Source organism: Phalangium opilio, unplaced genomic scaffold (assembly GCF_054372755.1).
Source record: "Phalangium opilio isolate 3A_F unplaced genomic scaffold, DU_Popi_V2 ptg000089l_1, whole genome shotgun sequence".
NCBI classification, from domain to species: domain Eukaryota; kingdom Metazoa; phylum Arthropoda; class Arachnida; order Opiliones; family Phalangiidae; genus Phalangium; species Phalangium opilio.
Genome location: NW_028324194.1, coordinates 7,484,794 through 7,717,251, shown reverse-complemented (window position 1 = coordinate 7,717,251; position 232,458 = coordinate 7,484,794). Strand labels below are relative to the sequence as shown.

At 37.9% G+C, this 232,458-nt stretch overlaps 10 protein-coding genes, 1 long non-coding RNA gene and 1 pseudogene across 14 annotated transcripts; 7 read left to right on the top strand and 5 right to left on the bottom strand.

The window, feature by feature from the left end:
- Positions 1-4,389: 4,389 nt before the first annotated feature.
- LOC149647342 (uncharacterized) lies at positions 4,390-14,422 on the bottom strand. 2 transcript variants are annotated; one of them, XM_089850193.1, is made up of 8 exons: positions 12,967-14,422; positions 12,720-12,784; positions 6,811-7,063; positions 6,628-6,719; positions 5,670-6,551; positions 5,003-5,066; positions 4,767-4,941; positions 4,390-4,602 (listed from the first exon to the last, which is right to left on the bottom strand). In XM_089850193.1, exons 2-8 carry the CDS (start codon positions 12,732-12,734, stop codon positions 4,506-4,508), a joined length of 1,578 nt encoding a protein of 525 aa, XP_089706319.1. In that variant the 5' UTR covers positions 12,735-12,784; positions 12,967-14,422; the 3' UTR covers positions 4,390-4,505. The 2 variants fall into 2 exon arrangements, with proteins under 2 accessions (XP_089706319.1, XP_089706318.1); XM_089850192.1 differs by having other exon boundaries at positions 6,613-6,719; positions 12,967-14,414.
- A 5,531-nt stretch (positions 14,423-19,953) lies between these two features.
- LOC149647341 (protein Wnt-4-like) lies at positions 19,954-28,220 on the top strand. Its single transcript, XM_089849640.1, has 5 exons — positions 19,954-20,182; positions 23,658-23,968; positions 24,039-24,316; positions 24,924-25,228; positions 28,046-28,220. The coding sequence occupies exons 1-5, from the start codon at positions 20,103-20,105 to the stop codon at positions 28,218-28,220; spliced, it is 1,149 nt and encodes a 382-aa protein (XP_089705766.1). The 5' UTR covers positions 19,954-20,102.
- A 915-nt stretch (positions 28,221-29,135) lies between these two features.
- LOC149647340 (cytochrome P450 2J5-like) lies at positions 29,136-34,339 on the top strand. The gene is made up of 7 exons (XM_089849639.1): positions 29,136-29,371; positions 29,502-29,623; positions 29,822-30,239; positions 30,957-31,063; positions 31,180-31,435; positions 31,915-32,105; positions 34,164-34,339. Exons 1-7 carry the CDS (start codon positions 29,136-29,138, stop codon positions 34,337-34,339), a joined length of 1,506 nt encoding a protein of 501 aa, XP_089705765.1.
- A 6,014-nt stretch (positions 34,340-40,353) lies between these two features.
- On the top strand, positions 40,354-43,572 carry LOC149647339 (protein Wnt-7b pseudogene; annotated as a pseudogene). The gene is made up of 2 exons (XR_016371765.1): positions 40,354-40,682; positions 43,313-43,572. The product of XR_016371765.1 is annotated as a protein Wnt-7b pseudogene (transcript).
- Positions 43,573-44,972: 1,400 nt separating this feature from the next.
- Positions 44,973-49,449, top strand: LOC149647338 (cytochrome P450 2J6-like). Its single transcript, XM_089849638.1, has 8 exons — positions 44,973-45,295; positions 45,423-45,544; positions 45,729-46,157; positions 47,012-47,267; positions 48,004-48,249; positions 48,893-49,070; positions 49,163-49,229; positions 49,274-49,449. Exons 1-8 carry the CDS (start codon positions 44,973-44,975, stop codon positions 49,447-49,449), a joined length of 1,797 nt encoding a protein of 598 aa, XP_089705764.1.
- A 6,645-nt stretch (positions 49,450-56,094) lies between these two features.
- LOC149647337 (uncharacterized) lies at positions 56,095-60,473 on the top strand. Its single transcript, XM_089849732.1, has 5 exons — positions 56,095-56,213; positions 58,538-58,934; positions 59,360-59,461; positions 59,803-59,940; positions 60,062-60,473. The coding sequence occupies exons 2-5, from the start codon at positions 58,592-58,594 to the stop codon at positions 60,298-60,300; spliced, it is 822 nt and encodes a 273-aa protein (XP_089705858.1). The 5' UTR covers positions 56,095-56,213; positions 58,538-58,591; the 3' UTR covers positions 60,301-60,473.
- A 923-nt stretch (positions 60,474-61,396) lies between these two features.
- Positions 61,397-178,127, bottom strand: LOC149647334 (receptor-type guanylate cyclase Gyc76C-like). 2 transcript variants are annotated; one of them, XM_089850187.1, is made up of 23 exons: positions 177,838-178,127; positions 164,389-165,250; positions 95,549-95,623; positions 94,531-94,774; positions 93,262-93,408; positions 92,591-92,802; positions 91,223-91,364; positions 89,994-90,169; positions 88,958-89,057; positions 88,804-88,882; positions 86,905-87,007; positions 85,317-85,478; positions 77,503-77,607; positions 75,382-75,453; positions 75,106-75,274; positions 72,134-72,283; positions 71,056-71,236; positions 69,908-70,048; positions 69,293-69,416; positions 66,962-67,205; positions 66,790-66,888; positions 66,509-66,600; positions 61,397-66,437 (listed from the first exon to the last, which is right to left on the bottom strand). In XM_089850187.1, the coding sequence occupies exons 2-23, from the start codon at positions 164,773-164,775 to the stop codon at positions 65,490-65,492; spliced, it is 4,152 nt and encodes a 1,383-aa protein (XP_089706313.1). In that variant the 5' UTR covers positions 164,776-165,250; positions 177,838-178,127; the 3' UTR covers positions 61,397-65,489. The 2 variants fall into 2 exon arrangements, with proteins under 2 accessions (XP_089706313.1, XP_089706314.1); XM_089850188.1 differs by lacking the exon at positions 177,838-178,127 and having other exon boundaries at positions 94,531-94,770; positions 164,389-164,530.
- Positions 79,178-82,859, top strand: LOC149647336 (uncharacterized). The gene is made up of 4 exons (XM_089850191.1): positions 79,178-79,739; positions 79,805-79,982; positions 80,359-80,545; positions 82,320-82,859. The coding sequence occupies exons 1-4, from the start codon at positions 79,594-79,596 to the stop codon at positions 82,592-82,594; spliced, it is 786 nt and encodes a 261-aa protein (XP_089706317.1). The 5' UTR covers positions 79,178-79,593; the 3' UTR covers positions 82,595-82,859.
- On the bottom strand, positions 96,567-103,829 carry LOC149647335 (uncharacterized). Its single transcript, XR_016371927.1, has 2 exons — positions 103,538-103,829; positions 96,567-97,140 (listed from the first exon to the last, which is right to left on the bottom strand). It is a non-coding gene; the product is annotated as an uncharacterized LOC149647335 (long non-coding RNA).
- A 7,700-nt stretch (positions 178,128-185,827) lies between the features above and the next one.
- On the top strand, positions 185,828-187,042 carry LOC149647333 (uncharacterized). Its single transcript, XM_089849637.1, has one exon. The coding sequence runs from the start codon at positions 185,828-185,830 to the stop codon at positions 187,040-187,042; it is 1,215 nt and encodes a 404-aa protein (XP_089705763.1).
- Positions 187,043-207,344: 20,302 nt separating this feature from the next.
- Positions 207,345-208,977, bottom strand: LOC149647332 (uncharacterized). The gene is made up of 4 exons (XM_089849636.1): positions 208,680-208,977; positions 208,317-208,534; positions 207,959-208,236; positions 207,345-207,643 (listed from the first exon to the last, which is right to left on the bottom strand). Exons 1-4 carry the CDS (start codon positions 208,975-208,977, stop codon positions 207,421-207,423), a joined length of 1,017 nt encoding a protein of 338 aa, XP_089705762.1. The 3' UTR covers positions 207,345-207,420.
- A 13,491-nt stretch (positions 208,978-222,468) lies between these two features.
- LOC149647331 (uncharacterized) lies at positions 222,469-225,857 on the bottom strand. Its single transcript, XM_089849731.1, has 5 exons — positions 225,820-225,857; positions 224,710-225,022; positions 224,368-224,585; positions 224,014-224,291; positions 222,469-223,136 (listed from the first exon to the last, which is right to left on the bottom strand). The coding sequence occupies exons 1-5, from the start codon at positions 225,844-225,846 to the stop codon at positions 222,878-222,880; spliced, it is 1,095 nt and encodes a 364-aa protein (XP_089705857.1). The 5' UTR covers positions 225,847-225,857; the 3' UTR covers positions 222,469-222,877.
- Positions 225,858-232,458: the final 6,601 nt, after the last annotated feature.

Here is a 232,458-nt window from a genome sequence, read left to right as displayed (position 1 = left end):
ATTCGCGCTCCATTACGCTGCGATGCTCAGGCTATACAGCTTGCGTTGTGATGCGCGTGATCGAGTGGGCTATGGTTTAAACAAACGCCACTAGATGTCTCCCTTAGTCGAGGGGTGGAGGGCTAAGCTAATACCTTTTCCCATTGGCATTTTCTATGGAGTAATTTTCTTGGATTGAAAACGAAAGTCTCTGTAAAATTGCATTAAATGCATCTATGTATGTCTAATTTAATATTGCTCCATGGTGGAAGATTGCTAGCATCCAATGGAAAACGGAATAAGTAACCCTGGGTACGTTCAGTAACCCTCTTTGATGACAGCGCTTACTAAGCGATGCCAGATTTTCACTACTGTACGCTTTTTCGCGTTTCCGGTTTTGACGTCATGATGCTCAGCGCTTGCTCATCAGAAAAACCATCTAATCGATATGGTTTTTTTGATGGCCGTGACGTAGCGCTTGATTGTTGTTGGCGCGGGATTTAAAAATTAAATTCCAATAATGCTATTCCAACTGTAATTGTATTAGTTTTATTTGCAAAACTACTACTATTCAAATGGACATACTTTTTTTAAACTATTTCATTATTTGCGAGCTCGTTAATAATTGAAAAGAGCCATTTGCGCTACGTAATGTATTAAGGGCCAGTAAGACGTTTCCCCAACCATTTTCGAAAACAGCGCTGACTTCAAAATGTCACTTTTCCGTTCAACAACCTTTTACGTCACTGTGACGTCTCGAGCCCATCAACCAAACATCAAGAAAACAGCGATTTCTTCGAGATTTTCGTTACTGAACGTACCCCCTGTGTTTTAGGGTTGTAGTCACGTGATCGCGTCGTCTGTTAAGTAGTCTGTTTAAACTAAGTCTCGGCTGTGATTTAGTTTAAACAAACGCCACTAGATGTCTCCCTTAGTCAAGGTGTGAAGGGCACGTTAAGCTTAGGAAAGGCTATTTTCTGGTAATTGGTTGAATTTAAACCAATCACCGGTAACCAACCGGATCTATTGTCCCTAAATCTAAAACTAGAGTGAACTTTTTTAAAAAGCCTTGGCCAAATGCCAATCTTCCACTCCTCTTGGTGTATTCTCTTTGTATACATAAAACAATAAATCCGAGAGTGACTATATTTAAAGCTAGGAGTACAAATGGTTGGAATTGAAATTGAAAAACCAAGACTACTTCAATTAGTAAAAATTAAGAATGAACTTTAAACAATGGTCCAATAAACTATATTTTGACCTATGAACCTGTGATATTTCCAATACACAAATACAAACGTGTGGATGCGACTTAATCTCAATTTTAAAAGTCTTCTCCGCTATATTTTTTCGCTACAAAATTAAATTTAAAAACGATGACGAGTATCTTTTTTTTTTAAGTATTTTATATGAAATTTAATCTATTTAATGCATTGTTGGGGGTCGGGGAATCACTTTGCTTACCTTTAAAAATTATTATTTGAGCAGAAGCCAAACAAGTTTACTTTTAATTCGGATAAAAATACGGTAAATATTGATCTAGAATCCGACCTTCGAACCTTGATGTTTGCTATGAAATTTTAATCTTTGATCAGAGAATGTTTTTATTTCGTTTTGCGAAATGTTTAATATCATACAAAACAAATTAACATATATATTTCAGAATATGCTTTGTTTGTATGCTAAAGATTTGTGTACAATCGCAAATTTGCCTAAATTTCCACATTTTATTAACTATTTAAACCAAGAAGGGATATCTTTTTTATTAGGGAGAAGGTATAAGATGTCTGAGTATTCGCACGCCATAGTCCCAGTCCCCCTTTCAAATACAAAGGGGGGGGGCGTAAAAGGAGGCCCGGCTATTTCGCTGCCTCTCCTCAGTCGGAAAATACGTAATTTACGTCATTCGCGTCGCGCTGACGTGAGTTTTCAAGAACCAATGAGATGCTGCTGGGTGTAATTTAGAGGCGGGGATTAACTCCGGACCTACGTTTGGACTGGAGATAAAGCTAGAAATGTGGCAAATTTAAACTTCTCGCTAGTAAACTAGATATCGCTTCTCGACTAAACTGTATGGTTTTTATCAGTAACACCATAAGTTCATAAGATATGTTCCCCGTAAGTTTGTCACTGGTAACTTAGAAACTGGAGCTTGTCGTGAAGTGAATGGGATAGGTCGTAGATTCTGGGTAAAGCGACGCCAGGTGAGGCACTGTCAAAGGCTTAGTAATACAGACTAAGCCTTGGATTAGATGGAGTCCTGCAAAATTAATCACCGAGTGTAGTGTTCAATTCTCGAACTAGCTCGAGCTGTAAGTCTCTAGCATTAAGAAGAATAGGTATTGTCATACTTATGGAAGATATCTCATAAATTTATGGTATACTCCTGTCCTTAACAGACCCTAGCAAAAGTGGGTACTTAGATTAAAAATTTCTTGTTCATACTAATATAAAAGAATGTAAATCCCATCAAAATGGTTCGATTTTTGTCAAATAGGAAATACACGTAATTATTTCTATGATGCATTGTTTACAATTATATTTATAAAGTAGGCCCAAACAATTTTCCGCTAAAACTAACCGGTTTTTGATATTTTTTATTTTTATAATCTTTATAAATCTTCAAAATCTTGCACGAAATACAATAAAAACCCAACTGTAACAATTTTTATAAGGGCTTTTTTCAGTTTAAGCCTATGAGAGTTAGGTCCTGTGATTCGGTACAAAGGAAGCTAGCCAAACCTAAAACCATAAACAACGTAATAACGTAAGTATGACACTTCTAAGAAATACGTAAATGTGCGATGCCGAGTGTAACATGATAATCATGATTTTCTCCAACCAATTTGTTTTTGCCAATCGTAAACTAGCTTTTGTTATAAACGAACATCGGGAGTGTGGCGCACTATAACCCAAACTTTAAAGCGACAAAGTTCGAGGGAATACGTCACTGGTGCCGACTTCCCTTTGTCCGCCGGTGGTGACCTGACCCCCAACACCCCTTCTACAACTCCTTGCCTAACTAATCCCAATCATTTGCAAACTGAAACACACATCCTGGACGAGGTAGTTGTGACTTAACCAGATAACAACGCTGTGCAGTAATATGACTGCTCTTCGGACTACGAGTCCCCCTATGACCTAGACCATAAATTTGTCACTGGTTACAAACTGGAGCTTGTCATGAAGTAACGTAGGTCATAGACTCAGGGTAAAGCGTGGGAAACATGGTGAGGCGCTGTCAAGGGCTTAGTAATGCAGACTAAATAGGGCTTAGATGGAAGTCCTGCAAAATTAACCACCCAGTGTAGGACTTCAATTCACGCTTGTCGTTCTCGAACTACACTGAGAGAAAAATAGCCTGTGAAAATTACAGAAAATGTCTGGCAACTTAAGAGTCCATAAATATTCAGTGTTATTTACAGGTAAGTCTGAGATTAACATTTTGAGGAGAAACCGTGTTTTCAACAGACAAGCGGTAAACTGGAAGATATTTACTCCAGTAGAAATAACAGAAAGTCTCTGTTGGAATAACAGGCAAACTGCAGCCACCAAAGGCATTTAAATATGTAATATTTACATAATACTTCAGTAGAGAAAACAGGCGGATCGGTAACCGTAAAATATTGATTTCTGTCATAATAACAGAAATATTCTGTGGAATTAACAGACATACTGCATCCCAGAAAACGTTCAATTATGTTATATTTACAAATCTTTTGGTAATTATAACAGGCATTTCGGTAACAGTAAAGTATGGAATTCTGTAATAAGAGCAGAAGTATTCTGTGAACAAAACATGCAAACTGTAGACCCGCAAATATTGATTTACGTACTTTTTACAAAGAATTTCAGTAAGTAAAACATGCGGTTCGGTAACCATAAATTATTGAATTCTGTCATAATTACAGAAATAATATGTGTAAATAACAGTCAAACTGCAGCCTCAAAAACATTCTCTTAAATAATAATTACATAATATATCAGTAGAGAAAACAGGAGGATCGGTAAAAATAAATTATTGAACTCTGTCATACTTACAGAAATACTCTGTGCTAACAACAGACAAACTGCATCCCCAATAGTATTGAATTATGTAATATTTATAATATATTTAAGTAGGAATAACAGATGAATCGGTAACCATGAAATATTGCATTCCGTAATTACTACAAATTCAAGTGAGCCTCTAAACCTAATCTTCTGTATAATCTACTAAATGTTTCTTTAATAAATATTGCAGAACAAGTTTTCTAAAGACAAAAATTCTGAAATATTGCATGAATATTTATTTCTAAATACAGCACTTTCGTCGTCTAAACGATTTCATCGTGTAATAAATACTGATAATTTTGTAGGGAAATAAATCGGTAAGGGTCGTTGGGTGGTTTGTACCAAGAAAGATCTGAATTACTGTATCATAAAAGATTTAATAAAGAAAAACTTCCAAACTACTTTAAAACCAAAACATTGTGGAACTTTTATAATGTCACTTCAAGTTGAAATATCGTACTGAAAGCATTTGTTTACATCCAGTCGTATTCGGACATTTTATTAATCAAAAATATTATTTTAACGTTGACTTTGTCCTTTGGATTTTCTGGGTTTATTTTTGCAATGCATCTATAAAGAAACAGAATATAAGTACTGTTTTGCTCAGTTTTCTGAAATTAGAATCTTGACAATAGAGCTTAACCAAATGACTGAGTGCAGATTATAGTAAACAAATTAGTTTCTCTATGGTCAAGAGCATATAAGCCAAAAAGCCTCGCTACGATAAATCATACCTTTGAAAAAACTCCAAAGTAATCGCTGAAGAGCTTGGGTATTGTATGTTTAACACATAGTACAAGCCAAAGAAACATGCAAGTCCTGTGCATAAATCTTCAGGGGCGATGTGATCATTCACAATAATACGGTCCACAGATAGCATATAGTGATTTGCTTTTCCCAAAGTTCCTCCTGTGAAAGAGATGACATTAATAAAAACAATATATAGATAATACAATTTTGAATTAAATACCTATGCTTATGAAACATGGGTTAGAGGGTAACTTCTTCTCTATATCGCTGTTGAGAGTTCCGGCCTGAAAAAATTGGAAAATTGGTTTTTATATTTTTCGTCCCATTAAATCTGAATTTTACGTTTTCCTTTCGAACCTAAGGATTGCTTTATCAAGAATTAATCACTGTTTAATAAATGTTAGCTTTATCAAGAATTAATCACTGTTTAATAAATGTAATTATTCTTCATTGTATCTAGTTAATCATGATAAGGAGGATTAAATCCGATTGACTTATTAGGTCGTGATTTAAAGGTGGAATTCATAAACGTCGGACGCAACGCAATTTCGTACAGGCAAAGGTATGGCGTTGTGCACACAACGCCCTGCCTTTGCCTGTACTAAATTGCGTTTCGTCCGACGTTTATGTATTCCACCTTTAATCAATTTAATCGATGTTTAATGAGTTTAATTCATTATCACGATTGAATCATGATTAAATCTGATTTAACTGAACAAGAGTGAAATTTTAACAATGGGAGTGACCTGCCCCTCGACCTTTCTTTAGACTCGCTGATAAAACTAATTGTAAGCAACATTCGCTAATTATTTTTTATTTCTTAGTTGGATGCAAAATCAAAACTTTCATTTTTTTAAATAAGCGACCATTATTTTACTATTATTTACCTCAAAAACAGGAAATATATTCTTTGGATCTTCTTTAAAATAATCCATTAAAAGATGAACAATTGCTGCTACTCTAACTTGATTTTTGTCTTCCAAGTTATGGTCTTTCAGCTCAGTGATGATGGTATTTACCTTGTTTTTTGTGCTTTTGGCAAAGTAATTTAAAATCTGATTGCATTTTTCTTGAAAAAATGCAATGAACCGATCGTTAATATTGACCACTAAGAGCGCATTCAAGTGAATGATCAGCCCAACGGTTTCAAACAGAAAGGGCCAATTCACTTTTAGTTCCCCAACAGTCATGTTTTTGTTGATATGTGATCTTTGCAGCGAAAAGCTTATTTTCATTTTTTCTTTGACGAGATTGTAGTCCGGATTAATGTTCAAATATTCAGTCTTCATCTCTTCTAATAACACCTCGCAACTTTTAGTTTGTACGTCATTAATTTCCGGCTCAAAATTAGGATTTGACGGATCGGTTTCGCGAGGTCTTTTTGGCCAGGAGATTTTGTCGCTGCTTCTCCTCTTGACAGCTGGCATTAAATTTTCTGATCGTCTGGACATGTTGTCCAATTTATAAAATATTTGCGTTAGAAAGGTTTCATAGCCATTTCCACAACGCTTCCCATCAATTTTATCATCAATCGCGTTTGGGTATTTTGCAACAAAAAGTTTCGCTACATGGCGCATATCGCTCCTGCTTGGACGCTCACACTTCTTAAGTATATCTGTGAATAGACTCCTTATGATAACGTGTTTCGTTGATTCATTAAGCTTTTTCCCTTTCGCCAAGGTATTTTGTACATTTTTTGGGAAAACGTCATCCAAAATGGTATACATATCGAGCCATTTATTACCCTCTGTCGCAATACAGTGGTCATTCTGTAAAGGAATAAATATCAGGTATCATGTTTTCAATATCTTTAGTTAAAATTTCGACTACCTGTGAAATAGATACATTTCCAATACCAGCAGAGGAGCTCGTATTTTGCTGATCTATATATTGGTCGGATCCCGAAGAACCCGAAAGATTCAAATCCAATTTTTTCTCTAAATCAAATTAATCATTACAATATATATGAATGACTCATAAATTGCATTGCAATCATGTAAAACCCAACCCAACAATTTTAGAACGCACTTTTTTTAATTGAATCCACCAGTTGCAGAAGTTTCCTGATATGTACTGGCTTCAGTGTTTCTATTTTCTTCAAGTCATCTTCGATTACGAACTCCAAGTCATTTACAGCGTCAACGCCAATTTCTTTTAATTCCAAAATTATGTTGGAAACTATTTCCGAGGAAAATGATTCGCAATAATCGGAAATAGTTTTCATCAATGCGTCAGTGACGTCATTTCCCCCAACATTTGAAGAACAGTTTGATTCATTAGTCTATAGGAAGTGAAACATTTTTACGTATTAAAATTTCAGAAAAATATCACTTTTACTGGAATTAAAAAAGGTTTTGGGAAGTTTGTTTAGGGTAGAAGAAAAAATGCTTGATAATCTCATTGAATTTAAAGAACGAACCAATCAAAATAAACATCTATAGTTAAGAAATATGTTGACAATTTATTACATTTCAAATTTTTCTTATCAGCTAATATCGAGTTTTAGTAGGTTTTAGTACACCCTCGGGAAACCTTTACTAATTGAAATATTAATTTGCAGCAAATAAGCTGTTAAATTTTCGTAATCAATTCAAAGTTCGGTTTATTACTTCCGGTAGTTGTTTTAGGTTTTAGAAATGGTTTGTTATGCAATTATCTTTCTGTTTCATTTAATTTTCCCGATAGTTTTTACTTGATAGGGTCTTTAGTTGAATCCATTAATTTTTAATGAAATTCCAATTATTACTATTGGACTTTTAGTTATCATAAATTTTAAGAAGTTACACAAAATTGCATTAAACATTTAGGTACTTTTTAAAATCGACAATAGTTCAGAAAGTATAGCGTGTTATCATCGGTAGAAGACATCATGTTTGAGGGTCGCGAGTAACTTCCCCGAAATATAGTAACCGGAGAGAGGGTAGTAGTCGACCAAGCTTTTATTGCTGGCAATTTTGTTTGTGCATATATCGTAAAGCTCGTAAGCATGTAGACATGACAAATAGTTGGTTTTATGCAGAGATATCAAATGGTATGGTTCAGTTCCATTTTTAACAAAGTTGGTTATTATCTTGCCCAAAAGCATATGATCGTCAGACGTTTCATAAACTAAAAATTTTCCTTGCTCGTAGGTGGTTCCTTTAATATTAACTTTTTCAGTACATACAGTATTCTCCGTTTTAAATCCCAGCTCGTTAGCTTGTGTTCTCACATATTCGTTGAAGTTCTCTTCTTCAAAGGGAAAAGACTTCGAATATTCAATTTCAATAGGAAATGGCGAGCCAGACAAATAGTACGCTTGTTGGTACTGATGTTTTTCTGCTAATGTCTTTGTAATATTTAGAAAATTCTTCGTGTTCAAAGCCATTTTCTTATAAACACTGTGTTTACTTTCGAATCTTAAGGTCCATAGTCTTATAAGGGGTCCAAATTGCAAAATTAATTCAGGGTAATGGTTAATTAGGTAGTGGTGTTTGGGCTTTAGGGTATAGCTAGTAAAAGACTTTAATAGTTGTCTTTTGTACTCGGCTAACATAAACATTAATGCCGCTACGCCATTCTTTGAAATCTTTGGACTGGTAACCATTTCCACAATGCGCTTTAGTTGAATATACAATTCCCATACTGGATCACAAAAGTCTTGAATTTTGTTTTCAAGGATAACAGAGAAAAATCTCAGAAGACACCAGATTTGGGAAGCATCGCCAGTAACTTTTCGGTTCCCGGGATTTACTTGACATGGCTTGTTACCGGAGTCATTTCCTTGAAATGAAAACTGCGACACAAGCCAGTTATAATTGTTCCATGTGAACCACTTCCTTTCTTCAATAAAATAAGTTAAGAACTGATAGATGTCGTACGCGACCACCCCCTCAAACAGGTCATGAGCAAGGCAGGGTGCCATAGCTGGAGCACAAATGTGAAATGTTGGTAACTCGTTAAAAGGCGAATTTGTTTTGATCCCATTAAACGACTTTAAATTCGGATTGTTCCGAAGTTCAGCTACGGCTTCATCGTAATTTTTGATGGTTCTACGTTCAAACGCGTCGTTGATGCACAATTCCTCAGATTTTGCAACACAGTATCGGCAAATAAATCCCTTCGAAAAATTCATTTGAAATCCACCTACTTCGTGTTGACCAAGATTGTCTCCCAGTAAGCAGAGCAACCGTACTTTTAGGAATATTCCATTTTTTAAATAGATCCCCTCGATCTCAAGCCTCTTTAGTTCATTTATAAGCATTCTTAAGCAAGCATCAATCCCATGATCTTTGATGTATTTCATTTTGCACAGCGCTACCAGTTGAATATGGTTTATCGTAGAACGGTACTCCGGTGGTATATTTAAAAGTGTAAAATACACGCCTAAAATTTTATGCTTCGACTTAGCTGATCCCAAAGGATTCACCGTTTCAAAAGCATCTAGGAAAATTAGCAGTTGGATCGATTTGTCTTCATTAGCTAGATATTTTTGGCAAAATAATTTCCCGTCAGAAATGTCACTGAGAACTTGATTTCCATCATCTTTGTAGGTAGGCTTGGGATACGTTAGGAGTTTTTGCACTTCGTTATTTCCGAGAAGCACCATCAAAGAATCTTTAATGGGTACATAATGTAAAAATGTCTTTTTCAAATTTTTATATCCAAGAAAAACAGCAACTGGGGCAATATAAGCAAATTCCCTTTTGTAATATTCATGTCGCCTATGAATAGATTTTAACTCTTCTTTTATTTTCTCAGCAATGTTAGGCGCCGAACGTTTTCCTAAAATTTCTCTAATAACTGTTTCCTTTAAACCAGCTGTTCTCATATCCACAATTAAATTATCTCTGGCAAGAGATTCTTCATGCGACTGTAAATTTGCCATTTCCTCAGCAATTATTTGGATGGTTGAACTTGGAACATATTTTTCAGCTTGTAGCTTCAAGTAAAACAACCCTAAATTTCTTCTGTATAAATCTTCCATGTTTTTTTTATTTTCCTGAGTCCACTCAACAGTTTTTGCTGTCTCTCTCTCAATAGGAATTGAGTCTTGCACCGACTCTAAATCTGAATTTTGGTAATTTTTTTCACATTCCTGATATTCATCACCTTGGTTGGCTACTGCACGTGTGCTCTGAATTTGGCGATTAGTATGCTCCCCCTTGTGTTTTCTTGTGAAATGGCTTGCGAGAGATGTTATTTTAGTATATTTGACGTCAGAGATCTTACAATACGGACAGCGCACTGGTGTCGAGTTTTTAATGTGATTTTTTAGATGAGCGATTAGTTGAGCTAAGTTTTTAAAAGTACCGCGACAGTCTTGTACGTTGCATTTATATGGATGTATTTCTGTAACTGAGCTCTTAGAAGCGCATGCAGTGTTCTGACTGTTCAACTGATCTTTATGAATGCGCCGAGCATGGGTTTTAAAAGACGTGTAATTTGAGTATATTTTGTTACACTTTGGAATGCCACATGTAAATTTTATGTTCGGAATGTATTTATGAAACGATAGGTGATTAAGGTAAATTTTAAAATTATCTGTTGATAAACATCCCGAGACAGGGCAATTAAATATTGCATCGGTAACCTGCAATTCAAACAAGTGTTATCGGTATCTTTTCTTTCTCGCTGATTTATAAGCCAATAGAGTAAAATACACGCTATTCAACCTGGTTAAAAATCATTTTGCAATACTACGTGTGGTTTCCAATGTGTAAGGTTGTACAGCACCCAACAATGATCTAAGGATATACAGTGGCTCCCATACATTATAAATGTGTGTATGGTGCCACATAAACTTCAAAAATGCCTATTGAATTCAATATTCGCAGGATACATTAACTACGACACTATAAGATGGCATTTCTAGTTTAGCATACATATTTTCTTTTTCGTTCGTAGAAAATGGTAAAAATATGTCTTTAGCCTACCTATTTTCTCCCAAAGTTGTCGCGATTTATAGCTAATAGTTTGAAGTGCTAAACCTTTCCTCTCTTGAAGCTGGCAGTTTAACAGCTATATGATTAGCCACGGTTATATGAGAAAGAATTGCAACACAGTATAGAAAACCGGGGTTGCTATAGCCTTGTATGTAACTTGTATCTTCATGTATATATGCACACGAAAACTGGTTCTGAAGTCGTAAAACTGGTGGAAGTCAGGGACCACAAATACTCATATGGGAGGGACTATCAAACAATGAGGCATTCTTCATTTCCGTACGAGTTTAAAAACAAGGCGACCCAAGGGCTCGCAATAGTAGCCACATCGTACGAGTGAATAGCCCCTCTATACCCTACCCTAATGAGTGATTAGCCCCTCTATACCCTACCCTAATGAGTGGATAACCCCTCTATACCCTACCCTAATGAGTGGCTAACCCCTCTATACCCTACCCTAATGAGTGAATAACCCCTATATACCTTACCCTAATGAGTGGATAACCCCTATATACCTTACCCTAATGAGTGGATAACCCCTATATACCCTACCCTAATGAGTGGATAACCCCTCTATACCCTACCCTAATGAGTGGATAACCCCTCTATACCCTACCCTGAGTGGATAACCCCTCTATACCCTACCCTAATGAGTGGTTAACCCCTCTATACCCTACCCTAATGAGTGGATAACCCCTCTATACCCTACCCTAATGAGTGGATAACCCCTCTATACCCTACCCTAATGAGTGGATAACCCCTCTATACACTACCCTAATGAGTGGATAACCCCTCTATACACTACCCTAATGAGTGGATAACCACTCTATACCCTACCCTAATGAGTGGATAACCCCTCTATACCCTACCCTAATGAGTGGATAACCCCTATATACCTTACCCTAATGAGTGGATAACCCCTCTATACCCTACCCTAATGAGTGGATAACCCCTCTATACCCTACCCTAATGAGTGGATAACCCCTCTATACCCTACCCTAATGAGTGGATAACCCCTATATACCTTACCCTAATGAGTGGATAACCCCTCTATACCCTACCCTAATGAGTGGATAGCGCTATCTTTTACAATGCTTAAATAATTTACCGTGCATAAAATCAGAGTGAATAGCCCCTCGATGCCCTGCCCTAAACGGTGATAGAATTATTACCCCTATAAATTTACTTATGCCGTAATTGTAATATTCCCGCGAATCGAAGAACAGATAGTTTTAGTGATTATCCCCTCGATGAGCTTACAACATAGACTTATGCCGATGCACACTTATCGCTTCTTATAAATTTCTTACATGAACTTATGGTCAGAAGAGTTTGAAAGAGAAAGAATTCGTTAAAACACCCAATAATTGTAATATCCCGGTGCCTTAAGACCATTCTAAAAATAACGTCAGTAAATACTTGGTTTTGCTTTCAAAATTTCCCTCGATTTCTTTGAATGTTAAAATAGGGGAGCGTGAAACTCTTATTGTCGACGGGTAAGAGGAATTTTTAAGGGAGGGTATATGGCTTAACCTAACTATCATAATTTCCTTCCTTTTAAAATACACGAACGAAAAATATCACCTGACCACAATTCTCTCCCATTCGCTCTCCCTTCAATGACGATCGAAAAATTTTATACTGTCAAAGGCAGTTCTCTTTCACGACGCCGCCACCACCACCAACAGGCCGGGTCAAACTAAGACCCACATCGTAGATGTTCATCATACGATGTGGTTAATGATTCTACTCTTCTACAAACTCTTATAAGATACGTTTCCAACTCCTTTTAACAACCCGAGCTTTATATCGACCTTCAAAACCGTTAGGTCAGCATTGGTTTCGTTAAATTTGGGGTTGTCGGTTTGCTTACGCAAATTGTTAAAGCGCATCAGTTTCAATTAAAAATCAATTAGGCTTAACCAATTAATACATGCTAGCGCTGACTTTTCTGTACTAGTCATAGCATGAACATAAGAATAGGTAAAAGATAGGATTAAATAGAAAACTTACCCTTGTACAACTCATGGTTTTACTGGGTTATGTTTTCAAATTTCAGTTCACGATGGTAAAAAAACCTAAAATAAAACCAATACTTTCAATCAAGGCTTATAAAAAACTGTGTAAATCAAAAATCATAACGCAGCTAAACGCGTTACATTCCATTTTTAAAATTATTTGGTTAAAGTGATTAAAAGTAAAAAATTAGCGAACTCAGCTTAAAATATTAGTTATGATTTTAAAAGAAAGGTTTACTTACATTTAACAAGTTTTATCAAACGGTCTTGTTTGAAAAACTATTAACGACGCGCCGCTCGGGAGCCGGAACTATTCGGGATTCTGGTGGCACAGGACAAGCTAGTGGTAAGTAAGTAAGTCGTAACACGCAGAGTCGAGGCTGCCAGGTAGAACTTGTGATTTTCAGCCAAAACACGTATGAAAAATAGGCCAAAAATCGCCAACTATACATATCAATCAGCCCAAAATTTCGCCCAATTTCAAATCCTTAGGGTTTGAGAAGGCCTTTTAACCCGACCTATCCTCCGTTTTCACCGCTCCTCTATTGAAGCCCTGGGCTTCTCAAGTACTTGAACCGAAATCTTCGAATGGAAAAATGCACCTCACGCCCAAGTATTTATTATTTCCGCAACTGGTAATCACAAGGAGCCCAATTGGGCGGAAAAATAGCCCATATGGCAGCCGTTATCAGTTTTCTCGAAGATGAAGAAGAGAAAGAGACTGGTGCGCGTACATGGGAGCACTATGGAAAACCCTTTCTAGCCACGTGTGCTAAAATCCCACCTCCCTCCCTCTAATCCCACCTGGTAGGGGGATGACAATAAGAACACTATATACTTGTCGTCTTATAAAACCACTAGGCCCATAAAAGTCAAAATAGCCTTTGGTTGTGGCTATTTTCTATAGAAGCAGTAGATAAGCATCATCGAGCTTCCTGGGTAAAGGAGTGTACGGGGTTTTTTTTTTTCGTTATAATTTTAGGGGTGGTCGACCTTGAACTGGTAGGATTTTAAAATATAATGGGTAGCTTCTATTTGCTCGAACTTTAATCTCTCTTTTCCATTCAATTTTGTTTTTCTCTGCGCTCTATAGAAATGCCAGCCCTATATATTTTTACTTCCATATGTATTTCCATCAGTTTACACTGGGAAATTTTCAACAAATATTTCAGAACAAAAAAATTGTTAAGCTAAACCAAATTAGGCTTGGATTTCATTTAAATTAGGAGTGTGATTCACTGACGATAACTCTACAAATTTGAAGCCTATCTTATGAAATTATGTTAGATTATAATAACTCGTAAAATATAAAGATGACATGTAAGTTTTATTTGATGATACTTTTCACGCGTGAAAGCAAGCGCTTCTTTCTTAATATAACTTAGAAATGGTTAGAAACTTTACTATGGCTTGAAAAGGGGGAAAGTGTTTATGTTTACCAATTCCACCCATATATTTTATCAAATTCCCCATCCGTTGCCGATCCGTGGTTTCCAAATACCAACCATTCTCTTTTCCAAATTAAGAAACATTCTTTCTTTTCCAACCATTACCGAAATCAACAATAGAAGAAATGCATTTAAATACCATTAGCATAATTCAATATTATATATGAACAACGCCTGGCCTGGACTGAGGCCTAGTTGCTCTCAAGTCGCCAAGTAGCATGAGTCACTTCCAAAATATATTTTCCGAGAATTTGGCGCGAAAACTTACAATGGACTGATTGCAGCTATAGCCGTGAATCTCGTGTATGAACTATATATAAGACGATAAAAAATCGATTGTTTTCGATTTCACCCTCCCTTTAACCACCTCCATTCCATATTGGTTTTTTTCCGTCCATTCCCGATCCGAATATGTGTCATTATTAGGAAAACCATCCATTCCACGGTTTTCCATGGTTACCACGGTAAATGGAAAATTATTCTTTGGACAGCTTGATTCTTCCAAAAATTACAGTTAAATAGCTCAATTTTCAATGTAAATTGAAAAGCAAACAAAGTCGCAGGAATATATTATAATGAGAAGAAACACTAACCACAAAATGTCATTCCGAGTGTAAAAACTATCAAAATGGCTATGAAATTCACAGACTTAAGTTATATTAAAGATTAAATAAGAAGTGTAATTTATACTGTTCGTGGTAAAATATGGCAGAACAGATGTGTAAAATTTACAAAATTAAGTTGAATAACTGTAGTTTTTTCAGTTCTTTCTAAAATATACAGTATCCGCCGGCAAAGCAGGTCTGTAAAATTTACAGAAATAAGGTGAATAAAGGAATTACATAATATATCTGCAATTTATGCTGTTCTTTCTAAAATATTCAGTATCCTCCCGGCAAAACAAGTCTGTAAATTTTACAGAAATAAGATAAGTAAAGTAAGTGCATAGTATATCTGTAATTTGAACTGTTCTTGCTAAAATATACAGTTTCACCAGGCAGAACAGGTGTGTAAAATTTACATAAATAAGGTTTATTTAAGAATAAAGTAGAATAACTGTACTTTTTACAGACCTTTCTAAAATATACAGTATCGCCACCGCGGCAAAGGTCTGTAAAATTTACAGAAATAAGGCGAATAAAGAAATTATAAAGTTTATCTGTAATTTGTACTGTTCTTGCTAAAATATACAGTTTGCCCCGGCAAAACAGGTGTGTAAAATTTACAGTGTAAAACTGAGGGTCAGAAATTACAAAAGTGGATCTGTAATTTTCACAGTTTTGACTATAATAACAGTTTTCTTTGTAAATAGTAAAGATTGATACAGTACTACATAATAATTATGTTACTGTTTAAAAATTCCTCCGAAAATCTCTGTGAAAGTTTCGTGCATTTCGACACTGTAAAAGATTTCTGTTTAAATCACAGACATTTCTCTCAGTGTAGCTCGAGCTGCAAGTTTCTAGCATTGCAAATTATAGGTAGTAGTGGAACATATCTTATAAACTTATGACTAGACACAATGTGGCATACTTACCGTTTCAACGTTACTTGTACTAAAACTTAGAAACACTTTTGCAAATGCCAGTCACGACACGATGTTGATAAAAAAAAACTATATATTTTTTAAATAAAACGTCAGCTATATAAGAAAACCGGTAAGTTTTTAGGTACCGGTAAGATAACATTAAAAACACAAGCTAAAAAGGCAACGACCAGACAGACCAGGGGAGGCGAAAATCAAAGAGAATACCCAAGAAGAGGAGGAGAAAATTAAGAAGTTGATGAGACTTAAAACAGATTGCAGTTTTTTTTGGAACTAGACCAGGTTAGTTTCTGGTGATTGGCTTATTAGCTACAGCTCTCATTGGTCATAATATGTCGTCTGCTAAAAGACTGAAATCATTTTGAGCCAATCATTCTTAGCGGCACCAAAACGAATATGTTCATATTAAGCCTTTGACAGCAGCACCTCACCAGGCGTACTTCGCTTTACCCTGAATCTATGACCGACCTCACTTGCTTCATGACAAGCTCCAGTTTGTAACCAGTGACAAACTTATGGAACAAATCTTATAAACCTATGGCGTTACTAAATAACACTCAACCTTCCTCTCCTCTTGATGTATTCTCTATGGTAAAATAAAAGAAAACCTGATTTATGAATGAACTTGATGATTCGGTCGAGGGGTCAATCACTAAGGGAAATCGGTGTACTTAGAAAATTTTCTTGTAATCGTAATGCGCTTGACAGTATTGAAATGATTTCGCCAAGAAGTGATATCTAGTTTACTAGGGAGAAGGATAAATTCGCGTCACATTTCAAGCTTTATTCTCCAGTCCAAACGTAGCCTGTCCGGAGTTAATCCCCGCCTCTAAATTACAACCAGCATCTCATTGGCTCTTGAAAACTCACGTCAGCGCGACGCCAATGATGACGAAAATTACGTACTATTTTCTGACTGGGGAGAGTGTAGCGAAATAGCCCGGCGGCCTCCTTTTACGTCCCCCTTGTAATTTGAAAGGGGGACTGGGACTATGGCTCTCTTAGTACTTAGGCATCTTATACCTTCTCCCTATAATAAACTAGATATCACTTCTTGATTGGGTATACAAAAACTCCGAGAGTGATACTGTGTTTAACCCCTCGGATTCGGTTCGGTTTATGTTCATTTTAGAGAAGCTAAAATTCTTTGGATGCGGCTAAACTGCTGCTCATGATGGTGAAAATGAAATTCTCTACATGTATTTTTAAATGGCAATGAAATTTGTTGACCTATTACCCGAAGCTAAAGAAATCTAGTTCGGTTTTCTCGAGGGGGAAGAAAGAATTCGAATTCGCTAATAAAACTTTCTTATATAAAAGATCGTAGATTTGTAAAATAAACTTTGATAATTATCAATAATTCTACAACATAATATAAACCAAGTAGCGTAACGTAACGTGCAGGTCGACCTATTTAATTTGTAGCCATATCATAAGTTCATAAGATATGTTCACTATAAGTTTGTAAATTCTGGTAACTTAGAAACTGGAGCTTGTCATGAAGTGAGTGAGGTAGGTCTTAGATTCGAGGCTGCTGTCAAAGGCTTAGTAATGCAGACTAAATAAGGCTTGATGAACTGCAAAATTAACCACCGAGTGTAGTCTGCAATTCTCGCTTCCGTCGTTCTCGAACTAGTTATCTCGAGATGTTAAGCGATGTTCACACTTGACACTTTGAAACCGTAGGTCATAGATTCAGGTAAAGCGGCATACGCCTGGTGAGGCGCTGCTGTCAAAGGCTTAGTAATGCAGACTAAATAGCAATTAAGATGGAAGTCCTGCAAAATTAACCACCACCGAGTGTAGGACTTCAATTCTCGCTTCCGTCGTTCTCCCTCGAACTAGTTATCTCGAGCTGTTAAGCCTTGTTCACACTTGACACTTTTCAGCAAGTTTTGAAAGGTCAAAATGGCAAAATTTGTCTGTTAATCATAGGAATTGTTTTGGAGAAAATGCAATAATTATTTTGAAAAAAAGATTCGACCTTCCCAAAACGGTTGAAAATGGTTTCAAAGTATCAAGTGTGGACGTGGCTTATGTCTCTAGCGTTACGAAGTATAGGAAGTGTCATACTTATGGAAGGAACGTAGCTTATAAACTTATGCTTTATTTATTTACAGAAATGTAAACGGTATTTTACTGCTCAGGGTGTTTTGGAATGACTACCATAAATTAAGGGGGATGTTCTTTGAGCGATTTTGAGTCGAAAATGTTCTATGACATTTTACCGACTGAGCCATTGTTTTCAAGTTATGATTCCTTAAATTTAAGGGTGATAATTAGACAAAGGTAACAGCACGTGTCTGCCAAGAAAACGAGTGCCGCCGGAACTGGAAGTAGCTTCAAAAACTGAACGAGAACTGAATACAGCAACTGTCTACTCCTCTATTGTATATCCTCTATGTTGTTACTAGTCGTGTTTTGCTATAGCTAAAAGCCACCGGAGTATTGGTTATGTCTGAAAAACACCCCAAAAAATCAATAAAACAAGGCTTGACCAACACTATTATGGAGCATTAGTCACTTGGGCTCCTGAACAAAGGGAGGGTGGCTAGATAGTACCGCTTCCCATCTGTTATAATGTATATTAATATTTAATTAGAGCTTGCTAGAAAGAACGTTTCGTGAATTATAAAACGTTTCCATAAAAATACTCCATTTTATTATATTAAGAATTAAAAGTTTCATCAGATTATTTTGGTCAAAGCTTGGAGAAAGGTTGTTTATACCGGAGTGGTTATTCTATGCCGTTAATTCAAGAGAGCCCTTTCCATGTATGACCGTAAAAATTTACTTAGAGTACCCTGGTTTAAGGATGAGAATAAGCTTTAAGCGCCACCTGGTTATGGGAACAACAACTAATATTTACACGTGACTAAATTAGTTAATTATTTCCACCGAGAGGTGGCTAGCCTACACTCAATTATACCCATGCTGGGATTATTAAAGAGCCCAACTTTTCGACTCCAGTATCAAATCTCCCTCCAAGTCCAAGCTTAAAGATTGGCAAACTTATCCCTTAATTTTTTTTCCCACAAGCTAGCGCCATCTATTTAAAAGAATATACTTTAAATTTTTAATCAAACATTTATAAATAATAATTATTTTTAAGTTCAGAGCTAAAACTTGCATCACTGCAAAGCGTTTTCTACAGCTTTTAGAAGTGATTGACAATATTTACTTTATTAATCAACTTCAACTCTAGATGGCTCTGATGTAGTACCTAACCTTCCTTTCCCGCCATAAAATGGCGCTTTAATTCAAATATACAACATCTGATGACAGCTATTAAAGACGGATGATCTTTATTAATTCAACGGAGAATCCTAATGTTAATATCGGTGGGGGAGCGGTAATTAAATTAGTTGTTCATGATAAGAGGACCTAATTGTTTTGTAGCCAATCACATCATAGAAAATGAAGACAAGGAGTAGCAGTTTCTCCGGTTTCATTTGATATTACTTTAAATGCAATTAACAATTTATTTTTATTTAATTCCAATACATATTATCTTTCTAACCTTCAAATAGGACCAATTTTTGTGTAGACGTTTTAACTCCATTAGTTCACCGAAATTATTTTACACAATCGGACTTAATTAAATAATCAAGTCAATAATTAAAGTTAATTAGCGACTTCATTACTAAAATAAATCAAAATTAGACCAAAATTATTTCGATTAGTCACAAAAGTTGACAAAAATACGGGTCTACACAAAATTCGGTCCTATTTGAACAACAGAAATAAGTCTTTTCGAATTAGTGATTTTAAATTAAAACCCATTTGAATTAACAAAAATTTTAAACTTGGTTAATTATTTTGGCAATAATTAGTATTTTTTTTTTTATTTTAAGCATCGTCTCTATTAGTCACAAAAGTTGACATAAATACGGGTCTATGCAAAATTCGGTCCAATTTGAACGACAGAAATAACTTTTTAGTGTATTGGAAATAGTGATTTTAAATTAAATTCCATTCCACTTGAGTTAACAAACATTTTAAACTTGGTTAATTATTTTGGCAATATTTAGTAAATTCTTTTTTTTAAGCAAAAACTTCAAAAAGTAAAGGCATGTAGAAAACCATTTCCCTATTATTAAGGTAAACTGAAATGTCCGACACCTCGACTTTGAGGGGTGGATAGAAGGTGGTCCCATTCACGCTTTTGTCGACCGCCCAAAGGTGTATTCTTCCCCCCCCCCCCAAAAAAAATCACCATCGGGCCGCTATTTGAAATCTCTTCTTCTTGTGCAAGGATGTAACTTAGCCTACTCGAGTACTGTACAATCGGACACTCGAGCTGAACTCAACTCATCGGATGGAGTTTTTAACCTTTCAGTGTCCCATAATGCATCTCTGGAATTTATGAGCAGTTTTAATTACAATGCGTTTGTTTAAAACATTTGTGACTATAAGTTTTTTCATTTTGTTGGTAGCGCCAACATTGAGTGCCATTCAATGGATGTAAGTCAGTTTCGTTTTTAATTTGTTTTCAATTAGTGGGGGATTTTGAAAATTGAATTTGAATAGTGGGGATTTTGAAAGTTGAATTTGAATAGTCGGGGATTTTGAAAGTTGAATTTGAATAGTCGGGGATTTTGAAAGTTGAATTTGAATAGTCGGGGATTTTGAAAATTGAATTTGAAATGTCGGGGATTTAGAAAATTGAATTTGAAATGTCGGGGATTTAGAAAATTGAATTTGAAATGTCGGGGATTTAGAAAATTGAATTTGAAGTTTCGGGGATTTTGAAAATTGAATTTGAAATGTCGGGGATTTAGAAAATTGAATTTGAAATGTCGGGGATTTAGAAAATTGAATTTGAAATGTCGGGGATTTAGAAAATTGAATTTGAAATGTCGGGGATTTAGAAAATTGAATTTGAAATTTCGGGGATTTAGAAAATTGAATTTGAAATTTCGGGGATATTGAAAACTTAATTTGAAATATCGGGGATATTGAAAATTGAATTTGAAATATCGGGGATATTGAAAATTGAATTTGGAAAGTCAGGGGATTTTGAAAATGAATTTGGAAAGTCAGGGGATTTTGAAAATGAATTTGGAAAGTCAGGGGATTTTGAACATTGAATTTGGAAAGTCAGGGGATTTTGAACATTGAATTTGGAAAGTCAGGGGATTATGAAAATTGAATTTGGAAAGTCAGGGGATTTTGAAAATTGAATTTGGAAAGTCAGGGGATTTTGAAAATTGAATTTGGAAAGTCAGGGGATTTTGCAAATTGAATTTGAAATTTTGGATATTTTTAAAGAAATTTGAATAGTCGGGTATTTTGAAAAGGAACTTGAAATATTATTTTTTTTGAAAAGGAAGTTAAATAGTCGGGGATTTTGAAAAGGAACTTGAAATATTGCCCAGTAATTTCGAATAGAAATAGTTCAAAATAAAGTTGTCTGAATTCCAAAAGTATTCAGTTCGGCGGATGTTTATGATTTATGTTTGAAATCGAGAAAATAATTAAAACTTATTAATAATAAAGTAATCTTTATCTGCAAAGGGATACCTTTTTGAAACACTGTGTTACATCGGGAGTTAACTGTATCCATAGACCCCATTTCATACTTCCCAATCTTCCATGCCTGTACACCTCATTCAAATAAGAGCATAAGTTCATAAGATATGTTCCATAAGTTTTTTACTGGTTATCGAGAGCTTCTCATGAAGAGACGTAGTCATAGATTCGAAGTAAAGCTACGCCTGGTCAGGCGCTGTCAAAGGCTTAGTAATGCAGACTAAATACTAAATAGGAAGATGGAAGTCCTGCAAAGTTAACCACGTTGTGTAGGACTTCAATTCTCACTTCCGTCGTTCTCGAACTAGCTCGAGCTGTAGCATTAGGAAGTATTTTTAGTGTCATACTTATGAAACATATCTTATAAACTTATGATAGTGGATATTAACCAAGTGTGAACGGGCGTTTTATGCTAATATGAGTCAACTTTAGCTATTCGTCAAGTGCGGGTGAACAGGATATTTAATAAGAGTCTTAAAAGTGAAGAACTCATTGATGTATCGGGAAAATCGCTTTGAATCAAAGAATTAAGGAAAATATTAGAGAAAATGATTCTTAGTGAAATTTCTTGAAATGAAATTTTTGTAGAACTAAGCTAATTAGAATCATTGAGACCCCCATATATCCCATTTAAATTTGGACGCGGATTTTGTGGGACGGGCTTGTGTACTCACTATCCGTTAAGTCTCATAATTGTGATCGTTGATATTAAATTTTGGATCCATGGTGCTTTAATTATAACTTTAATTTATTTAAATGAGGAACTGCTACTTCATGGAACTCATTAAAATTAAAAGTTGAATCTAGATTAAAATTTAATTAGCTGAAAAAGGACCGTGGTCCGAAAACTCCCAAAATAAATATTAGTTTTAGTTTAGTTTGTAAATAAACTTTTAATTAAGACTGGTTTACTGGTCAAAAACCAGTTTCTTACTCAAGACGTAAGAGTCACTGGTCCCAATAACTAGTTTATTAATTCCTACTTTTACTATAAATTGATATGGGGGACCAGTTTAATTAATTTAATTTTAACATAAATTTCGACTGCAGGAGTCCAGTTGTGCATTTTTGTATACACTCCTCGAGTCCTAGTATAGAGACCTCCCCGAATCATGGGACCAGTAGAAAAATAATTAGGGAAATGGTCACTGGTCCCGGGACCAGTTTAATATTTAAGACACCAGGAGTCACTGATCTGGAGGACTAGTTAACGTCTGGTAACAACGTGTGAGCCTACACGGAATTCGTCGTACGTAATTATTCCGGCTAGATGCATTAAGAAAATGGTTACGCATTTATTCCTATTAGATGTATGTATTCCAAGCAGGGAAAGTTTTAAATTATAAAGACTCCATCAATGTTAAATTTATACACTTTGAAAAGTACTTTTTTTAAAATTTCGTATTGATTAGGTATTATTCAGTTCCAATTTTGGAGTGAGTGTCCGACGCCACGGCGGCTCGACAATGTTGAAGTGGTCGTTGTTTTGTCAAGAATGTTCCATTTTTGGTGATTGGCCCTAAATTTGTTTGCTTTGAAGGCGAGGAGCAGAAATAAATCGCGTCCCTGGTGCAATAAGAATTCCATCTTTCGTTTTTCACGCTCACTCGCTAAAAGGAAGTCGTATCTTCCAGCTAAAATAAACGCTTTCGCCTTATTAAGCGCCCCAATATCATACAATACTGTATTGTCACCTTTAGGCGAAACTTACTTAAAGGGAGGGTGAATATAAGGAAAATAAAGTGATTTTTTATCTATTCTACCACTAAGTAATATTTATAAGACCAATCTTCATAGTGAAACATCCAGGAAATACCTCCGAATGATTTTAAAATTCAATTCAGTTATCATGGATTTCATGGATAATTTTAAAATAGCACCTCCGACCAATCGCGTAACACCCTGCCTTCTAGTTAACAAAATTCCCGTTCGATAATATCTAGAAGTGATAACTCGTTTACTAGGGAGAAGGTATAATTCGCCACATTTCTAGCTTTATCTCCAGTCCAAACGTAGCCTGTCCGAAGTTAATCCCCGCCGCCTCTATATTACAACCCGCATCTCGTTGGTTCTTGAAAACTCACGTCAGCGCGACGCGAATGATGACGAAAATTACGTATTTTCCGACTGAAGAGAGGTGAAATAGCCCGACCTCCTTTTACGTCCCCCATTGTATTTTGAAAGGGGGACTGGGACTATGGCGCGCGAATACTTAGGCATCTTATAACTTCTGCATAATAAACTAGATATTAAGTGAACTTGGTCTACGATGTTTAGACTCTAAGTTTAAACTTTAATCTTAAAAACATTGTGACTAATTTCTGAAATCTCACGACCACACTAATCTGTCACAACACAGCATTTGAGAAACACTGCTTTAATTTGTTTTTTTATTTAAACATTTCAGAGGCCTCTGGCGTGTCAAGAACATCTCGGGGAATTCCACATTGAATCAACCGGTCAAAAACGTTCAAGCCTCCGCAGATGGACATGATTCCAAAGGAGTTCAGGGTGGTTTGGGATGCGGGGCGGCCAGAAAAGAGGGATACTTGAAAGGGAGACAAGTTAAACTGTGTCACAAACATCGGGAGGTCATGCCCTTCGTCGCCATTGCTGCCTTGGCCACTTTGCGCGTCTGCCAACATCGCTTCCGAAACCGAAGATGGAATTGCACAAATTTAAACCACGCACCCAAATTTGCCAAAGACCTCGCCTCGGGTATGTCGCCAATAATATTGCCTTTTTAATTTTATAACACGATTGACTTTATATTGAAAAATCGTTCTAGGAACCCGAGAGCAGTCGTTCGCGTACAGTTTGTCTTCGGCCGCTTTAGCCCGCGAAACCGCAGTGGCTTGCAGCGGAGGATGGCTACTGGCGTGCGGTTGTGGTCGCGTCACCAAGCAGCCGCCCGTGGGTGCCTTCAAGTGGGGAGGTTGCAACGATAACCTCGAGTGGGGAACACGCTTTGCTCGCAACTTCGCGGACTCGCCTTTCAAGACCAAAGGAAACCGTAACCAGGTTCTTTCAATGGTCAACAGGCACAACAACAAAGCCGGAAGAAAAGTGAGCACCCTTTAAATCCAAAGGCCCATTTAGACTACTGTAAAATCTTACATTCCCGTCGGTCGCCATGTTAATTTCGTTACGGTCACGTCGGTACGTTCAGACGTGAGAGCAGACGACTTTTCACATATATGGCGATTTTTGAACCAAAAGTATTGAATATTAAATGAGCCGAATTCAAAAGGACAAAAACAACCAAGAACGCCTCAACAATTCTAATACTCTCCATATATCGTTTGATAAAGCGTATAGTGATCAAGCGCCAGTAAGGCGTGATCGATATATTTCGAGGTTTTAGAGATTTTAGACATTTTTCTTGGGGCAGTGCCAAATTATCCACTAGGCACTTTTGACACGTGCCTAGGGGCCCACGATGGTCATCCTTAAGCTCTCAGTTGTCATATCGCAGTGGGACCCCGAACGCCTAGTGCCAAGGGGACCCCAACATTGTTAATCCGGCACTGTCTCGGAGTCTCATGCAGAGGACCAATTTCCAAATTTGAACTTTATACTTCCCCGGAAGTATTATAAAAACACTTGGAATTAAAAACTGAATAACATCAGTCTCAGTAGTTCAATATATATGAATATTGTTTCGTGATTTCAGATTCTCCAAGACAGCCTGAGTACGCAATGTAAATGCCACGGTGTCTCGGGCTCCTGTAACGTCAAGACATGTTGGCGTGCTCTACCACCTCTGGCGGAGATTGGCGAGCGCCTGGAGCGCAAGTACCAGTCCGCCATTGAAGTGGCTTTAGCTTCGGAGAGCGCGAGCGCCCTCCCACACAAACTAGTCCCCGTCAACGTCCAACTGAAGACGCAATTGCCTCAAGACCAACTCGTCTTCAACGCCAAGTCACCCGACTACTGCTACAAGGACCCCGAATTCGGATCATTTGGAACATACGCCAGGTAAATTCAACATAAAATCAAAGGCAAACTAGATGAAACAGAACAGGAATAAATGAGGTCAGATGGATTGGAAATGATGATAGGCGACCTGTGGCATGCACCTTAATTCTCCCAGAGTACCTCGCGCACGACCCTACCCTTCGGTAGGCGATTGTTAAGTGCTGCCGCGTAGCGCCATTGTATTTTTACGAGAAATAGCTTCCATTTTTAAGACAGAGGGGGTGTTTTTTACGATCCTGTACTGCTCGACCCTACCTAAACGCTGAGGATGCTGGGAGGAATACGGTGCCGAAGGTAGGGGTACAGAGGTAACGTTACAAGTATAGGGGGGGGGGTTACCACTCCATTACTCTCTACTTCTAGATGGAAATTGTAAGAATCTAAACGTGAACGTGAACCAAAACACAAAAATCCTTCCAAGTTTGGCGCTAGAAAACTTATTTGTGTTTTTTCATTTTCAAATAATGTTTAATAACTCCTACGATTTCAAGTAATATTTAAACTTCGTGATTTTAAGTGAAAAAATATCAAATACTCTACACGTTGTCGTACACATTTAAAGGTTACCTTCTGAAAAACACTAGGCTAGTAACCAACTAAACAGAGAAATTAAAGCAAGAAGACTATAGAAAGTTGGTTTGAAATTTCATAGATTATTTGAAATTTGTCCCTCCGACCAATCACGAGAAGACAGGGCGTTACGCGATTAGTAGGATGTGCAAATTTCAAATAACCTATGAAATCTTAAAATAATTTGAGTTTTAAAATAGTCCGGAGGTAATTCTCGGATTTTCACTATGCAGATTAGTCTTATAATTAGTAGATGAATCGATAAAAAATCATTTTACTTTCCTTTCAACTTCCCTTTAAAAATTTACCATTGTAGTATTTCTCTACATTATTTTAAAACCCTAATAATACTCAATGTGGTGACTATAACAATTTTTCCAAAACTCTTGAACTAAAAGAGATGTAAGAACGAAGACTGGCGGCATCCTAGGTGTCTGACGTCAGGTCGGCTTCTATAAAGGGGGGGGGGCGGTGGAATTAAAAGGCAATTACCGTTTTAAGCATCTTTAACACGCGAGCTGAGCAATCAGGGTGGTCCGTAGCGCCGCCTGCAGTCTAGATACGGCCCTACAAATTAGCGCCATGGGTGGTCCCCTCCCCACATACACCAAGCCTTTCACTTCCTACATTACCAAACCATCGGTATATACTATAAGATAATAGGCCGGTAAAAATATTATATAAATAAGTTGGTTTTTAAAAATATGATTTCGTTCAAACGGTTATTAATAAACCATAAGTTCATAAGATATGTTCATTATAAGTTTGTCACTGGTTACAAACTGGAGCTTGTCATGAAGGGATTGAGGTAGGTCATTGATTCGAGGTTAAGAGACGCCTGCTGAGGCGCTGCTGTCAAAGGCCTAGTAATGCAGACTATATAGGGAGAGGGCGTTTGTCAGGGAGGGAAAGAACATCCGACGTCATTTTATACCTCTACTTAGGGGAGCGTTTGTAGGCGCGATACTGAAATTCCCCTGTTAGGGGGATGGAATCGAGGTAAGAGATATAAGCCTATGACGTGGCAAGAATGGGTTTGCCCTCTCCCTATAGGATAGATGGAAGTCCTGCAAAATTAACCACCGAGTGTTGGACTTCAATTCTCGCTTCGGTCGTTCTCGAACTAGCTCGAGCTGTAAGTCTCTTGCATTACGAAGTATAGGTAGCGTCATACTTATGTATCGTATCTTATAAACTTATGATAAACCTATATTGTCTCACAGTATTAAAGGAAGTTATTTAATCAGAATTTCGGAAAGAGAACGATACGGGATTTTTACTGTTGTAGCTATTCATTATTCTCGAAATGAAGATATTTGAAAATTCGCTTTGCTTTTGCGTGAATTACAAATGCGAGGCTAGATTACGGTTTAACCAGAGGGACCGGACACTTTCCTGTATCAGGAAAATTAAGCATTATTTGTGTTTCCAAAAGTTCTCGAAGTTGCAATGATAATAAATACATGACACATGTTCTTGTTGCGGAGAAATATACGTGTGATGTACGAGGTTTCCTCCCATTTTTTAAATGTTTGTTATTATTTTAAGTGCCATCTAGTGAGCGAATGCTGAACTGCACATTGAATTTTTTTTTTGGATTTTAATTTTTCTATTTAAAAATGGCCGCGTAGCCTCTGTTCTAATTAGTTTGTTACTCTGCACAAAGTTAAGCCTTTGTCAGGCCCTAAATACTAAGAGTTGATCTGAAAATAAAATATCAAGACCAAACTGAGAAAAAGTTTAAAAATTTCAGAACAAATTCGGGTCATTCCACACCGATTCGAGCGACCATGTTACTTGCAACTAATTGATGGTGAAAGCCCAAATTTTAGCCCAAAATATTAATTTGAACCAAAAGTAGAGGCTTTTGAACATAAGTCCCGTTTTCATGTGTACGCCATTCTTAGTATGTTGCAACACTGCGTTTGGGAAACTCCCCTTTCAAAACCGGTACCGAGCTGTGACTCGATCGGTATCACAGCTCAGCACATGCGCAATCGGTGCGCAGGAGAAAACATTTCTTACGGCCAATATTCTTGACGGATCAGGTGACATCTAGCTTCTCGGCTGTGCGCCAAGGTAGATGCGCCAGAGAGAGATATCAGGCTGCGCCGTTATATTTATACCTACGTTTTTCGACTCTCCTTCTTATAAGTGCTCACTGGGGAAATATTGCCAAATTCAAATATTTGATTCAAATTGATATAAAATTTTATCATGGGCTAATAACATTGTGGTGTGTTGCAGGTCCTGCAACGCTTCTTCGTCGGGTAGCGCCGGTTGTGACTCGATGTGTTGCGGTCGTGGCTACAAGACGCACACGGTCCAGAAGCTGGAGCGATGTCATTGCAAATACCATTGGTGCTGCTACGTCAAATGCAAAACATGCAAAAGATGGATCGAAATCAGCACTTGCAATTGAACCAGTAGAATACATTAATATCAAGCATTTCATATATTTCATATATTTTATATAATTTTTAAAAATAAACGTGTTTTTAAATTAACGGTTACGAATTATTTTATAGAAAAATAATAAGTGGTTTAATAACATAGAATATGATACTTCAAATTGACGTAATGCTAGATTTCTTAACGAAGGTTTCATAGATAGGAGTTTTGCTTTAAAACAGGAACCTTAGCAAGTTTCGGCTCCTCAAGAACTATTTTTATGTTTTCAGCATAACTTCTCATTGAACAATTGAATTAATTCAATAAATTCCCATTACACATCACAAAGTTACGTATCTTTTATGTTATTAATTGTTGTAAGACGTAAAAGAAAGTGTGTTCTTATAGTAAAAATTTTTCCAACAACCACTTGATATCATGAGAGGCGAGGACGACATAGTTATAAATTGAAAGGCATGGTTTTTAGTATGAATTTGCAGTACCGTTCCATGCAAAACCCCTTTTTGAAAACATGGAAGCAAACATTCGGTACAGCACCTCACCGGGCGTTGTTTTACGAGAATCTATGACATACGTCACTTCATGACAATTTCCAGTTTGTAACCAATTGACTTATAGTAAACAGTGACCAACTTATGAAACATTGTATGTACTTATGATTAACTAAATGGGAAGTGATATTCTTATTACTATCATTTATTTTCAATACGAAATTTTTATAATATAATCAAATTTTAACCACACACTACGATAACAAATTAATATTCAAGATAAAAATGAATAAAATATTGTAATTTGAGTATTATCCAAGACGGTGCTATCGATAAAGGAAGTAAAATGGGCATCAGGTCATTGACATACAGTGAATCTGAAGAGTTTCCATCCATTTGTTTCGTCTCATTTCCAAGAAATACGTCCATTGATGATGGAGCTACTTTTCAAGCTCGTTTCGTTCGAGTTGGGATCTTATGTCCAACTGGCGTTGGTCATCGCCATCAGCCTACTTTTGGCTTCTATTCTTCGTAAACGGTTCCATTACTCAAGGTACAATTTGCCTCCGGGTCCATTCAGTTTGCCAATCGTGGGACATTTGCCCTTTTTGATGAAAGACAGACATCTGTACTATATCGAGCTGGCCAAGAAGTACGGAAACATTTTCAGGTAGGTGGTACCATAGACCGAAAAGGTAAAACGTGAACCTACGCTTAGTAGGTGTTCAATCAAAAGATAACAATAAAGGAGTTCTTAATACTTAGCGCAACCAACTTACTGGAGATACATTTCATTTCAGTTTCTACTTAGGGGACAAGTTGTTCATCGTTCTCAACGACATAGACTTGATTCAACAAGCATTCAGCAAGGATAGTTTCCTGGGAAGACCTCCAAACACATCCTTTGTTCCCCATACACCAGGTAAGCGATAAGTTTCACAGAAGGATATTCTTTTTCATTTTTGGCTCACTCCGCGGTTCTTAGAATATACCTTATATTCTAAGAATCTCGTTTCTGTTACACCATTCTATATTGGTTTCTTCAGAAGTAGAAGAAGAAATCAATGTATTCCTGGTGTCTTGTCACTGTGATGGTTTTCTTAAAATTATTCCATCTCAGGCACAACTGAGTTAAACGGACCCAAATGGAAAGAACAACGCCGGTTAATATTGCGGGTCCTGAGGGAACTTGGATTGGGCAAGATGGAGGGATCCAGCATCTCGGCCAAGAGTCTATCTGACACGGTGTCCGGTTTCGTCGAAAAACTAAGGAGATACGAAGGTCAGGTGTTTCAAGTCCGGAATATCATAGCTCACGAAATGAATAGTACAATGTACAAGACGGTGACGGACAACACTCTGGACGAGGGAACAGAATTAGCGCGAGACATCGACGGATATCAATGGGGTTCTGAGGTCTACGCTAAGACTCTTTACGTCATGTACCTTTGCCCCATCTCTAAACCCATTGCATTCTTATTCAATACGAAAAGCAAAACTTGCTTGCAAAGTATACTTAAAGTCGCAAAATTCTTCAAGTCAGTACACAGATTTTATTAACTTACAAGGAATAAATTAAGAACCATACGAACAGTAATCCACAAAGTTAATAGCAATCATAGGGTAGCAATGTTCTCAAATTGTCTGCTTGAATTTTGAGGGAGTAGCTTGAATTATCATAATGCATGGCAAATTTCACTCTACTAATTAAAATTAGATTATGAACCGTTGGGCGTCATGGCTTAGCACCATAAGTTTTAAAGATATGTTCCGTAAGTATAACACTACCTATACTTCGTAATGCTAGCTCCGGATAGTTCGAGGACGACAAGTGAGAATTGGCTACACTCGGTTAATTTTACAGGATCCCCATCTTCCTATTTAGTTTGTACTAAGCCTTTGACAGCGCCTCACTAGGCCAACCACACTCAATTCATGACAAGCTCTCAGTAACTAGTGACAAACTTATGGAACATATCTTACGAACCTGCGTTAGCACTTTTAAATGTGATAACAGCATCATTTGCTTTTCTGCCTCCTTGTCGGGGGCTTTGACACAAAATTTGAGAAATAGATGGGAGAATGCAGTTCTTTTCTGTGGTTTTCCATATTTTGCCCTATTTCCTCGGGTATTTCAGGCGGGTGATATTGTAGTGGAAACTGTTCCCAAATGGGGAAAGTTATAGTTAAAATAAATAGTTATAGCAATAAATACAAGGACACTTTATAATTGACTTTTACTGCTTCTATTGCAGTCATGAAATTTCTCAGCACGAGAATGACCCTGCATTCAGCACCAAGAATGATTTCATTAACATGTGCCTCCAACAAACGAAGAAAGATCATATGAAGTCACATTCAAGTAATAAACTCGTGTTCTGATAAAGATGAAACGTTTCTGAGGGGAAGTTATCAGATGCTTCCCTGAAACGATTCCTTTTAGTATGAAATTAACCGGCTTGATTTTTTCATCTGCAGGACAGGCTTTGTTGGCTGACGCAGTCAATTTAACGACTGCGGGAACGCAAGGGACTCCTACGACCTTAGAATTTATGCTACTCAAAATGGTCCAATACCCGGATGTCCAGAAGAAGGTCTACGAGGAGATTTCGAACGTCCTCGGCAATAAGAGTGTACCAGAATGGAGTGATAGCAACCAAATGCCGTATACGCTAGCCGTGTTCTGGGAGGTCTTGAGATATACCAATTTTCTTCCAGTTAACGAAGCACGATAGTAATTATACACAGTTCTTCATTAGAAGTTTTAAACACAACGCAGAGATAAAGTGGACAGTATCCTGCGCTAACTTTTCAGTCTCTTTATAAATTTCCCCTCTTTTGGCCTGTCCAAACTGACACATTTTGCGCGTTCGCAAATCGCTACTAATCTCGCCCTCATGAAAACAAGGGTTGAGCTCAATTGGGAGATGTGGGTGCTAGATTCAGGAGATAGTGATTCTTCTCTTTCTGATGCACAATACTAAACTTGTTTTAGATCTATCCCCTCGCTTATAATCTTTAGGCAAAAAGGCTTTAAGCACAAATCTAATTTGTGCTTAAAGCCTTTTTGCATGGAGCATGGCAGATAATTTGTCAAATTATCTGCCATGCTCCATTGTATTCCCGGTAGCTAGCTCTAGCATAACACCCCGTAACAAAATAGTGCCAGTGTAGTCCTTACAAATCTCATGAAGCGTCTGAACGTAATTGCAGTGTCTTAGAAGACGATAAGCTGGGTGGCTACGATGTACCCAAAGGAACGGGTGTTGTCATGGTTTTGTATTCGGTTCACATGGACCCTAAGATTTGGGGGGACCCTGAACGATTCCGACCAGAACGTTTCCTGAGCGAAGATGGAAAATTACTCAACGACGTCGTTCGCAATGTTATGACCTTTGCTAAAGGTAACATATAATTTTACCATAAGCCTGTGCTATCCGATTTTGCTTTGGATGCTAGCGCCCTTTTGTAATTTTTGGTCAAACAGGGAGAATGAACATTGGTAACATCATAAGTTTATAAGATATGTTTCTCTCTGCCTTCCATCTCGCTTTTTAGCGCCTGCGCTGTAGGCGTTTTGGATCTGAGAGTGCGCAAACACGGCACTGGAGCAACCCCCCTTGTATCTCCCGATAATAAGGGTTGCCTACCCCCTTGTATCTCCCGATACTAAGGGTTGCCTACCCCCTTGTATCTCCCGATACTAAGGGTTGCCTACCCCCTTGTATCTCCCGATACTAAGGGTTGCCTACCCCCTTGTATCTCCCGATACTAAGGGTTGCCTACCCCCTTGTATCTCCCGATACTAAGGGTTGCCTACCCCCTTGTATCTCCCGATACTAAGGGTTGCCTACCCCCTTGTATCTCCCGATACTAAGGGTTGCCTACCCCCTTGTATCTCCCGATACTAAGGTTGCCTACCCCCTTGTATCTCCCGATACTAAAGTTGCCTACCCCCTTGTATCTCCCGATACTAAAGTTGCCTACCCCCTTGTATCTCCCGATACTAAGGGTTGCCTACCCCCTTGTATCTCCCGATACTAAGGATTGCCTACCCCCTTGTATCTCCCGATACTAAGGATTGCCTACCCCCTTGTATCTCCCGATACTAAGGGTTGCCTACCCCCTTGTATCTCCCGATACTAAGGGTTGCCTACCCCCTTGTATCTCCCGATACTAAGGGTTGCCTACCCCCTTGTATCTCCCGATACTAAGGGTTGCCTACCCCCTTGTATCTCCCGATACTAAGGGTTGCCTACCCCCTTGTATCTCCCGATAATAAGGGTTGCCTACCCCCTTGTATCTCCCGATACTAAGGTTGCCTACCCCCTTGTATCTCCCGATACTAAAGTTGCCTACCCCCTTGTATCTCCCGATACTAAAGTTGCCTACCCCCTTGTATCTCCCGATACTAAAGTTGCCTACCCCCTTGTATCTCCCGATACTAAGGGTTGCCTACCCCCTTGTATCTCCCGATACTAAGGATTGCCTACCCCCTTGTATCTCCCGATACTAAGGATTGCCTACCCCCTTGTATCTCCCGATACTAAGGGTTGCCTACCCCCTTGTATCTCCCGATACTAAGGGTTGCCTACCCCCTTGTATCTCCCGATACTAAGGGTTGCCTACCCCCTTGTATCTCCCGATACTAAGGGTTGCCTACCCCCTTGTATCTCCCGATACTAAGGGTTGCCTACCCCCTTGTATCTCCCGATACTAAGGGTTGCCTACCCCCTTGTATCTCCCGATACTAAGGGTTGCCTACCCCCTTGTATCTCCCGATACTAAGGTTGCCTACCCCCTTGTATCTCCCGATACTAAAGTTGCCTACCCCCTTGTATCTCCCGATACTAAAGTTGCCTACCCCCTTGTATCTCCCGATACTAAGGGTTGCCTACCCCCTTGTATCTCCCGATACTAAGGGTTGCCTACCCCCTTGTATCTCCCGATACTAAGGGTTGCCTACCCCCTTGTATCTCCCGATACTAAGGGTTGCCTACCCCCTTGTATCTCCCGATACTAAGGGTTGCCAACCCCCTTGTATCTCCCGATACTAAGGGTTGCCTACCCCCTTGTATCTCCCGATACTAAGGTTGCCTACCCCCTTGTATCTCCCGATACTAAAGTTGCCTACCCCCTTGTATCTCCAGATACTAAAGTTGCCTACCCCCTTGTATCTCCCGATACTAAGGGTTGCCTTCCCCCCCTTTCCCGTCGAAAGGGTGTATTGGCAAAGGTGCGCGTTGTTGGAAACGAGGGATATTCAAAATTATAAACAATCTCATGAGGCTTGAACGCATGCGCGAGAATGTACGGTCTCTTGGTAACCGGGGAACGACACAGTACCGTTTTAGGATCGACGGACTACTTTGTGCATTTTGTCTGACTCCGAGTCTCCCCTCTCTCAAATTCTCCTTGGTCAGAGTCGTACGCGTCCAATCATCGAATGTGTTATATTTCAGGTAAACGCAAGTGTCCCGGGGAGACATTTACCAAGATGAGCGTCTTCTTATACTTTGCTGCCATCGTTCAATCCTTCGAAATCTTGCCTCCGGAGAAGGGAGTTGACACCAGCGTCAGCTTTCACTTGTCAGCTAGACTAAACAACGCCTCCTTTGTCTTTAAATCCAGAGACTGAATTAAGAAACAACAAGTTGCGCTACTCAGTTCTTAAAAACCTCAATAAATACACACACTCCTCAAATCGACAAATTTAGAAATAATAATTTAATAGTTTTGTGCAAATAGCCGAAATAGTTCTTCTTCAATAAAGCATGTTTAATTGAAAGAAAGGTTCAGGTAGCATAACATTATACCTTAAAAGAACGACCTTTTCCTAAATACAAAAGGAAAAAATATTAAACAAGAGGTTCCGAGGGAAACCCTTACAATTTTGTCGCGCTTTCTAATGTATTTTAGCAATGTATAATGAACTCCATATTGATATAATAGCAAAGGATAATTATTTCAAAAACTATATTTAGGCACTGTATAATTAATGCCTTACTTATATACAGTAACATTGTACCAAACAACATATTAATCAAAAATGTCTTGATTAGAATCAAGACCTAAAAAGTATCGATAAGACTGAGGTTATCACTTGTCTGAAGGATCAGATATTAATTTTTCTTTTTAATTGAAACTTAAATGCATGCTTAAGAAAAAACAACGTTCCATTACCGTTTTCCGTTGAAATAAATTATTTTACTGGTAATCAATTTCAAAAATTTACTTATCTCGGCTTTTCGACCACAATTCCATTCCCCGAAAACATTTTATCATTACATTAATTACTTTTGGGAGAGTACGTGTATGGTTTTGCGTTTTAAAAGGTTTCTAAAGACGTTACATCCCCTTTCGTGACCGGCACGCTTCGCAGTGGAACATTTTAATTATTCTAAAACAAATGGCGCCAAATTCAATAGCGACAGTATGATTTTTACTCGCGGTTTTTCAAAATGATGTAATATCAAGTGTACTTTAGTGAATCGTCGTATTGTTCTTTCTCATAGTTCAGGGCATGATCAGTGTTACTGCCCAATTTATCTCTCTAGTTTCTAACAATGGTTAGAGACTATTTGATATGGCACGGCACAACGTTAAATACATTTGTAAATTCTAAGTAGCACGAAAGGAAAAGAATCCATTTTTTATATTTTGGTTTGAAATAAATAAACTCATGATAGTAGTTATAACGAACAGAAAGTCAAGGGAATGGCACCGGTAATGAGCAGCAAAAAGAGAGGAAAGTTTGCTTCAAGTTAGCAGAGGGACATGGTAGTGAAAATAGTAATCTAGAATTTTGTTCGTTCAAACCTTAATATATCATGAAGAATTCAAGTGAGGAGGCGGCGGCACTAGGACTGTTCACGAGCTCGAGCCAGCTCGGGCTCGTGACGAGCCAGCTCGGGCTCGTGACGAGCGAGCCGAGTTCGAGCCGAGCCGAGCCGCCATTTTTGCGGCTCGATTAATTAACGAGCGAGCTTTTTTATGGTCGAGCCGAGCCGAGCCGACAGGCATCGAGCCACTACGACTCGCGAGCCGGCTCGCGAGCTGAGTCACTGATATAGTGCTTTCTTTTTAGTCTTTATTCTCTCCACCAATAGTGTTCCGTTGTAATTTTACATGAAATAAAGCGTGGGAAAAAAATCTCTCGTCTCTAACATTGAGCATTTTTTACCGAGCGGGTTTTACTGAACCACTACATTCCTAAACATGGGATGGCATTTATAGTCGTTCTCAAGGTTGACGTTGGTAGTAGCAAATTTTTTAAACATGTATATATTAATCGAGCCAGCTCGGCTCGGCTCGATCATTTTCGAGCCGAGCCGAGCTAGAGCCGAGCCGCCTTTTTTTTTGACTTGAGCCGAGCCGAGCTTTCAAAAAGCTCGCTCAGCTCGGCTCGTGAACAGTCCTAGGCGGCACTACCTAGAAAGATTGATTTTGAAAGATAACAGCGAAGAAATTATGTTTTACACACACTGGGACTATGGGATAGTTTTAGGGCCGCAGGTCGCACATGATGAAATTTCGACTGCAGTTTACATCAATTCTCCCTGGTCGTACTAGCAGGTTAAGCTATAGTTTTCTCAGGTCCTGTTAGTCTCGAAAAGTTTATACAGTGCTTGTAACTTTTAAAAGGTTGTTGTCATGGCTAAACAGACCGCTATTACAGTTTTTTATTGTTTTATAGGTTATTTTGACACGTTATCTCCCAAAATTAATTAATGTAATGATAAAATGTTTTCGGGGAATGGAATTGTGGTCGAAAAGCCGAGATAAGTAAATTTTTGAAATTGATTACCAGTAAAATAATTTATTTCAACGGAAAACGGTAATGGAACGTTGTTTTTTCTTAAGCATGCATTTAAGTTTCAATTAAAAAGAAAAATTAATATCTGATCCTTCAGACAAGTGATAACCTCAGTCTTATCGATACTTTTTAGGTCTTGATTCTAATCAAGACATTTTTGATTAATATCTGTTCCTTCAGTCTTCATTTTAAATAAGAATGTTAAGAAACTTGTTTTACATTTTCGAAATCTGCACTAAGCAGAAACATATATAAAGCGGACCACAACTTTAGCTCAATCAGACATTTATTTATAATGATACTTCAATAAAAAAACGTAAATCATTAAAAGTTTGTATTCTTATTGTAATTAACATAATACAATTTTTTACAATCATTTATTGAAACGCGAGGCGCCACCTTAGAATTCCAGAAATAGGACCAAATTGACAATTTTACAAAATTTTTAAAAATGCTGATTTATGTCCGTTTAACATTTAGCTCAAAATTGTCATAAGCCCAATATGAAATTCGGATATCCTTAAAACTTCACAAAGACGATCCGAGATTGTCCACTTCAAACTTTTTTGTAGCATAAACTAACGTCTGTTTGATATTAAGCTTAAAACCTTAAAAAAAATATAGTCAGGGCTACCCTAAAAGTTCACAAAGATGATCCAATATTGTTAATACGCCTAAAAAGTGCCATCTTCAAAATATGTAGCCGGGGAAAAGAGAGCGTGATCGAGTGGGCTATGCTAGTGGTTGGAAGACGAAAAAATGCGACGACGAAGGCGGAGCTAATTTTCCGTTTTATGTCTCATAAATGGATGTCCGTAATATTTTGTCCCATCATAGATGGCGACAAAATAAAAATTAACCTCTTAATAGAAATTAGGCATAGTTCGAACCAGGCTGGGAAATAGCACACTTCCTCTGGTCCAAAACCAGTTTATTAATTGCTTGGACTAGTTTTTTAATTCAAAAAGTGGGGGTTACTGGTCCTCGGGACCAGTTTATTAATTGCAAATCTATTGGAGAACAAAGGCTGGGACCAGTCCGGAGACCAGTTAATTATTTCTTGGACTAGAGGGGTCACTGGTCCCAAGGACTAGTTTAAAAAATATCCTTATTTCCCAGCCTGGTTCGAACTACGTTACTTTTTAAAACGAGGACTATTGTGCCGCAATTGGTTTAGTGACGTCAGGTGGCCCAAACCTCTACCCAATCCCATAACCTCTCTCGGGCTGTGAGAATTCAACCAATCTCGTAGGGTTTAAGTGGTTCGATTTAGCAGACGCCACAAAACCAATGGCGGATGGCGCAGTAATCCTCGTTTGTACGACAAATCAAATCCCAATTATTTTATAATTAGAGATCATTTTCTAATTTTTTTAAATATTTTTCCTTTTATATTTAGAAAAAGGCCGCTCTTTTAAGTTATAATTTTATGGTACGCGAACTTTACGTTCAATAATATTTCCTAATAGGGCTACAGCTTACTCTTTGTTCTAGCTGCTCTGTTTCCTTGCGTTATAACAATTTTACATTAATTATTACATCTCTGATGGCGGACTTTTGGACATCGAGCCAAGCGTACTGATACGTGCAATGTCTGATACTAGCCACTCCTACCCTTCAAATGTGTTTAGTTTTTGCGAAGTTGATAGAGACTTATTGATATTATGTCACTTCGGCCCATACTTAAAACCGATATTCTTATCAAAAGCATTCATTATTTGAACTGTAGTCGAAGTGTGTCGGAAGTGGGTCATCGCCTCGTTATATTTGATATAAATAGAACTAGGAGGTAGACAGAAGGGGTTGTAACAGTGTCGTCGAACTAAATGGGGCACAAGCCCCAATGTGTGTTTTCCATTAATAATGACACAAAAATATCCAGGCGTCTGCAATACGTGTCTTCACTAACTTCAACAAAAAAAGGAGGGTTTGGAATAGGAGTAGAAATTGAAAGAGAATTCACAGAGAGGAGTGGAAATTTAAGCATTTAAAGAAAACCGGAGTTTTAGGGTTCTAGTTCTGGTAAGTCACGTGATCGAGACATCTGGTTATTAGTTTGCTTAAGCAAGGCTTACTCACATTAATCTCTTGCATATTTTAATTAAATAGTATTGATATAAAACTGCGAAAATATGATTAACATTTACAAGAGTTTCCATGTAAAAATCAGAGTAAATTTAAACGAAAACATTTCGTTGTCTATTTTACCTGACCTTTAACAGGTTGTAATAATAGATCTCAGGTGGCGCTGCGATCGGAACTAATAACTAGAATTAATAGGCTTCTTTACTAGACTATATAATATCATAACATAGTCTGTACTAAGCCTTTGACAACGCCTTACCAGAATCTATGACGTTTCACCTATGTCCCTTCATGACAAGCTCAGGACTTCTATCTTCCTATTTAGTCTGCATTACTAAGCCCAAATTTGACAGCAGCGCCTCACCAGGCGTCGCTTTACCTCGAATCTATGAACTACGTCACTTCACGACAAGCTCCAGTTTCTAACCAGCGACAAACTTATAGAACATATCTTATGAACTTATGGTGTAATATTAATGTTCAATCTACGGTTTAGATGTGTTAGAAAAAACAAGTTGGGAAAACCAAAATATTACCTCTCCGTGTCAAGAAGATTATATAAACTTAAGTATCCAATGAAAACGTTATTATGTTTCTGAGTTGGGGTTTCCCATTTTTGTTGTTGTTTTGAAAAATATATCGCAATGCACGGGCCTTGGTAGATATAGGAGGCAATGAATGAAATATATCACAATGCACGTGCCTTGATAGATATAGGAGGCAATGAATGAAATATATCACAATGCACGGGCCTTGATAGATATAGGAGGCAATGAAGGAAATATATCGCATGCACGGGCCTTGGTAGATATAGGAGGCAATGATAATCTCTCTCTTTGCACGAGAGGTTTATCTTTAATATTTAAATAAATATAATTATTTTTAATTATTTTAATCTTCAATAATTAACATTAATAATAGTTAAATCGTTTAAAATAAAGTTATACCTATTATCTTCTCAAACTTTGCTAATATTGACGTTTAAAGTGAAGGGTACCCCTCTTCCCGCTTTCTTGAAATTTTGGGGTATATATACGATTCGTTTCCATTATAATAGTAAGGAAAAAGCGCAATTGCGAAAACCTTCGGTGAAAAAAAAACTTCGGGATATTTTAAACGATTTTAAATCCTGAAGATCCTGAAGTTTTTTGTCTCTTGTCAGCACGCGCAAGGCTAGATTACATAGACAACTAGTTTGCGCGTGCTGACAACCGATGTTGTAATAGAGTATATACAGAATAAGCTGTCGTTCGAGATAGGGAGTTGCCGATCCTATAGCGTGAAAACAAATTTTCGCACGCGCATTCTTTATCCATGCTTAGACTTTTCTATATAAAATGAGCGAATCCAAAAGGACTAAAGCAACCAAGAGCGGCTCAACAATTCTAATACTTTCCATATATCGTTTGATAAAGCGTAGCGATCAAGCGCCAGCAAGGCGTGATCGATATATTTCGAGGTTTTAGAGATTTTAGACATTTTTCTTGGGGCAGTGCCAAATTATCCACTAGGCACTTTTGACACGTGCCTAGGGGCCCACGATGGTCATCCCTAAGCTCTCAGCTGTCATATCGCAGTGGGCCCCCGAACGCCTAGTGCCAAGGGGACCCCAACATTGTTAATCCGGCACTGTCTCGGAGTCTCATGCAGATGACCAATTTCTAAATTTGAACCTTATACTTCCCCGGAAGTATTATAAAAACACTTGGAATTAATAACAGAATAGCATCAGTCTCAGGAGTTCAATATATATGAATACTGTTTCGTGCTTTCAGATTCTCCAAGACAGTCTGAGTACGCAATGCAAATACCACGGTGTCTCGGGCTCCTGTAACGTCAAGACATGTTGGCGTGCTCTACCACCTCTGGCGGAGATTGGCGAGCGCCTGGAGCGCAAGTACCAGTCAGCCATTGAAGTGGCTTTAGCTTCGGAGAGCGCGAGCGCCCTCCCACACAAACTAGTCCCCGTCAACGTCCAACTGAAGACGCAGTTGCCTCAAGACCAACTCGTCTTCAACGCCAAGTCACCCGACTACTGCTACAGGGACCCCGAATTCGGATCATTTGGAACATCCGCCAGGTAATTTCAACATAAAATCAAAGGCAAACTAGATGAAACACAACAGGGATAAATGAGGTCAGATGGATTGGAAATGATGACGGAGCGACCTACGGTACCGTAACTCTCCCAGTCCAGTGTACCTCGGGCACGACCCTACCCTTCGTTAGGCGATTGCTAAGTGCTGCCGTGTAGCGCCATTGTATTTGTACGAGAACTAGCTTCCATTTTTAAGACAGAGGGGGCGTCACTTACGATTTCGTGTAGGACCCTACCTACCTAAAGGCTGAGGATTCTGGGAGGAATTCGGTGCCGTTCCGTAAGTGGGGGTACAGAGGCAACGTTATAGGTATGGGGGGGTTACCTCTCCATTACTCTCTACTTCTAGATGGAAATTGTAAGAATCTAAACGTGAACGTGAACCAAAACACATAAAATCCTTCAAGTTTGGCGCGAGAAAACATAATTGTGTTTTTTCATTTTCAAATAATGCTTAATAACTCCTACGAATTCAAGTAATAGATAAACTTCGTGATTTTAAGTGAAAAAATATCAAAGACTCTACACGTTGACGTACACATTTAACGGTTACCTTCTGAAAAGCACTAGTAACCTACTAAACAGAGAAATTAAAACAAGAGAACTAGAAAGTTCGTTTGAGATTTCATCGATTATTTTAAAAATTGAAATATGTTCCTTTGACCAATCACGAGAAGACAAAGGTCACACGGCGTTACGCAATTTTCAAATGAACTATGAAATCTCAAACTAATTTGATTTTAAAATGATCCGGAGGTAATTCCCGGAAGTTTCACTATGCAGATTAGTCTTATAATTAGTAGATGAGTCGATAAAAAATCATTTTACTTTCCTTTCAACTTCCCTTTAAAAATTTACCATTGTAGTATTTCTCTACATTATTTTAAAACCCAAATATTACTCAATGTGGTGACTATAACAATTTTTCCAAAACTCCTGAACTAAATGAGATGTAAGAACGAAGACTGGCGGCATCCTAGGTGTCTGACGACCGGTCGGCTTCTATAAAGGGGGGGGGGGGTCGGAATTAAAAGGCAATTACCGTTTTAAGCATCTTTAACACGCGAGCTGAGCAATCAGGGTGGTCCGTAGCGCCGCCTGCAGTCTAGATACGGCCCTACAAATTAGCGCCATGGGTGGTCCCCTCCCCACATACACCAAGCCTTTCACTTCCTACATTACCTATACCATCGGTATATACTATAAGATAATAGGCCGGTAAAAATATTATATAAATAAGTTGGTTTTAAAAAATATGATTCCGTTCAAACGGTTATTAATAAACCATAAGTTCATAAGATATATTCACCATAAGTTTGTCACTGGTTAAAAACTGGAGCTTGTCGTGAAGTGATTGAGGTAGGTCATTGATTCAGGGTAAAGAGACGCCTGGTGAGGCGCGGTCAAAGGTTAAATAGGACTAGATGGAAGTTCTTCAAAATTAACCATCGAGTGTAGGACTTCATTTCTCGCTAGTCGTTCTTCAACTAGCTCGAGCTGTAATTATGGAGCATTACGAAGTATAGGTAGCGTCATACTTATGGAACATATCACTTATAAACTTATGATAAACCTATATAATATCACTTGGTTAATGGAAGTTATTTAATCAGCATTTCGGAAGGAGAACGATACGGGATATTTTACTGTTGTAGCTATTCATTATTCTCGAAATGAAGATATTTGAAAATTCGCTTTGCTTTTGCGTGAATTACAAATGCGAGGCTAGATTACGGTTTAACCAGAGAGACCGGACACTTTCCTGTATCAGGAAAATTAAGCATTATTTGTGTTTCCAAAAGTTCTCGAAGTTGCAATGATAATAAATACATGACACATGTTCTTGTTGCGGAGAAATATACGTGTGATGTACGAGGTTTCCTCCCATTTTTTAAATGTTTGTTATTATTTTAAGTGCCATCTAGTGAGCGAATGCTGAACTGCACATTGAATTTTTTTTTTGGATTTTAATTTTTCTATTTAAAAATGGCCGCGTAGCCTCTGTTCTAATTAGTTTGTTACTCTGCACAAAGTTAAGCCTTTGTCAGGCCCTAAATACTAAGAGTTGATCTGAAAATAAAATATCAAGACCAAACTGAGAAAAAGTTTAAAAATTTCAGAACAAATTCGGGTCATTCCACACCGATTCGAGCGACCATGTTACTTGCAACTAATTGATGGTGAAAGCCCAAATTTTAGCCCAAAATATTAATTTGAACCAAAAGTAGAGGCTTTTGAACATAAGTCCCGTTTTCATGTGTACGCCATTCTTAGTATGTTGCAACACTGCGTTTGGGAAACTCCCCTTTCAAAACCGGTACCGAGCTGTGACTCGATCGGTATCACAGCTCCGTACATGCGCAATCGGTGCAACAGAGAGGAAAAAGGTTTACGGCCAATATTCTTAACGGATCAGGTGACGTCTAGCTTCTCGGATTTGCGCCAAGGTAGATGCGCCTGAGAGAGATATCGGGCTGCGCCGTTATATTTAGCTACGTTTTTCGATCTCCTTCTTATACGTGCTCGCTGGGGAAATATTGCCAAATTCAAATATTTGATTCAAATTGATATAAAATTTTATCATGGGCTAATAATATTGTGGTGTGTTGCAGGTCCTGCAACGCTTCTTCGTCGGGTAGCGCCGGTTGTGACTCGATGTGTTGCGGTCGTGGCTACAAGACCCACACGGTCCAGAAGCTGGAGCGATGTCATTGCAAATACCATTGGTGCTGCTACGTCAAATGCAAAACGTGCAAAAGATGGATCGAAATCAGCACTTGCAATTGAACCAGTAGAATACATTAATATCAAGCATTTCATATATTTCATATATTTTATATCATTTTTAAAAATAAACGTGTTTTTAAATTAACGGTTACGAATTATTTTATAGAAAAATAATAAGTGGTTTAATAACATAGAATATGATACTTCAAATTGACGTAATGCTAGATTTCTTAACGAAGGTTTCATAGATAGGAGTTTTGCTTTAAAACAGGAACCTTAGCAAGTTTCGGCTCCTCAAGAACTATTTTTATGTTTTCAGCATAACTTCTCATTGAACAATTGAATTAATTCAATAAATTCCCATTACACATCACAAAGTTACGTATCTTTTATGTTATTAATTGTTGTAAGACGTAAAAGAAAGTGTGTTCTTATAGTAAAAAATTTTCCAACAACCACTTGATATCATGAGAGGCGAGGCCGACATAGTTATAAATTGAAAGGCATGGTTTTTAGTATGAATTTGCAGTACCGTTCCATGCAAAACCCCTTTTTGAAAACATGGAAGCAAACATTCGGTACAGCACCTCACCGGGCGTTGTTTTACGAGAATCTATGACATACGTCACTTCATGACAATTTCCAGTTTGTAACCAATTGACTTATAGTAAACAGTGACCAACTTATGAAACATTGTATGTACTTATGATTAAAGGAATAGCGACGTGATTTAAAAATTATCTCAAATCTAAAGAAAACCTTACTTTTTTGAGAGTTTAAACTCTTCTGATTCCAAAAATATGCTTGAATAATATTTAATTATGAGGGAAAACACAGAAAAAACACTTTGAAAACTTGAAATTTGGGGCACAAAGGCAAATTTGCGGAGAAGATTTTTGGTGGGTTTTTCACCTTGCTACGTCATTCACGGCATCTCGCGGAAAAGGCAAGCGCGAGACTCCCGAGTTTACTAATGCAATAAATTAGGCTTAACACTTAGGCTGAGACACTTATAGGCGTCACGTGCCAACGCGCGCGCCCGAGACTCCCGAGTCTACTAATGCTGCGCGCGCGCGAGCAAAGAAAATATATAACTATCGTCTGCGCGCGAATCTGAATAAATTAGGCTTAACGCTGCGCGGCTACACTAACAGGCGCGTCACGTGAGCGACATCTAGAGTGAAAATTTCTCCTTACTACGTCATCAAACGAAAGAAAATCTCAACTAGGCCTTTTCCAAACACAAAACTTTGATTGCAATTTAATAAATTGCTACGAAACCAAATAAAAAAGTAAACATATCATAATAAACTAGATTTTTCAAGGATTTTTTTCGCATTTTAAGTTTGTGGGTGACGAAAATTATGTCACTAACACTTTAACTAAATGGGAAGTGATATTCTTATTACTATCAATACGAAATTTTTATAATATAATCAAATTTTAACCACACACTAAATAACAAATTAATATTCAAGATAAAAATGAATAAAATATTGTAATTTGAGTATTATCCAAGACGGTGCTATCGATAAAGGAAGTAAAATGGGCATCAGGTCATTGACATACAGTGAATCTGAAGAGTTTCCATCCATTTATTTCGTCTCAGTTCCGAGTATACGTCCATTGATGATGGAGCTTCTTTTCAAGCGTCTTTCGTACGATTCGGGATCCTATGTCCAACTGGCGTTGGTCTTCGCCATCAGCCTACTTTTAGCTTCCATTATTCGTAAACGGTTCCATTACTTGAGGTACAATTTGCCCCCGGGTCCATTCAGTTTGCCAATTGTGGGACATTTGCCATTTATGAAAAATGACAGACATCTCTACTATATTGAGCTGGCCAAGAAGTACGGAAACATTTTCAGGTAGGTGGTACCATAGACCGAAAAGGTAAAACGTGAACCTACTGTTACGTGTTTTATCAAAAGATAACATTAAAGGAGTTGTTAATACTTAGCGCAACCAACTTACCGGAGATACATTTCATTTCAGTTTCTACTTAGGGGACAAGTTGTTCATCGTTCTCAACGACATAGACTTGATTCAACAAGCTTACAGCAAGGATAGTTTCCTGGGAAGACCTCCAGACACATCCTTTGTTCCCCATACACCAGGTAAGCGATAAGTTTCACAGAAGGATATTCTTTTTCATTTTTGGCTCACTCCGCGGTTCTTATTCTAAGAATCTCGTTTCTGTTACACCATTCTATATTGGTTTCTTCAGAAGTTGAAGAGGAAATCAATGTATTCCTGGTGTCTTGTCACTGTGATGGTTTTCTTAAAATTATTCCATCTCAGGCACAACTGAGTTGAACGGACCCAAATGGAAAGAACAACGCCGGTTAATGTTGCGGGTCCTGAAGGAGCTTGGATTGGGCAGGACGGAGGGATCTAGCATATCGGGCAAGAGTCTATCTGACATGGTGTCCGGTTTCGTCGAAAAACTAAGGAGATACGAAGGTCAGGTGGTTCAAGTCCGGACTATCATAAATCACGAAATGAATAGTACAATGTACAAGATGACAACGGGCTACACTCTGGACGAGGGAACAGAATTGGCGCGAGACATCGAGGAATATCAATGGGGTTTTGATGTCTACGCTATGACCATTTACGCCACGTACCTTTGCCCCATCTTTAAACCCATTGCATTCTTATTCAATACGCCAGGCAAAACTTGCTTGAAAAGCATACTTAAAGTCGCGAAATTCTTCAAGTCAGTACACAGATTTTATTAACTTACAAGGAATAAATTAAGAACCATAGGAACAGTAATCCACAAAGTTAATAGCAATCATAGGGTAGCAATTTTCTCAAATTCTCTGCTTGAATTTTGAGGGAGTAGCTTGAATTATCATAATGCATGGCAAATTTCACACTACTAGGATACCTATACTTCGTAATGCTAGAGACTTACAGCTAGCAGATAGTTCGAGGACGACAAGTGAGAATTGGCTACACTCGGTTAATTTTACAGGATCCCCATCTTCCTATTTAGTTTGTACTAAGCCGTTGACAGCAGCGCCTCACCAGGCGTCGCTTTACAAGAATCTATGACCAACCTCACTCACTTCATGACAAGCTCTCAGTAACCAGTGATAAACTTACGGAATATATTTTATGAACCTGCGTTAGCATCCACTACTTTTCTGCCTCCTTGTCGGGGATTTGACACAAAATTTGAGAAATAGATGGGAGAATGCAGTTCTTTTTCGTGGTTTTCCATATTTTTCCGTATTTCCTCGGGTATTTCAGGCGGGTGATATTAAAGTGGAAACTGTTCCCAAATGGGAAAGTTATAGTTAAAATAAATAGTTAGCAATAAATACAACTGACTTTTACTGGTAACTATTGCAGTCATGTAATTTCTCGGCACGAGAATGACCCTGCATTTAGCACCAAGAATGATTTCATTAACATGTGCCTCCAACAAACGAAGAAAGATCATATGAAGTCAAATTCAAGTAACAAACTCGTGTTCTGATAAAGAAGAAACGTTTCTGAGGGGAAGTTATGAGATGCTTCTCTGAAACGATTCCTTTTAGTATGAAATTAACCGGCTTGATTTTTTTCATCTGCAGGACAGGCTTTGTTGGCTGACGCAGTCAATTTAACAACTGCGGGAACGCAAGGAATTCCTACGAACTTAGAATTTATGCTACTCCAAATGGTCCAATACCCGGATGTCCAGAAGAAGGTCTACGAGGAGATTTCGAACGTCCTCGGCAATAAGAGTGTACCAGAATGGAGTGATAGCAACCAAATGCCGTATACGCTAGCCGTGTTCTGGGAGGTCTTGAGATATGCCAATTTTTTTCCAGTTAACGAATCACGATAGTAATTATACACAGTTCTTCATTAGAAATTTTAAACACAACCCAGATATAAAGTGGACATTTAAGTAATTGTATCCTGCTCAACATTTTCAGTCTCTTGATAAATTTCCTCTCTTATTAAGGCCTGTCCAAAAAAAGAGGAGAGAGAGAGGGAGATAGAAACGCGCTTTATAAAATCCGCCGAAAAATGGGAAAATAGGGGGGTAGTAAAAACAATTTTCGGTACGTTTAGATTTAGGACGCACATCCTTTGCGCATGGGGGGATTGACCTCCTCGCCTTATCTCTGTCATCCTCTACGTCAACTGTGCGCGAGAAAGCAGCGCTAAGGCGCCGCGGTGTACCGTAGATTTACCCCCGTTTTCACCACGCATGGATCCCGGCCGCCTATACTGATTCTCTCTCCGTCTTTCTCTCCTCTTTGTCCAAAGTGACACATTTTGCGCGTTCGCAAATCGCTTCTAATCTCGCCCTCGTGTAAACAAGGCTTGAGCTCAATTGGGAGACGCGGGTGCTAGATTCAGGAGATAGTGATTCTTCTCTTTCTGATGCACAATACTAAACTTGTTTTAGATCTATCCCCTCGCTTATTATCTTTAGGCAAAAAGGCTTTTAAGCACAAATTTTCTGCCATGCTCCATTGTATTCCCGGTAGCTAGCTCTAGCATAACACCCCGAAACAAAATAGTGCCAATGTAGTCCGTGCAATTATCATGAAGCGTCTGAACGTATTTGCAGTGTCTTAGAAGACGATAATCTGGGTGGCTACGATGTACCCAAAGGAACGGGTGTTGTCATCGTTTCGTATTCGGTTCACATGGACCCTAAGATTTGGGGGGACCCTGAAAGATTCCGACCAGAACGTTTCCTGAGCGAAGATGGAAAATTACTCAACGATGTCATTCGCAATGTTATGACCTTTGCTAAAGGTAACGCATACTTTTATCATAACCCTGTCCTATCCGATTGTGCTAGCGCCCTTTTGTAAATTTTGGTCAAACAGGGAGAATGAACATTGGTAACATCATAAGTTTAAAAGATATGTTTCATAGGTATAACACTACCTATACTTCGTAATGCTAGCTAGGGATAGTTCGAGGACGACAAGTGAGAATTGGCTACACTCGGTTAATTTTACAGGACTTCCATCTTCCTATTTAGTTTGTACTAAGCCTTTGACAGCAGCGCCTTACCAGGCGTCGCTTTACCTCGAATCTATGACCAACGTTACTTCATGACAAGCTCTTAGTAACCAGTGACAAACTTTTGGTAATATTGAACATTTAAATATTTCGCGCCATGGAAGGGTTTCGAAGAGTAGGTTTACTACCATTTCAGTGATACCATTTTTCCCTGTCCCGTGTGGCGACACATTGGTTTGAAAATTAGCCAAGCTGAAATATTTCGAGTCAATTAAGCCTTAGACACACAGCAAGGATGTTTTAAAAATATTGCCTAAGCGCATTCACTACTTGAGCATCTATCAACATGGCAGGCGGATCAAAATGAGGCGGATACCATACAGTGGCGTGCAACTTTGACGCGCAAGCAATACACCCTTTCGACGAGTCCAAGAGGGGAGGGAAAGGCGTGGGGGTAAAACTCTGCCTTCCATCTCGCTTTTTAGCGCCTGCGCTTTAGGCGTTTTGGATCTGAGAGTGCGCGAACACGGCACTGGAGCAACCCTCTTGTACCTCCCGATACTAAGGGTTGCCTACACCCCTTTTCCCGCCGAAAGGGTGTATTGGCAAAGGCGCGCGTTGTTGGAAACAAGGGATATTCAAAATTATAAACAACCTCATGAGGCTTGAACGCATGCGCGAGAACGTACGCTCTCTTCACGTGAGGGGGCTGGCGATAACCATGGTAACCGGGGAACGACACAGTACCGTTTTAGGAACGAGGGAAGTCTACTTTGTGCATTTTGTCTGACTCCGAGTCTCCCCTCTCTCACATTCTCCTTGGTCAGAGTCATACGCGTCCAATCATCGAATTTGTTATATTTCAGGTAAACGCAAGTGTCCCGGTGAGACATTGACCAAGATGAGCGTCTTCTTATACTTTGCTGCCACCGTTCAAGCCTTCGAAATCTTGCCTCCGGAAGAGGGAGTTGACACCAGCGTCAGCTTCCTCTTGTCAGCTAAACTAAACAACGCCTCCTTTGTCTTTAAATCCAGAGACTGAATTAAGAGACAACAAGTTGCGCTACTCAGTTTTTATAAACCTCACTAAATACACACACTCCTCAAATCAAGAAATTTAGAAATAAGAATTAAATAGTTTAGAGATAGCCAAAATAGTTCTAATTAAAAATTTCACAATGTATGTGATTTCGAAAATATGTCTGTAATCTTTTATTTTTATGAATTAAATGGTCATTCTCAGTTTGCTTTAATAAACCGAATTTTTTTTAACCAGACTTCAATTCGTGATAATTGGGTTACCTAACATCAATTAGTTAACATTTTTTAAGAGTCCTAACCAGTTCAATAAACCAATGTTAAAATAACATAACCTCTTATAGTTATAATTTATGAAGGTTCCCTAACCATTTCTTGGACAAACTGTGTTTAATTAAAATTAACTACTATTAGATAGACCTAGCCTTTGTTTGTTTCATCTAACCATAACTTCAATTAAAGCATGTTCAATTAATAAAAAATGTTCCAATTACACTGCTTTGTTTTAGCTACTTTTCGATCTTTGTGCTAATAATAATTTTATGTTGGTTATCACATCTGTGACGTCAGACTTTTGGATACCCAGCCAAGCGAAATAATACGTTCAATATCCGATACTACCCACTCCTACCCCTAAATTGCGTTGGGTTTTTGCAAAGTTAACAATTGATAGAGACTTATTGATGTTATGTCACTTAAGGCCCATACTTAAAACCGATATTCTTGTCAAAAGCATTCATTATTTGAACTGTAGTTGAAGTGTGTCGGAAGTGGGTCATCGCCTCGTTATATTTGATATAAATAGAATTGGGAGGTAGACAGAAGGGCTTGTATAACAGTGTCGTCGAACTAAATGGGGCACAAGCCCCAATGTGTGTTTTCCATTAATAATGACACAAAAATATCCAGGGGTCTGCAATACGTGTCTTCACTAACTTCAACAAAAAAGGAGGGTTTGGAATAGGAGTAGAAGTTGAAAGAGAATTCACAAAGAGGAGTGGAAATTATAGCATTTTAATAAAACCAGAGTTTTAGGGTTCCAGTTCTGGGAAGTCACGTGAACGAGAAGTCTGGTTATTAGTTTGCTTAAGCAAGGCTTACTCACATTTATCTATTGCACATTTTAATTAAATAATATTAATATAAAATTGCAAAAATATGATTAACATTTACAAGAGATTCCATAATAAAATCAGAGTAAAATTGTCCATTTTACCTGACCTTTAACAGGTTTTAATAATAGATCTCAGGTGGCGCTGCGATCGGAACTAATAACTAGAAATAATACGCTTCTTTACTAGACTATATAATATCAAAAAATTATAAGATATGCTCCATAAGTATGACACTTCCTATGCTTCGTAATGCTAGAGACTTACAGCTCGAGCTAGTTCGAAGGAGAACGACGAAAGCGAGAATTGACTACTCGCGGTGGTTAATTTTGATGTCCATCTTGGTTATATAGTCTGTACTAAGCCTTTGACAACGCCTTACCAGAATCTATGACGTTTCACCTACCTATGTCTCTTCATGACAAGCTCAGGACTTCCATCCTCCAAATTAGTCTGCATTACTAAGCCCAAATTTGACAGCGTCTCCTCGCCAGGCGTATGTCGCTTTACCTCGAATCTATGACCTACTTCAATCAGTTCATGAGAAGCTCCAGTTTGTAACCAGAATTTACAAACTTATGGGGAACATATCTTATAAACTTATGATAATATTAATGTTCAATCTACGGTTTAGATGTGGCGGCAGAAAAAGCAAGCGTGAATGTTATTCGGAAGGAAATATGTACGGTATAAGGTTGAAATGTGTTTCGCAATATTTCTTCATTTGAGATTCGCGTGCCATGTTATCCGACTTTATCGTGTTGCCCTTGTACCTTTCTATGAAATATTAATGTTAAATGTTCAGATTTTTAGGGGGAGACGTGAAAAACGGAGTCCATTAGAGAAAGCGCACTTACTACCCACGCTAATTACCAAAATCAAAACAGCGTAACTGTCGTGAGACGCAGTGACGGCGCCATTTGCGAAAACGCAACAAGAATAGATCATTCCCTTAATGCCATAGGAAAAGCAAACTTTACAGGGGATGGCCCGCCTTATTGGGCAAGTTTCCTCAAAATCGTCCGAAGAACGGTAGAGTAAATCGACAAGTTGGGAAACCAAAATAAACCTCTCCGAGTCGAGACGAGGGCTATCTATTCATTCAAGAGGTTTTTCTTGAATAATTAAATAAATAAATATAATTGATGTTATTTTAATCGTTTTAGGAAAGGTTATTCCTAAAATCATTTTAAACATAGCTTTTTTGTTGACGTTGGAATTCTAGTGAACGCCTTTTTCACATTTCTTTGGAAATTTAGGGTAAACAAAGCGATTGATTTCAGATAAGGGGGTAAGAAATATCGCAATTGCGTGAACCTTTGGTGGAAGAACTGCCATTGGGAGGCTAGACGTTCCTCGTAACCCTAGCCGATCACCGCGTACACCTTAACCCTAACGATTATAATTGAGTAGAAGTAAATATTGCTTTCTGTGAATTGCGAAAGCGGTCCGGATTTTGCGAACACCTTTGCTAAAATTTGTCAACTATAGAGAGGTGACAGACAGACAAGACACGTGCAGCAGTGTAATACCTCTCAGTGTCGTCATCGCCACTCGGAGAGGTAAAAAGTACAGTACTACCAACCAGATAGAAACCATAAGATTTCCTCTAGTTTTTAGCCAACGTTGGAAAACTCTAGATATTTTATTCCTTGACTTCGTTAAAACTTACTGATATCTGCGGATTTTCCAGGTTTTTCTCCTTCACGTTGTGGCAACTTAGGCCTAATATTTTCATCGAAAAGCATGTCGCGCACAGTGGGAGAGCTAAACCCTAACTTGTTACTTGGAATTAATTTTAAACAAGGTTAACTTATTTTATTTTAAATCCAGTTTAATGTAACTTTAAATAAAATTATCTAATTTGTAGAATAAAGTTTGCATTTCCGGAGCTATCTCTCGAAGTTTCTAATTTGTAGAGGGCTGAAGTCTGTGACCTTTTGAGTCCGCGTACAATTCGACAGTGAAAAATTTCTTTTTTGAAAGCTTCCGATTTTAACTATATTTTTTAACTAAGCACCCTTGACTTTCAGTATAAAAAATATTACAGATTTAGAGAAAAAACTAATCTTTCTATTTTAAAAAATATCTAAGTTGATAATTAGCTTTTAAATTTAATTTTTTCGTACGTAGTTTTTAAGACCAATTTTCAAATTTAAAATTTAGACTATTTTAAAGGAAAAGTTTAGCTATGATAGAATTATACCAAGAACTGATATCTAGTTTATTAGGGAATGATGCCTAAGTATTCGCGCGCCATAGTTCCAGTTTCCCTTTCGAAATACAAGGGGGGGACGTAAAAGGAGGCCAAGCTATTTCGTTTCTCAGTCGGAAAATACGTAATTTTCTTCATTCACGTCGCGCTGACGTGGGTTTTCAAGAACCAATGAGATGCTGGTTGTAATTTAGAGGCGGCGGGGATTAACTAAGGACCTACGTTTGGACTGGAGATAAAACTGGAAATGTGGCGCGAATTTATACCTTCTCCCTAATAAACTAGATATCACTTCTTGATTATACCTTAAAAGAACAGCCTTTTTCTAAATATGAAAAGAAAAATATTAAAAATAAAAGATATCTTATTACAAAATAATTAGCATTGAATTAGTCTTAAAAACGAGGGCTAATGCACCATCCTCCCTTGGTTTAGTGGCGTCTGCTAAATCGAACCTTTCGTACCTTTACCCTTACCTCTCTCAGCCTGTGAGAATTTAACCAAAAAAAAACAACTTTCTTTGGTTAAACCAGAAGTAATATAAGGGACTAGAAGTATCGAGGTAACCAAATTCTTCAGTTGGCGAAAGTGAATATTCTTGATAACGCACCAACGGTTGGCCCTCTGGTAGCGGTTTCTGAATTTTGCCTAAAACGTGAGACGCTCGCGGCGGTAGACGGCCGAACTAAATTCAAGCACCCGCGTCCGTGTTCCACGCTTTAGGTTAAGGGGAAGGGGGTAGGAAATTTTCTTGGAACTCGACCAATTTTTTTCTCTCTAGTGTAGGCGCGATAGAAGCGGCATGAAATCCTGAAATTTGTTCACTAGTGCCAGGATCTACTACAAATGCTAGAGCTCTTTACTTCTGGTTTAACGGTTTAACCTAAAAGGTGGATTACATACAATGAAAATATTGTTTTTATGTCGTTCAGTATCCCTTTGTAGGTGAAAAAAAGAGTGCGTGCCGGTTTCGTAAGAAAGCAACTTAGAGGCGTTTTTGATGAGCTTTTTCATGTAGTAGTAAAAACGCCCCAATTCTGTGCCTGAACCGATAAAATAGAGCAAAGATATTTAGGTGCGATATAGAGAATGAACACAGCCTGGACTAGATTAAGGAATGTTATGAAGGGAGAGACGGAAGAATTAACCATTAATAAAGGGCGCTCATCACATCAGGATATTTCCTGAAAATTTTGGTTCGCGCCTACGTGTCTTTCTGGAAACTACTATGTTTCAGATTAGGTAGATCGGACTATGACATGATGGTGATCAGATCGATATAGCATTATTTCCTCATTATCATTAATGGGTTACTTTGTATGAGAAATTCCCGAAATAGCAACTGCAATGTCCAAAACTGCTGTTTTAGAAATAGCGGCTGCTGTTCTGGGAAATTGCAGTTTTTATCTTGAGTTTTGAACAATTCTTAACCCTACAGTTTACCTTAGCTATTAAGTACTACAAATCATCATACTCTAGCTGACCTGACCTAATACTTTTCGGGTTTGAATAACATAACCTAAACTGATTCTAATACTACTGGAGTTCAAATAACGAAAGCAAAAACAAATTCATTGGCATAATTCACTCATCGCCATACTTAATATTGTGATGTTAGTTATGTAAGTTCTGAGGATCGCTTCATTTTATTCAATTAAAGGAGGAGATGACTAGTTAGGTTAGGTTTTTGGACAGCAAAGAGATAGCCTTTCTACTTCCGCAATGGAATACGGCTTTTAATGCAACAATTTGATTACGGTATTCCTGGTTTAATATGGGAAGACCGAAGATAATTGCAACATTGTAACATAATAACATATTGTGAGTGTTCTTCAATTTCGAACTGCACCCTTACTACAAATGCGGAGGCTCAAAGCGTAACAGTACACCTAACTTGTCATCTCCTAAAATACTCTTACATTCTGTGACTTCCTTATGAAAGTTCGCAGGTCTTTGTGTAAAATGCACGCTGTCTTTGAGAAAACACGCAATCATTAGAAAACTAATTGATAAACCTGTTGCTTCTAAGTTCTAATACATACATATAGCTTTGAAAATTCGATATACCTGTCCTTGCTTTCAATTTCGAAATTTCGTACGCTTTAACAATTGGTAGAGTAGCCTTTACCAAAGTGTTCGAAGTTGTGACACACATCTTTTATCCGGTTAGGAAAGTATAGCCAAACACATCTATCCACGTGAATTTCATTTTTCGAATATGAGTGACCTTTAATTTGACCTTTGACTTTACCCTATACGATAATTTAAATATTTGCTGAAAACATGATTGTTATAGCCAGTGTTAAACAAACTATCAGTAGACTAGACTTCATAAAGACATCTAGATTATTTGTGGGTAATAATGGCTGGATTTACTACGTGACATACACTTTTTCGTGAATAGCGACTTGGCAGTACTACGTCATACAACGTCACGCTACCTTCCACTAGTGCTAAAAAACATACCAGTAGGAGGGGTTTATATAGCTTTCATTCTGCAAAAAGAACATACCATAATGGCGCTGGGGGCGGAGTTAAGCCCGAATTGCCAAGTCCCTATTACGTCAGTTCTGTTGATTTTATTCACGATATTTTGATGATAAATTTTGTAAGTCATTTTTTGAGATTCGACACTAATATATTTTTCTTAATTAGTAACTAATAACAATAAGTATGACAACTCTTATTACTTTCCCCTGAGACGTGACGAGGTTAGAGGGTATTGAACTATTGACGTCAGAATAACTATACCCTATTACATTTCGAATAGAGCTGTCTCAGTTGTGACGTCAGTGCCTTGGTAAAACGTCACGGGCTTAGCTATGGCAGGGGGCGGCCATGTTTGGTACCACTTTGGTTCTATGGGCAAATAGCATGGGTGACGTCACGCTAAAGCTTCTGAGATAGCTCTATTTAAAAACACATTTATTGGACTCTGTCTGTATCTATTCTTTCCCACAACGATGTGTCCCTTGCCCCTCTCAATCTCTTGTCATACTTACTGCTGTTAAGTCCCATCTGATTCCCGTACATTTAGGGTAAGAATATGTGGATTCCAGGTGGGCGCGAGTGTGGATATATTTATAGGTGGAGGAATTATTTAGGCTCGCTTCACGATCGATAATCTCGAACGTGTACCGACGACATTCCCTTTTCTTGCTTGCTCACCTCCAACGCAAAGCAGGCAGACTGAGCTTCACTTCAGCCGCGATAGGATCATTCAAATCACCAAATCTTCTCCTACTCCTTAATTCTTAGACTTAATCTAATTTAAATTCAGTTCACTCGAATTCTGCAAAACAAAAACGGTACTAGATTACAACTGCATTATCGTGAACGTCCAGAGTGAGTTCGAAGTCCAATAAGCACAAGGGATTATCAGAAACAGTAATTTGAAGTTCCAGTCGTTCGAACTTTGGTAATTTCATCGGCTTCCTATAGGTAAGATTTTTATATTCAATTCTTTAGTGATGGGTGCTACTTTTAATTTTGAGTGTTAGTTTTGATTAAACTTATTAAATCAGAAGAGATGTTTTAAAGAAATGATTCCGGGCACTTGTTGCAAATAACTTTAATTCCTCTTTTAATACGAGACCGCGTTCGGTTTTCCTCAATCTAATTGAAACCATTTGAAGAGGACTTCCAAAGTTAATAACAGCCCGCAGTAATGATGTTTACCAAGCGAAATATTGGTTTCTCAGTAGCTCAGTGTTTCCCGAAGTTGCCACACTTAATTTTCCTGATTTTGAAAATTAATGACAGATCTTTAAATGTGTATTTATCTTTGGGGGGGGGGGAATTTCAGAGAACTGTATTTTGAACCATTTATATGGTTAATTTTTGCCTTATTCGACCAAAATGTTTGGTGAAAATATGATATTATAACCTGTGTTAAAGGAAAAGGCAGGTAACATAACATTATACCTTAAAAGAGCGGTCAGCCTTTTTCTAAATATAATTATCAGCCTGTGAGAATTCAACCAATTTTTTTAGGGGTAATTGAGTGGTTCGATTTAGCAGACGCCACTACACCAATAGTGGGTGTCGCAGTAGTCCTCGTCATGTTTAAGACTTATTAAATGCTAATTATTTTGTAATAAGAGATCATTTATTTCATTTTTAATATTTAATTCCTTTCATATATAGAAAAAGGCCGTTCTTTTAAGGTATAATGTTATGTCACCTGAACTTTTCCTTTAAACAAGGTGATTAGAAACAGTGTAAATAATTATTTTTTGCCAATAGTGACTTAAAACTTCCATGTAGCGTAGACGTGTTTAAGAAATACACTACATTTGGTAAACAGTGCTCAATAATGACTTTGCATTTAAACCTCAGAGGGATATTCATGTGTTCCGGAGTGCTATTAGACGCGTGTGGTTTCTCCAAAATGAACTCTGATATACTTGAGGCGAGGGGGACTTGAGAACTCAGGTGTACAATATGTCTTGAACTCTATGTACTGTCAAAGCTGAACTGTGAGTTCCGAAGGCTTTCAACTCAATGCACTGTCAAAGCTGAACTCTTTTGAACTCAGGTGTACACAGAGATCCAGAGCGTCTACTCCCTCGACTTGAGGTTCAATCGCGCAGGGACTGCTCGTCATAAGTTTATAAGATATCTTCCATAAATATGACACTTCCTATACTTCGTAATGCTATAAACTTTCATCTCGAGCTACCTAGTTCGAGAACGACAAGCTAGAATTGACCACATTCGGTTTTGCAGTCCATCTTCCTATTTCGTCTGAACTAAGTATTTGACAGCGCCTCACTAGGCGTCGCTTTATGAGGATCTATTTTGTTTCACCTACGTCACCTTATGACAAGCTCTCAGTAACCAGTGACGAACTTATGGAAGGAACATATCTTATAAACTTATGGCTCGGTAAATGATTTTTAACGTTAGAAGAATAGGAAATGGACGTAAATTCTGAGTTAAAAAAGAAACTGCTTCAGCATCCTGTGGCAGGAAGCTATTTCGACTCCCCTAATGACGAATAAGAAGAAGTAATTACAGGGTTCGTACACGACCTGAAATACCTGGCAAAGTCAGGGAAATGAAAGTGATAGCAGTTACCACGTGGTAGACTTTAGAGGGTCATTTCTTTAAATGTCTAGTGGCAAAACTTCAGTGCTGTGAGTTCCAAATTTCAGATGGATTTAAAAAAACAAAACGACAGTAAAACGAACAGTAAAAAGCAATTCATGGAAGAAATTCAAATTACATAATAGATTACTGAATAAAGTGTTCGCCACGTGGTAGTTTTAAATAATTATTGGCCTACAGTTGACATTTTTTTTTTTTCAAAACATAGTTCTCTGAAATCAAACTAAAACTTGACATTGAAAGGTATGTCAATGTCATATAGGCCTAGTTATAATTCGGCATTGGCAACTTCGAAATCTTTGAGAAACACTGGGCAATTAAATTTTGTTGTACCCTTGAAGAAGAGAGGGATGGAGTCGAAACCCACATACCCTTAACGTTACCTATGTACCCCCACCTACGGGAGGTCACCGAAGTCCTCCCAGCATCCTCAGCGTTTAGGTAGGGTCGTACAGTACGATATTGTAACGGACGTCCCCTATGTCATAAAAATTTAAGCTAGTTCTCATTAATACAATGACACTACGCGGCAGCACTTTACAATCGCCTACCGAAGGGTAGGGGCGGGCGCGAGGTACACCGGGAGAGTTACCTACATCTTACCTCATTTTTCTCTGCTGTACCTCACAAACCCTTTCGTTTTCACCTTATTGAAGGTAAAATATGAGGCGAAGCCGGAGTATATTGGACAAATCGACGGACAATTGGCGATGATAGGTTCCGAAACTGTGCAAGGAGTGCCAGGCGGCGTCTTGGGGGTGAAAGAATCATGCATTTCGGCGTCGTGTATCTTCTTGGGAACGACACTAATGTTAACGGCGGCGGCCAGCGCTTGCTTGACGCTCAGTCTCTTAACGGATTACTGGGAAGTCGTCTCGATCGACTACAAGCGGGTGCAAGCCATCGCCAAGCACAGGAACTTCTCAGTCGGACAACTGGGCCAGTCTCCCATCTATCGGGTTCAGTCATCTTCGCCTTTAGCTTCATCTACTGGCGTTGTCTACTTGGTCCCGCTGCACGGTGGTGTTGATTCGCTGTGCGTCGATATATCCGGTGCGGTGATTTACCATAAACCTAAGACCATTAATGGTCTTAGCAAGAAGCGATATCTAGTTTACTAGGGAGAAGGTATAAATTCGTCACATTTCCAGCTTGATCTCCAGTCCAAACGTAGCCTGTCCGGAGTTAACCCCCGCCGCCTCTAAATTACAACCAGCATCTCATTGGTTCTTGAAAACTCACGTCAGCGCGACGCGAATGACGAAAATTACTTTTATTTTCCGACTAAGGAGAGGCAGCGAAATAGCCCGGCCTCCTTTTACGTCCCCCCCCTTTGTATTTTGAAAGGGGGACTGGGACTATGGTGCGCGAATACTTAGGCATCTTATATCTTCTACCTAGTAAACTAGACATCGCTTCTTGGTCTTAGTATAAACGCAGTGTTGAAAACTCTGTAATGAAGCGTTCTTTAATTTTAGAAGAAGAGCGGAATCAACTTCGGTTGCGGGGTTATTCACTTCCAAAATGTGTGTCTTATCTAACTGTCGAGGAAACTTATCTTAAGAACGCCTGGGTTTCGCGTAAGTATACAACCATAAGTTTATAAGATATGTTCCATAAGTATGTCACTGCCTATACTTTGTAATGCTAGAGACTAACAGCTCGAGCTAGTTCGAGAACGACAAGCGAAAATTTTGCAGGACTTCCATCTTCCAATTTAGTCTCGATTACTAACCCTTTGAGAGCAGCGCCTCACCAGGCGTATGGCGCTTTACTAGAATCTATGATCTACCTCACTCACTTCGTGACAAGCTCCAGTTTGTAACCAGAGACAAATTTATGGAACATATCTTATGAACTTATAATACAACGGGTAATCGCTTTCACGTGTCACATCTTATTAATTCTCCAACTTTCTTAGGTATGAGGAACCTAGCAATCTCGTGTGGCTTGGTGTGTTTGATTCTGCTGGGTGCTTGCGCTCTGGTCGGAATATTTGGGCTCGTTAAGAAACAAATTAGCGCCATCATGGTGACGGGAGTCATGTTCGCATTAGCAGGCAAGAACACTTCTTACTCTTACTGGCTATATGGCACAGCTGTCCGGCAGAACTGGGGATTTATATAAAACAACTAGCGTTAAAGGGACTTGGTCTAATTGTTATTTTGGTTTGTTTGCAGCGCTGTTCTGCACTTTCACGTTGTGCTTTATGTATTTCAAGCGTATCAAACCGGGAGGTTTATTAACGGGCACCGTCATGGACAAGGACATCCCGGAAGAGTACATCAGAGCTCGCAGGTTCCGCAGCGGCTGGTCCGTGGCGTTGGCCTGGGGTGGCGTTGGTCTCTGCATTCTAGCCGGGATGCTATGGATTCTTTTAGCCAAGCTCATGAGATATCGTCTTGGGACCATCGCCTGAAAAACTGTCAACATCAGCTGATGTCACCTTGACCTATGTTCAAAAGACAAGCCCTCAAACTATAGTATTACGAGTCCTGAGCTTGGAAGTAGCGAACACCCCTGATGTCACAAAATTCTTCCCAGTTTGCTTCAAAAACGGATTATGGAGAAAATGAGAATTTGATAACCATTACTGACATACCTGATTCAAATAAAGTTTGATCAGCTGAACTTCTGGGACAGTTTTTGTAACCAGGGTTCGAATTAAAAAAAACCATGCCCGAAAAAAAAACCCACGTGTTTTATTGGCTTTAACCCACCATAAAAATCCTCACTAAGATCTTCAATCTTGATGAATTTGAACGGTAGAATATTTTCATTTTAAAGATAGTTATTGTTTCTACTTCAAAAGTATTATTTAATAATATCAAGAAGCGATATCTAGTTTACTAGGGAGAAGGTATAAATTCGCCACATTTCCATCTTTATTCTACAGTCCAAACGTAGGTCCGGAGTTAATCCGCCACCTCTAAATTACAACCAGCATCTCATTGGTTCTTGAAAACTCACGTCAGCGCGACGCGAATGACGAAAATTACAGTCATATTTTTCTACTGAGGAGAGGCGAAATAGCCCGTCCTCCTTTTACGTCCTCCGTTGTATTTTGAAAGGGGGACTGGGACTATGGCGCGCGAATACTTAGGCACCTTAAACCTTCGCCCTAGTAAACTCAATATCGCTTTTTGATAATATTAAAAAATTATTTATGAAATATTTTACAAAGCAGTGACTTTGGAATGACAATTTCTACAATTCACGCAACTGCTTAAGATAAAAACCCATAAAAATCGAATAAAACCCAACAAAACCCAGTGGGCTTGGTTTTGTTTAATAAAACCTGTATATTTTCGAACCCTGTCATTAACTCACCATGACATCTTGTTGTATACTCCTGTTCAAATCCATATCCCAGTATACTCTCCAACCTCAATTTATATCATCTGAAACCTTACAATATGGGGCGTATATTGCCTACCTTTCTATGAAGACCAATAATACAGCAATAGCCCCATCACGTGACCACGAAAGTGTCGCGTACAGAAAGAGAGACAATATTTGCGACATAAAATAGATTTACTCTTTTTCCATCATCATTTCAGTAACAAACATTATTTTGACAAGAATATTTTCATCCGTATAATACAATGTATTGGAATTATTAACAATTGGCCCGGAAACGGCCAAGGCTTAACTTTAACGATATGTAGAGTAGACTCCCAACGCCTTCGAAACAATATTATTATTTCAACCCTTCTTCAATTCGCGAATAGATGGCGTTGTACGCCATTTTGAATTAACGAGATATATGCATTGAGGAAGGTACTTAACAAATTATATTTACAAAACTATAAACTACGATGATAGCAAAAGTATATAGAAATAAAAACAAAAAGTACACTTCGTTGAAACATGTTCGCGCCCTAACTCCTTTACCAAGAGAATAGTGTCGACCCCCTCTGCGTATGATTACCTTCCCGACTATGGCACAGGGAACTAGCCGTGAATAGGCTCTTAAAGTAGTACATACAAGCTCTAGTATGTATGGATCTATAAACCTATGACGTGAAGAAGCTCTTCCCTGATTGGTTAGTTCCTGTAGACGGTTGAGCGGAGGGTATTTTGCTCAGTTTACATATCGTCTACAGCCAAAAGCAGGGAATTCTTAATAAAGTGTACTTTCTGTTTAATATCTATTCACTTTTGATGATAGGAATGCGCCGCCATTTTGGTTCAAGGGTTCTAAAACTTAAGTAGACACTAATAATAATAATTATTTTAACACAACAGCGCCAGTCTTGAAATTACACTCTGTATTAGAGTTAACAGATTGAAAGCTGGAATGGCTTTATGCCTAACTCTTTCTTAAAACGCCTTTCAATCTATTGACTCCAATTCAGTAGATAAATTATCAAGATATTCATTAAAGTTTAAATTGAGCAAAATGATACGTCTGGGGGTGTCAAAAATTCACTGACTGAAAGAAATGGAAGCTAAGAATTTATTTACTTAAAACAAAGAGAATATACTGAATGGAGTTGAAGATTAAGCATTATTCAGTAACTTTGAATTTTATTATAATGTTTTAGTTCCGGAGAGTCACGTGATAGCATAATTCACGTCGGCTCTATGTCTAAAATGATTTGAGTCTTTAAGCAGACGACGTATTCCAACCAATGAGAGGTGAAGCTAATAGGCCAATATTGTCCCTAAAACGGGAAGGCACCTTTATTAAAAGCCTTGGCATATTCTCTTTGCTTTGTAAATATTAGGTTCCATTTCAGCTTTAAACGGTTTAGGTACTATTGCCATTTTCCATAGAGTAACTTTAGAAGTGGAGTGGAAATAAAACCTTCATTAAGGAACGTACGCTACTTTGAAGTTAAGTCTCTCTTAACATTAATTGCTCCAAGTTAGCATATTGCTAGCAGCTAGGGCAGCAATGGAAAACGGCATTATCCTGAGAATAGATCTAAGTAATGGTACATGCAAGACAGGGTCAGTTGAACGAAGTGTACACGTACTACGCAATAAAAGGGGTCATGACCTTTCCTCATGTAAATTTAAATTACAAAAGGAGGGATGCGAAGCATCATAATTACCAATTCAAATTTTGAGAATTTTAAATATTAATTTATCTTTTTGTTATTTATGTTCTGAGCAACAAAAAATCTAAAATAATTGGTAATTTATCCCATGATGAACAGCGTCAGTAATTCAGTAATTAACACGTGTTTAATTACCGATATTGGTAATGGGAAAATGGCCGTTTCTCTAATCATAAGTTTAACATTTCACCACTAGTTTTCTACGATTCCATTCTAGTCTTATCGTGCTAGAGTTGCCAGAAGATAAAAGATTTTGGAAACTGAGCTAGCTACCTGACGGTTTGGGAATTTGGGTTGATAAGGTATTCGGGATTTTATTTGAATTACTGAGTAGATAATTGCTAACGTGTGATATCATAACGATAAAATTATTGCACTTATACCAAAGGCAAACAGAAATAACTCAAAATGAGCCTGAGGCGATGTCTAAAAGATGCATCGTCTGCTTCAGAGTCGAATATTTTCAAACGATTTTACTGTGACGCAGACGACACATAATTTTGTCCCAGACTCCCAGGTTCTTCAGCAAAAATGGTACGTTAAGCCTCGGCTCACGCATCGGGAATAAGATGAATTCCCTATATTTCTCGGAGTGTCTGACATTTTGTTATTTCTATTTGCCTTTGCTTATGCTACTGGTTAATTTAAAGGGTCTGTAAAAAAAGCGGGTGGGTAAAAAACTAAAAATTATTCGAAATACGTCATAGACACGTCACGTGACTGAGGAAAGGCCTGGTTCAGTGGTTCGATTTATTTTCAAAACTACGTCCACTTCGGGTTCGGGAAGTTGGTGCTGCAATGTCGCGAAAAACAAGGCCTAGTTGTTCAGTCCCACCTCATAAGGAGCTAACCTATACTTTGGATCTTGGAATCACGTGGTGCCCGTGACGTATTTCAAATAATTAATATGACATTTTGTAAGAACTTAAGAATTGTTCAAATAATTACACCCTTAATGGTGCCGTTTTTTTTTGAAAGTCGGACGAGAAGTATAGATACTACGATTGATATTATTTCCTAAGAGCTACGTAGGTATATGTCTTCCTCAGAATTTTTTTTTGACTTAGAATATTTTAGCCATATCACAATAATATTCCTTCAGAGGGAGAAGGGGCGTGCGTTTTACAAGCGCGGCCCTGAGTCACGAACCTTCCCGGAACTAATAGCCTATTCCATTTACCGCTCCGAGATGCTCTGCTCTGCTCTGCTCTCGGAGTGCTATGAATTTGAAAAATGTCGCGTCGTCTGCTTATAGATCTAATTTAGATCAGCTCGCGCTCAGATTTCGGTTAAATTCTATTTAGGGAGCGCTCGATCCGTGATCCACTCCGAGCACCATATAAAAAGACAGATCAAGAGCAGTACGGGTGATTTCTCCCTAACTAGCGTTTTCCATTGGGGTGGCGATCCGAGCGCTCCGAAAAAATCGTTATCGTTTTTCATTGGAAAAGAGCGAGTGGCTACGTGACAGAGGCACGTCTCCCTCACGGTTTGCTCTCGAGTCTGAGCGACCTAAAATGGATCGCCTGATGACGTCACAAAATCGCTCTGAAAAACGTTTCTTTCTTATAGCGTTTTTCTTAGAGGTGATCCGAGCGCTCCCGGAGCGCTCCGAAAAAAAAAATCGTCTTTCATTGGAAAAAAACGAGCTGCTCCGAGACGGAGGCGCGTCTTACATTGAGCCAGTTGCTCCCTCCCGGTTTGCTCCCGGAATGATCCAAACCGCTCCGACTCTAGAGACGGAGCGACCAAAATGGATCGCCCGATGACGTCACAAAACAAATCGCTCTGAAAAACGTTTCGTTTTACTTTGGGAGCAACTAGATTCGGACCTCCGAGCTAGAGCGATGACGTATCAACAAAATACCGAGAGCTCCCAGGCGACCCCAATGGAAAACGCTATAAATCTGTCAAGACGTTTAGGCGGCAAAAAAATCCTAACCTGAAATAATAACTCTATAGAGTGCTGTCAGTTGTGACGTCAGATCCAAGGTTAAACGTCACGAGTCTGCCTTTAGCAATGGGCGGCCATAACAGTTACCGTTGTTTTTTTTTTCATTATGGGAAAACAGCATGGGTGACGTCACACCGGCGCTTCTGACATGCAGCACTCTATCGGAATATTCCGAGCAAATCCCGAGCGATCTCTCTCAGAGCGTGTAAATAGAATACGCTATAAATTTGTCAAATATCCAAAATAGACTATACGCGCGTTATAAGGCATTTCTTCTTCCCTATAGGGACTTGGCAGTACTACGTCATGCAACGTCAGGCTACCTTCCACTAGTGCTAAAAAACATACCAGGAGGAGGGGCTTATGTAGCTTTCATTCTGTTAAAAAAACATACCATAATGGCGCTGGGGGCGGAGTTAAACCCGAATTGCCAAGTCCCTATTATGGCCTTCTTAAACCATTTGAAGTGTTTATTGGTTGTTTGATCATTCCCACACGCCCACGCACACTACCATTATTGTCCATTCCCACACGCCCACGCACACTACCATTAATCATTAATTATTAAGGATTAATGATAATTAATTATCACACTACGCTTTCGCCATTGTTCTTCTCGAAGGTGGATCGTACTCGGGCGCTGCCGACTGACGCGTCACTACCCCTTCGATTTAAGTCTAGGAATTTCTTGTTGAGTATTCCCGTAAATAGATATCGCAACGATTTGTTATTGTTAGCCTTACAGGGCGAATTAATTTCGTCGCAAGAGCGCCATCTCTTAGAGTCCAAGGGTAATAACGGCGCCTTTAAATGATTACCACCATTCAGGTGAGTGGCGCCCTCTCCCATAATGGCGGCGCTTCCGTTATTATCAGTTTGTAACAAAGGCTTACTACATTCCGTTAATCCTAAAGTCGGAGGTTGAAATTGATTAACGGTCATCATGAAACCGTTCTTACTGCGCCTGTGCAAGTCCGAACGGAACCTTAACCCGCCGCAATCGGTTTCGTTTTCGGACGAATTAACTTCGTCATCGTCCAAACCTTCGATTCGTCCATTGGGCGTTTGAAGAATGGGTGGTGGAACCCGTTCCTTAATCTCGTACAAGGCCCGTGGATTCAAATTGTGTCCGTTAGGGTTAGGAATATCTCCGCAAGAGGCGCTGTTCTTATCTTTATTAAAATCGCTAGCGTTTTCTTTTAAATGCTGAACGCGATTTAGCGCGGGGCTGACGCGATTCACCCGCGGACTGTCACTGAGCACGCGCAGAAACGAAGGCGGTGGTACCTGCTGGACACCATTTAAAGTTGAGTTACTGTCCTCAAGGGTGTTGTGAAGGTCGTGTCGTATAGCCACCGAACTTCGACGAGGGAATTCGGCGATGCTAAGTTTAGGACTACGTCTTGAACGATTCTCACCGTCTTTAAGGGGTTGGAATAAAGGTTGAGGGGCAGCGATGTCCGTTTGACGACGTTGTTTGGGAGGTGCCGCTGATGTTTTGCCCGTTAACCAATAAGTCCTCATTTCGCCTTTACCCTGAATCGAATTATCGAACGGGACATCAGAGTCTTGGCTTTGGAAGCCAGATTGGATCGTGTTAGACTTACCTTAAGTTTTATGAGACCTCGTTCTTCCAACGCGTACCCTCCCAGCTTCTCAAGATGATCTCGGCACTGAGGGCTGACGTGGATTTTCAACGCTGCAAGAAACGTTAGCTGAATATTAGCAAAAAGCTATCCTTTATCCCAAAATAGTGTGGACCCGCCCCTATGCGCATGATTACCCGCATCCCAAGAAGGTTTTATAAGATTCATGCCATAAGTGGCATAATGCAGAATAGCAGACGCACACTAAAGGATCCCTATGAAAGCGTTGAACTAGTACTAACCTTCGCCGTTGCTTTCCATTCTGGAAGCGGTATTGACGGTGTCCCCGAAGAGACAATACCTTGGCATGGTCAGACCAACGACGCCAGCTACCACTGGACCTATTTCAAGAGAAAAGACACGCATTTGTCTCGTAATGCGAGCATGAGAGACACCGAGTCATTGGTTCATTACCAGTGTGCATTCCAATTCGTAGCTTCAAGGTCTGATTCGGTTTGTGCCTGATGTGAAAGGTCTTAATTGAGTCCAGGAGTTCTAGAGCCATGGAGGCGATCTCGCTAGCGTGTAAGTCGCCGTTACGATTGGGCAAACCACTGACCACCATGTAGGCATCACCGATCGTTTCGACTTTGTACACCTCGTAGTTCCGGATGATGGCGTCAAACACCGTGTACAAGTCGTTCAGAAACGTCACCACCTGCAATTTATAAAATAATTGCTAAATTTTAGAATCTGATATTGTCATTAAACATCTTTGAAACTTTAGCAAATGAAGACATGAATCTGCTAGAATAAGGTAAGTGGATAAATGGGTGAGAACGCCGCTTCTTAGCTTCTTGTCCTTATATATACACACAGTACTATGGTCAGTAGCCCTCGGAACACTTCCGTATACATTATAGAAAGTCGGATATTTCAGTATCAAATAACTTGAAATAAGTTACTGAAGTGAACAAGCAGACAAAGAAGTAAAGTTTGAACTATTGCCTATCCATTGCACCCATTTTCAGACTGCTACGACGGAAATTTTTTAAACAAAAATGGATTTTAGAAAAGGTCGATTTGAGGCCTAACTTGGAACACCGCCGTCCAAAATGCGCTAGGTCCTTCGGTTTAATAAAATTTAATGACAAATAAAAAATAATAAAGTAATGTTTCGTCATACGGATTAAAAGCAACGCTAATTAAAAAGTTTTTCAAAGAGGATTAAAATAAAATGTACGCTCTCTAATCCAAAAGATCAGACACGAGACAAATTGCCTTGTTGAATTGAAGCATGAATTTATTCATTTAGCATTTAACTTATTTAGACGCATAGCTGACGATACAAATTTGTAGTTGATTTCATTTTCCAACTTGTCTTTTAAAACCGGAAATAAACTGGGTTTCGTTTTAAAATACGGAAGTAAACGAAACTAAAAATAACCTCAAATTCCAGTTTCAATAGATATTCAGAGAAAGAACGAAATTAGAAGTATTCATGACCCTTTTAATCAAAAGCGATGTTTGAAATTGACCGGGGAATACTGTATGACGAGCTTGACTACGTCAGTACCAATTCACCAAAAGTAGCTTAAGCAGAAGTAAAATACTCAAACGGAATATATCTCTGCAACGCATAAAATCGAAAATGGGATGTTCGAAAATTACTTCTAAAATCACACTTTCACGATGTTGATAACATTTTGCGATAAAATAACTTTGACATATTAGCAAGAGAAAATAGAAGAGAGTATCATATTTGGGTCAAAATTAATCTTCAGCCCCGCTTTCTATCCTGTTTTTTACCCCCCTAAAACTTCAAGTAGCCGAATCAGGAGGCTAGAGCTCTTGGAAAATAGCGCTCCTCGAGGAATTCTGGGAGAGGGAACCGCTCCTCGCCCGCCGCCTCCAAGCCCGCAATTGCGGGAACTATTTTTCTCTCTCTCTAAACACTTTGAGGGTGCTGTCCAGGAATAGGGGGTTGCGACGCTACAGATGTAGAAATCTAACCCCTCAAACAAGGCGCAGCACGGAAAGGCAGAAGTATTACACTCTCTCTTATTTTCTCTTGATATTAGGGATTAGTGAACTTCGCTGAACAAATGTATCCCGGATTTAGTACTAGATATCATTGGATATAAAGTCTAAAAACGCGATCGCTAGAAGAAACGTGGTGGGGGCTTTGTCTATATTAAGGCCCGTTTTCAATCAACTTTTTCCAAGCTTTTCGCTGTGGCTTTTTTGGGAACTTTTGACGGGCTTTCGAAGATAAAAAAATCTTCAAAAAAATTAAAAGGGAAAAGCTGAAACTCGTATCGTTTTCAAACAAGCTTCAAGTGAATAAAAAATTACAAGTGGGCGTGTTTTCATGTGTGTAGACGTCATTTTCTTTTCAAAAAAAGTCCTAAACCCGTAGCACGCGCCAAAACTGTTTGAGCGGCAAAAGCTTAAAGAAAATGAGAAGCAAATATCAAACTCATTTAGATATCTGCTTCTCGAAGGTTTAAAGCCTGAAAAGACGAAAATCTGAATTTGAAGCTTGTTTGAAAACAGCAAGATTTTTTGCTTCAGCTTTCCGCTGCTACTTTTGAAGCAAAAGCTTCATTTTTGTTCAAAAAAATCGTGATTGAAAATGCGCCTTAATTTAAAGAACATCTAGCTTTAAAGCTACAAACAGTTCGAACAGAACAATCTAGACATAATTGTTCAAATCCCGAAATTTTTCACCGTTCTACCATTGACACGGTCTCCGTTTATCATTCAACGCGCTGAGTTTTAGCAAGAACAAGTTAGTTAGCTTACCTCCATGGGAGTACTGCTGGCGGACATTTCGGTAAATCCGACGATATCGCTGAAGTAGATGGTCACTGCGTCAAACGATTCCGGCTTGACGTATTCGCCCTTCATTAACTCCTCCGCCACAGACCTATGAAAAATATTGAAATTTATAATGTACTACTAAAGAATTCAAAACTTTATATCCGTCGATAAGGTGTGGTGAGAATTTAAGTAAAGACTAATTGAAATAACGGAAAGTGAAGTAGTGTGGTTAATCAAATCAAGCAGCGATATCTAGTTTACTAGGGAGAGGGTATAAATTCGCCGCATTTCTAGCTTTATCTCCAGTCCAAACGTAGCCTGTCCGGAGTGAATCCCCTCCGCCTCTAAATTACAAACAGCATCTCATTGGTTCTTGAAAACTCACGTCAGCGCGACGCGAATGACGAAAATTACAGGTATTTCCCGACTGAGGAGAGGCGAAATAGCCCGGCCTCCTTTTACGTCCCACCCCCCTTGTATTTTGAAAGGGGGGCTGGGAGTATGGCGCGCGAATACTTAGGCATCTTATACCTTCTCCCTAGTAAACTAGATATCACTTCTTGACCAAATCATATAGGAATTGTTTCTTGCACTTACTGAGGTAACATGCGATGCAACAAGGCTTCGGTTTTCTTCTTTTCCTCTTCGAGTTGCGCTGTCCTTTCTTCCACCAACTCTTCTAAATTGTGCGAGTACTTCTCTAACATGGCGATCATGTTGTCCATGATGTTCGCTTTCCTACGAAACCAAATTAAAGCCACTATTTAAGAATCTGACGTTGAGTAAATGGGGTTTTGTCTTTCCGTCAATATTGCAAAACTATCACCAGCCAAACCTTGCAATTCAGATTTAGAACTGAGTCTGATTCACGTGCAGAGAATATTATAATTAAGAGCAGATTTTTATGCGTGTTAATTGCGGTCTTTGTTAATAAAGTTATTTAAACTCTAAAAACTAATTATTATTAACACTGACAAAAATATCCGCATGCTATAATTAATACAGTTAACAAGATATGATCAGGCTGAGAAATAAGACAGTGGCCCTGGACAAATGTCCAATTTCTCAGATGTCTACTGGCCTTGTGGTCATTTAGACCTATTTAAAAACCTTCCGATGTTACCCATTTTAAGTGACCAGTGTCCAGGTTTTTAATTAAATGCTTGGGCTCTACTGGCTACATGCATCCATTCCAGTTTAAAACAAATAATGTTTCTCAGTCTGATACCCATTGATTCTACTTCACTAGGTTTTGACATATAACAAGTTTGTTGGTGGCAATCACGTTTCATTTGGAAACGCACTACCATTAAAGTATTTCTTTGAGTGTCATATTTAGCTTTGTTATGTTACTTAAGAATAATGGAATTCGAGCTAAGAAGCGTATCTAGTATGGCATTCAATGGGATTGGATCTGTCCTGTTTGTGATGGTTCTAAGAGGGACTCTTCACTCGATGGTGGTTATAAGATACGTTCCATAAGTATGACGTCACTACCTATACTTCGTAATGCTAGAGACTTACAGCTCGAGAATTTAAGTCCTACACTCGGTGGTTTATTTTGCATATCCTATTTAGTCTGTATTACTAAGCCTTTGACAGCAGCGCCTCACCAGGCTATGTCGCTTTACCCTGAATCTATGACCTACCTACGTCACTCACTTCATGACAAGCCCCAGTTTCTAAGTTACCAGTGCGACAAACTTATGGAAGGAACATATCTTATGAACTTATGATGTACTTACATGCCATGTCGCATCTTGTTCAGCCTCTCTCGAATGTGTCTGAAATCGGGTCGTACTTCGGGTTTTTCGTGCCAGCAGTCCCGGATGCTTTGTTTGATAAAGTCCTGACACTCGAGACCGACCAGACTCGGCCTGAACGGCTCGTCTCCTTCCCCCAATTTCATCACACGCTCAACGATCTCTAACAACAAAAATAAACCGAACAACAATTTCAGAAAAAGAGAGACATAATTCGTTCCATCACGAGGCTATAATTCTTAGCTACAAAGAAAGAGAGAAGTGTTAGCCAAAAACCATCCTCTCTCAGCCTGTCAGAATTCAACCAATATCGAAGGGGTAAGTGGTTCTATTTAGCAGACGCCACTAAACCAATCCCGGCACAACAGTACTAGTTTTCAAGACTAATTAAATGCAAATTATTTTGTAATAAGAGATCATTTATCTATCTATATATATCTATATCTATATAAATCAAAGTCCTGACTGACTGATAATCAACGCCCAGCCCAAACCGCTTGCCCTAGAAGGCTGAAAATTTGCAGGAACGTTACTCATAAGTAGTAGGCGCGTACTAAGAAAGACTTTTCCAATCCGCCGGTATCTTAATAAATGGCGCCCAGAAATGTAAAAAATCTTCTCTACACAACAAAGTTCGCGCGTTTCAACCGATTTCGCAAATATTTAGTACACTGGTTTCCTTTTACCTATAGACGGGCTGAATGGTCTTTTGGGTTCGATTTGTTCCCATCTTTTTAAATGGCGGCCAGAAACTTATAAAACCTTTCTTTATGGAATAATGTGGGCGTGAAAAGTAATAAAAAATTGCATCCCTAGGGGCTGACGGGCAACGCCGAGTGCCTTCGCTCCTAGGGTGCTACAAAAATATTAGTCATCAGTAAAATCTACCCATTCTTGGTATACCATTTCGATGGAAGTTCTTATTACACGCCTTTAACAGCTATTTTTTAATATTTAATTCCTTTTATATTTAGAAAAAAGCCGTTCTTTTAAGGTATAATGTTATGTTTCCTGAACCTTTCCTTTAAGCGAGTATAACGAGAATATAGAGGGTTATTACCTTTGGCCATGAGATCGGGTGATCCCCAGGGTCCTTGTCTGGCCATAATTTCGTGCAAAATGATCCCAAAGGCGTAGACATCCGCTTTCTGCGACCCTCGCGGATACGGACACTGTTCCCGCAGCAATTCCGGTGCCGCCCACAGACGAGCTATCAAATTCAAAAACGCCATAATTATTAAAACTGTTGGCACATTTATGGCCAACAACGTCCCATTATTAAAACTCACAAACTACCCTCAAAACTATAAGAAGGTAATGCGAGAATTCGAGAAAAGATCTTAAGAATCTTCAAATTGGAGAGGTGAAGTCGAGGGGTCCGACATTCCCGAAAAGGCGATTTCGCCAAAGAGATTTCGGAATTTCGCGATTTCGCCAAAGATTTCATGATTTCGCGGTTTCGAAAAAGATTTCGGAATTTCCTCTTTGATTTCGTAATTTCACGATTTATGGAAAGATTTCGTGAGTTTGTGTTAAAGATTTCGTGAGTTTGTGTTAAAGATTTCGTGAGTTTGTGTTAAAGATTTCGTGAGTTTGTGTTAAAGATTTCGTGAGTTTGTGTTAAAGATTTCGTGAGTTTGTGTTAAAGATTTCGTGATTTTGTGTTAAAGATTTCGTGATTTTGTGTTAAAGATTTCGTGATTTTGTGTTAAAGATTTCTTTATTTTGTGTTAAAGATTTCTCTATTTTGTGTTAAAGATTTTAAGATTTAGCGAGAAGGTTAAGGGATTTCGTGTAAGTGTCGGACCCCTCGGGTGAAGTACTGTATTATGTTACAATATATCAATAAGTAGTATAACAAAAATAAGTGTGATAAGCCATTGGAGGTGTATTTCGAGGCAACAAGTGTAAACATCAAGGACTTGTGTTGACCGGAATTTGCGCAATTGCCCATTAAGTTTGATCTCAAACATTGGAACAAACGAACCACAATGGAAAGTGCATTTCATACTCATAGCATAAGTTCATAAGATATGTTGTCCATAAGTTTGTAATTTCTGGTTACAAACTGGAGCTTGTCATGAAGTGAGTGAGTTAGATCATAGATCCTTGTAAAGCTACGCCTGGTGAGGCGCTGCTATCAAAGGCTTAGTACAGATTAAATAGGGAAATTAACCACCGAGTGTATAGTCTGCAATTCTGGCTTATCGTTCTCAAACTACCTCTCAGTAAGAAGTCTCTAGCATTACGAAGAATATGTTGTGTCATATACTTATGGAACATATCTCATAAACTTAAGGTTAAACACGTGACGTTATATTAAAAGAGTGAAATGACCTGAAAACTAAGAAATGATAATTAATACTCGTGAGGTCGAAGAAGTTAAGGGCAGAAACGAAAGGGTAAGCGAAGGGCTTCTTATTTTGGGCAAATCCATTCAGCGATCCAAATAGCAAACGAAAGCCTTTCATTGGAAGAAATCGATAAAGGTATGTACATGGCGTTTATTATAATTGGGGCAATTGACCAAGTGTTGCTGTTTTCGCAAACTCTGACGCCTTAAGGCTTCGTTTTCATAGCACAGTTACACTCTCTCTAATTAACAACAATACCGAAAGACCTTGAGCCTAAACTAAACAAATGCGGTAAATTTGCTAGGATCTAAAGAAAATCTTATATAGGCCTACATAACATAAGTTTATAAGATATGTTCCTTCCATAAGTACAGCTCGAGATAACTAGTTCGAGAACGACGGAAGCGAGAATTAAAAGTCCTACCAAGAAGCGATATCTAGTTTACTAGGGAGAAGGTTTAAGTGAGCCACAATTCTAGCTTTATCTCCAGTCCAAACGTAGTCTGTCCGGAGTTAATCCCCGCCGCCTCTAAATTACAACCAGCAGCATCTCATTGGTTCTTGAAAACTCACGTCAGGGCAACGCGAAAGACGAAAATTACGTCTTTTCCGACTGAGGAGAGGCGAAACAGCCCGGCCTCCTTTTACGCCCCCCCTTGTATTATGAAAGGGGGACTGGGACTTACGCATCTTATAACTTCTCCCTAATAAACTAGATATCACTTCTTGGTCCTACACTCGGTGGTTAATTTTGCAGGACTTCCATCTTCCTATATAGTCTGCATTACTAAGCCTTTGACAGCACCTCACCAGACGTCGCTTAACCTCTAATCTATGACCTAGGTCACTTCGTTCTCAGTAACCATTGACAAACTTATGGAACATATCTTATGAACTTATAATATACATGATGGTCTCGGTATTTGTGGATAAAGGCTTCTATGGAATAGTGTTATTCTACTGAAATTAGGTGTTTTTCCACCGTTTCGTGTTTTAAGGGAGATAACGTGAAAATTATGTATGAACTTGATCAGATCATGAAGTTAACCAGACGTTCATTAGGTGAACAATGTTTTGACTTTACCATACTGTCTCTTAAATTGTTTGGGTACCCGTAAAAACATAAACTCATAAGACATGTTCCATAAGTTTGTCACTGGCTAGGTGACGTAGGTGAAGCGTCATAGATTCTGGTCAGGCGCTGTCAAGAGCATAGTACAAACTGCAAAACCAGGGAGGAAAGACTTGAGAGAGTGTGTTAGTCTAATGTTAAAGAAGCAGTAATATAGATGGAAGGGGGCAAAAAAGGGAGGGTAGGAATTTTTATCTCTCTCTCTCTCTCCCTCGATTCTAACTAACGCGCACGCGCGAGTGGCGTCGGTTACTACACTACCGCCAGCTTTCTTTTCCAGTTCAAAGCCAGTTTTTAAACTTGTTGCATGCGCGCGGCCGCCGCCAATGAGAGACAATTTTAGCCACGAAGTGAACCAATACGACTATTCTCATTATTACTCCCTCTCAAGTCTCTCCTCCCTGACAACAACCAAGTATAGTCAACTCTCGCTAGTCGCCCTCGAACTAGCTCTCAGTAAGTCTCCAGCATTACGAAGCATACAAGCGCGATATGTCGAACAAACATATCCCTATAGAGAACAATATTTAAATCGTGTTGATTTACCTCTATAGTACAATTGCTCGTCGTTGGGGTTGACTGGCTCGGCATTGACCCTGATTTCGTGAAGTCCAAAATCGGCGACTTGCAGGACCCAGCGACTGGTGATGAGGCAATTGGAGGACTTGAGATTACCGTGGATTTTAAGATCACTGTCATGAAGAAAGATCATACCCTAGATAAAACACGACACTCAATTCAGCGACTTTAATCAGATAGCGTCAAAAAGCGATAAACGCGCTTTGGCCCAATTTAGCAAGCGAAATGTTAAACATATCTTACCTTGATCAAATCGAAAACCAGAGACGCGATGAACATGTTATCAAGTTTGAAATTGTCGTTTTCAAGAATAAACTAGAAATACACAACACGAGAAAATTAGCTTCGATACTAGGCCTAGTGAAAATCATCTTTAATCATTGTGTATCACACTACATAAAGGCAAGAACACTAAGCCTTTTAGCATAAGGACATCATCTCTCTAAGGGCCCAAGCGCATCTATTAGCAAAAACATCTAGTTCTGCTAGATGTGACGTAGATTTTGTATAGGGGCTCCTTCCGAATTTTTCTTCAAATTCGCGGGAGAGAAAAATAATTTTCAAAATCAGCCACGACCGATATCCTAAGCCGGTCGTGGTCTAGACGCGAGCTCTGAGGTAACGCTCCCAAGCGGTTGGGAATCAAACTAAAACAGGCGGGGAGGCGAGAGAGGAAGGACTTAGGGGAAAAATAAGTAAGAGAAATGTTCAATGCTGGGTTACTCTGCTGCGAATGCGCTCGGCCTCTGTTTAGGCTATACAATTATTATACCACTTGAGATGAGACGGATGGCTGACGAAATCGGACATGCATACATTTCAACCGTAACATAGAATCTTGGGCCCTTAGAGAGATGATGTCCTTGTGCTAATAATCAACACCCAGCCCAAACCGCTTTAGCTGGATGGCTGAAACTTTGCAGGTAGTATCAGAAGTATATAATACTTCTCTTCGAGAGAAGTGTACCACAAAGAGGGGTAAGTGTAACGTCACTCTTCCCAACATCGCATCATTTAGAGCAAGGTTACTAAACCGAATCACATACACGATAAATAGTTCCCTCATCATTACTCTATTAGCTTTTACATATTTGGCAAGACGCGCTAGTGCATTTTGTCCCACGTTAAGACGAGGTTTGTGGGATGATTGCTGGGGATTTAGTGCCAAACAATTATTGAATTCACCTTACGGTGCGATGCCCACTTGTAGTTTGATGAGCGGGAAAGCAAACTAAAAGGGTGAGCCTGGGAAGAATGACGTTACATAACTAAAGCATTAAGAGGATACAGAGTGTCATCCTTCTTCTATTATCCCCTTCTGGTAGTATACATTTTTCTTAAGTAGTAGCAGAAGGATATAATAGGGGAAGAATGACACTCTGTACCCTCTTAATACTTTAGTTATGTAACGTGATTCTTCCCAGGCTGACCACCCTTTTTGTTTGCTCTCCAGCTCATCAAACTTCAGATAGGTATGTATCGCACCATGCTAGGGTGAATTCTACAAGTGTTTGGTACTAAATCCTAAGCAATCAACCCACAAACCTCCCTCTCGTCTTGACGTGGGACAAAAATCCACAAGCGCACGCGTGCACCTTGACAAATAGTTAAGCTCTAATAGAGTAGTGACGAGGGAATTATTTATCGCGTATGTGATAGGGTTTAGTAACCTTAATTACTCCAAATGTTGGGAAGAATCATGTTACAATTACTCCGCTTTGTGCAGTACACTTCTCTCAAAGAGAGGTATTATATACATCTGGTAGTAGGTATGTACTAAGGAAGGTTTTTAGAATCCGTCGCCATTTAGAAAATGGCCGCCGGATATGTAAAAAGGCGTGACATAAGTCAGGAATACATAGAATTATTTGGAATTTTTAACAGGCCTTAGACCCCATACTATAATCTGATTGAACATAAGGGGAAGGCCTAAAAATTTCGTCAACCCCGCTCCTCCTTCCTCGCGTTCTATTGGCTGTTGACATGTACGGGACAACCGTCAACCCCTAGGCCTACTCGTTTAGAACACGCAAAAATAACTTGTTTTCATTCGGGTTTGGCGCTCATAGGTCACCTTAGTCGCGCAAGAGTCACTATAGCCAAGTCAATATCACGTGACAGGCGGTTTCAAATATATTATCAGATGCATGACGTCAAGGGTGACGGTTTCTACAAAACCTCCCCTTTAATTCAAGCAGATAGAATAATATTCAACAGGTCATTTTCTGGGTCTAAGTAGACGAAATCTATTTATTCCTTGTTTCGTTCAAGGACTAATTTTTTCTATTTCGGTACATATATTTAAAGAAGGGTTCATTAGATTACGGGATAGGGAGTAATTAGATGAAGTGTTGATGGTTTTACCTGAAGGCATCCTTTCCCGCAGTATTCGTTGACCAGGTAGATTCCATCAGGCTGTACGCACGCTCCGATAAAAGGATTAACGTTGTCCTGGTGAATTTCCCTCATCTGAAACAATTAAGATCACTCTTTAATTACATTTATACTTCCTTTTCGCCCCAGGAAAAATCAATTAGCTCTCGCATCCTCTATTTTTAGGCATATATCCTTCAAGGATATATCGACAGACTATTCTAAAGCAAATAGCGTTCTGAAACGGTAATTTACCATTGCAACTGTTTCACTCGTAATTCACGAAAATGTTAATTACTCTTAGTATTTCAGTGGTAATTTATCTTAATGGCTCAACCACAGCTCGACAACGCAAGATGCTCGCGGTATATTCAATTTGCGCGTGATCGAGTGGGCTATGGCTCAACCAAATTCTAAGACAATTCTTAATTATTTATGCTTTCAAATTTTATGTCATCCTATCATGGCACCGCAGTTAATTAAGATAAGCCAAAATTGATTAATGCGAACACGTTTGCTCCGATTTGCTTACTACGAACGCGGTGACAGACACACAGACACGTCCAGTGTAATACCTCTGAAGTCGTCGTCACTCGGAGAGGTAAACACGTAGTATAGCTTAACTAATGTGTAAACACCCATTTCAAATATTAATATCAAAATTGCTATCTCAGTTGTGACGTCAGTGCCTAGGTAAAACCGTCACGGGCTTAGCTTTGGCAGTTGGCGGCCATGTTTGGTACCGCTTTGGTTCTATGGGCAATAGCATGGGTGACGTCACAATAAGGCTTCTGAGATAGCTCTATATATTCTTGGAATATCGAAATTAAACATAGTTATATGGCTACAAAACTACAAAAGTCTTCGTGATTCTCTACATTGCAACACAATGCAAACTGCTAAAGCGATGCACTAGTCATAGCTCACGTGACAACGCGCTCCACGATGCAGCGCTCGAAACTTGATTCGCGTAGTGCGTGATCAAGAGGGCTTTGCACTGGTGTAACAACGAGCTAACGCACACACGGACACACACATAGACGGCTTTATTACTCTTTCTGTATTTACTATGAGCTGATGAGCTGTACACCCATCATAAAGGGTGCGAACCGTGCGATATTTTAAACAATAACTGCCCTAGCACAGGACCGGAAATAAGCACAGGACACTGGACATTGTCTAATAAAATTTTAAAATGTCCCATAATTTTTTCAAAAACTAAAGGGTCACTGGACAGTTTGGCCAATAAATTTCCCAAGTTTTGATAGCTTGACTATAGAGATGCAAAACTATTTTTGCACACTCCAGTGGGCAATGTACTATAAATTTTCAAGTCAAACAGGGGGTCACTGGACACATGTCCTATAAGAAATTTTTCTTATTTCCGGCCCTGCCCTAGCATGGCTGGACGTTGTCCAGTAAATTTTGAAAACGTCCCATAACTTTTTTAAAAACTAAGGTGATCACTGGATATTTTGAGCAATAAATAGCTTGACTAATGCGACACTATTTTTGCACACTCCTGTGGACAATGTACTATATATTTTCCAGTCAAAGGACACATGTTCTATAAGAGAATTTTCCTATATCCAGCCCTGCCTTGGCAGAGACCGCGTGATCGAGTGGTCCGTGGTTACGGTAAGCTATACTTAAGTCGTCTGCTACTTGTATTACGTTCGCCATTTATAAACTAGATCCCTTCGTGTCTCTAAATTTGTTGTGGTATATTATGATTGTAGTCTTTATTTCATCGTGAATCTTAAGTAAATGAATGATATTCCTTACGATTAAGTTACTTAAAGCAAGGTATTCGAGTCTGCGAGCATTATTCGGATTGCTAGTTTGCTACACAGTTCCGTAGTCTATCATGATGAGGCGCTAAGAGCCTGTTAAAAACCACGTTGGCAATGATCTGGCCTCGGCCGTGACTCCATGCTCTAATTCATCGTCGTGAATGTGAAACTAAAACTTTCTTTCGAACTAACACGTTGAGCAAACAAACAAAATAGAACTAAAACTTAATTTTTAACGAAACACTGTTATATTATATTAATGCCTAAATGAAATTTTAAGTATAGAAACATGAGTAACACGATAAATAAAACTATTTGTTGCCATGAGTCTAAAACTGCCGCCACTAATGGTAATGGCGTGGTTAACTTTCGAGAAAGTAAAATACAAATACCAATAACACCACCAACACCAATATTGAAAAGGGATACACGACAGTAAGTACTAATTATTGTTATTTAATAAACTTAATTAGTAGTAGGATTAATGGTAGTCTCGTTAGCACGATATTGATTTGGGATTTTGTTACTGATGCCTTGATATCTCAACGATACAAAAATAATTTGCAAACGGTTCTGCGAAACAATAATCACTGGATTTTCGCGGTTTATTGCGTAAATCAGAGATTATTTCGACCCCATCAGTCTGAACTTAAGGACCAATCCTGGGCTTTGTTTCTCGTACGTCGAGTTTATTAGTCTGATCAGGGAGAGAGGGAGAAGCCGCCTAATGCTAACAGAACTCGTATCTAGCGGGAAGGGGTTGAAAACGGGGGTATGAAAATGAAATACTATGTTCTCTCTCTCTCTCTACCTTGGGTCATTCGGTGGATCATTGAGCATGCGCGAAGTGACATCACGAATAGTCGCTACATGAGATAAAAACTTTGGATTTTGGGCAGTAGAGCTCGCGGTGGCCCGGGCGATACTACCCCCGTTGGCTGGGAAATTTACTTCCCCCACCCAAAAGAGAGACACCTCGCGCTATTCACGCGGCATCTCCCTCTCTCCCTGGTCTGATTGTAGAGTTTTGTAGCCAATCGGCGTTAATTTTTAGGATTATGGAAAGTTGAGAGGTCGTAGAAAGCCAGTGACGACTGGAGAATACACTAAGTTGAAGAGCATGTTTTTTAGAGCCTTAATGAAATGCGCTTGTAATGGTATCATCTCAAAAGTTGATCAACAAATGGCAACTGATCTTGGTATTACACTCGAGAAGGATTTTAAGTACTTTATGTATCAAGGTAGGTTATAAAAACTCGAGGGGTCGGACGTTTGTCAAAATCCCGTACACTTCGTTTCAAATCTGTTTAAAATCTCTCTCGAAAATCTCGAAATCCCGAAATCTCACGTCAAAATCTAAAAATTTTAAAATCTCACGTCAAAATCTGAAAATTTTAAAACCTCACGTCAAAATCTAAAAATCCCAAAATCCCTACCTTAAAAACTGAAAATCCCGAAATCCCTATTTTAAAATCTGAAAATCCCGAAATCTTCACCTAAAATCCCGAAATCTCACATTAAAATCTAGAAATCCCGAAATCTTAACTTAAAATCCCGAAATCTCATCCTAAAATATCAAAATCCGAAAATCTCCTCGAAATCCGAAAATCTCCTCAAAATCCGAAAATCTCCTTCAAAATCCGAAAATCTCCTTCAAAATCCGAAAATCTCCTTCAAAATCCGAAAATCTCCTTCAAAATCCGAAAATCTCCTTCAAAATCTGAAAATCTCCTTCAAAATCCGAAAATCTCCTTCAAAATCCGAAAATCTCCTTCAAAATCCGAAAATCTCCTTCAAAATCCGAAAATCTCCTTCAAAATCCGAAAATCTCCTTCAAAATCCGAAAATCTCCTTCAAAATCCGAAAATCTCCTTCAAAATCCGAAAATCTCCTTCAAAATCCGAAAATCTCCTTCAAAATCTGAAAATCTCCTTCAAAATCCGAAAATCTCCTTCAAAATCCGAAAATCTCCTTCAAAATCCGAAAATCTCCTTCAAAATCCGAAAATCTCCTTCAAAATCCGAAAATCTCCTTCAAAATCCGAAAATCTCCTTCAAAATCCGAAAATCTCCTTCAAAATCCGAAAATCTCCTTCAAAATCCGAAAATCTCCTTCAAAATCCGAAAATCTCCTTCAAAATCCGAAAATCTCCTTCAAAATCCGAAAATCTCCTTCAAAATCCGAAAATCTCCTTCAAAATCCGAAAATCTCCTTCAAAATCCGAAAATCTCCTTCAAAATCCGAAAATCTCCTTCAAAATCTGAAAATCTCCTTCAAAATCTGAAAATCTCCTTCAAAATCTGAAAATCTCCTTCAAAATCTGAAAATCTTGTTCCAAAGCCCGAAATCTCCTTCAAAATCTGAAAATCTCCTTCAAAATCTGAAAATCTTGTTCCAAAGCCCGAAATCTCCTTCAAAATCTGAAAATCTCCTTCAAAATCTGAAAATCTCCTTCAAAATCTGAAAATCTTGTTCCAAAGCCCGAAATCTCCTTCAAAATCTGAAAATCTCCTTCAAAATCTGAAAATCTTGTTCCAAAGCCCGAAATCTCCTTCAAAATCTGAAAATCTCCTTCAAAATCTGAAAATCTTGTTCCAAAGCCCGAAATCTCCTTCAAAATCTGAAAATCTCCTTCAAAATCTGAAAATCTTGTTCCAAAGCCCGAAATCTCCTTCAAAATCTGAAAATCTCCTTCAAAATCTGAAAATCTTGTTCCAAAGCCCGAAATCTCCTTCAAAATCTGAAAATCCTGAAAAAAATCCCGAAATCTTCTTCAAAATCTGAAAATCGCGTTCAAAATCTGAAAATCTCCTTTAAAATCCCGAAATCTTAAAATCTTGGACTAGATTTCCAGATTTCTAAAATCTGAGTCAGAATCTCAAAATCTGGGGCAAAATCTCAAAATCTTGAAATCTCAAAATCCCGTACACTAAAGTGCCGAACGTCCGACCCCTCGTAAAAACTTTATTTTAGAATGCTTGTTGCATGGTGTATTTAATTTTAATATATTAGTAGCTCAGCCTAATGATTGTGATAGTAAATTCAACGCGAACAAAATGCCTTTTAAAATCGCCCAGCAAGATAACTTTGACCATGGTGACCCGTCAAAGAACAGTGATTTATTGGTTGAAGATTATCGTGACGCTGGTGGTCAAATTGTTAACTGTAAATTAGAGCCCGGTTTTATTTTGCCAAATTTAGACCAATATGGGAATGAAATAGACCTAAATTTGAACAATAATTTGTTAAAGGAGGAGGAGGTCAAGCGCGAAGTCCAACCTAATTATTAAGCAAATGGGCAAACTTTTCAAGTTTAAAACGGTAGAATTCATCAAATATTGGTAAATGAAGGTCTATAATTGGAAAATACAGGTTCTTGTAGAGTCTCGTCAAAGATAACACATAGTAATGTTTTTTGTAAATGGACAAACGTGTTCGTTTTTTTGTAAATGGACAAACGTGTTCGTATTTTTGTAAATGGACAAACGTGTTCGTATTTTTGTAAATGGAAAAACGTGTTCGTATTTTTGTAAATGGAAAAACGTGTTCGTATTTTTGTAAATGGAAAAACGTGTTCGTATTTTTGTAAATGGACAAACGTCTTCGTATTTTTGTAAATGGACAAACGTCTTCGTATTTTTGTAAATGGACAAACGTCTTCGTATTTTTGTAAATGGACAAACGTCTTCGTATTTTTGTAAATGGACAAACCTCTTCGTATTTTTGTAAATGGACAAACCTCTTCGTATTTTTGTAAATGGACAAACCTCTTCGTATTTTTGTAAATGGACAAACGTCTTCGTATTTTTGTAAATGGACAAACGTCTTCGTATTTTTGTAAATGGACAAACGTCTTCGTATTTTTGTAAATGGACAAACGTCTTCGTATTTTTGTAAATGGACAAACGTCTTCGTATTTTTGTAAATGGACAAACGTCTTCGTATTTTTGTAAATGGACAAACGTCTTCGTATTTTTGTAAATGGACAAACGTCTTCGTATTTTTGTAAATGGACAAACGTCTTCGTATTTTTGTAAATGGACAAACGTCTTCGTATTTTTGTAAATGGACAAACGTCTTCGTATTTTTGTAAATGGACAAACGTCTTCGTATTTTTGTAAATGGACAAACGTCTTCGTATTTTTGTAAATGGACAAACGTCTTCGTATTTTTGTAAATGGATAAAAGTGTTCAAATTTCGGTAAAGGGACAAACCTTTTCATATTTTAGTATAGGGACAAACTTCATGTTTTAGTAAAGGAACCAACTTTTTCATATTTCGGTAAAGGGACAAACTTTTTCATATTTCGGTAAAGGGACAAACTTTTTCATATTTCGGTAAAGGGACAAACTTTTTCATATTTCGGTAAAGGGACAAACTTTTTCATATTTCGGTAAAGGGACAAACTTTTTCATATTTCGGTAAATGGACCAACTTTTTCATATTTCGGTAAATGAACCACCTTTTTCATATTTTAGTAAATGAACCACCTTTTTCATAATTTTGTAAATGGACAAACGTGTTCATATTTTAGTAAAAGGACCAACTCTTTCATATTTTAGTAAAGGTGCCAACTTTTTTAATAATTTTGGTAAAGGAACCAAACTTTTTAATAATTTTGTCAATGAACCAACGTAACGTTTCATATTTTTTGTCAATGAACCAACGCTTCATATTTTTGTAAATCGGCAAACTTTTCATAATTTGGTTTGCTCAGTGACAAGGCTAACAAATTTATTGTTAAATAGGAGCAACATTGCCTGACAAATGTAATAATGTTGATGTTATTTTAATAAAGACGCTTGTTTTGCATGATAAGATAAATGCTGTGATTAAATGTTATCGAAATTACACGAAAATACATGAAAAATATAATAACCACTTCAGAATGTCATAATACACCTCTGAGGCTCTGACTAAACTTATGAACATCATATTTGGGCGTCTTCTCTTAGAGATGTGAATAAAATGAATAGTTTTCCTAAAATATACCACGTGTCACAATTTCTAGGATAGTCTTTGTCCAATAAAGATATTTTTTATTAATCATGGGCCTACTTGATTTTACGCTTTTTGATAAATGCATATAACATTCAAAAAAGCTAGCCGATAAGTGATCAGTTGACACGAAGGATAAGGCACGCATAAGAAGGAGAGTCAAAGAGGTAACTTGGCAACTATAACGGCACAATCCGATATCTCTCTCACGCGCACCTACCCCGGCGCACAGCTGAGGAGCCAGACGTCACGTGATCCGTTAATACTGGCCGTAAACAAAGCTTTCTGATTTGTAATCATGTGCGGAACTCTAATACCGAGCCACAGTACCGGTCTTAAAAGGGGGAGAAGGGGCTGACGGAGAATTTTGTCTCTCCGAGCCTCCATATCATACGTGCTCACTGACGTAGGTGCAAAAAAAAAACCCAAGACGCTGGATGATATTTAGAGGGGAAGGGGAGGGGGTGTTGGAGAACTTCGGAACCGACGAGTGAGTAACAATAAGTGATTTCGCAAAATATGTCAGCACGTGCCAGCTTGTTTTAGTGTTTGTGCAACGTCACTACTACGTCATAGGTTTATTGTAGGGAAAACATCATTTAGGGTTAAAAATCTATATATCTAAAGGATTAAGCTGTCTGCTTGTTCAATGTTACAGATGGATTAGTGAAGGCTTTAGCAGCTAAATGGTTTGTTTCCTGTTTAATAATAATGATATTTGTATTTATTTCGTAACCAAATTAATGAAGAGTAAACATGTTTGTAGGCCTTTAACTGTCTAATTGTAGCAGACGACACTTAACAATCACCCTCTAGAAATACGGCCGACCAAAATAAATTCTTTTACTGTAATAGGACTTTGTGTCACGTCTCTAGAAACAGTTGCACGTGACCACCCCGAATTCGGGAAATCACCAATTTAACGCCATATTCATTCATCCCCTCTACCTGAAGATATGAATGGCTCCCCGATTTTTTTTAAAAATGAGTTAACAATAAAAATGATGTCTTACCAACTTCATTTCCTTCTTGGTTTCTCTGGGGATGTCCGCGGTTTTCCTGTTGAACTGTACATGTTTGACGGCCACCCAGATACCCTTGTACATGGCGGTCGTCGCGAAGATCGCCTGTTGACCTCCCTTCGATTCCATCGTGCCTCGACTACCAACACTCATCTTGTTTGAAAAAAAAAACACATGTGAATTTGTTCGTATTTCAGTGATATTTATTTTGAAGACAGTGGTAGTGAACCAATAACTATTTTAGACCAATAATAGACATAGATGTGACTACACTTTTCTCATAATATATTCCATTTTGTCTATTTAAACTATTCACGATTTCTCAATTAAAACGAACTAAAAATAATAGTTTGATTTCGATTCAAAGAAAGCGAAGGTCTCGAGTATCAAAACAACGAAAGAGATAAACACAGGTAAGGGCCGCATTCGCGCTAACGCAGGCTTGGAGTGGGTTATCGCAACAGGTGGACAGAGTGTATTGGAGTATCGAGTGTCCTTACCCTTAAACAAGAATTTATTAATATACACCCATGAATAAAAGTTAGCATTATCAATTTTGTTAGGTTTCAAATTCAAGGCAAGAATTAACAAATATTTAAATTAGGTCCTATAGGCTAACGGCTGTTGGTATAAGCTGCGACGGGCTTATTCAAAACATTTTGTCTATAACGCAAAATACGTGTTCTTCCTAACTGTTTTCACGAATCACTATAGACTGTGATCATTCAGGAGTCAATTTATTTTTAGAAGTAGGAATGGAGAACGGTAAGTATTGGCTCAGTTTTAAAATACGTTTTGATGGCGTTACTGACGGGGACGGCGAAAAATACGTAATTCCTTTTTACCTCTGTCGCTATGACCCTCCCGCCTCTTCTTTCATACCCCTACCCCCCTTCCCGGGAAAGGGGTCCGGGACTTTGACGCGCGCCCAGATTACTCTCTTCTCCATTCCTACTTCTAAAATTAAATCTATCCCTGGCTCCATCAAATTTCAGTTTCGATATTCAAAATAAAAAGATTTAACAGATATTAAGGCATTCAATGGAACGTCACATTTCCTTCTTCAAAATTTATAAGCTTTAAAAATTATTATTAAAAAGCGCATTAACTATCGTATTTTTTAATTAACTAATCCAGGGATAGATGTAAATTTATGAGCAGGAATGGAGAACAGAGTAATGTGGGCGCGCGTCAAAGTCCCGGACCCCTTCCTCGGGACGGAGGGGTATGAAAGAAGAGCGGGTCATAGCGACAGAGGTAAAATGGAATTACGTATTTTTCGCCGTCCCCGTCAGTAACGTCATCAAAACGTAGTTGAAGTGAGCAGCCAATAAGATAATTTAAACTTTTTGTTACGTGTAAGAGGGAGGGGCTCTATACTGGGTGGTCTATGAGTCGGACAGAAGTAAATACTAACCGTTCTCCATTCCTGCTTCTAAAATTAAATCTATCCCTGACTAATCTTTGTGTTCAACCGTGTCAAAAAAAATGTTTTTCTATTTCAAAATTAGGCTTTAGAACAAAGATAGAAAACTTTCATATTCAAGTGTTTTGAGAGTACATTCGGGAAGTGAGTTACCTTGCTAAGATATCCGAGAATTCCGTCGGGAACTCCTCTTTTTAGATCCCGGATATCGATCTTCCACAATAATCCCGCGATCTCCTGTTCATACTTCCAATTCCTGCAAAAGAAAAAATAAAGAGTTTAAAGGTTACAAGGTCTCAGAGATTAGGAAATAAAATCTTAGGTTTAAGAGCCACTCTGCCCATAAGATATGTTCCATAAGTTTGTCATTGGTTACAAACTGGAGCTTGTCATGAAGGGACGTAGGTCATAGATTCAGGGTAAAGCGAAGAAGGCCTTGTGAGGCGCTGTCAAAGGCTTAGTAATGCAGACTAAATAGGACCTAGATGGAACTTGGTCCTGCAAAATTAACCACCGAGTGTAGGACTTCAATTCTCGCTCCCGTCGTTCATAATTGAACTAGCTCGAGCTGTAAGTATCTAGTATTACTAAACATTGTCATACTTATAGAACACATCTTATAAACCTATGATATCACTCAATTGTTTTCTAATCAAAATTATCTATTTTATGTCTCGTATATGTTTTTATAACGTAACGGCATAGAAACGATATATAGCTTTAATTCGCCATGAGTGTCACCATCAGTGACATACTCAGTAGGGACTTATAGTCTTAAGCTTATGGTTCGGCGCAATCTTGAATTATTCCGAAACTACTATGAACAATCTTTGATAAATTGGAATGCGAGTGATTTCCTCGAACTAAATTACTTAAGGAAACTAAAACGATAAAATATGCTTTGGTCGAAAATATCTTCGTTCCTAAATTAATAACGTAGTCCGTTGCTGGAGAATTCCAATGTAATCACAAGATAATAATGTAATCACAAGATAATAATGAAATTACAAGGGACTAACTTGCTATATTTACGGTTGAGGGTTTTGTGTTAGATTAACTCAATCGCACGCCTCACCAATAAGGAAAAACCGGAAATAGTAAATTTTGCCGACATATTTCCTTATGGATTGTTAAAGGCTAAAATGTCTACTCCGCTACTGTATATCCTCTATGGTCTCTGCAAGTTCTACGTCACAGATTTTAGAACTAGAACATTATGGCTAAAAACAAGGGCTTAGTCCGTTTTAGTTGTATTGAAATGAATATTAAAAGACTGGCGAGATATTTCCTTATGTATTGGTAAAGGCTACAGTGTCTACTCCTGTACTGTATATCCTCTATGGTCTATGCAAATTCTACGTCATAGTTTTCAGAAGTGGAATCTTATGCCTAGAAACTAAGCCTTGGTTCCTTTTGGTTGTATTGAAATGAATATTAAAAGATTGGCGAGATATTCCCTTATGTATTGGTAAATACTAAAGTATTTACTCCTGAACTGTATATCCTCTATGGTCTATGCAAGTTCTACGTCACAGTTTTCAGTAATAGAATCGTATGCCTAGAAACTAAGACTTGGTCCCCTTTGGTTGTATTGAAATTAATATTAAAACATTGGCGAGATATTTCCTTATGTATTGGTAAAGGCTAAAATGTCTACTCCTCTACTGTACACCCTCTCTGGTCTATGCAAGTTCTACATCACAGTTTTCAGTAGGAGAAACTTATGGCTAAAAACTAGGACTTGGCACTTTTGGTTGTATTGAAATTAAATATTGTTAAAGGCTAAATGTCCATACTCCTCCACTGTACATCCTCTATGGTCTATGCAAGTTCTACGTCACAGTGTTCAAAACTAGAGTCTTATGTCGAAAAACAAGGATGCAGTCCCTTCTAGTTGTATTATTATTTTGTGATGGAATTCACTTTAATTTGTAAACCAGTAGACTTTGTCTTTGTCAAGAGTACATATTTGAACAGCTTAAACAACTGACTTTGATGAAAGTAAATTGCTCTTCGATGCGCATGCAGCGCAAGAAAAAAAAAGAAACATACCTGTATGTTATAGCTGCAACCAATGAAACAACGACTAGAAGACTGGCTAGGACGCTCGCGGCGATTTCGCGGTTCTTGTCTGCCAAAATAATTATAATTAAATTTATTCATAACGAAATAGTAATTTCAAAAATTTGTGTTAGCCCGTGTTTACCAGGAGGAGAGGAGCAACCGCTTCCGTCGAAACCGCAAGGTGGAGCGTCCAATGGCGGTTTACCACTCACCCATTGCACGGTCAGCTCCATCTTGAAAACCTAAATACAGGACAGATGAAGAAATTAACTAAACCAACTGCTGTATGAAATTTCGCCCCATCATAAATCAAAGTCCTGACTGATAATCAACGCCCAGCCCAAACCGCTTGCCCTAGAAGGCTGAAAATTTGCAGGAACGTTACTCATGAGCAGTAGGCGCGTACAAAGAAAGATTTTCCCCCAATCCGCCGCCATCTTAATAAATGGCGCCCAAAAATGCAAAAAACTCTTCTCTAAGCAACAAAGTCCGCGCGTTTCAACCGATTTCGCAAATATTTAGTACACGGGTTTCCTATAACCTATAGACGGGCTGAGTGGTCTTTTGGGTTCGATTTGTTGCCATCTTTTTAAATGGCGGCCAGAAATTTAAAAACCCTTCATTATGGAATAATGTCCGCGTGAAAAGTAATAAAAAATGCATCCCTAGGGGCTGACGGGCAACGCCGAGTGCCTTCGCTCCTAGGGTGCTTCAAAAATATTAGCCAGCAGTAAAATCTACCTATTCTTTATATCATTTCGATGGAAGTTCTTATTACACGCGAGCGACGCCGCGGGTAACAGCTAGTCATAAGATATGTCCCATAAGTTTGTCAGTAGTTACAAACTGGAGCTCGTCAAGAAGTGACCTAGGTCATAGATTCGAGGCCTGGTGAGGCGCTTAGTAATGCAGACTAAATAGGACTAAATGGAAGTCCTGCAAAATTAACCACCGAGTGCATTAATTCAATTCTCGGTTGTCGTTCTCGAACTAGCTCGAGCTGTAAGTCTCTAGCATTGCGAAGTATAGGAACATATCTTATAACCTTAGGGTAAAAGGCATATGGACACTTGGAAAGAACAAAACTCTGACGTTGTTGATTTATATTCAACACCGTGTAATTTTTCTAGAAAGGTCGTGGTGTTCGACGAAAGAACATTCGTATTCTATCAACTTACCGGGTACTTTGTTACGGGATCGTAATGGAAATTTCCGGCAGGCACCATGCTTTTGCTGAGATTGCCAGCAATCCCTTTTAGGACGATGTTGGGATCCAACGGCAGCAAGGCCAGCACCGTGTAATTGCCCTCCGCGTCCCCGTTTTCGTCAATGTTCATCTCGGCACCCGTCACACCTATAACCACCGTAAGTTACACATCAACGCAAGTATACACAAGTTGGAAAACCAAAATCAACCTCTCCGAGTCGAGACAAAAGCTATCTACCCACTTAAGAGGTTTTTCTTCAATAATTAATTAAAAATAATTGATATTAATTATTTTACTCGTCAGTAATTTGCCTTAATTAAAGTTAGGTCGTTTTAAGAAACATTATTCCTAAAATAATTCTAAACATTGCTATTGTTGACGTTTGAATTCTACCGTATGCCTCTTTAACAATTTTCAGAAATTTAGGGTATACATAAGGTCATTCATTCACAATAAATAAATGATAAGAAAAGGCGCAATTGCGTGAAACTTTGGTGGAAACCCTGCCATTGAGAGGCTAGAGGTTTCTTGTAACCCTAGCCCATCGCCGCGTACATCTTAACCGTAACAATGGTAACAGAGAAGACGGATAATATTGCTTTCTGGGAACTACGAACGCGATCAGGATATTACGAACACGTTTGTTTCGATTTGCTAACTGCGAAAGCAGTGACACACAAACAGACACGTCCAGTGTAATACCTCTCCGTGACGTCATCGTCACTCGGAGAGGTATAAACCTCCATATAGGTTTCTAAAGTCTGTTCATTAAACCATTGCTTAACATTAACTATACACAGAATTTCTTACCATCGGCCTTCTCACCACCAATTTAACTACTCAATCAAGGATAGATTTAATTTTAGAAGAAGGAATGGAGAACAGTTAGTATTTACTTCAGTGGCCGACTCATAGACCACCCAGTATAGAGCCCCTCCCTCCAACACGTAACGAAAAGTTTAAATTATCTTATTGGCTCACTTAAACTACGTTTTGATGACGTTGCTGACGGAGACGTCGAAAAATACGTAATTCCTTTTTACCTCTGCCGCTATGACCCGCCTCTTCTTTCATACCCCCCCCCCCGGTCCCGTGGAAGGGGGTCCGGGACTTTGACGCGTGCCCACATTTCTCTGTTCTCTACTCCTACTTCTAAAATTAAATCTATCCCTGGCGTGTCAAAAAATATGCGAACTTACTTTTGTATCTTTGAAAGTGAATGATTTCTTGAATGATGGCTGTTCCGTTGTTGGGCTCGATCCCCTTCTCGAGCGTTCTATTTAGCGCTTTGGCGTACAGCATGACGGCATCGTACAAGTAAGACGCGTAAATCGTCACGTGCTAAAAACCAAATTGACATTTACAACCAATTTAAAGAGGCAGACAAGAATTTACGATCTACTAAAACTAAAACTCCCCTCTCATAAACTTAAACTGGAAGGGAAGCAACACGCGCTAATGAAAAACTAAGAAGCCATTTGGAACATATCCGGGTTAATACAATACAATATCGATTGACCGCTAAAACTATTATTTTTAAAGTTATACGCCTCCCCCCCCCCGAGGGGGACATCACTCTCTTCAAGAGATTTATACATTTCAACACTTAACTTCAATTCACAGAAAATTCAGACTCCCAGAATGATAAATAAGTAAGATATTAAGTTATACTATAGTTGAAGGTTAAATTTAAAGGAAAAGCACAGGTAACATAATATAATATTATACCAAGAAGTGATATCTAGTTTATTAGGGAGAAGGTTTAAGATGACTAAGTATTAGCACAGGCCATAGTCCCAGTCCCCCTTTCAAAATACAAGGGGGGACGTAAAAGGAGGCCGGGCTATTTCGCTGCCTCTCCTCAATCGGAAAATATGACTGTAATTTTTCGTTATCATTCGCGTCGCGCTGACGTGGGTTTGCAAGAACCAATGAGATGCGAGTTGTAATTTAGAGGCGGCGGGGGTTAACTCCGTCCGGACAGGCTACGTTTGGACTGGAGATAAAGAGCTGGAAATGTGGCTTATATATACCTTCCGCCTAATAAACTAGATATCACTTCTTGATTATACCAAGAAGTGATATCTATTTTACTAGGGAGAAGTTATAAGATGCCTAAGTACTAAGCGAGCCATAGTCCCAGTCCCCCTTTCAAAATACAAGGGGGGGGGACGTAAAAGGAAGGCACCGGGCTATTTCACCTCTCCACAGTAGGAAAATATGACTGTAATTTTCGTCATTCGCGTCGCGCTGACGTGAGTTATCAAGAACCAATGAGATGCTGGTTGTAATTGTAATTAGAGGCGGGGATTAACTCCGGACCTACATTTGTACTAGATGGAAATGTGGCGAATTTATACCTTCTCCCTAGTAAACTAGATATCGCTTCTTGCTATAATGTTATGTTACATGAAATTTGACTTATATAAAAATTTAAAATTCTCATTTCATTGGCTCTTTGGATGGGAATAGCAAAATACGAGCCTAAACTCGAGCTAACATAATTTCACAGTAATTTCTAATTTTCGAAGTAAAAAAGTTTAAGAAAAAACTTAGGGTTTTCTAACCTTTTTATAGTTTTTGAAAGGGTAGAAGGTGTCATTCATATTGAAGGGTTCCCTCTCATTGTAAAGTCGGACTTGCTCCTCGAAGTTGTTGTACGTTTGACCTTTAGGCGGACTGGGCACGATGACCAGTAAGGAACTTGCCAAATCAAAGTAGTTCTCCATTTCATTGGCTGAAAATGGAAAGCTCGAACCACCCGTACCACCCGTTCGAGCTGAAAACGAAAACAAACAAAAAATAATAATAATAATTAGTCGACGAAGCATTGGTGAATATCCGATAACACCATAAGTTTATAAGAAATGCTTCAAAAGTTTGACAGTGGTTAATGAGAGCTTGTCATGAAGTGACGTAGGTAAAGCGACGCCTGGTGACTGGGGCGCTGTCAAAGGCTTAATACAGACTAAATAGGACTAGATGGAAGTCCTGCAAAATTAACCACCGAGTGTAGTCTGCAATTCTCGCTTCCGTCGATCTCGAACTAGCTCGAGCTGTAAGCCTCTACTTATGGAACATAAACTTATGATAACACTCATTTCCATCTTAAATGCTAATTTTTTTATATAATTATTTATAGCAGTAAAAATACTTGGAAAGCCAAGGACTGACTGTTCATTACAAATGCTCTATCGGAATGAAATGAAATGAATGAAGTGAAATGGGTTAGACTTACGCCAGAAGTATTTGTAGGATTCGGATTCCGAGTAGGTTTCCAAATCAACATAAATGACGACGTATTCGCCAGTCAACAGGAGGCGCTTCATCTTCATGTGTACTAACATCTTCACCAAATCTTGCGTGTTGCCGATAAACACGTAGACTGACAAAAGAAAGAAATCAAACGTAAGAACATGATCTTTGTCGTAAAGCGATATGTAATAATATTTTGCGTTATTTGATAATATTTCAAGAAATTTGATAAAAATCCATGATATTAAACAAATTATCAAGATATTTTCTGAAACTTCGCCATAAATGAAAATGGAGATCGGTAATGAACGAATTGTGACCGAAGGGGCCGACATTTACACGAAATCCCGTACGCTTCTCGCGAAATCTTCCACACAAAATCGTTGGCGAAATCACAAAATCATCAAAGAAATCCCGAAATCTTCGGCAAAATCTCGAAATCCACGAAGAAATCCCGAAATCTTGGGTAAAATCTCGAAATCAGAGAAGAAATCCCGAAATCTTGGCCAAAATCTCGAAATCAGAGAAGAAATCCCGAAATCTTGGCCAAAATCTCGAAATCAGAGAAGAAATCCCGAAATCTTGGCCAAAATCTCGAAATCAGAGAAGAAATCCCGAAATCTTGGCCAAAATCTCGAAATCAGAGAAAAAATCCCGAAATCTTGGCCAAAATCTCGAAATCAGAGAAGAAATCCCGAAATCTTGGGCAAAATCTCAAAATCAGAGAAGAAATCCCGAAATCTTGGGCAAAATCTCAAAATCAGAGAAGAAATCCCGAAATCTTGGGCGAAATCTCGAAATCAGAGAAGAAATCCCGAAATATTGGGCAAAATCTCGAAATTCACAAAGAAATCCCGAAATATTGGGCAAAATCTCGAAATTCACAAAGAAATCCCGAAATCGAGGGCAAAATCTCGAAATTCTAGAATAAATCCCGAAATCTTGGGTGAAATCGCGAAAAACACTAAGTAATTCCGAAATCTTGGGCAAAATCGCGAAGTCCACGAAGAAATCCCGAAATCTTTGGCAAAATCGTTAAATTAAAGAAAAAAAAATCCAGAAATCTTTTGCAAAATCCCGAATTTAAAAAAGAAATCACTAAATCTTTGGCAAAATCGCGTACGTAAGCTTTTTTTTTTTGGGAATGTCGGACCCCTCGAATTGTGACTGAACATAATGAACTAAGACCAAAAACTAAACATTTTCTGAAATATACATAAGACTATACAGTAAGATTAGAGGCATCACTTACCCCGAGTCCCTTTGTGCGTCTCGTCTATGAGATTGTACATGCCCTCGCAGCAAGGACGGTGTTCCTCGCAACATATAAAATGAGGGTCAAAGGTTCGCTTGCTGTTGATGGTGAAGTTTTTGCTGCGCTTGAGTTCATTGAGCAGATGGAAGGCCACCGTCTGGTATTGCGGAGTGTTCTCCGAGATGACGCTGAACTTGTACCATTGATAGTATTGTAGCAACGCGATCACCGATCGAACTACCTAAAGAGAAGGCAAAGCAATCGTTGCAATACACTCTTTTCAAAAGGGGGGCATGGGGTGAGGGGGGACACAGTTTCGACTGATCATAAGTTTAAAAAATATGTTCCGTTCCATAAGTATGACGACACTTCCTATACTTCGTAATGCTACTGAGAGACTTACAGCTCGAGCTATTTCGAGAACGACGGAAGCAAAAATTAACTGGCTACACTCGGTTAATTTTGCAGGACTTCCATCTTCCAATTTAGTCTGCACAGGGATAGATTTAATTTTAGAAGTAGGAATGAAGAACGGTTAGTATTTACTTCAGTCAGACTCATAGACCACCCAGTAAATAGTCCCTCCCACAAATTAACACGTAACGAAAAGTTTAAATTATCTTATTGGCTCACTTAAACAGCTACGTTTTGATGACGTTGCTAACGGGGGACGGCGAAAAATACGTAATTACTTTTTACCTCTGTCGCTATGACCCACCCGTCTCTTCTTTCATACCCCCCGTCCCGTGGAAGCGGGTCCGGGACTTTGACGCGCGTCCACATTACTATGCTCTCCATTCCTATATACTTCTAAAATTAAATCTATCCCTGGTCTGCATTACTAAGCCTTTGACAGCGCCTCACCAGGCGTATGTCGCTTTACCCTGAATCTATGACCTACTTCATTCACTTCATGACAAGCTCCAGTTTGTAACCAATGACTAACTTATGGAAGGAACATATCTTATGAACTGATGTCTGGTTGTTTTTGGTAATATTAATTAAACGTACTGACCCGATCTTCGGTAGGAAACGTTCTGACGAACGTCGGGTACAATTCCTTGTTCGACACTTTCGAATCGGCGCATTTCTAAAGACAAAAGAACAAAAAAGAAAGATTTCAATAAAAATTAATGAAAGCAAAGAGAAAAAGAATAATCATTATTTAGTATCACAGATATAGGTGCTAGTTCTTAAGAGTCACGTGACCACCGAAATGGAATGTCAACCACTAACAAAAGGCAGACGCCACTAACCTACAGGTTATGGCAGCGTCCACAAAATACCAAATCCCTGACCAAATTTAGCCAATATCCCTTGGACCATTTTAAGTACGTAGTGTTTACCAGAAGACACTTACACCTGGCCCATATTTAGCATAGCTCGAAGCAATCATGGTTTCATATACCAAACGAAATCCCTGAGCTATCCCCGACGTTTTAGAAGAAAACTTTAAATCCCTAACTTTTTCCAAGTCCAAGGTTCTGTACGAACCCTGTAAAGGGGCAGCAGAAATTCTTTCCCATCTTTATCAGCACTAAATTTACCGCAGTGTTGTCAGACCCTTCCATAGCAAGGCAAGCTTAGTCAAGTACTGGTTCAAACTGAACTGCTAGCCTTTATCTATTGCAATCTACAACCTCATCAATTAGCTGGCAACGCAGGTGAATGGCAATGTACGAACCCTGTAAAGGGGCTGCAGAAATTCTTCCCATCTTCATCAGCACTAAATTTACCGCAGTGTTGTCAGACCCTTCCTTAGCGACGCAAGTTTACTCAAGTACTGTTTCAAACTGAACTGCTAGCCTTTTTCTATTGCAACATACTGCTTCATAAAATTATCCTGCAACACTGGGGAAATGGCAAGAAAACCCTTTAGTAAATACTACGTACTTCAAAACTGAACTTAAATGCCATTTAAATTGTAATTGGTTCAATAAAGAATTCAACTCATTATATTGTAACCCTCCGTAGAATAATTTAACTAAGGGAGTATCTCCCGAGGGCCATAAAAAAGAATCAAGACAACTTACTTTAATTATCCAATTTAAGAAGACAATTCTTCTTTAGTTTATTAATGAAATAACAAAGGGATAACGATCCCGTAACCCAACTTGGTTAATACAGAAAAACTCCGTTTAAACTACTTTAGTTCAATAAAGGAGAGAACTGGTCTCTTCAACCATTAACAGATAACTGATAACAGCATTCTAATTTAATCTAGATTACAACTGTGGAAGGGGGAGTGGCTTGTAACATGGAGGCTAGATATGCCCTGCCAGAACCAAGGAGTGGAAACTCCAAAGATTCTGGCAGCCATGTTACATCCCCCCCTCTTTAGGAACTGGTTTATAATAAAAAATATAGAATAGAAAAATTCAGTTTAGGGTTACCCCGAGGAACCCTTAAAAGCATTAGCAGGGGTATAGGTATTCTTAAGTTCGTTTACAAATGTTTTTTACAAAATATTTATCTGTTCTTCATCGGTGCTGCATGAGATTCTGTTCCAATTTTCGTACCCGAAGGACTTCCCTTATTACCGTGACATTAAGCTCTCCTTACGGAGGATCAAAGTAATTGGGGTAGTGGACGTTCTCCTGCGGTCATCTAAAAATAAAACTTTTCAGTAATTTCTCTTCGTTGCTTGGGAAATAAATTCCCAAGGGAAAACAGAAATTGGTTCTCGGGTGAAACAGAAATATTCCCTTTTTAGGTTCTTTATGTTATTATTGTTAAGGTAAACTTGAACTTCATAAGGAGACCTTAACCGTTTGTCATCCTCATCAGGAGGTCGGTAGTAAATGTCTACTTCGTTACCTCCGGGCTGAACCGTCGCCCTCTTACATACCTCTCGACGCCATCCCAATTTAAAAGGTTCTAAATAAATGTCGGGTAATGTAGCCCTATTCAAACGAGGCGTTCTCATTGACTCCGATAACGTGGTTGAAGAACTATCAGACACACGTAACGATTGGGATTTCGATTGAGAAGGTGGTGTAGGTGTTGACGTTTCTTCCGACAGAGTAGAATTCTGTTCAGGATGTGCTATTTCTTCGGTAGAAATAGAAATCGGTTCGGGAGGTACAATTTCCTCCGAAAAACCAGAAGAGGGAGAATGCTGTAACGCAGGTTCCGGTATGGATCGCTCAGAAGACGTTGATTTGTCGTCTGGCGTTACGATTTCTTCTGTGAAACTGGAAGGTGGTGTATGTAGCTCATTTTCCACGACTGATTCTTGATCAGACGGGGAAGCCCCCCCTGCCGCAGAAGGCGGGCTATCGTTAGAGGGATGATCGAGCTGAAAAGCCCTCATATCATGATAGGTAAAAAGGAGGAGAGGAGGGTCTTCAAAAAGGGCCATGCCCGGTTCACTATCTGAATCTGTAGACGGAAGTGAACCATCCCGAACTGCAGGAAGGATCGGTTGATCCGCTGCTTGCTCTTCTACTGAAGTTGATGTCGTGGTTGGAGGGACATCGGTAATTGCAGGAAGAATCGGTTGACGGACTTCCTGACCGTCCGGAGATGACGGTGATGTAGAAGATGATGATGCTTCAGATGAAGTAGTTGAAGAAGTCTCCGCAGATTGGTGGTGCATGCTTCCACCATTCGTAGGAGGACTACCTTCGATTTCATCAGCGACTTCGGATTGAGAAACGGGGGTATTTTCGGCGTTTTCGAAGACAGCTACATTAGTCCAATAAAGTTTAAGATGTTCTAGGTTAACTTTCCCTACGTTTTGCCCAGAGTTAGCGTCTTCTAACTCGTAAACAACGGGAGAGTGCTTTGCAACTATCTTGAAGGGACCTGCCCATTTAGGACTAAGCTTTTTCATGAGCTGACCTGTCGTACTGGATAAAGGATGAGTTTCCATCCATACTAAGGTTCCTACCGCAAACTCTAACGGGTCATGGCGGAGGTCGTAATATTTTTTCTGGTGGGCCTTTGCTAACTTAGACAATTCATTGCTGAATGCTAATTGTTCCTTAAGAACCTTCAAAGCCTTATCACGACTGGGGTCATCATTGTCCTGAATGGGTTCCTCAATATCTAAATCCCAAGGGAGACGTGGCTCCCGCCCTAAATTCAAGAAGAACGGGGATCTGCCCGTTGTTTCATGGGGTGCGGAATTTATAGCGAATTGAAGAAGGTCAAGGGATTCATCCCATCTATCATGGTGATTCCCTACGTAAAATGATATTAATTCACCTATTACTCTATTGACTCGTTCAGTGGGATTTCCTTTAGGAGTGTAAGGGGTAGTAAACTTTGGATTGATTCTAAAGGCTCTGCAAGTCTGCAGCCAAAGTTTCGAAGTAAATTGTACCCCTCTGTCACTAAGGATAGCTTTAGGAGCTCCCCACCTAGTAATAATAGACTTAAATGCCTGAACACAGGTCTTAGCAGTAATAGTTTTTAGTGGTATCATTTCCACAAATTTTGTCATGTAATCGACAAAAACTATTAGATATTTGTAGTGGTGTCTACTAGAAGGGAATGGTCCCATTATGTCGACACTTATTTGGTCCCAAGGACTTGTTATTTCTGAGGGTTGCATTAGCCCTGGCTTTTTTCTATTTCTAGCCTTAAATTGTTGGCATAAAGTACACCCTCTAACATAATCCTGGACGTCACTAATTACAGTGGGCCACCAATATCTATAAGTAACCTTACTAAGGGTCTTATCTTTGCCCCTGTGAGCTGATAGTGGGTGGTCATGTAACAACCTCATAGCTTCTAGCCTTAATCGAGGAGGTAAATAAATCTTTTCCGGATGATTTCTATAAGGTCTTCTATACAGAAGATCATTCTTTATTTCAAACATTTTATTCCTAACTGGGTTAGGTCCTTGCAAGGAATTTATAATAGGGGACGCAAATGGGTCTTCCCTTTGAGATGTTCTGACATCTTCTATCGTAAAAACTGAGTATAAGGATCTAGAACCTGGAGGACGTATTCGACCTTCTACAGACTCACTAGAAGACGTTGTACTAGTACTACTACCGGTAGAATTTTGACTAGTGCTACTACTAGTTGGATCCAAATTACTCTTAGAATTAGAAGTAGATGAGCTAAAATTTATGCTCAAAACGTTTATCGGGGCCCTCGACAAAGCGTCAGCTACTACGTTTTCTACTCCTTTTTTATGCTTTATGGTAAAATCAAAAGTCTGAAGGTACATTGCCCATTTGACTAGACGAGAATTTGGTTCCCTTATGTTAAACAACCATTGTAAAGCCTGATGGTCAGTGAGGACAGTGAATTTACGACCTTCTAGAAAGGGCCTAAACTTCTTAACTGCCCAACATATGGCTAAACACTCTTTCTCGCTAGTAGAGTACCTAGTTTCGGCATCCTTAAGCCCTGTGCTAGCATAAGCTATAGGGACTTCTACGTTATCTTGTAATTGGGAAAGAAGGGCGCCTAACCCTGCATCACTAGCATCGGTAGTTAAGATGCATGGGGAATCCCTTCTAAAGGAAGCTAAGGGGTGAGCCTTACAAATGGCTTCCTTAATTTTGTCGAACGCTTGTTGCTGTTCGAATCCCCAAATAAATTTCTGATCCTTCCGTTTAAGTTTATTAATAGGTGCTACTATTTGAGAGTAGTGATTAATAAAACGGTTGTGCCAACCTGCCATCCCTAAAAATCTTTGAACTTCCTTAATATTTTTAGGAGGAGGAAATTTTTGAATGGCTTCTATCTTAGAAGGATCTATATGCACCCCTTTTTCATTTACTATGTGACCAAATATGGTAGCTTCTTTCTGAGCGAAACGACATTTCTTTAACTGTAGGGTGAGACCCGCTTCCTTTAGCCTATTTAAGACATACTCTAAACACGTTAAGTGTTGATCCCAATCTTCGCTAAGCGAGATTAAATCATCTAAATAGTCTATTAATTGGAAGTAATCTGCATCCCTAAAAATTTCGTCAATTAGACGTTGAAAGGAGCTAGGGGCATTACATAGCCCAAAAGGGAGTACATTGAACTCGTACTTTCCCATATGAGTCACGAAGGCAGTTTTTTCTCTGCTCTTTGGGTGCATTTCCACTTGCCAGTACCCTGATTTAAGGTCAAGTGTTGTTATATATTTAGGTCTTCCAACCCTAGCTAACATGTCTTCTATATTAGGTAAAGGATAAGGGTCCTTAATGGTAACCTGATTAAGTTTTCTGTAATCAATACAAAACCGATAGGGTTTACCCCGTTTTGTTTGATCAACTAAAACTACGGGCGAAGCCCAAGGAGAAACTGAAGGTCTGATTATCCCGTCATCTAACATTTCCCTTACATGTTGTTCAATGATCTTCCTTTTCTGATCATTAACTCGATAAGGCTGAGATTTGATGGGCGGACTAGTACCCGTGTGAATCTCATGGAATACTAGTCCTGTTCTTCCTACTTTATCAGAAAACAACTCAGGGAATTTCAATAAAAGGGTTTCTAGTTGATGACGTTGTTCATCAGTAATAGGGGCTGCGGAAACTGCGTCCCTAATATTCTCTACAATCTCCTTATCTATTGGATCCTTTTCTGATTGAATTGAAAAAGGGATCCTTAAGTTACCCACTAAGCATTGAGATGATTCAAAATCTAATTTGACCCTGTTTTCTTCAAGAAAATCTTGACCCAATATAAAGTCACTATTAAGGGAAGGAACTATGTAGAATTTAAATTTGAATTGTTTCTCACTGTCAATTGACTTAAGAGTAAATTCTAACTCGTGAGACCCTTTTGTAAACGTATAACGGCCGTCGCCCCAAACTACACAGTCTAATTCTTCATCTTCAGGTAACTCTGAAGAATTTCTATGTTTACAGATTTTCTGCCACTGGTCAAGACTAACAAAAGAGGCATCGGCCCCGCTATCTAATTTAGCGTGAACTGTCGCGTGTTCAAAAGTAACAGGAATTGTAACCCTTTTATAAACTGAACCTTTCTTGACTGATTCAATCCTTAAAGGGAACGCGACACGCTTTTTACTAGGAGAATTTATTGGGCGCCGGGAGAGGGACCACGAAGGACCTCTCCCGTCTGGGCTTCCCCCGACTGGATCATCTTTGTGTTAGGACAGTCAGGTGCAAGATGACCTGGTTCTTGGCATTTAAAACAAGTTATTGTACGTGTAGAGGGGTAAGATACGGCCAATTGACGACCTGGAGACTTTAATCTCTGATTATAATATCTATTATAAGATCGCTGACCTCTATTTGAAGTATTCTGAGCTCTTGCTTGCGATCTCGAGTCTAAGGGTTTCAAGGGATATTCCCATGTAGGATATGATGGAGAAGTAGGACAAGGGCTTTGACAATGCCCGGGGGAACACTGACTATGGGCTGAGCCCTTATTAGCTGGGCAAGAGGACTCTGCTTTAACCTTAGGATTTGGGGGAGATTTCCTCTTTTCCCTTATCTCAGCATTCTTTTTCCTGACTTCAATATCCTTTTCTATGGTTTTACAGGAATTCCTTAACTGTTCCATTGTGGTAAATTGTAAGAAAAGGAGGGGAGTTCTAAGTTCATCTTTCAAGTTGCTCTTAATAATTGGAACTAACTCCTTCTCGGAAAGGGGATGGGTCATCCCTAGATTCAGCTTCATTACTTCCCCGAAGAAATCCTCCACCGACTCCTTATCTTTCTGACTTCTATGGTTTATTTCTATCTTAAGTTTAGAATCAGCTTCAGAATCTCTAAACTGAACCTTAAAGTGTCTCTTAAAAGTATTCCAAGTTAAATGAGGATGGGAAGGCCTTAAACTACACATTTCGTCATATTGACGGACTAAATCCCTGTACCAATACAAGGCACGTCCTCTTAAAAGGAGAGGCAAAGCAGCTAACCTTTCTTCATTTGATAGCTTGTGAAATTTAGCATACTCCTCAAAAGCAGCTAAAAATTCAGCGGCATTATCATTAGACGATCCCATAAAGGCTAACCTTTCTGGCGGTTCAATAGGGACTTTTCCTGTTTGAGGAGTTGAACCTCTATTTATTAACATGGGTAGATCCCTAACTAACCTATCAAAACTAGTGGCTAGAGCTTTTTGTATTGCTACATTTTGGTTTGAATTATCTGCCAGTGTTTGGAGCAAGGGCAATATAAAGGCTTTTAATTCCTCGTCGGAAGTGTCTGGTCCTAGTTTAGGAATTAGTCGGGACGGAGAATATTGGGTTCCGATAGTTCTAACCCTTGGATCAACTTGTGTATCAGCAAAACTAACTTTAGGCTTAGCGGGGGTGGACTCTAATTTAGGAGGTACTAGGGAATTTATCCCAGTTTGAGGAGGGAGATTAGAGGGAGTTAAACTTCCCTTAGGTGGAGGAACATTCTTATGAGGAAAAAGTTGATAAAGAGAGAAATCCGATTCAGAAGAGGCGGCCGCTCCCTTCCTTGTCTCTGAATCCTCTTCACTTTCCCCAATTCGAAGCATCCGGTTGAATTCCTCCAACGGATTTTCGGTTTCTGGCGGTGCTAGCCTGTCGCCATCGTTTTCCGTAGATGTAATCGTATCTTCAGTTGATTGTTCTTCCCTTTTCTTTAAAATAAAATCCTCCTCGTCCTCAGATGTATGAGGCGATCTCCATTGTTTATTGTTGTTGTCCGAGTAAGCCATAGTATTTAATTCAAATTAAATTACAATTGTCAATTTACTTTACAATCCGTTAAGCCAAGTTTAAACAATATAATTAGTAAGTCATCTAAATTCAGTACATTTATTTACAATGATAATTTATTCTTAGATTAATACTTAATTTAATTATGATCAAGTTAGATTTAATTTAATTACAATTATCTTTAATACATTTACCATTGTGGAAGCCGAGGCTTAGTACCACATGGGGCGGATATCTTATACCAACAATGATAAACAAAGTTCTACAGGACCGACCGAGGCTTAGTCGAGTCCCTGTTCGGGCGCCATTTTTATGTAACCCTCCGTAGAATAATTTAACTAAGGGAGTATCTCCCGAGGGCCATAAAAAAGAATCAAGACAACTTACTTTAATTATCCAATTTAAGAAGACAATTCTTCTTTAGTTTATTAATGAAATAACAAAGGGATAACGATCCCGTAACCCAACTTGGTTAATACAGAAAAACTCCGTTTAAACTACTTTAGTTCAATAAAGGAGAGAACTGGTCTCTTCAACCATTAACAGATAACTGATAACAGCATTCTAATTTAATCTAGATTACAACTGTGGAAGGGGGAGTGGCTTGTAACATGGAGGCTAGATATGCCCTGCCAGAACCAAGGAGTGGAAACTCCAAAGATTCTGGCAGCCATGTTACAATATGACGGAAACCACGTTTCGACGATGTTCAGAAGGGTAGCCTAAGGGCGCGAAATAACTTTCTAAGAAAAGCTCCTTAAACTGGCTAAATAGGAGCACGGTACGCACGATTCACTTGTTCCCAAAATGATTCAATAAGAGGAGAGACAAGTGGGAGGTGTTACGCAAACACCCGGCACGGAAATGAGGTTTACTTTGCCCCCGACCATCTTTCATTTTCCGCGGCCGCATTCACAAAAAAAGAATGACCGAGGGACAAATCACTTCTTTCACAAGAAGTAAAACTTCTGGAAAGACATCACGCCCCTTTATATCAAAGAGAATTTAAATGCAGGGGAGTATAAGCTAAGAGCTTTGACAAGCTAGTTTAGGAGTCAACATAACCTCCTCTCACAGGCAATTTTTCTGATGGGCATCTCAGGACGTCGTGAAAAACTGTTCAGTAATACCAAGAAGTGATATCTAGTTTATTAGAGAGAAGGTATAAGCTGCCTAAATATTGGCGTGCCATAGTCCCAGTCCCCCTTTCAAAATACAAGGGGGGACGTAAAAGGAGGCCGGGCTATTTTGCCTCTCCTCAGTTGGAAAATGCGTAATTTTCGTTATCATTCACGTCGCGCTGACGTGAGTTTTCAAGAACCAATGAGATGCTGGTTCTAATTTAGAGGCAGCGGGGATTAACTCCGGACAGTCTACGTTTGGACTGGAGATAAAGAGCTGGAAATGTGGTGAATTTATACCTTCTCCCTAATAAACTAGATATCACTTCTTGGTAATACCTTGAAGAAGAGAGGGATGGAGTGGCAATCGCCATACCTATAATGTTGCCTCTGTACCCCCACCTACGGAACAGCATCGAAGTCCTCCCAGCAACCTCAGCGTTTAGGTAGGGTCGAACACAACGAAGCTTAAAAATAGAAGCTAGTTCTGATAGAAATACAATGGCGCTAAACGGCAGCACTTAACAATCGCCTACCTTAGGGAAGGGAGAGTTTAATAGAGTAATATCGGTAGAGAGGGGGAGTGAACTGTGTATCCCCTTCGTTGGAGGCAACTTTGTATTAGAGAATACTATTTGCCTTCGGAAGGGGGGAAATCACTAAGGTAAGAGATAGAGGGTTATGACGTTGCCATATATGTGAAAGATATTACTCTATTGCAAAGCCTTCATTGAAATATTTTCCCTACTTACTAATAGATGGCAGCACATTCTATTAAAAGAAAATTAAAAAATAATAATTTATAAGGCGGCTTACAAAGGCGATTCACATTATAACGCTGTGAAAGCATTTTGCAATTGAGGTGAAATTTTGATAAAAAAATTGGAAATCAATTGATGGTTTTCTTTGAACTTGAATAACCTTGGTAAAAATTTGATGGATATCTAGGGCTAGGTCTGTATGTTTAGAACAATCTTTTTTTATTTCGTTATACAAACAACGGGGCCTCTGTGGGGGTTATGGGTCAATATTTTAATAGGCAAGAATGCAAACTTAAAATTTTGCCCTACAGGTAGATTTAAAAAAATTAGGTCTTCTTCTATTTTGCCTACTTAGTTTGAAGGCTTAATCTCTCCATTTGTTTATAAGTTATGTTCCATAAGTATGACACTACCTATACAAGTTCGTAATGCTAGAGACTAAAAGCGACAAGCGAGAATTACAGAGTACACTCGGTTAGTTTTGCATTCCATCTTTCTATTAAGTGCGCATTACCAAGAAGTGATATCTAGTTTACTAGGGAATAAGGTAAAATTCGCCACATTTCCTGGTTTCCAGCTTTACCTCCAGTTTAAACGTAGGTCCGGAGTTAATCCCCCCGCCTCTAAATTAGAACCAGCATCTCATTGGTTCTTGAAAACTCACGTCAGCGCGACGCGAATGATAACGAAAATTACGAGGAGAGGCGAAGTAGCCCGACCTCCTTTTACGTCCCCCCCCTTGTATTTTGAAAGGGGGACTGGAACTATGTCGCGCGAATTCTTAGGCATCTTATACCTTCTCCCTAATAAACTGGATATCACTTCTTGGTATTACTTATAGCCTTTGACAGCGCCTCAACAGGCGTAGCTTTACCCTGAAACCATGGATAAAGAATGCGCGTGCGGAAATTTGTTTTCACGCTATAGGATCGGCAACTCCCTATCTCGAACGACAGCTTATTCTGTATATACTCTGTTACAACATCGGTTGTCAGCACGCGCAAAGCTACGTCTCTATGTAATCTAGCCTTGCGCGTGCTGACAAGAGACAAAACACTTTCAGGATCTTCAGGATTTAAAATCGTTTAAAATATCCTGAAGTTTTTTGTCTCTTGTCAGCACGCGCAAGGCTAGATTACATAGAGACCTAGGTTTGCGCGTGCTGACAACCGATGTTGTAACAGAGTATATACAGAATAAGCTGTCGTTCGAGATAGGGAGTTGCCTATCCTGTAGAGTGAAAACAAATTTCCTCACGCGCATTTCTATGCTGAAACTATATGACATACCTCATTCACTTCATGACAAGCTCTCAATAACCAGTGATAAACGTATGGTGAACATATATTACGAACTTATGGTAGTATGATCAAGGCATGAGCAACGTGAAATTAAACCCAATCAATCCCTTACAATAATGAATAGATTAGATTTTACGTTGCTTATGTATTTTAATCGATAAACTGTATTTAAAACAACTCGTGAACTTCAACGATGTAAATTGACAAAGGTTTTGCCAAAAGACCATTCATTTGAGAAATTGAGAATCAAGGAACATTCCAAGAAAGCAAAGTCATTTGTCCCAATTAAATACGATTTTGCTTTTCATTCTAAATACGGGAGCGGCAAATCACGTCCGGAAACTCAAATTAAGTCGCAATTAATTAGCAATTGATTTCTACGAGTGGGCAAACATTACAAGTCGTTCGAGTGTTTATTATTATTATTTTTTCGCCCTTAGAAGGGGAACTAAAATCTTCCAGATGCACCGCGTTTAAACCAGAGTCGATATAATGGTACGGGAAAAACATTATCCTGAAATAAGGTTTGACAATTGCAGTTCACTTAAATTAAAAGAAGAACGTAATCCAAAGAGTAATTTAAAACTTTTTCGTAGCTACTCATTTTTGTAATACATATTTTAACACCCTTAATATTATCATAAGTTTATAAGATATGTTCCATAAGTACGACACTATGTATAATTTCAGAAGTAAGATAAGGGACTAGAAGTACTGAGCTAACCAAATTCTTCACTCGGCGAAGGTGAATATTCTTGATAACACAAGAACGGTTGGCCCTCTAGTAGCGGTTTCTGAGTTTTCCCTCCAAAATGTGAGACGCTCGTGGCGGTAGACGGCCGAACTAGATTCAAGCACCAGCGTCCGTGTTCCGCGGCTTTAGGTTGAGGGGAAGGGGGTAGGAAATGTTTTTGGAACTCGACCAATTTTTTTTCTCTCTTTCGTAGGCGCGATGGAAGCGGCATAAAATCCTCAAATTTGTTCACTAGTGCCAGGATCTATTACCAATGCTAGAGCTCTTTACTTCTAGTCTCATCTTACTTCTGATATTATTTAAAACCGAGTATTATGCGAGGGAGGTCTCAGGAAACTACAGAACGAATATTTGTTGGCAAGTCCCGGATAGAAACAAATATTTTGCAAACAAATTTGAATATGAATTTAAAATAATTTCCTGTTTTGCGCAGAAAATAGTTGAAGAAATTGACCAAATGACGCGCAAGAAAACAAAAATAAGTTGAACGTTGCAAAACTTTGAAAACTTGACGAAATTGAGATGTGCAACCTCTAAGGTGTTGAAAATATCATCAACGGCATAAATATTATTTTCTTAATAATTAATTTGAAATAATTAACATTTAATTAGTCTTAAAAACAATCAAGGACTATTGCGCCATCCGTCATTTGTTTAGTGACATCTGCTAAACCGAACCTCTTACCCCTACCTCTTTTAGTCTGTGAGAATTCAACCAATCCCTTGTAGAGGAAGTGGTTCAATTTAGCAGACACCACAAAACCAATGGCAGGTGGGGCAGTAGTCCTTGACTTTTTTAAGACTAATTAAAATGCTAATTATTTTGTAATAAGTAATAATTTATTGTTTTATCATATATTTTTTCTTTTATACTTATGAAAAAGGCCGTTCTTTTAAGGAATAATCAAGAAGCGATATCTAGTTTATTAGGAAGAAAGTGTAAATTCGTTCATCCACATTCCCAGCTTTATCTCCAGTCCAAACGTAGGTCCGGAGTTAATCCCCGCCGCCTCTAAATTACAACCAGCATCTCATTGGTTCTTGAAAACTCACGTCAGCGCGACGCGAATGAAGAAAATTAAATTACGTATTTTCCGACTGAGGAGAGCTGGCGAAATAGCCCGGGGCCTCCTTTTACGTCCCCCCCCCATGTATTTTGAAAGGGGGACTGGGACTATGGCGCGCGAATTCTTAGGCACCTTATACCTTCTCACTAATAAACTAGATATCACTTCTTGGTATAATCTTATGTTACGTTCTCCTTTTCCTTTAATTTATGGCCCCTAAAAATTAACATGAGAACCTGAAAAACAATACTAATTAATTAAGATCTGAGGTTATCAGTAAAAACTTGAAAACGGTGTCCCTTATGGTAAAATTTCACAGAACATTTTCGACTCAAAAAGGCCCAATAGAACATCCCCCATTTTGTGCATGGGACTGACTTTTCAAAAACCCCCTGCATATGAGCAAGTTGTCCTTGGAGGAAACAAACTTTAAAGGGCGATACTTTTATGGCTCTATTGGTTTGACACCCCGATTGACGTTCTTTCACCAGGCGTTCAAATTAACCTAGTTAATAAAGAAATGATAGAGGTTGGTGAAAAGCAAAGAAGGCGGGTTCTTTACGCAGCCACCTATTACAGTTTATTACGCATTAACTTTCTCAGCTGGACTTGCAAGACGCAAGCAACGTCTCGTCTCGGACGGCCTCAAAGAGTGTAAACAAATCGATTTGACTTTCGAGTTCAAAGAGAGGAGAAAGTGAGAAAGCTGACGGGTGATGAAGGGCCACTTACATAAATTTATTATATTTCTTATTATGTTTTGAAGTTACTTAAAAAATTGTTAATTTGTATCAACATAAGTTCATAAGATATGTTCCATAAGTTTGTAATTTCTGGTAACTTAGAAACTGGAGTTTGTCATGAAGTGAGTGAGGTAGGTCATAGATTCGAGGTATACAGACTAAATATTAACAGAAGGGGATAATCGAAGAAGGATGACACTCTGTATCATCTTAATACTTCGTTTACTTTTTTACTCTCCCACTTAATAAGCTTCAAATGGGCATGGCACCGTAAGGTGAATTATATAACTGTTTAGTACCATATCCTAAGCAATCAAATAGGCACAAACCTTGATTGTCTTGAAGTGGCACAAAAATACATAAGCGCATGCGCCCTGGAAAATAGTTAAAAAGCGCTAATAGAGTATAATGATGAGGGGGAACTATTTATCGCGTATGTGATTCGGTTTTTTAATCTTGCTCCAAAATGATGTTACAATTACACCGCTTTGTGCAGTACACTTCTCTCGAAGAGAAGTATTATCTACTTCTGATATTAAGATGACTGCAAAACCGGGTTTGCCATCTCAGTTGACTGAAAATGGGCCTTAAGTTACAATGGCTGACCAAGCGTCTTTCCTATACAAGAAGCCGCTACCGAAATTGCGAGAAGGTTCATCCCGAGGGGCTAGTCACTCTCCTTGTTTAGTACCTCTATACTGAGTTAAATTTAGTTAGCCTTCATTCAAATCGTCTTGATTATAAATTTAATCTGATAAAGATTTAATATGAATACTGTTTGTAAAGAGGCAAGGTTTTCAACCCACCCAGATGCGGTTAATATCTTGAAATTTAAGTTTGCACTTTTAACAATACCAATACTGCATGACATAATCACGGGAGTGAGCAGCCCCTCGTGTATCCTTGCGCCTAGAAACGACGGGAATTTCAAAATTGTAAAATCTAGTGAAGGGTTAACAAATGAAATTCCTAAGCAGGTTGATACGAACTAGGCTATGTGTATTTGGGAATTTTGATTGAATTAATTGAATAGAAAATTCAACTAAAAAAAATGTAAAGGCAGCTACCAATCTATAGGAAAACGTTATAATGGAATTCCACCGCTCACAGCATTGGTATGCCAAATACCCAAAGGACAATGACTATATGATAACCGATTTAAATTATAACCTTGTCGGAAGACAACTTAGAAATGACGAGATTTCACATTTAATCTATATCTATATAAATCAAAGTCCTGACTGACTGACTGACAGACTGACTGATAATCAACGCCCAGCCCAAACCGCTTGCCCTAGAAGGCTGAAAATTTGCAGGAACGTTACTCATAAGTAGTAGGCGCGTACTTAGAAAGATTTCCCTCCAATCCGCCGCCATCTTAATAAATGGCGCCCAGAAATGTAAAAACTCTTCTCTATGCAACAAAGTCCGCGCGTTTCAACCGATTTCACAAATATTTAGTACACTGGTTTCCTTTAACCTATAGACGGGCTGAATGGTCTTTTGGGTTCAATTTGTTGCCATATTTTAAATGGCGGCCAAAAACTTAAAAACCCTTCTGTATGGAATAATGTCCGAGTGAAAAGAAATAAAAAATGAATCCCTAGGGGCTGACGGGCAACGCCGAGTGCCTTCGTTCCTAGGGTGCTACAAAAATAGTCGAATCAGAAAAATCTGCCCATTCGTTATATCATTTTTATGGAAGTTCTTATTACACGCGAGCGACGCCTAAGGGAATAACAGCTAGTTTTTCTATATATTCAAAAATCTAATTTCTTGAACTATAGACACATTGTATAAAAAGGTTAACACGAAGTTCAATAGGTTATGACAGAGAAACTAACCCTTACCCCCAAATTACAAGTTTGTACCTATTTTACGAAATATCTCAAGCAAAGGTATTTCTATAGCAGAGATAGAAACTTAATTTGGGATTTAATTTCAATCATAAGTTCATAAGATATGTAAACATAAGTTTGTCACTGCAGGTAACTTAGAAACTGGAGCTTGTAATTTTGAAGTGAATGAGGTAGGTCATAGATTCGAGGTAAAGCGACATACGCCTGGTGAGGCGCTGCTGTCAAAGGATTAGTAATGCAGACTAAACAGGACCTAGATGGAAGTCCTGCAAAATTAATTAACCGCCACCGAGTGTAGGACTTCAATTCTCGCTTCCGTCGTTCTCCCTCGAACTAGCTCGAGCTGTAAGTCTCTCTGTAGCATTACGAAATATGGGTAGTGTCATACTTATCATGGAACATATCACTTATAAACTTATGGTTCTATTTAATTTATAAAAAAAGAAAGACAAAATTGACAGCACTCTATATACTAAAATCCTAAACTCCACTTGCTTTGTATGGAAGAAGTTATCCCATTTCCTCTGAGATTCACAAAAACAAATTATCATATCCAATAACGGATTTCTTACTCTGAAAAGACTTCGTGAGTATGAATTCACGAGTTATCCGTGAATATATATTTGGTAGCCTATTACAAAAACGAAAAGAAAACACAATAGGCCCATAAAAGGGATTGTTATTCTTGGGGCACTATTTTTTTGCGCGTAGGCAGAAAATCGAAATCGATTTAGTTTCTATACGAGAAGTCGTCGCTAAAGACGCCGGATCATCACCGCAAAAAGCTTTCAAAGAAATGGACCGGACACTTGTTCAAACAATGACTTCAATATCGAACTTCTAGTTTTGAATACACGCACTTACAAAATATTACGAGTATAAACAAGCAATGCTAAATCTCATTAAATTGAAAGCAATGTTTAAGCAAAGCAACATTCTCCATGCAATCCATATAAATTAGTTACTTCAAAATTCAACACGTTATTATGTCTTGCATCAGTTGCATGTAAGGACTTAAATGTAATAATTTTCAACTGTACGTCCTTAGTTCTCTGCCAAACCGTTCAGTGCATGGCTGGGAAATAAGGATTTTCTTTGAACTGGACATTAAGTGACCACAAGGCCAGTAGACCCCACGAGCATTAATTTTTAAACTGACCCAGCTGATTTTTAAAGTGGATATTTGTCCAGGGGCATCGCCTTATTTCTCAGCCTGGTTCAGTAGGCTAGAACGCCATATGACGTCACGTGCCTCAACGGAGTTCAACGCGTTTAGATTCCGTTGAGCGTTACTGAACGCGCTGAAGCTTTTGCCTCAGCTGACGAGTGTTGAACCCTTCGAGGCGATTGTCCATCATCTCGAAAAATCCACTTACTGACAGAGGGAATTTATTTTTAGAGTGAAGAGAGATAGAGAGGGCGAAAGACAGCAGCAACAGGTCTTCTCCGACTGGATTAAGCCCCACACTGTCCATTGGTCACGGAAATGGTCATTTGAGCACTTTATCCCCTTAGCTCCGCGCACCAACAATTTTCTCTTTCATTCCAAAATACCATGCGTAAAGAAAATCAAGGAGGATGGACTCGAAGTCCCCCTTTGACGTTTAAAGACAATGAACCACTTTGCTTAGTATTTTCTTTAACCATAAGTAATATATTTTCAAGAAGTATAACACTTCCCATTGATGTAATGCTAACGGGAAAATACACAAAATGGGGGCAACTAATTTCTCTAAAAGCACATTAATCCTTGTGTTTCTACCTATTTTCTCTGCCTCACCACATGTCTCTTCGACTCAAATTTCATTAATGTATTTTATTGCGTTAATCATGAACCACAATCTTGATAGCGGATCCCATGTTCAAGTTTTCTTGTTAAAGTGTCTCAAAATAATAAAGAAAAAAAAAGCTAGCAGACGACAAGGTCTTGGAGAAAGACGATACAATGTAAACAAGTAAAATGGCCGCTTGGTCTCACTTCGCTAAGCCTTGGGAGTGGACTAATGTTAATTTTTATTTTTTGCATCTATTTAAAAGTAAAGTTTAATAAAGTAATTAAAAATTGGAAAAATAAAGATTCGCGCGTTTGGTAATAGTGAAAGTTATTCAAGGAAATTGTACCCACCGAGTTGAGAAAAGTACCACTAGAGTGGCCTTTGCGTTAACCTGCCTATAGGGGCACGTGAGACACTTTTGAAAACATCGGGACGGACGGACAGCTAAAAAGTTTATCACGTGATGGCGTCGCCATCTCGAAGCCTAGATAAGAAATGTATAATATATGTATTCTTGAAATCAGTCAAATTTCCCGCCTTTTCTTTTAGTTCCCTTGGTTGCACCGGGATGGCGCTACAAGTGCGTGATATAGTTAATTGGGTCTTATATCCTAGCGGATGAAAGGCCACTCTAGTGGTACTTTTCTACACTCAATGATTGCACCCTTCCCAAAACCGGTACGTTTGTTGACGTTGTACCGCGGTGCGCGTACCCTGCGAAATTGGCAAGCAACTACGCACAGATGTTGTAAGCAGAATAAAACCCTCACAGTTTTTAGTCCATCTAGATTGATGGTTCATGCTTGAATTCCATACTTATACGATTTAACCAGTGCAGTCAGAAGGGGATAATAGAAGAAGGATGACACTCTGTATCCTCTTAATGCTTTAGTTATGTAACGTCATTCTTCCCAGGCTCTCCCTTTTAGTTTGCTTTCCCGCTCATCAAGCTACAAATGGGCATCGCACCGTAAGGTGAATTCAATAGTTGTTTGGCACTAAATCCCCAGCAATCATCCCACAAACCTCGTCTTGACGTGGGACAAAATGCAAAAGCGCGTCTTGCCAAATATTTAAACGCTAATAGAGTAATGACGAGGGAACTATTTATCGTGTAAGTGATTCGGTTTAGTAACCTTGCTCTAAGTGTTTCGATGTTGGGAAGAGTGACTCACCCAGCTTTGTGGTACATTTCTCTCGAAGAGAAGTATTATATACTTCTGGTGCAGTTAATTAAAGCCGTTAGATGGCGCCACTCGCGCCGTACCCGATAAAATCGACGATGAAGAGAAAGAAGATTATTTTCACTTTTAATTTATGAACTGCTCCCCGGCCATTCAGTATATTTATCTTCTGCTAACAACTACGATTATAATCCTTGGCATAAAACAAGCGGTATAAAGCGGATTCTATCACCGATAAGAAGCATATACGCTCATACTATCTACTCCTACACTAAACCCAGATTGCTCGCAATAATATATACTGATTAGACTCGGGCGGAATATTTAAATGGAGAATGAAATGGACAGTAATCTACTTTTTAATCCATTTAGGGCCCATTCAGACACGTCGGTGAAGTCGCTACGTAAAGCCTGGTTTTCACTGCCCCAAAACGGGGAAAATGCCCCTCGCACGAGTATTGCGCCGATTTTTCAAGGTCTCTCTTCCTAGCTTTGGCAATGTATGGCGACAGGAATACCGTGTGTTCGGGGCTTTTCATCCCCATCATTCCGATTTCGATTTTTTTAAAGTAAACACTTATTTGGTGACTCCACCAGAACGAACTCTAGTTGAGAGCACAAAAAGGGTAAATAGACTCCGCCTCCTCCGAAGCGCGCGATGGTGCGGTGGTTTAGGGATACTGTTCTCCATTCCTACTTCTAAAATTAAATCTATCCCTGGCCAAAGAAAATCGATGCACGTTGGTGCATTTTAAACATGACTGGTAAGCCTTTACTCAATAAACGTTGCCCAGTGCACGCCTATCTTTAAAACACTAGGAAGTTTGAATGTCCTAATATCTGTTACCGTGATATTTGTATCGACAAACCGCCCAGTCCCCCATCCGCTATACCAAGGTTCATAAGATCCGTCCATCCATGTCTCTGGGGAGAGTTATTGTTCCCGTCACCCCTCTAATGGCCAAGGGATGTTAATTGATATGGGACGTGACCCTTAAGTGCCTCTATCTGTTGGCTGGCAGACTTGTATCTAGTTTTCGAACATTAATTCGCGGATAAGAGGAAATAGCCGGAACACGCGTTCTCCCCTTGATAATACCATAAGTTTATAAGATATGTTCCATATAAGTATGACACTTCCTAAACTTCGTAATGCTACTGAGAGACTTACAGCTCGAGCTAGTTCGAGAACGACGGAAGCGAGAATTGAAGTCCTACACTCGGTGGTGGTTAATTTTGCAGGACTTCCATCTAGGTCCTATTTAGTCTGCATTACTAAGCCCCAATTGACAGCAGCGCCTCACCAGGCGTATGTCGCTTTACCCTGAATCTAAGACCTACCTCACTCACTTCATGACAAGATCGCAGTAACCAGTGACAAACTTATGCGAGAATATATCTTATAAACTTATGATAATACCTGCTTCGACGCTATCTTTATTGGTCGTATAATTATTGATATACCGTAGCAAAACTTTATAAGAGACATTACGATTATGTAATCTAGCTATATATATCTATATAAGTCAAATTCCTGACTGACAGACTGATTGGTAATGAAGTCCCAGCCCAAACCGCTTTACCTTAATTTTAAAGCTGAAATTTCGCCGCCTCGCAATGACATTACTCGCAAAAGTTGATGGATTACAACGAAAAGTATACTTCATTGAAGCTTGCACGCGACGTGTTCCGTGTAATATTATAAACCCCCCCTTTACCACTCAGAACAGTGTCGACCCCCCCCCCATGCGTAGCGCAAGAAACATGCGTAAATAGGCTAATAAAACTAGCTTGACCATTAAACACAGATGGACTGAAATGGAGATAGGGGGCGTGGTTCTTTTGGGGCAGCGCCTCTCTAGCGCCACGCCGCGACCAATATTGAAACTTTTTCCACTCAAACCATAGCCATAACATAAGGCTTATGAGTCGTGAAGTTTCGGGACTCTCCCGCTAGAGGCGCTGACAGGCGATGCCATTAGAAGAACATCGGTTGATAGCTTTAGCTTATCATCCCAGTCCATCTGTGTTTAATGGTCTTAGTTTAAAGCAACAGTTGCTAGCTCTAGTGCCAAGTAACGGCGTTTGGATCGCTACCATAGAGTACTATTTTCTATAAACCGTGACCTAAAACGAAAAGCTTTTCTGTAATTGGTTAGTTCGCGTAGTGGTTTAGAAAAACGTCGTTTGATTCTCATTTTACGTGGCGTCTACAGCTAGGCAGGAAACTGTGTACCGAGCATACTTTTTGCTTTATCTATATGAGCTTTTGGTAATGGGTACGCACTAAGAAATATGCCTCTTATAAGGTAATTAAATGTGCATGGTGGTTAAAAATAGTATTTTAAAGCCCGTGTTAAAGAAGTGAACACATGACAACAACTTTAGAGTTAGTGAGAATTCAATAAGTACGTACTGTCAATTGCAGTACTGTTTGTGGCGTCATAAGGGCCCTTGATCTCTAATGAGAGATAAGAAATTAACAGATAAACAGTCACTTATTTATTCAGTCCCATAATGTTTAACGTCAACTCGTTTACGATTCAAGGATAAGATATAATCTAAGAAATACAATTAAAAGGGATCTTAATTACCGCGTATTTATGGAGCGTGATTTAACTAGACGTTATTTACAATTAAGACCATTGAAATTAAGTGACTATAAATTTAACAAGAATCGTAAATTGAAACTACCATCGTAAAAATAAGCACATAACACAATCTGATTGTTTTAAATATAAAAATCCGCACGCCTTTTGGTGAAACTAAGTTCATAAGAAATGTTCCATAAGTTTGCCTCTGGTTACAAACTGGAGCTTGTCATGAAATGACGTAGGTCATAGCGACGCCTGGTTAGGCGCTGTTGTCAAAGGCTTAGTAATGCAGACTAAATAGGAAGCAAAATTAACCACCGAGTGTAGGACTTCAATTCTCGCTTCCGTCGTTCTCGAACTAGTTATCTCGAGCTGTAAGTCTCTAGCATTACGAAGTATATGTAGTGTCACACTTATGGAAAATATCTTATAAACTTATGGTAGCACGCGTATGACGTTTGATCCATGGAGCGTGCAACACTCTAATTATAGCAGAAAGGTGACGTCAAAATTGTATCATTTTCCTCAAGATGTCGCCAAAGATTATTTAAACGGGATATTTCAAAAGTTAGAACTGTTATTTGTCAAAACTTAACTAGGACACGTGTGCATCAAAGGTTTTCTTTATTCTTTTGTAATCGAAGTATAATTATTAAATTTCAACATTTTACGCTTCTGTGCCTTTAAATTGTTTGGTTATAACAGTTGAGTTGAGTTAAAACATGTAGTGGTCAATGCAATTAGTGAAAATGAGGCGGATGTATACACCATGTATTTCTCTGGGTGTCTCTGATAAATCTGCCATAAATAGACCCAACCGATAAATAAATAAAAAAGTTGTATTGGTCTCGTCTCCATCTGAGGGATAGGATCACGTGACTAACAAAGTTGACTGTAGTACCATCTGTCGTTAAGCGACGAAAATAAATCCCATATTTTTCTGATTGAATTAGAGTCTGACTCTTGGGGTAAAAGAGGTTCTGCGCATGGCAAAAATCAAGCCAATCAGGTTATCCCTTTCTCGCCTCAAAACCCGAGAACAAGATCTGAGCCGTTGTAAAAATTCAAAAGATTTGTTGCTTGGGTCTATTAAGGTGTTTGTTCTTAGGGAAATTGTGATATGCGACCTGCGGCATGCACCGTAACTCTCCCAGTGTACCTCGCGCACACCCCTACCCTTCGGTGCAGGCGATTGTTAAGTGCTGCCGCGTAGCGACATTGTAAATATATAAGAACTAGCTTCTATTTTTAAGACAGAGGGGGCGCCATTTACGATTTCGTACTGTACAACCCTACCGAAACGCTGAGGATTCTGGGATGACTTCAGTGCCATCCGTAGGTGGGTGTACAGAGCCAACGTTAAAGGAATCCGGGGATTCAACTCCACCCCTTTTTCCTTCAAGTTTACACTCTCTCCTCTTTGGTCTAGCTTTAGAAAGGGTCGAAATTCAGCCCTCTTTTTATGGACAAGTAAGCTCAATCTACAATCCACGATAAAATTGACAATTGGGTAAAATGCACTGCAGACACGTGTCCGACTCGTCGCGAGCAACACAATGAGACGATAAAACAAATTCGTGCACGCGCTGGAGTAGACTCATCTCGAACGAGGGGACAATCACTCGCGTTGAACAATGACTTCTTTTTCCAGGCAGGATTACATATTAGTCGTTCTAAATATGAAGGCATGAATTTATGGCGTTGTTAGCCCCTCGTTAGCGTGTCAAAAACATCCGTTAGTGTATGAGAAAATATCGTAAATAACGGCTGCTTGACTCTGACTCTATTCCGGCGTTTTTTATGGAATTTTAAATCGATATCGGTTGAAGACACCTTGAAATCCAATAAGACAAAGTCAATAACTCAACAAGAGTTCGTTACATTTAGAATTTTTTTTTTTTTTGAAATTCCGATCATATTGATTTATTGTTGAAAGTAATTTGTTCTAGTTCAAAAACCCGCTGAAGGTTTATACAACATTTTCGGAATGAAATTCCTCGAGCATATTTGCGTCGGAAATATTTTGAAACTAATTATACACTTGGCAAAAGATACAATCTTCAATAGTATACGCAAGAGTTTTAAAAGGAACTAGAAAAATTAGTTTATTTTAAAGAGAGAAATACACAGGCTCCATCTGGCGTTGGTTCTTGGCGAGAGAGGGAGGATACCCCAATAGCGGTCTCTCTCCCACGTGTTGTTTTCTCTGTTTGTAATAAACGAAATTCGGAATTTGTCTTATGGAATCTAGACGAGTTAGCTAATAATTGACATTTGTGTTACTTATTTTTTATAAATCCAGGGATAGATTTAATTTTAGAAGTAGGAATGGAGAACGGAACGGTTAGTATTTACTTCAGTCCGACTCAGTATAGAGCGCCTCCCTCCAACCAACACGTAACGAAAAGTTTAAATTATCTTATTGGTTGCTCACTTAAACTACGTTTTGATGGCGTTGCTGACGGGGACGGCGAAAAATACGTAATCCCTTTTTACCTCTGTCGCTATGACCCTCCCGCCTCTTCTTTCATACTCCCCCCCCCCGTCCCGTGAAAGAGGGTCCGGGACTTTGACGCGCGCCCCCAGATTACTCTGTTAGAATCCATTCCTACTTCTAAAATTACATCTATCCCTGATAAATATAAATTTATTAAATGATGCTTGTAGGGCCATTTTATTCTAATTTTATTATATCTGCATTTTAAACGAGCTGTGTATAACTCTTTAAATAGAAGTCAATTACATAGTCCGGCTGTTACCCATCTAAATAAATACCGCTCCTGTCCTTATTGGTGTATTTACTGATTACATTATGTCACTGTACCATTCTATTTATAGATGGAAAAGCCGTTCTTTCCGATGCCGGAATTTAAGGGGTTTCCACTAATTACTTAGACCATAAGATATATTCCATAAGTATGACATTTAGTAATGCTAGAGACTTATTGAGAGCTAGTTCGAGAACGACGCGATTTAGCAGGACTTCCTTCTTCCTAGTTAGGCTGCATTACTAAGCCTTTCACAGCACCTCACCAGGCATCGCTTGACCACGAATCTATGACCTACTTCAATCACTTCATGACAAGCTCCAGTTTCTAAGTTACCAGAATTTACAAACTTATGGGGAACATATCTTTTGAACTTATGCTTAGACTAATATAAACGCCCCAATAATTCCAAAGGATTCACGAAACATATTAGCAAACATTTCCTTAAAATAAGTCTTACACAAATAAAACTACATCAAAATACGTAACCAGCCTTAACGATATCCACCTGGTGGCCACAAGCGGGATTTTAGTCTTAATTTGAATGCCAGCCTTAACACAGGCTATGAACAAGAAGTGATATCTAGTTTATTAGAGAGAAGGTATAAATTCATTCATCCACATTTCCAGCTCTTTATCTCCAGTCCAAACGTATAGTAGGTCCGGAGTTAATCCCCGCCTCTAAATTCCAACCAGCATCTCATTGGTTCTTGAAAACTCACGTCAGCGCGATGCGAATGATGACGAAAATTACAGTCGTATTTTCCGACTGAGGAGAGGCGAAATAGCCCGGGCTCCTCTTACGCCCCCCCTTGTATTTTGAAAGGGGGACTCGGACTATGGCGCGCCAATACTTTGGCATCTTATACCTTCTCCCTAATAAACTAGATATCACTTCTTGCTATGAAATTATAACTTTCCCCAAATATTTCGGTCGTAGGACAAATGTAGGGATAATTTTGAAATTTTTTGTGTTCTGATAGAGTGAAGAGCCCCTCGCCCGAAGCAGTTTATAGAGAGAGTCAGTTTCCAAAATTGTGCAGATAAGGCGATGCGTGTTTCCCAGGCTGTTAACGATTAAATATATCTTTATAGTCTGGCGGGCGAGCCGGATTCTCCGAGCAGCCGAACAGCGAGCGAGCGGACAATTAAGCGAGCAGTGATCTATTCCTTATCGCTATACACCATATTTCACCTACACCTGAAAAAAACCGATAAAAAGATATCTCGCTATCGTTTCAAACGTACATACACGATTTACATACCAAAGAAGGCCAAAAGTCAAATTATTCGAAAATGTTGGAGTATATTATTTTAAAATATTTTGAAAATACTTTATTGGAAAAAAATTTGCTATTTTCTAGAGAATTGTTTTATAATTTTGGGAAGTTATTTGGAATTTTATGTTTTGACCAAATTATTGTCACGCGTTTTCGACAAATTATTTCGATATACTTTCGAAAAAAAATCATTTTTTGAATTCAATTTGTAGGAGCATTATTTTGAATTCAATTTGTAGGAGCATTATTTTGAATTCAATTTGTAGGAGCATTATTTTGAATTCAATTTGTAGGAGCATTATTTTGAATTAAATTTGTAGGAGCATTATTTTGAATTAAATTTGTAGGAGCATTATTTTGAATTCAATTTCTAGGAGCATTATTTTGAATTCAATTTGTAGGAGCATTATTTTGAATTCAATTTCTAGGAGCTTTATTTTGAATTCAATTTCTAGGAGCATTATTTTGAATTCAATTTCTAGGAGCTTTATTTTGAATTCAATTTCTAGGAGCATTATTTTGAATTCAATTTCTAGGAGCATTATTTTGAATTCAATTTCTAGGAGCATTATTTTGAATTCAATTTCTAGGAGCATTATTTTGAATTCAATTTCTAGGAGCATTATTTTGAATTCAATTTCTAGGAGCATTATTTTGAATTCAATTTCTAGGAGCATTATTTTGAATTCAATTTCTAGGAGCATTATTTTGAATTCAATTTCTAGGAGCATTATTTTGAATTCAATTTCTAGGAGCATTATTTTGAATTCAATTTCTAGGAGCATTATTTTGAATTCAATTTCTAGGAGCATTATTTTGAATTCAATTTCTAGGAGCTTTATTTTGAATTCAATTTCTAGGAGCTTTATTTTGAATTCAATTTCTAGGAGCATTATTTTGAATTCAATTTCTAGGAGCATTATTTTGAATTCAATTTCTAGGAGCATTATTTTGAATTCAATTTCTAGGAGCATTATTTTGAATTCAATTTCTAGGAGCATTATTTTGAATTCAATTTCTAGGAGCTTTATTTTGAATTCAATTTCTAGGAGCATTATTTTGAATTCAATTTCTAGGAGCTTTATTTTGAATTCAATTTCTAGGAGCTTTATTTTGAATTCAATTTCTAGGAGCATTATTTTGAATTCAATTTCTAGGAGCATTATTTTGAATTCAATTTCTAGGAGCATTATTTTGAATTCAATTTCTAGGAGCATTATTTTGAATTCAATTTCTAGGAGCATTATTTTGAATTCAATTTCTAGGAGCATTATTTTGAATTCAATTTCTAGGAGCATTATTTTGAATTCAATTTCTAGGAGCATTATTTTGAATTCAATTTCTAGGAGCATTATTTTGAATTCAATTTCTAGGAGCATTATTTTGAATTCAATTTCTAGGAGCTTTATTTTGAATTCAATTTCTAGGAGCTTTATTTTGAATTCAATTTCTAGGAGCATTATTTTGAATTCAATTTCTAGGAGCATTATTTTGAATTCAATTTCTAGGAGCATTATTTTGAATTCAATTTCTAGGAGCATTATTTTGAATTCAATTTCTAGGAGCTTTATTTTGAATTCAATTTCTAGGAGCTTTATTTTGAATTCAATTTCTAGGAGCATTATTTTGAATTCAATTTCTAGGAGCATTATTTTGAATTCAATTTCTAGGAGCATTATTTTGAATTCAATTTCTAGGAGCATTATTTTGAATTCAATTTCTAGGAGCATTATTTTGAATTCAATTTCTAGGAGCATTATTTTGAATTCAATTTCTAGGAGCATTATTTTGAATTCAATTTCTAGGAGCATTATTTTGAATTCAATTTCTAGGAGCATTATTTTGAATTCAATTTCTAGGAGCATTATTTTGAATTCAATTTCTAGGAGCTTTATTTTGAATTCAATTTCTAGGAGCATTATTTTGAATTCAATTTCTAGGAGCTTTATTTTGAATTCAATTTCTAGGAGCTTTATTTTGAATTCAATTTCTAGGAGCATTATTTTGAATTCAATTTCTAGGAGCATTATTTTGAATTCAATTTCTAGGAGCATTATTTTGAATTCAATTTCTAGGAGCATTATTTTGAATTCAATTTCTAGGAGCATTATTTTGAATTCAATTTCTAGGAGCATTATTTTGAATTCAATTTCTAGGAGCATTATTTTGAATTCAATTTCTAGGAGCATTATTTTGAATTCAATTTCTAGGAGCATTATTTTGAATTCAATTTCTAGGAGCATTATTTTGAATTCAATTTCTAGGAGCTTTATTTTGAATTCAATTTCTAGGAGCTTTATTTTGAATTCAATTTCTAGGAGCATTATTTTGAATTCAATTTCTAGGAGCATTATTTTGAATTCAATTTCTAGGAGCATTATTTTGAATTCAATTTCTAGGAGCATTATTTTGAATTCAATTTCTAGGAGCATTATTTTGAATTCAATTTCTAGGAGCATTATTTTGAATTCAATTTCTAGGAGCTTTATTTTGAATTCAATTTCTAGGAGCATTATTTTGAATTCAATTTCTAGGAGCATTATTTTGAATTCAATTTCTAGGAGCATTATTTTGAATTCAATTTCTAGGAGCATTATTTTGAATTCAATTTCTAGGAGCATTATTTTGAATTCAATTTCTAGGAGCATTATTTTGAATTCAATTTCTAGGAGCATTATTTTGAATTCAATTTCTAGGAGCATTATTTTGAATTCAATTTCTAGGAGCATTATTTTGAATTCAATTTCTAGGAGCATTATTTTGAATTCAATTTCTAGGAGCATTATTTTGAATTCAATTTCTAGGAGCATTATTTTGAAATCATTTTGAGAGAATATCTTTCATAATTTCTGATCAGTTACTTCAGGAAATTATTTTTAAATGCATGGGAAATGTATTTGAAATTTATTTTATTAATTTATTTTGAGTTGATTTTGAATAGTTCTATTTAAATTTTGCGTAATTTTATATCATTTTAAATTTCAATCAAGTTGGAAAATCGAAATGAATTTTTGACACCGAGTGTCCAAATATGCGATTGCTCAATCTTGGCGTAGTACAATACTTAAGTCCATCCAACCACAGACCAAGAAAAAAGCATACTTCTTTTAAAAAACATATTTATTATCAAAATGAAATGTCAATATCTGAATGCCATTAAATGCCTATAAGTTACTGAGTGACCTTGTTGCGACAAGTCAGCCTTTACATAAGATACCCCCAATGTTTATATAAACCAACTGTTTTAATTCGTTGAAACGAGATTAGCAACAACTGTAGGACATTTTCAAAATACTCTCAATTTATCAGCGTCAACGGAAAAACAATAAAAGGGAAGTTATCAAGTTTAAGTTGTAGTTGGGACAATACGCCTCATCATAAGTTTATAATATACGTTCCATAAGTATGACAATACCTATACTTCGTAATGCTACTGAGAGACTTACAGATCGAGCTAGTTCGAGAATTGAAGACCTACACTCGGTGGTTAATTTTGCAGGTCTTCCATCTTCCTATTTAGTCTGCATTACTAAGCCTTTGACAGCGCCCCACTCACCAGGCGTCACTTTACCTCGAATCTATGACATACCTCCCTCACTTCATGACAAGCTCCAGTTTGTAACCAGAATTTACAAACTTATGGGGAACATATCTTATGAACTTATGGACGATGTATAAAATCTAAGTTTGTACAGGGTTTGTATTACACGAACGGTAACAACAAACGTGCCTTAAAATTTGGGACTAGGACAGCTAGCCTAAAGTATAAGATTCAAGAAATGGGAGTTACTGCTCCTCGGCACCAGTTTATTAATTGCAAATCTATATAAAACAAAGGGGACCAGTCCTAAGGACAAGTGGATTATTTGGACGCTATGGATCACTGGTCCCAAGGATAAGGTTTAGTTAAAATATATTTTTTATTTCCCAGACTTCTCTTGGGTTATTCCCTGTCACCAAACAGCAACGCAAGATGGAGCCTGTGAGCTCACTACACGCGAAGGGAGGCTAACCAACTCGCACTGCCTCTAGCGGTACTTCTTGGCGTGAGAGAAATAACCCAAGCAGTGGTGTTTGCATCTCTCTTGGAATTAATATAACTGTCTATTAGATATTACGTCTTCTAAAGGCCATTTCAGACGATACAACTTTTGACTCAAGAAGATGGCTCAAAAAAATGAGTCAGCAAAAACTGGTCAGTGATCAATTTATAATTTGGTGATTCAACTTGTGCACACAACAATTTATTCAACTCAAGTTAACCCATCTAAATGAGTCAAAAAGTCGTATCGTCTGACGAGGCCTTAAGACAACACGCTAATAGATGGCGGAATGATGACTATCATTTCAGGGCAAAGGCGAGAGTCTAATAGCTTCGGGTTAATATACTTCGGCACTTTTATTTTAGGCACGTGTTTATGATAACAAAGCGGATTCCGCCAATAGAGTGGAAGGCGGAAGAAAACCAGTTTACCCTGGGATTGAGTCTATCTAGCCAAGGGCCAAATGATAATAAAAGTGTCACTGACACATATTCTTCAAGCCCCCCTCATAATTGGAGGAGGATTGCTTTAGGTTTGTGGGATTTACTAAAGCGTGGGTCAGCTTGTTTAGATTGATTTCTTGATGATAACAACACGCAGTTTGAATCTTACTTAAATTTTACAGCATTTCCCAACTGCTATGTCGCCATACATTACTGTAGCGTGAGATTTTCAAACAACTTTGAAATTTCGAGTCAATAACTTCATAAAAAAGGTTCGAAAACAAAATTGACAAAATATATTACCGAAAAATAATCAAATGCAACGTGGTCGTTTAAAATCATTATTGGTCTGAAATTACTGTTGGTCACAGGCTATAACATCATATTTTCACCAAACACATTGATCCTATCATAAGTTTATAAGATATGTTCCATAAGTATGACACTTCGTAATGCTAGAGACTTACAGCTGGAGATAGAGAACGACAAACGAGAATTGAAGTTCTACACTCTGTGATTAATTTTGCAGTCCATCTAGTCCTATTTAGTCTGCATTACTAAGCCTTTGACAGCGCCTCACCAGGCGTCGCTTTACCTCGAATCTATGACCTACCTCACTCACTTCATGACAAGCTCCAGTTCGTAACCAGCGACAAACTTATGGAGAACATATCTTATGAACTTACGGGCATATATAGGAAAAAATTGTTATCAGCGCCACCTAGATAGAGGTGGTCCATAAAACTACTGTCCATATATAACGAACAAAATCTTCTTCTACACACCATGTCAAATTAATACAGCCCATTGTATGAATATACAATATAGCTAAATAGGAATATCACCTCTCAATTTGCAATAATCTTAATCGTGTCAGGGACACTTTTCGAAACATCTATTGATTTAGCCAAATGTCTTTTTTGAAGAAAGTAAGCGAGCGGTTCCTTTTCCTCCAATCGCCTTATTTTGCTTTAAGAGATTTGAATGGAATGAAGGCTTCGAGGGGTTCATCACTAAAACCTAAATAAACAAAATAAATACAGAATAACAATACCGCCGTAATACTTGATAATATAATGTATGTTTCCAGTATATTGTAAATTGAGGATTTGCGTGAAAAAAGGTACGTAGTTATGAAACCTTATTTACGAGATCTGCCTCACCAGGAGTGTATTTTTACGAATTTGTTGATAAAATAAATAACAAACTATAGCTGAATTCAAAATGACAAATACCGCCGAGAATCGTAAAAAGCTTCATATTTCGTCTGCAAAAGAACTGATCACTTGATCATGTGTTAGTTGAGCATGATCGAGTGAGCTATGGCTAAAGAAAAGGCGCTAACGACGTGGCGCCATCTTGACACTGCGCGAAGAAACTGATCATTTCAAACTGAACCCGCGAATCTTTAATGAAGGCGAGCAAAAGTCTATTCTGAACGATCCTTAATTTACACTTTCACTGAGTTTAACCATAAGTTATGGGAAACCTATCAGAAGCACCATTTATATTGTAACTAGCTGTTACCCGCGGCGTCGCTCACGTGCAATAAGAACTTTCATCAAAAAAGAAGATTTTACTGATTCGACTAATATTTTTGCAACACCCTAGGGGCGAAGGCACTCGGCGTTGCCCGTCAGCCCGTCGGGACATTTTTTATTGCTTATTATTCCATAAAGAAGGGTTTATAAGTTTCTGGCCTCCATTTAAAAAGATGGCAACAAATCTAACCCAAAATACCATTCAGCCCGTCTATAGGTTAAAGGAAACCAGTGTACTAAATATTTGCGAAATCGGTTGAAACGCGCCAACTTTGTTGCGTAGAGAAGGTTTTTTTTACATTTTTGGACGCCATTTTTTATGATGGCGGTGGATTGGGGGGAAATCTTTCTTAGTACGCGCCTACTACTTATGAGTAACGTTCCTGCAAATTTTCAGCCTTCTAGGGCAAGCGGTTTGGGCTGGGCGTTGATTATCAGTCAGTCAGGACTTTGATTTATATAGATATAGATTAGAAAATACAAATTTAATTGCATTTAAATTCACCGAAAATTTAATTTTATGAATTATAATTTGGTAATGTTTAAAATGTTGTTTTTCGGGTTAGAAAGTCTTGCAAAACATAAGCTTCGAAAAGTGCATAAACTGAAGAGACGAAAAACCACTTCGGACCTTTTCAAGCTGACTGGATCTCAAGATGGCCCTTAACTTGTGGGATATCAACCTTTGCCAGGGGTGCGGAATACATAATTAACTTGAAATGATACAAAGTATAAAAAACTGCGGCATAATCTATCATCCATTTTCATTCCGTCTGGGAAACAACTTATTCGAAGATTGAACTAGACGACGGTTCATGTATGTAGGTTCATAATTTTAGAGAAAAGACCTTGATAAATCTATTTTTAGATCGAGATATCTGCGGGCGTTATCGTCCGCGGAATGAATTCAAGGTCTTTCCGCAGCGAATATGCCAACTTACTTAATACTGTCTTATTTAATTCCACCAACAAGACCAGTTTAACAATCCAGACGCTAACATAAATCTATTTTCTATACCCTTATAAGTAAACGTCATGCCTGACTGACAAACTGATAATAAACACTAAGCCTAAACCGCTTTATCTAGAAGGCCCAAAATTTGCAGCGACGTTACTCTTAAATAGTAGTTACTCACTAAAAATATTTTTATAATCGGCGGCCATCTTGAAAAATGGCGCACAGAAATGTAAAACATGTCATGACTGAGTGACAATTTGATATTCAGCGCTCAGCCTAAACCGCTTTACCTAGAAGGCCCAAAATTTGCGGTAACGTTACTCTTAAATAGTACTAACTCACTAAAACATTTTTTAAATCGACGGCCATCTTGAAAAATGGCGACTAGAAATGCAAAACATTTTCAACTCGGAATATCTACTGTAAATTTTAATTGATTCCGTTCATATTTAGTACGCAGGTTAGCTATATCGTTTAGACGGGGGATTTATGCCTTATCGGGTTAAATACGCCGCCATATTTCAAAATGGTTTCCGAAAATCAAATGTACTTGACGTTGGTGCATCACAATAAGGCTTCAACCACAATAAAGTTAAAAATCATGAACATCATTACATTAGCAGGGTCACTTCACTTTTAAAACTTTAAATCATATTGTCTAAATCTTCGCAAGATCTTGAAAGAGACCATAAGATATATTCTATAAGTTTCTCACTGATTACAAACTGTAGCTTGTCATGAAGTGAGGGAGGTAGGTCATAGATTCGAGGTAAAGCGACGCCTCGTGATTGGGGCGCTGTCAAAGGCTTAGTAATGCAGACTAAATAGGATTAGATGGAAGTTCTGCAAAATTAACACCGAATGTAGTTAATCAATTCTCGTTTGTCGTTCTCGAACTAGCTCGAGCTGTAAGTCTCTAGCATTACGAAGTATATGTAATGTCATACTTATCATGTGACATATCTCATAAACTTATGAAGAGACGCGTAAAAACACATGACGCTCCAGACAAGAGTTACGCTTCGTTGCACGATTTCAAACGCCCAATTCATTAAACTATTAGTTGCCAATAACACAGTTACCCTCCTCCCCCCCCCCAAAAAAAAAACATTAACGACTACATAACATTAATAGCCACGTGTTTTAACGTTACTGAAGCCAGCCGCGTTTACACGAGTCACTTTACAACCGTTTTCAACGTTTTTGAGAAGGTTGCTGTTTTAAAAGTAGAGGTATTCTATAAAAGGAATCAATCTTTAAGTTGTAAATGGATTACACCTCTAAAAAAGGTTTGAAAGTATTCTGTGTAAACGCGGCTTATGAAAATACCACCTTAAATTGTTGAACATCACAGAAATTTGATGTAAAGGCCTGTCCAGACTGACACATTTTGCGAGTTTGCATCTTCGCATTGCTTGTTTGCAAGATCGCGCTACTGTCGATCCACATTGGGTTTGCGCTACTTTGCGTCCTCACCTCGCGAAGATACAAATTTCTCGCGACAAGGTCAAGAATTTCGCGCCTTCGCGAGAAAAGCATCAATCACAGGCGAGAGGAAGGCTGGGGCGATTAGTTTCGTTTTTCTCTTTGGACAACGTCGATGGAGAAGGGCAGATGGCGCAATGATTGCTCACACTTTATGGGCTCTCATCGAAAAAATAAAAAACCAATACAAATACAAAACGAAATGGGTTCTAGCATAAGTTAATAATGCCTCTAAGTACACAAATACGGGTTAAAACTGGGCATCTTCTGCAGGCTTCTGTGACGTCAGAACTCGTATAGCGCTAAGATCCGAAGAAATAAAATTTTGAAATTTCTGTCGCGGTGCAGCCACCAAGCGGTCGAGACGAAAAAAAATCATCCAGTGGAATAAAGGAGATTTTTACGTTTCGTATAGAGCTATTTCAGAGGGGGTAATGGCTACGTCACCAATGCTATTTGCCCATAGAGAAAACCCCCACAAAATGTCCGCCCCGGTCCGCCAAAGGCAGGCCCAATTTTCGTAGCAGACGAAATTTTTCCCCCACTGAAATAGCTCTATAGGCAGGCACTGGGGGGGGGGAACGAATTTAACTTAAGCAACCCCAAATCCCTCTCTCTCTCTCGTGAGATAGAGGCGGTTTCAGTGGTGAAACATTCTAAAAGGGATAAAAGAAACGCTAGGCTAGGCGGTACAATTTTGTATTGAAGTTGAGGTGATAAATGATACGGAGAGAGTATAGGGTTTCATTAAAGGGAGCCAGACAAACACTATCGTCATAGAAGTGGAAGCGATTTGTGTACTTAGAGGCATAATTAACTTATGGTTCTAGGCTAACTTAAAAGCTTCAATCATCGAAGTCTATTATTGGCCTAAAAACAATTATTGCCTCACCCTAGTCTAGTGACCCCAGTTAACACGGGTCCTATCTTGATCCTCACATATAAATTATCGCATAGGGAAAAACAATTACAGAAATTGTTCAAAAAAGTTTTTTTGAAATAAAGAAAAAATAGACACGTGAACTAAGATGTGTCGAAATTTCGAAAAACGTCACCTCATTGTTAGTTCGACTTCACTTTGAAATTAGTTCTCTTTTCATTCATAGGATCCGGGCTTGCTTCCAAATTTTACGGCCGTTGTTTTAATAAATAGGGAAAAAACGTCCTTAAATTAAGAAAACAAACCTCAATCGCGATTGGGTCATTATGTTAAATTAAGTTAATTCATGAACCACAGATTTAATTAAGTTTTAACTTAGACCGAGTGGGGAAAGAACAACAATTTCCATTGAAAATGTGTAAACTTCAATAAAAACTAAGAAAGTTTCCTAATATTTCGCCATTTGACGTTGGAATCTACGGCGCCGACTCAATTGAGGAATAACTTAAATCTACAATATTTAATTCTTGAAAGGAATACCGACTTAGAGACAAGAATCGTTTCCACGAACCCACTACGCTATTACGAGTGAAGCAATGAATAATAAATTTCAAGTACTAGCTTACAACTTTATTTTCACAATAGCATTAATAAAAACTGCGTGTCTCTGTCGAAAAAGAGTTCAACAAGACAAAGAGAATTGGACTAAATTGATTGGTTGAAGTGACAGATATTGAAAGATTTCAGTTTTAAAAACACGCTTATTTTAAACAAGTTGGGAAACCAAAATAAACCTCTCCGAGTCGAGACGCAATTAAGAGGTTTTTCTTAAATAATTAAATAAATATAATTGATTAACTATTTTAATCGCCAGTAATTTAGCTTAATTCTAGTTAAGTCGTTTTAAGAAACTTCAATCCTAAAATCATTTTAAACATAGCTATTGTTGACGTTTGAATTCAAGCGTATGCCTCTTTAACAATTTTTGGAAATTTAAGGTATATAAGGCGATTGATTCACAATAAATAATAAGAAAACCCGCAATTGCATGAACGTTTTGGTGGAAGCCCTGCCATTGAGAGGCTAGACGTTTCTCGTAACCCTAGCCAATCGCCACGTATTTCCTAACCCTAACGATGATACTGCATATACGTTTGCTCCAATTTGTCAACTGCGAACGTGGGGACACACAGACTCGTCCAGAGTAATACCTCTCCGTGGCGTCAGTGTCACCCGGAGAGGTAAAAATTACTTCGCGGTGTCTTAATCCACCAAAATTCCATTTGCCCAGATATTTTGGGCAAATGAACGGAAAAACTTCGTTGAACATTTTCGACTCAAATCGTTTTCCCAAAGAACATCCCCCTTAATTTAAGCCATACTTATCAGTATTGACTTTATAGCGAATTCCATAGGACTGCTCGGGGCGCTATTGGAGTACTATGAAAAGGTTTTTGTGTTCCATTTGTAAACTGAGATCAATTCTCTCTCGGATTAACGTCTTAAATTGTCGCACGCTGGGCCCGAGACCCAATCGAGAACTGATCTGTATAGAAGTACAGATCAGTACGGATTGCTCTCTCTAAATAGGCAGACGTTTAGCCGTTGAAAAAATTGCAGTTAAAACCGCTCCGGAAATGAGGCGTATTTCAATCACGGTCGAGCTGAAAACGATCTTATTGTATTTCTCCGATCTGATGACAAAATTGAGCAAGTAGCGTGCGATCTCAGAGCGAGCAGTCCGATGGAATTCGCTATAATTACGATTCGAATGGCCTAATTAGGAGACGACTTTGATAGAAACGAGGCCAATTCTTTCTGTTGAGACTAACTTTATCTCGGACGCGATGCAAGGTGACGAAAAGAATGATAAACCCCCCACAGAGACACTAAAAAATCTCGATTTCAAATATATTAACTTTCCCAACATTTACAAATATTGCCGCAACTTCTTTCTCCTTTAGTTCGACCCAGCTTACGGCGACACAATTAATGTGAATGTAAAACTTTACGCAACAAACTTAAAGGGATACTAAAACAAGTTGGGAAACCAAAATAAACCTCTCCGAGTCGAGACGAGGGCTGTCTATGCACTTAAGAGGTTTTCATAAATAATTAAATAAATATAATTGATATTATTTATTTTAATCGCGAGTTATTTACCTTAATTCTAATTAAGACGTTTTAAGAAACTTCATTCCTAAAATCATTTTAAAAATAGCTATTGTTGACGTTTGAATTCAAGCGTATGCCTCTTATAACAATTTTTATAAATTTAGGGTATATAAGGCGATTGATTCACAATAAAATGATAATAAAACTCGGAATTGCGTGAACTATTTGGTGGAAGCCCTGGTATTGGGAGGCTATGCATTTCTCATAACCCTAGCCGATCGCCGCGTAAATCTTAACCCTAACGATGATAATGGAGTACAAGACAATATTGCTTTCTGTGAACTGCGAACGCAGTCCGGATATTGGGAACACGTTTACTCCGACTGCAAACAAGGTGACACACAGACACGTCCAGTGCAATACCTCTCCGTAACGTGGTGAGACGCTGTTAAAGGCTTAGTACAGATTAAAGCAAGTAGTCCACTAAGCCTTGTGATACCGTATCGTTAACGTAACGTCACATATCCAAATACGAACAGAACGCCATCTGATAACGTTTCTTAACCTATGCTTTCGGACTTAGGTAATGGGCGCCCTCTTTCGGATGATTTACGAACTTAAAACGGTAACGATACGGTTTCGCAAGGCTAAGTGGACTACTTGCTTAAGTAGAAAGATGGACCGCAAAATTAACCACCGAGTGATAGGACTTCAATTCTCGCTTCCGTCGTTCTCGAACCAGTTCAAGCTGTAAGTCTCTAGCATTACGAAGTATAGGAAGTGACACACTTAAGGAACACATCTCATAAACTTATGATGACAGGAATGCGAAATAACATACTTCCTGTTAATATGTAACTTATGATTACACTCTTAAGCACCCAGTGCGGACTTATATTTCAATATGTAAAAACAAAACCGGATTGTTAATCTTGGTTAATTTGTAGCCAGTGTTGCATTTAATAAAAGATTTCCATTCTTTCTACGAAGGAGAGGTTTTGCAATACATTATCAAGGAGGATGTATATGAGAGAAGACTCGTTCTGGTAAAAGGGGAGGTAAACAAAAAAGAGGCATATACCGCATACAGTGGCGCGAAAGCCGTTGGTAAAGGCGCATGTCACGTGATAGTTTTTGGAAACAAGAGCAAGGAGGGTTGAACCAAAGAGAATATACCAAGAGGAGCAGAAACTTTGAAAATAGGGACCGGCTCTGAATTTGGAGAAACTAGTTCCGGTTGTTCACGTGAATGTTCCATCTGCTTAAAAATTAACTTTTGTACGTCAACGGTCAACCCAGAGATCAACCCTTTACCACCACCAAGAATAAGCAGCCGACATAATTTAACTAATAAAAGGCGTCGCTGCTTAGCCAATCAACAAAAACCGGATCTAGTTACTCCAAAACCGTGGTCGGGCTTTTCAAAACCCCCGTGAAAGGCTAGACTTTCTGGTCCTCTTGGTATGTTCTCTTTGGTTGAACGCATGTGCGAGAACGTACGCTCTCTTGAAGTTAGGGGGAAAGCGGTAACCATGGTAACCGGGGAACGGCACAATACCGTTTTAGAAACGGGGGACTACTTCGTTCATTTTGTCTGCTGACTCTCGAGTCAGAGTCTCCCCTCTTATAGGTTCTCCTTGATATTATTGGCGGTTCGTGTTTTCGCTAATAGTTCGCGCCTATGTATCCGGGTTAAACGACATGGAATTCTTAATTGGGGGAGGGGCGGACAACGGAGGGTGGGGGGGAGGCGATATCTTCTGAATGGGTTCGGGGTACGCGCCAACCTACTTCCGATCGACAAAGTGTTATACCGCAGACGCACTAGGTCATATTAAGTCACCGAGCGGATTTCAATTACCCATGCAGCGCCCCGCTCAAACCGACACGCACTTTTAATTGAAAAACACTATATAAGGCAGATAAAATATACACACCTTTAAAGGGACAGTGTACCGTCTCAATCGAACATTAATTATAAAGATATGTTCCATATGTATAACACTTCGTAATCCTAGAGACTTACAACTCGAGCTAGTTCGAGAACGACGGAAGCGAGAATTGAAGTCCTACACTCGGTGGTTAATTTTGCAGGACTTCCATCTTCCTATTTAGTCTGGACCAAGAAGTGATATCTAGTTTACTAGGGAGAAGATCTAAGATGCCTAAGCATTCGCGAGCCATAGTCCCAGTCCCCCTTTCAAAATACAAGGGGGGACGTAAAAGGAGAACGGGCTATTTCGCCTCTCCTCAGTCAGAAAATATGACTGTAATTTTCGTCATCATTCGCGTCGCGCTGACGTGAGTTTTCAAGAACCAATGAGATGCTTCTTGTAATTTAGAGGCGGTTGGGATTAACTCCGGACAGGCTACGTTTGGACTGGAGATAAAGAGCTGGAAATGTGGCGAATTTCAACCTTCTCCCTTGTAAACTATATATCGCTTCTTGTCTGTACTAAGCATTTGACAGCGCCTTACCAGGTATCGCTTTACCCCGAATCTATGACCTACGTCACTTCATTCATTGCAAGCTCCAGTTAGTAACGGGTGATGAATATATCTTATGAACTTATAATATACTAAAATCTTTCATAATTTATAAGATACCAGGCATTGTTGGGATCTTTTACGGGGGTCTGAAGTGTTTGTTGCCGATGGAATAGTTGCCAATGAATAGTCTTTAGGGTTTGCATGAGCAGATTCCTAAGAATTATCTTCATGATGTTATTTTAAGTTTCAAATTCAATTTCAATCAAGCGATGCTAAATGAGGGTTTTACGAGAATCTATGACGTTTCTTTTACGTCACTTCATGATGACAAGCTCTCAGTAACTAGTGATTCAAGAATGGGACGTTCTTAACAGTATTTGGTTCGTCACCGTCCCCAACCTTAAGATGAACTGAACCAAACCACTTCTAACGAAACATCCTCTAGTGTTATTTATATCAAGCATCAACTTTGCCCAAATTCGAAAATTAGTGAATTGTGACTGTTCATAAAGCATTAACAAATAAAATAACAAAGACAGACAACCATTCTGAACAAACATTGGACTTCAAACGGTCCTTTGGGGCAGAGGAACGGTAACTTGCGAATGTCATTGACGAGACAGGCGTATGACACACGGTGTAGAAATTAAGTTAAAGTGATATATCGTTGCAAGTAAAAAAATCTGTCACTAAGCCTTTAATTATTTTATTCAACGGGGCGTGATTATTAACTTTAAAAAGCCGGTTATACTGGACCAAGGGAGAAAGGAGAGGAGATGGTGTCGTTGCCTTCAGTAGTGGTGACAGGTGAAGTGGTGCTGAAAGGGGCTTAGATTTAATCTTCGGGGTGTCGCACTCGAAATGAGAACAATAATTAACGAAGAAATTCAATTTAAGCTTAATTGACCTTTGCATTTTCTAGCAAGAAAAGACACGTACTCTCAATTAAACAAATTCAATTAGATAATATCTTAAAGCGATATCCTAATGTAAGATCGCTTACATTTTAAAGTGGAAATGAAACCAAATTGATCTTCATTGATTGAAAACACCTTTAAGGACGAAGATTGGTTGGTACACTACTGACATTTAATGCAAGGACCAATTAAAAAACGGGGGAAACGTCACTGGTCTCTGTGACCAGATTACCAAATCACTTGAAATGTTTACAAATATCACATCTGATTCCCAAGAACTTATTGAACAAGATAACACAAGTGATTACTGACGGAAACCACCGACATTTGAGGCATTCAAGACATTTTCAGTTCATAATCATTAGATCCTAATTTTTGAAACTCTCTATTACGTTCGCTATATGACGTAAAGAAATATGTTTATAGACTTATAATCGTGTGGTGTTTAGGTTTAATGAATTCCGCCATTTTTAGCTCTACATCATATTTATACGATGGGAAATTGGTTTCATTAAAGGCGTTTGTATTTGTAGTAGTAGTAGTAGTAGTAGTAGTAAGTGTTTTAGGTTTTCACTAAAGAGGAGGGTCTATTCTACTGGATTGAGTAAGGTTTCTTATCTCTCAATGTAAATCAGTGGAAGTAAAAATAATATCTCTCGAAAAGTAAAACAACTCAAGTAAAAATAATATTTCTCAAAAAAGTAAATCAACTGAAGTAAAAATAATATTTCTCAAAAAAGTAAATCAACTGAAGTAAAAATAATATTTCTCAAAAAAGTAAATCAACTGAAGTAAAAATAATATTTCTCAAAAAGTAAATCAACTGAAGTAAAAATAATATTTCTCAAAAAAGTAAATCAACTGAAGTAAAAATAATATTTCTCAAAAAGTAAATCAACTGAAGTAAAAATAATATTTCTCAAAGAGTAAATCAACTAAAGTAAAAATAATGTTTCTCAAAGAGTAAATCAACTAAAGTAAAAATAATGTTTATCAAAGAGTAAATCAACTAAAGTAAAAATAATATTTCTCAAAAAGTAAATCAACTGAAGTAAAAATAGCGTTTCTCGAAAAGTAAATCAGTGGAAGTAAAAATAACGTTTCTGAAAAAGTAAAGCCATTGAAGTGAAAATATTTCTGAAAAAGTAAAGCCATTGAAGTGAAAATATTTCTCAAAAGTAAATCAAAAGAAGTAAAAATATTTCTGAAAAACTAAATCAAAAGAAGTAAAAATATTTCTGAAAAACTAAATCAAAAGAAGTAAAAATATTTCTGAAAAACTAAATCAAAAGAAGTAAAAATATTTCTGAAAAACTAAACCAAAAGAAGTAAAAATATTTCTGAAAAACTAAATCAAAAGAAGTAAAAATATTTCTGAAAAACTAAATCAAAAGAAGTAAAAATATTTCTGAAAAACTAAATCAAAAGAAGTAAAAATATTTCTGAAAAACTAAATCAAAAGAAGTAAAAATATTTCTGAAAAACTAAATCAAAAGAAGTAAAAATATTTCTCAAAAACTAAATCAAAAGAAGTAAAAATATTTCTCAAAAACTAAATCAAAAGAAGTAAAAATATTTCTCAAAAACTAAATCAAAAGAAGTAAAAATATTTCTCAAAAACTAAATCAAAAGAAGTAAAAATATTTCTCAAAAACTAAATCAAAAGAAGTAAAAATATTTCTCAAAAACTAAATCAAAAGAAGTAAAAATATTTCTCAAAAACTAAATCAAAAGAAGTAAAAATATTTCTCAAAAACTAAATCAAAAGAAGTAAAAATATTTCTCAAAAACTAAATCAAAAGAAGTAAAAATATTTCTCAAAAACTAAATCAAAAGAAGTAAAAATATTTCTCAAAAGTATATAAATTTAAGTGAAAATATCATCTCTCAAAAAGTAAATTAAAACTTATATTTCTCTAAAATTTTGTAAAATTAAGTAAATAATGGCAATAAAAATTATTTCTTCGAAAGAAAATAATAGCAATAAAAATTATTTCTTCAAAAGTAAATCAACTGTCAAAGTAAAAATTTGTCTCCTAAGTAAATCAATTGAAATAAAAATGAAGTTAATCAATTGAAGTGTGGCTTTTAATACGGAGAGGGCCTTGGGGACCGTCTTGTTAACCCTTTCTTTTGAGGGTACAGCTGTGCGGAGCGGAAAAATTGTAAAAATTGCAGCATAAAAATAAAAGTTGAATATTAAAGATTCGGCGCACGTCATTCGGCTCTCGACCGGATAATTACAAAAGTTATTTTGGCCCCGGGAAATTATTAGTTTAAAATCAAATAAAATTGCCCCGAGAAAAGCGGGAATAATGCTGGACAATTTATATAGAACATCGGTGAAACTATAAAGCCACTCACTGCATGCATAGCGCGATTCACCACCGAGATGGAACCCGATTACTCCTGCAACCCAACTATCAAAGAGAAAGTACCACGCAAAAAAACATTGTAAGAACTAAGAAAGTTAAAGGAAAAGGGCACCTATCATAACATTATACCAAGAGGTGATATCTAGTTTATTAGGGAGAAGGTCTAAGTTGACTTAGTATTCGCGGGCGTCTAGTCCCAGTCCCCCTTTCAAAATACAAGGGGGGACGTAAAAGGAGGCCGGGCTATTTCGCTGCCTCTCCTCAGTCGGAAAATATGACTGGAATTTTCGTCATTCGCGTCGCACTGACGTGAGTTTTCAAGAACCAATGAGATGCTGGTTGTAGTTTAGAGGCGGCGGGGATTAACTCCGGACAGGCTACGTTTGGACTGGAGATAAAGAGCTGGAAATGTGGCGAATTTATACCTTCTCCCTAATAAACTAGATATCACTTCTTGATTATACTTTAAAAGAACGACCATTTTCTAAATATATAAAAGGAAAAATATTAAAAATAAAAAAACTATCTCGTATTAAATAATAATAATTAGCAATTAATTAGTCTTAAAAACTATCAAGGACTACTACGCCATCCGACATTGCTTTAGTGGCGTCTGCCAAATCGAACCTCCTACCCCTATTTTCATCTCTCTGAGCCTGTGAGAATTGAACCAATCCCGTAGAGGTAAGGGGTCCGATTTAGCAGACGCCACTAAACCAATGGCGGATGGCGCAGTAGTCCTTGATTATCTTTAAGACTAATTAAACGCTAATTAATTATTTTGTAATAAGAGATCATTTATTTATTTTAATATTTAATTCCTTTTATGTTTAGAAAAAAATCCACGCTTTCAAAATGTAAATTTTCCGTAAACGCGGCTTAATTGTTAAACAAAAGATTTACAATTTATTCAAATACAGATTAAGTCTATGGAAGGCAGGCTTAAATACGGAATAATTTATGGTTTTATTCAATTTTAAAATTGAATTTCGTTATTGGATGAACCCCCCCCCCCCCGTGTCGCTTTGTTTTGATTTGATTACTTCGACCTCAGCCGTCAAAGTAACAAACGTCTTCTCCTAATTCGTTGAGGGTTGCCAACATTCCGGTTTTTTTACACCATAACCCTTTAAAACCTTTCATAAGTATTGCTCAAAATGCATATGATACTTGCAAACTCATAGCGAGGTATTTCACGAAGATATTCATCTGTTGGAAGTCAATTTCCTTTGACGGAAACTGAAATTAAAAACTTTCTTGTTGCGTTATGAAGTAGAAAACATTCAAATAAAATGGCGCTGACCTATATTTAATTTTGTCTCTTCTAACACTTACAAGATTCTTAATTTTGTGTCTTTCACAGTGATGTGTGAGTACTCGTTAAGTTCGAGTATCGAGCCGAGTACTCGACTCGATATTACTCGATAACAACATATTGAAATACTCAAATCCAAGGCATATATAACTCGATACTCGATAACAACAAATTGAAATACTCGAATCCAAGGTTTATAACTCGATACTAACATATTGAAATACTAGAATCCAAGGCTTGTAACTCGATACTAACATATTGAAATACTAGAATCCAAGGCTTATAACTCGATACTAACATATTGAAATACTAGAATCCAAGGCTTGTAACTCGATACTAACATATTGAAATACTAGAATCCAAGGCTTGTAACTCGATACTAACATATTGAAATACTCGAATACAAGGCTTATAACTCTATAACAACATATTGAAATACTCGAATACAAGGCTCATAACTCGATAACAACATATTGAAATACTCGAATCCAAGGCTTATAACTCGATAACAACATATTGGAATACTCGAATCCAAGGCTTATAACTCGATACTCGATAACAACATATTGAAATACTCAAATCCAAGGCTTATAACTCGATACTCGATAACAACATATTGAAATACTCGAATCCAAGGCTTATAACTCGATACTCGATAACAACATATTGAAATACTCGAATCCAAGGCTTATAACTCTATACTCGATAACAACATATTGAAATACTCGAATCCAAGGCTTATAACTCGATAACAACATATTGAAATACTCGAAACCAAGGCTTCTAACTTTAGCAGACGATGTGCTCATAAGCATTTGTTTTGAAAATAACCTCTTTAATGTTTAAATGTTCACTAAAAAACTTTTAAACTAATTAGATAATAGATAACTAACAAATACTCAAAAAAATTACCTAATCTAAATACTCGATACTCAAAAGAATCTTTGATACTCGATATAAAATTATTTTTGATACTCGGACTTGGCTTGAAACCAAAATATAAACCGGGGCTCGCACTCCATCGCTCGTTTTCCCCCTATGGCATTCTCATATACTTATAAAGAACACTATAGGGTTATGATTCGACCAAACTCTAAAACAAGAGAGATATTGTTGGTATGCTACAAAGTGACACCATGCCCACCTTTCTTCCTTCACTCGCGAAACAAGTTTAATACAAGAGAAAGTCTTGAAAATTCCTCAAGAATCGCAATTTCCGCGACTGCAAAACCCAACCAGGAAACCTTGATACCGATAAAATATATCAAAATGAATCGACATAATATATTTCCCTTTAAAATATACGATCACAATAACAGTTCGAGCCATCAACATGACAACATCGTGTTTTCACCGTTTTTCATTCACTTGTAAATAGATGTTCGGACAAATTCTACAAGGCCACTTTTCACTAGCTGTTTCGCGCCCATTCTCAAACTAACAACCATGCTTGCGGAGTTTTACGGACGAAGGACAAATCAAATGCAGTTTCCATTCATATCAACATAAGTTTATAAGATATATTCTTTCCATAAATATGAAACTACCTATGCAGTTCGTAATGCTACTGAGAGACTTCCAGCTCGAGCTAGATCGAGGGAGAACGACGGAAGCGAGAATTGAAGTCCTACACTCGGTGGTTAATTTTGCAGGACTTCCATCTTCCTATTTAGTCTGTACTAAGCCTTTGACAGCGCCTCACCAGGCGTCGCTTTACCCTGAATCTACGTCACTTCATGACAAGCTCCAGTTTGTAACCAGTGACAAACTTATGGCCAACATATCTCATGAACTTATGATATCTCGCATAGAGTAGCTTTTTCGGATGGGACCACTTGGAATTTAGTTGCCAAGCAAACCTTTTAAACGTTTAGCGAGAAATATTACTGTCATTCGTATAAAATTACACTTAATTGTTTGTTCAATGATAAAATAATTAACGGTGAACAAGATCCTATTAACCTTAACCTTGATAGTGGCGAAACAATACGGGCCCTAATTACGTTACACCCGCAAACCCAGATACTATACTAGATAATACCAAGAGAAAATAGAAGATAGTATAATACTTGGGGTTTAAATTTATCTTTAGCCCATCGTTTGAGCCTTTGAGGGTCGAACTGTTTTTTACCCCCTAAAACTTCAAATAGCCAATCAGGAGGCTAGAGGTTAGATATATTGTTTTTTTGATAGTAACGTTGCTCAAGGGATTCTGGGAGAGGCAGCCGCCTCTAAGCCCGTACTCTGTTTTGCGGGAACTATTTTTCTTTCTCTCTAAAAGCTGTGAGGAGGCTATCCTAGGAGGGGATCGCGACACTTGAGGGGTAAAATTCTAAACCCCTCAAACTAGGCCCAGACAGCGGAGGCAGAAGTATTACACTCTCTTCTATTTTCTCCTGGTAATACTATAATCCACATCTCCAATTTGTTCTCATCGCGCTTTTAGTTCAGACAAAGAGTCTAGTTTTTTTCAAGATCCCCAACATCATTTACAAGATCCATTTTTAAATACAGAAGTTTATCATGCCTCTAAGTAGAGAAATGGCTGCTACTCCCATGGCAATAGTGTTTCTCTGGCTCCCTTTAAAGAAACCCTATACTCTCTCCGTATCATTTATCACCTCAACTTCAATACAAAATTGTACTGCCTAGCCTAGCGTCTCTTTTATTCCTATTAGAATGTTTCAGGACTGAAACCGCCTTTATCTCACGAGAGAGAGGGATTTTGGGGTTGTTCAAGTAAAGTTCTGCCCCCTCCCCAATGCCTGCCTATAAGAAACGTAAAAATCTCCTTTATTCCATTGGATGATTTTTTCACGTGACCCATTTAGTAATCGTCTCGACCGCTTAGTGGCTACACCGCCACAGATTTTTCAAAATTTTCTCTCTTCGGATCTTAGCGCTGTACGAGTTCTGACGTCACAGTAGCCTGCGGAAGACGCCCAGTTGTAACCCATATTTGTGTACTTAGAGGCATGATGAACTTATGTTAAATATCATAGCGACGAAAGTATACAGTGCAGAGCAACGGCTGGAGTAAAAAATTCAACTATTAAGTTTCATCCTGACACTATCCCTTTAAATATAGTTAAATAACACTCGTCATCATTTTCGACACGACCGAATAAGCAAGCAAAGCGCCTGTCATTAAGAGTTACTTAAAATAGATTGGTGTCACGTGAGCGCGATAAAAGTAATCCCACCCGCCTGAACCTCCCGCCAAGGTCGTCTCCAGACAATAATATACGCGAGACGACAGACTAATGGAATTTATATTATGTCTACGGCCACCGTGAATTGAAACACTAAGCAAATAAAGGCGCACGTTGACAGATGCTCTAACGTAAAAATACGATTGTTTCAATAGTGACAGCGCAAGCTCATCCTTTTCAACTGTTCAAGTAGTAGGAAACCTTCATCTAGGAGTCTAGTGACTTAGCACTTTCTTTAGTATGGTTATAATGTATATTAAAGAAATACCAAAATAGCCCTCGTTAGCTAAGGATATTTGTAATCAAGAAGTGATATCTAGATTATTAGGGAGAAGGTAGAAGATGCCTTATAGTATTCGCGCGCCATAGTACCAGTCCCCCTTTCAAAATACAACGGGGGGGGGCGTAAAAGGAGGCCGGGCTATTTCGCCTCTCCTCAGTAGGAACATACGTAAATTTCCTCATCATTCGCGTCGGGCTGACGTGAGTTTTCAAGAACCAATGAGATGCTGGTTGTAATTTAGAGGCGGCGGGGATTAACTCCGGACAGGCTTCGTTTGGACTGGAGATAAAGAGCTTGAAATGTGGCGCGAATTTATACCTTCTCCCTAGTAAACTAGATATCACTTCTTGATTATATATCAAAGGGAGTTGTTTGTTAATTTGTATAGATATATTCAGGGGATGATCATTGGGTGATTAGGAGTGGAAAATTTTCTATGGCATTTTGGCGTCCGTTTAAACGCTATCATAAGTTTATAAGTGATACGTTCCATAAGTATGACACTACATATACTTCGTAATGCTACAGACTTAAAGCTCGAGCTAGTTCGAGAACGACGGAAGCGAGAATTGAAGTCCTACACTCAGTTGTTAATTTTGCAGTCCAACTTTCCCTATTTAGTCTGCATTACTAAGCCTTTGACAGCGACTCACCAGGCGTCGCTTTACCTCGAATTTATGAACTACGTCACTTCATGACAAGCTCTCAGTAGCATCCTTTCATAAACCACCTGTATATGTATGTTCATTCACTACTATCGTAACATTATTAATTGTTAAAGCGAACGGAATTTTGAAATTTAAAAACCAAGGCTTAAAGATTTTATGCGCTTTAAAATAAAAGAATGCCATAATTAATATTTGTACGTTATATTTGTTTTTAACCGTTTAATCGAGGAGTTTTTTTTCCTATAGAATTCAAGGCTCTTTACAAATTTTAAGTCCAAGGTTTCAATAGCGATCTCAACACGACGTGATTCTTTCTTGCCAAGAAGTTAAGAAGGCGCGCTACTAACTTATCTCTTCTTCTTTCACTCGATCTCACCGTGATGTCGTCACGATTCCACCACGTGCTTCTAGTTCTAGCAAGCAAGAACGCGCGCAAAAACTGTCCTTCCAAACGCGCCACCTATCGGCATTCCAAAAAAGCGTGGGTTTACGGTACGCGTTTCAAAACCAGATATAATACGTATTTAGGATCTACGTTTAGAAAAATTCCAATTATATTGAATTGAAATTGATTTCAAAGTCCAAAGTTATATTTAGTTGAGTGATATGAAACTGATACGGACGCTGGACTTAAATAAAATAGAATAACTACGATTTATAATTAATTTTCTTTGGTTGCACCGCGTATAGCCTTGAGGCTTTGTACACCTGGAAGGGTGTTTGAGGTCAGCCCCAAAGTGGACCAGTCCATGTTCACCATAAGTTTCTCACTGGTAACTTAGAAACTGGAGCTTGTTATGAAGTGACGTAGGTCATAGATTCAGGGTAAAGCGACATACGCCTGGTGAGGCGCTGTCAAAGGCTTAGTGGAGACCAAGAAGTGATATCTAGTTTATTGGGGAGAAGGTCTAAATTTGCCACATTTATGATCTAGCTTTATCTCCAGTTCAAATGTATAGGTCCGAAGTTAATCCCCGCCGTTTCTAAATTACAACCAGCATCTCATTGGTTCTTGAAAACTCACGTCAGCGCGACGCGAATGATGAGGAAAATTACAGTCATATTTTCCGACTGGGGAGAGTGTAGCGAAATAGCCCGGCCTCCGTTTACGTCCCCCCTTGTATTTTGAAAGGGGACTGATGGGACTATGGTGTGCGAATACTTAGGCCTCTTATAACTTCTCCCTAATAAACTAGATATCACTTCTTGTGCAGACTAAATAGGACCTAGATGGAAGTCCTGCAAAATTAACCACCACCGAGTGTAGGACTTCAATTCTGGCTTCCGTCGTTCTCCCTCGAACTAGCTCGAGCTGTAAGTCTCTCAGTAGCATTACGAATTATTGCTAGTGTCATACTTATGGGAACATATCACTTATAAACTTACGTCTAAACTAACCGCATAATACAGGGTTAAACAATTCAGACAAATTCGAAAAAAGGGAGGGGGGGGGTTAATCTGTTATTTTAGACCTAGGTACAGCCAGCACCGACACAAGTGTTCGAATGGCTTCTTCCACGCTGTATAAAAAGTGTTATTGAAAATTTGGAACTTCAAAGTCTCTCGATAAAAATAGCTCGGAAATTAGTTAAAGAATTTCCAGATCTTTGAGATTTTGAAGGGATTATCGAGGAGGAGCTCACTCATAAGCTTATGAAGAAAGAAAATTCAAGTACTTCATGACTAAAATGAAATCTAGTTTAAGTTTGAACTCATCGGTCAAGTGATTTCCCCCTCGGCAGAAATGACAAAGAATGGAGAAATTCTGAAAGACGCTATGTCCAAAATATTTAACGATTAAAAAACAAGTCGCGCAAGCCTCGTTAACGCAACTTTCACTTTGATATTTCTAAATTAAACCCGTGATTGAACAATGGAGATCGAAAAGCACGTTTTAATAATAAACTTTTCATTTTTGGGCAAAGATAAAAAATGCCTTCATGCCTTTGGATTAAAATTTCGAGGCAATCTTAAATGACGTGAATCTCTTCAAACAAGAAATATTACGATTGCGTAATATTGTATCTAAGAGCGTAATCGTGTCTCTGCAAAAACAAGCTACGCTGCCCGGTTGCTGCAGCACAAACAACTAACACTAACAAACAAACACTCAAAATAGCAGGGCGAATGCACGTTTGTTTTTCAAATAACCACACGTAGCTTAATATGGTCCCGATTATAAGATTGGCAATTGGCATCGTACTCTTGTTTACTATAAATATAAAAAAGTTCATAAGATATGTTCTCCATAAGTTTGTAATTTCTGGTTACAAACTGGAGCTTGTCATGAAGTGACTGAGGTGAAACGTCATATATTCTTCTTAACAGTAAGTTCAGATACCAGAAATGTGGATTCCAGAGGAGATTCAACAATTTAAGCCAGAGTAGTCAGTTACATGAAATAAGCCTCGCCAGATGTCACCACTAAGGGAACATGCCCTAAACTATTCCAATCCTCAATTGTTTTTTCGCTATTATCTAAACCATAGGTTCATAAGATATGTTTCTTAAGTTTGTCACTCATGGTTACAAACTGTAGCTTGTCATATACGTAGGTCATAGATTCAGGGTAAAGCGACGCCTGGTGAGGCGATGTCAAATATGGGCTTAGTAATGCAGACTAAATAGTGAGATGGAAGTCCTGCAAAATTAATTAACCACCGAGTGTAGGACTTCAATTCTCGCTTCCGTCGTTCCCCCTCAAACTAGCTCGAGATCAGTAAGTCTCTAGCATTACGAAGTATAGAAAGTGCCATACTTATGGAACATATCACTTATAAACTTATGCTATAAATGAGAGCTTTTTGGGAATATTCACGTCTTAAAATATTTCTTCAGTTTCTAGAGCTTTCGACAGTTTAATATAGTTTCCATTATGGCTCTTCACTTATCCACTTATTGAACGACGTCCCAAAATCTCAGAACCTTTTTTAAAAAGTCAATATTGAAGTTTAATATTCAAGGCTTTTAACCATAAATGAATTATGGTAGAGAATTTGAAAGAAGAAAAATATTGTACCCAAGGACCTTTAGCTGTCAAAGTCCACAAACCAAAACAATTAAAATCTTACTCTTAAAATGTTAAACCTGCAGTCTAAAACAGGGGACTAAGTTGACTTCTGTTTATGTAAAAATATGAATTCCTGTTCAGTTCAGTTCGGAATAGCTACGAGTCAACATGGATTAAAATGTAAAATTATAGTTGCCCAGAACATACCAATTTTCCCGTAAAAACCATGTCTATAGTATTGCAAAAAAAAAACTTTCTTTGAAGGGTTACATTCACACCAAGAAGTTATATCTATCTAGTTTATTTGGGAGAAGGTATAAATTCGCCACATTTCCAGCTCTTCATCTCCAGTCCAAACGTAGCCTGTCCGGAGTTAATCCCCACCGCCTCTAAATTACAACCAGCAGCATCTCATTGGTTCTTGAAAACTCACGTCAGCGCGACGCGAATGACGAAAATTACAGTCATATTTTCCGACTGAGGAGTGGCAAAATAGCCCGGCCTCCTTTTACGTCCCCCCCTTGTATTTTGAAAGGGGGACTGGGACTATGGCGCGCGAATACTTAGGCATCTTATTCCTTCTCCCTAATAAACTAGATATCACTTCTAGCTCACACCAAATTACTTCCCATATTTTCCGTTTGAAAGAAGATTATTCTAAGTATTTAGATAAGTAAAATTTGAAAATCTACATTTTGTTACTCCTAAAAATATTTTATACCTAAAATAGACAATTTCGGAAATTACAAACAGAGAAATAACACACAGGGGCGAGGCCACCACTGGGTATTTTCCCTTGCGCCAAGAAACAACTCCAGATGGAGCCAAGTTCACTACACGCGAGAAACTAGCCAATTCCGATTTCCTCTTGGCTAAAGAGAGGATACCCCAATGGAGGCCTAGCCCCTGTGTGTTGGTTGTTCCCCTATATGTAATTTCCGCAATGGTCTTTAATAATTCAAAAACAGCCATAATTAGTTCGCCCTTGGTTCCACCCTATTTGAACTTATAATTATTTACACGGATCCAGCCTGCTTGTTTGTTTAAATGCCCGAATAAGTCACATATGAAGAATACACAATTATAAATCCCATAAGAAAGGTTCGAACCAGTGTTGATCACGTGTCACACGTTAGTGCACTGTCGCTGTCTTCACATACCGTGTGAGCTATTCTTAGGATGACCTTTAAATAAACTTCGATTTTTGATTTATATTTTTATGTCTACCTTTTTCGTGATGAGACCAACAAAAACGTAGAACATCTGCCACTTTTCCCCAATTTTAAGTTCGATCCACGTGTTTCCGTTTTACAACGAGAAAGATTAACCTGCACTGGTACCTTAAGTCATGTTCACACTTAAGGGGGAAACCGGTTCGAAGCGAAGGTAAGTGTGAACAAAAGTGACCATCTAGAAACGAATCAAGCACTTTCCTTAAGTTGCTTCGTGTACCAAGTAAAAGCGGGTTTGGAGGCAAGACTAGGTAAGCCGAAACAAGTTGGGAAACCAAAATAAACCTCTCCGAGTTGAGACGAGGGCTATCTACCCACTTAAGAGGGTTTTCTTAAATAATTACATAAACATAATTGATAATGATTATCATAATCGTCAGTAATTTACCTTAATTCTAGTGAAATCGTATTAAGAAACTTTATCCCTAAAATTATTTTAAACATAGCTATTGTTGACGTCTGAATTCTAGCGTATGTCTCTTTAGCAATTTTTGGAAGTCTTAAATCTATATGAATCAAAGTCCTGACTGACTCACTGCAAATCAACGCCCAGCCCAAACCGCTTGCCCTAGAAGGCTAAAAATTTGCAGGAACGTTACTCATAAGTAGTAGGCGCGTACTAAAAAAGATTTCTCCCCAATCCGCCGCCATCTTTATAAATGGCGGCCAGAAATGTAAAAATTCTTTTCTATGCAACAAAGTCCGCGCGTTTCAACCGATTTCGCAAATATTTAGTACACTGGTTTCCTTTAACCTATAGACGGTCTAAATGGTCTTTCGGGTTCGATTTGTTGCCATATTTTTAAATGGCGGCCAAAAACTTAAAAACCCTTCTTTATGGAATAATGTCCGAGTGGAAAGTAATAAAAATTGTCCCGACCTCTCCGTGACGTCATCGTCACTTGAAGAGGTAAAAAACCAAAAACCTTAAAACAATGGTGGTCTAATTTTAACGCAATACCAAAGTGTTCAAAGACTACAGAAACAACTAGGATCTACTGAATAGGCGTATGGTGGGAAAGTAAGTATCGTATCGTCTGTTGTTCACAATTGAAAGGATATTGTGTTTTAAGCACAGTCGTTTATCGGCATCTGCTATTTTCCCCCGAAACACGCACGCTTCCCTAAGTACAGTTTTACCTGCATTTGCGAAGGACTTGGAATCGACAAACATCTGTAGTACGTCACGCCAAAATTCTAACGGTACACGTAAATTGGTTAATAAATAATAATTCTATAAAAAAACTATTCAAACGGAAAAGAGACTCAGCACGAGCCACAATGCCAAACAACGCCGGTACATTCTCAAAATATCCATATATTGCCAATTTGTTCCCGCTGTGTTACTAGCCGTTTTTCAAAGGATTAATATAATTCTATTGATTTTAAACTGGAATACAAAGATTACTTTTACTTGTACTTTGAAATTGAAATTTATAGCCAAAGAGTAGATGGATACCGGTTTAAAAATATCAGCTGAAAAATAGGGATAGTAAAAACTATTTTCGGTACGTTTAGTTTCAAGACGCATATCCTTTGTGCATGGGGGCGGGGATCTCCTCGTCTAGTCTCTGTCATCCCCCACTTCAACCATGCGCGAAAAAGCTGCGCTCATGCGCCGCGGCGTACCGTGGATTTACCCCCGGTTTCCACCACGCATGGATCACGTCTGCCTATTCTCCTCTGTGCTATAACTAAAGGGGGGGGCAGAAATCGTCACCCCTGACGTCAGCCGTAATGTATTTGAACTTGGAAGTGACGTGACATTGAGGTAGCTATAGAAGTCAGCGCCGAACCCGAATGTAAACCATGCAGTTCCCTTTGTGCCGTATGAATGGGTAGACCTAGGGGTAGAAGGTTGCCCTATAACCAATGAAACGAGAGGATGGAGGAAAGGGCGGTTTAACAAAGTTTTAAGCCCTTCCCCTTTCATTCAATCAGATATTAGTTTTGGTGTAATAACCTCTTAAAGATTCCAAGTGAAAGAAATCTATATATTCCTGGTTTTACTGAGATTAAAGTTTTCTCTTGAAACTGTCAGATTTTAGACAAAACCTGCAGATTAAAATTCCCGGATCTTCCCGGTTTTTCCCTAAGTATTTCCTCGTATTTCCCAGATTACTTTTAAGGCCAAACGAATATTTTAAGAACATCTAACATATACGTGAGAAAGTGGTTTGTTTAAACTCTATTTGATTGTTTGTTTAATCACATTGTTAAGCACGGTCGCAATTGGTTACCGAATCTGAACGAACTAAACTGCGACACTGCGTCGTTGATACCAGTAGCTCCCGGCAAAGGTTTATTACAAGTGGTTTGGTTGCGATGACTCAACGTTTTTCATTGTAGGTTAGGGGTTTTGTTTAGATCTAAAATATACCCATACAAAAGGGGTTGTTTACTCGAAAAATGTAGTTATTAGCGGGAAAAGTGGATCGTTGTGACTTTAATCAAAAACCATTGAACACAGATACGGGTTACGCGTGGTTCTTTTCAGGGCCGGACACTGGACATTGTCCAATAAATTTTCCACACTCCAGTGTCACAATGTCCTATAAATTTTCCACACTCCAGTGTCACAATGTCCTATAAATTTTCCACACTCCAGTGTCACAATGTCCTATAAATTTTCCACACTCCAGTGTCACAATGTCCAATAAATTTTCCACACTCCAGTGTCACAATGTCCAATAAATTTTCCACACTCCAGTGTCACAATGTCCAATAAATTTTCCACACTCCAGTGTCACAATGTCCAATAAATTTTCCACGCTCCAGTGTCACAATGTCCAATAAATTTTCCGCACTCCAGTGTCACAATGTCCAATAAATTTTCCACACTCCAGTGTCACAATGTCCAATAAATTTTCCACACTCCAGTGTCACAATGTCCAATAAATTTTCCACACTCCAGTGTCACAATGTCCAATAAATTTTCCGCACTCCAGTGTCACAATGTCCAATAAATTTTCCACACTCCAGTGTCACAATGTCCAATAAATTTTCCACACTCCAGTGTCACAATGTCCAATAAATTTTCCACACTCCAGTGTCGCAATGTCCAATAAATTTTACACACTCCAGTGTCGCAATGTCCAATAAATTTTCCACACTCCAGTGTCACAATGTCCAATAAATTTTCCACGCTCCAGTGTCACAATGTCCAATAAATTTTCCGCACTCCAGTGTCACAATGTCCAATAAATTTTCCACACTCCAGTGTCACAATGTCCAATAAATTTTCCACACTCCAGTGTCACAATGTCCAATAAATTTTCCACACTCCAGTGTCACAATGTCCAATAAATTTTCCACACTCCAGTGTCACAATGTCCAATAAATTTTCCACACTCCAGTGTCACAATGTCCAATAAATTTTCCGCACTCCAGTGTCACAATGTCCAATAAATTTTCCACACTCCAGTGTCACAATGTCCAATAAATTTTCCACACTCCAGTGTCACAATGTCCAATAAATTTTCCACACTCCAGTGTCGCAATGTCCAATAAATTTTACACACTCCAGTGTCGCAATGTCCAATAAATTTTCCACACTCCAGTGTCACAATGTCCAATAAATTTTCCACACTAAAGTGTCGCAATGTCCTATAAATTTTCCAGGCAAACAGGGCGTCCACTGGACGCATGTCCTATAAGAACATTTACTTATTTCCGGCCCTGGTTCTTTTAAGGTAGCGCCTCTCTAGCGCCACACCGCGGCCAATATTTAAACTTTATCGACTCAAAACCATAGCCATAACATAAGGCTTACGAGTCGAATTAAGTTTCGGGAATCTCCCGCTAGGGGCGTTGCTGACATGTGATGCCATTAGAAGAACCCGGGTTTCGGCATATAATTTTCTCAGTACATCTGTGTATAATGGTCTTAGATTTGATATGGTCTGCCGGTGCCTTTTGTTCTTAGTGTTAAACTACCCTTTTAAATACATCAACAAAAGCACTGTCACCTTCACTTTAATTACTAAAATAAAATGGGAAACTTTCCTTAAGATTGCAGCCATAATATTAATATTAATGTTAATATTTATTATAATAGTTAAAATTATCTATTTATAATCTGTCTTTTTACTTGTCTCTGTTATTAGTCATCATTTAGAAATTTAATTTAGTCTCTCATTTCAAAAATCTTATAATAATTATTTTAGGCAACCATCCAGATATCATTACCGTTTCTCTGACTTACTTTTAAATTGTCTGAAGTTCTACCGCAAATGATGTAAAGATCCGCTCACCTCCCCCCCCCCAAATAAAATACCTTTTTTTAATTTTTAAATAATTTATCACAATTTAATAATAATAATTTAATATTAACTATATTTAGCATCGTTAAAAGTTCAGGCAAGAAGTAATATCTAGTTTACTAGGGAGAAGGTATAAGATGCCTTAGTATTCGTGCCTGCCATAGTCTTAGTCCCCTTTTCAAAATACAAGGGGGGACGTAAAAGGAGGCCGGGCTATTTCGCCTCTCCTCAGTCGGAAAATATGACTAATTTTCGTCATTCGAATCACGCTGACGCTGACCCGAGTTTTCAAGAACCAATAAGATGCTGGTTGTAATTTAGAGTCGGCGGGGATTAACTCCGGACAGGCTACGTTTGGACTGGAGATCAAGCTGGAAATGTGGCGAATTTATACCTTCTCCCTAGTAAACTAGATATCGCTTCTTGGTTCAGGTAACATAACCCTTTTTTCCGAATATAAAAGGAAAAATATTAGAAATAAATAAATGATCTCTTATTACAAGACAATTAGTACATTTAATTAGTCTTAAAAATAATCAAGGACTACAACACCATCCACCATTGATTTAGTGGCGTCTGCTAAATCGACCCACTTACCCCCTACCTCTCCCACCCTGTGAAAATTCCCCGTATGGGTAAGATAGGGTTCTATTTAGCAGACGCCACTAAACCAATGGCGGGTGGCTCAGTATTCCTTGATTATTTTTAACACCAATTAAATACTAATTATTTTGTAATAAGAAATCATTTATTTATTTTAATCCCATTTATATTTAGAAAAAGGCCGTTCTTTTAATTAAGGTATAATATTATGTTACCTGCCCTTTCTTTTAATAAAAAAATATTATTAGTATGGTAGTAACCTTGATAAAAACATTAAATAAATAAAACGGTTCTATTATAAATCAAAATGCAATCTACGACCCGAGATAATTACTTTAATTATAATGTTAATTCTATTTTTAATTACAATTATTTAATCCTTATTATAATGTTATATTAATGATAACTGTAAATTTATTATGTGTTACGATTCTTGGTGAATTAAAAATACAACTAAGTAACATACACCGAGAGATAATTATTATCTAATATCAATTCTATTTTTAATTTAAGTCAAAATTAATTCTTATTTTAACCGTAAATTTAACTAAATTACAGGTTATGTTAAAAATAGTTTATATTTCTTGCAATATATGCACTAAAATACTTCTTTTAAACTATGCCTGGAGACGATTATGTTAATTTTATATTTAATTCTTATGATAATGTTAGACTTAAATTTATCTCAATTACGTTGAAAATACATTATGATTCTTGCATTGTATGCATTAAAAGTGCAACTAAGTAACATATGCCTTGTGATAATTACATTTCTTGATGTTAATTCTATTTTAAACTAATCATTATAATTTTCTTATAATATTATTAACAGTAAATTAAAGTTAATTATAGGATCTGTTAAAAATACATTATGATTCTTGCATTCGGTGCATTAGAAGTACAACTACGCAACACATACCCGGAGATAATTAAACCTCTTAATGTTAATAATATGTTAAACTAAAAAGTATAATTTTCTTAACAGTAAATTGAACTTATAATTATAGAATATTTTAAAATGCATTACGATTCTTCCATTGCGTGCATTAAAAGTGCAACTAAGTAACATATGACGAGAGATAATTATATCACGTAATGTTAATTCTAATCATATTCTAAACTAATAATTATAATTATCTTATTTTAATTTTAACATTAAATTGAACTTAATTATATAGGATATGTTAAAAATGCATTATGATTCTTGGTGCATTTAATGGAGAACTACGCCACATATGCATAAAGGTAATTAAACCTCTTAATTTTAATTGTAAATCCATTTTAAACTAATAAGTATAATTTTCTTATATTAGCATTAACAGTAAATTGAACTTAATTATAGAATATTTTAAAATACAATATTCTTGCATTGTATGAATTATGCGCATCTAAAGTATCATTACGCAACCCGTGCCCGGAGATGATTAAACCTCTTAATGTTAATTATATTTTAAACTAATAATTATAATTATCATATTTTAATTTTAACATTAAATTGAACTTAATTATGGGATATGTTAAAAATACATTGCTATTCTTGCACCAGATGCGTCAAAAAACAAACTGGCGTTTGAGGAAAACAGCTACATTTCACTAAACTTAACTCGTGTTTTCATAAGAATATGACCATAAGTCAACAGTTGATAGTCTAATAAAAGCCAACTGCGGTTTATGTGAAATAGACTAAGATCAATATGCGCCAATTTGTGTCAACGTGAAATAGACAAAGATCAGTAGTTGGTGCAAAAAGGAAGTTTGTACCAAGAAGTGATATTTAGTTTATTAGAGAGAAGGTATATATTCGCGGCACATTTCCAGCTCTTTATCTCCAGTGCAAACGTAGCCTGTCCGGAGTTAAACCCCGCCGCCTCTAAATCACAACCAGCATCTCATTGGTTCTTGAAAACTCACGTCAGCGCGACGCCAATGATAACGAAAATTACAGGTATTTTCCGACTGAGGAGAGGCAAAATAGCCCGACCTCCTTTTACGTCCCCCTTGTATTTTGAAAGGGGGACTGGGACAATGGCGCGCGAATACTTAGGCAACTTATACCTTCTCCCTAATAAACTAGATATCACTTCTTGTTTTTGTACAAAATGGTGTTTATGTTCAATAGACGAAGACCAATGGATGGACAAGTGGCGAAGGCTCTCAACAAATTACAAGGCCTATAATGGAAAATAAATTTTAAATTTTTCCTGGATATTATCTATAATTAATTTTTGTTAATTATGTCGAAAATAATTTCGTTCAAATTTTGATGGATTAAAACTAAATAGTTAAGAGGAAAGTTTTGAGGACAAAAAGGCGGATCATTAATAAATCGTTTTCGTTCCAAACACCAGAAGTTTGGACGTCACCCATAAAATGTAATGATACCTGAATAGTAGAAAGGAAAGGTTCTACAACTATACTTTAAAAAAACGGCCTTTTGCTAAATATAAAAGGAATTAAATATTAAAAAGAACTAAATAAATGATCTCTTATTACAATATAATTTGCATTTAACTAGTATTAAAAATAATAAAGTACTACTACGCCATTGGTTTAGTGGCGTCTGCTAAATAGACCCTCCCAGGACCCTTACCCCGAACGGGATTGGTTGAATTATCACAAGCTGGGAGAGGTAGGGGTAAGGTAGGGCATAGCCCACTCGATCACGCGCTTAAGAGGTTCGGGTTAGCAGACGCAACTAAACCAATGGAGGATGGCGCAGTAGTCCTTGAATGTTTTAAAGATTAATTAAATGCTAATTATTTAGTAATAAGAGATAATTTAGTTTATATTTAATTCCTTTCATATTTAGAAAAAGGCCGCACCTATAAGGTATAATGTTACATTACCTGAACTTATTCTTTAAAGTATTTCTAGCCTAAATTAATTTTCGAGGAAAAAACAATTATAATAAAATGTAAAGCTAGATCCGAAATTATACATTTAAATTTGAGGATAAAAAGAGAATTAAGATACGATTTACAATTCAACTACCTTATAAAACCATTATGCTAATGTTCTACATATATTAAAATTTTATTCATATTAATAATCAAGGAACGGTATTTTTGATAAAGATTACAATAAAAAAGAAAATACTATGAAGCTACGTTCACACTAGCGATAAAACCGTAATGAAACGGTTGATTTTGTTTGTTTTGAAACCAAACCGGTTGCCAATGATTTGAAAATCTTGTTGCTTCAAGAAGTGATATCTAGTTTATTAGGGAGAAGGTATAAATTCGCCGCATTTCCAGCTTTATTTCCAGTCCAAACTTAGGTCCGGAGTTAATCCCCGCCTCCTCTAAATTACAACCAGCAGCATCTCATTGTTTCTTGAAAACTCACGACAGCGCGACGCGAATGACGAAAATTACTTGTATTTTCCGACTGAGAAGAGGCGAAATAGCCCCCCGGCCTCCTTTTACGTCCCCCCTTGTTTTTGAAAGGGGGACTGGGACTATGGCGCGAGAATACTTAGGCATCTTATACCTTCTCCCTAATAAACTAGATATCACTTCTTGCTGCTTTTGTTGCCATTTAGAGTAAACATTTACAGGCACAGTAGAAACGCGCGGTCAACTGTGCATGCGTTAAATTAAAGCTAATGGTCAAGAATAATTAAGAGGGCGGCAGTGGTCAAGTACCGCCAAAGAAAATAAATTGGACTTCCTTAGAGCATGTCCGAAACAATTATATAAATAAAATTCAAGAACTGCCAATTAAATAGAGAAAGTAAAACTTCTCCCAAGAAGAAGTTGCGACGACAGCGATCCTCGAGGTAATGGTTGAAAAACACCTTCTCTAAATTGAAAGATTACACTCCTAGCCTTATTATCCAATGCCTAGCAAACCCTGGAATGGTATGTTCCCATTTTCCCCAATCCCATAATCCCCAAAAGGAATATTTCGCCCAAAAGATTTTTTTCCCGTTTCGCCCAAGCCCGGAAGTTGAGATCTAATTTTAGCCTATATAAATTAAAAAGCCCTGGAAAAAATTAGCCTTGTTGGGTTGGGTTAGGGTGGGTTAGGTTGGGTTGGGTTGGGTTTGGTCGGGTTAGGTTGGGTTTGGTCGGGTTAGGTTAAGTTGGGTTGGGTTGGGTCAGCTTGAGTTGGGTTGGGTTAGGCTAGGTTAGATCAGGTTATTTTAGGTTAGGTTGGGTCAGGTTAGGTTAGGTTGGGTTAGGTTGGTTTTGGTTGGGTTAGGTTGGTTTTGGTTGGGTTAGGTTGGGTTGTGTTGTAATCATTCAGTTTGCTTTTATTGCGTTACTTTAGATATACAGTGAAATACGCGCCGAGTTTATTGAAGCAGTGGAATGCACGGTTCGAGAGGATATTTTAAGGGAAATTAATAGCCAATGTTTCTGTTTTGGGGGAAAAATATTTTGGGAGAAATGAGTTTGGGAGAAATGGGAATTGGGGAAACTGTTTTTGGGTGAAATGGGGGAGAATCCCTGGAATGGAACTAGCAAACCCTGACGTCAAACTGGAATCACCACGTGTTTGAGCCGTCTGAAAGTGGGACACTTTTTTTAACAAGTAACCGCTGGTCAGAATTTTATAAAATTTTAAATATAGATTAGAAAAATGCAATATTTAGACTTTTTCAAAAAATCTGTTTACTAAGGTTTTAAGTTCATAAGGTATTTTCCATAAGTTTGTCACTGGTTACTGAGAACTTGTCATGAAGTGACGTAGGTCATAGATTCAAGGTAAAGCGACGCCTGGTGAGTCGCTGCCAAAGGCTTAGTAATTCAGACTAAATTGGAGCTAGATGGAAGTACTGCAAAATTAACCACCGAGTGTAGGACTTCAATTTTCGCTTCCGTCGTTCTCGAACTAGCTCGAGCTGTAAGTCTCTCAGTAGCATTACGAACTTGTATAGGTAGTGTCATACTTATGGAACATCTAAGTAATAAACTTATGCAAAGACTAAGAAAACAGAATGGTCAAAGACCAACCTCTATTTCACCCCCGAATTTTCGAAACGCCCAATCTTAACACAGTAATCAAAGAAAACAAAACTGAATAACCATTACTTCAAGCGGCATTGCATAAAATTAAAGCTGCATTTTAAGAGTATATGATGTATTATAGCGTCTGTTGGCTGTTGCTTGTGGGAGCGTAAAAATTGCAAAGCAGAACTAATTGCTCCGGAGAAGTTTTTTTCCTCCTTTTTCCTGCCCAAAAGTCTTGCCTAGTTAAACGTTTCCTTTAGAGTTTAATTTCGAGTCTAGACTTTTTACATAATATTATAAAACAGTGAGAGAAAGGCAAGGATTCCACACATTTTTCATTACCGGTTTCTAAAACGCGATTTATTTTTAGATTTCATGGTCACAAAAGTATTTTTGGAACTGGTTCTTTAAAGGCCTAGTTACAGCGAAAAGATTGGTCTAACTAAGACCATAGGGAGCTAACAGATCTGACCCTGAAACGTCGGTACACCCTTCTATCTCTTACTAGAGTTTCATCCCCCCCCTAACGGCGGGTTGGAAACAGTTTTCTACGCGTGTAAAAATGCCCACCAGAGGGGGGGGGCTGTGTGACGTCAGACTATCTCTTTCCCCTAGGCAGTTGTTAGCTCCCTATTAAACACAAATGGACTGGAATGGAGATACAGATGGCGTATGGTTGGTTCTTTTAGGGCAGCGCCTCTCTAGCGCCACGCCGCGACCAATATTGAAACTTTTTCCACTCAAACCATAGCCATAATTTAAGACTTATGAGTCGAATTAAGTTTCGGGATTCTCACGCTAGTGGCGTTGCTGGCAGGCGATGCCATTAGAAGAACCTGGGGTTTTAGCTTATAATTTTCCCAGTACATCTACATGTGTTTAACGGTCTTAGTCTTAGGTTCTAGCGAGCTGAAAACCGAGCAATGGGGCGATCGTGTCCATTTTGGAGAAAACTTCTGAGGGGTTCTAGCCAAGGGTGATGGGAAAGAACGGCTCAGGTTGGGTGGGACTCCAAAAATGGGGGAGGAAAAGTCACACTCAATTGTAATTGGTTCGTTTGTAGCCCTTATTAGCCAATTACCATTGCGTCCGACTATTCCTCCGCCATTTTTTTGCGTCCCACCCAACCTATGCCGTTCCACAGTTAGCGCGCCTATTTCTCACAGATTTCGCATACTCCCCCCCCCCAAAGAACCGCATTTTACGCCTTTCAGTTCACTAGAAGTCCAAGCTAAAATTTTGTCCCAGCAGGGATTCTAAAATCGGTACACGTTTTTCCCATTGTTACTTCGCAGCAACCCTTTTCGCCGAAACTCTGCCTTTAATTGCTAATTCTCCTAACAATTTTTAAACGAAATAGGCGTGATATGTATAACTGATTTCGGACGTCAATGACTTTTCGTTAACATTCGCCTATTGCCGAGTACCGAATCGTAAAGGGTTAGTAGCACGATAAAATCTTTCGAAAACGTTTTTAACCTCGCGTTTCTACCTTGAAACAAAAGTTGCAATCCAAAGCATCCAAACCTCTTTTAATTAGATTCTGAAAATTGTGTAAACTTATCCTTAAAAAAAATTACATTTTTTTCCTAAGGCGTTGGAAAATGTGGTTTATGTACTAAGATATGATTTATTACGTAACATTTAACATAAGTTAATAACGTATAGTTCATAAGTATGACACTTCCTATACTTAATGAGGGCTAGTTCGAGAACGACGCTACAAATACATTTTACTACACTCGGTGGTTAATTTTGCAGTCCATCTTCCTATTTAGTCTATTTCATCTAAACCTTTGACAGCGCCTTACCAGGCGTCGCTTTACAAGAATCTATGACCTACGTCACTTCATGACCAGCACTCAGTGACTAGTGACAAACTTATGGATCAAATCTTATGAACTTATGCATTAGGCACAGTAGCAATTTTACTTAAGTCTTGTTGCGTACTTTGTGAACAGTCCCTAATATTTTCGAAATTTACAATTAGTGGGTACTCCCTCGTTTAATCTAAGTAACAAGTGAAGACGTCTGCGCAATGGTCTGCGCAACGTGAGGAGAAAATACACGGGAGCTAGGAAAGTAGTACCACTTTTATACAAAAATAACACATTTCCCATGGAACAGGTGTTTTGTACCGTATCAAAATGTATACGCCATCCAAGGTTGGTTTGAATTATTTTTAAACCGCAGTGGATGAAGTTCTATACGAGCAGTTGGAGGTGATTCATAAGAAACGCAGATCGCTTTATCGACGTTGTCAATTGCGTTTGCGCATTTTCGATACACTGTGCCGCCATTTGCAAGTTTTATGAATAAAAATATTTGCAGGTATTCTCTCACATGAGTTAATTTAATGCTGACTAAATTAAGTTTGGTTTAGTTTCTCTGGTAATGTTGTAAAGTTGAAAGGTCACTTTGAACTCACGCAACAAGTACTGCGCAACGGGTAGAAAGGAGAATGCATAAGAGGGGAGACTCTGAGTAAGACAAAATGCATAAAGTAGTCCCCCCGGTTCCTGAAACGGTACTGTGCCCATCCCCGGTTACCATGGTTACCGCTACCCCCTCACGGCAAGAGAGCGTACGTTCACGCGCATGCGTTCAATAGTCCATTGCTCTAGCCTCGTGAGCTGATATGTTCCATAAGTTTGTCACTAATTACTGATGAGAGCTTGTCATGAAGTGAGTGAGGTAGGTCATAGATTCAGGGTAAAGCGACGCCAATTGAGGCGCTGTCAAAGGCTTAGTACAGACTAAATATGAACTAGATGGACTGCAAAATTAACCGAGTGTAGTCTGAAATTCTCGCTTCCGTCGTTCTCGAACTAGCTCGAGCTGTAAGTCTCAAGCTCTACGAAGTATAGCTAGTGTGACACTTATGGAACATGTCTTATAAACTTGTGATTTTGTCAAGTTGATCAAAAATTGTGACGTCACTGCGTTTGAAAAGCATTACATTGAAAAACATTTAGTAACGATTCCAGAAATCAGTGCTGTTTTGGTCAGTCGCGAGTTTGAAAATAAGTATCTTCTAATTGCATTGTTCGGTTTACGATGTTAATATATTTCTTGGCTTGATTTCAGACGTGTGATCTCGGCATATCTCGAAGCCGTTGGCGAGATGGGATAATTTTAACACGGAATTTCTCCAGAACCCTTAGATTCCACTTTAGTTTTTCATTCGAAAATAACAAGGAAGGGTTTTAGATGCAGACAGACGACTGGCTGTCATCCAATATTACTAGCTAAAGCGAGGAGGTCGGGACAGATGCTAACCTCAATTTCTGACCCACACTTATCAAGGTGCATGATATCAGCATCGACGTTCATTTCTGAACGTAGGTATAAGTCTACGGTTTCTATTGATTGAAGAGCGTTTACTACAAAGTTGAAGTGACATAATTACGTTAATGGTGACACATCCCATTGCCTTCTTGATAATTTCTTGTACGTTTGCTCACATTATTATAGCAAGAAGTGATATCTAGTTTATTAGGAAGAAGGTATAAGATGCCTAAGTAACCAATGAAATTACAGTTAGAAGACGCCATCAGAATTAAAAGGCGTGACGGATTGTAAGTTCTCAAGCACGGCCTACAAACCCCGCCTAGAAATTAACATGAGATATGGGAACCCAATGGTTCCAAATAGATGTATGTATTCCTAAATTCGTCTGCTAAAATTTCTATCATTGATTTAACAACTACTAGTACTCATCATTTAAAATTACATTTACTTGCTTCAGGAACTCTTAAAGATTTAAAGCTTTGCAACTATTTCACAATTGTTCGAATATTTTCAATAACATCTTTTCTCTTTCTCCAATTTTTTAGTAAACCTATAATTGCCCTAGACAGTCATAGATGGCGCTATGAAATGTGGCGCGAGCTTATACCGATTATGCTAGGACGATTAGTACTTAGTAGTAAGGCTTTTTACGAGTAAAACAGGAATTAGAAAATGTAATTGTAAAAAAAAATACTGCTTAGTTGTTATAGCAGAAGAATTTGACTTAATTTATAAATCAGAGTTCTTTGATAAATGGTTTGACGAAGCTAAACTCCGAGCCAGCTCAGTTCTATCAACCGTTATATAGCGGTAAAGTTAAAACTCTACGAAACTGTAACATCCTTCGCGCCTAAAGACTTACACCAGATATTACAATTGACCCGATGCATAACCATCTACTTCGAGGAACCCTGGCTAAAGGGCACTTAATTCAGAACTACAGTAGAGTATTTTAAGCAAAGCGGGATTAGGTTAGTAGTGTAGTAAACAGCCGATTCATCTGAAACTTTCACAGAATTACAATTATTTCCTCAAAAAGAGGTTATTGATACAATAACGATTTCTCATCACGTTGACGAAATAATATTGTCAACCACTCAAACAAATACTTAATAAACTCTACTACCATTTTGAAAAAAATGCCCTTTAGTAGGTACTATGGACTTGAAGCAGACGATAATCAGATACTAAAACCACGCCCCATACGCTCACGAACGTGAGCGAGTTAGCTATGCCAATTGCCAAAACAAAACCCCACTCTCCAATTCAGGGCTGGAAATAAGCAAAATTTCTTATTGGACATGTGTCCAGTGATCCCTATCTTGACATGAAAATTTATGGGACATTGTCCACTGGAGTGGTCAAAAATAGTGTCGCATCTTCATAGTCATGGGGAAATTTATTGGTCAAAATGTCCAGCAATCCTCTTAATTTTTAAAAATATTATGGAAAATTTTATAATTTTAATGGACAATGTCCAGTGTCCAGTGCTTATTTCCGGCCCTGCTCTCCATAAATGGCGACCGATCACGTGATCATATTTTTACCGCCAGTAAAATCTGTGGTGCTCGAATGAACCAATACTAAATTTATAGAGAATTTTGTCAAACGTTTTACAAGTACATATTTCAAGAGAACTCGACACTCAAATGTTCCTTTAACTCAACGTTATCAACACGCGCGTTTCATTTATCAGCAAACTCGAGTTGATGATATCTGTTGTAAACGCATCAACATTTTTCTATTTTTAGAATTGTAGATTAAATATTTTTTTAATGACGAACAACCGAAGTGAAATCTCTTATACACTGGCACAAATATTTATTAAAATTATTATTTTTTTATCATTTTGATGAAATTTGTATTCGGCTAAAGGTTATAACGATGAGATAGTGTCATATTTATGTCGTACTATTTTAACTGATCGTGTGTGGCAACTAACTATTGGTATACACGCTTTCAAGGTTTGTTTTCAATTAAGAATGCAGCTAAAGGTCAAATTCAATAGAAGGGTATTGCGCCACCTGCATTAAACCTTTCCCACACTACAGCAGAAGCTGTGACAGCCAGACAGTGTTGAAGGAGAGAGGTAACTCCAACACCTATAACGTTGCCTCTGTATCCCCACCTACGGAATGGCACTGAAGTCCTAGTTCCCAGCATCCTCAGCGTTTAGGTAGGGTCGAACAGTACGGAATCGTAAAGGACGCCCCCTCTGTCTTTAAAACAGAAGCTATGCGCGACGCGACAGCACGCCTACCAAAGGTTATGGGCGTGCGCGAGGTACCCTGGTAGAGTCACGGTGCATGCCGCGGGTCGTCCGTCATCATATCCAATCCATCTCACCTCATTTATCCCTGCTAACAGCGATCTGACAATCAACTAGCCCAATGTGAAGATTTGAAAGAAGTCTACCACTTGGGGGTATGGAACTTCACTATCCCCTTCATGTATGGCTTTTGGCGCCATCTAATGGCGAATTTTAATGTTAAAAGTTAAATTTCTAAATGCACTGCCGTTTCGTGCTGATGGAACTGAAAACTTAAAATGTCCAGCTCAGCATATCCCTTTTCGCGTTGATAAAAATGGGTCTTCTCGGTCCTACACGGTTTCTACATTCAGCGTCAAAACTTGCCGAGGTTAATTAATAATGATAGTTAGCGCTGTTGGTTAACAGTGGCAGTAACGCGTTGAAATCGTTAACCCGGGTGTTATGGACAGGAAAAAAATATCTAGATTAAGATAATTATAATTTGAAAACATCTGCTTTAAGAGAAATTATGTCAGAGCGAGACAGTACAGTATGCGACAATAGTGCGCGGAACGTTATAATACTCAAACGTCTGTCTAGCCGCTTGACTTTTCTCCTTCTACAATACCGAGGCACGGTTTATCAAATCTCGGCCTAAATTGAGTTCAACATACCGCATTTTATTTATTTACTAATGTATTGTTACCCGGAAGGTAATACTTTATACAATAACACCCCTTTTCGACGCACCAAGTAGTCCACTTAGCCTTGCGAAACCGTATCGTTACCGTTTTAAATTCGTAACTCATCCGAAAGAGGGCGCCCATTACCTAAGTCCGAAAGCATCCTTTAAGAAACGTTATCAGATGGCGTTGGATATGTGACGTTACGTTAACGATACGGTTTCACAAGGCTTAGTGGACTACTTGCTTCAGTATCGGGACGTACCAGGGGGTTGATACGCACTCTCATGATTCAAAACGACTACAGCGCAGGCGCCAAAAAGCGAGATGGAAATCGAGTGTCTTTCCCTTTTAGTATATAAATTGTCTGTAGACTTTCTGAATAAATTAAACGAAAGGAATCCTGGGTATGATGGCAGTTCAGCGCGATTAGTACAACTCTTGCTTCATGCAGAGTTTGCGCTAAAATGTCTCGCGCATTTACGCTAATTTAATGGTCGCTTTTAATGAAGAAAAATGCCCAGCCTGATATGACAACAATAACCTACTCTAAAAGCCCCATACCCTCGGGTTTATCAACTTGATACCCTCATGGAGGGAACATTTCAAGAGTTATCCCGACCCCAGAAACCCCTACGTACGGTTCGAAGTTTACACTTTCAGTTTATTGATGAAATGTGACCCTGTTTTGGATCTTAAAAAAAAAAAGCCACGTGACCATGTACTATCTTTTCCGTCTACTACAAAGAGCAAAATAGCCACGTGACCATGTACAATCTTTCTCGTCTACTACAAAGAGAAAAGTAGCCACGTGACCATGCACAATCTTTTCCGTCTACTACAAGAGAAAAGTAGCCACGTGACCATGCACTATCTTTTCCGGCTACTACAAGAGCAAAATACCCACGTGACCCTGAAATATCTTTTTCGTCTGCTACAGGAGCAAAATAGCCACGTGACCATGTACTATCTAAGTAACTAGTACCGTACGATATTATCAAAAAAACATTTGTACTCACGAAGGATATCATGGGCAGGTTCAAAGACGCAGCCACTGTCGCTTCGACGTCGCACGAATCTTCTGGTCCGAAGAAGGCGATTGCTCCGTTGGTATACTGCTCGATGACGGCCTTAGTTCCAATCAGCCTTTCACCGTTAGTGTCATTATGCGTCAACAGAAGGTAATGATCCTTCAATAGCGTCGTATCATTGTTTATAACGTCCAACGCGTAAGTAATGGCGCCCGAGATGATGACGCCTTGACGCACCAAGTTTGTCCGTCCTTTAAAATTGGCCAAATAGCCCACAGTAAAATTTTCACCGAGCACCGTACCAAATCCGGACACGACCAACAAGTAAATAACAGCTATGCCGTGAAAATACGATAACTTCAAATAACCACCCATGACGCGGCGAGGTTATCTATGGTCTCCGAGTACACTTGTCGGAATGACTAACAACAAATCACCAAGCACCGTAAAGAACCATTAGTTGCCGCGGTTGCTTGAAGTATTATGTAAACAACAACAATAGATATCGAAGGTTAATTTCTTGGTAGACACAAAACTGTCGTAGCGCGTTATTATCCTGGACTGCAATTTGTTGTTGAGACGACAATCAAATTTTGGCTCGATAATTTAGCCATTCGAGACTCGAGGCGAATTATTTAAATTTTTGTCGCTCGATTAAAATTGAAACTCACTTCGCCGCCAGTTGTTAATTGAGTTGGAAATATTTGTCGGTTCCCTGTGCATTGTGGTTAAAGGCAATAAAACAAACATGATCTTGATCACCTCGCGGCAATTTTTGATGTTCACGAGGAAGAAATATGGTTTTCAGAGTTTCGCCGTTGATTGCTACGGTGCTTTTGCCTTGAAGTGTCTGAAACAAATTTAAATAACTCGGTTAAGTCGAAGAAGGTAACGTTTTGGAATATTATAGGAATTTAGGAAATTTCTAATAGATATATTAACAAGTTGGGGAAACCAAAATAAACCTCTCCGAGTCGAGACCCACTTAGGCTTCTCTTAAATAAATAAATAAATAAATATAATTGATATTAATTATTTTAATCGTCAGTAATTTACCTTAATTCTAGTTAAATCGTTTTAAGAAATGTTATTCCCAAAATCATTTTAAACATAGCTATTGTTGCCGTTTGAATTCTAGCGTATGCCTCTTTAGCAGTTTTTAACAAATTGGGAAACCAAACTAAGCCTCTCCGAGTCGATACGAGGGCTATCTACCCACTTAGGAGGTTTTTCTTAAATAATTAAACAAATATAATTGATATTAATTATTTTAATCGACAGTAATTTACCTTAATTCGAGTTAAGTCGTTTTAAGAAACTTTATTCCTAAAATCACTTTTAACATAGCTATTGTTGACGTTTGGATTCTAGCGTATGCCTCTTTAGCAGTTTTTAACAAGTTGGGGAAACCTAAATAAACCTCTCAGAGTCGAGACGAGGGCTATCTACATACTTAGGCGGTTTTTCTTACATAATTAAATAAATATAATTGATATTAATTATTTTAATCGTCAGTAATTTACCTTAATTCTAGTTAAATCGTTTTAAGAAATGTTATTCCTAAAATAATTTTAAACATAGCTATTGTTGCTGTTTAAACTCTAGCATATGCCTCTTTAGCAGTTTCTAACAAGTTGGGAAACCATAATAAACCTCTCCGAGTCGAGACGAGGGCTATCTAACCACTTACGAGGTTTTTCTTAAATAATTAAATAAATATAATTGATATTAATTATTTTAATCGTCAGTAATTTAATTTCATTCTAGTTAAGTCGTTTTAAGAAACGTTATTCCTAAAATCATTTTAAACATAGCTATTGTTAACATTCGAATTCTAGCGTTCGCCTTTTTCACAATTTTAGTAAATTTAGGGTTTATATATGTCTGTTGCTTAATTTTCCTCTCATGTTAATCCATAACAATTTTTTAAATAAACAACCAATTAGTTAAGTCATTAACTATATACTTCCGTAAGGTAATATGCATTTACGAAATTGAAATTGTGGTTCACACTTTTTCAAGGTTTTTCCTGTTACATATTTACAGACGTTTGTCGGTATTTTAGTCTGAACGAGAAATTAACAACTAATTTTTATGTCAATCTCTGATATGCAATCCCGGAAGAGAAAGGTCTAATAAGGAAGATTAAGTGTCATTAAAACTGAGTTGCTGGTTGGGAAAGAGACCTGACGACAAGTTGGCAGAGAAAATAAGGACTTCCTTCCGCCATCAACGCATTAAAACTCAATCTCTTCAATTAATCACACTTACCTTAATCTTAATTAAGCTTATACCTAATACGGACTCAATTTGTCTCGGAATTTTTTGGAAGCATTTAGTTTATAATAACAAATTAGGTAAGGAAAATATAGGATATTATAGGATTTTCATGAAAATCTTTATCTATATAAATCAAAGTCCTGACTGACTGATAATCAACGTCCAGCCCAAACCGCACCGCTTGCCCTAGAAGGCTGAAAATTTGCAGAAACGTCACTGATAAGTAGTAGGCGCGTACTAAGAAAGAGTTTTCCAATCCGCCGCCATCTTAATAAATGGCACCCAGAAATGCAAAAAATCTTCTCTATGCAACAAAGTCGGCGCGTTTCAACCGATTTCGCAAATATTTTGTACACTGGTTTCCTTTAACCTATAGACGGGCTAAATGGTCTTTTGGGTTCGATGGCACCATGCTAGGGTGAATTCTACAACTGTTTGGTATTAAATCCTCAGCAATCAACCCACAAACTTTGATTGTCTTGACGTGGGACAAAAATCCACAAGCGCATGCATGCACCTTGGCAAATAGTTAAGCAGCGCTAATAGACTAATGATGATGGAACTATTTATCGCGTATATGATTCGGCTTAGTAGCCTTTCTCCAAATGATGGGAATGATGTTGGGAAGAATCACGTTACAATTACCCATCCCGCTTTGTGGTAAACTTCTCTCGAAGATAAGTACTATATACTTCTGGTATTATTGATATGAACCTTGATTCAGTTTAGTGGAAATTTGGTAAAGCAATTATGATTGCATAAAGAACAATAATCAAAATAAACTTTTCAAGAAAACTGGTTTGCACAAGAAATCGCTGGTAAAGACCGATCATCACGTGGGCTCCTTCGAAATCACTCGAGTCACGTGGAAGAGAGGTTTCGAAAATGTTTAATGAATTCAGGTTGGTTTAGCGCAGCTGCTAATTTTCGGACCGGAGAAGCTTGTTTAATCTAAGGGGCCTCGTGCGCCGAGTTTGCGCAATCAACTTTAACACAACGACAATTAAGTTAATTATTCGTCTCGAAAATAATTATTAATGAACGAAGAAATTGATAAATTCAATTTGAAATATGAGTATGTTTAATTTAAAACAGAAGCAATTAAACGAATGTCATTAAAATTGCCAATTAAAGGCAATTATACTTGTTTGGAGATTTACATTTATATTGATTTCGTTAAATGAGAAATTTAACCATTTTAATTTAAATAAGAAAATTAAAATTCAAATAATTAAAAAAATGGTTATTTAAATCAGATAAATATATTTTATCGATTAAGACACACAAATTATTTTTAAATTTGACCGCAGAAAACTTATTACCACTAATTAAGGGGAAAATTGCACAAAATATTTTTTTCTAAATTAATGAATTTTCTAATCAGAACCAAATTAAAGGTTTATTTGGAAAATTAATTAAAAATCTCGTGCCTTGGGTCGCAATACAAGTCCTGACTTACTACCGTAAAGTGTTAAGTATCAGTGTCATCGGTTCTCGGAAGGTGGTTCAAAAACAACGACATAATCAAAAATGTAAAACCCTTATCGCGTCACTGACCAACTTGTTTCCGATTTAATCATCATTCGTGTACGTCAGTAATCGAAGGAGTAAAGCTTATTATCTCAAGTAGATAATGGTTGAATCTCAAAACGTTAATTAACATCGTTAATGGAAATAATGCTCAGTAGGTCAACTGAAACTTTTAATGTTTTCAAAACCAAATGAAATCGAATTAGAAAATTAATTATGGGACAATCAAACAATGCGAAATTATTAACTTCCAGTACGAGTTTAAAACTGATTCTACACTTGTACAAACTCTTATAAGATACATTTCACAATTAAATTTAGAACCCGAGATTTATACTGAACTTCAAAACCGCCCACCTGCCACGATTTATGAACTACCAAAGCTGTCATTTTTACGATTGAATTATCCGTGGGGTCGCGTGTACTGCCTTTTCGCGTGCATCCCACTAAATAACTAACAAACTAACAGGGTATCAGCTCATAACTCCGTTGGGTCTTACATAACCACACGGAGTAGAAACCATCTATTAGATAATCTTTAAGTTTTCTTAGTTTATTTTTCAGAAAGTTGTTAGTTTGATTGATTGTATGTTTGCCGTTTATGCCCAGTCACGATTTGTTAATTTCCCAATTTTTACAAACTTAAAATTGACGGAATGTTTCTAAAACAAATATTATCCAGGAGATATTTTATTTGGCTAGACCAAAAGAATATTTATTTACTGTAAGACAGGAGACTCCCCCCCATGAAATGACGTAGTTGAAACGTCATAGATTCTCGTAAACCCTAGTGAGGCGCTGTCAAAGGCTTAGTAATAGATGGTTTACACACATGGAGGATTCATACCATTTACACCAGGAGGCCGGGCTACATGGAGGACAAAAACCCGTCTGCTTTTGTCCTCCAGGTAGTCCGGCCTCCTGCAGTGTAAATGGTATGAATCCTCCATGTGTGTAAACCATCTATACCAGGGATAGATGTAATTTTAGAAGTAGGAATGGAGAACAGATCGGTAATGTGGGCGCGCGTCAAAGTCCCCGACAGCCTTGCACGGGACGGAGGGGTATGAAAGAAGAGGCCGGACATAGCGACAGAGGTAAAGAGGAATTACGCCTTTTTCGCTGCCCCCCCCCTCAGTAGCGTCATCAAAACGTAGTTTAAGTGAGCCAATAAGATGATTTAAACTTTTCGTTACGTGTTGGAGGGAGGGGCTCTATACTGGGCTGTGAGTCGGACTGAAGTAAATACTAACCGTAAATACTCCATTCCTACTCCTAAAATTAAATCTACCCCTGGTATTACAGACTAAACAGGAAAACGGAAGCCCTGCAAAATCATCCGACTGTAGTCAATAGCCCTTTTCGCATGTCGGGGGGTAAAAGTGGGGTTAAAGGCGAAGAGCATGCGTGATAGCAGAAGTGAGATGAGACTTGAACTACTGAGCTAACCAAATTCTTCACTTGGCGAAAGTGAATATTCTTGATAACACACCGACGGTTGGCCCTCTGGTAGCGGTTTCTGAGTTTTCCCTCCAAAACGTGAGACGCTCGCGGTGGTAGACGGCCGAACTAAATTCAAGGAGCCGCGTCCGTGTTCCGCGGCTTTAGGTTGAGGGGAAGGGGGTAGGAATTTTGTTTTTGGAACTCGACCAATTTTTCTTATCTCAAGTGTAGGCGCGACGGAAGTGGCATAAAATCTTCAAATTTGTTCACTAGTGCCAGGATCTACTACCAATGCTAGAGCACTTTACTTCGAGTCTCATCTTACTTCTGGTATAGGTAGTGTCATGCTTATGGAACGGAACATATCTTATAAACTTATGAAACTTATAACCAGTCTTTTTAGGTACATGCATCTGAACAGTAAACAGGCAAATTGGTGCACGCCAGGAGTATGATTTTAAGAATCACTTACTTACAATTTAATGAACACAACTGTGAAACCGAAAATGTAAAATTGATATATTCTAAATAAGAGATTCAACTGATAATAAATTGCATGATTAGTCTTTTAATGTCTGATATCGTTGATGTTTGCACGTGGGAAGAAGATTACGGAGCGACCCCTTTTTTTCGCCAACTGCATGTTGGTATAAAATTATAGTTAGTACAGGTTTCCCGATGATTTTATACCAACGTATAAGCTGTCTGTTATACACTTTACAGCTATACTATCATCGTTAAAAACACGCGACATAGCGCGGCAATTTCCCACGCAACTGAAAGCAATTATCGACGACTGATTATTCATAACCATGCATGAAAGCCTTGGTCACGTGTTCTATCGAACATTAAACTTTGGATTCAAACATTTATTTTAATAATACCATATGTTTATAAGAGATATGTTCCTTCCATAAGTATGAAACAACCAATACCAGGGTTCATACAACTTTTGGAAAACAAATTTGCCTGAGATTTGCAGGTTTTTCCCCATATACTTCCCTGAATTTTCCAGGTTTTCCCCCGTATATGCAGTATCCTATGGAGCTAATGTTAACGAAGGAGGGAGGGGGGGCAAATAGGACTATTACATAGTCAAAGGACATGCCCGTATCTCTAATATAACCAGAGTTACGAGCCTCCAAAGTATAGTGTAATGTTAATCCTATGAAGGTTATGTTTATGAACATTTTGCTTAACTACTCGGCCCCTGTTTGACGCAAATTTCCCTGATTTCCCTGAATTTTACTAAAAATTCGAAATTTCCCTGAGTTTTCCCTGAAGTTTTTGTCAATTATTTATTTCCCTGAATTTTACTAAAAATTCGAAATTTCCCTGAGTTTTCCCTGAAGTTTTTGTCAATTATTTATTTCCCTGATTATTCCAAGTTTTCCCGGTTTTCCAGGTTTGTATGAACCCTGAATACTTCGTAATGCTAGAGACTTATAGCTCGAGCTAGTTCGAGAACGACGGAAGCTAGAATTGCAGACTACACTCGGTGGTTAATTTTGCAATCAATCTAGTTCCTATTTAGTCTGTACTAAGCCTTTGACAGCAGCGCCTCACCAGGCGTATGTCACTTTACCCAGAATCTATGACCTACCTCACTCACTTCACGACAAGCTCCAGTTTCTAAGTTACCAGTGACAAACTTATGGAACATCTTACCAACTTATGATATCAGTAACGCTAAAGAAATTAAGGTTGGGACGATGGCGAACCAATAGCAATTAAGTCTGTTAAAGAAGTCCTGTTTAAGCCTAATAATCGTTTTACTGAATTGCACCGAGTTATAAAAAAGTTAGGTACTTGAAAACAATCATGCGGAAATTTAATTTTCCGGTTTAAATTCCCTTAAAACACTGGAGCAAAGCCGGCTAACTAAGCTTTCTCTACGAGGAGATATCCACTCTTCGACAAGTACATTAAATTAGCAAATTCCACCAGAATTAAAACAGTTGGAAAAGGAAGTAAATAAAATTGAAGTTAATATTTTTTTTAGTTACGTCAAGAAGCGATATCTAGTTTGCTAGGGAGAAGGTATAAATTCGCGCCACATTTCCAGCTCTTTATCTCCAGTCCAAACGTATAGGTCCGGAGTTAATCCCCGTCCCCTCTAAATTACAACCAGCATCTCATTGGTTCTTGAGGCGTATTTTCCGACTGAGGAGAGGCGAAATAGCCCGGCCTCCTTTTATATATCAGGGTTCATACAACTTTTGGAAAACAAATTTCCCTGAGATTTTTAGGTTTTTCCCCACATACTTCCCTGAATTTTCCAGAGTTACGAGCCTCCGAAGTTTAGTGTAATGCTATTCCTATGGAGGGGGTTGTTTGTTTACGTTTTTCTTAATTACTCGGCCCCTCTTTGTCGTAGCCCTAAGATTTTAGTATCATTGGATGGGGGTCAAATAAGACTATAACATAGTCGAAGGACATCCCCATATCTCTAGTAGAACCAGAGTTATGAGCCTCCAAAGTTGGGTGTAATGTTAATCATATGGAGGGGATGTTCACGAACATTTTGCTTAATTACTCGGCCCTGTTTGACGCAAATTTCCCTGATTTCCCTGAATTTTACTAGAAATTCGTAATTTCCCTGAATTTTCCCTGAGGTTTTTGTCAGCTATTTATTTCCCTGATTTTTCCAGGTTTTCCAGGTTTGTATGAACCCTGATATATTCAATTATGATTCAACTAATTATAAGAACATTCTGCACAGTTAAACATGCAGGAAATATCTCCGAATGATTTCAAAATTAAAATTAGGTTCAGATTTAATGGATATTTTGAAATAAGCACCTCTGTCCAATCGCGTAACGCCTTGCCTTCCTGTTAACAGAATTCCTGTTGCACGCTCTAAATCTCGCTCCACGATTATCACATCGCAAGCAAATTTTATCAAATCTCGAGCTAATTTTCATTCGACATGGAGCCGAGCGTGCCACGAGAATTTTGTTAGCAAGAAAGCAGGGCGTTACGCTATTGGCTGGAGGTACTTATTTAAAATTATCCATAAAATCTGAACCTAATTTGAATTTTAAAATCGATGTTTCACTATGCAGAATGGTCTTATAATTAGTAGAAGAATCGATAAAAGAATCACTTCATTTTCCACTTCACCCTCCCTTTAAATTCATGAAGTTCCGATATAATTTAATTATTACATCCGAATCGGAGAAAAATTGAATATTCAAGTTCCCGTTGACTCTAATTAAATTAAGCAACTGGAGTTCAGTAAATGAAGATCTACAAGAGCGCAGTCACCACTAATATAAACAAAACACGTGACTAAAAGATAACAATTTCAGATTTCATTGCAATAAAAAAACAACGGTTTTATCTCTGAGCTGGAATAATTGCCTTCCCAAAATCTACTAAAGAAACTCAAGTATCTCTGCATCTTATAGATGATCTTCTACAAGCTCAAACGAACCCCTACATTGTCAGGTACCCTTATTCTTTACCTAACCTTTGACCTTCAATAATTAATTACCAGACGGCAGCGCATATACTACAAAACAACGGGAATTTTTTAAAACAAAGGCTTGGCCGGCGTTAACCTACGCATTTGGTCAGAGCTGGTACAAATTAAAAAAATTATCCATGAAATCTGATCAAACTAATTTGAATTTTAAAATCATTCGGAGGTGGTATTTCCTATTCGTTTCATTATGCAGAGAGGTCTTATCATAAGTTTATAAGTGATATGTTCCGTAAGTGTGACACTAGCTATACATCATAATGCTAGAGACTTACAGCTCGAGCTAGTTCCAGAACGACGGAAGCGAGTCAATTGAAGTCCTACACTCTATGGTTAATTAAACTTCCAACTAGTCCAATTTAGTCTGAATTACTAAGCCTTTGACAGCGTTCACCAGGCGTCGCTTTACCCTGAATCTATGACCTACCTCACTCACTCACTTCATGACAAGCTCCAGTTTGTACCCAGTGCAACAAGTGATATCTAGTTTATTAATTAGAAGGTATAAATTCGCGCCACATTTCCAGCTTTATCTCCAGTCCAAACGTGGGTCCGGAGTTAATCCCCGTCGCCTCTAAATTACAACCAGCATCTCATTGGTTCTTGAAAACTCACGTCAGCGCGACGCCAATGATTTACTAAAATTAGCCTTAATTAGGTATTTTCCGTCTGAGGAGAGGCGAAATAGCCCGGCCTCCTTTTACCTCACATCCCCCTTGTATTTTGAAAGGGGGACTGGGACTATGGCGCGCGAATACTTAGGCATCTTACACCTTCTCCCTAATAAACTAGATATCACTTCTTGCCAGTGAGAAACTTATCAAAACATATCTTGTGAATAAAAAAAAAATCACTTCATTTTCCTTTTGACCCTCTTAATAACAATTCGGAATCCATTTCAATCGGTTTACTATTTAGTATTTACTTACAGACTTAGGTCAAATCAGACTAAGTGGGTACAAAGAAAACTCTAGAAAAACATCTCCAGTGCACGGTATAGTTCTTCCAAAACAACCATGAGTAAAACTAATCCATCTATTGGGTGAACTTTGATCACTGTTTTATAATTGTTAATGTATATTTTAAGTCGCTACTCAACGAGATTGCATTTTTTTTCTTTTTCACAATAGCATGGCTCGATCGCATTCCTAACGCGACTCTACGTTGTACTGTACACGTAGTCCACCGTAATGGCAGTCATCTACCTTTGACTGTAAAATAAGTTCTACGGAGATATAATATTAAGTGCCACTTCTCTCTTGTCTGACGTCCCGAATTTGACACGAAAGTCTAAAGTCTGACGCTAAATACTATTTTTAATCTCGTACAAATAACACTTATGATTTTATTTACCTAATTGCATTTTTTAAATTAGTGTCACTTTTTCTTAAGGCCTACTTTTCGAAATACAGTGTCATCACAGCAAATGCTTAATTATTTGTATAATATTTGAAAACACCAGCTAAGGCCCAGAACACTTGGTGTTTTAAAGGAGAATTAAGTTATTTTTATCGATTAAATTAAAAGACCAATCTGCATATAGTGAAACATCTCCGGAAAATACCAAAAGTGTACTTCATTCACACCCTCTTCTCAACCTCTACGCGAACCAATCTATCAAAGAAGGGGTTAACTTTCTGGAGATCAAAGAATTATAGAAAATAGTACTCTATGGTGGCCATAAAAACCTTCATTCTTGGTACTGTCAAGAAGTGATATCTAGCTTATTAGGGAGAAGGTATAAATTCGCGCCACATTTCCACCTCTTTATCTGCAGTCCAAACGTATCCTGTCCGGAGTTAATCCCCGCCGCCTCTAAATTACAACCAGCATCTCATTGCTTCTTGAAAACTCACGTCAGGGCGACGCGAATGACGAAAATTACGTATTTTCCGACTGAGGAGAGGCGAAATAGCCCGGCCTCCTTTTACGTCCCCCCTTGAATTTTGAAGGGGGGACTGGGACTATGGCGCGCGAATACTTAGGCATCTTATACCTTCTCCCTAATAAACTAGATATCACTTCTTGGTACTATATTAAGCCTACTCACACCTGTTCCCTAAGCTACGCTCGTGAAGGTAATCATACGCAGAGGGGGTCGACAGTCGACACTATTCTGTTTGTAAAGGGGTGTTTGGCGCGAGCAAGTTTCGATAAAGTATACTTTTTTTTTCATGTAATCTATGAACTTTTGGTGTCACTAATATAAAACGTGTATAGTTAGGTAACAAATTGTGACTGTACAGGGTGTCTACCGTTAAGTAAAGGGTGTGACCTTTGGGTCAAACCGAGTTTAAAGTGGCAAAGAACGCGTGGTCTTCAACATACAGTATACGGAGGGAGATATGGGCTTCAAAACATTGGCCCCTAAAACAAATAAATAATCAGACATGTGGTGTAAGACTTATCAGTCTTCAATAACCTTGAATGGTAAAACCACGTTATAGAACATTTAAAAGTGTACTATATTAAATGGGTAGATGCGGGCATGCGCGAGCTTTTAAAGTAAAGTTAATTACTCCACATTACGTATATAGTTTAAAGTGGCCGGTAAAAGGTTATAGGCAATTTTAGACTCAAAATTGCCCACACAAGTTAAACCAACTGTGTTCTTGGACAGGGTTGCCACAGATTTTTCATTTCAGAATTCCCTGAGTTTTCCAGGTCTTCCCTGACTATCTAAAGCCAATTTCCCTGACCAATTTTCAACTTACACTAACAGAAAGGTCAGAATGCAGCCTTCAAAAATTGCATATTTATCATCAGCTTTGTACTAACAATTATGCTAATTTTATCATAGTTTTTAATTGAAACTACTATTTAGTAGTCTGGGATTATGTTAATGTAACGTTACCATTGTCCTGCCTTTGAGCTGGTGCGCCTAGTTTCCCAGACTTTTTACACCCTTTTTTAAACTTCCTGACTTTTCCATGACTTTTTACACCCTTTTTTAAACTTCCTGACTTTTCCCAGACTTTTTACACCCTTTTTCAAATCTCCCGACTTTCCCATGACTTTTTTACACCCTTTTTCAAATCTCCCGACTTTTCCACGACTTTTTACACCCTTATTCAAATCTCCCGACTTTTCCACGATTTTTTACACCCTTATTCAAATCTCCCGACTTTTCCACGATTTTTTACACCCTTATTCAAATCTCCCGACTTTTCCACGATTTTTTACACCCTTATTCAAATCTCCCGACTTTTCCACGATTTTTTACACCCTTATTCAAATCTCCCGACTTTTCCACGATTTTTTACACCCTTATTCAAATCTCCCGACTTTTCCACGATTTTTTACACCCTTATTCAAATCTCCCGACTTTCCCGTGACTTTTTACACCCTTATTCAAATCTCCCGACTTTTACACGACTTTTTACACCCTTTTTCAAATCTCCCGACTTTCCCCATGACTTTTTTACACCCTTTTTCAAATCTCCTGACTTTCCCATGACTTTTTTACACCCTTTTTCAAATCTCCCGCCTTTTCCATGACTTTATACACCCTTTTTCAAATTCCCCGACTTTTCCAGGTTTTACAGGTTACTGTGGCAACCCTACTTGCCGATATCAACTTAATTAAAAAAATTAACAATCTTTATATTTCCTGGTGCAGAATAAGTTTTCTCGAAAAAAGGCGACCGCGGTCTCGCTGATGTAAATAATCATTTAAAATTCATACTTTCTCAAATTTTTTCATTTTACTAAAATAAATCTGGCAACATTGATCTCAAGGCAATAAAAATATGATATAGATTTATTTCCTGGTCCACTAAAATTATTTTGAAAAAATAAAAAAAAGCGGTTTCACAAGGTTGCATTTACAGCACGAACGGATTATCTGACTTTCACTCAAGTTTTTTCCCTAACTATCCTATTTCACAGCCCAAAAATTGTCAGTGTTTTTAATAATATTATATTTATAAACTCTTCGGGTTCTAATTTTAATCATATTTTTTTTAAGTAACGTTCAATTTTATTTTAGTAATTAAAAAATACGCGTCACTAAAATCTAATTGCTCGATTTATTCTTTATATTTTTGGCCTATTCCATAAAAAAAAACCTAGTTTCATTGACATTTTGACCTATTCCATAAAAAAATTTCTAAACCCACCTCCCCCAAATTTCTGAATGTTTTGGCCTATTTTCCCGGTTCTTCGTTGACCTCTGGCAACTTTACTCACTGCTAGAAAAGGTCAAACTTAATTTAATCCATAAATAAATTTATAAACCCTAACATTACCTTTAGAAAGTTTAAACATAACCCTAACGAAACCTTAACCTAACCCTATTCAAAACCTAACCTTAACCATAAAACTAACCCTAAAAAGATGAGCAAACCTGTCACAATTAACCTTTCACATCATAAACACGAGGGGGTCCATCATGTGATCTCCGTTTTACCCCATTGGTCACCGATGTAACTAATTTACAATTCATTATCCCACAATCTAGCAAACCCTACGTAACAATCGTGTTCAACTAAAATAACTAACTAAACTAATATCTCAATACGATGTTATTGTAAACAGCCCAAACATTAAACGGCAACAATGCGAACAAAACCCATTAAACGGCAACAATGCGAACAAAACCCGACTAAAATATCCGATATCTCAAATAACTGGAGATTAGAACGAAAAAAACTAGGCCTATCAGGACGAGAGACAAAAATAATAATTTTTTTTTTACTCACTCTCGCATTAAATCCAATTGAATGTTAAGCCTAACCGATGTTTTAAACACTCGCGTTTGTTTGTTGCTGGTGGTAGCGGAAAACACAGTGATATGTCGTAAATTTATTTATAAACGTTTCCCGGGTCGAGAGTGCGAAGCGAACGAAGCCTTGTTTGTTATTAACTACGGAAGAGTTTCTCATAGCACAGAGAGAGGGAGAAAAAGTAAAGTTGAAATTAAGTTGAAAGAGAAAGCGGACCGCGCACTACAAGTACCAACCGACTCCTCTCGCGGCCAAACTTTTTTTGATGATAGAAACACCAACTTCTATGACACGCGGCGCCCTACGCTAAGCGCGGGAAGGGGAGGAGGGCGGGAGAATACCGACAACTATAGAGTGTCGTACGCTACATAGACAAAACGGAGATACAAATTTCTATAGCTTTTAAGCGATTATTTTCCCAAGTGTGGCGCGGTGGAAACGTAATCTATTTGAAAAGCATTCTAGAAATAAGGCTTAGGCATAGCCTACTCGATCAAGCGACAGCGTGATCGAGTGGGCTATGGCTTAGGCTAATGTTATTGCTAAGCCTAGTTCATCGAAACTTTAAACTAAAGCACGTGACTCATGAGAAGCTTTCACTCCGATTAAACTTTTCCTTGCCAATGGAAAAGGGTATCAATCTTGAGATTTTAAGGTTTTCAATACCATAGGATATTGCAATTTAGATAAGGAATGGAGTTAAAACCGGGTCCTTTTGCAATTTTTCCATGGAGTAATTTATTTGTTGTTTGAAGGAAGTTTCCTTAAAGCTGTAGTACATTGCAGCTGTTCCTCCATAAATATTGCTCCATGGTAGTAGGTTGCTGTTCACCTTAAATATTTTTAAAACGATTTTGGTCTAACTCAGGGAATACAATAGTATTTGCGCCTTCAGCAGGATAGATTTTTCTTTATTTTTCACCCGCCATAATAATACAAGAACCCGTGGTCACTCATACAAACTAGTCAAACCTAGGGTGCTAACTACATTCCGACAAGCACACTTTGCGTGTGCTGTCATTGACGATTGGCAATGGAATTCGTTGCCCAATGATGTCGTCACTCTAACCTGAGCTCTCACTAATAAATCCCATTTTCGTCGTAAATTATTAGACATTTTTCGTACTAAATTGTAAGCACTCTACTTCTTCAACCCTCCTCCTAATGATTATCTAAAATTACATTATTGTGCAGCGAATTCTAAATTATCTGCCATTGTTTAATTTTTATAATTATTATTATTTAATTGTATAATTATTATTATTAATTGTTATAATTATTACTATTTTTTAATATTACATTATTATCCGTTTTTTTTTGTTCTCATATTACTGCACTCCTTTTATGTCTTTCCGTAACATGCCTAATGTATCGATTTCCGATGTTCACACATACGTCACACTGTTGACTTTGTGAACAACACATTCAAATAAATAAATAAATAAATACTTTTATTTACGTTCCTTCCCGTCTATGTCGCGTCCTACTGTCTCGTCTTCAAAGGGCGAAACCTGTTACGCACTCACTACGCAGTCACGCTGAAAGTTTAAACAGTTACCAAGATTTAATTGTCAACAATGGCGGTGTCATCTATCAACAAAACACTGAACTTCATAAATTTTGCCTATTCAAAATTAAAAAATATCGCTTTTATAATATTTATTAAAATTAGTGATCTGATAAAATTATATTTTAATGAAGATACTCGTGTTAACGTTAAAATATAATTACATCGATAGATAGCGCTTTAAACCTTCATAGGATTAGAATAGAGGCATCAATCACCAGGTAACCAGGAGCCTATTTGTAAATTTTATCTAATCAGTTCAGTTTCTGAATTCAGAGGGGAAGTATCCAGCTAAGCGAAAATTCCAGGCCAGGGGAGGGGGGTTGCTGGCCTAATGTCAAGTTAATTTTTTTTCCTTATTTCCCACCCTGGCCTAGAAAAGAGAAGTCGGTACTCGGTAATGCCAGGGATGTTTGATATATCGACACTCTATAGGGATCGGCCTCTTCCTATACCCGTAATGTTAAAAAAGGGGGCAAGTTTTTGAGGCTGACGACAGCGCCATCTGAATTGCGGGAGCATCGTAACTATGTGATGATTCGTCTGCTAATAGTACTGCCCCTCTGCGAGGCCTATAAAAGATTAAAAACAACGATGAAGAGAGTTATGTTCGGAATTAAAACATGGACGAAAACAACGAGAAGCTTATTTATTTGTATGTAATTTCAAGTTATTTCAGTGAGTAGTAGTTAATTGATATTAAACTTAGTATAAATAGGTGAATGTTTTCTTTTTAGTGTTGAATTTTCTGTTTAGGAAACTTAAAAAGGGATAATCTTGGATATTTTACTTTGCTCCACAGTTAGGAACGGAACAAAAAGTTCCAGGCATTTAAAAAAAAATATTTTAATTTACAAATAGTTTTCAGTTTAAAAGAGTGAAAAGGTATGGAAAAGGCAATTTTGAGATAACTCGTTGAAATTGCGCGGCCAATCTTTCGTAATTTGCGCCATTTTTATTTCAACCAATCAGTAAATCATTTTCTTCCCACCTTTGAATTTCTCGTGACTTGACGTCATGAATATAGTTACGCTGCTCCCTGACACCAGCAGGCGTCCGATTTTTGAGACGGCTCGCTTTTTTTACCCCACCTTTTGTCAAGAGAGGCCGATCCCTATAGAGTGTCGATATATCAAACATCCCTGGTAATGCCGGTGCCAATGAGATAGAATATATGTATTAAACCTAGAGTTGCCAATGAGATAGAATATATGTATTAAACCTAGAGTTGCCAATGAGATAGAATATATGTATTAAACCTAGAGTTACAATACAAATCGGCTTACCGCGAAACACATTGTTTTTAACAAGCACGTTTATCAAAACATGACAGCGCCATCTGTGAGCCTCTAGCGGAACCAATTTCAACATTTACTCGCTTATTTGCAATCAGAAACATCGTTATGATTTTTATTTCATCTTTATTAGATTAAAAAGGACTAGAGTTTTTATTATTTAACTTGCGTATTTAATTTAACACGTTTAAAAAACTATCTTGACAGCTTGTTACACAGATTATAGCAGCAGACGGTAATAAAAAAGTTCTTCAAGTGATTAATTGGTGGCGCCACCCGTATTTGATAAAGATTCATGCTCGACAAAAAGTGTATAGCGAAACGTCGATCTCGAGATCCCACGTTGTGACTCTAGGTTTAATACATATATTCTATCTAATTGGCCGGTACTGCCTGCTGGCCGGTGCGAGTAACGAGTGCGATCACCGCTCACCGCTTTACATAATTATCTGTCGTCTGCTAGAGTTTGGCAATTAAAAAATGGGTTTATGGTAATAGATAGTTTTCACACATGGAGGATTCATACCATTTACACTAGGAGGCCGGGCTATCTGGCGGACAAAAACCCGTCTGCTTTTGTCCTCCAGATAGCCCGGATTTCTGGTGTAAATGGTACGAATCCTCCATGTGTGAAAACTATCTATTTTTCATCACCAACCCCATGCAGTCGCGGTATAATTCCTTTCATAATAAACGATTCTTGACACTTGATAACTTGGATAACTTTCAGAAAGCAAGCTATATAGTTTGACATAAAACTTGAGTTTTATTTCAAAATTTATCTCCACAAAGGAATGACCTTAACATTAGATAGACCAATACGTGAATTGTAACGAACAAAAACAAAACATTTACTTTCATGCAGGTTGTAACAAGTTGGGAAAGCCAAAATATTACCTCTCCGAGTGGAGATGACTATCACTACCCCTTAAACAACCTAAATATATGCATCTATCGCTTTTTTTAATTCTTTGCAAGTGCAGGAATTGAATTTTAAAATAGTCTATTGTTCAAGCCTTTTCAATATCTCTCAATTGCTGTGGAAACTCTACTCTCTCGCTATACCTCAACCGCATTCTTAGTCTACCTGTACGAATTGTAATATTTGTCCATATCAAAGCTGAATCATACCTCGCCACACAAAAAGCAAATGTCCCAAAACATGGAAGCCACAACCCAATCACACAAAAGCTAGGCTCCCACTTAACCAAAATAATTATTAAACAGTTAAATACTCACACAGGTTGGCAAAATCAATCTCCTTCAGTAATACGTAAGGCTTAATTATATTATTTGCCGAACAAAATTAATAGAGCAAATTTAAAACTTAATTGCTTCCTTCGAAATTCTATCAAAGAATGAATCAACTGTTTAAAAAAAGGTTTTTTTCGCTAATAGGGCGCTATCATACCAACAGCAATTCCGTCATATTTAAAAAATATACATTGCCAACACTTTTTTCAAATAAAGAATGATAAAAGTGCGTAAAAAAGGTCTTTCACAAATAGGCCTAGGGGGCGTATAAACTAAACAGCAACAACGCTCTACAGCTACACTAATCTTACACAAACAAGGAGTACTATAAACCCACTACTGGAAGCGGTATTTTTATTCAAACGTAAAACAATTTCGCTTAAGCTTAACATCTCTAGACATCGGTAAAAATGTCTCTATCACTCCTAGGTAACTGTATGCACAGGATTTTACGACATTATAACTCAAATTCATCTGATTATGTTTTAACAAGGTTAAATCTAACTGGGAGTAAGATGAAAGGAGTAGAAGCTTATCTGTTTAAGGAAATATGAAATTTTATCTTAACAGTTCGTTAAATCATAAGTTTATAACGAAAAAGCGCGGAAGGGGAAAACGAGCAGACAACAGCGATTTTTGGGGGTAGAAGGTTAAGAGCGCCATCTGTCGTCCGTGCCAAAGTTGAACTTCCACTCGAAACGCAATGAGAAAGTGGATAAAATAATGCCATCAGCTATTTAACTGCGTCGATATATTTAACGACTTGACCCATGACATGCCCATAACACTGGCTTCTATGAATCCTATTTATTCTTGGATGCTAGGAAACTTGGTAGACGTAACAGTCTGTACCTAGATAGATACAGGAGGCAATGTAGGAAATATAACGCAATGCACGGGCCTAAAAAGATATAAGAGACAATGTACGAAATATAACGCAATGCACGGGCCTTGATAGATATAGGAGGCAATGATTTAACGACTTCGGTACTTGGGTTTATCTTTAATATTTAAATAAATATAATTATTTTTAATTATTTTAATCGCCAGTAAATAACTTTAAAAATAGTTAAATCGTTTAAAATAAAGTTGTTCATAATATCTTTCGAAACTTTGCTAATATTGACGTTTAAAGTGAAGGGTACCCTTCTTGCCCGCTTACTTCAAATTTTGGGGTATATATACGTTTCGTTTCCATTATAATAATAGATAAAAACGCATTCGCGTGAACCTTTGGTGGAAGCCCTGCCATTGGGAGGCTAGACGTTTCTCGTAACCCTAGCCGATCGCCGCGTATATCTTAAAACCAAATAATAGATAAAAACGCATTTGCGTGAACCGATGGTGGAAGCCCTGCCATTGGGAGGCTAGACGTTTCTCGTAACCCTAGCCGATCGCCGCGTATATCTTGAAACCAAACGATGACGGAGGAAAAGAAGCCAGAATGTACTGACTGGCGTCCATGTGGAATGGACAAAGACCTGAAGATGGTGGTGCATTGAAGCTGGTGTCAATGTGGAATTGACGAATAACAGTAGATGATGGTGCCTAGGAGCTGGTGTCAAGGTGAAACTGACGAAGAACAGAAGATGGTTGTGCTTGGAAGCTAGCAAGTACAGACTTGGACGAACGAAAACCAAAGCTGGTGGTGTTGGAACTCAAGTTGAATAGCCAGAGGAGACAAACCCAAATTTCCGTGAACTGTCAATGCAGTCCGGAAATTGGGAACACGTTTGGTCCGATACGCAAACTGCGAACGCGGTCACGTGGGGCGTGACAGACAGACACACAGACAGACAGACACGCACGTCCAGTGCAATACCTCTCACGTGACATACGTCACTCGGAGAGGTAAAAACTGTTGTCAGGTTCAATAAAATTATTTTTCTATCAATTATTATCATAACATCAATGCCAAACAAAGTTACAATGACATTCAATCAAAAAGAAAAAAAGGTTAAAGAGTACAATTTAGATCTCAATCGCGAGAAATAACGAATTTGTTTTCGTGCATTTCGCATTAAAAACGATGTGAAGTTTGTAAAATCCATTCAACCAGAAATCCAAAAACTGACAATACGATTCCAAAAAGGTAGACATTGAACATCGGTGACAGAAATCTGAGGCTCAATCCTTTCGCATCTTGCACGTACTCTTTTTCCGTATGAAGAACTTGTCGGTGGTCAAATAAAAACTTTCTCTTTCCTAGTTCCGTTTGTCCAGTTTCCATTACTCGTGCAACGCTGTCAACAAGTAAATGCTTGTAAAATTAAAAACGGTTGAATTGAGGCTAGATTCACAGTAGGCGGATTTTGGTTGTGCAACCTGCTAAGTTGTCGCACGCCAGTGTCGTGTCGACATTAATGAGACTCGAGCCAAAAACTTTGTTTGAACGAGTCCAGTCGATCGTCGTCTGGCATCGTTACTTCTAGTGTAAGTATTTGGGTTGTTGACAGCGTATGGTCTTTTCGTTTTCATGTAGTTCTTTATATGAACTTACATGTATTTCATATTTTCCACGACCTTCACCGGCAACTTATTGCTGAATAGTATGTGCAAAGAAACTACGTTGTAATCGATTTCTCCAATGTGTAACAACATTTTTTGTTTAGCATAAATTGAACCACGCTTCTGGAGTATCAAATTAATTTGGCTCCTTGGGTAAAATATAACAAACTTTCCTTTGTTCGTAAATTTCTGTTTTCTCAATCTGTCAACGTAATGTCCGTTTAAAGCCATTCTCTTTCTAAGCCTATTGTACGTTGGATCCGTGGAATTCTGAAATAAATGAACGAAACAAACAAATGTGCGAAAGAAATGTCTCGTAAAGTTTATGGTCAGTTGCCCTATCTTGGAACACTTTCTCAAACTCTTTGGAAAGTCAGATTTTTCAGTATCAAAGAAGTTACTGAAGTGAACAAGCAGATCAATACTTTAAGTTTGAATTATTCCCAATCGATTGCACTCATTTTCAGATTGCTAAGACACATACTTTTCCAGCAAAATGGGTTTTAGAAAAGGTCGATTTCAGGCCTAAATTAGCCTTATTCCTGATCAGCGCCACCTACCCTTAGCGGCGACTTTGAGAACTACTGTAATCGACGAGCCAACCAGATGTCGCTAAAAATCTGGTGACGTCACTGACGGAGTGACGGGCACTCTCGGGAAACTGACCAAAAATTAGCCCGGTTTGAAGCTCGTTGAAGTTAATTTCAGAATTATTATTTGAATTAAATAATAAAATAGGACTAAATCGGGCTCCAAACTTCTTTATCGACGATATTCAACACTCACCTAAAGGTAAGAACTTATTTTATGGCGTTTTTGGAGCTTTTAATGTAGTGCAACTCGCTAAGCCTTGGCGTGCTGCTTTGGTTAAAATTGAAAATAATGATCTTTCAGTAAATGATTTTAATTATAAATTAAAGTATATAAGTATTCTGATTATGAAAATTTTACAACAACGTATTTGTTTACATTTTTAGACATGGGAAAAGGATCTTGCATTATAGAAAATTGTCGAAACAACAATCCGTCGCTTACTTATCATACTTTGCCGAAAGATAAGGAGCTGAAACGAAAATGGTTTCATGCCATAATAGCGGCAATAGGAAATAAGCCACCTGATCTGAAAATCTCACTTATATGCTCCAAACACTTTTTAAAAAGCGACTATTTACCCACTGGAGCATTACGCCGCAAGCATCTTAAACCATTTGCAATACCTTCCATATTTCAAAACACGAAAGTGACTGATGAAATAACTGATGAAATAATTGAATCTAACACCAGCCAAACGCTTCCGAAAGGTGCTTTTTCTCAAATGAGCCCAAAAGAGAGAATCGAACTAATGGAAGAAATGGGAGCATTGCATGTTAATCCAGAGGAGCTTAACGTAGTGCCTATTCATCCAGCAGACCTGAATCCCGAAGATCCATTAGTAGCTTTTGTAGAGGAACAGAGCCAATCTGATTTACCCTCGTCATCATCGTCTCACTCTCAAGCAAGCAGTGGGATATCATTGAAATCCTCAAATACTCAAAATACACCACGTAAAGTTGAACTTATAAGAAAAGAAATTGAACTACTTACACTTCGGAGTAAAGAAAAGTTTACATTAACGAAGTTCGTAAATGACGATAAAGCTATCAAATATTTCACTGGCTTTCCTTCGTACGAAGGTTTTTGGGCGTTCTATCAACTCCTGCTACCCGAATGTACTAAACTTAATTATGTGGGACAAGAATCATCCCAAATGACTGAAACTTCAGATAAAGAGTTCCTTCTAGTTGTGAAACCTGGACCACCAAGGAAACTAAATCCAATGGAGGAATTTTTCTTGACACTTATACGCCTGAGACAAGGAACCCCAGAACAATATTTAGCCTATTTGTATAATCTATCACAAGGTTATGTTTCTAAAATCGTAAATACGTGGATTTTGTTCCTTTTCGAGTGTGCTCCTCATTTACCCGTATGGCCATCGCTGGAAAGAACAAATGAGCTGGCAACTAAGAAAATTACAGAAAAATATCCTGGATTGAGACTTATCGTCGATTGTACAGAATTCGAACTAGAAAAGCCTTCAGCATCTGAAGCACAAAGAGAATCATTTAGCGCTTATAAACATGCTAATACAGCGAAGGCGCTCATTGGAATGGCCCCCTCTGGTCACATAACCTTCTGTTCCAATCTCTACGCAGGAAGAACTTCTGACAAGAAGCTATTTATGCATTGTGGTATTTTAGACATGCTGGATGAAGGCGACGCTGTAATGGCAGACCGCGGTTTTGATGTGGCTAAAGAACTAGCTTCTAAAAATGTTACACTAATCATTCCCGAGTTTCTGAAGCAACAGGATCAGTTTACTTCATCTCAACTTTCTGAGAGCCGTAGTGTTGCCGTGGCACGAATTCACGTTGAAAGGGCTATTGGGAGAGTCAAGGAATTCAAGATTTTAAAGGGACGTATTCCCTTGACCTTGTCACCAATGCTAGAGAAAATCTATATAGTTTGTTGTTATTTATCAAACTTTACCGGAACTTTAGTAACGAAGCTAGACTGATGGAGTTTTCTTATGAAAAATAAATGGCTTTTTAATTGATATCTTTGCTTCTAATTTTATTTGAAATATCTATGTTTAAAATTTTACAAACTGTCTATTGGGTGTCTTTTTTATGGAATATATTTAATTTGGGAATAGTACGGGGGTCTTAGGCGGGGGTACCAAGCACCCCTGGAAAAAAGAGAGGTTTAGAGGTCCAAAACCACTTCATTAATTATAGTTGGACTAGTTTTTAAACTCACAAAGTGGGAGGCTCGTAGGCCATAGCCGACCATCCGTTGGAGGTTGAGGTGTCGAAGGTTTCCCAGGAAGTCAGAGCGTAGGGCCGCCCTGACTGGGCAGAAAGTGTCCAAGTCCAGACAGAGGGGACACTGGGGCAAAGGAAACTGGTTAAAGCGATGTAACAAAGCCCGCGTTGCGAGGCGTCAGCATGCGAGCTGGGCCAGCCAGGAGTGCACCTGGCGAGGTAGGTCCAGGGCTCCCAAGTTATCCATGTGTGGAAGGTATTTCGCGGTAAGGATGGGGGCTTTCGACCCCCTACGTTCTCCACTGCGTGTCTCTTGAAGTAGCATCATTTGTATGAGGCAATATATTTTTAGCTACCTTAGTCCCTACTCCCTAGTAGAGACTCCCTACCGAAAGCGCCGCCGTAAAATTTTGAAAAATATATGCCGAACTCGTGTAATAGAGGGCGCGGTATTTCGAAACTAAAAACAAAGTTTAAAACTTCATAGAAGTCAGACTCGTTCGTTTTCTCTGACGTTCTTGATGAAAGAGTCCAGTTACTAATATTTTGACAACTCTGAAAAGTGGTTTTCAAGTGAAAAATGTCGAAAAGAAAAACGGAGGAATCAGTGAGACCCAAAATAAAACCTGGTCCGTCAACGAGTTTTTCTGAAGAATCATCAAGAAGGCTCTTTTGCTTATGTAAACAGCCAAAAGGAACAACAGACAGTATGATACAATGCGGTTCTTGTATGGAATGGTACCATCTAAAGTGTGTCGATTTAGAAGAAGACGCGCTAAGCTTCCTAGAGGATGAATGGCTTTGTCAAGCTTGTATTGAAGTAATGACGCTCAATCCAAATATGTCTAAAGAAGGTAAGATTGTAACCACGTTGAAATTGTACACCCAGAAGTATTTAATAATAAATAAAATTTGCTGTGAAGGCCTACTTAGACTTCAAGGACGCGTAACTCCGAAAGAAGGTTGGGGCAATGATGTTGGACTGTCAGATTTGCCGGATAATATAGCTGAAAACCATGCGATGACAAAGCGTGAACGAAACCAAGGTTTTATGCTTTATAGAGAGGAAAAGATTTTGGGTATCGAATCTAATATTCAAGGTAAAAACCAAACTGAAATTTTTGGTTGCGAAATTATTGTCTATCAAATAATCAACATATTTCATTTAGGGAACCTGGTTTTTGTTAGAGCTATTTGTGAGGCAGATAGGAGACCAACATCATACCAAATATTTGCTTGTTTCAATGTTGCTAATGAGCCAAATAAGCTAAAATGGATAACGTGTACCTGCCCAGCGGGAACGAACGGAGACTGTAAACATTCAGTCGCATTATTGTACCAATTATGGAACTGTGTTAGGGCTGGTGAGGAAAAGTTACCCCTACGAGGTTCTTGCACCACCAGGCTACAAATGTGGCATGTAAAGAAACCGCAAACAGATGAGCCACTTTTATTTAGCGACTTAGAATTCGTTAAACATGACCCAGCCAAACCTACAAAATCACTCTTGGGTACGTCTGTTAGAACGTTCAGCGTGGTGCCTGCTGGTTCGCAGATAATCACCAAAGAAAAATTGTCCAATTTTGTCAAACTATTTGAAAAAATGAACTTGGATCTTCCCGTGATTGGTACCATAAAATCTAACAATTGCACACCAGTTTCACTGCGCATAAAACAAAACACCGATTTAATTGACAAGCTCTGGGAAAAGGTTGCAGAAACTAAAGAAAGGGAACGAAACGATAGTTTTTTAAATCTAACAACAAATGAAATTAATGTTTTAAAAAGTGTGGAGGTGGATTTGGCAGGTTCAAAACATATTGAAATCAAAACCCGTTTGCAGAGTAAGTCCAGTTATTGGCACAAACAAAGAAGCCACAGATTAACAGCCTCAACGTTTGGTACATTTACAAAAATGAGAGATAGCACAGACCCAGTAAAAACATTCATTCAAAAAAGATCATTCGTAACTGCAAAATCAATGGATCATGGACTGAAGCATGAATCGGCAGCTTTTGCTTTGTTTCAGAAAAAAATCACAACGCAGCAACACACATCAGTTGGGTTGATTATAAATCCCAGGTTCTGCTTCCTTGGTGCCAGCCCTGATCGTTTAGTAATGATAGAAGATGAACTTTACATAGTAGAGATCAAATGTCCATATGCCATATTTAAAAACAAACAAAGCATAAGAGAAAAGGCAGCTTCGGGAGATTTTTATCTTTATGTTGATAAAAATAATAATGAACTGGAACTGCACAAAAAATCCGATGTCTATCACCAAATTCAAGGCCAACTATTGGTGTGTAATCTTCCAGTGTGCTTCCTTGCCGTTTATGTACCACCAGATGACATGGAAATTTTACTTGTAATGAAAAACAATGACTTCATCAATACAGTGATGTTTCCGAAACTATCAACCAAATATTATATATGTCTTCTGCCTTATTTTGCCGAGGAAATGTTTGAGCCAAAACCTGGTTCCAGTTCCAGAGCTTTAAAATAACTCCATCTACCAAACTTAACTCTTTTAAATAATAAATTATTATATTTCGAAAGGTCAAGTGTTATAAATCGTTTTTCTTTATTAAGTTAAGAAAGTTAACTTCTAACAACAAAAGCAACAGTGGGTACACTGACATTATTTTCCATTTATAATAGTAATAATTTAATTAACGTTATTAACCATAAAACCTAATTATTATTATTTAATACGATTATTATAAAACCAGGAAGAGTAATGAAGTTTTTAGTCTGGTACTATGGTATGGTCCCAACTTAGTTAAAATTATAAAATCTGAAAACAAGAGCCAAGGCTCCTTATCTTTCGGCAAAGTATGATAAGTAAGCGACGGATTGTTGTTTCGACAATTTTCTATAATGCAAGATCCTTTTCCCATGTCTAAAAATGTAAACAAATACGTTGTTGTAAAATTTTCATAATCAGAATACTTATATACTTTAATTTATAATTAAAATCATTTACTGAAAGATCATTATTTTCAATTTTAACCAAAGCAGCACGCCAAGGCTTAGCGAGTTGCACTACATTAAAAGCTCCAAAAACGCCATAAAATAAGTTCTTACCTTTAGGTGAGTGTTGAATATCGTCGATAAAGAAGTTTGGAGCCCGATTTAGTCCTATTTTATTATTTAATTCAAATAATAATTCTGAAATTAACTTCAACGAGCTTCAAACCGGGCTAATTTTTGGTCAGTTTCCCGAGAGTGCCCGTCACTCCGTCAGTGACGTCACCAGATTTTTAGCGACATCTGGTTGGCTCGTCGATTACAGTAGTTCTCAAAGTCGCCGCTAAGGGTAGGTGGCGCTGATCAGGAATAAGGCTAATTGGAACAGTCCGTCCTAAATTGAAACACCCCCCGTCCTAAATTGGAACGCCCCTGCCTAATTTGGAACACCCTAATTTGAATACGAAAAATCCGAGTTTTCAAAGCTAATAATAAGGAAATATAATTTTTTAGCGATGCTACGACCATCTAGCGACCAACGCTTACCATTTTATACCTCTACGCGTGTTTTAAAGGACACTGAGTGTGATCTGCTTAAAGCTTCAAAAATTGGCGCGCTGTCAGTTCATGAATCATTACGGTTAAACGTTGTAAATGAAATGCACCCTACACTCTTAGGAAAAATCGACCTCGAGACAACCAAGTTTGCACATTACCATCCAAAGCTGCACAATTAAAAAAAAAACGTGCCATATTTGCACCCTTTTGACCAAAGTTGCTCAAAGTGTGAAAATCTTTGCCAAGATTGCACGCTTCAGACCAAAGCTGCACAGATCACATGATGACCTTCCAAGTTTGAACAACTTTGGTCAAAATTGCACAGATATTATGATTTGTCATATTTGAACACTATCGGCCAATTGTGTACGTATCATAATGTCTGCCAAGTTTGCACGTTTCCGATCAAAGTAGCACAGATGATACCGTTAAATGCCACATTTGCACATACTTGGTCAAAATTGCACAGATATTATGATTTGTCATATTTGAACACTATCGGCCAATTGTGTACGTATCATAATGTCTGCCAAGTTTGCACGTTTCCGATCAAAGTAGCACAGATTATACAGTTAAATGCCACATTTTCACATACTTGTTCAAAATTGCACAGGTATTATGATTTGTCATATTTGAACACTATCGGCCAATTGTGTACGTATCATAATGTCTGCCAAGTTTGCACGTTTCCGATCAAAGTAGCACAGATTTTACCGTTAAATGCCACATTTGCACATACTTGATCAAAACGGCACAGTTTATACTACTTGCCATATTTACACACTCAAGGCCAATTCTGTTCTTATCACAAAACAAGCCAACTCTGCACTTTTTATCCCAAAGTTGCTCTGATCACGAATCATATACCAATTTTGAACATATTTGGCATATTTGCACACTTAAGACCAAATCTTTAGGTTCGCAAAGTCTGCACGTTTTTGAACAAAGTGGCACAGCTCATGTAATTACATTCCGAATTTGGACACACCTGACCAATGAGGGACAGATTATACAACTCGCTAATTCCCCAGAAATTCAAATTCATAGATAAAATAAGGATTAATAGATATTTTTTAACGTGCTTGACGTAAAAACCCAACATCTAACTTTTGAAAGCTTAGTTAACTTGTAATTGTTTCTTGTTATGCAGGTTTAAAGCCATTTTACATTTAAAACGTTATTGCGTAACTTAAGATCAAAAGTTCAACCTAAGAGAATGAAACTATTGTTATATTTGTTTTTACCTCTCCGAGTGACGTATGTCACGGAGAGGCTCTGTAACGATCGTGTGTGTGTGTCTGTGTGTTTGTGTGTGTGTGTGTCTGTGTGTTTGTGTGTGTGTCTGTTGTTATACCCACGTGACCGCGTTCGCAGTTTCCAAATCGGAGCAAACGTGTTCGCCATTTCTGAACTGCCTTCACAGTCACAGAAATGGCTCCTCTACTTGAGTTCTCACACCACCATCTTCTGGTATTTGTCCATTCCACACGGACACCAGTCTGTACATAGTGGCTTCTAATCACCACCATCTTCTGGTCTTTGTCCATTCCACACGGACACCAGTCTGTACATACTGACTTCTAATCACCACCATCTTCGGGTCTTCGTCCATTCCACTTGGACACCAGTCTGTACATACTGGCTTCTAATCTCCACCATCTTTTGGTCTTCGTCCATCTCACATGGACACCAGTCTGTACATACTGGCTTCTAATCACCACCATCTTTTGGTCTTCGTCCATCCCACATGGACACCAGTCTGTACATACTGGCTTCTAATCACCACCATCTTCTGGTCTTCGTCCATTCCACTTGGACACCAGTCTGTACACCTGGCTTCTACTCCCTCGTCATCGTTGGGTTTAAGACATTCGCGGCGATCAGCTAGGGTTACGAGAAACGTCTAGCCTCCCTAGGGTGGGTTGTCCACCAAAGGTTTTCGCAATTGCGGTTGTTCTTGCTTTTAGCTGTAGTTCGACACCCTTATATACTACCTATTTGAGTAAGGTAATGCAACCGGCGTATGCTTCATTTCAAACGCCAAAATTAGTCAAGTCTCTCAAGAATGTCTAATTGTTCTTTATCAACGCGATGTAACGCTCTATAAGGCGAACAACTAACGAAGAAAATATTTAATATTAATTATATTTATTTTAATATTTAAGATAATCTAGTTTCTCAACTCAAAATTAAAACGGAAAGAGTTAAAAAGCAGCCTATGTTTTAGTCTGTGTGTGTCCGTCCGTTAGTGCACCGCGTTAGCAGTTCGCTTTGTTTTGTGGAAAGAAATCCTACAAAACCTAAAATTTGGTTTTCTCATAATATATAATTAATATATGGAAATATTTTTCGTAATTTCGATGCCTTTAGTGGTTTTGTAGCTATAAAGCTCTGTTTCATTTTGATATCCCAAGAATATTTTTTATTATTATTATTTGAAATCGATGTTTATATATTACTTAAGCTATACTACATCTGTTTATAGCATAATTCTTTCTAAAGTGATTTCAAGAAGAACGCAACTATATTGGGCAAATGAACTTTTATTTGTCATTAGTCCTAGTGAACCAAAAAGTAAACGCTTGGGTTTGGTTTTCGTTTCTGTAATACAGAGACATTAACGGTTCAGAGTGAGCCGAAAGTTAAATACTCTTTTAAATAATTAGGCTTAGACTTTATAATCATTTTGGAAATCTGGGCCGCGTTCAGCAGAGCTCAGCGCTGTTAGCAGTGTCCTCCAGAACGGGATTTTGTTATTGAATTTTGACGTCACGGTGCTCAGCGCTGAGCCAGCGCGGTCTTCAAGGAAAATAGTCGGGTTTTTGGATAACGTGACGTAAAACGCGTAGTTCTCAGCTTGGCGAAAAAGCATGGAGGAATTAATACATATTTCGAGTTCAAAGAAGGTCTATTACGAGTTCAAAGATGGTCTATTTCGCGTTCAAAGATGGTCTATTTCGAGTTCAAAGATGGTCTATTTCGCGTTCAAAGATGGTCTATTTCGCGTTCAAAGATGGTCGATTACGCGTTCAAAGATGGTCGATTACGCGTTCAAAGATGGTCGATTACGCGTTCAAAGATGGTCTATTACGCGTTCAAAGATGGTCGATTACGCGTTCAAAGATGGTCTATTTCGAGTTCAAAGATGGTCTATTACGCGTTGAAAGATGGTCGATTACGCGTTCAAAGATGGTCGATTACGCGTTCAAAGATGGTCTATTACGCGTTCAAAGATGGTCGATTACGCGTTCAAAGATGGTCGATTACGCGTTCAAAGATGGTCGATTACGCGTTCAAAGATGGTCGATTACGCGTTCAAAAATGCTCGATTACGCGTTCAAAGATGGTCGATTACGCGTTCAAAGATGGTCGATTACGCGTTCAAAGATGGTCGATTACGCGTTCAAAGATGGTCGAATTTTCTTCCAAATTTGAACGATTAACTGTTCAGTGTTGGTTTGTTTTATTGCTCAGTTCTGGTCACATTGCTACCAACTTTGGACACGCGTAACTAATGCGCAAATTTGCACATACTAGAAATTGTGCAAACCTAGTCAAAAATCTGTGCTGTATCAGTGTCATCACTTTGCACATCAATTTGTGCAAGATTAAACATTATTTTCTAAGAGTGTAACGCTTAAGTGCGGTACACCAATTGAAATCATTATGAAGTTAAATCAAAGTACCCTACACTGCTATGTTTTTGTGGCGAAAAAGTGGTCAAATCTATATTTTACATCAAGTGATTCATGATACGGCGTTTGGAAAGATAGTTAAACACAATATCACTCGGCCAAACATGCTAAATTAGCATCACGTTTATGACTTTATCTGGATACTGGGCTAATAATACCAGTATCTTTTCCGCATTTTAATCTACGCTTACTGGACCAACATTATTGGACAGGTAACGAATCTACGCGTCCTCTGTAGTCTTTTTGTTGTCCTTTAGTGAGTAAAACATTAGTTATGGATGTAAAAAGAAAGTAAAGTAAATTTCCGCAGACCAAATTTTGGGGTGTTCCATTTTAGGCAAATGAAGACGTATTTTCTATTCGAGTTTTCTCAATAATTTTTATGCCTAACCTGGCGTTTAAGGTGTTTAATTTGAAGAGAAACATTAGGAGTTTTCAATGGAATTGTTTTCGTAAGCCTATGTTTTTCCTATTGGCCGTTAAAGCTTATTTCCCTAGATCCATGGGAGAACTTTCCCTTCATTTTGGAAAAAATAAATTATGCAAAATATGAGGTTGTCTAATAATGCTTGTATCTTCTCTGAATTTTATGACAGAGTCTTGGGGCCATAATTTATGGATAGAGGGGGTTTTCAATATTCAAAATGAGCTCTCAAAATATTCATTTGAAGCTCTGAAACTTAAGTTATGACCAGGGGCGTGCCAACCACGGGGGCAGCGGGGGCAAAGGCCCCCGCTCTGGTGACTGAGTCTAAATAGTAAAAAATTTCATTGAAAGTGAAATTTTCATTACCCAGTGTACTCTTGTTGTGAGAGGAAGTCAGTTTTTGGAAGTGATTAAGAAAATACAGGTCTTAATTATTAACATGTTCGTAGTATTCATAAATAAATTATTTGAAGTTCTTCAATTTTTACTCCGTGTAGTTATGTAATAACCAATGGAGTTTGCGCTGATGCCCAGATATTTAGTGTGATGCATGCGAATAGACATTGCACGTGATTCCATAAATATTGCAATCCTAAAGGGGATTGGTAAAAGTGACAGCTTTGATAGTTCAAAAATCGTCGCTCGAGGACGGTTTTGAAGTTCAGTATAAAGCTCGGGTTGTCGTATCTTTGTAGAAATGTAGAATCATTTTTAAACTAGTCCTGGAAATGAAGAATTTCGCATTGTTTGACAGTCTCGAGAATGTGTCGTTCCTGACTTCCATCATTTTTTCTTTACTCATACATGTATACATATAGCAACCACAGTTTTCTATACAGTATAGTGTTGCAATTCTTTCGCATATAACCGTGGCTAATCATAGAGCTGATTAACTGCCAGCTCCAAGAGAGAAAGGGTGTAACCGTGTAGCCGATAGCGCTTCAAATTATTGTAGCTATCAACTTTGGGAAAGAATAGGTAGGCTAAAGCAGAAGTCCATTAAATTAGCCTAGGCTAATTTAATGGACATATTTTCTTTGCGTTTTTACTATTTTCTACGATTTACGAAAAGAGAGAAATGTATGCTCAACTATATGGCACCTTATAGAATCGTGGCCACTGTATCCCACGAGTATTGAATTGGTCAGGCATTAAATCTCACGTTCATGCGGACCTCTTCGTAACTTTATAGCAGAAGTTGATGACTTGTAATCCTGGGAAGTCTTGGACTCTAACCATATCCGCAACCATCTCTGTTAGCCAACTTGTTATTAGGTCCGATCACCGCGCCACCTACGGCGCTTCTCTCATTTTGTGCTGGCAGGCTGATTTGCGCGCCAGCAGCGGGCAAGTAACGAAACTTTAAGGTGTTTCCTGTGGTTTGAGGTAACGAATGAGAAACGGTGACAAGAACAGCTGTTTTAATAGAGTATTCTAGAAATGTTTTTTAACAACTTTAATTCAGTTAAGATAACATGACATCACTCGACAACCGAGTTTTTCCGTTTGTTCGACAAAAGACATCGCGGGTGTGGCGGACGGCTTTTCAACGATTGGCGCTGAAGAAGTTTTGAACACGCCCCACAGTTTGAGAGCCACAGCCTCTCGGCGTGGGATTTTTTTTCAGTAGACTCGACCGTTTCCTAGTGGGGAGGAAACTTTCGACCCTCTTTTACGATTGCCATAGGCAATTTTGACTAGCAGGGATGGATACTATATAAAGCCTTAGTGTCCAATACTTCCCAGGATAAGAAGTCATCAACTTCTGTTTATAGTGCATGCGAGATACTGTATAGCCTTAGATATTTGATGAGTGCTGAACTACATTGAAGTACTGCAAAATAATTACCTCTCCGAGTGACGTATGTCACGTGAGAGGTATTACACCGGCCGTGTCTGTCTGTCTGTGTGTGTGTCTGTGTGTGTGTCTGTGTGTGTGTCTGTGTGTCTGTCAGACCCCACGTGACCGCGTTCGCAGTTTACAAATCGGAGCAATCAAATACCCGATTTCCGGAACGCGTTCGCGGTTCACGGAAATTTGGTCATTCATCTACCAACACCAGTCTTTACTAACTGGCTTCTAAGGACCACAATCTGCTAGTCTTTGTCCATCCCACATGGACACTAGTCTGTACGTGCTTGCTTCCAAGCACCACCAACTTCTGTTCTTCGTCAATTTCACCTTGACTGCAGCTTCTATGCACCACCATCTTCTGTTCTTCGTCAATTCCACATTGACACCAGGTTCAATGCACCACCATCTTCAGGTCTTTTGTCCATTCCACATGGACGCCAGTCAGTACATTCTGGCTTCTTTTCCTCCGTCATCGTTTGGTTTCAAGATATACGCGGCGATCGGCTAGGGTTACGAGAAACGTCTAGCCTCCCAATGGCAGGGCTTCCACCATCGGTTCACGCAAATGCGTTTTTATCTATTATTTGGTTTTAAGATATACGCGGCGATCGGCTAGGGTTACGAGAAACGTCTAGCCTCCCAATGGCAGGGCTTCCACCAAAGGTTCACGCGAATGCGTTTTTATCTATTATTATAATGGAATCGAAACGTATATATACCCCAAAATTTGAAAAAAGCGGGCAAGAGGGGTACCCTTCACTTTAAACGTCAATATTAGCAAAGTTTCGAAAGATAATAGGAACAACTTTATTTTAAACGATTGAACTATTTTTAAAGTTATTTACTGGCGATTAAAATAATTAAAAATAATTATATTTATTTAAATATTAAAGATAAACCCAAGTACCGAAGTCGTTAAATCATTGCCTCCTATATCTATCAAGGCCCGTGCATTGCGTTATATTTCGTACATTGTCTCTTATATCTTTTTAGGCCCGTGCATTGCGTTATATTTCCTACATTGCCTCCTGTATCTATCTAGGCCCGTGCATTGCGATATATTTTTGAGAACAACAACCAAAATGGGAAGCTCCTCTCAGAACCATAATAATAATCAACATGCTCATAAACGGTCCGTGAAAGATAAAAGGCTCAAGATCGGGTTTTCGCAACAAATCTTCAATGCTGTTAACATAATCTGGACGAAAAATGACCAGTTCTAACTTCAAGGAATTATAATAGCACAAATAAACTAGAATAAAAGAAGCCAGAGTCCACGATCCAAGCAAAATCCGTGTTGGAAGTCTCCGTCCCAAAATCGATAAATCAGCTAAAATCATTAAAGTTATTTTAACTGTGTCATTTGTCTCTCTAATGGATACAATGAATCGTTACTGCAGATCATAAATTTGCAATATTAGTTTATGGTAAAGCATTATTGAATAGTACTTAACAATTTAAAACCAGATGAAGTATGATTATCCACAGCGTCCGAAAAACATTTTTAAAGTTAATTTTGTGGTTTTTCAACCCAGAACTTCGATTAATGCAAAGATAGGTGAAGGATACCAGCACAATGGCCACTATGGTACAAAAATAAACGTCTGGGTCTAGTGTTAGAAGTTTCATGGGTTCACTCGTTGAAATATCTTTTCGGTGATATCCCTCAGTAGTTAAGACCCAGCCTGCTTGAGTCACGGGCAACGATGTGTCACAATAAATTTTTGTCGATCTCAAATAAAATAATCCCATATATGTACCGTAGATCTGAAACAGTTTTAAAAAATGTTTTAATAAAAAGTACAAAATCATTGTACCAAGTTTCAAAATGCAGGCCTGTCGTGTAAAATTTAAAAACAATGAATTAAATGGAGTTAGTCAAAGCGCGTGGTGAAAGTGAGTTTTCAACCAAATCGTTACAATCGCCAACCAATTAGTTTTTTGCGAAAACATTCGCAGAAGCTACCCCTGGATGGGACAGAGCCAATCGGTGTGAACTCAAAGGAGTAATGTGGTTTGACTATTTCGCGGAATTTTCTTTTTCTATATTAACGCAAAATTCCTACCTATTTCATTAGAACAAGGTTTTCTTAAGAACTTTAGTATTATGGTCTTATGAATTGCAACTTATTTTACTTCTCCGAGTGACGATGACGTCACGGAGAGTTATTAAATTGGACGTGTCTGTCTGTGTGCCTGTTTGCCACCTCGTTCGCAGTTGGCAAATCGGAACAAACGTCTTCGCAATTTCCGGACCGCGTTCGCAATTCCGAAAATTGTATATCATTACGTTTTCTATCTCACTTCAGCGCTACTCATATGTTCATCGCCTAGCTATCTATGCCCGTTCTTTCAACCAGTTCTTATAACCTATACACACACGAAGCTGTTCCTATTGGCTTCTAACAACAACACCATGCACTAGTCTTCCCTTTATACCACAAACACACCAATCTGAAATATTGGTTTCTACTTTCATCATCATCATTAGAGAGGTTTATTTTGGTTTCCCAACTTGTTTGTTATTACATTATTTCATACACATTTTATAATAAATTATGCTAAGATCTATTATACGTACACCACGAGCAATAGCTTGAGGAATCACTTCTCTAACGGGAAAATGTTTGTTCATTCTTCGGTAGTAATTCAATACATCCTCAAAACTTAGAAATTTCCACCTTTTGAATTTGAAGAAAGTTTGGGGGTTTTCAAATTACGCAACACCAAGGCACGCAACGTGTGTGCGAACAAAACATTCTCGATCGGAAACTTGGTCGAACATTTCTCGATTATTTCATTGGAGAACTCTCTATTGTTTGCACATTCGTACGCTGCACATGCGTGACACAATTTAATATAAAACCTTACGTGACATTTTTCGTATGCGTCAGCAAAATTGTAAATATCAAAGTTATATCATTGGCGAATGGGTTGTAGGCATGATTTTCCATAAATTGTTTCGGTCCATGAATCTGCGTATTGTATTTCATCACGCACTTTTGCAAATTTGATCTATTTTCACAATTACCTCTTGCACGCCGAACCTTACGCAGGTATTATTAGCCGCCGCGAGTGTTCCGCACATTTCCTTTTGTTACACTCAACTTCATTAAAGAATAATCGTTAAATATAGCAAGAATACTTGTTCCCAATGTCAAAGCATGCGCAGTGTTAAGGAGTTGAATGGTTTGATTACATCTCCGATAAGGGGAAAGAGTCTTTGGTTTTTGAGCTTTATCGACAGCGACTGCGCAATTGGGAACAGCGCTTGCTGGAACTTTTGAAAATGTTTGTGTTATATTGGCATATATTATTTTGAAAAAGTTGTCCTATATCTATATCTTTTCTCCACTGACAATAACGCGTGTAAAGAATGGAAGATGGGTTTTAATTTATTATATCAACGCTTCTATTTAAGTTATTTTGTCTTGTTCTATTTGGAAATTCATCAAAAAGCACTTAAGAAAAGAAAGCTTTGTTACGTTTCTACGATTACTTTCACAGTATACTATTCAAGAACATCGCTATTATGATAAAACATTAGTATCCGATACAAACCCACGAAATGGAATTTAGAAACGTGAGTGCTTTTTGGAGAACTGCTGTAAGTAAGTGTAAGTATGTTTGTAGACATTATTAACTGGTCATTTACACTAAGCGCAATTTTTTGACAAACTTGATGCAATTAACCAGCAGTACCTGTTGCTTTTCTTCAGTATTTCTCTTTTTCTTTACTACGTCTTGCTCAAGTCAAGTGTCTTTGCTTAAAACTAAGACCTGAAGATTTCACGGATTCATTTTGGCTCCTCTTTCACGTCAAAACGCAGTCAACTATGACTTTAAAAGAGAACGTATCCGGATTCTAAATACCTTGATTAGTATGGATTACCCACTCTATATTCGTTCAATTTTAGCATCAAAACACTAAATAATAGACACCATTTTTACCTCTCCGAGTGATGTATGTCACGGCGAGGTTCTAATTTCGACGTGTCTCTCTGTGTGTCTGTCTGTTGTTATTGACTTACACCCCAGGGGACCGCGTTCGCAGTTTTCAAATCGGAGCAAACGTTTTCCCAAATTCCGGACCGCATTTACAGTTCCCGGAAATTTGGAAAATTGTATTCCACTTACAATAGCTATTATCCATTCTTCTGGTCTTTGTTTTTGTCCATCCCTCATGGACACCAGTCTGTACACCTGGCTTCTAACACCACCATCTTCTGGTCTTTGATTTTGTCCATCCCACATGGACACCAGTCTGTACACCTGGTTTCTACTCCATCATCATCCTTAAGGTTAAGACATACGCGGCGATCGGCCAGGGTTACGAGAAACTTCCGGCCTCCCAATGGTGGGGCTTCCACCAAAGGTTCACGCAATTGCGCTGTTCTTATTGTCCATCGTCTTTCAAGAATGTTTAATTGTTCTTTTTTAAAACGATGTAACGTTCAATAAGGCGAATAACTAACGATGAAAATATTAAATATTAATTATATTTATTTTAATATTTAAGATAATCTTGTTTCTCAATTGAAAATTAATACGGAAAGAGTTAAAAGCAGTCTATGTTTTTGTCTGTGTGTGTCCGTCCGTTTTACACTAGTGCGCTGCGTTAGAAGTTCGTTTTGTTTTGATGTGTAAAGAAATCTTACAGAACCATAATATTCCCTTTATCCATAATATATAGTGAATATGTGGAAATATTTTTCGTAATTATGATGCATTTAATACTTTTGTAGCTTTAAAGCTCTAGGTAAATAACTTTGTAGTAGTAGACCTCTTGACTCGGAGAGGTAATATTTTGGTTTTCCCAACTTGTTTAACTTCGATTTTAACGCAAAGCTGCGGGAACCAATTCGGGCGAGGCGTCACTTGTTTTAAAGAGGTGCGCGAAGGATATATATCGTAATATCACGAAACTTTCTCGTTATAAGATCGAATTATTATGGAGATTTTGATCATTACTCGCAGTGTTCTGTATATTTAAAGTTTTAAACTGCAACACGCGAGATCTGTTATCATATTTTGCAATATAAAACGATATCATCTCCGAATTTGCAATTTAACAATCTGTTTCTAAGAAACACATTTGAATTTCACCAAAACCTTCCCGCTATACCGATTTATTGTGGAAATTTTCGATATTACTCGTGAAGTTCTCTATTTTAAAATCCTCCCCTCGCTTTTAAAATGTAAAATGTAAGATATTTATTTCGCTCAATTAGGTACATGTTATAGCTCATATAAACAGTCGCAACAAATTGGAATATTGTTAAAGATGTTAACGGCGAAAACTTCAAGTTCAGCTGAGCATCGCACCATGAGGTGAATTCTATAACTGTTTGGTATACTTAATCCTCAGCAATCAACTCACAAACCTTGATTGTCTGGACGTGGGACAAAATCCACAAGCGCCTTGGCAAATAGTTAAGCGCTAATAGAGTAATGATAAGGGATCTAATTATCGCCAATGTGACTCGGTATAATAACCTCGCTTCAAATGTTGGGGATGATGTTGAGAAGAATCATGTTACAATTACCCCGCTTTGCCGTACACTTCTTATATACATTTTTTCGCTAATTATTCGCCTAACATCGTTTTAGAAAAGACCAATTGAGTATTTTTGAGAGACTTGACTAATATTGTCGTTTTTTGAAATGAAGCGTATTCGTGACGTTTCGCCTTCTAAAATCGGAAAATAGGATTAGAATCACAGGTATGAATAAGAACCGCGCAATTTGCGTGAACCTCTGACGGAAGCCCTGCCATTATGAGGATAGACGTTTCTTGTAACCTTAACCGATAGCCGCTCGCATCTTATCCCTTAACGATGATAATGGAGTAGAAGACAATAAGTGCAGATAGGTGTCTATGTGGTTTAGGTGAAAAAATAGGTGAGTGGTGCTGTTGGAAGCCAATAATTTCGGGTTCGAGTCTCAGTGGGATAGACAGTAATTATTGGGTGAAATAATTGCGGCTAGCTACCAGATGAAGCCTGAAGGTATAATAGCTAGATAATGAGTGGCTCTTAAGTGATATATATATCTCGTACAATTTTCCGAATTTCTGTGAACTGCGAACGCGAACCTAAAATTGCGAACACGTTTGCTCCGACACACAGACACGTCATCGTCACTAGGATAGGTAAAAAGGGGTTTACGGAATATTTTCATAACAAACCCCAGACACAGTATAAAGAATTGCTCATAGCAAGAAAACCTCTTTAGTTTGACCAAGAAGTGATATCTAGTTTATTAGGGAGAAGCAATAAGATGCCTAAGTTTTCGCGCGCCATAGTCCCAGTCCCTCTTTCAAAATACAAGGGAGGACGTAAAAGGAGGCCGGGCTATTTCGCCTCTCCTCAGTCGGAAAATACGTAATATTCGTCATTCGCGTCGCGCTGACGTGAGTTTTCAAGAACCAATGAGATGCTGGTTGTAATTTAGAGGCGGCGGGGATTAACTCCGGACCTACTATACGTTTGGACTGGATAAAGCTGGAAATGTGGCGAATTTATCCCTTCTCCCTGATAAACTAGATATCAATTCTTGGTTTTAACTCAAAAGTCAGTTTACAATCAGAGCCCATTCCAACTTGGCAGACGAAGGGGCAGACGACGTTTATTTGATCCGGATATACATACAACGCCATAACGAAAATAAGACCCGCCTCTTCTATAATACCCCTACGTCACGGGTAAGGGGGTCGTGGACTTGGACGCGCACCCGAATAACCCTATTACCCATTCCGTCTTAAAAAAATAAATCTATCCCTGTCTCTACAAAGCAATAACAGTTTTCATATTTTACGCAATGCAAAAGACTTAATAGAGTGCTACCACGAACTTTGTAGTGACGTCACATGCTCTTATCTCTTACCTTATTTTCAGGCGACCATATTGGCAGTCGCGAGACGTCGTCAGCTTGGGCAATACAAATTCGGGACCCAATATTGACGTCACAGTTTTTCCCCCCTAGCTTCGTGGTAGCACACTATATTTTATTGTATATCATGGTGAACAGTTCTTATACATAAAAAGCCAAAGTTTACAACTTCCCTTGAGAATTTTTGGATCTTGTTTTTAATTTTCTAAATTAAATTTTTTAACTATTTAATATTTGAAGCAACAAACGCGATGTTCTTGGTATTTTAAAATGGTTAACCTCGAGTTTTTATTATACGCATTTATTTCAACTATCATTATTATCAGTGGTTCTTGAGAAGCGTATATTACACACTAAGGTTACCCCCCATTTCACCCAATTTAAAACACCCAATTCCCATTTACCCAAACGGGCCAAACCTCATTTAACCCAATTTCCAGTTCTCCTATCCCAATTAACCCAATATTGCATACCCAAAAAGACTCAAATAGAGTAGAATTTTATGGTTTTATTTATTATTTTTTTCATTCCTTAAGGGATACACTTACTTGATATGAAGTGTATAACCGCTCAGAGAGGAAGAGAAATCCTCCTAACCAAAACAATGTTTTGGAAAAGGCATATTATTTGAAAAGTCAATGAAGCTAAACATCAATATTTTGAAAAAGGTGTAACATTGCTAAATGATTTAAAAAATATTACTAACCTAACTGAACCTAACCTAACATAACAGTAATGTTTTGGAAAAGGCATATTATTTGAGAAGTAAATGAAGCTAAACGTCAATAATTTGGAAAAGGCGTACATAATTTAATGATATATAAAACATAACAAACCTAACCTAACCAAACCAAACCTAACTAAACCTAACCTAACCAAACCTAACCAAACTTAGCCTAACCTAACCTAACCTAACCAAACCTAACTAAACCAAACCTAACTAAACCAAACCTAACCTAACCGAACGTAACCTAACCTAACCTAACTTAACCTAACAAAACCTAACCGAACCTGACCTGACCTAACCTAACCTAACCTAACCTGACCTAACCAAACCTAACCTAACCTATCCTAACCTAAGTCAATGAACCTAAACATCAATATTTTGGAAAAGGCGTACCATAGTTAAATGATTTATAAAATATTACTAACCTAACTTAACCAAACCTAACCTACCTAACCCAAACCTAACCTACCTAACCCAAACCTAACCTACCTAACCCAAACCTAACCTACCTAACCCAAACCTAACCTACCTAACCCAAACCTAACCTACCTAACCCTAACTCAGAATTACAGGGCATATTTTCCTTTCGAAGTTTTCAGCCATTCGACTTCCATATTTGGTTTCGTTTCTGTAATGCAGAGACATTAACGGTTCAGAGTGAACCGAAAGTTAATTACAGTATTAAGTAATCAGGCTACAGGCTTAGATTTTATAATCATGGTGGAAGTCTGGGCCGCGTTAAGCAGAGCTCAGCGCTGTTAGCAGTGTCCTACAGAACGGGATTTTGGTTTTGAATTTTGACGTCACGGTGCTCAGCGCTGAGCCAGCGCGGTCACCAAAGAAATTAGTCGGGTTTTTGGATAACGTGTCGTAAAACGCGTAGTTCTCAGCTTGGCGAAAATACAAATAGCTCTTGCTGATTCTGATGGGACTATAGCTATTTATTTGACTTGAAACCAGTTGATCACGCGAGAATTTTAAGAGATATGTTAGTTTCTATGTTTAATTATAAAAGTTGTTCTTATCTATCTCCATAAATATGTTATCATACAATTTTTGTTAAGCCTTTGTACCTTGCACGCTTTACTGCGCTAGCTTCATTTTTAAAACACCGATGACCGGAGAAAAGCTATGACGACAGATCTCACCGGTAAACGTTTTCCAAAATCCGCTGTCTTTTTTGGTGAGCTCTGCTGAACGCAGCCCAGATCAGTGAAAGGTCTGATCGTAATCGGATTATAGCTTCGTGTTTTCATGATTTTAATGGTGCACGTTTACTTTCAGTGTGTGTAGCCACAAATAAGCTTTGGTGTTATGTAACGTTAATCGTCATGTTGACAAAGTAAGAAAATCGTTGAGGTGAAACGAGAGGATAGTGTTTACATGGCAACCCTGTTGTGAATATGGCTTTGAACATAGAGGGTATACAGTTGAGGAGTAGAAAATTTGGCCTTTAAAAACACGTAAAGGTAATATCCCTCCAAAGTTTTATCTCTTCATTTCCCGTTTTTCCCCCATCGGATGATTTTAATGTGTACAAGTATATCCTTATTGGATGTAAAATGTCGTCTGATTTACAGTATATTTGCTATGCTTTGTATACTGCTTTAATATTTCATAAATTTTAACTTCAGTATTTGTTCATAAAAAAAAAAAGAAACATTTCCATATCTGGGTAAATAAGTTTGTAAGTAGTCCTTCTCTTGACTCGGAGAGGTAATATTTTGGTTTTCCCAACTTGTTTAATGGAAAATACGAATTAATAAAACGGGTATGTTATTCGTGCCAAATTCCTGTGTTATCGCCTTTTGGGGCAAACGGGAATTGGGAGAAATGCATTTGGGTGAATCAGGAATATATGATTTTTGTTAAATTCTTCTGATTGGGACAAATGAGATTGGGTGATGTGGGAGGACACCCACACTAATAAAACAAGGGGGACTAAAGCGCTATGTAAACTCGTAATGTAGTTTTTCACTAGTTAATTGGAATTTCAGATTTCTTCAAATGCCAAGATTAATTTAAGTCGTGCCGTTTGGTATCTTCCCATATAGCGCAGAATTCCAATTAGACCGAATCCCGCCAATGTATTTAATGAATTTAACCCACGGTCCGTGGGTTTGGTATTTACAATTCAAACGACGCTATTTGTCGAATTTATGCGACCCCAAAAATGCCACGTAGTTAAATTTCTATTAACGTCGTTTTTTAATGAAAGCGTTTTAAATACATTTTTACTGCCTTGGAAGCAATGCAACGCCTTTTCCAAAATATTGATGTTAGGTTAGGAGGACGTCTCTTCCTATTTGGAGCGGTTATACACTTCAAATATATTAAAACGGCTGGCTTAAAATATTTTCATGATGAATATAACATACAAAAATAAATCAATATTAGCAATTGGTTTTATTATGTCACATTTTGCTGGTTTATTACTATTTTGTTCCTACAATCCTTAGTTTTAAAATAACAATTTAGAAAATGTTTCGATCTAGTGTTCATTTCAAGAAGGCCTTAAATTGTTTTAAATAAATTTAATTTTTGCGTTCCTGGGATGTTATTTATTTAAATTCAATCGGGAAAAATCCGAAGTGCGGGTTTTTCGGTGCAATGGGAATGTCCCATTGGACCGAATCGTAAATCCACCAAAGTGCGGGTTTTTTGGTCGAATGGGATTGGGTTCGGTTGGTTGGGATTCGGCGCAATGCTACTGAAGCGTAAAGTTTTAACCACCTCATTAAACATGTCTAATTCTTAGTTGGTATAAATACAGAAAAATGCAAACATTTTGATTTTTACGTTATAAAACGTTAGATATAGCTAAGTGAATTATAATATTGTAACAATCAAGACAAAACCTTTATTTTCATTGTTATCATAAAGTCAATGCCAAGCAACTACACATTAATAATGAAGTAAGTACGTTGCCGAGTTTAAGTGAAAAGGAAAACGGTGTCGAAGAGATCACAGTCCCAAGAAATAGCGAATTTGTTTTCGTGCATTTCCCATTAAAAACGATGTGAAGTTTGTAAAATCCATTCCACCAGAAATCCAAAAACTGACAATACGATTCCGTAAAGGTAAACATTGAACATCGGTGACAGAAATCTGAGGCTCAATCCTCTCGGGTCTTGTACATACTCTTTTTCCGTATGAAGAACTTGTCGGTGGTCAAAAAAAACCTTTCTCTTTCCTAGTTCCGTTTGTCCAGTTTCCATTACTCGTGCAACGCTGTCAACAAGTAAATGCTTATTAATAAAACTACGTGTAAAATTAGAAACAGTTGAAGTGAGGCTAGATTCACAGTAGGCGGGTTTTGGTTGAGCAACCTGGTAAGGTGTCTCGCACGCCAGTGTCGACATTCATGAGACTCGAGCCAAAACTTTGTTTGAACGAGTCCAGGTGATCGATGTGAACTCTCGAGTCTGGCATCGTTACTTCTAGTGCAAGAATTTGGGCTGTTGATAAGCGAATGGTCTGCTCTGCTTAAGTCTCTATGTTTTCATGTAGTTCTTTACATGAACGAAAGATAGAGCTTGAACTTACATGTATTTCATATTTTCAACGACCTTCACCGGCAACTTATAGCTAAATAGTATGTGCGAAGTAACTGCGTTGTAATCGATTTCTCCAACGTGTAACAACATTTTTTGTTTAACATAAAATGGAGCACGCTTCTGGAGTACCAAATTAATTTGGTCCCTTGGGTAAAATATGACAAACTTTCCTTTGTTCGTAAATTTCTGTTTTATCGATCTGTCAACGTAATGTCCGTTTAAAGCCATTCTCTTTCGAAGCTTAATGTATGTTGAATCCGTCGAATTCTGAAATCAATGAACGAAACAAATGTGCGAAAGAAATTTCTCGTAAAGTTTTGTATCGTTACTTTTAAAGATCAACATACCATCAACATGTTCATAAACGTTCCGTGAAAGATACAAGGCTCAAGATCGGGTTTTCGCAGCAAATCTTCAATGCTGTTAACATAATCTGAACGAAAAATGACCAGTTCTAACATCAAGGAATTATAATAGCACAAAAAAACTAGAACAAAAGTAGCCAGAGTCCACGATCCAAGCAAAATCCGTATAGGAAGTCTCCGTCCCAAAATCGATAAATCAGCTAAAATCATTAAAGTTATTTTAACTGTGTTATTTGTCTCTCTTATGGATACGTTGAATCGCTACTGCAGATCATAAATTTTCAATATAATATTATGATAGTACTAAACCGCTTCTTGGTAAAACATTATTGAATAGTACTTAACAATTTAAAACCAGATGAAGTATGATTACCCACACCGTCCGAAAAGCATTTTTAAAACTGACTTTTTGGTTTTTCAACCCAGAACTTCGATTAATGCAAAGATAGGTGAATGATACCAGCGCAATGGCCACTATGGTACAAAAGTAAACGTCTGGGTCTAGGGTTAGAAGTTTCATGGGTTCACTCGTTGAAATATCTTTTCGGTGATATCCCTCAGTAGTTAAGACCCAGCCTGCTTGAGTCACGGGCAACGATCTCTCATAATACTTGTTTGCGGATCTCAAAGAAAATAATCCCATATATGTACCGTATATCTGCAATGGTTTTAAAGAATATTTTATACTAAAGTACAAAGTCATTGTACCAAGCTTCAAAATGCAGGCCTGCCGTATGAAATATAAAACCAATGAATTAAATGGAGTTAGTGAAAGCACGTGGTGAAAGTGTGTTTTCAAACAAATCGTTACTTTCGCCAACCAATTTGTTATTTGCCAAACCATTCGCAGAAGCTACCCCTGGATGGGACAGAGCCAATTGGCTTCTAACAACACCACCATCTGGACTTCCATCAATCCCACTTAAACACCAATCTGCAACATTGGTTTCTACTCCATCATCATCGTTAGAGAGGTTTATTTTGGTTTCCCAACTTGTTTGTTTTTTACGTTATTCCATACACATTTTATAATAAATTATGCTAAGATCTATTATACGTACACCACGAATAATCGCTTGAGGAATGACTTCTTTAAAGGGAAAATGTTTGTCCATTCTTCGGAAGTAATTAAATACCTCCTCAAAACTTAGAAATTTCCACCTTTTGAAATTGAAGAAAGTTTGAAGGTTTTCAAAATTACGTGTGTGCAAACAATACATTCTCGATCGGAAACTTGGTCGAACATTTCTCGATTATTTCATTGGAGAATTCTCTATTACTTGCACATTCGTACGCTGCACATGCGTGACACAATTTAATATAAAACCTTACGTGACATTTTTCGTATGCGTCAGCAAAATTGTAAATATCAAAGTTATATCATTGGCGTATGGGTTGTAGGCATGATTTTCCATAAATTGTTTCGGTCCATGAATCTGCGTATTGTATTTCATCACGCACTTTTGCAAATTTGATCTATTTTCACAATTACCTCTTGCACGCCGAACCTTACGCAGGTATTATTAGCCGCCGCGAGTGTTCCGCACATTTCCTTTTGTTACACTCAACTTCATTAAAGAATAATCGTTAAATATAGCAAGAATACTTGTTCCCAATGTCAAAGCATGCGCAGTGTTAAGGAGTTGAATGGTTTGATTACATCTCCGATAAGGGGAAAGAGTCTTTGGTTTTTGAGCTTTATCGATAGCGACTGCGCAATTGGGAACAGCGCTTGCTGGAACTTTTGAAAATGTTTCTGTTATATTGGCCTAGTTATTTTGAAAAAGATGTCCTATATCTATATCTTTTCTTCACTGACAATAACGCGTGTAAAGAATGGAAGATGGGTTTTAATTTATTATATCAACGCTTCTATTTAAGTTATTTTGTCTTGTTCTATTTGGAAATTCATCAAAAAGCACTTAAGAAAAGACAGCTTTGTTACTTTTTTACGATTACTTTCATAGTATTAATAATCAAGGACATCGCTATTATGATACAACATTAGTATCCGATACAAACCCACGAAATGGAGTTTAGAAACGTGAGTGCTTTTTGGAGAACTGCTGTAAGTGTAAGTATGTTTGTAGACATTATTAACTGGTCATTTACACTAAGCGCAATTTTTTGACAAACTTGATGCAATTAACCAGCAGTACCTGTTGCTTTTCTTCAGTATTTCTCTTTTTCTTTACTACGTCTTGCTCTTGTCAAGTGTCTTTGCTTAAAACCAAGACCTGAAGATTTCACGGATTCATTTTGGCTCCTCTTTCACGTCAAAACGCAGTCAACTATGACTTTAAAAGAGAACGTATCCGGATTCTAAATACCTTGATTAGTATGGATTACCCACTCTATATTCGTTCAATTTTAGCATCAAAACACTGAATAATAGACACCTTTTTTAACTTCGATTTAAACGCAAAGCTGCGGGAACCAATTCGGGCGAGGCGTCACTTGTTTTAAAGAGGTGCGCGAGGGAAATATATCATAATGTCACGAAACTTCCTCGTAATTATCGAATTATTATGGAGATTTTGATCATTACTCTCAGTGTTCTGTATATTTAAACTGAAACACGCGAGATCTGTTATCATATTTTGCAATATAAAACGATATTATCTCCGAATTTGCAATTTAACTATCTGTTTCTAAGAAACACATTTGAATTTCACCAAAACCTTCCCGCTATACCGATTTATTGTGGAAATTTTCGATATTACTCGTGAAGTTCTCTATTTTAAAATCCTCCCCTCGCTTTTAAAATGTAAAATGTAAGATATTTATTTCGCTCAATTAGGTACATGTTATAGCTCATATAAACCGTCGCAACAAATTGGAATATTGTTAAAGATGTTAACGACGAAAACTTCAAGTTCAGCTGCGCAACGCACCATGAGGTGAATTCTATAACTGTTTGGTATACTTAATCCTCAGCAATCAACTCACAAACCTTGATTGTCTGGACGTGGAACAAAATCCACAAGCGCCTTGGCAAATAGTTAAGCGCTAATAGACTAATGATAAGGGATCTAATTATCGCCAATGTGACTCGGTTTAATCATGGACGAACCAATACTGAAGGACCGATGGCAGCCCATAGAGCCCCAAACTAAGCGACTAAACAACCAATGTTAAGCTTACTTCCCCCTTTTAAGCCCCAAAATGGAGGGGGGTTTTGAAAAGTGCTGAGTCAAATCCCGGAAAACGCTAGCGCCATTTAGACAAAATAAGACGTTAGCCGCTTACTAAGCGAACTCTCACGATCCCGCAAGCCTACGGCGCAGACACTTAAAGGCGAGATGGAAGGCAAACTGGTACCCTAATCCCGTAAGCCCACAGCACAGACACTAAAAGTTGAGATGGAAGGAAAATTTTACTCTCGTGTCTTTCCGTCTCTTTTACATCGAAGTCGTGTATTGCTTACCTTGTCTGAAAATGATTCAAGTCCGGGTAATTAAGGAAAAGTTTACAAGTTTCAAATGTGCCGCAAATATTTTTGATGGTGCGAAAGTATAATTTGGACCTGTTTGTGGGTTTTATTTGACACCTAATTCGGTAGCACAAAATACCTTTAAAAGTATATTTTCGAACCTTTTTAGGTGTTATCAGGTACCCCTTTCGGTAATAAGGAGTACCTTTCACAAATTTAAAGTTTTATTCCGACCTTTGTTGAGGTTTAAATGATACCCATTACGGGATCACAAAATACCTTGTAGTCCTCAAAAGTACCTTCTTCAAGAGGTATTTCAGAGTTCCTTTACACAACGGTATTTTGTAGTACCTTTATAGGTACGTCTGGGGATGCATTGAAAAATACCTTTAAAGGTACTAGACAGTACGGTTATTTTTTACAGTGTAGAACGTTGATTCCCCCATATGCCCCCCCACTATCCAGTTTGCTACTATCTGCCGCTAGAAGGCGAATTAACAAGTATTTTTAAACTTTCTCCCTCTGCCATCCGTCCTTCAGTATTGGTTCATCCATGGTTTAATAACCTTGCTCCAAATGTTGGGAATGATGTGGAGAAGAATCATGTTACAATTACCCCGCTTTGTTGTACACTTCTTATGTACAATTTCTTCCCTAATTATTCACCTAAGATCGTTTTAGAAAAGAACAATTGCACATTTTTGAGAGACTTGACTAATATTGTCGTTTGAAATGAAGCGTACTAGTGACGTTTCGCTTTCTAAAATCGGAAAATAGTATTCGAATCACGGGTATGAATAAAAACGGCGCGATTGCGTGAACCTCTGACGGAAGACCTGCCATTATGAGGGTAGAAGTATCTTATAACCTTAACCGATAATCACTCGCATCTTATCCCTAACGATGGTAATAGAAAAGAATAAGTGCAGATTGGTGTCTAAGTGGTTTAGGTGAAAAAATAGGTGAGTGATGGTGTTGGTAGAAACCAATAATTTCGGGTTCGAGTCTCAGTGGGATAGGCAGTAACTATTGGGTGAAATAACTGCTGCTAGCTACCAGCTGAAGGTATACTGTGAACTGCGAACGCGGACCGAAAATTGCCAACACGTTTGCTCCGACACACAGACACGTCATCGTCACTCGGAGAGGTTAAAAAGGGTTTTACGGAATATTTTCATAACAAACCCCAGACACAGTATAAAGAATTGCTCATAGCCATAAAACCTCTTTAGTTTGACCAAGAAGTGATATCTAGTTTATTAGGGAGAAGGTATAAGATGACTAAGTATTCGCGCGCCATAGTCCCAGAACTCCTTTCAAAATACAAAGGAAGCCGGGCTATTTCGCCTCTCCTCAGTCTGAAAATACGTAATTTTCGTCATTCGCGTCGTGTTGACGTGAGTTTTCAAGAACCAATGGGATGCTGGTTGTAATTTAGAGGCGGCGGGGATTAACTCCGGACAGGCTACGATTGGACTGCTGGAGATAAAGCTGGAAATGTGGCGAATTTATCCTTCTCCCTAATAAACTAGATATCACTTCTTGGTTTTACTCAAAATTCAGTTTTATTTCAGCAGTTATCTCTACAAAGCAATTACAGTTTTCATATTTTACGCAATAAAAAATACTTAATAAATTTACTGTATATCATGGTGAACAGTTCTTATACATAAGAAGCCAAAGTTTACAACTTCCCTTGAGAATTTTTGGATCTTGCTTTTAATTTTCTAAATTAAAAATACAGAATCCTTCCCGTAAAATTTTTAACTATTTAATATTTCAAGCAAAAAACGCGATGTTCTTAAAATTGGTATTTTAGAGCGATTAACCTCGAGTTTTTATTACGCATTTATTTCAACTATCATTATTATCAGTGGATCTTGCAGAAGCGTATATTACACACTAACAAAAACAAAGGGGGACTAAAGTGCCATATAAACTCGCAATGCAGTTTTTCACTAGATAATTGGAATTTCAGATTTATTTAAATGCCAAGAATAATGTAAGTAGTAAAATATTAAGCACCTTATAGATACAGAAAAAATGCAAACATTTTCGTTTTTACGTTATGAAACGTTAGATATAGCTAAGTGAATCATAATATTGTAACGAATAAAAACAAAACCTTTATTTTCATTGTTATCATAAAGTCAATGCCAAACAACGCCATACTAATGATGGAGTAACTACGTTGCCGAGTTTTAGTGAAAAGGAAAACGGTGTCAAAGAATATAATTCATATCACAATCTCAAGAAATAACGAATTTCTTTTCGTGTCTTTTGCGTTGAAAACAATGTGAAGTTTGTAAAATGCATTCCACCAGAAATCCAAAAACTGACAATGCGATTCCGTAAAGGTAAACATGGAACATCGGTGACAGAAATCTGAGGCTCAATCCTTTCGCGTCTTGCACGTACTCTTTTTCCGTATGAAGAACATGTCGGTGGTCAAAATAAACCTTTCTCTTTCCTAGTTCCAATTGTCCAGTTTCCATTATTCGTGCAACGCTGTCAACAAGAAAATGCTGATTAATAAAAGTACGTGTAAAATTAGAAACAGTTGAAGTGAGGCGGATTTTGGTTGCGCAACCTGCTAAGGTGTCGCGTGCCAGTGTCGACATTCATGAGACTCGAGCCAAAACGTTGTTTCAACGAGTCCAGGCGATCGACGTCTGGCATTGTTACTTGTAGTGTAAGTATTTGGATTGTTGACAAGCGTGTGGTCTGTTCCGCTTAAAGGCTCTTTCAGACGATCCTACTTTTTTACTCGGCTCGATGGGTCAAAAAGTTGCATCAACTTTTGAAGGGAAAAGTGAAATAAATCCTTCCTATTCGCACGACTAAATGTTTACCGCCAAATGGAACTTTTTAAGCGCCACCTACCATTGGCACTTACGAAATAACCCGCGAAAAAGGCTTTTTTATGTAATTCATTTGATTGGCTGTAGAAATGAACTTAAAAAGTTGAGTCAGCAAAAATTGGATCACTGATCCAATTTTTCCTAGCCAACTTTTTTGGTGACTCAACTCGTCCAGCGTCTATTCACACGATCCAACTAGTTGATTCAACTCGAGTTGACCCATCAAGCTGAGTCAAAAAGTTGGATCGTCTGAAAGAGCCTTTAGTCTTTTCTTTTTCGTGTAGTTCTTTATTTGAACGTAAGATAGATCTGGAACTTACATGTACTTCATATTTTCAACGACCTTCACCGGCAACTTCTTGCTGAATAGCACGTGCATAGTAACTACGTTGTAGTCGATTTCTCCAATGTGTAACAACATTTTTTGTTTAGCATAAGATGGACCACGCTTCTGGAGTACCAAATTAATTTGGCTCCTTGGGTAAAATATAACAAACTTTCCTTTTTTCGTATATTTCTGATTTAACGATCTGTCAACGTAATGTCCGTTTAAAGCCATTCTCTTTCGTAGCTTAATGTACGTTGGATCCGTCGAATTCTGAAATAAATGAACGAAACAAATGTGCGAAAGAAATATCTCGTTAAGTTTTGTATCGTTACTCTTAGAGATCAACACACCGTCAACATGTTCATAAACGCTCCGTGAAAGATACAAGGTTCAACATCGGGTTTTCGCAACAAATCTTCAATGCTGTTAACATAATCTGAACGAGAAATGACCAGTTCTAACATCATGGAATTGTAATAGCACTCAACTAAAACGAAAGACGCCAGAATCCACGATCCAAGCAAAATCCGCGTTGGCAATCTCAGTCCCAAAATCGATAAATCAGCTAAAAGCATTAAACTAAAGTTATTTTAACTGTGTTATTTGTTTCTCTTACGGATACAATGAATCGCTACTGCAGACCATAAATTTGAGATATTAGTTTATGGTAAACATTATTGAATAGTACTTAACAATTTAAAACCAGATGAAGTATGATTATCCACACCATCCGAAAAGCATTTTTAAAGTTAATTTTGCGGTTTTTCAACTCGGAACTTTGAGTAATACAAAGATAGGTGAAGGATACCAGCACAATGGCCACTATGGTACAAAAGTAAACGTCCGGGTCTAGGGTTAGAAGTTTCATGGGTTCACTCATTGAAATATCGTTTCCGTGATATCCTTCAGTAGTTATGACCCAGCCTGCTTGAGTCACGGGCAACGATCTCTCATAATACTTGTTTGCGGATCTCAAAGAAAATAATCCCATATATGTACCGTATATCTGCAATGGTTTTAAAGAATATTTTATACATAAGTACAAAATCATTGCGCTTGTTCTCTACGAAGCTTCAAAATGCAGGCCTGCCGTGTAAAATTTAAAACCATTGAATTAAATGGAGTTAGTGAAAGCGTGTGGTGAAAGTGAGAATATTGGGTATCGTGATTATTTGGTCTCGGGACGGTTTGGTCACGTGATTATTTGGTAACCTAATTAGTTGCCACCTTTTCCAAAACAATGGTTGGTTTCCCAACTTGTTTGATTTTTTACTATATTCCAAACACATTTTATAATAAACTATGCTAAGATCTATTATACGTACACCACGAGCAATCGCTTGAGGAATGACTTCTTTAACGGAAAAATGTTTGTTCATTCTTCGAAAGTATTTAAATACGTCTTCAAAACTTAGAAATTTCCACCTTTTGATATTGAAGAAAGTTTGAAGGCCCTCAAAATTACTCCACACTACGTGTGTGCAAACAAAACATTCTCGATCGAAAACTTGGTCGAATATTTTTCGATTACTTCTTTTGAAAGCTCAAATAATTCAAATCCCCCAACATTTGATAAAAGTTCTCGATTGTTTGCACATTCGTACGCTGCGCATGCGTAACACAAAATATAGAACCTTACGTGACATTTTTCGTATGCGTCAGCAAAATTGTAAATATCAAAGTTATATCATTGGCGTATGGGTTATAGGCATGATTTTCCAAAAATTGTTTCGGTCCATGAATCTGCGTATTGTATTTTATCACACATAATAGCAAATTTCATTTATTTTGACAATTACCTCTTGCACGCCGAACCCTACGCAGGTATTGTTAGCCGCCGCGAGTGTTCCGCACATTTTCTTTGGTTACGCTCAACTACTTCATAGAATAATCGTTCAATATGGCAAAAATAGTTGTTCCCAATTTCAAAATACTTTCAGTGTTAAGAAGTTGAGAAACTGCTGTAAATAAGTGTAAGCATGTTTGAATATCAGTTGCACCAAGTGCAATTTTTGACAAGGTTTATGCAATTAACTAGCAATACCTGTGGCTTTTCTTCAGCGTTTCTCCTTTTCTTTTGAACGTCTCTGGTATTTCTCGTGTCAAGTGTCTTTGATTCAAACTAAGACCTGAAGATTTCACGGATTCATTTTGGCTCCTCTTTCAAGTGAACACGCAGTCAATTGTGACTTTAAAAGAGAACGTATCCGAATTTTAAATACCTCTATTAATATGGATTACCCACTCTATATTCGTTCAATTTTAGCATCAAAACACTAAATAATAGACACCTTTTTTTAACTTGAATTTTAGCAAACGCAAAGCTGCGGGAACCAATGCGGGCCAGAATTCATTTGTTTTATAGCGTGAAGCAAATATATCATAATATCACGAGACTTCCTCGTTATAAAATCGAATTATTATGGAGATTTTGATCATTACTCGCAGTGTTCTGTATATTTAAACGGAGCCTCCGAAATGAACTAGGCCCATGCGTGTCGCGAAGCGAGAATATTTTTTTAACCAATTTAGTTCGCCGTGGTTTTACGCTTGGGGGCACTTATATTACCGTAAAATAAGCAAAGTTCAACCCCGTGACCCTGTCGACTGCTTAAGTATTTGGGCCAAGGTCACGTATTGTAAGTATACGTTTTTATTACTCTTACTGAATTATTTTAATTGGAATAGTTTATTTTGTTGTCATCAATACAATCTAACCGAAAGATTCAATAAAAAGTGAATAGCCCCAAAAACATTTACGATAATTTTAGGATGAAACCTTTCTCTATCTAAAAAATTTTATGACTGACCCCTAAAATATCAACGTTAATTTAAGGAAGACCCCTGTCACAACGGTAATATAAGCGCCATCTCGTACACATATATGGTGAAAATATTTTCCTTAACAAACTGGATATTTCCCCACATAAAATTTGACATGCATGGGCCTAGTTCATTTCGGAGGCTCCGATTTAAACTAAAACACGCGAGATACGTTATCGAATTTCGCGATACAAAACGATATTAGGTCTGAATTTGCATTTTAACAATCTGTTTCTAAGAAACACATTTGTATTTCACCAAAACCTTCCCGTTATACCGAGTTATTGTGCAAATTTCCGTTATATTCTCTATTTTAAAATCCTCCCCTCGGTTTTAAAATGTAAGATATTTATTTCGCTCAATTAGGTACTTTTATTGCAACAAATTGGACTATTGTTAAAGATGTTAACGGCGAAAACTTCAAGCTCAGCCGTGCATCGCACCATGGGGTGAATTCTATAACTGTTTGGTACTTAATCCTCGGCAACCAATCCACAAACCTCGTCTGGACGTGGGACAAAATCCACAAGCGCCTTGGCAAATAGTTAAGCGCTAACAGAGTAATGATGAGGGACTATTTACCGCCAATGCGACTCGGTTTAAAACCTTGCTCTAAATGTTGGAAATGATGTGGAGAAGAATCATGTTACAATTACCCCACTTTGTTGTACACTTCTTATGTACAATTTCTTCGCTAATTATTCACCTAATATCGTTTTAAACAAGTTGGGAAAACCAAAATATTACCTCTCCGTGTCGAGAAGATTATATAAACTTAAGTATCCAATGAAAACGTCGACCTTTTTGCCCTCATCCTTTCCCGCGCTTTGCGCTTCCGCATTTCATCCTTACTCTCAACATCATCTTCCTCCATTTTACATACAAAAATCAAATACTCACAAAAAGAAGCGGTAAAAACCTGCTGGCTCTTTACAACCACTTAATTTGACTTAATATCCAACTTCCAAACACAAATATTTTCTGGTAGATAAATTAACAACCTACAAGCAAAGAAAAATTCTCAAGAATGGCTCCCGCAAATTTAATAGGTCTATTTTCAATTAGGTGGGCGTATCTGATTAGATTTAAAATATATGTTTTTGAAATTTTTGGTCTGGCTGTTATCTACACCTAGATGGTTTTCAGTGAAACAAACAAGGAGCATAAACACAATAGTGGAAGCTTCAGTCTTATTTAAAACAAGTTAAACAATTATCATCTCTGAAAATAGCTTACACATGTCTCTTTTACCAATGCCTAACCGTATGGATTTTTCTAAAGCAATCTCAGCACCAAAAAATATTTTTTGATACAAAATAAATGTTTTAAATTCTTATTAAGAATAAAATAAGAGGATAAAAAAGGTCTGTCCTCTCGTAATTTTTTAAGCTTTTATCATGGTTAGTCTATACAACAGTAACAAGGAGTATAAACCCATTAGTGGAAGCAGTATATTTTTTTCGAAACAATCTCGCTTATGTTTATCCTCTCTAGACTTCGCTAAAAACGTATTACTCCTACGTAAAATATTAATAGACAGGCAAGGATTCATACCATTAAAGAAGGAGCGCAATATTTTCCATATTTTCATTTCATATACAGAGAAAAGAAATTATTATGTTTCTGAGAGGAGCTTCCCATTTTGGTTGTTGTTTTGAAAAGTATATCGAAATGCACGGGCCTTGATACATATAGGAGGCAATGAATGAAATATATCACAATGCACGGGCCTTGATAGATATAGGAGGCAATGAAGGAAATATATCGCATGCACGGGCCTTGGTAGATATAGGAGGCGATGATAATCTCTCTCTTTGCACGAGAGGTTTATCTTTAATATTTAAATAAATATAATTATTTTTAAATATTTTAATCTTCAATAATTAACATTAATAATAGTTAAATCGTTTAAAACAAAGTTTTTCCTATTATCATCTCAAACTTTGCTAATATTGACGTTTAAAGTGAAGGGTACCCCTCCCGCCCGCTTTCTTCAAATTTTGGGGTATATATACGATTCGTTTCCATTATAATAGTAAGGAAAAAGCGCAATTGCGAAAACCTTTGGTGGCGATCCCACCTTAGGGAGGCTAGACGTTTCCCATTTTGGTTGTTGTTTTGAAAAATATATCGAAATGCACGGGCCTTGATACATATAGGAGGCAATGAATGAAATATATCACAATGCACGGGCCTTGATAGATATAGGAGGCAATGAAGGAAATATATCGCATGCACGGGCCTTGGTAGATATAGGAGGCGATGATAATCTCTCTCTTTGCACGAGAGGTTTATCTTTAATATTTAAATAAATATAATTATTTTTAAATATTTTAATCTTCAATAATTAACATTAATAATAGTTAAATCGTTTAAAACAAAGTTTTTCCTATTATCATCTCAAACTTTGCTAATATTGACGTTTAAAGTGAAGGGTACCCCTCCCGCCCGCTTTCTTCAAATTTTGGGGTATATATACGATTCGTTTCCATTATAATAGTAAGGAAAAAGCGCAATTGCGAAAACCATTGGTGGCGATCCCACCTTAGGGAGGCTAGACGTTTCCCATTTTGGTTGTTGTTTTGAAAAATATATCGAAATGCACGGGCCTTGATACATATAGGAGGCAATGAATGAAATATATCACAATGCACGGGCCTTGATAGATATAGGAGGCAATGAAGGAAATATATCGCATGCACGGGCCTTGGTAGATATAGGAGGCGATGATAATCTCTCTCTTTGCACGAGAGGTTTATCTTTAATATTTAAATAAATATAATTATTTTTAAATATTTTAATCTTCAATAATTAACATTAATAATAGTTAAATCGTTTAAAACAAAGTTTTTCCTATTATCATCTCAAACTTTGCTAATATTGACGTTTAAAGTGAAGGGTACCCCTCCCGCCCGCTTTCTTCAAATTTTGGGGTATATATACGATTCGTTTCCATTATAATAGTAAGGAAAAAGCGCAATTGCGAAAACCATTGGTGGCGATCCCACCTTAGGGAGGCTAGACGTTTCTCGTAACCCTAGCTGGTCGCCGCGTATATCCTAAAACCAAACGATGATAATGGAGTAGATGCAGATTGGTGTCTATGTGGAATAGACGGAAGACCAGTGGATGGTGGTGTTAGAAGCCAGTGTAAGTACAGACTGGTGTCAATGTGGGATTGACAAAGAACAGAAGATGGTGGTGATTAGAAGCCAGTAAGAACAGACTGGTGTCCGTGTGGGATGGACGAAGACCGAAAGATGGTGGTGATTAGAAGCCAGTAAGAACAGACTGGTGTCCGTGTGGGATGGACAAAGACCAGAAGATGGTGGTGTGAGAACTAAAGTAGAGGAGCCATTTCCGTGACTGTGAAAGCAGTTCGGAAATGGCGAACACGTTTGCTCCGATACGCAAACTGCGAACGCGGTCACGTGGGTGTAACAACGGACAGACAGTCAGACAGACAGACAGACACACAGACAGACACGGCCGTTACAGAACCTCTCCTGGACTACGTCACACGGAGAGGTAAAAAGAACAATTGCACATTTTTGAGAGACTTGACTAATATTGTCGTTTGAAATGAAGCGTACTAGTGACGTTTCGCTTTCTAAAATCGGAAAATAGTATTCGAATCACGGGTATGAATAAAAACGGCGCGATTGCGTGAACCTCTGACGGAAGACCTGCCATTATGAGGGTAGAAGTATCTTATAACCTTAACCGATAATCACTCGAATCTTATCCCTAACGATGGTAATAGAAAAGAATAAGTGCAGATTGGTGTCTAAGTGGTTTAGGTGAAAAAATAGGTGAGTGATGGTGTTGGTAGAAACCAATAATTTCGGGTTCGAGTCTCAGTGGGATAGGCAGTAACTATTGGGTGAAATAACTGCTGCTAGCTACCAGCTGAAGGTATACTGTGAACTGCGAACGCGGACCGAAAATTGCCAACACGTTTGCTCCGACACACAGACACGTCATCGTCACTCGGATAGGTAAAAAGGGGTTTATGGAATATTTTCATAACAAACCCCAGAAACAGTATAAAGAATTGCTCATAGCCATAAAACCTCTTTAGTTTGAACAAGAAGTGATATCTAGTTTATTAGGGAGAAGCCATAAGATGCCTAAGTATTCGCGCGCCATAGTCCCAGTCCTCCTTTCAAAATACAAAGGAAGCCGGGCTATTTCGCCTCTCCTCAGTCTGAAAATACGTAATTTTCGTCATTCGCGTCGTGTTGACGTGAGTTTTCAAGAACCAATGGGATGCTGGTTGTAATTTAGAGGCGGCGGGGATTAACTCCGGACAGGCTACGTTTGGACTGCTGGAGATAAAGCTGGAAATGTGGCGAATTTATCCTTCTCCCTAATAAACTAGATATCACATCTTGGTTTTACTCAAAATTCAGTTTTATTTCAGCAGTTATCTCTACAAAGCAATTACAGTTTTCATATTTTACGCAATAAAAAATACTTAATAAATTTACTGTATATCATGGTGAACAGTTCTTATACATAAGAAGCCAAAGTTTACAACTTCCCTTGAGAATTTTTGGATCTTGCTTTTAATTTTCTAAATTAAAAATACAGAATCCTTCCCGTAAAATTTTTAACTAATTAATATTTCAAGCAAAAAACGCGATGTTCTTAAAATTGGTATTTTAGAGCGATTAACCTCGAGTTTTTATTACGCATTTATTTCAACTATCATTATTATCAGTGGATCTTGCAGAAGCGTATATTACACACTAACAAAAACAAAGGGGGACTAAAGTGCCATATAAACTCGCAATGCAGTTTTTCACTAGATAATTGGAATTTCAGATTTATTTAAATGCCAAGAATAATGTAAGTAGTAAAATATTAAGCACCTTATAGATACAGAAAAAATGCAAACATTTTCGTTTTTACGTTATGAAACGTTAGATATAGCTAAGTGAATCATAATATTGTAACGAATAAAAACAAAACCTTTATTTTCATTGTTATCATAAAGTCAATGCCAAACAACGCCACATTAATGATGGAGTAACTACGTTGCCGAGTTTTAGTGAAAAGGAAAACGGTGTCAAAGAATATAATTCATATCACAATCTCAAGAAATAACGAATTTCTTTTCGTGTCTTTTGCGTTGAAAACAATGTGAAGTTTGTAAAATGCATTCCACCAGAAATCCAAAAACTGACAATGCGATTCCGTAAAGGTAAACATGGAACATCGGTGATAGAAATCCGAGGCTCAATCCTTTCGCGTCTTGTACAAACTCTTTTTCCGTATGAAGAACTTGTCGGTGGTCAAAAAAAACCTTTTTCTTTCCCAGTTCCGTTTGACCAGTTTCCATTACTCGTGCAACGCTGTCAACAAGTAAATGCTTATTAATGCCGGGAGTGTGGCGCACTCCTGTAAGCCAAGCTTCTGGGCGGCAAAGTTTGAGGAAATACGACACATGTCGGCGATCCTTCCCTATAGGTGCCGACTGTCCCGTGTCCGCCGGAGGTGACTTACCCCAATTCCACCTTCCGTCACCTCCCAAGTAAACCTCATTCCTTCCCTGCTTCTCCACATACGACCTAGCGGCCCCCGTCAGTGCTGGGCCGCGTAGGGTCTCTCGCTCCATTTCTTCCTGGTGCTCAAGGCCTAACGGCTAAGCACTAGTGTGTGTAGGTGGTAAAAAAAAAAAAAAAATGCTTATTAATAAAACTACGTGTAAAATTAGAAACAGTTGAAGTGAGGCTAGATTCACAGTAGGCGGGTTTTGGTTGAGCAACCTGGTAAGGTGTCTCGCACGCCAGTGTCGACATTCATGAGACTCGAGCCAAAACTTTGTTTGAACGAGTCCAGGCGATCGACGTCTGGCATCGTTACTTCTAGCATAAGTTTATAAGATATGTTCCATAAGTATGTCACTACCTATACTTCGTAATGCTAGTGGCTTAATGAGAGCTAGTTCAAGAACGACGTGAGAATTGACTACACTCGGTTTTGCAGTCCATCCTCCTATTTAGTCTATACTAAGCCTTTGACAGCGCCTCACCAGGCGTCGCTTTACGAGAATCTATGACGTTTCGCCTACGTCACTTCATGACAAACTCTCATTAACGAGTGACAAACTTATGGAACATATCTTATAAACTTATGCTTCTAGTGCTAGCATTTGGGTTGTTGACAAACGTATGGTCTGCTCCGCTTAAAAGTCTTTTCGTTTTCATGTAGTTCTTTATATGAACTTACATGTATTTCATATTTTCCACGACCTTCACCGGCAACTTATTGCTGAATAGAATGTGCAAAGTAACTGCGTTGTAATCGATTTCTCCAATGTGTAACAACATTTTTTTTTTAGCATAAATTGAACCACGCTTCTGGAGTATCAAATTAATTTGGCTCCTTGGGTAAAATATAACAAACTTTCCTTTGTTCGTAAATTTCTGTTTTCTCAATCTGTCAACGTAATGTCCGTTTAAAGCCATTCTCTTTCGAAGCTTAATGTACGTTGGATCCGTCGAATTCTGAAATGAACGAAACAAATGTGCGAAAGAAATATCTCGTAAAGTTTTGTATCGTTACTTTTAAAGATCAACACACCATCAACATGTTCATAAACGGTCCGTGATAGATACAAGGCTCAAGATCGGGTTTTCGCAACAATTCTTCAATGCTGTTAACATAATCTGAACGAAAAATGACCAGTTCTAACTTCAAGGAATTATAATAGCACAAGAAAACTAGAACAAAAGTAGCCAGAGTCCACGATCCAAGCAAAATCCGTATAGGAAGTCTCCGTCCCAAAATTGATATATCAGCTAAAATCATTAAAGTTATTTTAACTGTGTCATTTGTCTCTCTTATGGATACAATGAATCGCTACTGCAGATCATAAATTTGCAATATTATTTTATGGTAAAGCATTATTGAATAGTACTTAACAATTTAAAACCAGATGAAGTATGATTATCCACAGCGTCCGAAAAACATTTTTAAAGTTAATTTTGAGGTGTTTCAACTCGGAACTTCGAGTAATGCAAAGATAGGTGAAGGATACCAGCACAATGGCCACTATGGTACAAAAATAAACGTCTGGATCCAAGGTTAGAAGTGTCATGGGTTCACTCGTTGAAATATCTTTTCGGTGATATCCCTCAGTAGTTATGACCCAGCCTGCTTGAGTCACGGGCAACGATCTCTCATAATACTTGTTTGCGGATCTCAAAGAAAATAATCCCATATATGTACCGTATATCTGAAACGGTTTTAAAGAATATTTTATAGTAAAGTACAAAATCATTGTACCAAGCTTCAAAATGCAGGCCTGCCGTATGAAATTTAAAACCAATGAATTAAATGGAGTTAGTGAAAGCGCGTGGTGAAAGTGAGTTTTCGTTACAATCGCTAACCAATTAGGTTTTTGCGAAAACATTCGCAGAAGCTACCCCTGGATGGGACAGAGTCAATCGGTGTAAACTCCAAGGAGTAATGTGGTTTGACTATTTCGCGGAACTTTCTTTTTCTATATTAGCGCAAAATTCCTACCTATATCATTCGAACAAGGTTTTCTTAAGAACTTTAGTCTTATGAATTGCAACTTATTTTACTTCTCCGAGTGACGATGACGTCACGAAGAGTTATTAAATTGGACGTGTCTGTCTGTGTGCCTGTTTGCCACCTCGTTCGCAGTTGGCAAATCGGAACAAACGTCTTCGCAATTTCCGGACCGCGTTCGCAATTCCGAAAATTGTATATCATTACGTTTTCTATCTCACTTCAGCGCTACTCATATGTTCATCGGCTAGCTATCTATGCCTGTTCTTTCAACCAGTTCTTATAACCTACACACACACCAATCTGTTCTTATTGGCTTCTAACAACAACACCATGCACTAGTCTTCCCTTTAAACCACAAACACACCAATCTGCAACATTGGTTTCTACTTTCATCATAATCGTTAGAGAGGTTTATTTTGGTTTCCCAACTTGTTTGTTATTACGTTATTCCATACACATTTAATAATAAATTATGCTGAGATCTATTATACGTACACCACGAGTAATCGCTTGAGAAACCATTTCATTAACGGGAAAATGTTTGTCCATTCTTCGGAAGTAATTAAATACATCTCCAAAACTTAGAAATTTCCACCTTTTGAAATTGAAGAAAGTTTGAAGGTTTTCAAAAGTACGCCACACTACTAGGGTTCTAAATTGGTATTTTACCAGAGTAAATGTAATTTACGATTTACTCGGGTAAATTATGAAAACGGTAATTACCACAATGGTAATTTACCACCGAATTCTCATTTCTTTCTCTTGGAAAAGATCTAGAAGCTCCATATTTTGCTCTACCCGCGCAGCAAAATTATTTTTTCTCACGAGACACGAGTAAGTCATACCGGTCATACAAAGTCAAATGGCAAGCGTGGGAAAATTTGGTTCACGGGTAGTTGAGCGGTTTTCAAAGGAGCGTTTTGGAATAAAGCGGTTCCCAAAACAGCGGTTTGCAAAACCGCGTGGAAGCAAAACCGCGGTTGCTGTTTCCGCGTTTCTCAATACAGCACTATTTCCCAAAACAGCGGTTGCTGTTTCCGCCCAAACTGTGATCGATAGGGAGGGAAATTATTATATTAAGCATATAGAACAAAGAACAATATTGTGCAAAAAGGAGTAAAGTTACATCGGAAGTAAATATAAAATATAATTTTTTGGAAAAGGCATACGAAACCACGCTCAAGATGTAAACGCTGTAATCAAAATGCGCTAAAACAAGAAATGGCTATAATGGCAAACGCGTTTATGAAAAAGCCGTTTTGGACAATGCTGTTTTGATAACACGCCCAATCGATAACATACCGGAAAGGTTAAGGAAATGAAATTTTACTTTCTTGTCTATTCTTGTTGTCGAGTTCCTTTGCATCAGCTGGAAACCCTGTAGTTGTTAGAATTTTGTGGAGATGGGCTGATACCGATACCAATATCGGTACCGATTTTGGACTAAACCGATATATCTGTATCGGTTTAAACTGGTATCGACCCATCTCTAGAATTTTGTTCTAAAAACGTGAAATAGCAATAATTCACAAAAAGGGTAAGAAGAAGAAATGAATGTTGCTGTTCAAAAGTATTTTGAGCTGCAAACATCAAAACTCGGTGTTTAAATAATGTACGATATTACGCTATAAAAAGTATAGCTATGTTCAAGTGATATTTCTCATTATTTAGCTTATGAACGATCAATATAATTTATTTTTGAAATTTCGTAAATTACCATGAACGGTAATTTACGCTATAAATTACGGCGTAATTTACCATTTTCCGAAATTACCGTAATTTTCGAACCCTACACACTACGAGTGTGCAAACAAAACATTCTCGATAGGAAACTTGGTCGAAAATTTGTCGATTATTTCACTGAAGTATTCAAATAATTCAAATTCCCCAACATCAAATTTGATAAAGTTCTCGATTGTTTGCACATGCGTAACACAATTTAATATAAAACCTTACGTGACATTTTTCGTATGCGTCAGCAAAATTGTAAATATCAAAGTTATATCATTAGCGTATGGGTTGTAGGCCTGATTTTGCAAAAATTGTTTCGGTCCATGAATCTGCGTATTGTATTTTATCACGCATAATTGCAAATTTGATCTATTTTCACAATTACCTCTTGCACGCCGAACCTCACGCAGGTATTGTTAGCCGCCGCTAGTGTTCCACACATTTTAACACGATGTCTGTCATCGCGTTCGCAGTTGGCAACTCGGAGCAAACGTGTTCGCAGAATTAAGCGACATTGACTTCTACTCCATTATCATCGTTAAGGTTAAGAAGTACGCGGCGATCGGCTTGGGATACGAGAAACGTCTAACCTCCCAATGGCAGGGCTTCCACCGAAGGTTCACACAATTGCGGGTTTTCTTATATTTTACTGTGAATCAATACCCTAAGTTTCCAAAAATTGTTAAAGAGGCATACGCTTGAATTCAAACGTCAACAATAGCAATGTTTAAAATCATTTTCAGAGTTAAGTTTCTTAAAACGATTTAACTAGAATTAAGGTAAATTATTGACGATAAAAATAATTAATATCAATTATATCAGAAATCCATTAAATTAGCCTAATTAGGCTAATTTTATGGACTTCTGATTATATATATTTAATTATTTAAGAAAAACCTCCAAATTGCGTCTCTAATCGGAGAGGTTTATTTTGGTTTCGCAACTTGTTTTTAATTTAGAACCGTGGGTGCTATTTGGGAAACTGCTGTAAATAAGTGTATGTTTGTAGACATTATTAACTGGTCATTTACACTAACCGCAATTTTTTGACAAATTTGATGCAATTAACCAGCAGTACCTGTTGCTTTTCTTCAGTGTTTCTCTTTTTCTTTACTACGTCTTTGCGGGTATTTGCTCAAGTCAAGTGTCTTTGATTCAAACTAAGACCTGAAGATTTCACGGATTTATTTTGGCTCCTCTCTCACGTCAACACGCAGTCAACTATGACTTTAAAGAGAACGTATTCGGATTTTAAATACCTCTATTAACATGGATTACCCACTCTATATTCGTCCAATTTTGGCATCAAAACACTGAATACCGTTTTCGTCGCAATTTAAAGCAATAGGCGACTTTTTTTACTTCAGTTTTACCCAACACAAAGCTGAAGGAACCAATTCGGGCCACACATCATTTGTTTTATAGCGTGAAGGATATATATCATAATATCACAAAAACTTCCTCGTTATAAGATCGAATTATTATGGAGATTTTGAGCATTACTCGCGGTGTTCTGTATATTTAAACTGAAACACAAGCGAGATATGTTATCATATTTTGCAATATAAATCGACATTATGTCCGAATTGGCAATATAAAACGATATTATGTCCAAATTTGCATTTTAACAAGCTGCTTGTAACAAACCCATTTGAATTTAACCAAAAGGTCTTCGTTATACGAAAGAGTTATTATCAGAAGGCAATAAGAGAGAAGGGACACACTTTATATCTCCATAATGCTTTACACTCGTAACAACAGTCTTACTAACCTCAAATCAACTACCCTTCACTGATTGGCTATCTAAATTCTGTCGTAGCTCTGACGTCAGATAAGGTGACTTCTCGGTTGACGTATAAAAAGTAGTGTTGTTTACAACTTTACATTGAAAGAGATAAAAATGGCCCAATTTCATGTTGATAAACGAAATCAAGCTGTGCAATTAATTTAGATGCACGGGAATTGAGAACATACCAAAATCAGATAATTTGAAGGTAATAAATAGATGAAAACTAATTATTCTGAATTAATATTAAACAAGTTGGGAAAGCCAAAATATTACCTCTCCGAGTGGAGATGACTTTCACTACCCCTTAAACAACCTAAATATATGCATCTATCGCTTTTTTTAATTCTTTGCAAGTGCAGGAATTCAATTTTAAAATAGTCAATTGTTCAAGCCTTTTCAATATCTCTCAATTGCTGTGGAAACTCTAGTCTCTCGCTATACCTCAACCGTATTCTTAGTCTACCTGTACGAATTGTAACATTTGTCCATATCAAAGCTGAATCATACCTCGCCACACAAAAAGCAAATGTCCCAAAACATGGAAGCCACAACCCAATCACACATAAGCTAGGCTCCCACTTAACCAAAATAATTATTAAACAGTTAAATACTCACAAAGATTGGCAAAATCAATCTTCTTCAGTAATACGTAACGCTGAAATATATTATTTGCCGAACAAAATTAATCGAGCAAAGTTAACGCTAACTTCTGCCTTCGAAATTCTTTCAAAGAGTGATTAAACTGTTTAAAAAAAGGTTTTTTTCGCGAATAGGGCGCTATCATATCAACCGCAATTCCGTCATATTTAAAAAATATACATTGCCAACGCTTTTTTAGACACAATAGTGGAAGTTTTAGTCTCATTTAAAACATGTAAAACAATTATCTCATCTACAAATAGCTTACACATGTCTTTTTTTACCAATATCTAGCCGTTTGGATTTTTCTAAAGCAATCTTACCACCAAAATATTTTTTGATATAGAATAAATGTTCTATGTTCTTCATTTATGAAAATATTTTTAAGCGTTTGTAATGATTACTCTCTACACCTACACTAATCTAACAAGGAGTTTAAATCCACTAGTGGAAGCGGTGTTTTTATTGAAAATATATTTTTTTAAGCGTTAAATCTAACTGGGAGTAAGATGAAAGGAAGAAGATGAAGGAGAAGCTTATCTGTCTTAGGAAATATGAAATTTTATCTGAACAGTTCGTTAAATCATAAGTTTATAACGAAAAAACGCGGAAGGGGAAAACGAGCAGACAACAGCGATTTTTGGGGGTAGAAGTTTAAGAGCGCCATCTGTCGTCCGTGCCAAAGTTGAACTTCCACTCGAAAGGCAATGAGAAAGTGGATAAAATAATGCCATCAGCTATTTAACTGCGTCGATATATTTAACGACTTGACCCATGACATGCCCTTAACACTGGCTTCTATGAATCCTATTTATTCTTGGATGCTAGGAAACTTGGTAGACGTAACAGTCTGTACCAAGTACCCAAGCATCCTTCAATAAACGCCTGGCAACATTGTGGTACGCATGGTACAACTAAAAAATAGGATGTGTATCTATCTTTCCAGTCACTCCAAGTCGTTAAGCCCTCATTACAGAGGATTTGAAACACTATCGTAATTCCAAGTGTCTCGAATCTCTACGTTCCTGTCCATTATGAACAGTGCTGAGAGAATGATACATCACAAAGAGCCATTCAAATCGAATTGCCGAAAATATTATCCATATTTTCATTTCATATAACAGAGAAAACAAATTATTATGGTTCCGAGAGGAGCTTCCCATTTTGGTTGTTGTTCTCAAAAATATATCGCAATGCACGGGCCTCGATAGTTATAGGAGGCAATGAAGGAAATATATCACAATGCGTGGGCCTTGATAGATACAGGAGGCAATGTAGGAAATATAACGCAATGCAGGGCCTTGATAGATATAGGAGGCAATGATTTAACGACTTCGGTACTTGGGTTTATCTTTAATATTTAAATAAATATAATTATTTTTAATTATTTTAATCGCCAGTAAATAACTTTAAAAATAGTTAAATCGTTTAAAATAAAGTTGTTCCTATTATCTTTCGAAACTTTGCTAATATTGACGTTTAAAGTGAAGGGTACCCCTCTTGCCCGCTTTTTTAAAATTTTGGGATATAGGCCTATATACGATTCGTTTCCATTATAATAATAGATAAAAACGCATTCGCGTGAACCGATGGTGGAACCCCGGCCATTGGGAGGCTAGACGTTTCTCGTAACCCTAGCCGATCGCCGCGTATATCTTGAAACCAATAATAGATAAAAACGCATTCGCGTGAACCGATGGTGGAAGCCCTGCCATTGGGAGGCTAGACGTTTCTCGTAACCCTAGCCGATCGCCGCGTATATCTTGTAACCAAACGATGACGAAGGAAAAGAAGCCATAATGGACTGACTGGCGTCCATGTGGAATGGACAAAGACCTGAAGATGGTGGTGCATAGAAGCTGGTGTCAATGTGGAATTGACGAAGAACAGAAGATGGTGGTGCATAGAAGCTGGTGTCAAGGTTAAATTGACGAAGAACAGAAGATGTTTGTGCTTGGAAGCTAGCAAGTACAGACTAGTGTCCATGTGGAGTGGAGGAAAACCAAAGCTGGTGGTGTTGGAACTCAAGTAGAATAGCCAGAGGAGACAAACCCAAATTTCCGTGAACTGTCAATGCAGTCCGGAAATTGGGAACACGTTTGCTCCGATACGCAAACTGCGAACGCGGTCACGTGGGGCGTGACAGACACACAGACACACAGACAGACACACACGCACGTCCAGTGTAATACCTCTCCGTGACATACGTCACTCGGAGAGGTAAAAATAAAAATTAGTTTCAATAAAATACATACTTGAGGTTATAATTACACAAGTTGGGAAAACCAAAATATTACCTCTCCGTGTCAAGAGGTCTACTACTACAAACGTATTTACCTAGATATGGAATTATTATCACACATAAGCTAGGCTCCCACTTAACCAAAATAATTATTAAACAGTTAAATACTCACAAAGATTGGCAAAATCAATCTCCTTCAGTAATACGTAACGCTGAAATATATTATTTGCCGAACAAAATTAATCGAGCAAATCTAACGCTAACTTCTACCTTTGAAATTCTATCAAAGAATGATTAAACTGTTTAAAAAAAGGTTTTTTTCGCGAATAGGGCGCTATCATATCAACCGCAATTCCGTCATATTTAAAAAATACACATTGCCAACACTATTTTAGACACAATAGTGGAAGTTTTAGTCTCATTTACAAGTTGGGAAAACGAAAATATTACCTCTCCGAGTCAAGAGGTCTACTACTACAAACTTATTTACCTAGATATGGAATTATTTCACTTTTTTGAAGTAAAAATTTACGAAATATTGAAGCAGTATTCCAAACATAGCGAATGTACAGTAAAGCAGACGACATTTCACATCCAATAAGGATAAATCTTGGACACATGGAAATCAGTCAATGGGGAAAAGAACAGGAAATGAAGTCTACGCTTCAGATGATACAGATTGGTGTCTATGTGGAATAGACGGAAGACCAGTGGATGGTGGTGTTAGAAGCCA

What these genes read in the sequence shown, in the direction of transcription:
- LOC149647332 (XM_089849636.1), bottom strand. Translation starts at nt 208,977, where the DNA reads ATGGGATTATTTTCTTTGAGATCCGCAAACAAGTATTATGAGAGATCG. An exon ending in CGTTTATGAACATGTTGATG is followed by an intron (nt 208,237 to 208,316) that starts GTATGTTGATCT and finishes CATTGATTTCAG; the next exon opens with AATTCGACGGATTCAACATA. An exon ending in GTTGAAAATATGAAATACAT is followed by an intron (nt 207,644 to 207,958) that starts GTAAGTTCAAGC and finishes ACTTGTTGACAG; the next exon opens with CGTTGCACGAGTAATGGAAA.
- LOC149647341 (XM_089849640.1), top strand. Translation starts at nt 20,103, where the DNA reads ATGCGTTTGTTTAAAACATTTGTGACTATAAGTTTTTTCATTTTGTTG. An exon ending in ACAACAAAGCCGGAAGAAAA is followed by an intron (nt 24,317 to 24,923) that starts GTGAGCACCCTT and finishes TCGTGATTTCAG; the next exon opens with ATTCTCCAAGACAGCCTGAG. An exon ending in TCATTTGGAACATACGCCAG is followed by an intron (nt 25,229 to 28,045) that starts GTAAATTCAACA and finishes GGTGTGTTGCAG; the next exon opens with GTCCTGCAACGCTTCTTCGT.
- LOC149647334 (XM_089850187.1), bottom strand. Translation starts at nt 164,775, where the DNA reads ATGGGTGGTTATTTGAAGTTATCGTATTTTCACGGCATAGCTGTTATT. An exon ending in GACGCACAAAGGGACTCGGG is followed by an intron (nt 93,409 to 94,530) that starts GTAAGTGATGCC and finishes TTCTTTTGTCAG; the next exon opens with TCTACGTGTTTATCGGCAAC. An exon ending in AACAAGATGCGACATGGCAT is followed by an intron (nt 70,049 to 71,055) that starts GTAAGTACATCA and finishes TTGGTTTCGTAG; the next exon opens with GAAAGCGAACATCATGGACA.
- LOC149647338 (XM_089849638.1), top strand. Translation starts at nt 44,973, where the DNA reads ATGGGCATCAGGTCATTGACATACAGTGAATCTGAAGAGTTTCCATCC. An exon ending in AAGTACGGAAACATTTTCAG is followed by an intron (nt 45,296 to 45,422) that starts GTAGGTGGTACC and finishes ATTTCATTTCAG; the next exon opens with TTTCTACTTAGGGGACAAGT. An exon ending in CCTCTCTCACATTCTCCTTG is followed by an intron (nt 49,230 to 49,273) that starts GTCAGAGTCATA and finishes GTTATATTTCAG; the next exon opens with GTAAACGCAAGTGTCCCGGT.
- LOC149647336 (XM_089850191.1), top strand. Translation starts at nt 79,594, where the DNA reads ATGAGTAACACGATAAATAAAACTATTTGTTGCCATGAGTCTAAAACT. An exon ending in AATCCTGGGCTTTGTTTCTC is followed by an intron (nt 79,983 to 80,358) that starts GTACGTCGAGTT and finishes GTTAATTTTTAG; the next exon opens with GATTATGGAAAGTTGAGAGG. An exon ending in TAAGTACTTTATGTATCAAG is followed by an intron (nt 80,546 to 82,319) that starts GTAGGTTATAAA and finishes ATATATTAGTAG; the next exon opens with CTCAGCCTAATGATTGTGAT.
- LOC149647333 (XM_089849637.1), top strand. Translation starts at nt 185,828, where the DNA reads ATGGAAGAAATGGGAGCATTGCATGTTAATCCAGAGGAGCTTAACGTA.
- LOC149647340 (XM_089849639.1), top strand. Translation starts at nt 29,136, where the DNA reads ATGGAGCTACTTTTCAAGCTCGTTTCGTTCGAGTTGGGATCTTATGTC. An exon ending in CTTTGTTCCCCATACACCAG is followed by an intron (nt 29,624 to 29,821) that starts GTAAGCGATAAG and finishes ATTCCATCTCAG; the next exon opens with GCACAACTGAGTTAAACGGA. An exon ending in CCAGTTAACGAAGCACGATA is followed by an intron (nt 31,436 to 31,914) that starts GTAATTATACAC and finishes ACGTAATTGCAG; the next exon opens with TGTCTTAGAAGACGATAAGC.
- LOC149647342 (XM_089850192.1), bottom strand. An exon ending in GGTGGATTCAATTAAAAAAA is followed by an intron (nt 6,720 to 6,810) that starts GTGCGTTCTAAA and finishes AATTTGATTTAG; the next exon opens with AGAAAAAATTGGATTTGAAT. An exon ending in ACTTTGGAGTTTTTTCAAAG is followed by an intron (nt 4,603 to 4,766) that starts GTATGATTTATC and finishes GTTTCTTTATAG; the next exon opens with ATGCATTGCAAAAATAAACC.
- LOC149647331 (XM_089849731.1), bottom strand. Translation starts at nt 225,846, where the DNA reads ATGGTTTCTCAAGCGATTACTCGTGGT. An exon ending in CTCAAGCGATTACTCGTGGT is followed by an intron (nt 225,023 to 225,819) that starts GTACGTATAATA and finishes AAACCGTTTCAG; the next exon opens with ATATACGGTACATATATGGG. An exon ending in ACTTCATCTGGTTTTAAATT is followed by an intron (nt 224,586 to 224,709) that starts GTTAAGTACTAT and finishes TAATGATTTTAG; the next exon opens with CTGATATATCAATTTTGGGA.
- LOC149647337 (XM_089849732.1), top strand. Translation starts at nt 58,592, where the DNA reads ATGATAGGTTCCGAAACTGTGCAAGGAGTGCCAGGCGGCGTCTTGGGG. An exon ending in TAAGAACGCCTGGGTTTCGC is followed by an intron (nt 59,462 to 59,802) that starts GTAAGTATACAA and finishes CAACTTTCTTAG; the next exon opens with GTATGAGGAACCTAGCAATC. An exon ending in AGTCATGTTCGCATTAGCAG is followed by an intron (nt 59,941 to 60,061) that starts GCAAGAACACTT and finishes GTTTGTTTGCAG; the next exon opens with CGCTGTTCTGCACTTTCACG.